The 243,793-nt window shown below is 38.0% G+C and overlaps 5 protein-coding genes across 6 annotated transcripts; 2 read left to right on the top strand and 3 right to left on the bottom strand.

The window, feature by feature from the left end:
* Positions 1 to 505: 505 nt before the first annotated feature.
* LOC146004503 (uncharacterized) lies at positions 506 to 21,208 on the bottom strand. The gene is made up of 3 exons (XM_083143367.1): positions 20,901 to 21,208; positions 17,794 to 18,000; positions 506 to 2,948 (listed from the first exon to the last, which is right to left on the bottom strand). Exons 1-3 carry the CDS (start codon positions 21,007 to 21,009, stop codon positions 2,773 to 2,775), a joined length of 492 nt encoding a protein of 163 aa, XP_082999493.1. The 5' UTR covers positions 21,010 to 21,208; the 3' UTR covers positions 506 to 2,772.
* Positions 21,209 to 33,903: 12,695 nt separating this feature from the next.
* LOC146003998 (uncharacterized) lies at positions 33,904 to 93,854 on the top strand. Its single transcript, XM_083142545.1, has 5 exons — positions 33,904 to 34,215; positions 41,562 to 41,735; positions 86,793 to 86,897; positions 90,406 to 90,618; positions 93,403 to 93,854. Exons 1-5 carry the CDS (start codon positions 34,137 to 34,139, stop codon positions 93,522 to 93,524), a joined length of 693 nt encoding a protein of 230 aa, XP_082998671.1. The 5' UTR covers positions 33,904 to 34,136; the 3' UTR covers positions 93,525 to 93,854.
* Positions 93,855 to 102,210: 8,356 nt separating this feature from the next.
* On the top strand, positions 102,211 to 124,577 carry LOC146004321 (uncharacterized). The gene is made up of 5 exons (XM_083143076.1): positions 102,211 to 102,347; positions 106,511 to 106,620; positions 114,582 to 114,920; positions 119,132 to 119,277; positions 124,425 to 124,577. Exons 2-5 carry the CDS (start codon positions 106,542 to 106,544, stop codon positions 124,431 to 124,433), a joined length of 573 nt encoding a protein of 190 aa, XP_082999202.1. The 5' UTR covers positions 102,211 to 102,347; positions 106,511 to 106,541; the 3' UTR covers positions 124,434 to 124,577.
* Positions 124,578 to 125,344: 767 nt separating this feature from the next.
* Positions 125,345 to 136,181, bottom strand: DCTN6-p27 (dynactin subunit 6). Its single transcript, XM_083143422.1, has 5 exons — positions 136,120 to 136,181; positions 130,243 to 130,413; positions 129,368 to 129,492; positions 128,426 to 128,568; positions 125,345 to 125,681 (listed from the first exon to the last, which is right to left on the bottom strand). Exons 1-5 carry the CDS (start codon positions 136,146 to 136,148, stop codon positions 125,601 to 125,603), a joined length of 549 nt encoding a protein of 182 aa, XP_082999548.1. The 5' UTR covers positions 136,149 to 136,181; the 3' UTR covers positions 125,345 to 125,600.
* Positions 136,182 to 158,982: 22,801 nt separating this feature from the next.
* On the bottom strand, positions 158,983 to 218,247 carry LOC146004034 (uncharacterized). 2 transcript variants are annotated; one of them, XM_083142612.1, is made up of 13 exons: positions 218,151 to 218,247; positions 215,738 to 216,140; positions 207,682 to 207,853; positions 205,875 to 206,129; positions 204,256 to 204,467; positions 198,225 to 198,396; positions 179,998 to 180,158; positions 177,799 to 177,972; positions 172,741 to 172,879; positions 169,779 to 169,888; positions 166,877 to 167,059; positions 164,787 to 164,889; positions 158,983 to 161,506 (listed from the first exon to the last, which is right to left on the bottom strand). In XM_083142612.1, exons 2-13 carry the CDS (start codon positions 216,122 to 216,124, stop codon positions 161,391 to 161,393), a joined length of 2,184 nt encoding a protein of 727 aa, XP_082998738.1. In that variant the 5' UTR covers positions 216,125 to 216,140; positions 218,151 to 218,247; the 3' UTR covers positions 158,983 to 161,390. The 2 variants fall into 2 exon arrangements, with proteins under 2 accessions (XP_082998738.1, XP_082998737.1); XM_083142611.1 differs by having other exon boundaries at positions 218,147 to 218,239.
* Between the last annotated feature and the right edge of the window lie 25,546 nt (positions 218,248 to 243,793).

Here is a 243,793-nt window from a genome sequence, read left to right as displayed (position 1 = left end):
ACACTGCAATGTTGCACTTTTATTTTTGCTAACTTGCCAGTTCCAAGCTGTCGGGAGAGTTACACAAAAGATATAAACATAATTACATAATAAAAACCTATATCAAATAATGATTAGATATAATTTTATGGTGAATTACTACTTTAGTTGTCCAGAAAAAGCTCTCTTAAATTATTTAAACACACACACACACTTTTGCAGATACAGCAACAACTTGAGAAATACAACAATCAAAGAACAAGAGTACATAAAAAGTACTACCATAATATCAATAATGCACACACACATATGGAAAGATTTTTGACAAGAAATTATGCAGTATGATTGGAAATGAAGTATACTGGAAGTTGGCAACTTGTGCAATAGTTATCACAAGGAAGACAATGTAATAAAGCTGTAGGTATTGTGACCTTGGTGCTAGTTCATATTCCACAGTGACATAAGCATTATCTCTGATTTCTGGGGGAGGACATTCTGAAACATTAATTTTTACATATTTTTTAAAAAAAATATTGGGTAGGGCACATTTCCTGTGCTAATATCATCCTTGCTATGCTGAGTGATACACAAGGGTGCCAAGTATTTGCAAGAAGGTGTTTATTAAGTAACATTTTCAGTCATATGAGATTAGCCATTTGGCAAGACCTAGTGTGCAATATGTCCAGGTCCATAAAAACTCTACCTACAAAGCAAAATGTTACTAGTAACAAATTGGATCAAGTAAGATGGTTAAACAGCACACACTGCTAGGAAAAAAAATATTACGGAAGAGGGTGCATACCCTGTGAATTTTACAGAACTCACAGCACTGGATCTTGCTTTTCAGGCATTTTGAAGGAATGCGACAACTTCAATCTAGTGCCTCGTGATACTGTCCATCTGAAAATCAGCATCACATCTGTACTGCACTTAATTTCAATGGGGGCCATTGCAGTAGTGTTTGTAAACTGGTGTGTCAATATGGAGAAATGTCTGGAGTTGAATGGTATTCCCCTAAAGCATAAATTTTTACTTTTCTACATGTGAAGTCTTTGTAACTAGGTTAAATAAAATGGAGAACTTTGGAAATGAACCACATTCTTCTTTATGAACTCAATTGATGACATACATTTTGGTCTTCTTTCTTTCCAGCCATACTCTACTCTTATTTCCAAATAAGGAACCCCCCCCCCACCTCCCAAAGTTAATTTGTTGTTATTATGAAATTTTACTCCTAATGTAACATTGATAAAAAAACATACATTACATTCAAAATACTTACCTGTGTAATTAACTGCACAAATATTTTACACAACTAACTAGTTTATATTCATGTTATGGGAATTTAGATGCAATAGATATTAATACACACACAAAACATCCTTACGTATCAGCATACTTGTTCATTTAATTCGATTAATTTCTGTGCCCACTGTCACCATCCACACGTAAATCAAATTAAATAAACAGGTAAAATACATGAGCACGTTTTGTGTGTATATTAATAGTAGTTTAAAACTGTGACACTGTTCAGGTTAGTACTATAAATGAAACTTATTTTGTACTATCTTGTATAGTGCTAGTCTTCTAAGCATCACCAGTTCGGTATCTTTGACACAACCCTAGAAGCTGACCGGACACGTATCTGGCTTCGAGCTAGCACCTGTTTTTCGGAGAAGCGATGTTGTCACTTTTGCCTGCAGTGTTTAGACATCCCTACATTCACTGCGATGTTTTACTCCCATTATCTTTATATTGTATAAAAAAATAGCACAACACATTAATACAAGCTAGCAAAGATAATGCACAACTTCGTGTTCAGTAATCTCTAAAGAAACTGAATTAGCAACATCTCATTTACTCCACGTGGAGTTGACAGGATACGGTCAGTTCTTGGACAGACACTATTACTGGAAAAGGTTTCAGAGGAGGATTTACTGGACTCCATGTAGACTTGATATATGGTTGTAAGAGGGAAAACTGATCTTTTGGAACTGTCTTTGAAGTAAAGTGAGGTTGCTTCGAAGACGAGAACTATACTTATGTTAGAACCTATAATCTTGACACCAAATCTAAATTTGTAAACCCCATTTCAAGCACATTCTGGTTCATGAAAAATTGTATACTCTTCATTACATCAGTAAAATAAAATCTACATATACCCTAAAAATTCTAATTCCAACAATATGAGTAAAGTGTGTTGATGACACATTAAAAAAATACATTATCTTACAAAAAAGCAATTATAAAGCAAAATGAAAATACTGAAATAATTACAAGGGAATTTTACATAGTTAATATTACATTGCACATGATAACGGCAGTCCTAGTGACCGATTATATCTCAGTAGAAAAAAGGCCACAACATCAAATTGCGGTTTCGAAATGCTGAAATTGATGGGAGTATCATATGACAAAGCTTTACAAAGAGGGTAACAAAATTAATAAGTAGTCTATCACTCCATCACCAATTGTAGGATTATTCTGCTTATATACAAATTTTCACATATTTGTTTCATTATCACAGGCTATGAGAAAAGATTTTTTTTTACCTTCGTTACAATATGTGCTGACAGAACAGTGCTATATTTTGACTAGTTTATACTTTAATTATACATGCTCAACAAGGATAAAGTGATCTTCCAGTGGTGTACTGACATCTCAAAACATCACAACTGTCCTCAAAATGTTGATACAGGTGAAGTCACATGTGGTATAAAGATTTGCAAAGTTCTTACAGACTGGAAATTTCCCGGTTGGCCATTTCAAATGTGTCGGCGATTTCTGATGAATTCATGCAATGGGATCATCATCATCATCTTCCTGGCCTATCAGAACCTCTTCGTATCTTCTAACTCGAAGCTGACGTAAACGTTGGATCCACTTATATCGGTATGCTGAGTACACTAACCCAACACCTAGCACTATAAACAACAATGGAACTATTGTGCCCACAGCAATACTTGAAGCTGGAAAAGAATTAGAGAAAATAGACATTATAAAAGTTGTACTTGCATTTTATATGTTAGCATATTATGAGGAGGAGACTGAAAATAAGTTTTGCTCTCTTTATATTGTCAGAGGTGATATCAGCTGGCGAAAAACAATACAAGCTTCAGTTACAGATTCCTAAAGTCACTTAGGAGAGGTAATTTTTGAGTCTTGTACAGTTTATAATCCTGTACATCTCTTGTTTCCCCTTTATTAATAAAGAAGTGAGATGAGGATTGTCTTATCGGCGCAGTGGAACTTATTGATCATGTACTAGGTACTTAAATTATTCAATTTAAAATTAATATTCCTTCACACATAATCTTTATTAACAAATAATAATATTAATAATACTTTCCAAAGTTAGTTAAATCAACAGAAATTACTATAGAGTATCTCCCACTTAAAATATTACAGTTTGTCCCATTTGATTGTCACAAATCAGTTAGTAACTGCTACACAAGTCCGAGCCAACCGCAGTCCCGCCCAAAACCCCCACAGCCAACATGACCCGGAGCAATCTACCAAAAAAAATAATACAAAAAAAAAATCCTTCTCTTGCCCTTTTAAGAAGTAAAATTATCTATATGAACTTTAGGTAAATTACACCCGGCCATGCAGGCCCAAAAAGGGTGATAAACGGTAATGCAGTATACTCAGCCTGTCCAGCCTGGGTCCAGTTCGTCCAAAGTCTCCCCCAGTCAGCAAGGATCTGCCACGCTAAACTTCTCGCTCGCCCAGCGCAGAAGCCCAGCCAATGGCATAACCTTCCTGAGTCACCTGTCTATTTAGTCTCAATACGTCATTCATGAGTTATAGTACACTATGGGCTTACAAGTTGCATGCTGAAAAAAAGACCAATGTGTTTTCAATAGTGCTGAGCCGATACCACTTTCAACCGATATTCTCAATGATTTCCACTGATACCAATACTTGAAAATTGTAATTACTAAAAGTTCTTCAAAATATAGATTAATATTAATGATTAATTTTTACACTTTAATCATATGCATCAATTTACCAGAGTTTTTGCTTTAAATATTTTAGAATCACATCAAAATATTAAATTACATGTTACGTTAATATGGAATTAAGATTTTTAACACAAAGCTGGTGCAAAATAAAAATAAACTTTGAATTTTGCATAATTTCCAGGATAATTAGATTCCTCAAAAGTGTCTCATGGCATTTCTGTGGAGTTCCTGAAAGACCAAAATGCTGGAAAAGTATCGATAACTAAATTCCAAACTGATACTTTCCGATACTGATACCACTCGTACCGGCCGATACCCATACAACGGCACCAGTATCGGCTCATCCCTAGTTTTTAAGGAATGGAATTCTTGAACACTGATGCAAATGGCGGAAGTGTGCTAAGGACGTGCTGATCGGCTCCGGAGAAGATTGTAAAATTCTGCTGGACATCGGGCTGCTGGCTGATTCTTATCTTCACACAAGGAAGAGGTAGTGTCAAGGTTCAGGACTGACGTGTGCAAGTGCAACTTCAACGTTAATTAACAGAAAATACTGGAATTATTATCTGACGCTCGTCGCAAGCCATAACCATTGTGCTTCACGCGTACCAACCCAAGATGTCTCGTGCTGTGGCCAAGGAACTCTGCGACCAGCTGGAAAGCTTCGAAAAGCAGGAAAGTTGGAGGGAAGTTTCAGAGTGCAAAAGGAAGACTTCCATTATTTACTGGATAGGATAGAATCCCAAGAAGATAGGCTGGACGATTTGGAACAGTATTCAAGGCGTGAGTGTCTCCTTATTCACGGAGTGCAGGAGAACGTTCAGGAGAACGTGGAGGAGGAGGTCCTGGACTTATTGACTTATTCCGAAATAAGATGCATGTCGACATCAAGAGTGACCAGATCGCGAGGTGCCATCGTTTGGGAAAACCAAACCGTAGCATGGCCGAGGCCGTGCAGGAAGGAAAATGCTGCATTATTGTTAAATTCGCAACCTACAAAACCAGGCACTCCGTGTGGTCGGCGAAGAAACAGCTAAAAGAAGCCGGGTCGCGAATCTACATCACCGAGTCGCTGACTCCAGTGCGACAGGAGATGCTGCGGGTGGCGAAAGAGAAGTTCGGGCACCGCGCGTGCTACACGGAAGATGGCAGAATCGTGGTGCGCACCGCTACCGGCAGGAAACTCACTATTACAAGAATGAAGGAACTATCCCGATTGGCCCCTGAGCCTTACCCCTCAAAAGACTAGACCCATAAACAAGACTGCTCGGACTCCTTAGCCACTTTAACATTAGTAACCGGTTAACATTGAAATACTTTTAATATGTTCTATATTTTTTTATTATTATTATTATTACTAGTTTCTTTTCTCCCACAAACTTAAGTGTGTAATCAAAGTGTATATCCGTGATGAACATCCTCATTTTATTTCTTAGTTATATGTATTATGAACGTGTGTTTGAAATCGTTTCCCTATTATGTCCATTGTTTGTGTCTTGTGTGTCAACCATATCCCTTTATGTGAATGTTTATGTTTCTCTGCGTGTGCTCAAGTGTTCCGAAAGTGTTTCGGTGTGCGCTACTGGGAATTATTTCATACAGTTTTCTTTGAGTGATGTTTTAGTGTCAAATATACCTGTGATTCATGAACATCCAAGACTTCACAAGAAGGCAACATGTAAGTACCCGAATTTCCTTATGTCTTTCTTCTCCCAATTTGCACCTACATTCATATTTGAAATAATGATAAAATACGCTATGACGTTGTGGAAGGGAAGGTTCGATTTCCCTCAAGCTCGCAACAAATGGTACCCCTGTCTTTATTTTCTCCCTGATGTCGACTCCACCGCCTGAAATTCCTGCAACTAACGGTTTCCTCCCTCCCGGTCATCGCCCCCCAAGGCCACCCTTCCTGACCCTCGCTCAAGCGAACGTCAGGTCCTTGTCATCACCAAAATTAGAGGAGTTGGCGACCACGGTGCTCGAGTCGGCTTTCGATATATTCCTGGTCACCAAGAGCTGGTCTTTCCGCGAAGACCTCACCTCGATCTTCTCCATACCGGGTTACGCAGCAATAAAGAAGGATAGAACAACAAAGGGTGGGGGTGGCCTAATCTTGTATTACTGTAAAGACCTAAATGTCAAGATCATTCCCTCTTGCAACGAAAATGACGACGAAGTCGAAATGATTAGCGTAACTGTGAAGCTCCAGCATCTAACTCTGGGAATAATTGGTGTGTACAAAGCCCCTAATATATCGTATACAAAATTATCGTGCCTAGAAACGACGATCTCGGAAGTTTTTCCACTCGTTCACAAATTACTTATTTTAGGTGACGTAAACTCAGATTTCTTTTCTCCCCATAAATCAGAAACAGTATATTTACAATCAATAATCGACTCTTTCGGCATGGTCCAGATCATTAACCAACCAACCAGAATAACGGCAACCACCCAATCACTCCTCGATGTGGTAATAACGGTTGACCCGGATCTCGTACGCTCATTTAACGTAACCACTCCCGTCGGAATGTCCGACCACTGTCTAGTAAACGCGACACTTGCCATCGAAAAACCAAAATTAATTAAACAGTTTATCAAATCTCGAAACTTCTCTACCCTCGACATAGAGATATTCGATAGGGATGCTGCAACAATTGAATGGATGCAAATTGATAGCTTTGACAACATTGATGATAAAGTACACTTCGTTACTCAAAATGTAATAAATCTCTTCGACAAGCATGCGCCCCTTGAAACTAAATTAATAAAATCAAAAAACTCTCCGTGGATATCCGAAAATACAAAACTGCTCATGAAACTCCGTGACAATGCCCTAATAAAATATAAGTGCACAAAATCCCAGGCAAACTGGGACTATTACAAAGAACAGAGAAACTTCACCACCTCGGTCCAACGACAAGAAAAGAAAGCATATTTTAATCATCACCTCCGCTGCAACAATAACAGCAAAGAGTTGTGGAAAAAAATAAAAATGTGGGGTGTATATAGTAAAAATATGAACAGCGAGATACCTTCCGACCTGAGAAACGTAGATTCAATTAACCGGCATTTTTGTAGCGTATGCAGCAAAGCGAATGTCTCAGAAGATGCCGTTAACAAAACTCGAGAGTTCTTTGATGGTAACACTTTTAACGAAAGCGCTCAAACTTTCCACCTGCAAGAAATAACTAAGCCGAAACAATGAAAGCTATAAACGAAATATCATTCAATGCATCTGGTAATGATGGAATATCTATAAAAATGATTAAACTGTTATTACCGCACATCTTACGTCCTCTGACGCACATCGTAAATTTCTCATTCTGGACTGGACAATACCCGACCAGCTGGAAGACAGCACGTGTTGTTCAGATACCAAAGAAAAAAGTAATAACGTCCCTGAATGACCTTCGACCAATAAGTCTCTTACCTATATTTTCCAAAATCACTGAAAAAATTGTTAACAAGCAAACTCGCAAACACGTTAATGACCTAGATCTGCTTCCGAAATGTCAATCCGGTTTCCGTCCCTCACACAGCATGGCAACGGCTTTACTTAAAGTAACTGACGATTTATTACGATCAATCGGCAAGAGAATGGCAGTAGCGTTAGTATTACTGGATCTCACTAAAGCCTTTGACAGTGTCCATCATGACCTGCTCTTGAGCAAATTAAAATACTACAATTTTTCACCTCCCGCTCTCCGATGGTTTAGATCGTATCTGAATAACAGACAACAGAGAGTATTCATAAACGCAGCCACGCCCCCTGCCATTGGAAACTGGTGTCCCACAGGGATCCATTCTAGCCCCTCTCAACTATACCATTTTTACAGCCGACTTACCTACCGTAATCAATCACAGTAAAGTTCATTTTTACGCAGATGACACTCAACTACAAATTCCTTTTCCACCGAAATCGCCATATGCAGCCTTAGCTTTGCTCAATGATGATTTATCTAACATAAATACCTGGTGTAAAAGTAACGGTCTAAAAATAAACCCACAAAAATCAACTTTCTCTCTTATTGGTTCCCGAAATAGTCTCTCTCTGATAAATCCTAACGAGATATGCATCAAACTAGACACATCTAAAATACCTTATTAAACAAATGTGAAAAATCTAGGCGTCATTTTTGATGAACACCTTAACTGGGATATTCATGTACAAGAACAAATTAAAAAAGCTTACGCCGTGCTAAGATCGCTGTACAGCTTTAAGGAATGTCTAAAAACAGAGATTAAAATGAGACTAATCCAATCACTTATCTTTCCTCTACTGGACTACTGCGACGTAATTTTCGGACCAAATCTATCCGTTCGAAACAAAACCAAAATCCAGAAAGTCCAAAATTCATGTTTCCGTTTCGTGTACCATATAAGAAAATACGATCATATCCTCCCAACCCTAAACGCAAACAAAATGTTGAACATGACCAGACGCCGAAAATTACATCTGTGTTGTTTTATTCATAATCTTTTACAAACCAAAACACCTAGAAACCTATCCCAGAAATTAAAATTCGGAAGGGAAATACATGATTACAAAACAAGGGGAAAATCGAAACTTGAACTTCCAAAGCACACACTAGTGCTTTTCGAATCATCATTTACGTATTCAGCTGCAAGAGCGTGGAATGAACTTCCTCCTTCCATGACGTCCCTCACCAATCGCAACAACTTCAAAGACAAACTAAAAACTCTATTGTTAAATGAACAATATCTGTGTTCCAGCACTCACGAATAATAGCTCTAATTTCTGAACCAAATTTCTAATAATGAGTATTTTCATCTTCATTTTGCTTGTTTACTTTTCCCCTTACATGTTGCAAACCCTTAAGAATATTTTGTCCTTTCTCGCATATTAAGAACATTTATATGTTTCTTACACATAACATTAATATTAATTTGTATTATTCTTAACCATATCACACCAAGCGCAATTGTGTCAATTAATTTGTGTATCCTTGTGTATTTGTTTTCAATCTTTTTATTATTATTATTATTTTTAGTGTGTAGACAAGCCTTTGTTCTCAATTTTGTATTTGTTCTTTTTGTGTCTTCTTTATGTTTCTCTCTTTCTTCTTTGTTTGTTATTGTACAAATATTTAGTAGGTAGAATGTATTTAGTATGTATATGTATCCATCGGGGTTAGGTGGTAGAACAGCCGCAGGCTGAACCTCGCCCTTTAATAAAGGAAAATTGAAATTGAAAGTGTCCATGTTACCACACTCATTTTAAGAATAAAATATGTTCTTGTGGTAATCATCACCCATGATTGTTCTCTTTCCACCTGAACCTCACCAGCAAGAATTACTTCAGACAGTCAATGAATTTCGGAATAGACATTGAGAATGTGATGGAAATCTGGAGCAGAGTACCATGGCAGAGAATCCTGCTAACAGTGGTTCACAAAGTAGCACGAAACAATGCACTGCTATGATGCTAAAGCATGGTCATTGGCGAGGTACACACACATCAGTAGTGCAATACACGCAGCATGTATATAGTTCCCAGCGATCCACTAAAAGGTTAATGTACAACACTGGTACAGTCACGGACACTTCTGGGTTGTAAGGACTTTCAATAGGATTGTTGCAACCCAGAAGTATCTGCGACTGTACAAGTGCCTCAGAGGGGACCATGTTGAAAAATAGGCAGTTGTTATCTTCTCATCCATAAGGACATTTGTCACTAGAATAGACTTTCATTCCTTAAGAAAACTGCAAAACTTACATCAGACTACCCTTTATAATTTATTGGCAATTGGAATGTACCGTGCGTCCATTTCGATCTTCAGCCGAGAGATCGGGAGAAGCATGGCAGGCGGCGCTGACGGAGATGCCGACATTTGCGGCCTGTAATGTCAGCTTATTTTTATGGACATATGCAGACATTTATATAAATATTGCAAAACGAGCACTAACCTGTGTTATAAGAGTTGTTCAAACTGATATCCACCAAGTGCCAAGTGTGTAGACCTTCGGGGAGAATACGTTAAATAGCCTGAAATTTTCGTGCCTGTATCTAAAGTCCTTCTGGGTCGGGCCGAGAACTTATCAGCCAACCCCCCCCCCCCTTCCCTTAACGTGAACCTTGCGGCTGGCATTCCAATCCTCTTACTGACACAACACACATACACACTGCAATAACACAAACAAGTAACGGCCAGTAACCAATAATAACACTCTTGCGCACAGTACGAAATTAACACGCTCTTGGTTTACATCTGCTCGCCACTTTATTCACAGCTCTTGTCTTCAACTAGTCGCGAAGGAACAAAAAACTCGAGCTCAGAGATTTCGGATTGCAAGGAAGCTCACGAACACCATTGACTTTTAACGGTTTCGTCTACAGCGTAATCTTGATCCAGTGTTGCACATTCGAAACCTCTAAATGATCCCCATCGGCACAAAACTCTTTCAAGGATATAAACTTAAGCAGGACCTTACTGGTCAAAACTATGATTAAAATGTTTTATTATCTGTGGCTCTTAACATCGTTTCTAAAGCGTATTTTTTTGTGTATATAAGGGCAGAACTTGGATGAATTACAGATGATAAATTATAACACAGGTTACTGCTCGTTTTGCAATATTTATATAAATGTCTGCATATGTCCAGAAAAATAAGCGAGCATTACAGGCCGCAAATGTCGGCATCTCCGCCAGCGCCGCCCGCCATGCTTCTCCCGATCTCTCGGCTGAAGATCGAAATGGACGCACTGTATTAACATGACTTTTTCCTCCTCCAATACCACTATTAAATTTACTGATAACTTGATAGTGTACTGATCTGATACAAATTAGAAACATTTAATGAAGTACCTGAATAATGCATTCACCTTCTTCATTAATATACCTATATGTAACCATGCCCTTTTGCATTAAAAAAGGAACTGTGTGCTTGGAAACTACTGGAAATATAAATGAAAACAAAACATTGAGGAATCAATTTTTTTTCACAGCAGGCTTCAAGATCTTTGTCGGAGTTTTCTACAAGGCAATTTCAGTCTCAGAAAATGCCCTAATTCATTCACTTTATTGCGAGGGATAAAAGCTGAATTTTGGAATGTGCTATGTACAGATGCTGCTTGGCTTGTTGTACAAGTATGTATATTTCCACTCTTCAATTATGCATTTTGTCTAATGGTAGCAACATGTATGAATTCAGATTTTTAAATTATTGGCAAATTTCCCATTTTGAAAAGAAAAAAAATGTTGTAAAACAAAGGATGTGCAACTGACTCTGTCTGTAAATCATGCTGACTGGAGTTTTTTTTTTTCACATGGAATAGTTGTACATGCAAACAGGACTGTATGAAAAACTAACGCAACCAAACCCACCCATCCGAACCTACTCGGAACATATAAATTTACGAGCATTACACAATTGGAACATGGGCCGGGCCAATTTTCCTTCATAGCAGAATAATGTCTGTGCATGAGGGTAATAAGTAGATGCACTTTGGACCACCAAGATGTTCTTAAGTTGGGGGAGGGGATGTGGAAGGCAACCCTAGGTTTGTCCCAAAAGATATCCCTGGTATCAGAATCACTATGAAGGATGGAAAGGAGGGAGTGGAGGGTATGTTTGATTTTCACAAGATGAGGGTTGTATTGGGTGATCAGAGCAGGAGGGTTGGTTTTTGATTGTTTGGTGCAGGTCTGGGAGGTGGCTCTGGTGATTTGTTTGTTGATGAGGGTGGAGGGTAGCCATGGTTGATTAGGGCTTGGTGCTGGCGTAGGTTGTAGTTCTGGCTGCATGAGATGGATGAGTTGAGGTGTTGTTGGTCTCTGAGAGCTAGGGAGAATGGGATGCCTTTTTTGGTGTGATAGGGGTGAGAGTTGGAGTAGTGGAGATATTGTAGGTGGTTGGTCGGTTTGATGTGTATGGATGTTTCCAAGTGGTCTCACACAATGTGAAGGAAATGTGGAGGAAAATGTCATCTATGAATCTAAGCCAGAGGAGTGGTATCAGAGGTTGGGAGTCTAGGAACTCTTGTTCGAGCCTGCCCATAAACAGGTTGGCATAGGAGGGGGGCATTTTGGTACAAATGGTATGTATTTGCAGGTAGTGTTGATCTCTGAAGTGGAAGTTGTTGCAGGTGAGTACAAGGTTGGCTAGTTGAATCAAGACTCGTTTGTTATGTCACTCTATGCTGTTTCATTTCAAGATGGCGAATATTCAAGTCAGGTAGTGTTCTGTGATTGCAGAGGTTCCCTAAAGCCTGAACAAAAAGAGGAGCTACACTAAACCTACTAAACTGGATCTACAGTGTAAGGTGCGATCCAGACCACTGCAATGTGCATCCACAATTATTTTCGTCATAATATTTTCTTCACAAATTTTAAAATAACAATACGTTTACAACATTCGGGTTGACATGGCAACAAATAAAAAAAGTACGTGGAGTTTTTAAATTTCCTGCAGTAAAGGACAGTTTTCTTTATCCTACTTTTACGTCGCTTTTCCATCACTTTGTCTAACCGCAATGATGATAACGCATGGTTAATTTAGTATGTATCTTCTCTAACCTGTCCCATTTCTTGCCACTTTTGGCTATTCGTGATTCATTCATTCGTGGTAATTCTGAATTGGCATATGGTTTGCATATATAATCAGGAAAATATCCATTTTTCGAGGGCTCGTAGTGTTAAAACGATGAGACAAACAAAAAAACATAATTAAAAACTTTTTCTCTTAATAATCTCTATGCACTGTGAAAGTTTGTATGGTAAACCTCTGCATACGTTGTTTATTGTATATTTTTCTGAGATTTGAGACGAGAACGAGAACTGCCCTTCGAAACCAAGGTGAGGAGGAGGCGGATGTTTGTAAATCGAGACGAGACCGTCAATGAGACATTTACAACTCTCAACGAGAACCAGACCAAAACTATCATGTCTCATCTCATCTCGATAGGATCCCTAGTGGTGAGGTTGTGAACCAACCAATTAATGCATTCGGGGTAAAGCGATGAGGCTGCTGTTTCGAAGTACAAAATTAAATATATATCGTACCATTTTAAAATGTGATATACGTATGTTAAATATTTTTTCTTGTAATAATTGTACATAAACTATAAAGCATTGAAATGTACTGTGCAACTGATGAAATTTTCCACAATTCTTCTTATCTGCACAAAAATATTTGATCTTAATTTGTGCAACAGAAATGAAACACAAATTGAAATTACTTTTGGAAAATAAAGTAAAATATGCTCTATCAGTAAAGTGAAGAATATGAAAATTGAATAACGTACTCTTATGTCACTTTGATTTTGCACTATGGTAAATTTCGATAAATATAAGTTTAACATATATTTTTGAAAATCTGATCAGTAACCAATTTACAAGCAACATTTTTCATATGACTTGACGAGGACAAGTATGCAGCAGAATCCTTTCATTTATCTTGCACATGGACAGCAGGGATATTTAATATAAGAATGATCATTGCAAAGTATAGCTTTCCCTTCCACTCTTGCGCCTTCTTCCATTATTTAAATCTGCACAGATTTGTAAAAATGCTGCACACGTTGGCTCTCTGTGTGCTACCCTCAGTAAACTGGACTCTTGAAGCAGACTACAAACGAGCTCTCTCTAAGCAGTGATGAATTAACGTGGCGGGACATGTTTTTGAGAGCAATGCTAGCCTCGCAACTTTGGAAGTCTCATTTTTTGCCTTAAACTGAACTCAGAGAAACGCAAGAACTTGCAGGGGTCATTTTTACAGGATGTAGTTTTTAAAATTGCTTTTAAAAAAATTGAGTGGAAATGTCCATTATGAAGTAGCCTACTTCGTGGTGCCTGTTATGGATGAAAAAAAAAAGTAGAGTATGATGACATAGCCTGAATGCATGAAAAACATTAATGAAAATGTCTCACGTGTGTAACGCTTTAAAAATGTAGCAAAGTTTGACTTCATTTGTCTGCACACATGATAGTAACTTTTGGAAAAACAATAATAATGTTCAGATTGACTCATTTTGTAATTTACATGGAGTAGGACCACTTTTCGTAGAATGCACCAGAAGCCTCTTCTACTAGACACAAAAACATGGTTCACAACACTTGACACATTGCATAACTCATGAACAGCCAATCAGTGGACCTCAAATCAATACATAAACCTTAGACCAAACCACATATGGTGCAAATTTACAGCAGCAGTAAAGTTCACACTTCAGACAACAATCAGACATCTGACCAAGCCATTTCACAAGTGGTGCATGATTTGCACCACTCTGTACTATCCGGCAACCTAAAGATTAGGTCGTACCAGTGGTAGAACAGGCACCCCAGTAATGCAGGGGGTGAGGGTTGAGGTGGAGGTCCCTACAATATTCTCCCTGTTCTGAAATTTTGTGTAATCCCAGAAATTCAACAGTAACGTTGCTAATAGGAATTGTAGCTTTCCTGGTGACATGATTCGAGCATGTGTTCTTGGGTTATCAGCCAACCCGAGTTCACAACTCAGTGTTCATTAGGCTTACGTTTTAATAAGTGGGAGGTGATCGAGTGGGTTCCCAGTAACATGTCAGACGATGTCTGCGATAATAATCAAGAACCTCCTGGTTCAGACAGATGAGCCTGGAAAACTTCACATGGTGAATCCCATCTGAAATGCTGAATTAACTTACTTGCTCACAGGTGGCCATTGATAAGAAGAAAAACACATGTCATATCTTGATACGCCATTTGTCATAAATTTGTAGTGAAATTGTGTACAGTTATGAATCCAGCAAGAAGATTCAGTTGCTCACCCAATCTGCCTCTTGCTGTCACACAACAAATAATCAAACTTGGTATTTCCTGAAATATTACCAATAATTAGGTACGTGAAGTTTCTGTTTTAATGATAACAATAAAGTGTTTAAAATGTATATGGGTAGGTTAAGGAGGCAAGTTTTCGATGTTTCGGAATTAAGCAATGTAAACTGGTATTACACGTCTTTTGTTCAAAAGGAACTACCTGAAGCGCTATGAGATCTGTCATTCCTAGTCTAGCTGATGAAAGTTCGATTTAAAAGAGATTGTCATGTTTAATTTATTGCAGTTTGGCGCAGACACGACTGACAATGCTTTGACCTTGTCGTGAAACACAATCTTCCCAGAAGGGAGAATTTTCAGGGAGAAACACCTGTTGTGTTGCGGGAGAAGAGGGTTAGGTGTGTCAGTATATGTGTGTACACAAAATGGTATTTGAGTTCGAAGAGAGATTTTTTGGCATTGTTAGGGAAATTTCAGTTGGTCAGAATCACTGAGGCTGCATGGTTTGTGTACAGTCTTGCATTTCCCTTTCCTTCTGTGGTGTACTTCGCAGCATGCCAAAGAAACAGTAAATGCATTAGTTCGCTTCTGAAATACTTTATGTTTCAGGTAGAATTACCTAAAAGGAGGAAAGAAGACAATGAGTACATCGCACTTCGAACTGTGGAAACCTTTGTTAAAGAGATCATTCCACTGGAGTGCTTTTTGTACAGGAAATGTTGTGTGTGAATACTGTGAATATTTACTACAATATGTGGAAAACCATCAATGTTATTGTAAACTGAAAAGAGAATTTAAGAAAACAAAGCCTGAAAATGGATATCTAGGAGAAATTCAAGTGCTCCATGGACATCACCGCTGGCAAGCCTAAACAAGATTGGAGTGGCACCTCAAATGATGGAAACACAGCATGCGGATTCTTTCAGTATCCTACAAAAGTCAGCCGAAACCACAGGCATCAATGAGGGGTTAATCAGACGATGCAGGTCATTTTGGAAACCCTACAATCAAGTAACAATAACAACATTCACAATTTTGGTGAATATGCATTGAACATTGTAAAACTTTTTATAGGAGAATATCCCTGGTATTATATACCTGCTAGTTACACAGTTCTTGGTGCATGGTCCAGACGCCATAACAGCAGCTGTTCTTCAGTTGGCAGCTCTCTGAGAAGGCACAAGAAGCAAGAAATAAGTACATCAAAAAGCGACATTCCTGCAAGAGCTCATGAATTTCTACCAACAAAGCTCTTATGCATCATGGGCTTATCTCTCTGATCCACTATTATCAAGCTTTCTGCCTTGCCTGCTAACAAATCCTGTATGCTGTCAGAAGACGTCACTAGCTGTTCAAGGTCATAGTGTGTCAGATGAAACACAACAAACTGCCTAACTATCGAATGGATATCCATGAAAATATCTCCACTCATAACAGACAATTAAGATTAAGATTTGTCTTGGTCAGTATGAGAGCACAGTGCACTTTAAGGTGTATTTTGTGGTGTGATCATTTCAACAAGCACAGGATTTAACTGATTTTAAGTATGTGACATTTCAAACTGGTTTGGTTTGATTTGAGTTGCTGTTTTAAGTCCACTTTATGCACAGTAAGGCTAATCGGGACTGGACCTACAGTTTAAAGTGGAATCCGAACCACTTGTGCCTCCACCGGGTATCGAACCCGGGACCCCTTGATTACAAGGCAATGACGCTACCACTGCGCCATGGGGAGGCCCCGACATTTCAAACTGAAGTTTGTTTCAAGACATGAGCGCAGCGAATTCCTTGTACAAATCACGTTACTTTATTACTTTGACGGTAACGGTTCCGATTGTTTTATGATTTCTCCTAGCACAAAGACTAATTATCGTAGAATTTTGGAAATCATTGTCACACGAAATTTGAACCTTCCTTAAAGTAATGAGCACTGTTTGGACTTGAAAAAAAGTTATTTATGTTGAAATAAAACAACTTAAAAATTATCTTACGCACTTCTCATGGACAAGATATTCTCTGTCGACAAGCGACAGTAAATATCGTAGAAGCATGGGAATGAATGTAGAAGTAAATCGGAACCTTAGTAGAATGCATTTAATGCTAAGGAAACAAAACCTAACCTGCCTAACCTAACCACGAAAGAATATATTGAACAAAACCTTAAGTAATCACTACAACTCCGCAGTATGTGTTAACAGACGTACATCGAAATCGAACCATGTAAAAATCGCAATAAAACAAAAGGAACTTGGGCCGAAAATATAATATTTCCAATTTATTCTTCCAGTTATTTATCAGAGACTATTTCCAATTTATTCTTCCAGTTAGTTATTTATCAGAGACTTGTATCATCCTGATTTAGTTTCCAGAAGCTACTTCTATGATATATAAGTCAATAAAAAATGGGGGTAAAAGATAATTTCTTGAACAACTGCAGGTGGATGGGGGGAAGCTAATAATTGTATGTGCATCCACCCTCTCTGGCATTATCAATGACATACTATTACAATAACCTTTTTCACTGAAGGGCCCCCCAAAATTTACTTTGGGGTGGCAGAAAATTGCACTATGCCACTTGATGGTACATTCACAGACAGTTCTGAGTTGTAACGATTTCATTGACTTTCAATTGGATAATTACAACCCAGAAGTGTCCGTGACTGTACAAATTTATGGACCACTATGCCAGAAGAGTTCAAGTGGGATCAAACCCGCTGTGTAAAATGTCTCCACCAAGGACTGAACCTAGTACCAGTTGTGCTACAAGATGCACTAAAAAGCATTTGGGGGAGGGGAGGTATCAGATGATAGATACCATTCAATTAAGTGGATCCTCCGCTACTATGAAGCATAAGGCACAAGAGCAAAAAAAAAATGGTTAATGAAGGAAGGGTTAAGTGTTGTTGTAGTGAAAAGGAAAACCATGTGAACAACATATCAAGTGTAACTCTACGCACCCACACATTATTTTATTCTTGTTTCTTCCTCTGTCTGCCAGTGGCCCTCAAAATTATTAACTAACGTGTTAAAGCATAAATAAAAATAAATGCAACAATGTTTACATATAGGTACCTGATATATGGGAATGTGAAGGCTGAAGTGGAGTAGGTGCTGTGGGCCCTGCTGCTGGATCAGGTGGTGTGGGGACAGGTAAAGATTTGCATTCATCCTGTAGCCTCAATGGACAAACACAGACTCCTGTCTTTGAACCCTGCTCCTTCTGCTCACAAACTTCATGCTCCTTACACTCTGTTGGATTGCTCAACGAGCAACTAGTATCTGAAAGCAGATGAATACACAAAATTAGATACCATTAAAATATTTGCAACGGTACATTCTTAACCCATTTTTTGTTTTAAACTCCCTGATACAGGTCCTGGTAACATCGAAATTTTGGAACAAGAACCACACATAATGCAGTGGCGTATGCTGGTTCTAACGAGTGGGTAATCTCCGACCCTTGATCATCAAACTAATAAATGTTTCCGTGCATTTTATATCAGGATCCATATGGGATTTAGGAATATTTTGTGGGAATTTTTGTCTTATTGTGGCGACCACAATCAATTAATTCTCATTATTGCAGTTTAATATACGTGTAGAATTTCAAATAATAAAACAAGACAGTATTATAAAGCAAAATAAAAAAAAAACCCTGTGAAATATAAAATGAAAGACATGCACTAGTGAAATAGAAACCCTCATTATTAATTTAAGTGCAAAATTCAACTTACTCCAGGACTCAGAATGAAATTCCCTATGAATGATAAAAAAAAAATCCCTTTCCGAGCTCCAAATTCCCTGCAATGACAGGTTTTAAAAGTTCGAATCAGTGCAGGCCTGAGCCAGAAATTTATTTTGGGGTGGGGTGGAGAAGAGGGTACTCATCCCTTATTACCAGCCGCATCATAAAGTTGAAAAAGTGGGGGTAGAAGTTCTGAAGATAAATCTCAGATAATTACAACGTATTATGCAAGGTGTTTAATCTGCAAATGAAGTAAAATTAATTACCACTATACACTTTTTAAATTAGATATATGAATGATTTCGGGGAGGGGATTTCAGCTCCCCGAGTCCTCCACCTGGCTACGTGCCTGATGTGTTTGTTCCTTATATGTTTTAGTCGTTCATCTTCATCACTATTAATCTAAAAAGGTGGAATAGGAACTTAAATAAACTAAAATATATGTAATTTATTTATATATTTTCCTTTAAAAAATATTCGTGTGGCCGCGGTGGCTCAATCGGTGACGCGTCTGACTACCATGCTAAAGGTCCCGGGTTCGATCCCCGGCGGTTCAAATCCGGGAACTTTTCTAACGATGGAAGCGGCCCCGGCGCCCACCCAGCGTCGAATAACATGGGTACCTGGGGGAAACTCTGGGGGGTAAAGGCGGTCAGGGGCGTGATGCTGATCACATCATCTCCACTCACGACCGGATCAAGAAAGTGTGGGGCGTTACCCCCACACCCCCTATACGCCTTCATGGCGTGGTGCTATGCGCAGGGGAGCACTTTACCTTTTTTACCTTTAAAAAATATTCAGTTCCGTGAAGGAAGTACTCTCCCTGCTTTTGAAGATTAGAGAGAAGAAACAATCACTATTTTTGCAAATACAAGAATGGGGGGAGTCAGCTTATAGGTGCATTAATTGCTTAAGTTTTGAATTTTAATTTAGTTTGCTTCATCTTCAATATTTAAGCTTTTTCCTTTTGTAACAGACATCAGCAAGACAGAAGTAAATGTATAGTGAAAATTAGCGTAGAATTGGTTTGCCTATGTTATTCATATTTTCCTGTTCTTCGCACTTTACCGGGTATGTTTTCCCTATTTCCCTTACAGAAGGCAATTTGTGAACCCAAAATTCCCGTTCCTGAGAAATGTCCCTGCCATAAAAAACACAGTTTCTGTGTTTAGCGACGACATAGCCTTCGGGAGAGAATTGTGGAGGAGGGTTGTAGGAGGTCAATGGTCGCCAGCGGAAGGAAAGGCAAACTCTAGGGGTTGTGAGACCGGTGGACTCTCACCAGAAGGAGCTTACCCTGGCCACGGAATCGGCACGCCTGAGAAGCAGAGTTTCCTCCCCCCTCTTTTCTTTCTCTTCTCGCCAAGGGTTGTAAAAGAAGCGGGTGGAATGACGTCAGGGTGAGATTCCCTAACGTCATTCCACCGGCTGGAGAAAGGTTCCCGGACATTCAGCGGCAAACGGTTGGAAGCATTCGCGGCGCGCTTGAAGCAAAGAAATGTATGCATCGAAATTGGTTTGGAAGAATATTGCGAAGAAATGTATATACATATTTTTTTAAAAAAAAGAAAGAAATACAGCCGGGTCATCTGCGATTACCTAGATGACCCAGAGTATACGCCGCTGACATAATGCATAGATTATTTTCATTTTCCCTACATGCAAAAGTCATGAATTCCTTCTTAAGGTACTATGCACACTGAAACCGAGAAAGGATATATATTATACTACATCTGAGGCTCGAGACCAACATCTCGTTGTCACCTCTCTCTCTACACAAATATCCTCCTCCTTGTTTTTTTTTCTAAACAAGAAAATTAAGAACTTATAAAAAGGTTGTTATAGCTGTAACCTTGCTGGCTCAGTGGTCAAGCACATTAAGTAGTTTTGAATTTCATCAATTATCACTCATAATCATCATTAAGCACCTATATATAGCAAAAACAAAAATGCAACTCTACTCTTAATCACCTTAAATTTATAAATAGATGTTTTATAATGGGTGTTTGCATTCTAGAATGTTACGGTAGAAATTTTGTTACTTTGCATATATGACAATCATAAGTAAGAAAAAAAGCTCTACAATGCAAACAATGCATGCATAGATACAAAAAGTATAATTTCCTTCAATTTTAATCATGTTCTCAAAAGTTCTGATGAAGTAGTCACATCACTTGAGTGTTTGTTGCGAGTAGTGCAGGTTTCATGGTAACGAAAGGACGGGAATTCAGAATCAATCACACTTAACTAGCCTTACATACTCGAAACTGTATAATGCTAACGCTGATGTAACAGGCCCAACCTACTCACAAATTCATCCAGCAATTGGAAGTTGAGCCCGTTGTTGTTTGAACAACATTTAATGTTTACCAAATATCTTGTAAAAGAGTTACTGCCCTAAGTGATAAACCACAAAAAAAGTGAAAAAAGGTACCTGCTGTTACAAGAAGAGACAGTTGGAAAACATAAACACACAACAAAATCCACACATTTCTTGGATGACGTCTCATCTTCACTATTGCACTGCTACCAGTTCGTTTCATTTAAGTGATCCTTAATATACTCTCTCACAACAGTCATGGATTTCTGCCGGTGGACAATATTATTCAATTTAACATTATATTGCACTAGCTACAATACGATCAATTCCGTAAAATACGAAATAATTACTTCTATTCCACGGTAAAATTTCACTTAGCAAGAACAGCTGATTTCGCTGTTTTCGGTAGATGGCAGCACAAAACATTACTTCATTGAAAAAGAACTAAGCGCCTCCAGATAAATACAACTATCTGAGCAATGTTCTGTCCGTGTAGCTCAAACTTATCACCTGCTCGAACATGTTGACCACAGGAAAACGAGAGCTTCATGCTATAAAATACTGGCGACAGTTACTTCTCTACTTCTTCATATCATTCAAATCCAGTATAATTATTAATGTTAAATGTTAATCCATCTGTGGAAGCAGCCAAAGTTTAAAACTCGGTTAAACAAGACGTAGGTAGAATAGCAAGAAGTCAGGGGTGGCACCAACATGGGAGTCGAACAGGATTTGTCGACACCGCCTTAGCTTGGTTCAAAAAAGCAGATCACTTATTATTTTTAAAGGCATAAACATGGACGTCCGCACAATATTTTCCAGGGAGGGGGCAAGTAAAATATTTTTTTCCAGAGGGGGCTAACTAAAGCATAGAATATTCTATGACTAAAGTGCGCGTCAAATCTCCTGCATATGGCGATAGCCAATAGTAGTGCACTGCAGCGGTGCCATGTCGAAATCTCACACGGAAAAGAGACAGCGTGGTTGAGCGAAACGCCTTGTCATTGAACAAGGCAACGCCGCACATCTGTGATACACTGGTGCTGTTCAGACGTTCAAGGCCATATGCAGGAGATTTGACGCGCACTCTAGGCATATTCCTTACATAATATAATAGCATGATAATAGTCATCGCCTTGTAATCAAGGGATCGCCAGGCTCGTAGCTAGATGGGGGCAGGAGGGCAACTGTCCCCTGAGAGCCTGCTTTGCCCCCCACCTCTGTGAAAAATACAGAACACATTCCTACCTGGAATTCTCACTAATCTTTACAATTATATCATGTGTTACTCTAGCAACATAACAAAGACACTTATTGATTTTGTGATTTGTTAGGGTGTATGGTATTCCGTACAGTGGGATCCATGAGTATTACCGTGCAAATTGTCCATTACCAGGTTCGTCCACTTTATTTTACCCAGTAAGAGCTTCAAGAATTAAAAGATAACTCAAAACAAGGTGTTGACAACTTCTGCGCCAGCATACATAAAAATTCATCGCTTAAAAGCACATAGGATGTAAGAGGAAAATTAATAAAAATAGTCATGGAAAATTTGCACGGTAATACTCATGGATCCTACTGTACAATGCCGTATCAGGATTGGGGGGAAAAAATTCCCTTCCAGATTCAGACTTCGGGAAATGGTTTTGCAATTTTCAGTATCTAGACATTTTGAATAGTCTTGTATTAAAGGTGCCTAATGTGTTCGGATGTTTTTCTTGGATGTGTTGGTATGAACTTGGAACTGCTTAAATTTTTGTTTCCCAAGCCTACCTTTTGGTAATAGTGATTCATGTGGTAGAGAGAGGGAGTGTATATTTGATTTTTGTTACTTAGTGTTGCTTTTCTGCATGGCCGTAGGCAGGAAAAAGTTTCGGGGGGGGTTCATTCATAATTGTTCCCAGGCCGTCGCCAGAAATTTGAATAATAGAAATAATAATAATAATAATAATTGTATAATAATAATTAAAATTTCATAATAATAAAACAATTTTATTCCATAATAATAATACTAATAATAATTATTATATTATTGTTATATTTTTGAGGGGCTTACTCAATCCAGCAGATGAGTGAATATCCAGCATAAGTTCCTTTTTGTTTTTTTTACGTTTCATACAGTGTGTACTGAAATGCACAATTATTTTACTTCGTCATTAAACTTTAGATACCTTCAAGAAAAAACTTTAAAAGTTAGATGGAAATTTTAGTCATAAAGTTTTTGTTGTTTGACTTTAAAATTAAATTTTTGGAATTTTGAAAAGTATAGAACCAGTTATTCTCTTTAAAAGCTTATCCTGGTGCATGGATTGTAACCTCAATCGCGAACGTAATGCGCTACGAAACTGGAGGTACTAGGTTTGAACTCCTATCAAGGGGGATTTATTTGCGACTTTATCGGGCGGGGAATTTATAAGCTGGAAAGGGAATTTTGGGACAATCATAAGGGAATATTCAGTCTATATTCCTTGTGACGGAGGAACAACACTGGAAAGATGACAGCAGAAGTGATAATGGAGGGGTCGCGGGTGGGCTACGATTTTGAGAATAAATCCTGTTTCACTCAAGTTTCAGAATTCCAAATGTATGAAAATTCTAGCTCGATCGTTTCAAAATTGTCTCCTTGTATTCTTGTGATGCTTCGAAAAAAAATTGAAAATTTGCTACAGATTTTGGTTTCTGAACATCCATTAATCCAACATGTCAGAAGTTTCGGGGGGGGTTTGAACCCTAGAAACCCCCCCTCTAAATACGGCCATGCTTTTCTGCCACTTCTAGCTAATCGCAACAATGAGTGATGACGAATTTGATGAAGAGACACTTATAAACAGTGCCGCAACCAAAGGGGCAGGGGCCATTGCCCCCCCCCCCGACCTTGGACGGAAGTCCATTCTAGGGGAAGCAAGCATTGAAGTAAAAAAAAAACAAGAGTAGGAGAATCTAAGAATAGCAGGACAATTGGATGCTCATGATGGAATTAGTTTTTACGTGTTCATTGCATTTTTCTTCCAGACGGCCAAGGGCACCTGCAAGGGGTACAGAGGGGCAATTGCCGCCCGCATCGATTTCAAATTTTATACAAATAAAAATACATTTCGTAAAATTTTCTTGCTCACTTCGCTCGCATTCTCTCTTTTTTTTTTTATAGTCCAAGTTCATAACCATAGATAGCTATGGCAGTGGCGGGAGTCGACCCTGGGAGCCAAACGATCTACGATCGTATATGAAGATAAATGTTAAAGAGAATGCCATGGCGCCCCGTAAAATTATTTGCGCCGTATTAAAACAATTTATTTCTATGAAACTTAATATGAAATATTAATGATGACACTGTAATCCAAGAAGTCATTGATCAATCAAGGGATTCCTGTTTGTTTGTCAGGTGTCAAAACATGTATTTCACAATTCACACAATATTTTGCAAGATGGTTAACGTAAGCATTAGGCAAACATTGTCTGTAGTGATGCAAGAGTCTCCCCTTTGAAGGAAATAGAGTCCGTGGTGGACTAAGGGACCCATGTTTTAATGTTTTAGCAAGTACAAAAAATGTAGATTACAATTTTTTATACAATTCATCAAAGTGTAGATAATACGTATGTAACCATTATTATTTAATTAATTCGATTTTTCATGCATAACACAACACAATGGTGTTGTTGGATTCTCGTTAAATTCCTTTGAGCGTAAAAATCTTGCATACTGGAAACTGGAGTGCGCGTCAAATCTCCTGCATATGGCGATAGCCAATAGCAGCGTACTGCAGCGGTGCCATGTCGAAATCTCACACGGAAAAGAGATAGCGTGGTTGAGCGAAACGCCTTGTCACGGAGAGCACGGCAACGCCGCACGTCTGTGATTCGCTGGTGCTGTTCAGCCGTTCAAGGCCATATGCAGGAGATTTGACGCGCACTATAGAGGGAATCATTATGAAGCATGATTTATAAAGGGCTCCCTTAATCAGTTCTGCAGAGAGGCCCAAAGCTGTTGGTACATATATTAATCGTCTATCAACATTATCGACCTGTAAATATCAAGTAGATACAGTCCCTGTTAGCCTATTTATGTTAAAAATTATATTCTTTGGCAATCTGGAAAGGTCATTATCGAAATATTGCTATTTGATGTTGCTCGAAGTTTTTTTTGTTCCTTGCAGTTTGAAGATATCATCCCTTTTCTGTTACTTATCTCTTTTGGGGGAGGGGGCAAGTGCCTCTGTGTACGTACCCTGCTATATCTGCCAATGTGACACAATATATTAAAGATTTGCCCCCTCGAGGATTTACTTCGCCCCCCACAAAGAATTCCTGGCTACGGGCCTGGATCCCTGGTTCGAGGCACATCCAATCCCAATTATAGCCTTACTGTGGATAAAGTGGACTTACAACGCAACCTCAATCAATCAATCCTTCCAAAATAGCATTCCACCCTAAAAAAAAAAAAAAAACCACTTAGTTTGAAGTTATCATGATCCTGCAAAACCTTTATATTTGTGTGAAACCACAGAGAAATTGGTGAAACATATACTACTAGTCTATGGGCCAAGTGGCCAAAATCAAGAATTCGGTATATTTCCGGGGTACTAATTTTCCTTTATACCACAGTTACATGGTTATGAATGGATGCCAAAAAAACATGATTGCCATCTCAAAGTGGTAGCTAATAGAAATGGTGGCCAATCCAAGATGGCGGATGTTGATATTTGAAAAAATGACTATATCTCTGAAACCAAAAGCCCGATCTCAACGAACGTTTTTTTCAAATGCAAGCTTAATATATGTTCTATATTTAATGATATCTTTAGTTTTTCGATAGGAGCAACCGTTAAGTAGTTAATCACGGATTAGTAAAAAAATCGTATTTTTTACTATTAATTTTATATTTATCATTAATTTATTAATAATATAGGCATCTGAGAAGAAAATGTTATAAACAAACATTGTAGCGTAAAGGCACTGGAGTAGGGATGGCCAGATCCGGATCCTGGCGGATACGAAATCCGGATCCGGATCCAGAACTTTTATTATATATATATGCATATTAGCAGGTAACAATATGTTATAAACACATTCTTACTTTCCAAAGAAGCCCATGTGGGATGGCAAAACGGATCCGGATCCGAAAATTCCGTTTCAAGCGTGTCTCGGTATGCTTTGATGAGCAAGGACGACTTTCAGAAATCAAATGGGAGGATGAAGCATCTGCTTCTAGTCTTCTTAAGGACTTGATATTGGTAAAATTGGCTCGACACATGCGATGAAATTTTTCAGCCGATAAATCATGCATCTTTATTCTCAATCAAAATTTCGCTCACGGCAGCACTATACAAAACTGTCTATGTATTTTGGTGAATGCATTTCCCCCACATATAGTATAACTTCTCTGGTCCGTCTTTTGTTTTTACAGATTTTTACATTCTTGAAAGCAGACAATTCGGCTGTAATAACTAATAACGAGTATACACGTATGTTATGGTGTTCTTCTGAACACTCCCAAATGTTAACCTCATTTCCACGTACTTCACCTCAGCAACTGCAGACTTGGGAGACCAACGAGGCTCTGGCGTCTGAACCTACGGCCAGCACAATCCTTTGTAGTGTTGCTTGATTTGATATTTTCTTCTTAAGTACACTTTATGCACAGATAGGAAAATCCGGAGTGGACCTACAGTTTAAAGTGGGATCCGAACCACTTTGTGCCTCCACAGGGTATCGAACCTGGGTCCCCTTGATCACAAGGCAACGACGTTACACTAAGCCATCGGGGAGGCTACCTTTGTATGGTTGTATGTATGGTCTCCTGTGTATTGCTCATAGGAATATGTGTGCTGAGTGCTCCAGTACCGCCTCGGTTTTTACCCTGAGTAAGGAGATTTTAAAGACACGCATGGTGATTTTTTTATACATTGTAAGGGGCTTGGCCTCATAAATATGACTGGTGAAAATAGCCTCCTCATATAATATGACTGGTGAAAATAGCCTAAGTGCTGACGCATACAACATTGTAATTTCAATCAATCAATAACATTCTTCCATGAACATCGGTAACAATTAAACAAAATTAATGGCTAGTTAGTACTACAACAACAACAATAACTATTATTATTATTATTATTAATAATAATAATAATAACAATACTAATATCAATTATTATGCTTATTATTAAATGTGATTGTATGTATTTATATATAACAATAATATACTATTCAATAGTCAATACCAGTTACAATACGTGTAATTAAATAGGACTAAGGACACATGCTGCTAGAAGAATTCGATGCACACACTACAAAGTTCATTTGTTTTATATGAATTCTAAGGTGAAAACCAACAAGTGTAATATGTCAAATTAAAGATAAGCGTTTACGCTACAATGTTTGTTTGGAACATTTTCTTCTCAGATGTCTATATTATTAATACATTAATGATAAATATAAAATTAATAGTAAAAATGAGTTTTTTTTACTAATCCGTGATTAACTAGTTAACGGTTGCTCCTATCGAAAAACTAACCATAACATTAAATATAGAACATATTGCATTTAAAAAAAACGTTGGTTGAGATCGGGCTGTTGGTTTCAGAGATATAGTCATTTTTTCAAATGTCAACATCCGCTACTTTGGATTGCCCACCATTTCTATTAGCTACCACTTTGAGATGGCAATCATGGTTTTTTGGCATCCATTCATAACCATGTAACTGTGGTATAAAGGAAAATGAGTACCCCCAAATTATACCAACATCTTGGTTGGCCCATACTTTTAATATTAAGTCCGAAATCTTTAGCGGACGAAGGGGATTTCCTCCCACCAACAATCTTGGCCTCAAAAATCCCCCCCTCCCCCGACAGGCCTCCCCGATGGCGTAGTGGTAGCGTTATCGCCTTGTAATCTCCCGGGAGGGCTCAACCAATGTACACGTGGAATGGGATTGCGTGGAGGAAAAAAGCTAGTGCAGCAGCGTGTACTGCTTCGCTCCGGCCACTCGCATTCTCCCCTTCTCTATCGTTATGCGCGACCTTGCTTTAGAGATTCCTGGGACAGAGTATAGGGGGAAGTGAATTGTGAGGTGATCTTTAGAAGATTCATCATCAACGGTTTTTCAGACCATATCGTCAGTCTACCACAGTGCAAAGGCCATTTTCCATGCCCATCTTCTCCATTTAATCGCAATCACTACACCTTATTATCTAATATGTAGTGAAATACATGCTCCAAAGTAAGAAGATGAGTCCTGTATGAATCCTACATGCTAAAGATGTCAATTTTGTTTCTCATGAGAGCGCTGCAAATGTTGACGCAAAAATATTACATTTTAGTATTGTTTGTAGTTAGATGACGTTACAAACGAGATTTATTATAATAACGTTGAATTAAAATCCTGAAGGAAAATGAGAATCTATTCTACAGGTGTTTCAAAGTCGTGTAACCCTATATTTCATGGCCAATAACAAAAACGGGTATTCTCTCCTATATTTTGCTCTATGAAGCCCTGTTTATTTGCAATTCATTACCTTCCTTTCATTGGCCTCACTCACACAAAGAGTGCGAAATCTTGGGGGAGACGAAGGGGATTTCCCCACCAAAAATCTTGACCTAAAATATCCCCCCTCCCCCCCCACAGGCCTCCCCGATGGCGTAGTGGTAGCTTCGTCGCCTTGTAATCAAGGGGTCCCGGGTTCGATACCCGGTAGAGGCACAAGTTGTTCGGATCCCACTTTAAACTGTAGGTCCAGTCCCGATTAGCCTTTCTGTGCAAAAAGGCGACTTAAAACAACAAATCATATAAAAAATCTCTCCACAAAAAAATTACGGGGAAAAGTGTTTTTGTTACAACAACAAAAGATAAAAAAGATATGCAATTAGTTTTGACCTCAAATATACTTTACTGAGGATAATATTGAAAACACACACTATATCTTTCAAGAGATCATTAACATACATGCCAACGTATGCACAATAAAAGTGAAACAAGAATGCAAGACAAATATAACTATGAAATCTAATTGATTTATATTAATAGAAACCAAAACTAATTGATTTATATTAATATAAACCAAAAACTAAACAAAACTATTTCATTTCAACTATTACATAATAAAACTATTTCAGCTATTTTGTAATTTATTGACATATTTAATCAGTTGGTAAAGGAATTAGTTTGCTACTTTATAAATATTTGATATATGTATTGAATAAAAATGTATTTTTAAATAGTTAGTAATTTATTTTATATTTAATAACATTATGTATATGTATGTCATATAATAATAATTATGTGTATACAGACACACACACACACACACACAAACATATATATACATATATATACGGGGTGAGCCAAAAGTAGCCTTACACTTAGTAGAAGGGTGTGCGGGACAGAATGTTTTGGGTCGGGACGGGAAATTTTTTAAATCCCGACATTCGGGACGGGAAAAATTCGCAATTTGCCGACGCAGTCGAGAAATTTTCGGGACGGGAAATGTTCAAAATTTCCCGAACCTCTGGAAATCTCGAATTCTACACGTCATTTTCACTTTAAGTGATTGTTTTTGCATTTCTGATACAAAAACGAATAATTTTCGATAAGTTCCAGACATTTACAATGCAGAAAACGTCGAGAATTAACAACTTTTTAAAATGTCCATTCGGTATTTCCCTACTGCTCGGGATCCCGAAAAGTAGGGAATTCATTTCCCGAAGTCGGGATCGGGACGGGAATTTCTTTTTCCCGATCCCGGTCCCGAATTTTCGGGATCCCGCACACCCCTACTTAGTAGGTATGCACTGTACAGTACATTTATGTGTTCAATACTGTTTATGCACATTTATTTAACACTTCACTTACCTTTCTTAACACAGTTTCATCTCGTAAGTACACTACCACGTCACGAAGCATTTCTAGGTAATTCACCCCATCCACAGTTCCATAAAAGAAAACTGGTCCGACAACACCTTCGCTGGACAATGCACACCACACTGTGACGCCAGACTAGTTCAGTTGAGAAATGATGATAACATGAGGATTGTCATCAGCCCAGTACACGCAGTTATGCCTGTTCACGTGACCTGTCAATTTGAAGCAAGCCCCATCTGACCAGATGATCTTCTCCAGAAGGTCTGGCTCCAAACCGATTTGGTTACGCATCAGTTCGCAGAACTGCAATCGGCGATCGGGGTCGTCCTCCAAAAGATCATGCACCAGTCGTGGGCGATATGGTTTTAATTTAAGCTTACTCATTGTTCTTGGTATGGATAGTTCGATAGAAGCACGTCGTGTAGACTTCTTTGCACTGTTCACAAATGTTACAGCAACTTTCATCTGATTATCTTCGGTCATAGAAGTCTTAGGACGACCAGATTTCGGTAAATTAACCACCGAACCTGTGCATTCAAATGTATTTCTTATGTGATAAATTGCTTGGCGTGAAGGTGGGGGTGTTAAAAGGTGCTGTGCGCACCTGCTCCGTATTTTCACACTTCGAATACTGCTTTAGTATCCACTTTCTTTGCTCTAGATTTAAATTGTTTTTCATTACTGATAATTACCTAACAAGTAAAAAGACAATAAAAATCAAAACCGACATTTGAGGAAATAGCTTAATAACATTTCTATAGCGTAGATAAAGGATATAGAATACTGGTTTGGAATTATTATTTTGAAAAATTAGATAAAAAACGTGAAACCAATAATGAAACAACTGTAAGGCTACTTTTGGCCCACTATATTTAATATAAGATTCCAAATACAGCATTTGCCATTTTACATTGGAACGAATTAACAGAACATACGACAAAGATAATAACATAGAATAAAATTACATGTGGTTAAGAGACTTACATACTTTTAGTTAACTTTCTTCTAAAACGGTCCAGATTTTCAAAAATTATATATATATATATATATATATATATATATTAAGATTAAGATCTTTCTTCCCCCAACAGTCTTCAATGATTTCGCACCCTGTTCAAACATATAAAATATTTCTGACGACAGAGAAATCTACAATGGATTCCGTGCTATGAATGTACATAGCAGTTAAAAACAAGTGAGTTATAGTTTCAGTTGATCATTTTCAAAAAAAGCAACTGTAGCAAGAAGAAAGTAAAGGATAACTTCCTGATGGAAATTTTCTTGCAAAAAAATTACACACAATCAACGATAGTTCATTTGAATTTTATTACTCATACAGCTTAAACAATATTCATTGGTTGGAGGGTTCAGTACAGTTTCACTTTCTTAATTCCAAACAATAAAAAAATAATGTAACACAATACATATGTGAAGACTTAATGTGTTATATATATGTTTCTGGTACATAATAGGCTATGTCTTCATACACAGTCCGACAGAGACTGAATTTATTTTGCCCAACGTGTGCATTCTATCTTGAAGTAATTTGTTCATGGTGTAGTGGGGACGTGTGGTCCATAATCTACAGGCAACACCTCATGAACTTGCGATGGGCATGTTGGGAATTATGCCGCCATGTCGTGAGGGAGGTGTAAGGGTGTCGTTACGTAATCGCCAAGGAGCAGCGAGTGAACAAGTTTCATGAAATATATTCTGAAGGAATAAACATTTCCTGAATTCCATTGATGTGGAGGACGAAACAGAGCATTTTCGCTACGAAACGACAAATCGCAGAATGAAAGTCGCTAAATTTACCAAGAGGCAAGAAAATGCAGCTCAAAAAATCAAAGGTGAAGACAATATTGTATATTATACAACAGCAAAGGCATTATTCATCATGTATTTCCTCCAGACGATGAAACTAATTGGCTCTGTTACTACTCTCAATGATTATGAAAGAGAACTGATCGTTTCTGATCTCAGTATCCTGAAGCGAGCAGTTGGTTAATGCTCCACGATAATGCACGGATTACGCACTTTTGATGAACACAGGAATAGCCAACAGGTTGTAACATCCAATCTTCAAGTCATACCACATGAAGACTTGCAAATATGGTTTCGATCTTTGGCCAACGGTGCCAATTGCTATATTGATGCAGGAGGAACATACTTTGAGTAAACAACAGGCAATATTAAAATATTTTATTTTATTTTAATTTGATAACGATTGTCTCATAACTTAATTGTCAGACTGTGTAAATTTATATTATTATAAAAAAATAAAAATGATGGAACAAGGAGTCAGCTTTGCTTGAATGAACATTAACTTTATTTTACTTTCTCTATGTATGCATTATAACTTAAACGCATCCTCTTTTCTCTTATTAAACAATCATTTCTGTCTAGCTTCACTACTACACTCCAAATAAATGTAGCATAGCAATCAAGCCAAAACACTGAAGTCTTTTCATGCAATCAGAAGTGACAAATTGAAATAAAGCGCACATGTGCGAAATTCATCATACAAGGAAGCCTAGCTCCTTACCTTAGGCAAATCCATTATTGATTGATTTGGTTTATTTTACTTCGCTTTTCTTCCACTTTTGGCTAATCGCGAAGATGAGGATGAGTGATGATATGATGAAAATGATGAAGGGCCTGCAAACAACTCCACCACGGAAGTCGGTACCGAATCCATGAAAATCATTTTACCTACGTAGTTGGAAACAGAGAACGTTACTGTTCCTTATATTGAAAATAGTAACGCTGAAAGTTATGCAAAATTTGAATTTCCATTGATTTCGTGCCACTACTATGTGGAAAAAATGTATTTTTTATTACATAGCAGCAATTTTTATATTCTGATATGGTATCGGCTCCTCCCTAATTATAACAAATAGGTGTACGGACTACCTCATTTGTCTACGCCTGCCACTGATTACGGTTAAGTTAGGTTAGGTTATATTGTAAACTTTCAAATACAGTGTTCCATGGCCGTATTTAGAGGGGGAGTTTCTAGGGTTCAACCCCCCCGAAACATCTGACATGTTGGATTAATGGAAGTTCAGAAACCAAAATCTGTAACTCATTTTCAATTTTTTTTTTCGAAGCATCACAAAAATACGATCGAGATAGAATTTTCATACATTTGGAATTCTGAAACTTAGTGAAACAGGATTTATTCTCGGAATCGCAGCCCACCCGTGGCCCCTCCATTTTCACTTCTGCCGTCCTCTTTCCAGTGTTGTTCCTGCATCACAAGGAATATAGACTGAAAATTCCCTTGATTGTCCCAAAATTCCCTTTAAAACTTTTACATTCCCTGTCCGATAAATTCGAAAATCCCCCTTGATAGGAGTTCAAACCTAGGATCTCCAGTTTCATAGCGCATTACGTTCGTGATAGAGGTTACAATCCATGCACCAGGCTAAGTTCTTAAGAAGAATAACTGGTTCCACACTTTTAAAAAATCCAAATATTAAGTTTTGTTGAACAACCAAAACTTTATGACTAAAATTTCCATCTAACTTTTAAAGCTTTTTCTTGAAGGTATCTAAAATTTAATAACAAAGTATTATAATTGTGCAATTCAGTACACTGTATGAAACGTAAAAAAAAAAGCCTTGTGCTGGATATTCACTCATCTGCTGGATTGAGTAAGCCCCCTCAAGGATATAACAATAATAATAATTATTATTATATTATTGGAATGAAATTGTTTTATTGTTATGAAATTTTAATAATTATTGTATAATTATTGTTATTTTGTTATTATTACTATTATTCAAATTTCTGGTGACGCCTATGGGAACAATTATGATTGAAACCCTCTCGAAAAATTTTCCTGCCTACGTCCATGCAATGTTCCTATTATGTCCATAAGTATTTCTTTTGCTTTCCCAGAAAACAGACGGTCTGAAATGAGGTAGTCCGTGTAATACTAAAGTACCACAAAAACAATAATAACAGTGATACTGACGAAAATGAAAGTAAATCTGTTTTGTAATTAACACATGCTAATTGTTCAATACTGACCTTTTTCTGCCTCTCTAGGTTAATCGTGAAAACGGAACTGTTGAAATGGAAAACAACGAACAGAAAAATCCGTACCTTTTAAAAATAAAAGGGAAACCGTCTCATCAAGCAATTAGATGAGTCCACTCATGCCTTCCCTTGATCAAGACAACCCGCTGCGACATTTTACGCTCGCTGATTGGCTCACGTGACGTAACGGTGCACCTGTGCGAGTGTCTGCAGCTAGAGGACAAGAGGAGAGATAACTCTCGCCGTGTGTCGCTTCCAGGCAGCAGTTAGTAAGCTACAGGTATCGCTCTCAAGAAACACGAATGTAAACAAATTTCCAGGAAGCACAGTCCCGCCTTGTTATCTCCACAAACAAGTGAAGAACGCCACGCAGCTCCAGGGCAGGAAGCGGCGCACAGTTTGTGCGAGAAGTTAGTGTCAAGAAACTGAAAACTACCACAGTGACAGAAGCATGTCCACTAGATCTGTTGACGCTTCTGTAAATCGACATCGGAAACGCATCTTCAGTGAGCATGTCCTTGGAATTGCAGGTATGCTGAATAACGTTAATTGTTGGTGTTGGTCCCGGTGGATGCGGTAGATTCGTTTAATGAATGCAAGTTACGCATCCGTGCTTGTTTTTCCATTACTTTCTGTACACAGCGTTTTGTAATGATTACACGGTTGGACGGCTTTAGTAGAGGATGCGTTGTAGCTTTGTACGTGCTCAAAAACCTGTTCTATATCAGCTAGATGTCCCTTGTCGTCGTCTTATGAGCAGCGGACAGGGTGTTGCATAAATAGTTGGTCGATGTTAAGACTGAGGAAAAGAAGTGTACATCAGATGTGTTCCATGGCTATAAATTTATAAAAAAAGGGGAGGCGTGCATTTTCGGAAGAGTTGGTTCATTTTCCAAACGACAAAAATTAATGACAAATTATTTGATTGGTTTGATTTATTTTACTTTGCTTTTCTGACACTTTTGGCGACTCGCGAAGATAAGGATGGGGGATGATATGATGAAATTGATGAAGGAACATTCACAAAGAAGTCCCAGTGCAGGACTCGAACTCGAGACCACTGGCGCCGTAGCCCGCTGTGCTAACAACTCCATCACAGAGGTCGGCTTTTAAATAATTGCAATGATAATACTATTCTAGTAGAGAATTTTAGTGAGTGAGTGTGTTCATGGCCGTAGGCAGGAAATATTTTCGGGGGGGTTTCAATCATAATTGAATTAATAGTAATAAAAAAGGTAAAAGGTAAAGTGTTCCCCTGTGCATAGCACCACGCCATGAAGGCGTATAGGGGGTGTGGGGGTAACGCAATTAATAGTAATAATAACAATAATTATACAATGATAATTAAAGTTTCATAATAATAAAACAATTTTATTCCATAATAATAATAATAATAATAATTATTATTATATCCTTGAAGGATATACTCCGTCCAGCAGATGAATGAATATCCAGCACAAGGCTTTTTTTTTCTTTTTCGTTTCATACAGTGTGCACAATTATTGTACTTTGTTATTAAATTTTAGATACCTTCAAGAAAAAGCTTTACAAGTTAGATGGAAATTTTAGTCATAACGTTTTTGTTGATTGACCTTAAAACTTATATTTTGGAATTTTGAAAAGTGTGGAACCAGTTATTCTTGTTAAGAACTTAGCCTGGTCCATGGATTGTAACCTCAATCACGAACATTGTAATGCGCTACGAAACTGGAGATCCTAGGTTTGAAATCCTATCAAAGGGGATTTTCAACTTTATTGGACAGGGAATTTAAAAGTTGGAAAGACAATTTTGGAACAATCATAAGCGAATTTTTAGTCTGTATTCCTTGTGACTCAGGAACAACACTGGAAAGAGGACATCAGAAGTGAAAATGAAGGGGTCGCTGGTGGGCTGCGATTCCGAGAATAAATCCTGTTTCACTCAAGATACAGAATTCCAAATGTATGAAAATACTAGCTCTATCATTTCAATATTGTCTCCTTGTATTTTTGTGATACTTCGAAAAAGAATTTTGAAAATGACTTAACAGATTTTGGTTTCTGAACTTCCATTAATCCAACATGTCAGAAGTTTCGGGGGGGGTTGAACCCTAGAAACCCCCCCTCTAAATACGGCCATGAGTGTGTTGACCGCTCGATACACGATGCGTTCGTTCTTTAATCATCACTCACCCGGTACGAGAACGAGAAATGTGACCTTGACAACAAAATAAAAGTAAACAAAAGTGCCGGCGGAGTTACATTGCACAGTAGTTCGAACCCCACTTTAAACTGTTGGTCCAGTCCTGATTAGCCTCTCTTTGAATAAAGTGGACTTCAAGTAAAAACTATGAAAAAAATATCAAGAAGACATTTATTGAGTCGTTGTAAGTGGTCCTCGCTTACTGAATGTTCCGATTTTGAGTTTTGGACTGGTCATCGTAGACGGAGTTGAGGGGGGGGCCTGGCCCCCTCAATTTAAAAAAGACTAAAAAAATAACACATGATTGAGCTCAGTTACTACATTTTTGTTATGAAGCCATACCGCAAATCTTGACGTTTGGCATGATGGTATGTGTGGTAATTGCGCCGCAATAGCTGGTCTTAGACGATTTAATTGATGTGTACAGTTTGAAGAAAGAAAAACGTAAAATGACTTTGTGTTGAGTCAACAGTTACTGCTGAGGCATCAAAAGAACTTTTCAATTTAATTTTTCTAAAATTTCTGAAGCTTACTATTGTACCGTAACGTTTTTAAAGTAATACGAGTATTGTATCAATAAAAAATTAATGAAATGCAAAATGCAATAATCGTACTGTTTTGCTTCTTTTAAAACTGACAACCAACATACTAATTAATATTTGTTTACTTAAGCTAGGATATTTAACATTTTCAAATCTAAAAGGCCTAAAACTCAGTGTTTTTAAGTTGTTTTTTTTTTTTTTTTAATTTCCGGGGGAAGGCCTTCGTACCCTTTATAAACTAGGGGATATTCAATAACCCTCAGGTACATCATATGCTTCTCCCAGAGTCTGGCCCCCGCAAAGCAAAATCTGAAACTCCGCCCATGCTGGATGATCCTTTGCGAGTATCTCTGTATCATCATTCATTTTCATTGTCGCGATTAGCGTAAAGAGTAAATTTCCCTTTCTTTACACTTCCCTCAAGTCCATACTCAACATAAACAACTCTTTTCCATACAGTAACAAAGTTATACGAAACTTTTTTCTTTAAAATAAAAATCATGTTAGATGTCGGCTTGGTTTGCAGAATGTTAAGTTAGACCTTTCCCTCTAGACGTGAGAATATTGTAAAATGTTTCACACCAGCAACAAGAAGTTTCGTGATAATAAACTATCATAACCAGGAAACCGTGTAATGAATGTTCCACAGAACGTCTCACAGGAAATAATAATGATAACAATATTATTGCGAGCTGTGAGTCTACGATTACAAGTGAAAACAAGAAAACCGGAAGGTGAATTTAACTCACATGTTCTTGATCATTTTTGGGAATATGAAAATGAATTGTTTCTCGCAATAACAAAAACTTACGCTGGAATTCCTGAACAAAATAACTGAAGTTTCGATGCAGTATTTTACGTCGCCTTTCTACCACCTTTTTCGACACGATGATTAGATGAAATTAATGAAGGGGCACGGTCACAAGAAACACCTATGCACCCGCCGAAACTCAAAAGAAGTGCCTTTGGTTGTGAGATTGTGAGTTCAACGAACTTGGTCACCGAGGTGGCGGAAATGCTTAAACAGAAGTGATAATTGCGGAGGAAAATTACATACTTCGTAAAATTAAATACATATAGCAAAGAGGAATAGTGTATGTATATAGGTGGATCCGTCGACCAGCATGATTATGTAAAATCACATAAATTTTAGAATCACACAAATAAATCCTTGCTGCAAAGTTTGTTATGATTGATGTCAATTGGATTTGAACCACTATGCAGCCTATCTCAATTGGGAATGGAACCCAGGACTCGTAGGCTACAAGGTGGAAGCATTATCAATACACTTTGAATACGAGGCACTTAATTTTATGGAAAATAATATATTTCAAAAATTTTATAGTGAAATGGAAATGCATTCAATATACATGAGAGGAAATCGTCGAGTTTTAGAACTTTGAGGACAAGTGCATGTTCCTCCATTACTGTCAATTCACACTCTTACGAGACCGACTTGATTTTCTCTAGAAACACAGATTTTTTTTCACAATACAACATCACTTTTAACTTGAAAATTTGTGAATATTTTCTTTAGGTGGATTCGTTACCGTTGAGCATATAAGCAAGAGTTCAGTGTTTGTGAAAATGGCTTGTGTGAAACGGTAAATTTAACGTTTCAGAGGTGAAAGAGCCACATATGCGACAACATAACGGCGACACGTATTTAAGACTTTCATTAACAGAGGAAACGCTGTTATAAGAATGTTAGTAATCCCACATGACATACGGCTACTACCTTTAGTAGTACCTGGTAGTACTTTTGGAATCACTATCAAGGTGTAAATATATTTCTGGATTTTGAACAAGTTAGATATTACACTGAAAGTTATTAGTGATGTTATGAATGATAAAACTAAAGTTAAATAAACAATATGTTATGATGTTTAGTTCTTTTCAGTTCGTGGTATTAATTGATTGATTTGGTTTATTTTGCTTCGCTTCTCAGCTACTTTTGACTAATCGCGAAGATGAGAATAAGTAATGATATGATTAAATTGATGAAGGGACACTCATAAAGAACACCCAGTTCATCGTATTGCATTTGTAATGCAAAATTACAAATGCATTACAAACAACTTTATTTACTCATCTAAAAAAAATCAATAACAAACATTTCAATTGAATAAGTATATAAATTCAAAAGGCTGATACGATCAGTAACAGAATATGTGCCCCGCGATGGCGTAGTGGTAACGTCCTCGTTCTAATCAATGGGTCCCGGGTAGATTCCTGGTGGAGGCACACAGTGGTTCGGAAAAGTAACACAATGTATAATGTCTTGATTTAAAATATAATATCGTCAATTACTCGTGTATGGCATTAACATGAACATTTTCGAGAAAAATCGCTTAGTCAGTTCTTCCGAATATAAGTTTTATAGTTCTGTTTTATACACAAAACAATATTTTTCTTTTTTGTTCACCACAGAGGCCAGAAAGAATAGTCAAATGCTCTTCTTGCCTCAGTGGATTTGCAGACGCACATACGACTCTTCTAGCCCAATTTTCTGTACTTTGATATCTCGCATACGTGTATTATGCTTCAAACATGGAATTTAAGCCGTATATTGAGCACAAGAAAGCACAATATGGTTCTTCTATTCTCGTTAAAGTTACGAGATCTTCCTTATGTAAGAGCCGAAAAACTATGCAGAACATATGCGACCTTGACAAAGAGAAGATAGAATCGAAATCCTGACCACGTGACTCACGACTGTTCGATTCAGTCTAAAAAAAACTACCTACCATTAAATACATAATACTTTTTGGCATTGTCTCGAAATTACAGATGCTGTATCTCAATTTACAAACGTTGAGGCTATATTCCAGCTGCTCGAATAGGGACTGCTAAGAATGGACGAAGTTAACTTGAGAGCAACATTTTGAACGTCATGAAACTGTAAAGTGTTGGTCGATTCGAATTATTGATCTGCTTAAATTCTACTCGTTACATGCTAAAAAGTACTGCTTCTACATAATACTAGCACATAGGGTGTCATTGTGACATCCTTCATAACTGAGCGCCACGAGAAGAAAAGTGTGAAAAGAGGGAATATAGGAGGGAGGGAATAGCCCTTTGTGTGTGTGTGTGTGTGTATGTGTGTATACTAATTCCTTATTTTTGGCAAAACATCCGCCATCCAGATATTTCATATTTTTCTTGGAATTCTTCGTGGATAACAAATCCAAAAAAATTAAGTTTTATTTAACATTAACTCTTTTTAAAAATAATATTATTATTTTTGGTCCTTTGATTGTTCAGAGGTCTTTATAATTTCTGCATCTCTGATATGCTCAATACGAAACCCAGCTCTGGCTAAATCTAATTGTGAGTCTACAAAATAGAAATTACAAGTTCTCAGTTGATAACAATTTTAGCTCATGTTGAGTCGTTGTACCCTTGTAATAACAATTAAATCGCAGATTAAGGTTCAAAAGTAAAGATTAAAGGCAAAGAAACCTTCAACTAGTTTCAGATGACTGACCTTGACCGAATGATTACTTTCTCTTTCGACAAAGGCAGCAGTAGAATAGAAGAGAATTTTACTCCAGGTAACGGTTTGCTAGTTATTACATGGACAATTTTTTCATGACTTAGCATGTCATTGACTTGTGGATACAGTGGATTTTCTTTTACTTTGCACACTACAAATGTAGTAAATAAATTATATTGCCACTGTAAAACTACCTCTTGAAGTCGCATTCACATTTTTGTTTTACAGGTAAACTTAATAGATTTCATTCCTACTCTTCAAGAAAAGAAGACAGTAGATACGTATGTTCAAAATTGAACATTGATCTCTGTAATCAAAAGAGGAACTAATTTTCCGCATCAACGTGTGATTATGATCTGTTCTGTTCTGACCTGAACAACCATATAACGGTTCCGAACAGTTGTTGAAGATGATCCTGTCGTGAATGTCCGCGGGGAATAATTTGAAAGGCAAAACAAGTGAAAGTGTTGTTTTGGGAGTCACTATGAGTGCCACTTAACGTTCTTCACTCTTCTTGTCATCCTTTGTCCGTGACCGTAATGTCGATGTGCATAACAGAGTAGAAAGGACAAAAAAGGAAGCTTAGTGCACCATGCATATTTACCGATAGATAAACTTCTGCGATAAGTACGTGCACACTACAGAGGAAATGTTTGAATTGTCGGAACTTGTCTGCTTTGAATGGTAAATAAGTCCTGAAAGGAAACTAGGTATGGTGCCAGATCTAGAAATCTAAAGATAGTCTGGGATTTCGCTCTTTAAGAGTTGATTGTTATCACTGAATTATAGGCTGTACTTTGTGATGCAATGACACGATGCATACATTAGCCTTTGCACATGGGCTTAAGTTTAACAATTCAACTTCGTGAGTCTTTATAAAAAATATTCATAGAAACGTTAAATTTAATGATAAAAGCTATTCATAATTGTCTCAGTGATACTTGTTTAAGGTTATATGAATGCTCAATTCATATGAGTTCGGAACTAGTTGATATTGTCAACTTCTCCTAATTTATGAAGCTTCTAAAATTGGTCCTTGATAAAAAGGTTACCTCAAAAGTCACAGGTACTTAAAAAATTCCAAAGTTTGGAACGGTCAATTGAAAAGCGGCAAAACTTACGTCCTAATTATACGTAGATATAGTAAAATCTTGGAAATAGGAACAAGGAAGTTAAAGAAGAGAGACGTTAATGAGATATCAATCTTTTGATGTTAATTAGTTTGGGCCAGTGGCGACGTGGGGGGAAGTTACCTCCCATTTTTTGCGACTTTTGCCTTGTCTACCAAGAGAAAGTAAACTGTTCTTGCCCCCTCCCTCCCAGTTTTGGCACCCAATCGCCGCTGCTGCTTTGAACATTAGAAATATGAAAATCATAGATACATTTTTCAGTATCAGTGTACTACTTCGAATATATTAGTCTTATATTCTTTCAAGAATAAAAAATAGAGAGTAATTCTTTCTGGTTTTTGTGCCAGCCTATCTTTTTCTAAGCAATAGCTTCTTCGTTAAAAATAAGACCTTTCTGACATCCTTGTGAATGATAAAATACAGGATTGGATTGATGTAATAGGCTCAAGTAATAAATTAGAATGTAAATTTGTTATTAATGCATTGCCGTTATAAATATAATAACAGTGGTGCCTTATCTTTACAGTGTTGGTTCTCTCCACGATATTGCTACAAGTTGCCAGTGCTGTATCGATATGTCAACCAAATCCATGTTCAAAAATCCGTTGCAAGGAGTTGAAACCTGAGGACTGTCCTGGAGGGTATATAAAACCAAACACAACTGTCTGTGCTTGCTGTCCTGCATGTATAAAACTGCTAGGTAAGTATGTTTGGTTGTCACTTTTATACGGTTTCTTAATCCTTATTTAACGTATATTAGGTTGTCTATCTCATCTCATCTGAACCTTGGCGTTTTCCTTTACATATTGAAGTTTCGGCAAGATTTGTGCCATGTCTTCTTATTTGTTATTTTGGCCTTTTATAATGTCTTCTTCTTTTCTTCATTTTTTGACACAGTTATTCATTTTGCACAACTGTCGTGCAAAGCGAGCACATACGACACATGGAGTAGATTTACTTATATGTTAAACTTGGCTAGGTAGCTACTAGACCTGATCTACTTCTTTCCTTCTATTTTTTTTAGAGACGGAGAGATAGCCACCATTACAATGCTCGATTTTTGTTGCGTAATTTGATTTTTATTCATTCTTTTATTTTGGACCTAACAGCTTTTACGCCGCCTTTCGTCCATTAATTTCAATAAGGAATATAAGCAGTGGCAATTGTTTAGCGCCTGTTTTAATGATTCCACGACAACACAAATTTTCCCAGATTCTACAGGGTCAGTGCTGTCGCCTCGAACAGTAATACTTGTAATGTGTGGGTAAATTTTGGAAGCATATATAAATTGTTTCCGACGATTGAAGTGCGTGTGTGTCGTCAAATGCTATTTTAATGCTTATATTAATTGGTTTGTCAGATTTAATAAAAACTCCAACTTGTATACAATATCCTCTTAAATTAATCTGAAACTGCGGACAGGCTTCCGCAGCTGATCTATTGTTCAGTTTAAACAAACATTAATGAATTCAAAATGTCTTAGTTGAAACAAGGCTTCTCCGTACTGAAGCATGGAACCCGGAAAATGATTCTTTCCAGTTTGTAAGAACGAAGAAATGCATCGACAGCAGATGAAAAGTCAAGTTCTGTCTACGTACACAGAGGAATTTCCTTTTACAGACAGGAAAAGGAAGCAAGCTTTCCTTTCGTAGTCATCACATTTCCTATTCTTCCAGTTCATCTAATTTTGTCCCTTGCGGTTTTGAATTTGCCAGACAATGTTTGATTGTACATTAAGTCTATCTATGTAAACAGTAAATCAGCGCTAATAGTTATTGTTAGGGCTCGGAAGTTGAGGAAAAATCTTTTTCTTTCCCCTAGTGTCCGAAGACGAGGCCTAACACAATATATGTTCATTTTGGGTCATTTTACCTAGGTAGGCCAGAAAAAGGTGGGTTTTATTTGTCCTTTTTTGCCTTTTTCGGCGTTTTTTGACTTATTGGTCCTTTTTTAGCCTTTTTTAAGGTCTTAACGGCTTTTTTTGCAACTTCACCTTCTTTCGACTACGTTTTTACTGCCCATTCTCAATTCGAATCATCATCAGTTCATCACCTCTTAAACATCCTTTCTGTAGTAAAGAAATAAAAAGAAAGAAAGAAACAAATATATTTGAACCATCCCTGAAACGAAAGAAAAACATTTTTGGACGACTGAAGCAGGTACGGTACAAGGTCCGTTAACCGTAACTTGTCTGGAAGGTCGCGCTATAAGTGGCAGCTTTATCTTGTTTTGAACCTTTCAGTTTTTTCGCACTGTGTATTCCATACCACCAGAATTTTGTATTTTTTATTCATTAAAAATTTAATTATAATGAAGTTATTAATTAATTTGGATCACATTTATACGTCCTTTTTTCCGTTTTTAGGTTCTTTTTTTTATATTTTTAGGTCTTTTTATAGGTCTTTTTTGGCAATTTATAGGTCTTCAACTTCCGAGCCCTAGTAATTAATCATCTGAACGTGGATTGTGAGTGACAGAAACACATAGACTGTAGTACAGATACTTACGTAATTGTATTGCATGTTCTGTAATTTCCTCATCTCTGATAACTAAGGGAAGGATTTATCTGCACTAAAAAGAGCAAAATATGCATCACGTACATTATCTACAATCCGTACCCAGGATTTTTTCAGGGGGGGGGGGCAGACCCAAGGGCGGATTTTATAAATTTTCTCTAAGGAGGCACAGCTTGTGTATTAATGTTGTAACCATATAGTAGAGACATTTGTTCATTTAGATGCTGGGAATCCTTGAAGAACGACATTTTCTAACCTACGATTTTTAAAAATTAAATAATAAAAATAGCCTACGAGTAGCATCATATGTTTGTACGCTGATAGATGAGTGTTCACCCATTTTGAAAAATCATAGTTCCTGACTTTTCCAGGCATTTTACGTAACTTTTCAGACTACTGTATAATGATTTAACATGCTAATGAATTAGAGTTGCACTTCAACTCTGCAAGTTAATCAAATGAATCAAGTGTGTTGAACATTTTTTAAAATAAATGAAAAATAAAAAGAAGGAATTTTAACAAAAAAGGAAGATTGTTGGGAAGATAAAACGAAAAGTGTTTTCGGTTACAAATTCTGGCAGGCAAACAAAAATCATGTAATTCACTTGACTTTTCCAGGATTTGAACGCTTTAAAAAAAATCCTTTCTTTCCAATTACCTTCTCACTCCTATCCCGGTTTTCCTGACTCCTCCAGTTGTCCAGGACTTTCAGGTCAGTGCGAACCATGTAAATTAATTATCTGAAGGGAACGGCTAAGATAAGTGACTTCACCTTGGCAGCGTCTCTGCTGGCAAAATATTGTTTCGCTTTTTTTGCGTTTTTGGAATCTTATTTGACAGTAAAAATAAGTTACCAGTGGCAACCAAGAAGCTATTAAATGGAGTTGCATCAAGTGGAATAGAAAATGCAATTTGCAGGGTCTTGCAACATCGAATTTTTTCGTCTTGATGTCCTCCACACACTGTGAAAGTTGTCAGTCTTGTATGGTCACACCCCATGTATTTATGTTCAAGACAAGTACAAGTGGAATAGAATAAAATTTGTAGTAAAATAAATTCAGATTGACTGAATCTCGTAAATAATATTGTACTTATTTTCTTGAGCATTTTGGGATAATAACAATATCTGTTGAAAGTACTTCAGGCAATCTTTTGCCCCCCAAAATCAAGCAACGATTCTATTGCGAAGTGGATTCTCCTATTTACATATAATCGTAAGCCATTCTATGATTGGCAGAATCGATATCAGTTGCAGAAAAAACCCTGATGCTGGGGAAAGATAAAGGTTGTATGCTTCTGCTCTGTGGCGGCGAAAAGGGACCAGACCTTGCGGTACTGGTGGAGAGCTAAAACCTTATATGGTTGGTTTGGTATTGCAGTCATTGAGGAACCTTTGTTTCCTAATGTAAAACGCATACAAAATTCCCCTTTATGCAAATTAATGTGAAAAATTAGTGAAACTGTAATAGAAGAAACCACAAGGGGTTCATATTTCTCGAGTGTCAAACAACTGTTTTTGACTATAAAAAAATTCAGACAATTTTTAAAATGTATACAGTATTCTATAGAAAGTCCTACATAACCAGTACAATGTCTGCAATGGCACAAGAGTCTTCCTTTATAGCACGTAGTGTCCGAGCCGAGACGAAAAAAGTCGGGACATGGATTGAAAGGAATGGACTTTCCCAACTAAATCGGGATGTGTGATAACCGTGGATCAAGGGTTATAAAACTAAAAATTGCCAAATATTGCAGACTGCAGAATTCTGGAGCCCATTCATTTGTGCAAGAAAAGAAATCGAAATTCTTGCAAAATTTGAAATATCATCAACGTTATTTTCATAGGTTTCTATACGTTCAAATTAAAAATTTTCATGGCTCGAGGGGGGCATGGCCCCGTGCTACCCCTTGGGTACGGGCCTGCCAACACTGTAGTATTTTAAATATTTCCAAGTCGGGAGGGGAGGTTCCAGTACATTCTTTGGAAGTTTAAGCATACATAGCTATGTAGTATCCACCCACGAGATGAACAATTGCAACCAGATGGGAAATGCACCCTTGATCCTCTCCTCAAACATGCACCACTCAGTCACAGTCGCTCTCACAGATTTACGAAGATAACGTATCAAGAGCTACCCAACAAATAATACCATCCTGCAGCAGGGCCGGCGCTAGTAATTTTGCCGCCCTGGGCGGTGGTGGCAGATGGCGCTGTCCCTTTTGAACCCCCCCAGTCATAATGCAGCAACGGGAAATTGAAAATCAATATATTCCTCAGTAAAACATCAAACTATAAAATAAATAATGATAATTTGTTACGTTATTTCAATACTATTAAGCACAAAAGGATATCTCGCTCGACCACAGTTAAACTTTTAAAAATGCGACACTAATTTGATATTATTATTATATTTTATGAAAACTCTCTCTCTCTCTCTCTCTCTCTTAAACGTATCTTAAATGTAACAAGTATTAGGAAATAAATGAAGGCTTGACTTCATATGTTTACCGTTGTAGGTCTGTGATATATGAATGGATTTTTAAAAGAATTACATGTAATATTCCAGGATATTCCGCGTGGGTGATCTAAAGTACGTATGAATTCTTTCCTGCGTTGTCCCCGCATAAACCGGCTCTGGGGTTTACCCAACCTCAAATTAATGGGTACCTGGGGGCAACACTGGGAAGTAAAGGGGGCCGGAGAGTGGTTATGATCACATCACCTCCAAAATGGCCGAGATTGAGAATGTGTGTGGTCCTACCCCCACATCCCCTAAATGTGCCTTCAAGACATGGTGCTATATGCACAGGGAACTTTACCTTTACCTTTGCATGTAATTTTTTCGTATAATGCTACCTTGCATACAATGGGAACAAGCGTGTTTCAGACATGATTAGCCGAAGATAGTATTTTTATTAGCCTTAATTTCCAAAAAAAAAGAAAAGAAACTTTGTTCGCTACTTGCCACGGTTACCGACAAAGTTAATAAATTCGAATTTCTACACTCACATTAGGTGCAAAATCATGACCCTTTATCAATTTAAGGTCTCCTTTGGTGTAATTGTTTTATTATAGCCGAAAGCACTTTTAGTTCATCTTTTAATTCAGTAGCCTTCCGGCAAGTTTTCTACACTTTTCAGACAAAAGATCAGATGGCATTTCTTTATGCTTACTAATATCATAAAGGAAATTGAAAATTCACTATGATGTTTAAGCTGCTCAAATATTTCGCCTTAGAGTTAAAATAATCGTCTAGGACCTGGTAATAAAAATAAACTTTGTACCGTTTCATCATACTGAAACTGCTTCTTCTTTCGATTTCGGCCCTGTATAGTCTTGCCTATCTTTGGATCATCTATATCTAAATTCGATGCCAATTCTTTCTCATCAACCAGGACTCACAGGTCGCCGGGGGGCCTTGCCAGGCTGCCAAGTGGCGTCCAAGAAACTTTGAAATTTTTCATCACTCCTGCTTTTTTCAAAGCGCTGATATGTTTGCAAAAATTCATCTAACACATCGTAGATAAATGTTTTGAAGACATTTGCTCATTACATTACGTGGAGTAAAAAGTCATACCAGATAACTAGTGAGCAAAGCAATGTAAAGCCACGCAACTGGTTTGCAATACACTGAGCCTCATGTGCGACCATTTGGATAGTTTTATTGTTGGCAATTTTTTGAAGGAGCGCATCATAGACCTCTCCCACTTGATATCTCAACGGAGTTAAGGCATCGAATCCGCTTTCCCACCTTGTGGCACTCAGTGCTTTTAAATTGAGACTACTTGTATGTTCCTTCAAAACGGTGGGTTGGCATATATTAACTTTCGCGTAATATAATAACTTTCAAGTTTTCAATAGACTTATTTTTTTCTTCTCTTCAAATTTTGCCGCTCTGGGCGGTGGCACGGTTCGCCCCCTCCCTTTCGCCGGCCCTGCCCTGCAGTCACTATCGCCTAGAACTATCACCCCAGTAAGAGGGTGATTTTCTTTATCTTTGCAACGATTGTAGTTTCCTGTTACTCGACCCAACTAGGGCGACTTAGGCCACTCTTGACACAAAGGACAATAAGATGGAAGCGAAGATACATACTTGAAATAAATTATTGCACTACATTGCTTCCAATAAATGGGAAAAATATGCACTTTAAGCTCAAATATGCACTAACGCCTCAAATGGGCAATTCTCTGAAAAGTGAAACCAGAATATCAAATAACAAAGTTTCAATATTAATTTCATATTCATGATATTCAGGTAGAGTAGAATCCAAACCATTATGAAAAACAAAATTAGAAAATATTAAAAAATAAACATCTGTAAAGTTGAAGGTCAATTTACAAGTGAAAAACTCTAAAACGTTACCTCAGGTACGGATATATTTGTATAGATATATATCATTAACATATTTGAATTATTTTTATTTATCAAATATAGGGTTACTTAGCTGCATATTGAATATGGAAATAAACGAATTACTAGTATTTTAATACACTGCAAAACTGGCATTTTAAAAGTACTCCGCGGCCATGTCCCGTGCATCACGCAAAATATTAATTTTTTCTTGTGGAGAAAGAATTTTTTGTAGAAAACATTTCGAAACTAAAATATACTTTCAATACACAGCATGAAGTACTGGAAATGGAATTATTACAATTTCATTCAAGCCACTGAGACACCAGTGCAAATGGTTTTCGTGTCCCATGCATCACACTTCAAAGCATAACATCTTGAAACTTGAACTGTCCTCAGGAATTAACTTTGAGAGGAGGCCTTTTTTTTGCCTGTTTGGGTACAGTAACTTATTAGTCTTCAAAGGCCACTTCCAGTAGTTGGTTTGATTTAATTGATTTGGTTTGGTTTATTTTATTTCGTTTTTCTGCCACTTTTGGCTAATTGCGGAGATCGGGATCAGTGATGATATCATGAAATTTATGAATGGACACTTACAAACACCCATACCCAAGACGGGATTGGAACCCGGAACCCTAGGCGTCGTAGCACGATGTGCTAACCACTTCGCCACAGGGGCCGGCCAAGTGGTTGGTATCACCAGCCTTCACCATTACGGATATCTCATAATCATCAGCAATCTTTCTCGCAACTGCACCGCGATAGCGTTCGTCGTCAGTACGTCCCAGTCACCAGTACTCTACCCTGCACTCGCATTCACATGAATTTCTAATTCATGAGGAGGAGCGTTCTCAGGGGTATATAAATATCTAGCTTGAGAAGCTTTGATGGTATGTATACATTTGGTGCCTACAATTGCCCGAGCATCATCCTAACTTCTCTCTCGTGAAATGCTTCTTCGTTTATCAAAATAACTTTAGTTTTGGGCATGAGATTTCTAATTACTTCTGAAAAATCTGAAGTAACCTGTTCAATTGGTGCAGATTTACTTTTGCTCATGACATGAGTACGAATAAGTGATTTTGCTTGTCCGCTGATTCCATCTACTACTCCCTTCCCATGTGAAGTTGCAAAATACTTCCGCATTAATGTTTTTCTGTATTTGCAACCACGTTCTTGCAAAAACAAGGCCTTTTATTTTTGAAATCTGAAGATGTTCGTTCATTCGATCATATAACTTCATCAATATTGGCGATGGTCTATGATTTAGGATCAATTGCTTCATACAGAGTACCAACAAAGCAAGTAACAGTATTTTTACCTTAAAGCATGTATCTTAGCACACAAGATATATATCTGACATTCACCATGGAATGTTGAAGCAGCTGTAAACAATGTACAGGATACAGGATTGATTGATTGAGTTGGTGCTTTAAGTCCACTTTATGCACAGTAAGACTAATCGGGACTGGACCTACAGTTTAAAGTGGCATCCGAACCATGTACCTCCACCGGGTATCGAACCCGGAGCCCCTTGATTACAAGGCGACGACGCTACCACTGCACCATCGGGAAAGTCCTTAGGATACAGGAGTTTAGTCCTACGCTGTTATCTGTAAATCGGCAATACCAATATGCAGAATTAAATAACATATAGTTGAATATATTTATGAGGTAATTTTTCTTAAAGGCTTAAAATACCAAATCCTTTGTCATTGAGATACTTTAAAAATAGTGTTGCCACCTTTTGAGAGAGTTTATGGAGACAGACATCACCTGCAGTGGAGTGACAACATAAAGGAGAGAAATATCCCGTGCATCACATATTAAATGTCCTGTGCGTCACACAAGGAAAGAAAATATTAAAAATTTGTTTTTTTAAATATAAAAATGTTGTTCATCGCATATTGTAGTACAAAGTCTTTAGCAAACTGTGTCTAAATATGGTACCCTGAAACTTCTTCAAATCACAGAAATAATAAATTAAAAACAACACATGTTTATCTGAGTCCCGTGCATCACACAGCTTTTTTATTTAATTTTGTATTGTTAATTTGAGAAAGGATTTTATTTCTTGGCATATGGTAAGCAACCACCCAGTATTAAAAACAATGAATATGAAAGATCAATGCAATATCAATTAACCACCATACCAGACTCATTTAACCATGTGCGAATGTCCCGTGCATCACGTAGAGAATCGCCCAAATATGCATTTATAGGTATGCACTATAAAGCTTTGCCAGATTGTTCCCAATCAAGCGAAATGAATAAATCTGCTGAAAGCATGTGAATTTTCCCCGAGGGAAAAAACATGTAAATATGCAAAAATCCGCCCTCTACTGATAACAGTTGTCATCTCAGAGTACACTTGTTAAATTTCGTGTTCACCGCAAGGGAGTGACGGGTAATTTTACCATGACTAAAGCTTGAAGAAACGTCATACTATAACTAGGTTACATCTTTTCGCCAGTTTCTTTGTAGAAGAAATAAACTCAAGTGTATGAACAACCTAGACAGTATTTCCGTATTGCTCGTGAACTGTCTTCAATTCTTCAAAGTACAAAAGAAATATTGCGTACTGTTTGTCACGGATCTTCCTGGTTTTCGTGATGACCTTCACACCTTAAACATCGATAACCACACCAAAAGTTTTTCGTCCACGTTTATTATATGCATTCTTCAACTCCTTATGGCTTCGCATTCGAGTATTGTGTGTGTGTGACTTACGTGAGAATGTTGTGCGTACCTCAAGGTCACATGTCATGTCGAACTTGAGGACAATGTTTACCGCAATGATTGCAACGCGTGTTCACGGAAGTTGTCAGCTATGGGAGTAGTCTGTGAATATTCTTTTCTCTCAGCACGCAACATGCGAATGCTCACAGGTGATGTTGCAGTACACCATTAAAAACTTGCGCGAGGAATGTAAAGATACTTCGCTACAACCAACCTTTATTCCAGAAGTTCCCGGACTGGTGTTTTTCCGGGAATGAGAAGCAGCCTTCGTTGCACAGAGGTTCCAATGAGGCTCAAGGTCTTGAAGGGACATTTCACGAACAGTTTAGGCGAAGAACTAAGAAAACACCGAACATATGAAACATCGTACTATCAATGCGATCCGCACATCAAACGGCCAAGGAGAGGTCGTTGATCACAGTCCTTGAAAACACGAGCGGCTAGCAACACCCTTATACCTGCCGCAAAATTAGTTTGGTATTGAGAGCTGAAGGAACACGCGTCACGGTGTTGCCATATCATGCGGTACAGTACGCCCTGCAGCCGTCTGACGCTGTGTTGAGGAAAACGTCTTATGAAAAGGAACAACAATGATGAAATGTGTTATTGTTTTTCGAGGAAAATGGAATAACAACGATGACAACAATGATGAATGTGTTATTGTTTTTTCTATTCATTTCCATCTCCCTTACAACATGAACGAATTAATGAAACGAGCATGGTTTACAGGTTACCTATTCAATCCATTCTGTATACACACATTCAATAATCATTTCTTTCCGAAGTCGCCGTTAAAGTCTGCCCGTCTTTCAATTATACCGCAACTGAAGTGCACAAAGTCCAGTTGGTGGGGCGTCTGACTTTCACGGGGGAGACCCGCGGTGGTTTGTGGAACTTTTTCAAATATCCCGAGCGGCTCCGGGGTCGACTCAGCCCAAGTGAGTACCTGGGGCAAACCTGGGGTAAAGGCGGTTGGTGAACCACATCACCTCCATAATATGGCCTAGGTCGAGGTCGAGAATGTGTGGAGCTCTACCTCCACATCTCCATATGCCTCCATACTTTACTTTGGGTCCATTATTTTTTTTTGTATGAGAATCCCAGATATTTTATGACTGTCCTTAAAGATGTTTCCCCACCTTGAAAAAATGTCGAATCTTTCAACGAAACGCGCAGTTTCCCAACAGTGGGATGATCTTTCCTCCTATAATAAGAGTAAATATGGCGAGAATAGCATCTTGCTGAAAAGTATCTAAATTTGTCACGCGTTTACTGATATTCCTCTTCTTTCCTGGGGTTTCCAATTTTGAAGCCTCGCATTTATTTATTTATTTGTTTCTACCACATTATATTTTTCTTTCCCTATGGTAACAATAGTGTTCTTAGACACGCCGAAAGCAGCAGCAGTCCTGTCCAGAACTTTGTTTACAGAAATGATTGGACCCCCATTGTTTTTCTCTTGCTCAAATTATTTGCGCTCAGAACAAACCATCTCCCGCGTTTGTCCTTTGAGAAGAATTCCTTTTCTTTTAGTGCATGGCCTCTTTGGTACATTGTCATCTCGAGTATTGCCTCCTGTGCTTGACATTCTTCACACAAGCTCACGACTCACTCAAGAACACAGAAAATTACGTACAAAAAATAACACACTAAAACAACACGCTATATACAACAAAGAATACTCTAAATTCAATAAACACTAAACAAACGGACTGGTTAAAATATCACAGTAAAGCAACGCAACAAACAAACAACACGTCCTCTCCCAACAACATGAAATCTGATCGCAGGAAGAATCGCCCGATAGGCGGCAACACCGAGAAAAACTTTTTCTGTTGCTAGGTAACCAGGGCCTGGGTGAAGCACTGGGAAGATTTTGATTGGCTCGCATGCCAGCAACCCACCCTCCCGCACTGACGTAGACCCGATTTCAACACGTGGTTCTCAAGTGTCAATACCAAACTAATTTTGCGGCAGGTATAGCAACTTGTGAAATATATGCTAACAGCACCAAAACTGACCTGCCTAACCTATCCACGTCTGCATATAATAGCTTAAATAAACAAAACGTAACCTGTTAACCTATTTACATGCTTATTTCTGATATTATATGCCTACGTTGATAGGTTAAGCAGATCAGATTTCGTGCCGTTAGCAATATCTCCCAAGTTGCTAAGGCTGTCCCTAGCCGCTCGTCTTGAAAATAACCTCAAGATAGCCACTGAAGACAAAGACCATGCAGATTGCATTTTTTGATGCACAGGGTATCGTGTGATAGACGGCGACTGTTGAATGTTAATCATCGACCTGAACTTGACCGGTCCGCTCAATGCCATTCTCCTTCCCGATAATGCAAGGCCTCATGCCGCTGGTAAACAGATAACACAGTCTTCTCTCTCCCCACGTTTGAAACAGTCAATGAAAGACAAATATTTCGTCGATGTAGACGTCATGAAACCGGTTATCGAACAGCAACTTACGTCCAGTCAAAAAAAGAAATTCCAGAACTCCTTCGAGGAACTTCATCACTGGAACAGCTGCATCACTGCGTAAGGAAGACAGAACCTACTAAATTTCATTTCTGTTTCCCATTACTGAGAAAAATAACGAATCATAGAATTCTGGGAAGGAATGATATAGATAAATATAAAAACTGCAAAGCAATTGGCATTAGAAATTCGCATTTGGAATAAAAATCCAAGAATTAGTAGTAAAATCACGAATAGGGGCAACATTTATATATAAACAAAAAATTTCGATCATTCGTGAATAGCTTTTTTTTCACTTTAGCACATAGGTTTAGACATATACTAACCAAATAAACAGAAAAATGTACAATTTTAACTTTTCTACCTCTTTAGGTTAATCGCTATGATGAAGATGAATAATGGTTAAATGAAATTGATGAAGAGATAAACATAAAGGTAGCAACGTTGTGAATCGAACGCGCTAGACCACCGCAGCGGAAAGACTTCAAGCATGGTCCTCATGAATTATTTTTGTAGTAATTATGATGATAAATATTTCTTTCTAACTTTATTCCTGTTATTGTAATGTTAATGCTAGGTTGAAGAGCATCGTCATTTTAGTTTCGTGTAGGAAAAATGCGAACTTAAAAAGCCCGTAACACAAGTACCGGTAATTTTCTTCGTTGTGACGTAAGCAACTTCATTAAACTGTACAGTAATTAACGACGAGGTTTCTTAAATGCTTATGTTCACCGTGTTGTTTTTATTCACGCTGTTTCCGCATATTGTTGACTTATGAATGGTAAGAAAATTGCCTACTTTATGTAATCTTCTGTGAGTATGTTTTATATTGAGTTTAAGTTCACTTTATGCACAGAGAGGCTAATCGGGACTGGACCTAAAGTTCTATGTGTGATTCGAACCACTATGTGCCTTCACCTGGTATCGAAACCGGAACCCCTTCATTACAAGGTGAGGAACTTATCACTACGGCATCGTGGAGGCCCCTATGAGTATGTAAAGATGAACTCGGATATAAATGGTGTAGAAACGTGTGCAACCAATAGAAATCAGTTACAGCGAGAGAAGTAAATTAGTTAGGAGGCAGAGGAGAATCTCTAATATTTCCTAATGGCCCAGTCACAGTTTACATGTCCCTAATTGCTTTCTTGTGGGCTTAAATAATTTTCTTGTTTGCTGTGGGACTCGTAATAGGGCCGAGTCTTCTACCGGGAAAAGGGCATCTACCCTCTGCTCCTCCTTTGGAATAGTCGCTGATAGCTACATATTACGTATAATTTGCATATGATTTTCATGAAAATGTAAAAATCTCCATTTTTGTTAATGTTTAAATCTTGTAATGAATAACTCTACTATATTGACATATTGAAGTTTCACAACAATAAACAAAAATGCCGCAAATAGTTGCAAAACAATTTATTAATAGTAAAAGAAAAGCATGTCATACAGTATTAAAACTATTTCTAGCGACGCAAAGTGCTGGTGGAGTTACAAAATTTATTGTCAGTCAAAATGTTTATTCTTAAAAACTGATTGGCCAAGGATGGGATTTGCTTTTCTTCTGGAGGAGTCTGTGTGAGTCCTACCCTGACCCTTCCTGTAGCGTCTCCACTGTTTTACACTGAAAATGCAACAGGCATAACTGATACAAAGGGAAAATTGCATATGAAAATACATATTGTTTATTCGGAATTATCCAAAATGTGTTCAAGCAAGAAATCGTCAACCTTACACGTTACGAGATAGGTTGTTGTAATGGCGAACCTATACGAAATAAAGAGCTGTACAACGGATAGTTTTGTTGTGGATCTAAGAGTTTAGGATCGAATTACAATTTGCCGTTTCAATATTATTGATTAATATATCTTAGGTCTCATCGTTATTTGGCGATTTCGAACATTTTCCAAAAAAATTCTCGACTGAATTTAGATCTGGAGGATGAGCTGCGATTTTTTCCTTTTTGCATAGAGAATATACTAGGATTAACCGACAATGTTTAAGGAGATAACAGCTATGAAACGACAACAGGACAAACGAATTAGAGCAAACATTTTTCTTAATAGTGATCCGAACCGGGACCTCCGAGATGCCTTTACTTCGTGTATACTCCGTATACGGGCAAGACCATCTTGAGGTTCAGGCCGGAGCGCTCAGTCAAGACGTCATCATCTGGAGGCGATCGTCTTAACGGTCGTGTAAACCCATTGTCGTGTTTTTATCGTAGAGAATAGATATAATTATTTCATTTATGTTGTGAAATTTTGACATTTACCCTACCGACGAATGTAGTTAGAAGAAAATAGTAGAATATTGAATATTTACACTAAAATTTTCATTCAGGAAGTCACTATGATCATCACAAAAATTCCTACCATAGCACAAAGAAAGAGTTGAAAACCGTTAGAAACTTCCTGGCGGAAAAATTTAAACATTGCATTTCTTTGAAAAATATTATCCGGAATATTTGTCAGCTACAGAAAACTCGTTACAGCTTTTGTATGTACTTTTGTATGTAAAAATCAATGGATTAAATCAAAACCCCGCATGTTAGGTTGACAGTAAACTTGCCAAGATACCTAATCAATTAAATTTTCTTTAACTTTACCCAAACTTAATCAACCAGATAATGCAGATATTCTGTGTAGCTAAGCTATACAATTTCAATACAAAAACTTAATTTCTATAACCTCTCGGCAAATGCGAAAGAAATTGGTACAAGGGCAATGTTACATTTATGTGAATATAGAATAAGGACTAAACCTAAATCACTTATCACATTGTAATTTCGACCCTTTGGACTTTATTGAACGAAAGATAAACAAATTGAATCTTTTCATTGTCGTTAGTAAGATCTGTGACAGAGTTTCAACATTTTCATTGAAAAAAAATATTAATATTTCGATCTTAGCGTTCATTTGGAAAATAAACATTTGGAATATTTCCTTAGTTAGTGAATTATGAAACATCATCTCTGATTTAATAATCAAAATTACTAACATCGAGGCTTCACAAATACAAAAAATAAAATAACAGTTCACATGAAACAATTTTATAAACTTTATTACACTTGTAGTTCATATTAACATAGCTAGGCAATAAAATGCTTTCTGTGTAAAACATTTGTGTTTGAAACATAAGTAATATATTCTTGGATAATTTTACACACGAATATTTCATCGAAGTTCTTGTTACACATCGTACCCTTGTATTTGAATTCATAACATATCTTCCATTAGCCTTCGATTAGCCTAAAGAAGCATAAAAGCGGAGCAAAATAAGATTGTAAATGTACACATGTATCAATTTGGCCCAGTTGTATAGCTTTCTTTCATTAAGCATATTTTGAAACTGAAAATTTGTGTAAATTATATGAATATGTTCTCGAATGCTTGCATAACATTTACACTCACAAACTGCTTTGGTAGACATGACCGTAATAAAGCATTTTAAACGTTGACTAAATCTTAAAACAAATTATTTTGCAATCATAAGCAGCAACGCATCTTAACATTAATCTTAACGTTGTAATTCAGGGTAAATTATTTGATATTTCTAAAAAAAATGTTGACAAAAGATAAAACTTGACCAAATACAAGAGTATATTAGATGCCTATTCCGGACACATGAAATCTTTACATCATGAACTATTTCTGTTATTTATGAGTATAAAACCTTTGTTACTCAACTTGTATTTTTTCGTAGGGACCGAATCACATGGAATTGCCCTACACATTTCTCATTTTCAGCAACATCTTGAAGACATGTGAATGTTACTCTTACCTCTTCCATCATAATTGCCTCTGCAATTGAGCACACACATACAACACTTATACACCATACCTTTTGTACATTCAAGCATATTTACGTGTCATGTAAACTCGAATACAGTTCATCAATTTTCATTGCAATTCCATATTCACTAAAAGGGTCCAACATTGATTCCCAAGAAGCAAATCAAACATGGCTGCTATCTCGCCTACAGTTGCTGACGCTTAGTCACGTGACCAAAGCAAGCCATCAGGCTTTCAGATAGAGAAGGTAATGAATGATACGGGCCGCAACCTGTGATGTTAAAAGGACTGATGACGTCAAAAATTTAGTCGTGTGTTTTTGGGAAATACATGCATTTGAATGAGCGAGTTGTTCGAAAAAGAGTTCCTGTAAATGTATTTTTTTCAGAGTAAGAATAATAATTATTATCTCAAATTAAGCATAGTTGCAAGTAAATTTATGCCTTTCTATGTAATACAACATTTAAAAACATGTTAGTAAAAAAAAAAAAATGTGTTCAGCCAGTGCGAAGAACGACATTTAAGAATTTGTGTATGGTAATATTAATTACACGGATGCCGAACTTGTAACTACTAATTATATTCCTTTATTTAACACGAAAAATGTTGATAGTTATTTATATGTTGGTATTATTGCTTATACGTTGTCTTAAATTGTGTAGTTCAATGTTCAAAAGTCAGGTCTTAAACATCTTATTTACTTTCTAACCACAGTAGAGGATATTAACTTCTTCAAGCTATGTTCCGGTTTATAAGAATTATGATCTTGATTATATACATCACGTGAAAGAAATATAATGCACATCAATAGAATTTTGCGACTTCGTTCACAAATACTTTGTGGATAATTGTACTCAGTACAGTAGAATAGGTAAGACAAGAAACTCCTCGCGGCCTCACGCCCAAGCCATACGTAGAAGAAGGACGCACAGAAGCAGGGTTGGCAGTGCATACGGGTCAAATGTCTACGCAGAACGAGAACACAAGAAAACTATAGCTCGACCACAAGGAAAAAAACCTTCCCTCAAAAGCGTTCGCGCATTTTCCCTGCCGTTATCGGTCCTCGGGGCAGTGTTGCCAGGTCAGACTTGAAAAAATCGGGAGATTGTTCCTTGGGAAACCAGAAGATCTGCTACAAAATCCGATGATCTAATTGTAGCGGATGAACGACCTTCTCGGGGGCGGCATAGGCTTGCGCACTGGGGGGCAAGAGGATGTCTGCAGATTTTTTTCCAGCGAGGGGGAAACAATGTATTTTTATCAGGCGGGTAAACGAGGCATATTACCCCGTATAGCCTAATGTTGCCCTCTCAGAAAACACCACTTGAGTTTGAAATTATCACGTTCCTACATCCCTATTATAATAATGGATGTAAATTACTGTAACTGAAATCAACTCATACGTCTGAAATAATAAGTACTTTTATGTGCGGGTGGCGACTATCCTTGCACTTCCTTCTGGACGTCCATGCCGCTTTATAATTTTGTAGAAAATTAAGTATTTAAGTATAGAATAGTATATTAAGGATAGAAAATTAAGTATTTTCAAGCCGATGAAAGTTCCAAGCAACTACGGGGGAGGGGGTGCATTATTTCCTTAGTAATTGAACTATGCCGCTTCGTTCTCTAGCAAATTTCTTGTTATTAACTTAACACATGCTTTATTCGTCAGTTATGCTGCCTCTATGTTTCTGCATTTAATATATAATACACACACACACACACACACACATACATATATAAAATAATTTGCCCACGCTACGAAGTCAGTATTTCTACTTAGTAAGGCAAGGACGTTTCACTGTGTTTGTGTCACTTCATTCATTTCATCAGTTTTTCATTCATCCATATTGTCGTACTTACCTGTAGAGGCACAAAAGCGACGTAAAATAACTAAAATAGAAATAGATTTTCGGGTGGGATAAAATACAACCATCTAAAAATAGTAATGTACATGGACGTCCGCAGGATTTTTTCCAGGCAGGGGCAAGGAAGGCACATTTTCTCCAATAATAGTGTTGTTCCCTCAAAAAACATTGCTTAAATTTCAATGTATCATATTCATGCAATAATTAACACACATTATTGCAGCTGAAATGAAATTATATGTGAAAAATATATAATTTTTGGTTGACTTTCATTTTCCAGGGGGGGCACCCCCCCCTTCCGGACGCCCATGGTAATGTAGTAATAGTAATGAAATAATAATAATGTCCTAGCACATCGTTTGGCATAATTTCACAGTTCAAACAGCACTTTTCATGGCTGAGTGGAGTTCCACTCTCCCCTCCATGTTCAAGTAAGGTGATCAGGAAACTTGTTTTTGAGCAGGCCGTCGGAGGTGCCATAGCAATATGTGGAATCCTACCGAGAAATCAATAGGTCTGGCAACACTGACGTTGGCCGCTCTGAAGGCTCCTTCCTGCTGTCTTTTTCCCCCACCCGCCAGCGCGATGGGGTCTGCGCAGGTTTCTTTCCTTGTGGTTCCACTATAAGCAAGAAGATCTGGGTGGTGTGGCGGTAAACATATAACGGAATGACCGTGTTCTGCTAAGATGGAATCAATTTTGAACATTTGATATTTGATATTTATTGATATTGATACGAGCCCTTCGGCTGTGCGTATCTTACAATATTGTTACATAAACACCCCGACCTTAAACATGCACCCCATTTATCATACATTCAGAAACATTTATAAACAGAAACATTTGGAAAATAATTACATACTATGTACATATATAAATAACAATGTGGTCCTCTTCTTGCATTTGAGATTGTTCATTTTCACAACACTACATTACACTCTTCACCTATGCTTGAGCCCCTGCTGTTCCGTACCCTTCACTTTCACTGACTCCTTGCAGCAGTTTCCTGCGCTCCCTCCAAACTGCATGAAAATAGGAGCCCAGGGCTTTGATATTTACATTCGTTATACCACTCCTCTCCTCCCTACATATAGCCTGGATGGTCTGCTCAATGCTGTCCCTTGCACTGTCCCCCCATTTGCGTTGTCTGAGGGGTGCCGACCAAACACACTCGTGTAGGATGTGAGCCCTCGTCTCCTCTCCGCCGCATAACGTGCAGATGGCACGACCGTCCGGCCCCTTGAGTTTGTGTTGCCTCCACCCCCCTAGCAGGAACCAGGCGAATCCACGTCTTTGCTGGTACGTACACGTATCAATATATCGTTTTCTCCCCCATTCCACCCACACCCCTGGTGGTTGTGCGGCGACGAGCGTTACCTTCTCCCTACATTCTGCCATGATGTCTTGCCTGCTACCGTCCACCAACCTCTCCCTTATGATTTGCAACATCCCAGTTTCGCACCTCCCGCCCCTCACCTCTTCCCACAGTTCCCCCAGACCCATTCTGTACAAGTCGTCCTTAATTCCACTTGCCCAGTGGCGTGCGAACCCTTCCTCAATCTGAACTCGCAGACACTGTTCTTTCAGTGAGTCTCCGGCCCCTTGTTCCAGCTTCATCCAGTACTTGAAACATCTCATCCTCGCTTCGACATCCTCCCTATGTTTTCCCATATCCCTCAGGACGCCACACGTGCTTGCACTCGTGCTGGTTCCCAGTATTTGTTTTAAAAACCGCGCTTGTATCTGATTTGCTACTCGCCCCCCTACCCTCCCCCATAGTTCCGCGCCGTTAAATAGGGTTGCTTTCACCGTTGCTTCATAAATTTGGTCCAGCAATCTCACACTGACTGTAGGGACTTTCCGTTGCAGTCGCTCTACCTTGCCCAGCCCATAACAAGCTCTTCCCTTTCTGCCTTCGATGTGCTTTGTCCACTCCCCTGCCATACTCAGCGTGATGCCTAGATAGGTGAAACGTTTGACCCTTTTAAGCTCGGAATCCCCATAGGTCCACCGCTCCTTTGCTGCGAAAACATAACCTTTCTTGAACGCCATTATTTTAGTTTTTCGTGTATTTACCTTCAACTTCCATGTTGTGCAATATTGTTTAAGTCTGTTCAATCCCCGCTGTAACCCCTGTACTTCGTTTGATATTAAAACGAGATCATCCGCATAGAGAAGGATTGGTATCGGTGTCCCGACTATCTCCGGTGTTTCAGCTCCTTCTTCTCCCACGAAGCTAGCAACGTCATTAATAAAAATAATGAAAAGTAAAGGTGAAAGTATGCATCCCTGCTTGACGCCTACCGTGCTCTCGTGATGCCCAGACACCACCCCCTGCCCACATTTGACACAAAATTTGACCCCTCTGTACATATTCATTAGCGTATTAATCATTCTAGCCGAAACCCCCATGTCCCATAACTTCCCCCACAGCATTTGCCTATTGATAGAGTCAAACGCCTTTTCAAAATCAACAAAACAACAATATAATTTTCCCCTTTTCTCGTTTAACTTGCTTTGGATCAATGTGTTCAGGACAAAAACATTATCTATAGTGCTATAATTGGACCTGAAACCAGCCTGCAGGGGGGTCAGTTTATCAAAAATATCGGCCCATTTTCTCAATCTGTTGTACAGAATACTACAATATACTTTCCCTAACACGGGCAGGAGAGAAATACCTCTGTAATTATTAGTGTCATTTACATCCCCTTTCCCCTTGTAAAGAGGACAAATAACGCTCGTTTTCCATATTTTTGGGAAGGTTCCACTATTGAATATGTTGTTGAGCAGAGACCTTCCCGTTTCTGCCAATCGCTCGTTACAATTCAGCACCTTCACGAGATCTGGTCCGATTCCATCGATACCCGCCGCCTTGCCGGTCTTCAGCGAGCTGTGACAGTCAGATTTACCGACATCATTATTATTATTATTATTATTATTATTGTCCATAGCTGTAAAAAAAATGTGTTGATTCAAAGCGTTGAGAGTTTTAAGTTGTAAGAATACATATTTGATTTTTGCCAAGCCGACGGGAGGAACGAGACGTTCACGTGTCTTAAGGGTGAGCACCTGAAGGGTCACGTTATGCGTCTAAAGCTTAGGAAATTCGACCGTAATGACAAACATTTAAATATCTCGGTTTCCAGCGGTCAGATTCACGTGAAACTTATACCAGCGCAGCGGCATGTGTGCAAGGACGGATGTGTGGAGTTTCGTCGCGATCAAGCAACAATTACGGACGCCAGATCAAATCGGTTGTAATTGATCAGTTTGTGGACACCGGTTGCAATTGAGCTATGGGCGACAGCGAGGCTGAGGGTTAATCCGCACAAACTCAACTTCGAGCACGGCTCGTCCCACTTGGGAGACAATAGAGCAAAGTGGACTGACCTCTTCGGAAGCGTCGCTTCAACGAACGCCTAGCGTCGTTTTTCAAAATCTAAATAAAACGAAGGACATGGTTTTTCGACACACAGTCTTACCGCGATCCTTGTAGCGAGAGCAGCTCCGTGCTACCTCTCCATATACAGTTTTGCCGCGATTCTTGGAACGAGAGCACCTTCGTGCTACCTTTTGTGTACAGTGGACTTTGTTGTGTTGTGCGAACACCAGTGTGTGTGATAGGCAGTAAGTCTACACGAGTGCGCCTACCTCAACCGCTGGGGGAAGTTGAAGCGAAACCGTGTTTCCGTGATAACCTTACGCCATTTATAATTTTTGAGAAACGAGGAACACCGGAAACTATGGCGGGCTAGAGGAAGAAGAGAGATGGGGGCGTTACGTCGATTCGCCCGATGTCAGAAGAAGCTACGCCGATGATGCCTATCCGCCGCCATGGAGAGAGAGAGAACGTCGAACGCCGCCCTATTGATACGCCGACGATGCCTACCATCCGCCACGTTGACGCCCCGACGACGCCTACCAGCCGCGACAGAGAGACGTAGAGAGAGATGTTGACGCCCCGACGACCCCGACGACGCCTACCGTCCGCCACGTTGACGCCCCGACGACCCCGACGACGCCTACCGTCCGCCACGTTGACGCCCCGACGACTCCGACGACGCCTACCAGCCGCGACAGAGAGACGTAGAGAGAGATGTTGACGCCCCGACGACGCCTACAACGACCGCTCAGATGCGACGTCCGAACCGCGCCATACCACGGAGATCCACCGATCCCGAGAGGAAGAGGAACCGGGGAACTAGGTGTTTGAACCCTTTTTGCATCTTCATCGTCACGACCCAGGAAACCTTTCGTGTGGATATTATGTGTTTTCAATCGCCCATAAAGACGCCAGGATGCACCCCGGAAGCTGAGAGATGGTAAAGTATTCATCTGTGTGAACCTTAACACGTGACGGCCCGATTGATTTAGAGAACGCCCTTGAAATTCGTCGACCTTTTGAAAACGCCCACACAACTCGAACTTCATACCAAACTCCCGTCGCGCTTGTCATTTGTAATCTATTCGTCTCAGGTCAATTTTTCTTATTCCTTGTGATATTTTTTTTTCATGATCTTAAATTCATTGTTGTTTGTGCTCCTTTGTATTTGTTTAAAGTGCGTACTATTAGAGTAAAGCGCCGCCCGCTTAATTGCATATTCTACTTGAGGTTTGTTCATTTTTATGTGTCAGCGCTGTGTCGCTGCTAGCTATGACCGGTCGCATATGTGATTATTTGTTAAAGTATTTGCCTGGTAATGTGAATTGCTCGTCGCGGCGAAGTGTTTAAGTCCCGCCTGCTAGAGAGTATATGTTTGCGCCACTCAACGGAGGTTATTTGTTATGTTTGGAACCACGTGAGGTCTTGTAAAAGGAAAACGTCCGCCCACGTGAATGTAATTGCCGTTGAGACGCCTTTGTTTATACTGGTCAAGTAATGTATGGTCACCGCGCCGACTAGTTTCTTTTTTAAAAACAAAAGGTGAACTTAAGTAAGGGCTGGCTAGGATTTAAGTAGCACTGGAGCAAAATCACAAATGACCTGATTAGACAAAAAGTAAGATAAAATTAATTGAGAATGCAATAATTAGGGCTTGTCGTCATAAAACCTGTACATGTCATGTATAATTTCTTGTGTCGATGACCCCATGAGGATTTAATCTGAGAGAGAATGTGAGAGTGCAAGTGTGGGGACCTGTAATAATTCCATTTTTGTTGGTTATGAATAGAATATACTTTTTATTTTCATGTTAATTTTGGGCTATATCATTTTCGTATACATGTCGCTACCCGTGATTTTCAGGTATACAGCTAGCCGCTTCCCGGCTACAGGTAAAGAGGTGGTAATTTGAAAGTACATATGTCTTTGTTTTTATTCGATATGGCTTATTACTATGCACTGTTGGTCACCGGTTCCTACACACGAACTTAACCTGGACCGTAACGCTATTTCGCTTGTCCGAGGGAGATTTTGCCGCCTCTATCTAGGTAGTGGTAGCATTTGTTTTCCCGGGCAAGGGAGGGCGTAACATACATTTTTGGCGCCGCGAACACAGGGACCGGTATATTTTAAATCGAAAGCACCCTCAGTGCAGGTGCATATGTCGTTTTTGTAAGGGCTACGTCAGGCGTATTTTGGTGTCATGTAACTGTGTTTCATTGTGAGATTTTATTGTTTTATTTTGACGTGAGGTGGTAATTGAGACATTAGGCGTTTATTTTTGTCAAGGTAGTAGGGCAGCTACTTAAGGCGTTAGGCATTTTAAAATTTTTGTTTGGCATATGGCATTAGGCGTTAAGTTGAGTTCTGGCAAAGGGGGAATCGACTGCTACTGCGGATGGGAGCCTCGCTCGAAGCCAAGATGGAGACTACGCGAAGCGGAATCGAAGCCTCGCTAGAATCAAAGATGGAAGCTACGCGAAGCGGAATTGAAGCCTCGCTCGAAGCCAAGATGGAGGCTACGCGAAGCGGAATCGAAGCCAAGATGGAAGCGACCCAAAGCAAGATAGAGGCCATCAGCACCCAGATGCGAGTGACGGAAGACCGCCTCCAGGAGACCATCCGTACTTCCGGTGAGGTGATAACGCAAGAACTCGTCACTCGGGTACAGGAATGCGAATCCCGTGTCGAAGCCAAAATCGCCGAAACCAACGTGCGGATCGAACGGCAAGAGAACCAGATGGCAACACTGTCTCAGAGCGTGCGCGACCAGGGGGAAGGTATGCAGCAGATGGCCCGACAATGCGTGCAGCTGGAAGCGACATGTGACCGTGGCATAGACACCCTGGGGCGACAGGTGAGAGAAATTTCAGTTCGAGCCGAAGGGAATTCCGAACGGATTGAGGACCTCGAGATGAAAGTGCGTCAACTGAGCATGATAGCAGCGGCACTTCACAATCGTCGCGGGAGCCCAGATTGACGTCACCACCGGCAGCCGACGTCGCCACTTGTTCGAACGGGGAAAGCGACAAGCGAGCGCCAGGAACGCCCCGCTCCCTTCGAAGAGAAGACACTGCGTCACCACGGTTGAGTCCGCGCCGCGAGCAGAGGGACGAGGATTTACAGTTAGGACAACCGTCCGCCAGGAGAGCTCTGTTTCCGCCCGAATACCGGAAGCACTTCAAAAAATTTTCGGGTGCTGACAGAATTCTTCCTTCCACGTACCTCGAGGAATTTAATTCTACCGCCCGTGAGTTAGGTCTGACAGACGAGGATAGGCTTCTGATTCTGAAAGGTTTAATGCAGGACCGGGCCAAGAACTGGATGGACAGGAACGAGGGGAACTTCAATTCATATGAGGAGTTCAAGGAAGCGTTTCTCACTTATTTTCAACGTCCCCTGCAGGTCGAGAGGATGCTAATGCAGGTGCGAAACGAACGATACGACAGGGGCGGAGGACTCACGTATGCCCAGTACTTTTGGAAACGGTACAATGAGTTCAAGTCTCTGCAACCCCAAATGACTACGGCGGAGATAATAGCCGCTCTGGTGTACCATTTTCCACACGAAATTCGTCGTCACCTCAATGGAGCATGCGTGTTTGACGCCGACGCGATGTCCCTCACACTGGAAAACCTGTTTCAGTGCGAGGAGGAGAGGCAGAAAACCAGGGGTGAGAAGTTTAGCAAGCGGCGCCGACCGGAAGATGATTCGTCGCACCGGAATAAACACCCGCGCGTTCATCTAGTCCAGCAGGGATGGAGAGGACAGCACCACGCTCCAGGGGCTGAAAGGTACCGCCAGCTGCAAGATCCACCTTCACCGCAACGAAGACGCCCGTTCAGAGGCAGGAGACGGCGTGGAGGTCCGACTGGTGCGTCGCCAAGGAGAAACGACGGCTTCTTTCAGAACGGCCAAGTCCGAGATGGCTTTTATCAGCGCAACGCACATAGCAGGTCGGTCAGCCCGGAGTCAGATCGGGGAGATGCAGGACGCTGTGGAGCAAGAATAACATGGAGCCCAGCGAGAGACCTGAACAGGCCAAATTCGAGACACGGTTCGCCCAGATACGAGAGAAAGAGCGACGTAGGAATGCAAGCTGACACGTAAATGCTCACATCTTGTTCTTGTTTTGTATATATACTCTCCATATTATGTTGATATTCAGGATATTATTATATGTGTTATGTAACTGGAATGTCACAGTGTCCGTGCAGTTCAGAGAGTAAAATTTTTATATACAGGGTGTTCATGTATTTGCTTGTCAATTTTTATATACAGGGTGTTCATGTATTTGCTTGTCAATTTATATACAGTCTGTTCAAGGATTTGTAACAAACAAAAAAATTCTGTCCCTGTGTAGAGCGAATTTTTCACGCTTACGAAATCCTTGGAAGAAGAAGGGGGGCGAGGTTGTGACAGTCAGATTTACCGACATCATTATTATTATTATTATTATTATTATTGTCCATAGCGGTAAAAAAAATGTGTTGATTCAAAGCGTTGAGAGTTTTAAGTTGTAAGAATACATATTTGATTTTTGCCAAGCCGACGGGAGGAACGAGACGTTCACGTGTCTTAAGGGTGAGCACCTGAAGGGTCACGTTATGCGTCTAAAGCTTAGGAAATTCGACCGTAATGACAAACATTTAAATATCTCGGTTTCCAGCGGTCAGATTCACGTGAAACTTATACCAGCGCAGCGGCATGTGTGCAAGGACGGATGTGTGGAGTTTCGTTGCGATCAAGCAACAATTACGGACGCCAGATCAAATCGGTTGTAATTGATCAGTTTGTGGACACCGGTTGCAATCGAGCTATGGGCGACAGCGAGGCTGAGGGTTAATCCGCACAAACTCAACTTCGAGCACGGCTCGTCCCACTTGGGAGACAATAGAGCAAAGTGGACTGACCTCTTCGGAAGCGTCGCTTCAACGAACGCCTAGCGTCGTTTTTCAAAATCTAAATAAAACGAAGGACATGGTTTTTCGACACACAGTCTTACCGCGATCCTTGTAGCGAGAGCAGCTCCGTGCTACCTCTCCATATACAGTTTTGCCGCGATTCTTGGAACGAGAGCACCTTCGTGCTACCTTTCGTGTACAGTGGACTTTGTTGTGTTGTGCGAACACCAGTGTGTGTGATAGGCAGTAAGTCTACACGAGTGCGCCTACCTCAACCGCTGGGGGAAGTTGAAGCGAAACCGTGTTTCCGTGATAACCTTACGCCATTTATAATTTTTGAGAAACGAGGAACACCGGAAACTATGGCGGGCTAGAGGAAGAAGAGAGATGGGGGCGTTACGTCGATTCGCCCGATGTCAGAAGAAGCTACGCCGATGATGCCTATCCGCCGCCATGGAGAGAGAGAGAACGTCGAACGCCGCCCTATTGATACGCCGACGATGCCTACCATCCGCCACGTTGACGCCCCGACGACGCCTACCAGCCGCGACAGAGAGACGTAGAGAGAGATGTTGACGCCCCGACGACCCCGACGACGCCTACCGTCCGCCACGTTGACGCCCCGACGACCCCGACGACGCCTACCAGCCGCGACAGAGAGACGTAGAGAGAGATGTTGACGCCCCGACGACGCCTACAACGACCGCTCAGATGCGACGTCCGAACCGCGCCATACCACGGAGATCCACCGATCCCGAGAGGAAGAGGAACCGGGGAACTAGGTGTTTGAACCCTTTTTGCATCTTCATCGTCACGACCCAGGAAACCTTTCGCGTGGATATTATGTGTTTTCAATCGCCCATAAAGACGCCAGGATGCACCCCGGAAGCTGAGAGATGGTAAAGTATTCATCTGTGTGAACCTTAACACGTGACGGCCCGATTGATTTAGAGAACGCCCTTGAAATTCGTCGACCTTTTGAAAACGCCCACTCAACTCGAACTTCATACCAAACTCCCGTCGCGCTTGTCATTTGTAATCTATTCGTCTCAGGTCAATTTTTCTTATTCCTTGTGATATTTTTTTTTATGATCTTAAATTCATTGTTGTTTGTGCTCCTTTGTATTTGTTTAAAGTGCGTACTATTAGAGTAAAGCGCCGCCCGCTTAATTGCATATTCTACTTGAGGTTTGTTCATTTTTATGTGTCAGCGCTGTGTCGCTGCTAGCTATGTCCGGTCGCATATGTGATTATTTGTTAAAGTATTTGCCTGGTAATGTGAATTGCTCGTCGCGGCGAAGTGTTTAAGTCCCGCCTGCTAGAGAGTATATGTTTGCGCCACTCAACGGAGGTTATTTGTTATGTTTGGAACCACGTGAGGTCTTGTAAAAGGAAAACGTCCGCCCACGTGAATGTAATTGCCGTTGAGACGCCTTTGTTTATACTGGTCAAGTAATGTATGGTCACCGCGCCGACTAGTTTCTTTTTTAAAAACAAAAGGTGAACTTAAGTAAGGGCTGGCTAGGATTTAAGTAGCACTGGAGCAAAATCACAAATGACCTGATTAGACAAAAAGTAAGATAAAAATAATTGAGAATGCAATGATTAGGGCTTGTCGTCATAAAACCTGTACATGTCATGTATAATTTCTTGTGTTGATGACCCCATGAGGATAAAACAAATGCTACCACTACCTAGATAGAGGCGGCAAAATCTCCCTCGGACAAGCGAAATAGCGTTACGGTCCAGGTTAAGTTCGTGTGTAGGAACCGGTGATCAACAGTGCATAGTAATAAGCCATATCGAATAAAAACAAAGACATATGTACTTTCAAATTACCACCTCTTTACCTGTAGCCGGGAAGCGGCTAGCTGTATACCTGAAAATCACGGGTAGCGACATGTATACGAAAATGATATAGCCCAAAATTAACATGAAAATAAAAAGTATATTCTATTCATAACCAACAAAAATGGAATTATTACAGGTCCCCACACTTGCACTCTCACATTCTCTCTCAGATTCAATCCTCATGGGGTCATCGACACAAGAAATTATACATGACATGTACAGGTTTTATGACGTACCTCTGTAATTATTAGTGTCATTTACATCCCCTTTCCCCTTGTAAAGAGGACAAATAACGCTCGTTTTCCATATTTTTGGGAAGGTTCCACTATTGAATATGTTGTTGAGCAGAGACCTTCCCGTTTCTGCCAATCGCTCGTTACAATTCAGCACCTTCACGAGATCTGGTCCGATTCCATCGATACCCGCCGCCTTGCCGGTCTTCAGCGAGCGAACAGCCGCATCATATTCCAGCCTCGACACACTTTCGTCAAGGATTGGAACAAAAGTACCCAGGAACCTGCCCTCGTTTGGAATAGCCCCTGACCCCCCCTCCCCTTCCAGCAGCTTGAGAAAATGATCCTCCCAGCTCCGTGCAGAGATACTGCCTATTGTATACCGACTCCCTTGCAGGTTGCAAATAATCCGCCACAAGTTCCTCGTATCCCGGCCCTGGATGGCCTCCTGAAGAGCCCTCACTTCCCTCTCCCCCGACTGCTCCCTCTCCCTTTCCAAAACTTGCGCGTAACGCCGGCGTTCTTCTAAGTAATTTAATCTAGAATGCTCAGTTTTGCGAGCACGGAATTGCCTTAGAGATCGATCCAATATTCGTTTGTGCATCTTGCATACGTCATTATACCACGTGTCAGCCTTGCTGGGAACTTGTTGACGTGTGTCCCGCAACATGTGCCTCGCTGCTCGCATTATGATGTGGTAGTATAAAGAGACCCCTCTTTCCACCTCGCCTTCGCCCAACGCTCTTTCCATTTCCCTCGTAAGCATAACCGCTATATCATCTTGCAACCCTTGTTGGAACCACTCTAGCCCCTCCTCTGAAATCTTATATTGCCTCAGAATCGAGGTTTCCTGTTCTTTCTGCCAAGGAATCGCCACTGCATTAAAATTAACCGTGATCGGACACTCCACTTCCAGCACCAACGGGAAGTGCCGACTCTCTGTCCGCTCGTCAACATAGAACTCCGCCACCCTATTGGCCAATCCGCAAGTTGAAAAAATATAGTCAATCACAGACATCCCGGCCTCGCACACAAATGTGAAATCTCCCTCGAAATCCCTCCCGTATTTCCCGTTCATGACCTCTAGTTCAAAACTCTCCGCCAGGTTGAGCAACTTTCTCCCTTCCGCATTTATTTGTTGATCTAGGCTTCGTCTAACCCTCCCTCCCCCCTCTTCCCCGTTCGTCGTGCAATCCTCCCCTCCAATTCTCGCATTAAAATCCCCCAGCAACAGCACGTCCGTCTGCGGATATTTATCTTCGACAAGGTGCAGAAAATCAGCTACTCGCTCGAAGAATCTGTCATTGTGGTACTTGGACGAGACTGGTTGGTTATAAAGTGCAATCAAGCATAATTTAATATTGTCAATACACAGGTGCACGCCTAGAATCCCATTACAGTCAATCTCTATTTTAGTCAGTTGTGCCCGTAGGCTTTCTTTCACGAGCACCATCAGCCCCCCTGGATACCGCCCCCTCCCAGCCCGTCTCTTCATGATCTGTGCATACCCCACCATTCCCAGACCCTGCGGCGTCTCCGCCGTGCTAAACCACGTTTCCACAAATACCACAATGTCAAATTCGGTGACGTATCTACAGAATTCAGACTGAGAAAGTTTGCCCTGCAAGCCCCCCACATTCCAGCTAAGGTTTGTTAATTTTCACCAATGAATACAATTCTGGTTTGAACACATGTGCGTCAAAGGGGGTGTTATTTTGAACGAGCCACTGAATCATAATGTCTTTTCGGGAGGAGGAAGAAGGCGCAGGATTTATTTGTACGTTATGGTATGTGGCGTTGTCAACAACAACCACACTGTTTCGTGTCAAATGTGGGATCAACTTCTCTCCGGACCCTGTGGCTGAGTGGTTAGCACATCGCGCTGCGACGCCAAGGGTCCCGGTTTCGAATCCCGCTCGGTCATGGTTGTTTGTAAATGTCCATTCATCAATTTCATAATTTCATCACTCATCCCCATCTTCGCAAATTATCCAAGAGGCACAAAACGCGAAGTAAAATAAAATAAATATATATAAAAAAAATTTGGGCATTCGTATTATGGTGGTAACCGCCAAAAGATTTTCTAGATTTGAACATTAACCGCCAACATGTACAACAATTACACGTTGCCCTTTAGACACCGGTGCTTTGACGGCAGCCGCGGTTCCATCCACCCAAGCTTCTTTCTTTGTTGTCGAGCTGTGAAAATAAGTCCGTCAACGTAAACAATGGGTCGTCCTTGTCGACGAAAGATTTTTATGGCTTTGAGGTACGATGAACGTAAACTTCTTATTTCGTCCTTTTCTATAAGCAATTGTCTATATTTTCAGCTTTTTCCCACTTACACTCTAGGTCACGTATTATCTTGCGCACACACCAGACACTGCCTTGGAACTCTATTCTTTGTTTCAAAACCCTTAGGATACCTTCCCCCTCCGTAAGGTGAAATTCGTGCCACGCCTAACAACACACTTATCGAACTCGTCTATATGACTTTTTATATTTCGGCGAGGTCGTGTTTTATGGGGCGTATGAAAGTGTTTCTTCAACGTAGTGCATGCTTTACTTTCTATAAGTACAATTCTTCTCACACTGCTGAATGAAACACCACATGCGCGAGCCACCCTCCTTTGCAACTGGTTTTCGGACATACGAACTCCCACCTCGTCTTTCATAAATGCACTGACATTATATACAATTTCTCGCCCTTGGCTGTGGATTACTTTCCGTCCTACGAGTTTACTTGCTTTCTCAGAACTGCAAACTTCCATGCTAGCAAGTACACTGCACACAAAACAAGCACACACTTTAAATGAAGCCAGGCAAGTTGATCGCGTTGTTTCTCGGTGTTCATACAACATTTATGATGTTCGGCAACCCTGTCTGTATGCACGATAAGGGAAGTTCGCGCATGCGCTTGGCCCGTTTCCGACCCAGCACATTGGTGGGAGAGTTTCTTGTCAAACCTTTTGTACTTGTAATGGATGTTATATTTTCCCTTTGTCGATTATTTCTGTCAAAAACAGGAAGATCTTCATGATTATTGCAATGTAGTTAGCGAACTATATAAAAATGTTTGAGTTGAGTTGCTGTTTTAAGTCCACTTTATGCACAGTAAAGTAAGGCTAATCGGGACTGGACCTACAGTTTAAAGTGGGATCCGAACCTCTGGTGCCTCTACCGGGTATCGAACCCGGGTATATAAAAATGTGTACTTGTGTCACCAGCATTTAAGGTAATTGGAAATGAAGAAATCTGTACACAAGTTGCTAAAGTAACAATTTACTAGTACATAAAGAATAACGATTCGTTTCGTATACTTGCACAGTCAGTCATTGTGATTTCATGTAACCTATTGCTTTGTTTAAATTTATGCTCTGTGTAAAAGTAGGAGAACGAGATTTTATCTCAATTTTCTAAATATCACAAGTACAAGGAAAAAATATAATTATCAACTTATATGTCAGCGAATTTTACATGGTACGATTTCAATACATGTCCAGCAGTTACAAGTAATTTGTTGTTGTTAAGGATGAATGAAAGACATGCCGATATTCCTAAAACTTACACCGTATCCTGAAAGACAACTTGTCTCTTGATTTTTACTATATCTAGCTTGTCTACCGAAAAGGGATATAATTAAAAGGTACTTAGGATAAGAAACCTCATAGAACATAAGGTTTTTCATTATGTTCTCCTTCTTTTTGCTTTGGACTTCTTAATTAAAGTAAGTTGCTTGCATTAATATTCTCATTTTCCGTGTGATTGTAAATCCCTTTTCATGGGCTTGAATTACTATTAGATCATTTACGGTTAGTGTTCTTAACATCCACGTATTTCGAATAGGTTAGGCTAGTATGTTTGTTGCATTAGTATGCTTTCTCTCTTTGCTTGATGTAAATTTTTTAATACGAAAAGTGAAAACTGATTTTAAAAAATTGAAACCTACAACCAAACCAGTTAAGCTTGTGCAGCCAAATATTTACCGGATTTCTAGAACATTAAAAAATTATTCAAATTAGAAATTACACACGGGAATTGAGTTTCCAAAGTTGGAAAGTTTATTTAATACGAAATTCCAATTTTATAAGTTCTTTCCTCAACCTTCTGTACGTTAAATTTTACAAAGTTATCTTGAATGCATAACTTGAATCGTAAGTGTTTATTCGACAGCAATTCAATAGCAATTATATATTAACGATGATAATAATTATTACGAACTTAGAGTAACTTTCAATTGTAGTATAAAATTTTATCTCTATCGCCTTGTAATTTGGAAAACAAATGTACATTATGCAAAATGGTAAAGATTGGATTTTACTTTTATTAATATTATTTACATATTTTCTATAGCCACATAACATTTGAAATGTTCTTGATGTGATAGCAACGTTCTGAGCGAATAAGAAAGGACAATTCAGTCAGAAAAATAAATATTATACTCTCATAATACACTTTGTTAAATGTTGTAAATCGACTATACTTGACTAATCCTGTGACGTCACGGAAGCTGGTGTGAGGCCCGTATATAAATATCTCGGAGGCCCTGTTCGAACTCAGTATTTCTGTTTTCGCAACTCCCTGCGCTAACCACCAGCCCAATTCAATTCTTTATGTTAAACCTGACTTACAGAAATAAAGTTCGAATTCTGTGTAACAGGTTTTTTTCTTCTGCTGTGGATCCATCCAGAACATCATAACTTGCTGGATATTTGACTTCTTTTTCTTTTTATCTTAGCTTGTTCTTGTAACGTTCAAGGCCAAATTTTATTACCACAAGAGCACTTCCAGCAGAACGATCGAAACAACTTCTTTCTTTTCGCTTTAATGTGTGAGAAGAAAGGAAGGGATATTAACTGTAGTAAACTCACCTGCAACATTCTCGAGTGAACTGCATGATTGCAGGTTGCAATTTTAATACAACAAAACACAAACGCGGGCCTTGCACAACAATATTTGCATAGAAATATCACAAGCGATAAATGGCAGATATAATACAAGAAAGGGAACACTATTAATCAATGTTTGGAACTCTAAGCCTCAAATTATTAGTTTTTGCGTTAAAACATATTATACCGTATTATATATTATATATATATATTATATTCCAAGTGTTTGATTCTCCTTCTTGGCATACTACAATATCAGTACAATGACCATGTATAACCAAACCATTCACTACAAATAACCCTGTTGTTACGTACACATGAAACATTTTATTTTAAAGAGATTTAGTCATTGGGAATTTTTCTTCGTTGGATTAATTTTTGTCCAAGTGCTCAGATATTTTTTTCATAATTATAATATTAATAGTATTACATTAATATTGCTGTACATTCATGTTACAGTGTATGTGCGTGTGTCAGTGGTGTAGCACAGTTCCCCCGGCAAGTTATATATTGGAGGCCCCTTAGTGAAAAATATTGTCGACGGATGGATGTGCCGTAATTAGCTTAGTCTCTTCCACATAGTCTCTCTATTGAATTTCTGTGAGTACAAAATATTTTAGGAGCACAGAGAGAACATTGCGAGGCCCCTACATCTCGGGGCATTGCGGGGGAGGTTGCTACACCACTAGTGTGTGTGTATAAATATGAACGGTTTGAGGTACTGTGCTAATGACCCTTTTTTTCCATTTTAATGACATAATTACTGAAGAGATGTTATTTATAGAAGAGAAAATAAAATAAAAAGTTCATTACGGTTGAGGGAAAATTAGAAGCAGCTAATTTGGATGTTCCATGTAAGAAGTGCAGGTAGGCGAAATGCAATCCATAAATTAAGACACTATCATTTTCAAGAAGCTTTCGAAAATATCCTCATTAAGCATTATAGCTTAGAAGTTCTCTTTCACAAGACGATGAACATGTGGGAAGGCGGAGATAATGATTGTGTGAATATGAAACTGAAGAGAACATTCGCACACCTGAAGCGCCGGGATATGTGTGTCCTCTAGACAAGGAAAGTGGTATTTCTATGTGGAGCATTGAGGAGATGCGAAAGGTACTTTCGGTATTCTTATGGAAAGTGGAAACTTATCTTAAGATTTCCAGAATCTCAAGGATGTTGAGCACATTTTGTTTTAACACAAAGCTTATTAAAAGTGTTAAGATATACCTAGATTCTTATGTATATAACTTGTGAAACATGTAGCAAAACACAGCGGACTGTGGAATTATACATTATTTTGTAGGAATTGGATTATTTCAGGCTAATGAGGTTCTGTCGCTTGAAACTCCGGCGTCGCCAGAAATTTTTGAAAGGGTAGGGATCAGGCCGTTAATAAAGCTTGAAGAGTAGAAATAATAACATTAATAATAATCTAATAAAAAATAACACATTTATTCTAAATTTATTATTATTATTATTCCATCCTTGGATAGACTTTTAAACTACATTCATCAGATGAACGCATATCCCGCACAACTGGTTTTTCATTATCTTTTTATATTTCACACAGTCAGTATACTGAAATGCATAGTTATTTTTTCCCATTAGCTTTTACATACCCCGTTCAAGAAAATGCTTGTAAGTTATGGGGAAATTTAGTCTATTATGTTGCTTAACGTTTCACATACAACTCTAATTACTGAAGTTGCTTGGATGAAATGGTAGTATGTGGAAAAAAAAACAATCTGGCTCCTGTATTTTACACTCATTCTTCTCATCTAAGCCAGTTTTTACTTAGGTTATTCCATTCGAATATAAACTAAATAAACTGTATTTATGTTACCTCTTTTAAATATCAAGATGCCGCACCAGATGGGGTTAAATCTCTTGTTATATTTTTTGCCTCATAATATGGTTTTGGATCTAACCTTCAGCTAATAAATTCAAACTTTGAAATAAACCATGTCATTTCCAGGGGAGGGGAGTCGGGGGTCGACGGCCCGGTTCGACTCCCTCTCCTGTCATCCATGATACTTTGTAGTGTATAATGTAGTCGCCTTGTAATCAAGGGGTTTCCGGGTTCGATACCCGGTGGAGGCACATTGGACAGTGGTTCGGATCCCACTGTAGCCTATTTGTGCATACAGTGGTCTTAAAAACCAACAATGTTTTGTAGTGTTTCCATTCATTTGAGTATGCTGAGGTCCTCTTTACAGCGTCACATTTCAAGCATGTTCAATTTCATTCATGCATGCGATGTAAGTATTGCGTGTATTCCTATGCTTGAAAACAAGGTAATATCCGTGTAACCCAATCATATTTTCATCTTTTCCTGCTTTTGACGTTCTTTTTTTAGGAATAGTGGCCCAAAGAGGAGGGGTTACGATCGCCACCAACCCTCTTATCGTTGTCTCACTGTCCGTTCTTCTCTATCTTTCTCTTTCTCTGTGAGATGAATGTTAGCTTATCTGTATCTAAAAAATCTTCAGAGTTATACAGATAGAAGTTGGTGTGCAAGTTTATTACACAATGAATAATAATCCCAAACTATCTCATCATAGCGCCACCCCCCACAACACACACATACAACACAATGATTTGAAACTTTTGACCTACTGACGAGATCATTTCCACAGAATTACTTGCTGAGTCTGTCTTTCAATCATTGTTTTTCCTGCCACATCATCTTTGCGAAGGGCGTATACAGCAAGATGACGAAGTTGTGTAAAACCACAAAAACCGCAGCGTCCTTGTATTTTGTAACCCATTCCTTACTATTATTTCAACATCTTCATGAATTATCTTCAATTTCCGATTCTCTTCATTGTTGTTGATTTAAGTCCATTTTATGCACAGTAAAGCTAATCGGGACAGTTTAAAGTGGGATCCGAACTACTATGTGCCACCACCGGGTATCGAAACCGGGGACCCCTTGATTACAAGGCGGCGACGCTACCACTGCGCCATCGGGGAGGCCCTTCTCTTCATTGTATTCCATTTTGTATGAACTGCGAACATGAATATTATCACTTTGTATTTGTATTAATCTTAAAGGCGATGATGTTACCACTACGCCATCGGGGAGGCCCCTGATTAAATTTAATTGATGTAGAGATGGAAAGTAACACCATGACCACACCAGGACTCGAACATATGACCATCGGTGACTCAGCACTATATACGCTCGGATACCGAGACAGCATTTATTTTGCAAATAGAACCAATCACAAAAGATAAATTGACTATCAAGAACAAAGGACGTGTTTAGGGGGGGGGGCAGCGGGTCCGTACCCTTCCCGAAAGACTTACCAAGTACTAGAATTATATAATCAAAATAGAATTGTTTAGCATATGTTATGTAATCGATGGTTATTTATTTTCGCTGAACTTATTAGAAGGCAAGGTGTTTAATCGCACGGCTTTGAAGGACAGTTCCAAAGATTTATGCACACTACTACTTGTGGTAATATTCATAAAATATTAATCAGAAACTTTACTTTTCGTCAATTATAATAGGCATTTAAAAGTGATCACCGTAGAATTATTTTTGCCTATTACAATTAGATCTAACTCATTTTTTTGTTACTCATTTCAATAAATTTTCAATTACTTATCTATCTGACATTAATTTCCTTGCCAGGGCAATTGTTTATATACACATTTTAGCGGTGTTAATTACATGATGTAATGTATATATTAATGAATACATGTTGTTATCTCGTATATCTATTATCTTACCATATTTGTACCTATTCATTTAATAATAACAATACAATATCAATTAATTTACATATTTAATGAATATTTTATTATTATTATTGAGACATTTGGTTGGACCTCCGAAATGTATTTCTAGATACGTGCCTGTCAAGAACAACAATGTAAAGGGTGCATTTCGATTTACACACGGAAGTAGGATTCAGTACCCTCTCCCATTTTTTTTAAACTGGTAACTTCGTGAACGTTTCCGACTCGGAGGAAAAAGCAAGCCAAGGTCGGTTGCTCTTCTTCAAAATCAAGATTGCCATCACGTCTTAGACGATGGTTACGTGGAAAAACCTTCGTTAGCTGCAGTGGAAAGTCAATTTCAATAGGCAGATGGCAGCAGTGACGCAATTGACGTGGTTACGCCATAGTTCTGCTTGCTCTCCATACAATGAATTCGAAGGTGCAGGTTTGTCTTGCGAAGGTTAAATTAGCTTCCAGGCCTTCAAGAGCAGGAACGAAGGAAATATTTGGGCACTTTAAATTCTGATAATCTTATCCTTTTCTGAATATGTTTTCTTCTGTCTCAACGCAACAAAAGGGATTCAAGATTGGAACCTTTCAGGCAGAATGGTTCACAAATTTCGTATACTGTTTCCTTGTTAGCACAGGCTAACCAACAGTCACAGTACACAGAGAATAAATTTCCTTTCCACTCTTAAACATCCAACGCTTTATTCACCCAACACGTTAATCTGTGACACGGCTCTACAAGCAAGTTTGAAAGCACTTCCAACTTTTGTAGTAACCTCGCGTATCTGGTGGTAAATATCCCTTCAGGTAAAAGGGTTCAGATATAGCGACCTTAAAGGCAATTTATTGCAACTGAGGTAAATTTGGAAAGCTCGGTAAATTTCGGATATCGGACAAACGGCTGAAATTTGCTAGTTCATTTAATTTGAATATTCGTACTTGCGTATTCTGCATTGAGAAACATTGTTGAAGGTTGCATTTCGCTTATTTCACGGAAATAAGCTCTATTTGCGACATATCGAGTAAGTTTTCTTCGTTTCTTTTTGCCTTCGGTAACACGCAAAATGGCGGTCACAGTTTCACTACCGTACTCGGCATACAGTGTTTCCACCCCACTGCACCCAAAAAAACCATTGACGCATAGCCCCACGAACCATTCATACATAGCCCCACGAACCATTTCCGGTAAGGTTAGGTTAGGTTGGGTCACGTATAGGTTACAATAGTTAAAAATTGGTTTCGAAAATAAAATGCGTAGCCCCACACACCATTCTCGCATAGCCCCACGAACCATTGACACATAGCCCCACAAACCATTTGCGGAAACGTACCTTCTTCAGTTACAAAAACACGTGTTTGGAAACACTGGCCGGAATTGACCGTGATTACGTCATCACACACAGGCTACATCCACCTGGAAGTAAATGGATCCAAGAGCTTTCGTGCATCGGTCACACATTTATATGGAAAAATTGATGATTTACCGGCAAAATTCAATGAACGATGCGAGAAAACACTTACCCGAACTTCCACAAGTATAAATAAACTGCATTCGGTAAGTAATTTCTTCTGTAAATTTGAAGAAATCCGTTTGTCCGATATCCGAAATTTACCAAATTTCAAATATTCTAATCGACTGCTTTTATAGGCTTCGCTAGAAATATAAAAATTGAATAGTAGCAGTAATAATAATAACTAAGAAAAAAATAGTTACAAACAAAAATAAATTATTATATTATTGATTGTTATTATTATCTTTGGAAGAGTCTTTTACTCCCTATACCAGATGAGTAAATATTCAGCGTTGCCAATATTTTACCGTCAATACACTGAAATGCACAGTTATTATGCTACAAATTTTATACACTTCGTCCAAGAATAATCTTTCGAATTTAGGAAGAAATTCAAGTCATGAAGCTTACGTTCTGTGACCTCTCACATTTTTGGAATCTTGAAAACTCGTGAAACCATTTTTTCTTTGCATTAATTGGCAGGATATCAAAACAAGAAGTTCTAATCTTTTACCTGCAATTTATGCTCAGCTTTTCGAGTGAACTCGTTTTCTTCGTTTATTTATTCTCCTTATTTTCTACTTTTTAAAAAATGAACACTGCAAATTTGCAGGGTGGCAGGGGGTGGGACCTGAAATCGATCGTCTTTTGTTGAGACGAATTGAATGAGAAAACTCTGCCTGGGTAGACCAGTTTCAGCCCTTTCTGCAGTCACGATATACGAGGTTAGTTAGGCAAGACTTTACACTTGATATGCTTCGGCGAAGAGGTCACTTCAGCTACTCTGGCATCTTGCATCTCATTGCGTGCATCTGAGAAATAGCTTGTGAGTGATATGTTATTATCTTTCCAAGATTCCGTCGCGTGTACTGTCTGTCGCTGAAATTGCAAACTACGTGAACGAGAACGATCCTGTTTCTAATGATTTCTGTGCTGGTGTTAACCTTTGTAAACATTTCTTGGAAACAATGGTAGGGTGGGACGCGTAAAAGAATTACTAAGCAAATTGTCCATCACCAAGCTTATTGTCTTTGTTTTACGCAATGGGAACTTCAAGATTTGAAGCAACAAACAAGCTGCTAGCAACCTCAGCACACGTAAAAGTCAGTTCCTTAAAAACACGTAGGACGCAAGGTTCAAATTAATGAAAATAGTCATGGACAATTTGCTGAGCAATACGTGTGCACCCCGCAGCCTTGAATAGGCATTATAGCCATTTTGAGTGGCACGAATTCTCATTATGTCCCCATGACTCTCCCTAACCTTTTCAGAGCACAGGCTTCTTACTTGCATTCAAAGGCCCTTGAATACATATTGATAGTTAAGATATCTCTCTCTTTCTTAGCCCACATCAATTTTTTGAAGACATCTGTATTAATTTTGAATTTAAGACCTAACATGTTCCACTGATTGAGCGCCCTTAACAGCTATTAAAAAGTTTATGTTCCATTTCGAAAAAAATTATAGCCATATTAATTTTCTAAGGACTATTTTTTCGGGTCTCCCTCTGAAATGACATATTAGTGTGACATGCTTTTTTTTATTGATTTGATTAATTTACTTTACGTTTCTGTCACTTTTGGCTAATCGCGAAGATGAGAATGAGTGATGATATGATGAAACTGATGAAGGGACACTCACAAAGTACAACCATGTCCAGGCCGGGATTCGAATCCGGACCCTGTTGTGACATGCAAGTGTAAAAAGCGGTAGTGTACATTTTCTTCGTAAAGTCCGTATGTTGCCCCATCTTTTGCGATGATAATATTAGCTACTAATAATAGCAATAGCAATAATAATAATAATAATAATATTTTTTATTATTGTTATTATTATAAAATTGGTTGTTCCTACATCAGAATATCCAGAACTACTCACTGAAAAACAAAACTTTTTTTTTTGCCATATTGTGATTTAGACTTACTAAATGCAATTAACTTTCTCTTGTAAACCCACATTGTCACCAAGAATAAACATATGAGGGAAGAAATAACTTACAATGCTGCGGGGTGTCAATATATAATTGATTTTGGACTGTGATGGAACCTAATGTCCCACTTATGACCCGTAGATGCTCACATAATGGCCAGAATAAACTAAGCATAAGCAGAGAAAGTAGCACGAAGGTTGTTTGGTAATGGTCACGTGCCACAAACTTCTTCAGCAAACAACAGACATAAATCTTCAAAGAGCTGCTTCAAGCGAAGTGTTTGCAATGGTACTCGTCGTTGTTGCCACCTGTCTAGTATTTGTTAGGGGTCAATAGAAAGTATCGTGCAACCTCACTGTATAAACAATTAGTAAGGAGATAAACGCATAATTTCCTCTTGCACTTAGGGAATCTACTAATTCTGTGTGATATATTTCCATAACTCGGGCCTCCCCGTTGGAGCAGTAGTAGCGTCGTTGCCTTATAAACAAGGGGTCCCGGGTTCGATACCCAGTGGAGGCACATAGTGGTTCGGATCCCACTTTAAACTGTAGGTTCAGTCCCGATTAGCCTTACTGTGCATAAAGTGGACGTAAAACATAAAATTAATCAATTAATGTTTCCATAACTCAAATGGTCGATATCCAGAGGAAATATCTTCGTCAATTATCGATATCTCATTACTAAGTATACAATAGATTCTCAGTTATGGACGACCAGGCCTCTCCGATGGAGTAGTGGAAACGTCGTCGCCTTGTAATCGAGGGGTCCCGGGTTCGATCCTGGTGGAAGTACAATTGGTTCGGATCCCACTTTAAGTGTAGGTCGAGTACTGATTAGCTTCCTGTGCGTAAAGTGGACTTAAATATAAAAAAATATATATATCTGTTCTTGAGCACTGAAGTAAACGTGTTCGTGCCTTTGTTGTTTTCCAGATGTACAGTCACCGTCAATAAAAATGGGTCACTTAGATCCTGAAATACTAGCTTCTGGGCAAATGTGTTATGTGTGTTGCCTAACTCAACGGCGATAAGTGGATGTCAATAGCAAAATTTAAATGACAACTTCTATCAGCGCTGTAGTTAGGCAACACACATAATGCCTTGCAGGGAAGCGAGTATTTCAGGATCTAGACGTCCAGTTTTATTGCCGGTGACTGTACAGTGGGGTGCACACCGCTTGTTTGGGAAATTGTCCATGACTGTTTTCATCAATTTTACTCTTGCATCCTATGAGTTTTGAAGGAATAGATTTCTATATGATGGTGCATAGATTGTCAGTACTAGAGGGCTGCATAGTCTGCCTTTTACCTACCCACTGCCCGCTTGCCCGCGAGGACAGGTATACCTGCTCGCCTGCCCACGGCAACGAGTCGACTTGCGTCTTTACCCGGGTTCTTGTTCTTCAAGGCGCTCTGCGCTTACAAGGTAACTGGGCATTGAACAAGACCCGGGCGCCTGCAAAACCTGCTGGAAGGAAACAGCCCTCCGGCAGCGTGTCGCTCCAGGTGTTTCATCAGCACGTGGACAGCTACAGCCAGTGTTGCCTACTTACGTAGCTCCTAAATCCTACGAAGTCCTAGAAGGAGCTCTCTCCTCCAAGGAGAATTTATATACTAAGCAATTTCAGTTCAGCGTAAGCAGTTTTTATCTTATTGCCAGGAAATGCACGCAGTATTACAGCTTCATTTATATAAATGAATGATCGAGCAAACAAAAATCTCCTCACTGAAAACTAATTGTTTTTCATTGCATGGTGTCTTAACCAGGCACGCAGTGGCGCAACCAGAGGGGGCAGGGTGTATTGCTCACAACCTTGGACGGAAATTAAGTCTAGCGGAGGGGTCAAACATTAAAGTACAAGAAAAAACAGGCTAGCAGAATTTAAGAGTAGCAGGGGTAAAGGGTACTCAAGATGGAATTAATTTTCATATTTTTCTTGCATTTTTATTCCAGACGGCCAACGGCACCTGCGGGGTGGGGGGGGGGGTGGAGGGGTAATTGCAACCCCTTGATTTCAAATTTTACGAAAGTAGAAATATGTTATAAAATATTATACACTCTCATCAAGTTCAATGCCGTAGCAAAGGGGTAGCGGGGGTCGGCCCTGAGCACCGAACGATCTAAGTGAGAAAAGTTTTAAAACAGAGAATGCTATGGCGGCCCGTGATATTATTTGCTATTAATGTTGGTTTGTTACGAGTTGGATGAATTGATTATGTAATACGTCGCTCCATGTGAAAAGAAAATATTGTAGATGGACTTCTACTTTATTGCTATTATTGTGATTGTTGTTGTTGGCACGTTTATCCAAGCACTTGAAACCCCCCTCCCCAAACGAGGGTAACGGCAATGCCCCTGGCTGGCTACGGCCCTGGTGTTCGCAGTAGAACAGTGTGTTGTTCGACTCGCGACCTCGGCGTCGAACGTGATATGTTTCAGTCCTGCCCTATATCACTATATATACGTATATTGGTTGTTTACGACATATACTTATGGATCCTGTGCCACGGAAAACCTATTTCAATGTGTGTGTGTGTGTGGGGGGGTGGGTAGCAACATTCGTAAATCTCATTTCATTGGTGATGTGGCTTACGAAGCTTTGAGTTCCCTTTTTTAAGTAGTGAAAATCTATTGCAGTTGGCAACACCGCAGAACGGTGTGGGCCCGGTGCAGTTTCTACTCGAAGCAACTACGTCATGCAGAGGGAGGGGCCTGCAGTTGATGGAAAGAACAAACTGAGACCTACTAGGTATCGTAAGACTGCGGGTACCCGGCGGGTCTACAATGCCTGCCAGGAACGATCTGGGCAGGTGGTCAGACAAGCTGCTCAAGCGAGGGTGTTGCGCAGGTTGCATGGCATTTCAGCAGCGATGTCTCGCGAACGGGTCTGCTCTAGGGATGGCCAAACGGATCCGGATCCGAAAATTCCGGGTCTGAAAGTTTCGGATCTGGATCCGGATCCGAAAGTCCCTGATCTGGATCCGGATCCGAGATTACCGGATCTGGATCCGGATCCGGGTCTGAAAGTTTCGGATCTGGATCCGGATCCGAGAGTTCCGGATCCGGGTCCCAAAGATTCGGATCTGGATCCGGATCCGAGAGTTTCGTATCTCAATCCCATTATAATATTACCACACCTTAAAAGGTATTATGATCTTCGATTACAAAGAAATTTTTCGTTAGTCCTACAAGAATTTTTTTCAAGTGTTGTTCCTAAAATACTTTGCTACGCATCGGCTAACACACTCGTGCACAAAAATAATCTTACTTGTTTAACATAAAATGTTAGAAGAGGTGATTTTGTAAATGCCATTGAAACGAATATGTATTCATTATCATTCGAATGTATTGGAAATGAAAACACATAAATGTGAGACATTCCATTCCAGGATGAAACCTTTAACACATATAACAAGAGAGAATTGTTATGCAAAAATTATACAATTGTTCTACAGTTACAGTTCTACAAATTAAAATAAAACATTATAATATATGCAGTGTTAAATAATTACAAAGTGTAAGACTAACAAGAGAGGTTATCTAAGTATCCCCCTCCGATTTCCATGAAACGTGGCAGTATAGTGGGGCCAAAGGAAGAATTACGTGTTTTTTTGTTTCAGATAAAAAACAGTTTTAGGGGGCAAAACCCCCTCAAATGTCAAGATGAAGACAAATTGAAGTGAGGATCTGACCCCTGTGTCCCACTCCGATTTCCATGATACTTGTCAGGTGTATAGTGGGGCCCAATGGAAGAAATACGTTTTTTTTTGTTTCAGCTAAAAAACAGTTTTAGGGGGCAAAACCCCCTCAAATGTCAAGATGAGGACAAATTGAAGTGAGGATCTGACCCCTGTGTTCCCCTCCGATTTCCATGATACTTGGCAGGTGTGTGTATAAACGGGCCCAAATGAAGAAATACGTGTTTTTTATGTTTCAACTAAAAAACTGTTTTAGGGGGCAAAACTCCCTCAAATGTCAAGATGAGGACAAATTGAAGTGAGGATCGGACCCCTGTGTCCCCCTCCGATTTCCATTAAACTTGGTAGGTGTATAGTGGGGCCCAAAGGAAGCCATACGTGTTTTTTTTTTGTTTCAGCTAAAAACGGTTTTACCGGGCGAAACCCACTCAATTGTCAAGATGAGGACAAATTGAAGTGGGGATCTGACCCCTGTGTTCCCCTCCGATTTCTATGAAACGTGGCAGGTGTATAGAGGGGCCCAAAGGAAGAATTACGTGTTTTTTTGTTTCAGCTAAAAACTGTTTTAGGGGGCAAAATCCCCTCAAATGTCAAGATGAGGACAAATTGAAGTGAGGATCTGACCCCTGTGTCCCCCTCCGATTTTCATGAAACTTGGCAGGTGTATAGAGGGGCCCAAAGCAAGAAATACGTGTTTTTTTTGTTTCGGCTAAAAAACTGTTTTAGGGGGCAAAACCCGCTTCAAATGTCACGATGAGGACAAATTGACGTGAGGATCATCTGACCCCTGTGTCCCCCTCCGATTCTCATGAAATTTGATAGGTGTATAGAGAGGCCGTATGTCCCCTGTTTCTTTCTATGCCATATTTACGTGGTTTCGGGGTCAGATTCCAACTTCAATTTCTCCTCACCTTGACATTTGAGGGGGGGGGGGTGGAATGAAAACACACATAAATGTGAGACATTCCATTCCAGGATGAAACCTTTAACATATATAACAAGATAGAAATGTTATACAAAAAATATACAATTGTTCTACAGTTACAATTCTACAAATTAAAAGAAAAGAGTTCTGGATCTGGATTTCGGATCCGCCAGGATCCGGATCTGGCCATCCCTACTATACACCTGCCACGTTTCATGGAAATCGGAGGGGAACACAGCGGTCAGATCTCCACTTCAATTTGTCCTCATTTTGACATTTGAGAGGTAGTTGCCCCCTAGAACAATTTTTTTGTCGAAACAAGAAAACACGTATTTCTTCATTTGGGCCCTGCAAGTTTCATGGAAATCGGAGGGGGATACTTAGACCTCCCTTGTAAGTGTATTAATTAATTACAAATCGCGCACACGCGTGTGTATGTATATTATATATATATGTATATTAGCAGGTAACAATATGTTATAAGCACATTCTTACTTTCCAAAGAAGCGCATGTGGGATGGCAAAACGGATCCGGATCCGAAAAGTCTGGATCCGGATCCGAAAGTACCGGATCCGGATCCGGATCCGGATCTGAAAATTCCGGATCCGGAACCAACCGGATCCGGATTTCGGATCCGCTAGGATCCGCATCTGGCCATCCCTAGTCTGCTCCAGGTCTTGTGCAGGCCTCTGGTCAGTACCTATAGATTATTGGAAGTTTTGTTTCAATTCTCGAAGTTCTCATTGGGTGTAAAGCAAATACATTAACCGTGGTGATGGACAATTGGCTTCGTAATACTTATGAACTCCACTCTACTGTACAAGTCACCAATGCCAGCACACAAAAAATTACGACTGAAATATAATGATAATATAAACTTTCCACACGAATGACTGATTCTCATGTCTTTCTTCTATTTCATTATACTTTTCAGACATAGGAGAATCGTGCATGAGAAAGGTTGTTATTCCTGCAGTAGCCGAATGCAAGTCAGGACTTATGTGCAGCAAGAAGTCGGGTACCTGTGTACCACCGTTGGGTAAGCTTAGTGTAAATACAGATTCATTTATTTTGTGACAAACCAATATTAGAAATATTCTTTTAATGAAAAAATATAAATATGCTGACCAAGGCAGTAATTTATTTTATTAAAAACATAAACTAAACGTAACTTAACTTTACTAAACGTAAAGTTTACTTTTGTACTTGATACAGAGTCTGAAGAAGACCTTGCTAGAAGGTTGAAACGTTACGTTTAGTTTATGTTTTTATTAAAATAAATTACTGCCTTGGTCAGCATATTTATATTTTTTCATAATCATGGAAACAAGGCTTAATGGTGTTATTCTTTTAATGCAACATGAATTAGAAACCATATTATTTTGTAATTCAATTCTGACTGTTAAAACCGGATGGGAAACTAAAGACTATTAGCCGTACAAAAATCTATCATTGGGAACTTTTACTAGTTGGCAGGTCAAGTTATCACACGTGAATAATAATAATAATAATAATAATAATAATAATAATAATAATAATAATAATAATAATAATAATAATACGTTGTATTATAAAGCGGGCGGGGTTCATCCTGGGGCCGTTCAGCCACCTAATCTGTATAAGCTGCACACAGAGCTACATTTAAAATAATACATACATATCTACTTGTGGGAATCTTATAACTGCATGATACTAACATTGTAGAGCTATTGATTACTAATTGTTTGAATATTTTTTGCAACAGTCCACGTGAGAAATAAATAACTATATCATATCGTATGCGCGTATGTATTTTTGTTATTTAGTATCGCTTTCCTGCCACTTCTGGATAATAGCGACGATGAGGATGAGTGATGATTACTTGAAATTGATGAAGGGACACTCACAAAGAACGACCATACCCCGGGCCGTGACTTGAACCCAGGAACTTCGGTCGTGAGATTCAAAGTCCGTCATTTCAGGTTCACGAATTTCATTGATACTAATATTCAGTAATGACCACATAAAGTTGTTAAGGTCAGTTATACAGGGTGTCGCAAAACTCTTTCAACAACGCTTGGGTGCTGGTAGATATCACAAAAACAAGTAACTTTTCCCTATAAAGTTTACCTCGAAAGCGCTTAGTTTCTGCGCTATAAGCGCTTAAAGTCTATCCTGTACGTATGCAACCCATGATATGATGAAATAACAAATGACACCAATGTCTAGACCAGGAACACGTGAGATAGAGGAAATCCACGAACGAACAAATGTAAGCATGATGTGTGTGAGGCCTCGTTTCGAACAAGCAGACTGTAATGTTATTACAATTTATTTATTAGAAAATTGTGAACTAGCGCTATTGCAAATCGAGTTCGTTATAAAAAGCAGGCTGAAAAGAAAGAAAAATCTCCGGCAGATGAATGTTCTTGAGCCACTTCGGTGACTGAGTACGTTTAGTGATCAACACATGATCTCTCTCTACCGAATGTTCCGGACACGAGTTCCGACCTGGACAAAAAAGTCACCGGAAAGTTTTGTCCTCGTATTTACTATTTGCCCGAAAGTGCAGGAAAATTACGTACAATGAGAATAATATAAATTCACAAGAATTATTCCGGAAATTCATCTAGATGTCAGAATCTCGCTCGTTTGCTACAAAACGTTGTTTCCAGGGTGAACTAAAAGTTGACATTTTGGTGCCTTCCGAAAATATTACTCTTACATTTCAATGTTGATATCAAGTTACTACAATGAATAATAAATATGTACAATTTATGACGTGTACTCAATGGTTTCCTTTTGATTATTTTTTTCCACGTTCAATGATAAGAATGCAAAGCAAAGACACAAAATGAGAAAACTAATTCGCACACATGAAAAGAGTGTAAATCACGAGGATTTCTCTTGATGTACCAATATCAAACGATATCGTGAAGTGCAGAACAAACTAGTACAGGCAGTAAGTATGCACAGAACTCAATGTAATTCCTTTCAATGAAATATTAATTTCTTCCTACAACTTCTTTAATAGAGCTTTCAAGATTAACCAGTTTGAGTGGAGAGAAAGAGAGAGAGAGAGAGAGAGAGAGGGGGGGGGGGTTTATTCGCATGTTCCTAGTATTGCAAATAATCGTTGGAATTTTCTTGATACCAATTTTTAAAACACATAATTTTTCTTACATGCATATCAGTTGTCAGTACAATTTATAGGTTGCCACTGTTTTCTAAAATAAGCTAGGGATCTTGGGTTCGAATCCCGGCGTGGGCATGTATGTTTGTGAGTGTCCATTCATCAATTTATTCATATCATCATCACTCATCACCATCTTCGTAAATTAGCCAAAAGTGGCACAAACAGCTAAGTAAAATAAAGCAAATCAATCAAGCAATGAATCAATCAATCATTAAATTAAAAGAGCCTCGCAATTATTTCCTTATAAGACAACACGATTAGTAATAACGCTAGAACAGATAGGAATAATTTTCAAATAAATTGTAATAACATTACAGTCTGCTTGTTCGAAACGAGGCCTCAAACACATCATGCTTACATTGTTCGTTCGTGGATTTCCTCTATCTCACGTGTTCCTTGCAATTGTTGATCTTGCATGATACACGAAACACTCCGTGGTGATGTGGTTAGCACAGCTCGCTACGGCGCCAGGTGTCTCGGGTTTAAATCCTGGTCTAGACATTGGTGTCATTTGTTATTTCATCATATCATCCTCATCTTCGCGATTAGCCAAAGGTGGCAGAAAAGCGAATTAAAATAAACCAAATCAATCAATCAATTATGGAGATATTTTAGAATGAGTAATCTTGAATTTCAGTCTACTCATTATTTGTCTTGGTCAGTTTATAAATACTGTCAATGCTTCTTACAACATCGCAAGTACCATTAATGTTTTGGATTTTGCTCAGGGAAGACTACCAAGATGTTGTTTTCAAGTCGTCTCTCTTAACGAGGAACGCTAGTGGCAACCCTGCCACGCGCCCCTGCTAGTTATGCGAGAGCAAGCGTTTGCTGTGTTGGGTTGCATACGTACAGGATAGACTTTAAGCGCTTATAGCGCAGAAACTAAGCGCTTTCGAGTTAAACTGTATAGGAAAAAGTTACTTGTTTTTGTGATATCTACCAGCTCCCAAGCGTTGTTGAAAGAGTTTTGCGACACCCTGTATATCCAATTAGAAATTTACTGTACATGTTTTTGCACTACGTATCACTGCTGAAGAGAAAATATTGGAAATATTAGTTTATCGTGATTGACGCTTTGTATGAAATATATTAGGCACGGAGTTGTAGATCCTAAATCAACTTGGGTAGTTCACAATCTACATATCACAGTGATAGCAATCGCTTTGCGAATCACCTTAAACCAGTAACTATTCTTTAACAAGTTCTGATACGAAGAATTGACATTGGAAACAAAATAAGTATTTCGCATACTGTCGAAAACAGTGCTTCAACATCACCGGTTCTGAACTTTCTAGGAATAATATAGAATGAAAATTGCTCTACAGGAACTTGTGCTCGTATTTCTATGAAGCTGTTTTTATTATTACAGAACTTCCAAGTCAACTTGGTTCCGGCACTGAGGAAGTTAGAACGTGCACGGAAGAAGTAGCTGCAGAGACTGGAAAAGACTCTCCTGTTTGCTCACCAGATGGCAGCTATGCTCCCAAGCAATGCACAGATTCAAAGTGTATGTGCGTCGCGGCTGATGGCTCACCATTGAGTTACGTCATAGAGAGACAGTATGCCGGCAGAATGCAATGCTGTAAGTGAAAATGTTTATTCATTTAAAGTAGTGACGAAAACTTTTCGAGGCTGATAAAATACAGATTTTTCTGGAAGATGCAAAACTGGGAAATTGTAAGGTCGGAATATTGAACAGCAGTATTGTATTGGGAAATTCATTTGAGTTAACTGACAGTAACACTTAGAGAAATTTCAGTAAACTCGCAAAGATTAGCACTATTATTCAAAAACGATATGTCACAGTCTATTGAGCCAAACACATCAGCTCTGAAGTAATGCAAAAAATCATGAAGATCACTAGCACAATAGTCACAAAGGCAGGTTTTACACATTCTTATTTCCTGACCCGCACCATGATGCAATCTTAAAATTTCAATTTTCTTCTAGTATTTCACACACCTCGCACAAAACTTTGCTAGGAACTATATGTTTCACAACGTAGAAATCGTTCCACCAAAAATACTTCCTATATTCATCATCGTTCTTGTCCAGAAACTTCAAATATTCCGCTAAATTCTTCGGTGAAAATTTACGTATGTCAATATACGATAGAGGCGGAAGAATATTGTCTAGTTTACGGTAAGAATACACAACAGGGATAACCTCCAATTCAAACAAATTCAACAGCTTTTCCTCAACGTGGTCCTTGATGAACGGGTCTTCTACAAAGAAATAGAACTTGTACGTATTTTCCAGCACAGAGTGGCAGGATGCAAAGTTCTTTTTACACTTTAAACACTGTTCGTAAATGTCCAGCGGGATGAGTTCGGTTAGTGACTTGAAGTATAAACTTTTTTTGCTTACTTTTCCGTAACCAGGAGAGAAGAAAGCCGCAAGCTTCGTTTTCTTGTATATCAACGGTTTTAAGTGTGTGAAGTTAGGTTTGATTTCCTCATCCTGATTATTACCTATATACTGTATCTTGAACTCCTTGACGAAGTGTCCCGAGTGGCTCATATTAATGTACTTGGGTTTGATAACGTAGTTAGTAACATTCCTGGGAAGTTTCAGTCTGTTGGCCAAGAAATCGTCGACTTCACTCAGGTACGGATGCCATTGGTAACTGGCGTCCCAGCTACAATGAGACCTCCTGTACTTATAAACTTCCTCACTACCAGTTTCCAAAGGAAACAAACGTGTTTTGGCCGATCTTCTTTGTCTGCTGCTTCTCAACCCTTCGCACGATCTGTCAAAAACCACAGCATGGATCTCTTTGTCTGCAACGACGCTTCTATTGGTCGTGACATAGCAGTTTGTTGTTACGCAATTCTGGTCGGTGAGTTCTTGTAGTTCGTCATCACCAAGTTCTACTGCTTCGTTGTCTGAACCGCACTCTAAGATAAGAATGTTCCTCCTTTCCTTTTCTGTCGACACAGTCTGAACAGACTCCTCATTCGACACAGTCTCAACGGATTCCTTAGGGTCGTTCAACTGCAACAGGACCACAACACAGCAAACAGCGAATAGAGCAGCTGCTATGAGCTGCACCAGATGTACGAATTTGCAACGGAAGTGCTTGCAGATTAGTTCCATCCTTCCAGACGGTTTCCGGCAGTCTTCAACTTGCAGGGAGCGCCAACCCTAAGCCTTCCTTCTACTTCCAAACCTTTTATGATCAAACTTATCAAGATTTACAATGTGCAACATATTGCAGTCTCTTATCTATTCCTTTATGGCAGCGACCGCCAAGTGGTGGACTAGTAAATTAAAAATCCTTTATTAAGGTATGAGGCCTTTCATGTTACATCAAAGTACTACATTCAAGTTCGAAATTGACTGCTACTTCCGTGGAGACATATGTTTCTCTTCCCAAGAGTACCTGTCTATACAAACAGTTGACAACTGTTGTGGAAAGGGTCATAATACGATGATCAATTGTGTGCAATATCTGAAATACCTATAACAACCTAAGTTACAACAACGAAACATAACCTTTTGAAGTAAACTTAAGAAAAATAATAAAACCCATATCAAATAATTCGGCTTTCAAACCTGCACGTAAGCATTTCGAACTTCCTTTGAGCTACCCAAATAACGTCGGTGAAAGACGTTCAACATTAAGTCCAAGGAAAGTTGCAGTGAGATTTTTCAGTTACATCATGAAGTGAGTTGCATGATAATAAGGTTTATTTACATTCTTTGATATGTGGGGGGGGGGGAAGCCGCATTCCAATTATGAATACAGTACTAAATGTCTGTGGGCTAAGAAAAGAATTATTTTCCTATCCTATAATGATTATCTCTTTAATGTGTTTGTCCCATCATGCAGTTTATCATTCATCCTCATCGTCGTGACTAACCGAAGAGGCAGAAAGCGACAGCATTTTTTTCCAATCGTCAACAATTCTTATTCATGGATATTACTGAAAAAATGACACTGTTATATGTAATACAAATACATGCTGGTGTTTGAGAATGAAGATGGCCCTTTCACAATCGAGACCACACCGAAAACGAAACAGACCTCTGTAAAATCGAGAGGAGACCGAGAATTGCTGTCAAAATGTAATGCCGATTTTTGACGGTTCGTATCGTCGAAACGAGACATGACACAATAAAATCTATTAAGAAGAGTTATGCATCAATCGCCTCTAGGTGCTGCGAAAGTTTGTGAGCTGAAATACTGTACATATGTGTTGTCTATACTGACAGTTAGAAACAAGACCGAGAGCAAGACAGGCGCTAGTGTCAACAACAATAGGGTTTTGCTTATAATTATCAGGTACTTCATGTGGTTTGTTAATCCTTCCGTTTCCCATACATTTGCACATTCTTTTACAATATTTGTTTTCTGTTTCCACAGTATGTGCCCGCGTGGAACACGCACAAGGAGTACAATCAGGACGGATGTGTGACAAATACGGGAACTACCGCAGCAGACGAGGTTTCTACGGAAGATCCAGGAAAAGATTTTTAGCCATATAGTCTAACCACAAGATTTAACTACAATTGATAACATGCCCAGAAGTCATTTGTCCAAGAGATTCATTCATCCGTCGGTTAAGGACATTTATAAATATGCACGAATATATTACACGGTGTATTTTTTTCCCAATTACAAACTATCAAGATGATTTGTGAGATTGTTTGATAATTGTGTATGTGTATGTGCTTGCTCTCTCTAGTGTCATTTTACGTTAGTTGTAAGATAACTGCGCTCTTTTAAAATAATGGTTTGTATGAAAAAATAGCAAAACGAATTGTGATTCCATCACAAATTCGATTTTTGTACAATTGTGAATAAATAAATTTCGAAGTACCTAATTTAAAGTTATAGCTTCAAACCTGTATCAAAAATAGGGCACGTTCAAGTTAGGAAATTTAGTTGTACGGCCAATTCCAAGGGTCATTTCCAGTTAGTGATCTATTTGAGGGGTCGTTTTTAGGTTTGCAGCAAGACATCTCATCACCTTATTAAATTGTCCTCTTTGTTGCTGTTTTTCTGCCTCTATTGGCTAATCGCGACGATGAGGTGATTATATATTAGGCTATATTTGTTTTATGAAGGAACGTTAACAAAGAGAGAGAGAGATAAGGCCTGGCCGGTGATCGAACCCAGCACCCAGAACTTTCGGTCTCTGAACGCAATTCGTAAAGCTGGAATTTTGCTTAATTACCTTGGACTTTTTAAATACATTTCAGTTGAACGCATGGTAACATTTAGAAATATCCTGGGAGTTGTTATTACGTTAGGCAAAACAAAATGCCCCATGGTTTGTTCGTTAGACATCAGGGCTTCATCATAAACCGAAATTTGTCTACAAATGTTATGTTTAGAAGAAGTAGTAGTTTGAGTTATATATCTATACCTATCTATCTCTCTCTCTATATATATATATATATTTATTATATATATATATATATTTAAAATCTATTTTTCCTGTTTCAAGCAGACTGTTGTTTCTTTGCTTGACACACACACAGACTGGGACCACCTAAAATTTACATTATTCCATTATAATAAACTCATTTATAAAACTGATAAGGGGAAATACGTAGTTAGAAAGGTGCAAAATGGACATACGTGGCGAAGCACCCAAAACATTTCATCAATCATTCATAAAACTATAAAACGAAGAAAGATCAAAGTAAACCTTTAATTCATCCATAGCTTTCTGCCTCAGTGGGCAGGTTTATCATTGCAATCTTCACGCTTTTCGATCTTGCACCTTACGCTTCATATCAGCGTAGGATGCACTTAATTTAATATCATCTATCATCTGATCAGGATCCTTTTCCCGTTCACCATTCCTTCCAGTGCGTCCTTTTCAGGATCTTCTTAGCCAGTGTCCCAGCCAATTTATTTTTTTCTTCTCTTGATAACTTTCAGCATCTACAGTCTTATTTTTCACTTTCGCCATTCTTCATCTTAGCTACATTTCTAAAGCTGCCAGCCTCTTTTCCTCACTTCTTTGTGGCGCCCAGGTTTCTGCTCCATACAACGCTACACTCGACACACATCTTCTTCTATTACAACACTTTCTTTGCCGTTGAGATTTTGCCGTTGAGATTCTCACTTTGACTTCCTGACTGCAGCTTATCGCACTCTTATGGCTGTGATACATCCAAGGTATCTGTATCTGTCAACCAGTTTAAGAGTTTGGCTTCGAATTCGCACGTTAATTCGTAACATACCCCATCGGTACGAGTAGAATCTTGTCCAAACTTGATTCTAGATTTTCTTGAGAAAGATGTTTTTACACAGGAAGCGGCCGTGGCTCACCTTGGGGGAGGTGAATGGAAGGTTGGGTCAACATGAACAAAACCAGGGAATCTAGGAAGCAAGTGGTATTTTGATTGTCATCGCTGAGAGGAGTAACACTGCTAGGAGAGAGTCTATTCGCACCGAACGAAGCAAGTTCTGACAAGTTTGGACAAGATTCTACTCGTACCGACGGGGTATGTTACGAATTTTCCTTGGGTTCTTGCCAGTGATCATTGTTTTGTTCACATGAATTTTTATCACTGCTCTCAGTGAGCTCATAAGTATTCTAGCATTCTGTTCATCGTCCTTTCGCCTCCTGCTAACAAGACCATGTCGTCCACAAATCTTATAATTTCATATTTTCTTCCTCGTATTATTACCCTCTACCTTATTCTGAAATCAGTTTCTTACTATTCTATATAGATGTTCAATAACGTAGGTGATTGGCAGCATCGTCATCGTACTCTTCTCCTGATTTCACTTCACTGTGTCATTTCTTCTAACTTGTTGTTTCATATATAACTCTTTCCAATCTATGACAATTCTTTTCAGCATCTCTTTAAGTTCCATCCCATTTACTCTTATCACATGCTTTCTCCAAATCCACAAACATAATGCATTCTTCTTTTCCTTTCTTCGTGTATGTATCTCTCGCCATTTGTCTGCGCTGAAAGACTTGAAATTCATAATTCATGTTCTTCTAATGATACAAATTCATAATTATTGAGGTGTGTATATGTAATCATAATGTCACATCACTTCAAAATCCACAAAAGTCGACCTCTGTGGACTGGTTAGCACAACGCGCTACGGCGCAAAGGGTCCCAGGTTCGAGTTCAGGCATAGGCACGGATGTCCTTCGTGAGTGTCGCTCTATTAATTTCATCATGTCATCACTCACCCTCATCTTCGCGGTTATCTAAAAGTGGCAGAAAAGCGAACAAAAACAAACCTAATCAATCAACCAAATCCCAAAAAAATTAACAAAAAAAGCAAACTTATTTATAAAGATACAAAGCATTCATTCTTGTTAAAAATTTATAGGCTACTATTCACTAATAACAAAATATATATGTTCAAGTAGCGCGGATCCACGGGGATGGCGATAGGGGCGATCACTCCTCCCAACTGCCATGTTTTGGATACATTATTATCAGCGGCGTGCCCAAGGGGGAGTTGATGGGCGTTATAACCCCCTTTTCGCCCAGTATTCCTAAAAAAAGAACGTCAAAGGTAGGAAAATATGACAAAATGAGGGCTGACTACCAAGAAAAAGTATACATAACCCCTCCCTTTCGAAAATCCTGGGCACGCCACTGATTATTATGCCTAATAATATTCAACATTCATTCGTTCTTTATTTTTATCACCACGTTTAACAGGCTCGAGAAGTCCACTGTATGCTCACGATAGGCTAATCGGAACTGGACCTACAGTTTAAATTTGGATCCGAACGAGTCTAAAAGGTGTCTCAAAAGGGAATCGGACCTGAGACCACTGCAGAGAATGCGTTTTCATATCTTCGTTCAGTTTTTTTACTTCTCATATCTGACCTTCAGTTTACCGTGACAATGGGAGGAATTATGATAACAACAGAGGCATAGCAAAGTCGGGCGAAGTGGGCGAGCGACCGGAGCCTCGCGTCCCGTGGGCTTATTATTATTTTTTCTAATGTAATAAATAGAAGTGAGTAAAATAGATGGAAGGCGCTAATTTTTGTGGGCTTAAAACTACAACATTATGTTTTCAACCAGTTATAAATTCTAGTGAAACATTACAATTTGAATGAATACGTCAACTCTTTAGTATTTTAAATAAACCGGGTGGTAGTCGTCTGATTTTAGAATATTCAGGAACCCAAACAACAACAATGAAACATTCTCTTACAAAGGTTGATAAGCATAAACACAATTTTCACTTCTCGTAACTTAGCGGTTCGAGAACATCAAGAAACATTATACACAGCAGAAACAACAGAAAATTAAGGAAACTTCACAGATTTGGTGAAATTTCTTTCGAAATATGACCAATTACGACAAGAACTTTTCAGACGTACACATAAAATGACATTCACAATAATTATCCACGTTCTGCAATGCAAAATGAACTGATACAGGAAATAAGCAACGAAGTCAAAATGGCTATATTAAATAAAGTAAAATTAGCTAAGTTCAGATATTTACTAACTTCAGGTTCAGTTTCAATATCTACTTTCTTTAAGTTCGAAACTACTACTTTTACATTCTAGATTATTTTGTAAGTGAACGTGACCTAACACTCAACAGCACAACAATGTTTAACATGCAACAGTTATTGTTCATTGTTGAAGCTCGTTACAGTAGCCATGAAACTACATCCAAAAACTGACGGCCCGACACGCACAAGAATTCTATTCTACTTTTACTGAACGTAACAATTATGTATCGGATTTCCATTGAAAAGTGGAGAGATGCTGGCAGCTGCAGTATAGTATGTAAGTTTTAGAATTTTATTATTTTTCAGTCGCTTTTCTGTAATTTCTGGCTAATAGCGACGATGCGGATTTAGTGATGAAATTAAAGAACACCCATGCCCCGATCGAGATTAGTCGGTCACACTCGGGCACAGAACCGGCGTGTTTATAGTATTATTAATGCTGCAGGTTTATTGATTTGGCTTATTTTACTTCGCTTTTCTGCCACTTTTGGCAAAAATGAAGATGATGGAACATTCACAAAGAACACCCATTCCCAGGCCGGCATTCGAACCCGGGCCGGGACCCTTATTAATGCTATATTCGTTCAAATATGTGTATCTGTAAAATAGATAAACCCTGTGGCCAATAGGTCTTAGAGTGACAAAGCCTGCCAACCAGATTTCAATTAGATGGCGCCTGAACTCGTACAATCCCATCACTGCATCACCGCTGCTGTATACAGCTTGATAGATAAGATTGCAGAATGAACGCTAGTTATTCTCTTTATCTGCTATTTTATCTACTACAGTCCCGCAGAATTGACTTGAGACAAATAGCTGCCGGCACCGCTGCAGGAGTACCTACAACGAAAGCTTGACTCTCACGCGAATCACGGGCAATCAGCTGACAACGGGAGATGGGAGATTTGAAAAATACGATAGGTCACACTAAATGTTTTTAGGCACGCGCAAGTAAAACACTGGAGACCAAAAGTATGAATGCTATAATTTTTCAAAGTATTCTCCATGACAGTTGATACACTTGTTCATCCGTTCAAACCAAGTGTGAAAGCACTGGGACCACACATCTGCAGGCACCTCTTGAATGCACTGAACGAAGGCGGTGACTGCCTCCTCGGGAGTAGGAAATGAAGAACCTCGTAATGTATCCTTGATTTTAGGGAACAGGAAGAAATCACAAGGGGCGAGGTCGGGACTGTAAGGAGGATGAGTCATTTCTTCGATGTTGGAGGCTTTGAAGAATTCAATTGTTCGTACTGCTGTATGGCTGCGCGCATTGTCTTGATGCACAATAATGCGACTTCGTGGGCGTTTTTCATGAACTTTCCGTACGATCTCCGGTAAACAAACCGTAGTGTACCATTCAGCATTAACGGTCCGACGTCCCTGTAGCGGCACTGTTGCAATATGGCCCGTCCGACTGAAGAAAGTGGCAACCATTTGTTTGCCAACACTTCGTCCCTTCCTGACTTTTGTTGGTGGGTCTTCATCCGGGAAGATCCACTGCGTCGACTGTCGTTTGCTCTCGGGTTCATAACAGTACACCCAAGTTTCGTCACCTGTTACGATGTCATACACTGCATTTGATTGTTCTTGGTTAAATTTGTCCAGCATTTTCATGCACCATGTGACACGTGCCTGCTTTTGCTCCTGAGTAAGATGGTGTGGGATCCATCTGGCACAGAGCTTCCTGACACCAAGGTGGTCATGCAGGATCGTTTGAACCTGACTCATACCAATACCCAGTGTTGCACTAATAACTGCATATGTCACCCGGTTATCCTCCTCTATCATGCGACGCACTCTGTCGACGTTTTCTTGAGAAGTTGCTGTCACAGGACGACCATCACGTAATTCATCACTGAGTTTCTGACGTCCACGTCGAAATTCTAAAAACCAATTAAACACAGTCGCACGGCATGGGGCTTCCTCCTGAAATGCATTTCGGAGCCTCTCATAACATTGCTGCTGCGTTAAACCTGCTCGAAAATCATAAAGGATCATTGCTCTGAAGTGCTCCCGTGTTAAATCCATTTTACTGAACACACACGACAATAATTGACTAATTTCTGGCACACAACAATTAACAACTATAAATTCTGCAGCATTATCACACTTCACAGACTACTAACTTCAACATATCCTAGAGACAATGTATTGCTGCAATCAGTGTTGCCGCATCTAAAAACTTTTAGTGTCACCCACGTAATTACATTGTGTAACGGAAATATCACTGTATTAAGAGGACGCTCTAAGAAAAATAAAAGCATTATAAGTATTCTATTTTACACAATAAATGGATAAACAGTTTATTCTTTACCTTTAATCCGTAATTTGAAAACACCCGAGCTCATCATCCGTGGAGTCTCCATCTATGCACTGCCACTTCGCTTGCTTCACCAGTCACTGCACGTGAGTCCTTTCAATAGTTGATAACATTTCGCGTGCCCGAACATTAGAGTTTCCGTTGGCTCGTTACAACGGGAAGTCCCCCGCTCTAGCCAATTCGAGCGCTGTTGCATCACTCACAGAGCGGGCATTTCTCTCAAGTTAATTCTGCGGGACTGTAGTTATATCATGTGTGTTATATTTTGTGCTAACAAAATATAACACACAGAATTTTCCTGAAGTAACTTGGATTCTTGAACACGGTTATGCCTTGTTTCCATATTATAGTTGCTGACCAAAGCATTTTTTAAAAAAATTAAATACACTTTACACGTTACGTTTCCACCCTATATCTCATGGATTCTTGTTATTCGGATGGCAAGAAAAACTGTAGGATCTCCCCTGATAAGGTTTTTCCCTACCGTTTGGTAGGAGACGTCGTGGAAGTTCCACCTAGGACAATGGACCTGCCTGTGCGTTGGTGGCCCCATACTAGGTGTGATAGTACATGACGTTTTCCGAGCTGTACGAGTTTGTCGGCTCTGGAAAAATTGCTGGGTCGGGAAGGTCCTACTCTTGCTCAGCTCAGCGTCCACTGTTGTTATGCTGGGGTGAACTTGGCCAGCTTACCACGGTACAATTACAGTAATAACAGTAATCTCTGAGATTTTCCCATGTCACTTCAGGCAATGTAGGTGTGTAATGGAGTAAGTTTTGATAGTCAGTGTGTAGGTATGCAGATAGTAGGTATGTAATGTAAGACCACTAACGGTTCTTCCTTTTGGGTCTGCGAAGTAATTCCTTAAGCTTGTAGGTTAGGTTGAGTGATAGGTATTTCAAGTGCTTTGTGCAACTTTTATTGCCTTAGATTTAAACAAGTCAGTATTGCAGACTCAAAAGGAAGAATGGTGTATTAAAAGAGATCTCTGTGTACATGAAAGTGAGATCTTGTTATACACAGATGCAATCGACATTTATATCGAGTGTATTTGCAAGTGATATATCAAGTCGATTGCAGTTGGTTCTCCGGCGTAAGGCTGTAAGGTACAAATGGCCTTGCATCCCTCTTCCAACTGAAAAAAAGAGGCCCTCACAGATGGTAGAGACGTTGACGGCGTTGTGAGGCTTTGAACTGACATCTACCTGTACCAACGTTATTTGGCCGCTTCTTTTCAGGACCTTGAGAGACATAGATTGCCCACGAACCATATCAGATGTCTAACTTCACGGCCTCAAAATCAACAATGCAAGGAGGTTCACAGAGGTCCCGAATTGTGGAATATAAACTGGAGCCACCTCTTAAAAAATTAGGAAATATTTCGAAGATCAAAAGCGCAAATATACTATGCAGATGACATAATAATTCTAATAGAAGGTAATTCAAGAACAAAGACCAGAGAAAAAGATATGCCTGGAATTCGAAGAAATACGGTATTTAAATTTGATAAATACCTTTGCTGACGTATGCCTGAAGATTTTGTATCTATTCACTTTGAGATGTAAATTTTAAAGAACGGACTGGGCCTTTGAATTCGCCCTGGGCCCCTTAAAAGTGCTAATCCGTAGAGCAAAGTTTCTCCTGCTAAAAGAACCTTATATTGGTCACATAAAACAGTGCAATTGTAGGTTCGGTGAGGTACCAGACTGTGAAATTCACCCCTCCCAACAGTAATTTCTGGATCCGCCACTGTGTTCAAGACATATTTTTGGCCTCCTCGACGTCGTTGGCTTGTAATTAAGGGCTCTTGGGTTCGATACACGGTGGCACATAATGATTTGAATCACACTTTAAACTGCAGGTCCAGTTCGGATTAGGCTTTCTGTGCATAAAACAGACTTAAAACAAACTCAAGATTGGTCATTTAAAAGAATTTCCATACATTTGACAAATTCCCTGTTTCATCTTCCCTTCTTCGTGCTTTACTTTGAGTGTTCAACGCCTTGTGATGATATCACAGCAAACACGTCTGAAGGAGAAAAATATATTAGAGGTAGAGGAAGTATATCGGCGTGATTTTCAAATAAACTAAATTCGAGATAACATTGTCTAAAAATTCCATTGCAAATTTTCGACTCTATATTTACACCTAAGAAGGTACCGTTATAACGTTCCAGCTGAAAGAAAGTACTGATTGTAACCCAATTACAAATAATTTCATTGAGTTACAAGTTAATCCTTGCTTCCAAAAATTTCTGCAAGTCAGAAACCTTCCTGTGACGTCACTTAACCGTATTTTTCGGTGACTACGACGTTATTCCGGTTATTCATTCTTGGCAGACCCATCTGGATATATTCATCTTGAACCAGACCAGCATCTCTTTGTGATGGTTTAACTTTTATTGATCCTGCGGCCAGTAAAGGTCCTGAAAGAAAGCTTTTCTTTTTCTTTAATATTATTATATAAAGCGATGAGGAGCTGAACGAGAGAAAAAACAGAACTACTACTTCAAAATTTACGGTAATGTAATTTTGATCTAATTAATAGATAATCAGTAGTATCAACCTTATGCTTTGCAAACTGAGAATAACAATTGTTCCAAAAGATACAATTACAGATTTATGTACCGATTTCTAGCATTATAACACGGTGACGGTAGATATCCATTTCTTTGAACCATGTACTGCTCGAAGATGACACACACATTTCGTATTAGTAACAAAACAAGTTCTAAATTCAATCATTAACGAACACCAGTGCTCGGAAAGTTACTTTTTAAAAGTTTATGATTTATAGCCACTTATTTTAGATAGAAAGTAACTCAGTTACTTCTACGTGAAAAGTAATTCAGTTACAATTACTGCTACCTGAAAAGGAACTACAGAAGTAAAGTTACTCCTACAGTCATTGGCGTACGCAGAGGAAGCTGATGGGGCTAGAGCCCCTCCCAAAACTTTGAGAAAATCAACATTTTCAAATTAAAGCAGAAAGAAGTAGGGAAACAACAAAGTGGTAAACAGGGGTGCCCACAGGGGGATTCATGACGCGCCTACGTCATGGGAATTTTTTTGGGGGGGACAAAATTTTATAGTTTACTACCAGGGGACGTGCTGTTCGCATTAATACAAGGTTAGTCAAGTAGATAAATTATTATGAATAAAGTTCAGTACACTAACAATGGTAGTGAGCCTGAGCAGTATTGTACATTTTATGTTAGGAAACACGAAAGTGAGCCGTTTCATTCTTTAGTCATTTAACTTAGTCTTTCGATTGTTGGCATCTCTGTATAATATTGTTCGGTACATTTTGTCTGACCAAAATAATTTCAGTAAATGATTCAACATAAAGGGTGGGGGAATGTTCTACCTTTTGGGGGGGTGCGCATGGGCGTCCGGAAGGGGGGCAAGGGGGGCATGGGTCCCCTGGAAATGAAAGTCAACCAAAAATTATGTATTTCACACACATAATTTCATTTTAGCCACAATAATATATGTTAATTATTGCATGAACATCATAAATTCAAATTTAAGCAATGTTTTTTTTAGGAAACAACACTATTTTTTTGGAGAAAATGTGCCTTGTTTGCCCCCTGGAAAAAATACCTTCCTTGCCCCTCCCTAGAAAAAATCTTGCGGACGTCCATGGGTTGCGTCATAGGCCTTGGGGGGGATGGGTACCCCTGGTGGTAAATGCAAACACCCTTCAAAGTAATCACCGATTTCCATTTCAGTCTTTCAGCAACTTTCATTTAAATGTTACAAATGATAATTATGAAATATTTAATTGTGTATCCCCCTTTTCCCGCCTACAACAGTAATTTACAATTCAAGCTCCCTCCGAAAAAAATCCCGAGCGAGTGCGCTAGTGTCTGGATTTACTTTCTACTCGAAATATTATTGCAAACAAGTTACACACATTCAATGATCCTTATTGTAATAAATATATGAAGACTAACATGTGTTTTACTTATGTTTCTGGTATATACTTCCCTAGAGCTGCAAATCGAGCAGATATATATTTGATTTTCAAACCTTAGTCTAACCCCTCCCCTCGTCCGCAAGTTTTAAAACTAAACACACGGCCTTAAAATTAGGCAGGTGGCAGAAGTTCGCGCTGTTGCCATGTCGGAGCACAACCCCGTGTGCTCAGAGGTTTAAGAGAATGAAAGATCTCATTGTAGAATTGGTCTTTGTAATCCATGTGATATACAAATTGAGAGTATTTGCTCGAAAGCTCAGGGATGACAACTGTATGCCCTGGAGAGAGGTCGGTCTGATGCTCGAACTAGACAACGCAGCTCGGTTGACGTTACCACACAGGGCGCAGGAACCAGCGTATTTTGTCCCGCTCTTGCTTTGCTTTTCCCATATGTGGCACCAGCACAATTCTGCCCAGCTGCCCATTTTCATGGCCGTGCGTCTTAGGTAGTGGATTTATAGGCACCCAGAATGATTAATGTACGTATATGAAAAAGAGGTGCCAAAACAGGCAATGAACACACGCTTCTTACTTCAATTCTCTTTGTCAGCTACACACCATGGCCGTATTTAGATGGTTTTCTTTTAGGGTTCAATCCCCCCCAGAAATTTCTGGCATCTTGAATTAATGGAAGTTCAGAAACCAAAATTTATAATTCATTTTTAAAAAAAATATGCGAAGCTTCACAAAAATTCAACAGGGAGACAATTATAGGACGATCGACCTAGAATTTTCTTGGAATTCCAGAAACTTGAGCGAAAACCAGTCCATTGATCCCCCCCCCCTTTCTCCCTGGAACTGGCATCGTTTATTGCAAGTTACAATAGAGCAGAACGTTTATTTTTTATTGTTAATAACAGAAATAAAGTGCATCTAGTTAGTATTAAAACAGAATAATCAAATAAAAACTGCATCAAGATTGAAAAATTGAGGTTACAGTACAAGCACCAGGTTATGTTTTTTTTTCCTTATTTAATATTCTACCATTTAATCCAAAGAATAACTGGTTCCACAGTTTACAATATTAAAAAAAAAAAGTTTTATGTGACAGTCAAACAACATAATCATTATGACTAAAATTTCCGCTAACTTTTAATGCTTTTTCTTGAAGGTATCTAAAACTTAACAATGAAATACATAATATAACAACGCATTTAATAATACATTTTGGAATAAATTGTTTTATCATCATGAAATTTTAATTATTATAACATAATAATAATAATTATTATTTCTAATTATTCAAATTTCTGGCGACGCCCATGGGAACAATTATATGTGAACCCCCCCCCCACCTGGCTATGGAATTAGCTACTACACACTCATGCACATGCATTTTCTTGTATTGATCTGTAGTTTTCCTATTAAACGTTAATTTTCTGCTACTTTTGACGAATTGTGATGAGGGGAATGAATGATGATTAGATGAAAATTGATAAAAGGGCACTCACCAAATAACATCGATCCCCAGTTCAAGACTCAAACTCAGCAACATCAGTGGTGAGATTAATGTCGGCCACCAAACTGAAGAGCCCCAGCTATTACCCTAAATGCATACTTTGTTTCGGTGTCTTTCAGTCCAACCAGAGGTATATTTGTGGGTGTTACAGCATTAACTCTGTTTCAATTATTAGTCTAAACTATTTTTTAACAGGACAAAATAATGTCCCAACTGTGAAAAGTGTGTTTTGTGCCTCTTCGTTTAGGATTCCTCACAGGTGTATTCAGGGAGCATGAAAAATAGTGTCCCCCCCTTTTTTTTGAAGACTAGAACATACAATAAATTTTCAACAAACATGGAACTTTCGACTAAGTGGCAGAATAAGAAAAAATGAAGTCCTGACTTGTTTCTTGAATTTTACACTCAATTTTTCGATTTAAAGTATTTTTTTATTTTGGTTATTCTATTAGAAAAGTAATTAACTGAAATTAGTTGTTGTAGGGAATATAAACATAAGGTTTTTGCTTTTTCTAATTTGAAATAAGCAATACCAATTTTCAATACAAATGACACCCAGATTGTAACCCAATGCTTTTGCTTTGTAACTCAATATTACAAGCTAAGAGGATTTTTTACTGCAATCTGAATGAAATTTAATACAAAATTTAGTACTGATGGGACAGGTTAATCGCTACTGTATTGGTATTGGCTGATATTAGCGCATTGATAAAATTGCTGATAAGTTTAGTTTTTTAAAAATAGCCTGATTTGTGCAAAAATCTGCCATTTTGTTGTTGTTGTTTTGTTATCATACTTTTGGTTTTTAAAGCAGATAGCTAAGGCAAAACCTACTACATTAAGGAGGCGAATAGCTCATTCAGTTCTTTATAGATCATCTGCAATTTCAAATAACATCAGATTGGTAATATATCACTTATCGGAATATTTACTTGTATTGGAAAAAAAAATCATATCGGTCGATTCCTAATATTTGCACCAGGAAGAAATTATTTCTGAGGTAAGACCTCTTAAGGAGCTGGGGGAGATCACAATGAACCTGTGGAGAAACATCTCCAGTTCTACTGGAACATGACAAACAGCTGGAGAATATTGTCATTTGAAGGCAAAAAATAGTAAGGTATGTTAAATGAAATTGTCTATCACCAGCAGACTTGCTATCCTTCAGAGCATATCATTGAATGACTCTCCATTTCTTTTATGAAGCATTATGGACATTACTTAATGTATAAATTGTGCATTTCAGGGCGTGTTCAAATTTACCATTCTGGAACAAAATGCCAGTTCACAAGACAACATGGATTATACTTCTCTTTCTAATATCCAGTGAGCCTTTTATTAAGAATAGGTTTAGTGGTAAGTTATTCATTGTTAATGTTCCTACAGACAGATAAGGATTTCACAAATTCACTACATGAGCGAGCCATTTGATTTGTTTGTTTGTTTTGTTTTAAGTGCACTTTATGCACAAATAAGCTAACTGGCACTGGACCTACAGTTTAAAGTGGGATTTGAAATGTATCTCAAGTGCATATGAAACTTGGGACCACTTGATTATAAGGCAACCGGTTTACCACTACATCATCGGGGAGACCACCATGAGCCATTCGAGAGTGTACACATACTTTTGAGTAGCTTGCCATGCAATATAAACTTCGGTGCATGAATTACTGTAGTTCCCCTGTTGTGTCAAAGTGTCATAAAATGCTCCAATGTTGTTTAATTTGTATGTAGTATATTTATCTTAGTTTTGGTCCAAAATGAAAACTTGACTTTGTTCAAGAATGATCACTTACATCTTTTTTTAAAGCATGACTCCTGGAAGGTATCAGATACCTGATGCCCCATTGGGTGAGAATGAGTCTTGAGATTGGTCATTACTTAAACCTTTCCTCTGCACCACCCCTGAAAATAGGCAAACTACTACACTGGCATCACCTCATAGAGTCCATCTCCTCATAAGAGTACACAATGGGATGGACCTTAGGGAGTTTTACATTCGTTCTTTATCCCTCGGGTAAGATGGATTTTGATTAGACGAGAAATAAATGGATATGCACCATGTATTGGGAATAAATCGTGATTTTCTATGTGGTCGCTTCGAATACATATTATCTTGCAAAGGTATATCCATTTGTGGTGTTTTCTGAAATTTGGGGAGTTAAAACCAACTGACCATTGGAAACATCTGGTGTGTACAGGATGACCCTTTCTAAAGACATCCAAATGACAATCTATCTTGCACATAGTACACCATGGACTGCATTTTGCAGACTAACAAGGTTCCAGCATCTCGACTTGCAGTTAGAATAATCCTCTGTAGGCATTGTAGGCCGTCCATGTGTGTGTGATTGTCCCTTCATCCATCTCACATCATACCACCATTCATCCCATCATTGCAATTACCTAAAGGTAGCAGAAGAGCGACGTAAAATAACCTAATTCGACCAATCAAAGCAAATGTCTATCTCAAAGTGTTTGGCACAGAGATGGAGGCACAGAATGCCAAGGCAAAAATTTGGGAATGGATTGCACCAGATGTTCGTTGCGTGTGATTTCTCTTTCTGAAGTGTCTTTGCTGTGTACTACAGCAAAAGTTTAATGAGCAGTGCAGCCTCTTTTACACAAGTGGTCAATGTGCCTGGGTGGGTTTTTTCGTTTTTTTGCTTAAAAATATATATTTGGTCTTTGATCCGCCATCTTCAGCCTATTTTTCTAAAATATAATGTGGGACCAATCTTCTAAGCTATATTGCAACTCGAAAGCTTTAAACCATGTTTGTGATTTTTTCACCACTCCCCTCCTAAACTAAGAAATATAATTTTCAAAAGTTTTACTGCAAGAATTGTGAACCAATAAATTCTGTAAAATGAATGAGTTTACTTTCTTACACTCCAAAAATATACAGGGTGTACACAAAGTGTCTGACACATTTTAATTATTAATAAATCAGAAACTAATGAAGATACAAATAAACTGGTGGCAATGACAGATAGATAAACTCAAAAAGTTTTGTCTTGTATCAGTACACTTCTACGTGTGTTCATTTTGTGGCACAGAGAATGTCAAGACGATAATCAATTTTTTCACACATTCGGGTCAGCATGTCAACATCCACAGTAGATATTGCGTAGTTTATTCTGGCTATATTTTCATCACTTTTGTAAGGTTCATCAACATTGTGTTGTGTTTTGTACGAACGCTTGCAGGGAAGATGAATTTGACGTGGTGGTCCGATTCCTTGGCCAACGAGATCACCCAACAAAACCCCATTGAACTTTTTCTTTATTTTAGGGAAATGTGGCAGAATTTTTTATAGGGAAAAGTGATGAACATATGAACTGAAAGCCAGAATAAACAACGCAATACCGTCTGTGGACCCGAACGTGTGCAAAAATCGATTATCGTGTTGACATTCTCTGTGCGACAAAAGCACACATAGAATAGAATAGAAAAGTATTTTTATTTACTACAGAGCGAGGTTCAGTCTTAGGCTGCTCTGCCACCTAACTGTGGTAATTAAAAGTTACAATACATATATATAATACTACAATCAAATATATAATATGAATGAATTTGACATAAAATAAAATAATAATAATAATACAATTTGAAGAGAATACAATGACCAGTGACATAGCAAACCCCCACATGTGGGGGAGGGTGCGAGCTGTAGGGGCCTCACTATGTTCTCTCTCTGTGATTCTGAAATTTTATATAATCCCAGAAATTCAGCAGTTACTGTCGCTTATTTAAAAAATGGATTTACGAAACATAAAGTTGGTTCCCAGTAACATATCATATGACGACATCTGTGATAATAAGCAGTGGTGTGTTGTCTCAGCCAGAGGGGCATTATGGGTCTCTTCTGAAATTCAGAATTAAGTTACTTGCTCATAGATAGCAGAAACTTATCTCATACCTTTATAGCTATGTGGTAGCGTAGTACAGTCTTGAATCGAGTAGAAAGATTCAGTTGCTCAACCGGTCGATGCCTTATTGCTACACAATACCTAAACAAACAAAGTTGATAATGTATGACCTTTTTTATTACCAGTAATATTACATGATATTTAAAATGTAACTTCCCACCAAATATTTTCAAGCCTCAGTATGAGATTGAAATAAGATCTGAGATAAATTTCCACACTGTCCACACATATTACGTTTTACTTCAAAGGGGCCCAAAAACTCAGGATGTTGCGCCCAGGGGCAATTTTCCCTTTGCCCTTAGGTCCAGTAGCCCTAATTCCACCACGCAGGGTATACAACGTATACAGTGCTGAAAGTGCTCCAATCGGCATTTTATTGAGTGACAAATTTTCAGTGAATTAAGTCCAGTCGCTGTTTAATTTTCTATCTCTCAAGACTTAAGTCTGCCTTTATTTCTTAGCAGCAGATTGCAGACCTTGATATTAGGTCACCATCGACAATGTAGAGGTCCAGTTCAACCCCCGTAACTAAAATGATAAGTTTGCTTGAGTATATAACTCACTATTAGTATTAGGAGCTTAATGTGAGCAGCTCTTACGTTGAATCTTGGCCTGACATAAGCAGAGGATGGCTTCTTGGCATAAAGGTGCATCCACCTCTGTCCAAAAAATGAGTTTTTACTATCCTTTAAACAATTTCCCCAAACAGTTATTTTTTAAAAAAATATATGTGTGTATTATATGTAACCTACATTAAAAAAAAGTTTTGAACAAAAAATACAAAGGATCATGAACAAAATAGTTGGCTGTGCGAAGCCTTTGCCCTCCTTAAGAAAGAATCCTGGCTGTGCCACCACGTTGAAGTAAGAGAAAATATTTCTAATTTCTTCATACAGTTATTTATCACATTCAGATGACCCTGATTTAGTTTCGACAACTACTAAACTGATATATAGCCTAAATCGATGACAAAAAAATGGGAAGGAAGGGTTAAAGTTAATTTATTTTACAACTTTGGGGGGGGGGAAGGGTTGCTAACTATTGTGCGTCATCTCAATGTTTCTTTTTTCCACTGAGGAGGCCCCAGAGAACTGCACTACGCTACTGACAATGACAGAGACATTTATACACAAACACACATACACACACACTTGTACATACGCAATTTCCAAGTTGAGATTAAAATAACATGCATGCAATTTGAAATATTTGATGTGTCAGATAAGTGTTCACAAAATACAGGGTTTTATTTTGTTCTTGTTGTCACTTAATTGTATGAGCTAATGCTCAGTTGTTGCTTTTGCAATAAAAAAAATAGAACTCGTTCTTTGAAGCTTTTGGGTGATGTAGCCAGTGGTCGAAAGTAGCGCGCTACTTGTAGCGGCGCTACTGTAGCTAGCTACAAAATTTGTAGCTGTAGCTGTAGCGGCGCTACATTTTGAAAATTGTAGTTGTAGCGGTAGCGAAGCTACAAAATTCCTGTAGTTGTAGCGAAAATTTCGCTACAGCTACATTTCTTCTCAGCATTTTGAGGTAAATTCTGAATGTGGCAACAGCATTAAAAAAATCGACAATAATGCTTACTTTTGCAGGAGGATTATAAAGACAAAGTCTATTACATGGAAATATGGATAATGTAGATAATAAATATCTTGATATCACAGTAAAGGTATCCGCGTAATTTATTTCATTAGTATCTTAATAATTCTAATATCCAGATAATTAACTGACATATATGAATATATTCCAGCTAACAGCTACTTGTTTTGAGATTTTGAGGAAATGCTTCATTTGTGGCACCCCTGAAAAAAAAATACCTCGTTTGCGCCACCCGGAACATATATTGTGGATATTCCTAGTATAAGAGGCAGCAAAATGTAATTAATTACTGTGTAAAACACAACTTGCAGTGCAAAAAGGAGCGATCCATTTTCCACTAGAATGGCAGCAACAGTGCCAGCAATCAATGGCTCAGTATGTTAACAGAACTCTCGGATTTACACATCAGTTTTCTCAATATATTTCCCTTTAGCTTTTCTGTTACTTTTGCTAATCATGACAATGAAGATCAATCCTTTATTTAGTAATTATCTTATCTACAGTCAAGGGGTCCCAGGTTCGATAACCGGTGGAGGCACATAGTGGTTCGAATCCCACTTTAAACTGTAGGTCCAGTCCCGATTAGCCTTAGTGTGCATAAAGTGGACTTAAAACAAAAAGTCAATCAATCTTATCTAGAGTAGCTTTCTGCCACTTTTGGCTAATTGTGAGAATGATGAAGAATGATGAAAGACGATGAGCAGCGTGGGGAATGGAGGAGCAGGAGAATCCCATCCTCCAGGCGTCTTTCCTAGTTTTCATTTGGAGTCCACTTTAAGCACAGATAAGCAAATCAAGACTGGTTTCGAACCACTATGTGACTTAACTCAATGTTTATTCTCAAGGAAAATATGTTGATATATATATGTAAATAATTCTACCAAATTTTATTTGTGTATAGTTGTAATCATTAATTTTGTGTCATCCTAATTGAATTGATCTGCCGCTTACATAGGTACGTTATTCTGAAACACTATATTGAAAATAAGCAACTGAAGTAACACTGCTATCAAAATTACAGAATGACGGGAATCATGATAATAAATAACAGAATCTATTTTCCAGCAAGTACAACTATCATACTAGGGTGTTCTTGGAATATCCATGTGGTTGTTAATTTCTTTTATGCAAAAGTAGCGGAAAAGTAGCGAAGTAGCGAGTAGCAAACAGGAGTAGCGTAGCGAGCTACTTCTTGGAAAATGTAGCTGTAGCTGTAGCGAAGCTACATTTTGGAAGAGTAGCTGTAGCTGTAGCGAAGCTACTTTTAAAATGTAGCGTTCTGATCACTGGATGTAGCAGATGAAACGTAACTGGGAAGAGCATTCTAAACCTTTGCAGACCAAGAGGAAGAAGAAGCCTTCGAAACTGACAGCAGAATGGCAAGGAATGTTGATTTTTTTGCCGACCTCTTGCATTGTATGAATATACTGAATTTCTAAATGTGTTTCTTGTGAAGATAGCTAAGTGTTTGCAAGTTTAATACCTTATATACTAATGAACATTGATGCAGAAGACGTTGCCTAGACATGTTAAGAATTTTGTGTGTATTGAGCAAGAGTAAGATATGCTAATTTCTCCTGATCAAGAGAACGTAACGAATGCAGGAATTCTGTATTTTTTGTATTCTGTTCGATATTTTACGTTGTAAATCCATGCCATACACCACATCACAATAATAAAAAATAGGATATATTAGTGTTTCAATTAGATATAATTTTGTTTCTTTAGTAAAAAAGTCTCTTCTCCCATAGAGTGATCTCATTATTGTTAATGCTTTTGTGCTCTGTGCTGTGATATGTGCTAACCAGGAAAGATTTGGATCAAAAGTAAGGCCTAGATTTTTAACCGTTGATGCATAAATTATGTTTTGGTTTTTAATTTTGATGTTAATTTTGTCATAATTTACTTGTTCAGGATAATAGTTAGAGCCTAGAATTGTGTATACGCATTTATTCAGGTAAATTGTGAGCCCGTTTGCAGCGAGCCACTTGTTAAGGGCATGTAAATCATTGTTTAGGTCCTCTATAATAATCCGATGGTGGTGATGATTTCATCAATTGCGTGTCATTCATGTAACAATGTATATTACAATAACCAATGGTCTTTGATATATCAGTGACATAAAAGGAGTATAAAAGGGGGGGAAGAGGCAGAATGGAGCCTTGTGGAACTCCTCCATTTAATGTTATTGGTGATGATGAGGTGTCGGCAGGGTAAAAAACTCTGTCTTCTTTCGTGTACCTAGGTAGATATGATTGAAACCAGTTTATCACAGGCTTCGAGAAAGTGTAGTATTTCATTTTTTCTAGGAGAAGGTTATGATGGACAAGATCGAAAGCTTTGGAAAGGTCTAGTACTGGACATAAAAGTGTACTGATACAGGACACAAAACTTCTGAGTTTATCTATCAATCATTGCCACAAGTTAATTTGTATTCTCATTAGTTTCTGAGATATTAATAATTAAAATGTGTCAGACACTTTGTGTACAGACAGTTTGGAAAAAAAAATGTACAGCACAGCATAGAGGATGCAATATGAAGGAAATCTGTTTTTCATCTGACATCTTGAAACCGGTCATCTGATTTCACTCGCATGGAATACCGCAGTCTATAGAGTTTTCTAGATGCAAAAATATTTTAACTGAATTATTCAAAATGTACACAATGTTATCATGGTCACTATGTAGATGACTTCTCTCTCTCTCTCTCTCTCTCTCTTTGTCCCCCACCCACCCCCACTTTGATGTGCCACTATAGTTCCCTACTTGATTGATTGAGTTTATTTTACTTTGCTTTTCTGCTACTCTTGGCTAATCGCAAAGATGAGAATGAGTGATGATATGATGAATGGACACTCACGAAGAAGCCAATGCCGAGGCTGGGATTCAAACCCTGGGTTCCCTACATGAAGAAGTGGCTAATAACCAAAGTGCTACCTCACAAAGTAATCCAAAAAGATAAGTTCTGTTAAGCATATTCTACAAATGTGTACTTATTTTTTCTGTCACAAAACTGTATTGGCATGATTTGAGAAAAATTATCTGAAAAAAAAAAACAAAAAAAAAACTGTGACTTGTATTAGAGTATTACAGGCTCTATAAGTTTACAAGTGTATCTCACATGCTAATGATTGATGGACTGATTGAAGTAAAATTGTTGGGTGTGTCAGCACATTAGGACATTTTGCACCCTTCAATGTATATGGGGAAATATCCCCTTATATAAAATTCTTAGTTAAAACTTTATAACAAGGGGTATAAAAAGCCCCTTAAAAGTGCAAGGTTGTAAATGGATCTGCACAAGACAAACTCAACACATTGAAAATTAAGAATAAACTAAAAGCTCTCTCACAGACAGTGCAAAAGCCCGGCTCTCCATGAAAAGCAAAAAACATTGGATAAAACTTGGTCGTCATTTTCCAACAGGGATGAAAAACATTTTGGAAGATTAAAAGTCTGCCCGAGGAAAGCAAATTCGACACATTCGACAAGAATGTTTGTGTCCAATATGCATTCGAGTGAGAACAACTTCTTCTCGATGGGACGAGGAATGCCATGCACCTATGCTGGGCTTAATAGTGTGAAGCTTGTTCTCCGTTACCACATCCCACTCATCTTCCCAATCTTCATTTACTTAGTTTTTCACATATATTTCAGGAACATATCACCTTTACAAAAAAGAAAAAAAATATATGCAAAACCTATTCTTATTGATGACACATGGAATAAAATATCAACTTTTTTAGTCTATGTATTATCACATAAAATTTGTTTCAATCTCATCAGAGAGCAGCACTAGTTCAGAGGAACGATCTGGAGATATTCACAATGCCCTTGATGGATTGGATTTCGATGAAGAGACGGATACAGGGATAATTGGCAGCAAGGCTTTAAGCTCAGCTAAAAGTAGTTCAGCATCTGAAGACGACATCCTGTGCTCCTGGAATGATGTGAGCGAAGATTCTGAGTACCCGAAATATTTCAATCTTGGCAGCTGTTCACAGTCTGGGAAGAAGCCTTATGTTCACAGAAATATACATGGAGGCAGTTGTGGAAGGCAAATGTGGAAGAAAAGTGTAAATGATGAAGACATGACATGTGGGAATGGGAAAAGCAAGGAAACAGGTGGGTAGTATTTATTGTGTTTGCTTATACAGAAGGTTGTTCGCTTTATATCCGACCATTTTTGACGGGTACTCACCTTAAGAGATACCGTGCTGCCACCACCGATCATGTTCTATTGGACCCCCAGCATTGTGGACTATCGCCCGGCATCGCAGTTTCCATTGCAGCAAGCTCCGGCGCAGGACAGACATGGGAATTCTGTCCCACTCCTCCCTGCAAGCTTTCCATAGACCATCCAGGGTGCGCGGGGGGCGATGTTGAAGATGTCGTTTCAACAGTCCAAATGCGCAAAAATCCATTGGACTGGCATCTGGGCTTTTCACAGGAATGTCTTCAAACGGAATTACATGAATTCCTAATTCCTCTGCCATTTCCTGATAAAAACGTAGTGATGTTCTGGCAGTATGACTCGAAGCCTTGTCCATATGGATCATCACCTGGTTCACGTCCATTCCATATAATTGTGGGATGTCTCTCCGATAGATAGGTGTCAAAATGGAGTCTTGGAAGTATCTGGCATTCACCTTCACGTTTTTGTCCACCTTGTGTATCATCAACTTACCCTCATATCCGAATCCCGTCACAACCATAAAGCCACGAGGGAAACTTTCCCTGCACTGTCGAACAAAGTTGCTCACCCATTGCCGTCAATGTCATGGTATGTGATCGCCCGAATGTGACCACCAACAGTGAGATGGACATATGATTCATCCATTGTGACAACTTTCTTCCATTTGGAACCAGCCAGGTACTTCTCATAGTTTCCTGCAGTTCGTCTTATGTTCAGCAATGTGACACAGTACACGGGCCTTCCGCACACACTTCAACCTGAGGTGCTTGCGAATTGTTTTGTTCACAGTTGACGGTGCGAGGTGAAATCTGTGGGCCATATCACATTGAGTCGGGGGATTTTCTTGGCACGCCAATTGACGGATCCCCCTTAGCACTACAGGTGACACTTTGCTTGCAGCCCTTCTCCTGGTGGTTTTCGTGGGTGAATGTTTCGCAAGGAGAGCCTGTTGTGTGTAACGGGCCACAATAGCTTTCGCAGTAATCACCCATTCTACCGACACTGTTTCACAATGCGTATGTATGAAAACTTAGCATGGAAAAGGGCCATTACGTAACCCTCCCAATACTGGTTGATTTTCGGCGCCATTTGATAACATTCACTACCAACACTCACGCACCTACAAGGTCGGACACAAAACTGCTCCCGCCAGCAGACCCATAGTTCCAGCATGATACGCCAGGTGGCAGCACCAAATCAAAAATGGTCGGATATAAAGTGAACAACCTCTGTGTATGTATGTATATATATATATTATTGAAGATACAGATCAATTATATACTCTGGCTATAACGACGTCTGGAGTGTGGACAACCGTTCTTCTAGAATGAAGCATCCACACTCTGTTTCCTCGGGTCAAAGGATCCGGCATCTAGCGCAGTAGGAGTTATTTTTCTCACCTATAGTACTTGCCAGTAGTAGAGTTCAGGAAACACACGAACACTAGTATAAAATCTAAGCATGAACTGAAACAACCATCATTAAGCTAAGTAAAGCAGAACTACAAAAACATGGATAAAGATTTAGAACAGTTATATTCATTGTAATCAGAATAAACAAGAGCACACAAAATTATTCTTTGCTAACATTAACAAGCTATTCAGTACTCTGATACAAGATACTCAAGGATCCTTGCAAAATAAATAGGTCTTGGCCTCGACTTTACCTTCTTCATTACAAAATAGGTAACAAGTTTGAATAATCATCATTTAAAACAAAGAATGATGAATTATTACGTGACTTACACAAGAAATTAACAATTGCTCATTTTTATAAATTTACATAAATATTTGAAATTCAGATATTGTTAATTCTGAGAACCAATCATAAACTGTGTAGCTAGGATTTATCCCATCGCACGCCATAATCTTGTTAATATAAAATTCCTAATGCGATAAAGATTTAGGTTCAGCTTCTTTGACATCAAGCAGCTCGAAGGAACTAGACAAGGTCAAGATTTTTACCATGAAAGTGCCCAATGAGGAGGCTCAATGATGCACAGTACTTACGATCGTAGCCACTCTGCTGGACAGGTCAGGTCTACTCCATACATACCAAGGAGAAAACTTCAGTTATGTGGAGAATGTTCCATCATGGTAGCATTCACCACTTGGAGTTCGTTTGGAACTTCCTTTCTCAGGACACAGAAAGGAATGTAAATCGCTGTGCGAATGCAATTCAGTCACGGACGAAATGGCTACATACTTTGGCCACCATCGTGCAATATGACTCGAAACTTGTCACTTTTTTGCACACCGTACACTCGCAAATCACAGGAAAATATTCTTAATATTATCTTTATGATGCACACTGTTCACTTCCTCTGCGAATTCCTGCTCGCACGCGAATTACTTCAGAAATATAATATTCCTATTTTCTGCAAAAAACTTTCGCATGTCATGCCAACTGCACCTCTCGTATCGAACTAACTTATTTTCCTTTCTATATTACAGCCAAAGAAAGAAAAAATCCACACAATATAACACAGTACATAATACCAAACACAACAATAGAGGTTTGCATTCAGATTTCAGTACCAAGATTTGCTGCTTATAAGAATACAAAAGCAACACTCTTTTTGAGCACAAGCCACCAATTGTTAACAATGCAGCTGTTTACTCATAAACATTCAAGACTGAGAGTGATTGTTGGTTTCTTAACAGCAAAAACGACACTGCAAGATTAAACAAGGCTCTTTATAAAACAAAAGAACTTGCCCACAAATTTTGTTAAGGATGCATCATAAAGCAAAATCATAAAAGAAAAATGCGGATCTCTTTGCATTATGAACATATCACAGTATATTGTATACTGTGATATGGAATACACAGAATTTTTTATGGAGGGTGCTAGAATTGTAAAGGTGAATATTACATAGCTACATTCTAATGGGTGGTCATTATACACTATAAAATATTTTGTAATTACCATTTTTAACCTTCGTTTAAAAGTTGACAAGACAAAAATGGTAACCAGGGTAATTTCAAGATGGGTTTGCATTTACCACCAGTTTTTCCTGAGTTCCTTACTGCTTTCATATGAAAATTTTCTCAATTTTTTTTTGGAGGGGGGATGTAGCACCATTAGACCCTCCCTTCTGCTCTCACACACACACACACACATTCTACAGGGACACACTCGCTCATAGATTATAAAACTTACACACATATTGTGGTGTATATAGTATGGCCTGCCAAGGGTTTCACGAGTTTGTTCCTGCCTAGGAGCAACTCAGCATTTAGAAAAGGTGTCTGTGCCCCGACTACTGCCGACAGGATATTGTATAGCGAGGTCAGGGAAAGGAGTACAGATGCAGATAAGTGATACCCTTGAGTGAACACATGTGTATGTGTATGTGTGTGTGTGGGGGGGGAGAAAGCATGCGTAGGTGTGCGTGTAAGAGTCCTAGGCATGATACAACAAGCATATACATCATAATGGTATGTGTTTACATAGTTTTAGATTCCAATAAGTCAGATTATCCGGTCAAAAGGATTTCTGCCTAGTGGTCTTTGAGCAGTGTCCGTCATATAGGCATCATACAATATATACGAGGGCCATTTTTTTTTCAACCTCCGAGGACCATAAAAATAAGACAAGTGTAAGTAACAAAATGAATTTATTACCAAAAGTTATGTACAAACCTGGTTACTTTGCGACATAATTGCTGTGAAGATACAGGCATTTGTCATGTCGTGGGATGAGCTTTCTGAACCCCTCTGCAAAGAACGTTGCCGCCAGTTATGTGAGATGGGCCTGATCGTTGTTTTGAAGCTCCTCATTCTTGGTAGGGAGCTCACCTCTGATGAATGTATGTATGTATGTATGTATGTTTGAAAAGGTATTTTAAAAAAAAAATGTTGGTGGATTTGAGAACTTGAAATACTTGAACACTCCGAAATAAGTTCAGATGCCCCTGGCTCCTAAAAAGTAGAACTGGAAACAAGTTTAAACGAATTGTAGGAAGTTCCTCACTTCCTACATGGAAGAATCGCCCCTAGTTTGACAGTAACGAGATATACCTTCTCCTTGAAAAGGGTAAGCCAACTGAATTTTTTTTCCCATAAAGTGTGTCTTTTGTCTCCGACTTGAACCTTGCTCTGACTACTCTCTCTTTTGTCACACTTTCTCATTCACGCAGAACCTAGAGTGAAAATCGGACCTATCAAGATTTGCCAAGTTGATGACATTCATGGTTTCAGATGTTGTTGGTGTACTGTGAAAGATGAGGGTGAAAACGAGTACCATGTTAGTTGCACTCTGTGGAAGGATGAATGTGAAGATCAGGTAAGAGGGGATCAACTTGATTGAAACATGCACAAAAACTTATCAGTGGATCTTTTATACGATAACATACAGTACCTAAAATACTATCTTGTGCTATGAGGTAATGTCTTGACATTTAGTTATTAAAGGGAGATTTCACACTGAAGTCACACGTGCCACATGACATGTGACCTGGTATCCAATTGACATGATGCTTGATTGATTTGGTTATTTTAAAAGCTGAATCGATATCGGTTGGAATTCATCTACCGATACCAGCTGATACTTTTCAGGCATATTAGTTTTTCATGGGGTCAGCAAAAATTCCATTTGACACTTTTGCGAAGTCTAATTATCCTGGAAGTTATGCAAAATTCAAACAATATTTCAATACGCTATATAGAAAACTGGGAGAAAAATGAACCACACACTAAACAAGTAACTACAGAAAAGAAGAAAATCTGGAAAAGCAGGGAAATTGGAAAGAAGAGAGAAACAGGGAAAACAGATAAATAGGGAAAAGCAGACAAGTTTTGTAACAGAGAGAAATGTAGTGAAACAGGAAAAGATAAAAATGTGGGAAAGCAGAAGAGTTAAGAAAATGAGAAAAAGCTGGCGATAGAGAAAACTTGGGAAAAGTATAGGAATTCTGGAAGATTAAAAAATCCACTGTTGCTTACCTATACTATATTTGATGTGTACCTTTTTTCTTTGTTTTGAACATGCTATTTCTATTATTAGTACATGAAACATCTACGAAATACTCAACCAGCTTCAAGTGTATTTGGGGACTACAATGTGTAGCTTATATTTTTTTTCAGTCGTATGCAACTGCATTCTGTACAGTTACATTAAACAGTATGGCAACTAATAAACAATAAACTGGTCTGATGTTACTTATACAACAAAATTAAAAAGGGAAGTTTTACACAAGCGAGACATGATAGCAATTTTGAATAATAATATGCAATCACTATTTTCTTAGTCTTTTTATGTAAAATGCCTCAACAAATTAAAAACTTTTTGCATTTAAAAATTTTTAATTGTCGTGATATTGTAGTGAGCTATTACTTAGGGCTCCAAGTTTGAATTATGGGGTAATGCACGTCACTTAATCCTAGTTGTCAATGAATATACATATACATGGACGTCCGCAGGATTTTTTCCAGGGAGGGGCAAGGAAGGTATATTTTTCCAGGGGAAGGGGGCAACATGGCATATTTTCCCCAATAATAGTGTTCATCCCTCAAAAAACATTGCTTAAATTTGAATTTATCATGTTCGTGCAATAATTAACACACATTATTGTGGCTGAAATTAAATTATGTGTGTGAAATATGTAATTTTTGGTTGACTTTCGTTTTCCAGGGGGGGGGCACGGCCCCCCCTTCCGGACGCCCATGTACATATATAGAAAAAACGAACTGCAATGACCAAAAAGGCAAAAGCAAACACCGTCATACATATGAACTAGTTTTGATTGATACTACATTTGATGTAAACAAGTTGCAACAATTGAAAAAATAAGAGTGAAAACGTTAAGTTGGTAAGCATTGGTGATACCATTCCTACTGCATTCCAACTGCTCTACAATGCACACCATTTTTGCAAGAACTGTGACCTTTACATATACAGGGTGACCTGTAATTAGATGTATTGCCTGAAAGGGGTTAAAGTAGAGGCAATTTGCAATAAATTTGACCATACGATACCCTGTCCGAAAATTAGTAGTTTTCGAGATAATCGAATTTCTATTGTTTTTTTTAAATGACAATTTTTCACACAAAAATACAAATTGAGAAAAAACAGCTCATTGTATGGCACATATTTAAGTGTTTTCTGATAGCTAACAAATAAGTGGTTCATTGAAAAAAAGTTTGTCCCAAATAACAATCACATGTAAGTAACGGGTGGATCTAAACTTACAAGTGGTGATAAAAAAATCCAATCTTAGTTTACTTGGCAACATATTAATAACAAAAATGATATGACACGAAGCGTACAAATTACTTAAATTACTTCCTTGTGTCATCAGCTATCCAACAAGGTACAAACGTTGCTAACATTCACATTTGTGTACAAGAAATAATACTCCATTCATCTTCATGTGAATGGAATCAATGAACAATGCAATTAAAGTACGTTATACGTCTTTCTCAAAGTGGGCATCGTTACGAATGCAGGCACGCAGGTTTTTACGGACATTTGTTATCTTAACTCGTGATGTGATACGGGGATACGGTACGATCTTGCACTCTGCTGAATTCGTGGACTGCGGGGATGTGATAGTACTGTATTGGGTCATTAGACATTAGGATGGTGGGGAGGTAGTGGTTTGGGAGGGCGGGCATAAATACAAAGAACAAAACCTTAATGAATTTATATTTATATTTACTTATAGATGTAAGTTATTTCTATAAGCAAAGTTCAGGGCGAGAACTATAATTGTACCTTGTAACGATATAGAAACAGAGCCAGCCTTTGGAACTAGGAAGCATTGGAGATCTTTCTTATTTTTCAGCAACCAGAGCCGGCCTAGGGGTCAAATCTGGCAAACACCCAAGGCCCCTTTGCTAGATAAAAGCAATTTTTTGCCTACGGTTTATTATGAGTTATAGGATTCTGGTGCTTCCCCTTGAGCAATTAATCTGATTTTTTCTGGCATCATGGATTCTAGCAATACACTTAAAATATATGAATTCACTGAAATTACATTCTAAACAGAGTACTACATATAAACATTGATCAAATATTTCAATCCAAAACAGTTAAAATGCACGGTTTGTTTCAAAATTATGATAAGACAAACAATGAGGGTTTCTAAATGGTTATGACTCAGTATGAAAAGTGACTATAGAGAAGTAGCTTATGACATAAATATTCTACAATAATGAACAAATATGTGCATTAATAAAAGTTAACAAAATATTTGGTTTCGTTTTATTACCCATGAGAATTGTGCTAATACACTATGCATTGTTAGTGGGGCTAAGAGAATATTCTGATATTTTACAGGGTGCAAAAAATGCAATGCAACACCATAGGGGTGCACATGGGGGGGGGGGGGGGCTATATGCAACACTTTCACAGACTATAATTATCCTGTAAATTACACAAAATTCGATATTTTAATTTACTTTTCACTGGTATTACAAGAAATTTTATAATTAAATGACAACTATTTTAATATTCCGATGTAATTATTGAATATTTTGAAGCAAAACCCTCATAAATTGATGAACATAGTTGCAGTGGAATACTTACATACTATAAGGTGTGCCCAAATGAAAAGGAGACCTTTGATGTAGCGGCGTTGTATCTAATCGAAGAAGGTAAATATGATTGCCGAAGATGGCACCGTGTTTGTCCCAGTTTGCAGGTGTAGCGAACGGCTTCGCCTGCTGTTTCCTCAGTTGGCAAGAGTTGTTTTGCGTGGACGGGTGCATTATGGATTCCTCCAGATCAGCGCAGAGAGCTGTAATCCAATTTCTTCGCGCAGAAGGCGAGCATGCTTCACAGATTTATGGCAGGATGAAGGACGTTTACAGAGAGCAGTGTCTCGCACGTTGCACCATATTCTGTTGGTGTCAGCGTTATAAGATGCGATGCAAAACCACCAAGGACTTGCCACAACCTGGGCAAGTGCACGTTGTCATCAACCCTGCCACGATTGTTGCTGTGGATAATCTCGTTCGTCAGAATCGTCAGATCACCACACGTGAAATTGCTGCTGAACTGTCGATAAGCAAAGGAACTGTGCAATACATAATCCACAAGAAGCTGAGTTATGGCAAAGTTTGTGCACAATGGGTGCCCAAGCATCTGTCAGCAACGCAGAAGGTGGAGAGAATGGATGTGTGCTTGACCCATCTTTTGCGGTACGCGGAGCAAGGTACGGATTTCATTGCCAAGGTTGTGGCACGTGATGAGACTTGGTGTCACCATTTCGACCCTGCTTCCAAACGGATGAGCATGGAGTGGCGCCATCCCGACTCCCCATGTCCAAAAAAAGCTCACTCTGTCATGAGGGCCGGAAAAGTGATGCTCAGTTTATTTTTCGACGATGAAGGACCTGTACTCATCGACTGGCTGGAACGGGGTGAAGCAGTGAATTCTGAACGGTACTGCAACACATTGTTGAGGCTTAAACAGGCCATCAGAAACAAGCACAGAGGTAAGCTCTCGAAGGGGATAGTGCTGCTCAAGGACAACTCTAAGCCACATGTGTCCAAGAAGACCTTCAACCTGCTGAGAACATTTCAATGGGAAGTCCTCGCACATCCCCCATACAGCCCCGATATTTCCCCATGTGACTCCGGTATCTTCGGCCCCTTAAAACAATCACTTAAAGGTCAACGGTTCACCTGTGACAAGGAAGTGCAGAACACTGTGGAAAACTGGAGCTGTATGCAACCCAGGAGTTTCTACAGTGAAACCATCCACTCCCTTCCTATGTGCTGGGATCAGTGCATCAATATCAATAGCAATTATGTGTAGGTATCATATTACACATTAACTGTACTTCACATATTATGTAATGCAAATATTCTGTAATGTAATATTCTTTGGATATAACCGTAGTCTCCTTTTCATTTGGGCATACCATATAGTAATTAGAACCACATATTTATGATGAATAAAAGATCAAGCTTTCAGTACAAAAGCTGGACATATTTTGGGATCAAAAGCAGTATATGAAATGTAATTTCAGTGTTAAAATGGTGAATAACCTTATAATTAATTTTAAATCTCCTTTGTAAAGAAGTTCATTTTTGCTTCTCGAAAATTGACAGCAGAATTATTCAGTTCTGGATAATTCAGACTTCAGAAAGTGTAACATCGATAAATAAACTCTAATTTTCATGTTTGAGTTTATTTCGCATTTTGCAGCTCCTCTTGCATTATCTCATGAAAAAGCATGGTAGGAAATTGCACCTTACACATTTAAAAAAAACATGAAAAATGAACATTACAGTGTATTATTTCACATTTTGTGTTTGTCGCAAATGAAATATGCACACCTCTACTAATAATTAATATTTTGGACAACTTTTAAATGTTATAATTTTCAAGCATCAGTTTTGGTGTGAGCTCAGCCATATAATTATTAGAATGTGTAATTGCATCAGATTTACTTCTAAAGACTAATTTTCTCTGCTTTATTTCAGAGTGAATAGCTTGTCAGAAACTTGAGCATCATATACTGTATTTCAAGCATGTGCCTTACATTGTAATAAATTACTGAGTTATGTTGTTGTTTGCTTTCAAAATTCACTTTACTGTTTTATTGAAGGTATGAATACACTGACATGTTAAAAAAAATACAACACGATTTATTTAATTTTTAATATGGATGGGACAGATTAACCGGTAGTCTATAGGTTTCGGCAGATATAGGTATATTGGTGTATCGGTAAAATTACCGATCTGATATATATATAAATATATTATAATTTAGTGCAAAATTCTGCCATTTTGTTGCAATTCTTATCGATAATCTCCATGCCCTACTTTTTAAAAAAGTAAATGTCTGAATATGTAACTTTTTTTTTGCACTGCAGTCACCTGGAAACAAATATTTATTAAGGAAGTCAAAGATCGATTCAGTTTCTTCAAGGACCATTTGGAGTTTTATATCGAATCGGTATCGACCAATCCCTAAAATTTATAATGGTTTCAAAGCTCACTGCAAAGCTTCACAAGGAGAATATATGGATGGCATATCACACTTATCTGTGGCACTTGCTTGCTAATAACAGCAATTTTTCTTAATGCAAAAACGTTGTCAAGAAGAATGTGCTCAAGAACTTAACTATACTCTACCATTCTTGAGCACTTTATTACCTCTTCCACCCATCTTCACTTGTATCCAGTGATAGAGCATGATAACATATGTGGCATTGTTTGCTGTATATGAGAATATCTTTTCCTAGAAACCTACACAAAATATATTCAACAATGCTAACTGCTTGGACTTAACCACAGCAATTTACCAAAAATTTAATGTTTAAGCTTCCTCTGTTGTAAAAAGAGCAGACCTTTTTATTTTTCACTTCAAGGATAACATTATAAATTACACCCACAATAGAACTCTTCATACAAAGTTTATTCCATAATGTACAAGAAAAATGATGTGCATCACAGTATATTGACTTACACACATTCTGACCGTAACAGAAGATTTCTGAGAATGTGCTACAATATTCCAGATAACCTCGTTTCACCAGAACACCTCGAAAGATAGTCTATGTAGGACATGCAGACCTTTTGAAAGCACTTTGGAACTTGACACCACAACCATTATTCGCAAATGTTTATATTTTGTGTCCGTCCCTTAACTTCTGCTATACCTTTTTCATCGGTTTCTTCAGATGGTGATAATTAGGAAGAATCTTTGTCAGGAAATCTAACTGCAGAGTCTGTGCCTGTTCCAGAAATAAAATGAAAAATTGATAAGACCTCAGAGTTATATGCAAACAGGGGTAGAAAAAACTAATTCAGGCACCAGCCCCTTTTCCTCAGAAGCCAGGCTTTTCCTTGGCAAATAATGTCTAAGAAAGCCACGAATCCAACTTAGATAAACATACACATTTTGAAATATGATCTTAAAACCTCTGACCTTTCGAACAAATACTGTCAGTTTGTGTCACATAGATTACAAAGACCAACTCTACAACAAGATCTTTCATTCTCTTAAGTCTCCGAACACACGGGGCTGTGCTCCGACATGGCAACAGTGTGACCTTCTAATACCCACATAATCTGTGCGTTTAGATATGTTGACCATGCGTCTTTTAATTAAAAGCTTTTTAGCAGGACTTGGATTTCATCTCTACTAAGATTACTGAGTAATAAAGAATGCGTAACTTCAGGTAGAAACTTATTCATTGTTCTGAAGTTCAGCCAACCTGCCATGAGTGAGTGCTTGAAAGTGAATCTGGGGGTAACACTGCTGGTGTCAATCACATAAATTCCACTGTAAACTACTTGCACAATTCACAGGGGCCACATTATTTATACTTTATCAGGCAGCATACCCTAGACAGCTATCAGGAGAGAGCAAATCATTGTATAATAAATACAAGTAAATGAATTACTAACTTTATCTGTAAGACTTATTTGTAATTGGTCTATTACAAGTAAGTCTCGTGCATAAATTTACTCATTCACTTTGTGTGTGTATTATATTACAGCATCCTTTATCCCCCAAATATTCAGTCATGTTGGAGTCCTGATATAGTTGACAATACAAAGGAGATTCCAAAAGTAAGTTTTGCGAGTCTTGTATTCACAGAATGCTTTATTCAGGAACTCATGTGCACTCACAGGTACCCCAAGGGTTTAACGATCCCATTGAAAGTCAATGGGATTGTTACAACTCAGAAGTGTCCGTGAATGAACATATCATTTTTGCACATAGTTCCTGTTAACATTGATTATTGCCCAGGCTTTCATTTTTGTTATTTAGCATTGCTTCTCTGTCAGCCAAGGTTGGGATTTGAATCCGAGAGCTATGGCACTGAAGCGCATTGTGCTACCCACTCCACCACAGAGATCAACAACAGCATGCTATTGGAAACTTGCACTCCTCTACTATGAATGTTAGTATTTGCTTTCATGCTGGTGAATACGTCATGTTGAAGAAGAGTCATATTCCCTTCTGTGTAATTTGCTAAGGTCATAAACTGATAAGTCTTGAGTGTTTATAAATGTTATTACTGTTGTTATAATGCAGCAACATTAGCACACTTTAGAACAAATAATTTTTATGTGTGATTCTTACATTGATTTATTGATTTTGTTTATTTTAATTCACATTTCTGTCACTTTTGGTCGCGGTGGCTCAGTCGGTAACACGTCTGACTACCATGCTAAAGGTCCCGGGTTCGATCCCCGGCCGCTTCAAATCCGGGAACTTTTCTAACGATGGAAGCGGCCCCGGCGCCCACCCAGCGTCGAATAACATGGGTACCTGGGGGAAACCCTGGGGGGTAAAGGCAGTCAGGGGCGTGATGCTGATCACATCACCCCCACTCACGACCGGATCAAGAAAGTGTGGGGCGTTACCCCCACACCCCCTATATGCCTTCATGGCATGGTGCTATGCACAGGGGAACACTTTACCTTTTTTTTTTTTTTTGCCACTTTTGGCTAATCATGAAAATGAGGATAAGTGATGAAATGATGAAGGAACACTCACAAAGAATACTCGGGATTTGAACCCGGGACCCTTAACATTGCAGCATGCTGGGCTAACCACTCTGCCAATGTGGTTATGATACTTTTTGTGAAAACAAACTTATGCAGAAGTGTATGGAGGTGATTTTTAAGGAAGCTTTCTCAAAAGATGTGGCAATACAAGGAACAACATCTCCAACTTCTTCTGCGACTAAAGGACATGACGACTTTACTTGTAATTGTGGAATATTTTAACTGAAATGGACTTGAGTTTAGGGGTTACACACATCTGATTTCATCAGCAAGCAGCATGGTTCCAGCTGGTCTGCAGGATGTATTTGAGTGACACAATAATCAAATGAATGATATGGATCTGTGTTACATCTAGGCATGGACAAAGTTGAGAATTAGATATTGTGAAATGCTATCAGTATAATTGTTTAGGTTTCTAGTCATAAAACAGGAAACATGCATTCCCTATTCTTAAATATTACACTTTAAATCACAAGTCCAGGAAAAAAATACAATACGATTAAAATTTCATGATTTTGAAACCTATCTCCATTGAAATTTCATGAATTTGAAACCTATCTCGATTAAAATTTCATGCATTTGAAACCTATCTTGATTAAAATTTCATGAATTTGACACCTATCTCTATTAAAATTTCATGAATTTGACACCTATCTCTATTAAAATTTCATCAATTTGAAACCTATTTTGATTAGAATTTCATGAATTTGAAACCTATCTCTATTAAAATTTCATGAATTTGACACCTATCTTGATTAAAATTTCATGAATTTGACACCTATCTCTATTAAAATTTCATGAATTTGAAACCTATCTCTATTAAAATTTCATGAATTTGAAACCTATCTCGATTAAAATTTTATGAATTTGAAACCTATCTCGATTAAAATTTCATGAATTTGACACCTATCTCGATTAAAATTTCATGAATTTGAAACCAATCTCCATGGACACTTACCGCAGGTCTCTCTGTCTGTAGTCTCCTATCACACGTCCTGCCATAAATAACTGTGTTTTCAGGAACAACCTCTTTGCATGTTAGCTCACACATTGCTCCAACAACACAACCATTTGTCAACTCCACTTCTCGACTAACATAACCTACATAGTAAAAGAAGTCAAGTGAAAACAAACAATTTGCTGACACTATACATGTACATCAACTTTTAAATGGCTGATCGTTCAAATATAATGCATTTGCAGCATTCCACAAAAAGTGGTCCTACTCCATGTAAATAACAAAATGAATTAATAATTGTTTTTAATTGCATTAAGGTTTAAATGTTTGTAAATGCATATAATTTGCATATTTCACCAACAAAAATTATTAGCATATGTAGCCTTTCATAGACAATTGAAGCCAAACTTTGCTACAGTTTTAAAGTGTCACCATCACACATGAAACTTACTTTCGTTAATGCTTTTTATGCATTCAGGCTATGTCATCATACCCAGATTTTTTTCATTTCTTAGCAGACACCACAAAGTACTTCATTATCCTATGAAATTAGTTCCGTATGAATATGTAATAAACTCCCATGTTTAGCACCTTACATTTTATGTGTGAATGTCACACACGAAATGCTGGAATGCCCCATATGCTGTATAATCTTATGCAGGAATCATTATTAGGTAAAAATCACAGGAGATGAATGCAACACTTTAATATTTGAAATTGATACTGAATACTAATTTTTATTAGATGGTTTTATTGTGCTGCAAAATAAAAATTTAAATGTAAAAAATAGTCTATCCCAGACAAGCCTGCAAAAACTGGTCTTCATGGTGCCTCTCACAAGAATAATCTTACAATATGGAAAATGCATAAACATTAAAAGTAGTAAATATTACAACTAATTTCTATTCTAATACAGCTTACGACTATTAGCATATTACTAACATTTTGATTCCAGAATGTTATTATCTCCAATCTTCAAGGCTTCGCAATGACTGTCCACCTCAAACACATTGTTTGCACCAATAATCATCACTGGAGTAATTGGTTGATCAGAACCTTCACGTAATCTGAAATAAATATTATTTCACATTAACAATCTAATTGTAATTTTAAAATGTGTACAAATCCATCAAACTATGATGACTAATTCAAACTAATTTCGAACTGCATAATAGTCACAGAAAATGTCTGCCTTTACTATTAATTTTATTGTTAATAACCTACTAATTAATACTGATATTGTGGGCAAGATGAAAGTTACAAGTAAAACTTTCTTTTTCTGGTGTAATAGTAAAAATACTTCCCAACAATTTAAAACTTCAGATAAATACAAATTGTGTTGAGCGGTTCTTGAAGTTGAAGTACATAGTTTTCAAAGTAACAATACATTTAGTAAGTGTAGCTTTTAAATATTTTGATCTTAATACCTAAACAATCATCCCTTAACATATCAATGGATGATATTCAGCAAACAACTTCCCCCACAATTCATTGCACCATATTTAGGGGGAATGAAAGCATACCGGGAAAGCATTGTGCACATGGTCTTTGCCAAAGTGATTCAAGGTATGATTATTATGATCATGTGAGGAATGTGTACGTTTTACCTTTTCCGAAGCCATACAGAAACCGTGAAAAGTGGTGAAATGCAAATTTTCTCGCTGTAAGGGTTTTCATACACTTTCTTTAACACACGTGCATTTATTTGTCTGACTTAATCCTAGAGTACACTGTATGATGACATCCAGTTGAATATCATCCATTATGTATTGCCAAACTAACCTGAAAACAAATTAAAGTTTGCTCAATTAAGGTACCTGTTAATAATACTTGATTGCTCCTCAATTAAATTATTTTCTCCAATGATTATTGGTCCAGCATCTGCTATTATGCAAGCTTTCGGATGAACAACTGTTCTGCTACCAATTGTGATGTCACCTCGCAAGTCACATTCATTGCACACAACAGCACCAGGAGAAATTTTGACACTGAAAAGTGAAACAAAGCAGATTGTAGATTACTAAAAATATATTTATCACCTTGTTACAATATAAATGTACACCGTAATTGAAAAAGAGAGCAAGAAATATACACATATTAGTAAAAAAAAACAACTGCTGAACAAATAAAAATGATTCAAATGTAAGTTTGGATAGATGCAAAGCCATGATGTGAACTATGCGGACTTGGCGCAAGATACAACACAGACTTTGAAGGTTTGTTGTGCAACAAATGGAGTATATCGAAACCTACTGAGGTTAAGATGAAAATTTCAGATATATTGTACCATTTTAACACTATTTTTCAATTTTCATGCATTAGTGTCTTTAAACCTTCCAATCAATATTTGTGCTTCAAAACACGCACATATATTAACCCTTTCCAGACGACAATTCCTGTCCGGGTCATTCCACATCAAATCAACGCAAAAAACTGAGATTTTGTCACCCACCATGTCCAATTTCGATGAAATTTGGTACACACCCTTCGTTTATGGTTGAAAGAAACCCCCTAAATTTATTTCACTGTAAAATGGAAACCGTTTAAGAAATCTGAGTTGGTGGGTAACATGACCTCATTGAAATGGCATGGAATGACCCATCCATTAAGATGGGCAGTAGGTATAGCCTGTCATTCATTCTCTATAAAAAATTATTGTGAATTAAAATATGGGCCATAATCACACAGTGTCTCATGTGCAAATGTGTTGTAACAACTTCTTTCAAATTCCAACAGCTAGATGTACCGTTTTGTTTGTTGCTCAATTTTACTTGTAATTCTGTCAAATTGCGTTGTGCTTTTGTTTGTACTCTTGAGAATAGCACTGAATAATTTATATGTACATTGTGGATGTTTTTCTTTATGAGGATTCCACTTCAGATTTCATATTTAGTGACAATTTTAATCCCAAGAAGTTTATCGCTTAATTACTTTTAATACAATGTTTTATTTTTCTTTATTTTCAAAAAAATTGTTAGAGAAAAAAATAATATAACTATGAATTATGAGAAAATTATATAAAATGTAACATATTATATATCTGTAGAAAGAGAACATGCTGTACATTTCTGGAAAAAAAAATGTAGCCTAAAATATTAACAGGCTTATCAACATATTTTCAACGATGAAAAAAGAAGTATTCTCGGGCAACCTCGATATATTCAGGCCAGTCCGGAAAGGATTAGAAGTTCAATTTGAGGAGAAATAACTTAAATATATTCCGCTTCTACCCATGACATGCTGAGAACACTCACCAACCTGCATATATAATTCTTGCCGCTAAAATATTTGAAGATTTTGTTCAATACAATTTTTCGTGGTTGGATTCGGTGGGCCAGATTTAGCATTATAATAATATCTCTGAATGCTTTCGTAGTTACAGCCGGGAAGGAATAACCTGGCAGTGACGTCACTCACTGCTAAGTCAGTGTTGCCAACTACCATGGTGCAAACTACCAATATTCAATTTAATGTTAGCACTGTTAGATGTTTATGTTAGTTTATTTTAATTATTTCATATAATTCGGCTTTCAGCAAACCTTCTGCATGCGGAATATTGTGAGATGACAGCCACAACTTCATTTCATCCTTCCTGCTGTTTGATGTTGGGATTTCGTCCACTAACTTGTTGTGGTACGGAGCATTATCACACACAATAACAGAGTTTGGGGGCAGATTGGGAAGAAGCTGTTCTTCGAACCACAACATAAAATTCTTAGTGTTCATCTCCCCATGATAGTCCCCAGAAGTTGTTTTTGAAAGGAACACTAACTTCACCTCCTCCACAAATGCACTTTCACCACCGGCATGCACAATAATAAACCTGGGACCCTTTCCTGTTGGCACTTTTAAACCCTCCTGAATTCTTGGAATCCAGCCAAACTTTGGGGACAGTGTGGGGTGCGCAGGGTTGTGACCGGCAGGGTTGCTCTCTGCGCAGTTCTTTAACTTCTTGCAAAAATGATCGCTGCAACGCAACGATGCTATTTCGTGAAAGGAGTAGCTTCCTGCTGCTTACGCTATGCTTTTTAAATCTGAAACCTAATTTACTTATGATCATATGCAACGACCAACGCAAACCCTTAAAATTAATATTTTCTTGCAGTTCCTTCATCAGTTTATGTACGGTGACAAAAATGCCTTTCGTGTATAAATCATGGATTGTTCGGCACACAAAATATTTATACACATTGAAAACTACTTTTCTTGCATTGCTGTGAAAGGGCTTACCTTTCTTTACACCAATGCTCATTGTGAACCATGACAAAACCAGCAAAAAAACTCACTAACAAAGAAACAAAATAGCCTGCAATCCCTCGCTTGTAGCTGCGGTTTGTTAGACTATGTGGGGGTTTGCACGCCTGCATCACCCCTCTCGGAAAGATTCCGATTGGTTTGCACTTCACCTTATCGTCTGCTCTAGCGAATGTGCCTTCGCTTCTGGAAGGAAAGGTGAAGGTGGGAGATGACGTCACTGCCAAGTTATTCCTTTTGCGCTGTAGGTTAGGTAGAAGTCTGTATAATGCGTCAAGGGTGCGAAATGGGGAGTTTTGCACAATGTACCTCTAACATCTTATTTTACCCATAAATTGGACTTTTTTAAATGAAAACTGTGCTGATTAGTTTCAGGAAGGTTCCAAATTACTTCAACATTCATTCCCACTATTCTACAATACTTGCTGTTGCATCTATCAACGGATAATTGTCCATGAGGAGTGCTTGAATAAGGTAATATTAAAGTTTTCATTTTGCAACATAAATATTTATTCTGAAAATCCAAACAGTGCTCATTACTTTAAGGAAGGTTCAAATTTCATGAGACAATGATTGCAAAAATTCTAGTAGAATTTGAAAAATCATAAAACAATCAGAACATTACCAAACTATGCAAAAAATGCATGCGCACTATCATAAATTCGGAATTAAACAATCAGAACTTGGGTTGCAAATTGCAAAGATAGAAGACATTTTGCAAACAAAAGCATACTAAAAGAGGGTACATTGGAATGGTCACAAATGCATATAGGTTATACTTAAAATGGGGTTAAACAAAATTTTTAAAATAAAACATTTTAGTTCTTAATATGAGTAGTATTAAATTCGTAATCGGAGAAACAACATTTAGCACACACACACACACACAGGAAACAAACTGTGGTTCTGGAAGGACATATTCCTTACGTTAAATTTCAAACACGGACTTATTTCTACGGAAAATAAAGTCTTCGGAGGCCCTGTTTATGCATTTACGTACATTTTTTTAAAGCGTCCATCCAAGAGTTAAGCACCAATTGAAACAATGTTTTATGCACAACCCTTAACATTTCGCCAACGGTTTAACTAAGATGTTACGCGCGTAAAAGAGAGGGTAACAGTTCATTATATCGGAGACACATTAAAATCGGATATTTTGTGTTTTGTGGCCGCGGTGGCTCAGTCAGTAACGCATCTGACTACCATGCTAAAGGTCCCAGGTTTGATCCCCGGCCGGTTCAAATCCGGGAACTTTTCTAACGATGGAAGCGGCCCCGGCACTCACCCAGCGTCGAATAACATGGGTTCCTGGGGGGGGGGGGGGTAAAGGTGGTCACATCACCCCACTCATGACCGGATCAAAAAAGTGTGGGGCGTTAGCCCCACACCCCCCTTATGCGCCTTCATGGCATGGTGCTATGCACAGGGGAGCACTTTACCTTTACCTTTTTGTGTTTTGCATGGTTCGTACTTACCAATTGTTGGTATGAATGAAGAATATAAAGAATGTCTCTAATTACGTTAATATTTGGTATACTAACTAAATTTGGCCTTCTAATCACGAATCTGTTGTTAAAATGGCATGGATGCGTGAAAAAAATTCACGGGTAGCCCCACAAACCATTGATATATAGCCCCAAAAACCATTCACGGATAGCCCACGAACCATTTCCGGCAATCTAGGTTAGGTCAAGTTAGGCAAGCATAGTTAAAATTTTGTTCGTAAAACAAGGTGAAAAAGCTTCAGCCTTTTTCACGATTTCCAGACATGTCTGCGGCATTTTAACAACAGATTCGTGATTAGAAGGCCAAATTTAGTTAGTATACCAAATATTAACGAAATTAGAGACATTATCTATATTCTACATTTGCTCCCAATTGTGTATTGCTGAACATATTTCAAGGTGCCATTATGCTTTCTACACGAAAACAAACACAATTTTTCACATAGAGAGTAGTTTTTGTTATTCCTTTTTTCGCTTCCGTAACACACAATATGGTGGGCAGAGGTTGACTAGCGTTGTAGGTATGCAGTGTTTCTGGTAACATTATAGTATAGGGGTGACGGATTTCTTCAAATTTACAGGAGAAAGTACTAACGGAAATAGTTTTCTGTAGCGTTGTGGAAGTTCGTGAATGTAGTTTTGATCCATTTTAATGCAAATACATGTTGTTTTCTGCGAAAATCTGTCAGACACGCTGTTTCTGATGCTGCCATTTGCTTTCTGCATGAGAGCACAATGTTCCGTGTGTTAGATGACGTAATCCCGTAGTCAGTGTTTCAAACTCGCCGAGTTTTCACTAGAACATGACGTGTCGAGTATTTTTTCTCTTTAACTATGCTTGCCTAACCTAACTTAACCTAACCTTACGGAAAATGGTTTTTGGGGCTAATGTGAATGGTTTTTGGGGCTAACGTCAATGGTTTGTGGGGCTAACGTCAATGGTTTGTGAGGCTAACGTCAATGGTTTGTGAGGCTAACGTCAATGGTTTGTGAGGTATTAGCATAATTTCAAATCCGGGCACGAAAGTAGGTATCTTCCGGTGAACGAGGTTTCAACACTGCATAAATCGACAAAACACTCGCACAATGCATGATTAACCAGTACACTGTTGCCATAATGTTTACAGAATCGAAATAACAAGTAACAGTAAGTACTAGTAAATGTAAGAAATAAGAAATTATCTTATTTAGAAATGCATTATTTCACCTTAGGAAATATTCTGCATTCCAAAATAGTATGTTAGCAATGTAGAAAAGTGTGAAATATATGATTTATAGATGTCACCCCCATACTATAATAGTACCGTGTTTCCAAACTTCTTCACCGAAAAACACCTACTATCGTGTTCGTCACGTGTGCAAATTGTACATTATGCACGGGTAGCTGACGGATAGTTTCACGAATCATTCACGGATAGCTCCACGAACCATTTCCGATAAGGTTAGGTTAGGTTAGGCAAGCATAGTTAAAAAAAAGGGGGGTTGGAAACACTTACAGGGGGTTACGTCATCAAACGTATGCAGCATCCGCAATGGCACTTGTGCGTCGGTGAGATATTTCTCTTGAAAAATACATGATTTCCCGGTGAAATAGATTCCACGATGAAAGAAAATACCTCGACGAATGTTGGAAACCTTAGAGAAACTCATTTCCGTAAGTAGTTTCTTCTGTAAAAATGAAGAAATGTGTGTCCGATATAACGAACTGCTACCCAAAAGAGATATAGATATTACAAATTAGTTACATTTGTCTGCATGACCACATATAAAATGCATTTTGTAATTTTAAATCAAGCAGTCATCACTCGTATAGTAAAAATGGTATTTCAACGTTTTGTAAACTTCAGCACCATTTTCTTTATTATTCAATTACCTAAACATTAAAAGAGCTGTATGCTATAAAATATTTGTAATTTAAGAATTTAATAAAATTACCTGGTTTTTGACACTCCTGTGGTTGCCATCTTTAAAATCCTTGCAAATGAACGTAACTTCCGGGAAGGTTGCCGTGGCAACGAGGGAGCGTCACTTCCGCAAGCGTTGTCTAGCAACGATAGAACTGCGTAAAAAAAGTAGCATATAAACTGGCGTGCCCAAAGAAGTGGTGGGGGGTTGGTGGAGTTCATAGTCCCCCTTTGGCCCACTATTCATATAAAAAAGTCGAAAGCAGGAAAATGTGGCAAAATGAAGGCAGACTACTAAAAAAAATATACGTTCCCCCTTTCAAAAATCCTGGGCACGACACTGCATGTAACAAGCTGTTATTAGCAATAGATTCGAGATACCTTACGTTATTAGAATTGTATAAGGTTAGTATACCTTGGTTTGAGACATGGTTATTCTTGGTTGAGCAAAATGATACAATCTTTTGATGTAAAGTGGGATATTGTGAACCCTAACCCCTGAAAACTAAGATGGAAGTGTTGCATTATCCACACATTTTAACTGCAAGACATAATATTACCAGGAAAATTTATTTTCCCAATTAAGAGAAATTCTAATGGACGTATGAGCAGTATAAAAACCCATTTCCTAATAACTTTTCAAGAGCCATCTTCATCTTCTTGATGTGGGTACAAGTTCACAGGACTTCTGGAAAAGATCTATGTGCTTTCTTGATAGAAGAAAACAAAGACTTTCAAGACATGGCTCTGGCATGTTACGTGGTTTTGAGATGGAGAAGTATATTAAAAACATATGCAAGAACAAGAACATTTAAATATTTAAATGCTGCAGCTACAGCTAAAGCTCAAAGAATATCACCAAAAAGGGGCCTTCCCGATGTCACAGTGGTAGCGTCATAGCCTTGTAATCAAGGGATCGATAACCGTTGGATGTACATAGTGGTTCGGATCCCACTTTAAACTGTAGGTCCAGTACCACAAAGTGGACTTAAAACACCAAATCAATCAATCAATATCAGCAAAATAAATTATTTAAGTGGAAATAATCTTATGTATCTAAGAATATCTTAAATATATTGCATCACATTCTTCCCAAAGGCAGAGCCATGCAAATTTTTACAGAAAAAAGGAGACTGTCTAAATGTGTAAATGTGTGTTGTGTTATTGTGTATTATCATCAGTGGCGGCTTGTGGTGAACCAAAGTGGAGGGGCGATAGCTCACAAATTTGCTCTATTGATTTGCTTTATTTTACTTCGCCTTTTGTGCCACATTTAGCTAATTTGCGAAGATGGGGATGAGTGATATGATGAAATTGATCCATGAAAGTTTCCTGTCCAACATTACTAATTGATATGTGAAATATGGCACCAAAATAAACATCTCACTGGAAAGGTGATATCTGCGTTACCAGAAGCTCTAAAGTAATAACTTCAAACTTACCATAAATCTTCAGACATGCTTGTAACTGAAATTCATCCTTCTGTCCTTCAACGCGAAATTTGCGAGTGAACTCACGACCTCCCTTCATTGACACTTGTTCTAGATTCAAATCCGGCCTAGGTTTTTTATGTTTCTTTTTTCATCCAGACTTCTGGTAGAAAAACTTCGCAACAACAATTTCTCCACACTGTTAATTGCGACGGCGATAAATGCACAACTACAGCACACAAGTACCGAAAAAGCTTCACTTTTCCACGGAAAACGAAGAAACAATAAGTGTCAATACTATCGTTTTCCCACCCAGTCGTTTTATTGCTTCGGACAATTTTGCCAAATTTTTAAAAAAAATGTAGTTCACAGGTTCCTGTAGCGGCTCTTGTTGAGTTTAGATGATGAGTTTCTAATTTATATAACATCCGCCTTGAAAAGAAATTGACAACTTTGTCACATTATCAGGATTTCTTTCAAACGTGCTAATCAAAACATGTAATTAAATCTACATGATGTACTCCACATCATTGTAATCCAAATGTACTTTTCACTAAACTCAGAAAAAATACAATATGATAATTTTGCGTGTAACAAGAATCTATAGCCGACTTCCGTGGCTAGCATACCGCATTACAAAGCCAGGGCTTCTGGGTTTGAATCCCGGCATGGATATGTGTTTTCTTTGTGAGTGCCCCTCCATCAATTTCATTATATCACCACTCATCCTCATCGTCGTGATTACCGAAAGTAGCAGAAAGCGACGGTAAATAATAAAAATCAAGCAAGAGAGTGTACTTTTTCAGTTAGTCTACCGATATTTTCTTTCCTCATTGGAAATTGCGTTATTTATTGCTCTACTCTTATGTCATAAGTGAATAAGATTATGGAATACAGAATGATTTTTTTCAACGGTTGGTAATTTTCTTTCTTCTGTTAACTTCATTGCTTCTGGCAACTCTTCATTGTTTACTGTTCTCTGGAGAGAGGGACAGTTTCGCCTAGAGGGTGGGTTTTGGACAACAAACCCTCCGTCCTCCCAGCCAGAGGGTTTGTTGTCCAAAACCCACCCTCTAGGCGAAACAGATCCCTCGCATGTTACCCTTCGCTGTTGCGCCTGAGAATGCTGTACGTCTCGTAAAGTGGGAGGACGGCGCCCCGCCAGATTTCTCTCGAAGTTCCGTATTCCCCCGCACGGTGGCGTGCAAACTTCACAATTGTCGTGTAAGAATGAATACAGAACCGACTAACCAACTATCTATAAGCAATGGAATATTTGCAATTCAGACAATGAAAAAGCTAATATATAAATGTTAATGTAATGTTTGTTCACTTGTGGTTACAGACGGCAGTGCGGCGTCCGTATCGTCCTTATGAGCGGCCGCCCCCTAATTATCATCATTCATAAACAGTGGCGGCGATTAGGGGTACAGTTGCCCCTGCACTATGGCCTGTTAATGCTAAGCCTTGTCCACCAAAATAAAGTAAACTGACCTTGACCCCCTCCCCTAGTTTTAGCACCCAATCACTGCTACTGTTCATAAATATTCATTTATGTAGAACCTTACATGCCTCTCCTATGTGAGAGTTCATCATTCGAAGAATATTTGTTGGAAACATAACATTCGTGTTTTCAAAGTTGCAAAGGGTTTAATCAGTGTGTGATATTTTTCAAGCTCTGCTTATGTCTGATATTATAGTCTTCAGACATTTAGAGGATATGGAGAAAAATATTAATACCTTGACAACAGAAGTGGCAGGCTCTGATAAAAGCACATGTAGGTTTGCCTTAACATTTAAAAAAATATGATTACTTCTGTTGCTATGCCATTTTTCAGTGACCAGGTTTAGTTGTATGCGAGACCATGAATGGGTTCTAGCATCCTCAGAAAACAACTTTTTAAAAAATCTTTTAAAAAAGGTATACAATGTTAAGAACACATTATCACCTATCCACAAGAGCAAATTGATGGAGGAATGAAACAAAATCTTGATGGGACTCACCCTTCTCTAGGTAGCCCCTACCAACAATCAATCACTTCTGCCACAGTTCCTTGATCTTCAGCAAGTAAACTCTGTAGAAGTCTACACCTTTTTTTAAATCAGTGCTCTATGTCATCAATGATCTCATTAAAGGCTTTTTACCTGTAACATATCCCAGTCATTGCCCAACTCCTGAGAGCACTATAAAACAGGTAAATAACCTGCATCAGGAGGAGAATACAAGGAGACCACATGTAGGTTAAAAGAGAGTCCATGATGAGTTTGACCGAGTACGATTGGAGCAGAGAGAAACGATTCTGCTGCAGGGCCACCAGAAGCTGTCCAGAGGAATGAGTCCCAGCATTGGGACAGACACCTAGCTGCTCAATCCAGCACCAAGGATTGACCGTGAACCAATAGCTTGCTCCCGTTAGTGTACTCTCACCTTTCCTCTCATTGCATCATAAGTTGGTATTTTTGTAGTAATACACATATTCATATGGAAATTACTTACTTACTTACTTCCTCTAGTCCCCTTCTGCCATCATAGCGTAGGGTTGGTTGCCTCGATCCATCTCCTCCATTCCTGTCTGTTTCTCATCATTCTCTTCATCATATTTATTGTCTTATTCCTTTCTCTTCCAATCTTTTCCATTCTGTCTTCAAACATTATCCTTGGTCTTCCTTTACCTCTCCTACCTTGCACCTTTACTTCTAGAATTTGCTTTACCTTTTTGTCTTCATTCATTCTGAATGCATGTCCCCACCACTTTAGCTGTCTCTTTTCAATTATTTTCTCTAGCGACTCCTGTTCCACTTCTCTTCTTATTCTTTCATTCCTCACTTTATCTCTCCTAGTCTTATTAACAGCTCTTCTCAGGTATTTCATTTCACTAGCCTGAATTTTACTCAGATGTTTATCTTGAAGTGGTAAACTTTCCATTCCATATGTTAATGTAGGGACCAATACTGATTTGTATAGCTGCATTTTTGTCTTTACTGCCACTTCTTTCTTTCCCATTACTGAACTGATAATATACTGTATTTTCTTTTCCGATTTAGGATTTCTTCATCACACCTACCATCACTTGTTATGATGGTTCCTAAATATTCATATTCATCTACTTCTTCCAAGTCCTCGTTTCCATATCTAATTGCTATTTCATGATCTTTTTCTCCTTTTGCCACCTGCATAACTTTACTTTTCTTAATATTAATCTTCATCCCTTCTCTCGCAAGTTCTTCTCCCCATTCTATTACGCTCCTCTGTAAATTCTCTTCACTGATAGCAATTAAGACTATATCATCAGCATATAGCAGTACTTGCAGTTGTACTACTCTCATATTCCAATATCCTATTTGTACTCTTGGGGTTCTTCTTTTGCAAATTTTAGTTATTTCATCCATTACATTAATGAAAAGTAAAGGACTGAGACTATCTCCCTGTTTAATTCCGTTTTCTATTTGAAATTCCTTAGACTCGTTTCCTTCTATTCTTACTATTCCTTTTACATCCTTATATACTCTTCTTATTGCTTTAATAAGTTCCTTAGGTACTTCCTTACTTTCTAATGCCTCCCATAGATATTTTCTAGGTACCGAGTCAAATGCCGCTTTCAAGTCTTGAAATGCTAAGTATATTCTTTTATTTTTGTCCAGCATTTTCCCCATCATTGTTCTTAATATAAAAATGTGATCTTGAGTCTGTCTCCCAGGTCTAAATCCAGCTTGTTCCTCTTCAAGTTTTCCCTCTATGATTTTTCTCAGCCTCCTTTCCAATATATTCGTATACATCTTATATACCACTGATGATAGACATATTGCTCTATAATTATCACATTCCTTATTACTCCCTTTCTTGTGTACTGGCACAATTATGTTCCTTTTCCACTCTTCTGGTATAGTCTTAGTTCTCCATACTTCCCTTAATATATTCAGTAGTATTTCAACCATTCTTGGTCCTCCATATTTTATAAGTTCTGGTGCTATTCCATCCCATCCTGCTGCTTTCCCAACTCGTATCCGTTTAATTACTTCTCTCACTTCATTCTCTGTTATCATCATATCTTCTTCTACATGCTCCTCCTCTTCTCTGTTTCTTATTCTCTCATCCTCCTTCTGTTCCTGTTCCTGCTCCTCATCCTGTTCTGGCTCATTTGTCCTATCCTTGAACTTTTCTTCATAGTATTTTCTCCATTCCTCCATCACATTCTCCCTTCCTATGACTAATACATTTTCCTTATTTCTTATAGCTCTTGCTGCTTTTCCCCATTTTCCTTTCAGACTTTTGACCATATTCCAGAACTGCTTTCTATGTTCTACAAAAATTTGTTCAATATCATTTCCAAACTTCTCCCATGATTTTCGCTTTGCCTCCTCTACAGCCAATTTACTCTCATTTCTTTTTTGCACATATATTAACCTATGTTCCTCTGATCTTAATTCTAGGTAATTCTTCCATGCTTTCTTATTCTCTTTCACTTTCCTCTTTACTTCATCCGTCCACCAATTAGTTCTTTTCCTTTTTGTATTCACCCTAACTTTGCCACATACTTCAATTGCTGCATACAGTATCACTGCCTTAAATAAGTTGGTATTTTTGTAGTAATACACATATTCAATTGGAAATAGTGTCACTAATTTTGCTCTACCTCCAGCTCGATGTCCATTGATCAACGGAACCTACTCTAGGACAGATGGTGAAATCCAATACGGCTAAGGCAAGCGTCCCCAGTGAGGTCTTCAGGGAACCACCCTGGGATGCACAACTTTAGACTAACATTATTAACAAAAGAAGCAAAATGCCAACTTTGTAATGACTTCATCATCTTGGGGAAACAAGAAGTCTCTGAGCACTAAATTGGGTGCATAGGGAAAATAAAGATAATGCCAAATCTGAATTGCTTCCTTTCACAGCTGTGGCATGACCAGAATGTGCTGTCTCTTTTTTGTCAACATCAACTATCCTCAGTTTCATTTCTCCCTTAGCTTATTCAGAAGTTGCAGTGGCAGCTGTTGATAGTGGTCTGACTATGTAGAAGAAAATATGTTAAGAGGAACCTGCTCCCATGGAAAATATTAGCCTTGAATCACATATTCACACATGTATAATTTGATGTCATTCAACATAAAAAAAGGACCGATTATTTTATATGGATTTTTGCAGGAACATCAAACTGGAGCAGTATTTTTTTTGGGGGGGGGCACTGTCTTGCATACTCCCCACAAAGAAATCCTTGCTCAAGATACTGATGTGAGGGAACTCAAGTTAGGTTTCAGGTTTCATACCCACCCATCATTTCAGAAGTTAAAACTGGAATTTTGAAGCATTCATAAACTTGGCAGAATACCCAAGAATTTTCACACATAAAATTCCAACATACAGCTAAATGTAACATCTTTCCCAAGGGGAAATTCTAAATAATCCACTGAACTTCCCTCTACCAAAAAATACTTTAGTCGGACCCAATCCTCACCCAAAAGTTCAATACCAATCCCATGTGCCCTGTCCAACGAGTTCCTAGTCTCTTGATGCTCCTACTTTTGGTACAAGAATAATTACGAGTAAATATCCTACAACACAGCATTGTTACTAATTTTTGATTCTTGAAAAACTAGAAATGTCTGTGTTACATCTTACACCGAAAATAGTTTCAACTTAGAATTGATTGTAACTCCCTTCTCATCCCATTCTTCCCAAAGTTACAAACAAGAGAATTCTCCTGCTTTTAACTGGACTCCCAACCTCTCACCATCCAATTCATTCTGATCTCATTCTCAAGCAAATTTCCCATATCTTTTGATTCATGAGACCTATAGTAAACGTTCATGTGCAAAATTCAAGCCATTTTGAAATTTTCTTCACAAAGAATTTCAACTTTATCCTCTTGTAGAGAGCCACACATAGGTACCAATTCTCTTCCTCGAAATCTAGTATGGAAATTACTGTAGCAGCTTGGAGAGTTGTGTGCTTATTGAGATATTTATCATCAGGTGTATACTCAGCGGTGGCTCGTGACTTTTCAAAGATGCGTGCTACAACTGATGCTGTTTTTCATATACTTATAATGATCCCTACCCCACCTCCCACCCACACATTGGCTCTGTGGCCGAGAACATTAAGTGGTCGACTTTCGATCTCGCCATCGAAGTAGTCTCGGCCCGGGTATGGGTATTCTTTGTGAATGCCCCTTCATTAATTTCATCAAATCATCTCTCATCCTAATCATCACGATTAGTGCAGAATTGACAGTGAAAAATGTTTTGTTTTACTCAGAAAATAAAATAAGAAAGCTTCCATTCATTTAATCACCTATCACCTGAAGGTTAATTCCATTCTGTTCTTCCTTGAGCAAAATTTATCTTGAATATAGAAAAGGAAAGTTAAAAATTGTACTTACGTAAGTGAGTATAGTGCTCTTATTGTAGAACGACGTTTCAGAGATTGACTATCTCTTTCCTCAGGTTCGTATAAAAACTAAGTACTTGGCATAGTACTGCGTCAAAAATGTAATATGAGGATTGTGGTTAAGGGTTGGTTAGGGTACATTTAAAATATTAAGTTTTTGCCATTAGAAGTACGTAAAAAACCAAGCCGTTCCCTAATAAAACTTGTACAGTAGACCTATCCACAGTTAAAAAAGTTAAAAAAGTTAAAATTCTAAAAAACCTGCATAAATCACAATGCAACCTGCAGGTTTGGCCTTTCCTACCCAACTGTGCTTATCTATCCACATGAAGGTCAATTCTCAACGAATATTTCCCCTCCCCTTAATTTTCTCGTTTCCCCTTATTACGTCACAAATCCAACGTGAATTCACGCTCCTCTCTTGCAGCTTGCATAACTTCCGGAGTGACGTGGAAACCGATATTGGGTTCAATCTTCCAGGCTTTATCCCATTTTTTGAGGAAATTGATCCACCCTTCTTCCAAATTTCCTTCGTCCCTATTAAGATTACTCTTCCCCCCTCTACAAATACTCGCTGTTTCATACACGTTTCTTCCTAGTTTCCTCCCCTCTTTTCTAATTACCTCTTTTTTTGCGATTCTATGCCCACTTTCCAAAATATGTTCTGAGAGACCCGTTTTGGGAACTTTTTCCCTTATGTCCTTTTCATGCTCGCTCCATCTTTTACCCATATTTCGGCCCGTCTGTCCTATGTACTCCTTCCCGCATTGGCATTCTATTCGATAAACCCCCTTCTGTTTTTCCGGTATTTCCCTAGTTGTCTTTCCTTTCTTATAATCGGTGAAGTATTTTTCTACATTCTTTGGTGCTTTCATCCCGCAAACGATTCCAAAATCTCTCGTTATTTTTCCGATTTTTTCCGATACGGATTGATGGTAAGGGATGCCAACGTACTTTACCCTCCTATTTTCGATTTTTTCCCCCTCTTTTTGATCCCCTTCTTTCCTAATAATTTTCCGTGCTCTCTCCGCTATCTTATCCATTTCTCTATTTGTGTATCCATTTTTTAATCCTGTTTTTCTTATCCACCGAATTTCGTTGTATTTTTCTTTTTCATTATTGCATAGTCTACTGGCCCTAATAAAAAGGTTAAGGAATACGTTTTTCTTTGTTATTTCGGGGTGCGCCGATTCCTTGTTAATATATAAGTTCCCCGATAGGGGTTTATGATGTACTCCTGTTCTAATCCTATTCCCTTCTTTCAAGATACTAAGATCCAGGAAATTGATTTTTCCATCGCTTAAGTTTTCCCTAGTGAAGTTTATTCTTTCGTCTTGTTTTTCTAATTCTTCAAAAACCTTGTTCAGTGCTACCCCCTTTCCTATAATCAAGATATCATCAACGTATCTCCCATAATATTTAATACCCATTCCTGTTTTTTCCAAAGCTGCCTTCTCAATGAAGTGCATAAAAATGCTCGCTACTATACCCGAAATGGGGTTTCCCATCGCCAAGCCTTCTTTTTGTCTATAAATACTGTCATTGACATAGAAAAAGTTATATTCCGTTACAAGGTTATACCATCGTACATATTCCCAAGCAGTTAGGATGTCTATTCCTTTTTCTAACAGCCACCTTAGTAAACAATCTCCCGCCCGCCCCCTCGGTACACTTGGGTATAAGTTAACAACATCAAAACTACTTATTGTGTCCTCGTCATCAATTTCCAGATTTTCTATACATTCTTTAACTTCTACGGCATTCCTAACGCTATATTGGGTGTTCTCATTTACCTTCCTTATTCTTTTTACCAGCATTTTTGCTAGCCCATATCCCGGATGTTCGTATGTTGGTATAATAGGCCTAAGTGGTATGCCTTGTTTGTGTGTCTTAGGTATTCCAAAAGCAATTGGTATGTTGCCAACTTTAATTTCCTTAATAAGGATTTTCTTTTCGCTTGTGCCCAATGTAATGCTTGTCTCTACCCCTTTTTTGATCTCTCTTCTAATCTTATTAATAGGGTCTTTCTCTATTTTCTCAAAATCGTTACCTTTAAAGCTATCTTCTAATTTTTGGTGATATTCCTCTCTGTCCATGATAACCATCTTGTTTTCTTTATCAGACCTAATTAGAAATACGTTATTCGCCTTCACCCATTTTCTTACATTTTTTAAATCGCGTCTTAGGTTTTCGTTTACTTTCTCTTTCCGTGTTCTATCTCCCCCTTTCATGTTCGTTTCCTTTTTAATTTCTTTTTGCAAGTGTTGTTCTACAATATTACGTATCCTTTGTCTAACCTCAGTTTTATCCTCCCTTTCGTCAATAGTTGTTACGATCGTTTCTGCTGCTATTATGAATTCCTCTTTTTCAAGTTTCTCTACCCCTATTGCAAATTTCTGCCCCTTGTTCATAATCCTAATCAACTCTTTAGGTAGTTCGTGGGTGGTTAAATTTAAAATGTTCTCATTATTTCCCCACTCCTCTGTTTTTTGTTTCTTATTCTCTAGATTATCCTTCCTATTCAATTTTAATTTCATCAATTTCCTCTCTATAGTATTACTATCCCTAAATTTGGCTTTATCCACAGCTCTAAAGTGTCTCTCTTCAATGCGGTTCCACGTCACTTCGTCTAGTTCCCCACTAACTTCCAAATGTAATCTATAGCATTCCTTATTAAGACGTTCGACTTGTCCATGTGCCTCCCTAATACATTTCCCTAGTATTTTAAACTGTATTTCTTGTTTTTGTTCAATCATGCCTACACTCAACGGTTTATACCCCCATTTTAAAAAGTTTGGTAAAACCCCCATTTTCCTGCATTGTTTTAAAAATCTAATCCTGATTAAACCCTTATTCAACTTAATCCTCTTATTTTCTAGTGCACGCACTTTTCTCCCCGTATCGGAGATCAATAGCATTTTATAGGTTTGTCGCGTGTTACTCACAAATCCAGAATATAGAAAAGGAAAGTTAAAAATTGTACTTACGTAAGTGAGTATAGTGCTCTTATTGTAGAACGACGTTTCAGAGATTGACTATCTCTTTCCTCAGGTTCGTATAAAAACTAAGTACTTGGCATAGTACTGCGTCAAAAATGTAATATGAGGATTGTGGTTAAGGGTTGGTTAGGGTACATTTAAAATATTAAGTTTTTGCCATTAGAAGTACGTAAAAAACCAAGCCGTTCCCTAATAAAACTTGTACAGTAGACCTATCCACAGTTAAAAAAGTTAAAAAAGTTAAAATTCTAAAAAACCTGCATAAATCACAATGCAACCTGCAGGTTTGGCCTTTCCTACCCAACTGTGCTTATCTATCCACATGAAGGTCAATTCTCAACGAATATTTCCCCTCCCCTTAATTTTCTCGTTTCCCCTTATTACGTCACAAATCCAACGTGAATTCACGCTCCTCTCTTGCAGCTTGCATAACTTCCGGAGTGACGTGGAAACCGATATTGGGTTCAATCTTCCAGGCTTTATCCCATTTTTTGAGGAAATTGATCCACCCTTCTTCCAAATTTCCTTCGTCCCTATTAAGATTACTCTTCCCCCCTCTACAAATACTCGCTGTTTCATACACGTTTCTTCCTAGTTTCCTCCCCTCTTTTCTAATTACCTCTTTTTTTGCGATTCTATGCCCACTTTCCAAAATATGTTCTGAGAGACCCGTTTTGGGAACTTTTTCCCTTATGTCCTTTTCATGCTCGCTCCATCTTTTACCCATATTTCGGCCCGTCTGTCCTATGTACTCCTTCCCGCATTGGCATTCTATTCGATAAACCCCCTTCTGTTTTTCCGGTATTTCCCTAGTTGTCTTTCCTTTCTTATAATCGGTGAAGTATTTTTCTACATTCTTTCCGCAAACGATTCCAAAATCTCTCGTTATTTTTCCGATACGGATTGATGGTAAGGGATGCCAACGTACTTTACCCTCCTATTTTCGATTTTTTCCCCCTCTTTTTGATCCCCTTCTTTCCTAATAATTTTCCGTGCTCTCTCCGCTATCTTATCCATTTCTCTATTTGTGTATCCATTTTTTAATCCTGTTTTTCTTATCCACCGAATTTCGTTGTATTTTTCTTTTTCATTATTGCATAGTCTACTGGCCCTAATAAAAAGGTTAAGGAATACGTTTTTCTTTGTTATTTCGGGGTGCGCCGATTCCTTGTTAATATATAAGTTCCCCGATAGGGGTTTATGATGTACTCCTGTTCTAATCCTATTCCCTTCTTTCAAGATACTAAGATCCAGGAAATTGATTTTTCCATCGCTTAAGTTTTCCCTAGTGAAGTTTATTCTTTCGTCTTGTTTTTCTAATTCTTCAAAAACCTTGTTCAGTGCTACCCCCTTTCCTATAATCAAGATATCATCAACGTATCTCCCATAATATTTAATACCCATTCCTGTTTTTTCCAAAGCTGCCTTCTCAATGAAGTGCATAAAAATGCTCGCTACTATACCCGAAATGGGGTTTCCCATCGCCAAGCCTTCTTTTTGTCTATAAATACCTAAAGAGTTGATTAGGATTATGAACAAGGGGCAGAAATTTGCAATAGGGGTAGAGAAACTTGAAAAAGAGGAATTCATAATAGCAGCAGAAACGATCGTAACAACTATTGACGAAAGGGAGGATAAAACTGAGGTTAGACAAAGGATACGTAATATTGTAGAACAACACTTGCAAAAAGAAATTAAAAAGGAAACGAACATGAAAGGGGGAGATAGAACACGGAAAGAGAAAGTAAACGAAAACCTAAGACGCGATTTAAAAAATGTAAGAAAATGGGTGAAGGCGAATAACGTATTTCTAATTAGGTCTGATAAAGAAAACAAGATGGTTATCATGGACAGAGAGGAATATCACCAAAAATTAGAAGATAGCTTTAAAGGTAACGATTTTGAGAAAATAGAGAAAGACCCTATTAATAAGATTAGAAGAGAGATCAAAAAAGGGGTAGAGACAAGCATTACATTGGGCACAAGCGAAAAGAAAATCCTTATTAAGGAAATTAAAGTTGGCAACATACCAATTGCTTTTGGAATACCTAAGACACACAAACAAGGCATACCACTTAGGCCTATTATACCAACATACGAACATCCGGGATATGGGCTAGCAAAAATGCTGGTAAAAAGAATAAGGAAGGTAAATGAGAACACCCAATATAGCGTTAGGAATGCCGTAGAAGTTAAAGAATGTATAGAAAATCTGGAAATTGATGACGAGGACACAATAAGTAGTTTTGATGTTGTTAACTTATACCCAAGTGTACCGAGGGGGCGGGCGGGAGATTGTTTACTAAGGTGGCTGTTAGAAAAAGGAATAGACATCCTAACTGCTTGGGAATATGTACGATGGTATAACCTTGTAACGGAATATAACTTTTTCTATGTCAATGACAGTATTTATAGACAAAAAGAAGGCTTGGCGATGGGAAACCCCATTTCGGGTATAGTAGCGAGCATTTTTATGCACTTCATTGAGAAGGCAGCTTTGGAAAAAACAGGAATGGGTATTAAATATTATGGGAGATACGTTGATGATATCTTGATTATAGGAAAGGGGGTAGCACTGAACAAGGTTTTTGAAGAATTAGAAAAACAAGACGAAAGAATAAACTTCACTAGGGAAAACTTAAGCGATGGAAAAATCAATTTCCTGGATCTTAGTATCTTGAAAGAAGGGAATAGGATTAGAACAGGAGTACATCATAAACCCCTATCGGGGAACTTATATATTAACAAGGAATCGGCGCACCCCGAAATAACAAAGAAAAACGTATTCCTTAACCTTTTTATTAGGGCCAGTAGACTATGCAATAATGAAAAAGAAAAATACAACGAAATTCGGTGGATAAGAAAAACAGGATTAAAAAATGGATACACAAATAGAGAAATGGATAAGATAGCGGAGAGAGCACGGAAAATTATTAGGAAAGAAGGGGATCAAAAAGAGGGGGAAAAAATCGAAAATAGGAGGGTAAAGTACGTTGGCATCCCTTACCATCAATCCGTATCGGAAAAAAATCGGAAAAATAACGAGAGATTTTGGAATCGTTTGCGGGATGAAAGCACCAAAGAATGTAGAAAAATACTTCACCGATTATAAGAAAGGAAAGACAACTAGGGAAATACCGGAAAAACAGAAGGGGGTTTATCGAATAGAATGCCAATGCGGGAAGGAGTACATAGGACAGACGGGCCGAAATATGGGTAAAAGATGGAGCGAGCATGAAAAGGACATAAGGGAAAAAGTTCCCAAAACGGGTCTCTCAGAACATATTTTGGAAAGTGGGCATAGAATCGCAAAAAAAGAGGTAATTAGAAAAGAGGGGAGGAAACTAGGAAGAAACGTGTATGAAACAGCGAGTATTTGTAGAGGGGGGAAGAGTAATCTTAATAGGGACGAAGGAAATTTGGAAGAAGGGTGGATCAATTTCCTCAAAAAATGGGATAAAGCCTGGAAGATTGAACCCAATATCGGTTTCCACGTCACTCCGGAAGTTATGCAAGCTGCAAGAGAGGAGCGTGAATTCACGTTGGATTTGTGACGTAATAAGGGGAAACGAGAAAATTAAGGGGAGGGGAAATATTCGTTGAGAATTGACCTTCATGTGGATAGATAAGCACAGTTGGGTAGGAAAGGCCAAACCTGCAGGTTGCATTGTGATTTATGCAGGTTTTTTAGAATTTTAACTTTTTTAACTTTTTTAACTGTGGATAGGTCTACTGTACAAGTTTTATTAGGGAACGGCTTGGTTTTTTACGTACTTCTAATGGCAAAAACTTAATATTTTAAATGTACCCTAACCAACCCTTAACCACAATCCTCATATTACATTTTTGACGCAGTACTATGCCAAGTACTTAGTTTTTATACGAACCTGAGGAAAGAGATAGTCAATCTCTGAAACGTCGTTCTACAATAAGAGCACTATACTCACTTACGTAAGTACAATTTTTAACTTTCCTTTTCTATATTCTGGATTTGTGAGTAACACGCGACAAACCTATAAAATAAAATTTATCTTATCACCTCCACATTGAAGTCACTCATATTTGTCACCAGCCTCTTCTCAATTGATAGCATAGCAAGGGCAGTTAAGCGGTCCTGGGCCATTGCATTTCTTAGAAAAGTCTTGATTCTTTTCAGGGAAGAGAAGCATCCTTCAAGTTTGGCGGTTGTCATCGGCATTGTGGCTACGATTCTTAGTAAAATGGTAATTTGGGAAAATGTATTTTCCAAATTATTCTTTAGGATTACGTTCAAAAGAGGGATGGCTCCTTCTACAGAACGAAAGTCATCTCGTTCGTACAACACAGAGAGTTCAGTATGCAACTTCCTCTTGTTAAGAACTGGATAACTTCGGACTGCTATGTCCAATTCACGTTCTGGAAAGTCATTCGTGTATTCCGGGAATCTTGAAGAGTTAAGCAATTGCGCAGAATCCAAATGATTTGAGAATACAAATCTGTATGAAGCTTCGGTGGTGATGCGATCGCACACTTCTTTTGCATCTGATGTCAGATCTGATTCACGACGCCGTCGCTTATTTGCTTGGGTGGTTTCTGATTCTCTAGGTAGGGAGTCTACATTATCTCGTACCTTTTGGATGGCGCTCTTGAAAGCAGCAGTGGCATTTTTTCCTTTTCCTGTCTCGGTCTGTCTTGCTTGCAATTGATTGTACAGTATATCGACATGCGGCATAATTAGGTGAAAGAACGAAAGCCAGAAAACAAATTCACATTCCTCCAGACTGTGACACAGGCCTTGCGCTTCTTGAATGGTTGTGCATGACGCTGAATTTTCCAAGTCATGCAAACAGTTTGCAAGGTCTTCTTGACATTCGCACACAACATTTACCGTATGCGATTTAAAATTCCACTGTGTTCCTGAGCCAGAAGGAATACGACGTGCAACCTTGGTTTCCAATGACAAGAGTCGCTGAGGTGAGCGTGAAACGAACGTTGGAAATACCTACAAGCTGCAAGAAAACACCATAGCTGTTTGATTTTGCGAAGCAGCTCCTTCCATTATTAAGTTCAATTGGTGCGCATAACAGTGAATGTAATGAGCAAGTGGAAAGTGTTCTTTGATGCGAGATTGAACTCCATTTTTCTCTCATCACCAAAGCTCCATCAAATGTTTGTGCAATTATTTTATCCGGTTGCTCACCAAATAAACTGTTCATTTCTTTCATGATCCAATTGAAAATTGCTTCTGCGTCCTGTCCGTCCAGATTAAGTAAGCTCCAGAATCTTTCCCGTACAACCCCCTTAAGTTCGTACCTGTATACGAGAACCAACTGCAACTGATCGGATATGTCTGTGGTTGCATCACACATCAATGCCACAAATTTTGCTTCTGACATTTCTTTTACAATCTTCTCCTGGCACACCTCAAGCACACAGTCTAATAATTCATTTTGGATGGTTTTCGAGGTGCCTTTAACCTTCTAGCGGGCGCGTTCATAATCGTGTCACCAGCGGGCGCGTGATGCATTTTTTACGTCATTTAGTATCAGTCATTCATTATGAGCGAGGATTTTTATAATATAAACGTAATTTTTTTGGGTATACATTTATTGATATCATATCTGAGGTTTATATAAATGAAACATATTTAAATACAAGTTAGAATGCTGAAACAAATTAAAAAATACAGTACGTAACTTATTACATATTTATAGCGCACCACGCTTTTCATCAGCAGGCGCATGTCGTACTTTTTACGACAGATATTCCTGCTGAAAACCTAAATGTTACAAGTATTTTTTTTTCAGCATTCTAACTTGTATTTCAACATGTTTCATTTATATTAACCTCAGATATGATATAAATAAATGTAGACCCAAAAAAATATGTTTATATTATAAAATTCCTTGCTCATAATGAATGATACTAAATGATTCACTGTCATATTGATTGACTTCTATATATTCGTCACTTAAGTCCCTATCACTGTCCAATTCATGTGATCCGTCTTCATCAGGAGAAACTTGAAGGATACGCTGAATTTCGCTCATGTCTACGTTTTGTCGACTCATTTTCAACAATGACCGGACGAAAAAATTACAGAACAGGAGCAGGCGCGAAGTGCAAACTTTACGACTCGGTGTTCTGATCTGAAATAAACAACAATTGACAGAGTATAACATATGGATTAGTAATAATGACTGCTAATATGCAACACAAAATACCTCTTTGAGGAATACATTGGTCGACGAATTCAAAGGAAACACAAGAAAATTAAAGAAAATTACTTTTGGCGTAAATTTTGCGCAGGCGCGCCCGCTCGAAGGTTAAATACAGTGCTGTCGTCGAGATGTTTTTTAACACCGTTGTCTAAACTGCTGACAAAGTCAACGAGCCTTAAAAATACCCCAGGGTTTGCGGAGGAATCCGTTTCATCATGGCCACGCAGGGCCAACTCAAAAGCTCCACAGAACTTGATGCAGTCTATGATTTTTGACAAGATGTAGCGATTTTTTTCAACTTGTTCATTATGCTTTTGAAGCGATTCTAGATAAGCGTAGCTTAACTGCGTTGCTATGTTGACAGTTCCGAGAGAGACAAAATTTAACTCATTATTCATGTGCTTTTTGCTTTCACTATGCTATGCTTTCTCATATATTCACTTAAATGTCCTAGATCTTTTACCCCTTTTGTTAGACCACGAATCATTACTTCCAAAAAGTATGCAAGAAAAACAGAATAATGAATTTCGAATTTGACACCCACAAAGCCATGGTTCACTATCCTACAGTTGCCTATTAAATTGCCTTTTATACATAGCGTTCTTACCTCCCTTTGCATTTTGCGATAGATCCAAATCTGGCAACGGCCATCCTAGCGCTTTTATTTCCAACTTTTCTTCAAGAGAAAGGTTGTTGCAACAAGGAATCCACCGAATTCATGGTACACTAACACACACTCACTTTCAATTCTAACAACAACAAAAAGCTAATCCTTCACAACAATGACCACCACTTCACACACCATGCGATTTTAACACAATGAACCGCGCAGAAAATTTTCAGGTCTGGAAGCCGGGGGAAAAAACGGTACTCTGTAAGTTTGTATCTTGACGATTGAAGTGCTACATAAACATAAGGAAATATATTTCTAGCATTTAAAAACAGGTAATTTAGATAAAATTAAAATTTCCTAAACATAAATTACATAGCAGAATCCACTTTCGGAAGCAAGAAAGGCATGAACTATAGTTTCAGATTTGCAATCTTTACAACTTAACACCGAAGGGGTAGTGTCAATTCGCGTTCCAACTTTTTGCAGCTGCTGCTAATGTATACGACATGTTACAAACATTACATAAGTCTACACTGATAACATACAGAACGTTTGAAAATTACATTAATAAACATTGTTCTGACAGAGGCAATAGGTTGTCATAGACTTTCTTCTTATACTGAGATGGCACACTTACCGTGCTGAGTTTTCCTGTAGCACACTAGAAGACGATTTTACTCGAGCCGAGACCCTATCCCCTGTACGAATCAAGGAGTGGGGTGTACAGTATTCATGCGCGGAGTGATGAAAAAGGGGCGAAAACGTGCTGTTGAGATTCTAGCACGGTACGGTATTCCTTATAGCCCCAACAGCGCGAGGGAAATACGTGGCGGCGCTGGTAAATGTTGAGGCTCTTAACAGGAAAAGTTTCATTTCACTTTAGGGCTTCATTAAACTTCTTGCATCTGTGAGATTTGCTTTTTTCTTCTTTTCATTTTAACAAATTTAGCAATGTGCTATTGCACGTATTAAGCAGCCCCCACTGTGTATACTTAGTTAGTTTCATAATTACATTATAAAGAACTGATATGATTACGAAGTTCCATGTCACCTCTGATCAATGTTCAGATGTCAAAACAGAAAATACACAACAGGTGATTGTTCTACTACTACTTAATAATAATGACAACAGTTACAAATTTTAACTAACCAAAAATCTGCACACCTTCACTTACTAATCCTTTGGGATTGATTTACATTTGGAATTTATGGACATGTATGTAAATTACTGCTTAACTTTACAGTCTCATAAAAATTCCTAAAGGATGAGTGATTTAATTAATTGAATATTTTTTTCACAATGTAATTAAAAAACAAACCTGTTAGGCCAGCTGCACACCGAACCTGACACGATGAGTCATTCTTGTTGCAAACTGACTCTGGGAACATTTAACATGGGGCTCTTATGAGCCTCTGCACACTGGACGAGACATTTGACTCGAGTCACGTTGTGACAGTTTGCGACAAAACAGTGCAGGTCGCGGGAATTTGGTCTCGGATGAGCATGTGAAAGTGAACTGGAATGCACCGGAACTCCATTCTGGCAAAAATCGGTTCCTGCTGCAACATTGGACATCCATTTTATTTATTTAATGCACCATACAAAAGTCAATTTTTGGTTACATTAATTCTTGTATAGATTGATTGATTGAGTTGGTGTTTTTAAGTCCGCTTTATGCACAGTAAGGCTAATCGGGACTGGACCTACAGTTTAAAGTAGAATCCGAACCACTATGTGCCTCCACTGGGTATCGAACCCAGGAACCCTTGATTGCAAGGCAAAGATGCTACCACTGTGCCATCGGGAGGCCCAGTTCTTGCAAAGAATAGATGAAAGAAATAAAAGAAAGTTCTTTTACTAAATTTGTCTCCTGTCGGTGAAATGTAGAAAAAAAATATTGCGGTGAGTGCTATTTGTTTAAGATGCAAATGAGAATCTAATTTCTTGAAATGACAGATGTGATAGATCTTGTACTTTGGATACAACAATAATAATAATCAGTGCTTTTTTTCAGGCGGTACGCAACAGCATGCCATACCAGTAACCTTTATATGTGAGAATGAAACTAAAACGATTTTATTTTAACGAAAGAAAAGTAAAAAAAGAAGAGAGAGAGAGAGTGAGTGTGTGTGTACATGTATGCATGATCATTTATTACCACAATATTTAGAGCAGTTCTCATGATGAACACAATAACAAATAATAACAACAAACCAACTTGTACCAAAAACTTTCATTCGACAAAAAAGCACTGATAGCACTTCTCATGGCACAATCACGGCATTATTATGTCATGGACAATATTTTACGTTCGATTAACGATAAAAACTAACCATACTAGTATTATTAGACCTTTCTAAAGCTATTGATCTTATCCATCATAATCTTCTCCTAGCAAAAATGAAATAGTTTTTCAAAGCCTGTAATAAACTGGTTTCAATCATATCTACAAGAAAGAAGACAGAGTTTTTTTACCCTGTCAACACCGCATCAACACCAATACCATTAAATGGAGGAGTCTCGCAAAGCTCCATTCTGGCCCACTTTTATACACAGTATATGTCGCTGATATATCAAAAACCATCTGCCATTGTAATACACATTGTTACGTGGATGACACACAGTTGATATCGTCACCACCATTGGATTTATTAAATAAGATAGAGAACCTAAACAATGCCTTACATGCCCTTAACAAGTGGCTCACTGCAAATTGGCTCGCAATTAACCTTAACAAATGCGTATACACAATCAATTCTAGGCTCTAACTATTATCTTGAACAAGTAAATTATGACACAATTAACATCAAAATTAAAAGCCAACTCATAATTTATGCATCAACGGTTAAAAATCTAGGCCTTACTTTCGATTCAAATCTTTCCCGGTCAGCGCAGTGCACAAAAGCATTTACAATAATGAGATCACTCTACAGGAGAAGAGACTTTTTCACTAGAGAAATAAAATTATACCTCATCGAAACTTTAATATATCCTATTTTTGATTATTGTGATGTGGTGTACGGAATATACAACGAAAAATAACAAACAGAATACAAAAAATACAGAATTCCAGCATTCGTTACGTTCTCTCAATCAGGAGAAATGAGCATATTTTATCCTTGTTCAATGCACACAATTCTTAACATGTCTAGGTGACATCTTCTGCATCAATGTTGATTAGTATATAAGATATTAAAATTACAAACACCTAGCCATCTCCACGACAAACTGACTTTTAGACATTCAATACATTCATACAATACGAGAGATCGGCAAAAAAATCAACATTCAACGACATTCTGCTGTCAGTTTCGAAATCTCCTTCTCCCTCTGGTCTGCAAAGATTTGGAATGCTCTTCCCAATTACGTTTCATTTGCTACATTACCCAAAAGTTTCAAAGAACGAGTTCTATTATATTTATTGCAAAAATAACAACTGAGCATTAGCTCGTACAAGCAAGCAACAACAAGAACAAAATAAGACCCTTTATTTTGTGAAAACTTACCTGACCGTACGAATATTTCAAATTGTGTGCATGTTATTTTAGTCTCAATCTGAAAATTGTGTATGTACATGTGTCTGCGTGTGTATTAATGTATCTGTAATTGTATTCTCTTAAAATTTTATTATTTTTCATTTATATCAAATTCATTCATGTTATACAGGGTAAGTCAAAATGATGGACCCGATTTCAGACATTTATTCTGTGAAATATAATAAACAAATGTTATTGTGAAACATGTGCTAAGAAAGGTAAACTGTCAAAGTTTTTTTCAAACAAATCACAAGTGTTCTATGTGAGCACCTTGCGTAACACGGCACACATCAAGCCGATAGTCTATCTTCTGCCAAACCTTGTGTAGCATGTTGCGGTCAATATCAGCAATGGCTGCTGTGATGCAGGCACGCAGGTCATCCAATGTTGTTGGAAGTGGTGGTACGTAAACATTATCCTTGACAAAACCCCACATGAAGAAATCACATGGGGTCAAGTCGGGGGAACGAGGTGGCCAATGAAGGAGAGGTCCATCCTCCGGAGATGCACGGCCTATCCAACGTTGTTCCAATGCCCCATTGAGATGGTCCCGAACGCTGCCATGGTAATGCGCAGGGGCACCATCCAATTGGAGCATGAAATCTGCGCTATCCTCTGCAAGCTGTGGAAGGAGCCATAGTTGCAGCATATCAAGGAAAACAAGTCCTGTCACAGTACGTTCATGGAAGAAAAAGGGCCCATAAATCTTTTCATGGGAAATGGCACAAAAGTCATTCACTTTGAGAGAATCGCGTTTCACAAATTCATGGGAGATAGCAGTTCCCCAAATCCTTACGTTGTGTCTAACTCACTTTCCCTGAAAGGTGAAAAGTTGCTTCATTACTGTAAATTAACCTCTCAGAGAACCCATCCGTTTCCATAAATGTGAGGAAATCAGCACAGAAGGACGTGCGCAAAGCATAATCAGTGCATTTTAAGGCTTGAACTAGTTGCAAGTGGTAGGGTTTCATTTGTAAACGTTTCCACAGAACCCGCCAGACAGTTTTCTGTGGAAGTTGAAGTTCTCTCGCTGCCCAGTAGGTGGACTTCTGTGGACTCCGCACGAAACATGTGCGAACTCGTTCCACAGTCTCTTCCCCAGTCGACGGACGGCCAATTGATTTTAGTTTACAGATGCAGCCCGAATCTCTGAAATGTTCATACCACTTACGAATGGCCTTCCACGTAGGTGGTTCTCTCTGATATTTGGTACGGAAATGCCGTACCTAATCACAGACTTGTTCACATGATAATCAAGCACACAGAAAGATCTCTGTTCTCCAGTTAACGCCATTTTCCTGCTCGCTGCTGACTCCTAGCGGTAGAAAGTGGAAACACTGCGTGGAAACTAAACTTTGAAAGTTAACCTTTCGAAGTGCATGTCTCACAATAACATATGTTTATTAGATTTCACAGAATAAATTTCTGTAATCGGGTTCATCATTTTGACTTACCCTATATATTTGATTTTAGTATTATAAATATACGTACGTAGGTACTGCAACATTCAATTACCAGTTATGTAATACAGCAGCTCAAAGCTGAACCTCACTCTGTAGTACATACAAATACTTTTCTATTCTATTCTATCATGTATGCATGAAGGAAATAAACTTCATATTAAAACACTGAATGCACACAAGCATTTTGATTATATAATCTTTCAGGAGTGAATGGGGATTGGTGTTCTCTCTTGAAAACAAGGAACTCAAAACTGATTTGTTCTAATCTTCTTTATTTAAGAAAGCCTTTCCAAAGTGGCACACACATATTAGACAGTCAAGAAATCTCTAATGGCAATCACAATGCTTTGTACAGGAAATATTTTTAACAAGATAATATCAGGAAAAAAGCTGATGGACATCAACACAAAAAAACCACCATATTTATAATGGAAATACAGATATCAACTTGTCATTTCTTTTTCAAACATTCAATATATGAACGATATCCAAGACAAGCAAGATGTCTTCAACTATCAACTGGGTCTTCAAGATAACTGAAGGGATTCTACACTGTAACTTTCATATGCAGAAAGATGTCTTATCAACGGGTACATTATCCATATCACAGAAGGCATTACATTACATGGCTTGGAGTATCTAGGATTTTTATTCTAAGGATACAATGGAAAAAGCACATTAGAAGGAATTTTTGAACTTTAACTTTTCTTATCTGAAAATGAAATATTTTGAAAAGTAGAATGTGTTTGTGGAAGTACCATAATGTATTTTATAGGCTAGCTTACATTATATTAATAGATGTGGAGAACAGTGGTGAGTGTAAGACTGAGGAAATATTAAAAAGTGGCAGTAGTATTTTTCAGGTAAAGTTATTAACAATAACATACGCTTTAATAACAATGCATGTACGGACAGATTGTCAGGAAGGATGAGGTGAAAACATCACACATTTTCAATCTGACTTCATCAATGAAGTTTGCTAACAACCCCCGAAAAGTTTCCCCCTTTCCAAGTGTCATATGAATTTTATTTTGCCTGGTAAATGTTTGTAAGTCTTACCTTATAAATAAATAAATATAAATAAATAACCCCTGGCACAACAGCCTGCGAGGGCCAGGGTCTACCTACCGACTGCCGGCTTCATTCCCACATGCCTCAGCAGAGCTGGGTGATAATCCAACCAGTTACGGGGTGACGTGTGGTCACGATGAACCCCTAGTCATTTTTGTAGGATTGCACGATCGGGTTACACTGCTCACTCCTAGCTCCGTAGTTTCTTCACGATGATGGCCACCGTCCCATACGCTTACTGAAATCTCAGAAGAAATGTATTTACGGTTCCCCCCAGGAAACTCAAACCAATGCACGTCCAGCAGCCTGAGCCCACTGCTTAAGCCCACATGGCCATAGTGTGGCACGTTACCTGCTATAACATGAGTTAAATTACAACTAGAAACAGTGGCATATTTAATGAGGACATACAAGTATGAATTTCCCAATTTTAGTGCACTTCATGTTTATGATAAATGAAAAACAAATTTGAGTTAATATGTTTCTCGTTTAGTTCATTGACACCTCAAACTGTTACATATTTGCCCAACTTATATTGATACACTTCCAGTATATTTCATTCTAAGGATACAAAGTTCTTCCCAATTCCGATCTGCACAGCTGGATAAAAATTAATTGGTTCATAAAATAACATCACAATTTTGTATTTCTTGTGAGGTTTATGCTGCTTACATGAAGTACAGTATGCTCTGTACAAAAACATAGAACACAGATTAACACGACAGTTTTAAAATTCAAATAATGTAGTGAAATAACTTGTGTTGCAATGGCTGTAGTCGTCATCACATTAGTAAGACATTATACATGAAAAGCAGCCTTGCACTAAAACTTTTAGCACACACACATTTATTTAAGAGTTAATAAACACAGAACAATCAGAATTGAGGAAAAGATTCAAGTTGATAAAGAAAGGTGGGGTAAAATGAAGAATCTTTCAGAATTTTTTTCTTCTTGCATTTCTACTGTAGACAAGTACACTCTAAAAGTTTTTCTATGTTAAATTTCTTCACAAAATTGTCTACAATGCTTAAATAATAATAATGCTCCAATCAGCAACATCTTCTAAGGGGCACGCAACACTTAACATCCAATAACTATGAGAATTTTCTTACATACATATATATATGTAAACGACACTGCCAAAGTGGAGAATATCCAGAACTTCTTCTAGGAACAAGACATTTGTACAGGAAAGCAATTAAATATTTTCGATGTTTACCATGTTTCTGCAATGAGACACTCTGCGTAGAACCCCTTCATTCTATACAAACCCTCTGTGTTCTCTATTAGCGAACACCGTACATAGCACACATTCTCAAAATATGTAAAAAAATTTACTTTTGTTTTTTTCAGTTTCCTAGCACAATGAAACAGTTATTCAAGTTTTAAAAAACATGTGAGCAATGCATGCCAGATTGCATGTTTATTATTAACGTGAGCTACCTCCAGTTCAGAAAAGAGTCTGTAATTTACATGGCATCTGGTTATGGACAATAGTATCTAAAGTTACTTTACTTTGCTATTGTGGCGATCTTTCAGATGGGAACCTGTACGCCCTGGTGCCAGGCGACAAGACCAAGTTCGCCAGTCCACAAATTTCACTCTGTCAGTTGATAAGGTATTCCCATTTTTCGCTTCCATAACAGGAATCCAACAAACACACCCAGACAGATGCCAAGGACAGCCATTGAGAAACCCAATCCAGCCACGGATCCTGCAACAAAGAGAATAATATTAGAAATTTCAGGGTGGTTACTCTCACAGAAAGTTTTCATTCAAAAGGTTTGTTTTAAGCTCAGATCGGTTAATTACAAGCGAACCAACAGTTTAACATGGGACATGAAACACGGTGCATGTGTCTCCACAGGGAATTGAATCTGGGGGCAAATGGCAGCATCATTTAACTCTACCATGCAATGTTAATTGAATTTTATCCATTGTTAGTGCTTTTTTTAATGCATGTAAAATTTGGTCCCTTACATTAAAAGAGGAACATGAATTAAGATTGATTGATTGATTTAGTTTATTTTACTTCGTGTTTTGTGCCTCTTGGATAATTTGCGAAGATGGGGATGAGGGATGAAATTGATGAATGGACATTTACAAACAACCAAGCCCGAGCAGGATTTGAACCCGGGATCCCTAGCGTCGCAGCGCGATGTGCTAACCACTCGGCCACAGGGTCAGGCCAAACATGAATTAAGAGTATTTGAAAATAAAAATATTTGGACCTAAAAGGGATGAGGTCACAGATGATTAGAGAAGGTTACATAATTTAGAACTGCATAATTTGTATTCATGTCCACATATTATTAGAATAATTAAAGCAAAAAGACTTAGGTGGGCAGGCCATGTGGCATGAATGGGAGAGAAAAGAAGAGTTTACAGGATTCTTGTTGGGAAACCTGATGGTAAGAGACCTGTATGAAGGCCAAAACGAAAACTTTGAGACCTAAAGGAAATCGATAAGGATGGAAAAGATTGAATTGATCTTGCCCAGGATAGGGACAGATGGAAGGTTTGTGTTGCTGCAGCCATAAACCTTCGGGTTTAAAAAGGCTAGAGTGTTAGCTAGTGTTTTTTCTTTTAACTAAACTCATGCTAACACTAGGTTTTGAGAGAGTACCATCTTCAGCTGGACAAATGTTTTTCTGCATGTTTTTTGGACACTGTTATGAAGGCTGATTCCTTGATTTTCCCATTAAACCCTACCCAGTTTGTCTTGTGGGAAGTAATGTGCTTAAGTTCGTAGTTTTATTTTTCCCCCTTTTTAGCATTTCTTCCACTCTTGGCTAACTGTGGAGATGAGGAAGAATGATGATTAGAAGAAAACTGATGAAAGGTTACTCACAAAGGAATGAATGCTTGAAGCTGGAAACTTCAGTGGCAAGATTGTGAGTCAACCTCTTAACTTGGTTACAATGGTGCTATTTTATTGCTGAATTACTAATTAATCTACTACCGGAGTCACATACAATAATGATAATTAATGTACATGTTGATGCCAATCACTAGTTTTAAAGCTTTAAAAGGCAATCATCTTCCCCCTTTCTTGAAATCCACAATTAACTGTTAACCCCCTGAAACATACAATTTCCTAGGTAAAATCAAATCTTTAATTAAGGGAAGAGTAAATAACAGTCACCCCTCCCTCTTTTTGTGGTCTAAAATACAGTGAACACCCAGACTACATCTCTCAAAGTAATAATGTAAACCTTCCATGAAGCTAGTTGGTGACAGCTTTAACAAAATGTACTTTGAATTTAATATGGTCCTTTTTCATGTCTGAAGAAATATCTTGCAAAATTCCCACCATTCATAATCAACAGACAACCTGAGTTAGAAACAGGCAACCCAAGTAAACATCACCGTTGGGCCAACACCAGTTTCTACGTGAGAAAGGTTGGCTTTACGTTAGTTAGCAAATTGACGTTGGTCTTATGTTGGGCCAACGGTGGTTGCCAACGTTTGCCTAACCATGGAAACGTGAGTCAAAATCAGTTTTATAAACAACTTTTTAATGCTAAGACAACTTTTAGGAGAATGCTGAAAATTCTAAGAGTGTAAAATAAATGACATGTAACAGTGTTTCTTTTCGAATATTTCAGTCACAGCACATACTGGAAATATAATACAGTAAAAATGGCATGTCCTGGAACCTCTGTAAGAAGGAAACCTGTAAATACGGAGAAAAAAGACCCAAGAATGGACTGATTTTATACCTGAAAATGACCTGCTTAAGGCGGAAACGGAACACCATTTAAAGACCATCGAGATGTTTTTATTCTCAGTAAGATGGAAATTTCTTCCTTTATTTTTTCGCTCGCAAGAAAGCAATGCAATACTGTAAGTGGAACACCCCTCTGTTACCACTCGCTTATCGGTAACATTGTCGATACGAAACAATGTGCTACAATACTCATAGCTGTTAGGATTCAGTTTCTTTCTTTCATCTCTTACCATCTTTTTCCACTTTTCTTTGTCTATTTCTCCTCTGTTCTTTCGTCATCTTTCTATTTTTCTTGTTATCTCTCTTTGTTTCTTTTCTTCTTCAGTTTTATCTCAATCTTTCTTCACCTCTCTAATTCCATCTTTCAATTTTTCTCTTCCCTCTATGCACATTGCGCTACGATGCCAGGGGTCCCAGGTTCGAACCCTGGCATGGGCATGGATGTTTGTGAATATCCATTTTACTTTGCTTTTTGTGCCACTTTTGGCTAATGTACAAAGATGGGGATGAGTGATGAAATTGATGAATGTATCACATTTTTATTCATGTACGTACATGCATTAGTACTCTTCATTATAAGTAATGCGAAATGTAAATCTGTCTTTCCATTATTTCCTGCACCGCTCTATACTGTATTTAAAGTCAACACTGTAAAAGAAGGAAAACTGCTAAGACGGAAAATTTTGCTCGGAACCATCATGTTCCGGGATAGACAGGTTTTACTGTATATTTGTAATGAAAGCAGAGGCTATTTTTAACTTGCAGTCATTCACTAGTCCTTAGTCAACTGCCATGGATGAAAGATGTGTTGGGAATTGCTTATTGTTTGCCTCTTTTGCTGTTGTAGAACAAAAATATTTTATCAGGTATTATTGTGAAGGTGGTTAAACAATGTTATCTGCAGACTAAATTCCATGACCGATGGAAAAGTAAGTAAACTCTAGAAGGTTCTTGTGCTACCACTTGAAGGTATGCCTTCAAAACAATGACACCATGTGACTGAGATAGTGCTGTGTATTTTTTTTTTATTTTCATAAATAACTTGAACTATTGTTTACATTTGGCCTCAGAATAAATTATGTATATATCAGAAAACAAACTTATCCACTCTTTAGTTTTCAGTACTAGTAGTAAAACCATACGTTGGGCCAATGTAGTAAAACCATATGTTGGCCCAACGTTGGGCCAACCACTTTTGGATACTTGGGAAGTAAGACACAGTTGCAATGATGAGGCAATAATAAGTTTGTTAACTCTCTCTTACCTGCAGTGTAATTTGCATGAAGGTACATAACAGATCTTCTTCTTGACAAAGGATGAAGTGACTCGGTTGACTTCTCAAGTGAACCTGGTTCAATTTGGACCAACTACAACAACAACAACAAAATCAGTAACATGGGCATTTTTCACCAGGATATGCGAGATGTGATAAAATATAAAATTACATGGTAATATTATTTTTCACTTCATGCAGAAAAAAGCAACTGCACTAAAATAAATTTACTTAAAAAATTGCATTGCCTAATGCAGAAATGACTCAAACATTTCCATGCACAAAGTAAGGATTCAACAAAAGTAATCCATTTACATTTGAAGCTATTATATATAATATAAATTGAGTTCGCAACTGTTGTTTAATAATACATGGTTACTACATTTTTTATTATGAAATTCCCTGACAATTCCAGATATTCCTGTTCAAAATGAAAATTTTCCAGACATGTTTATCATCATGATTTTTGCTTTTGAACCTTGTGTTTTTCAATTAAATATAAAATCTGTTAATTATTATGAATATTCACTTTCTAAACTTTTTTCATTTTTTGGCAAATTTCATTCTACACACACAAGATCATGTGAAAATTTGAAGAGTAAAATGCAAAATTACAATTGGCATCAAATGTATAGGGTACTGCAATCATGTGCATCTAGCCTTCAGGCTAAGGTAACAGAGGTACATTATTTCCCCATAACAGATCTCCACAATATAAAAACAACAGAAAAAGTTCATAAACCATACACAATTTTTTATTTTCTGGCAGATTTATAATGTCGTAGAAAATGATGCTTTATGGCTTACATTTATAAGTACACAGCATCTGGAGAAATTTTTGTTGCATATAGGAATTCTATAGGAAATGCCAACAAGACTAAGGTCTATAAAATAATAGACGATAACCTCATCTTCACCAACCTTTCCGATAATTATGATCATATTGTCAATGTACTTTAGTTATCAATCAGATATCTGGACTGCACGTTTTACTTTGATATTCTTTCCAATATCTAGTATTATAAAAGTGAAAATTTATTACAGAAATTCGAAGGAACCATAATTTTGCATAAGACAGAGAATCATAAGAAAGAAAGAAACAAGTTTGTAAACAGAATTTTTTTGGGAGTGGAATCACAAGAACCGAATCCAGAAGTGGAAGTGAACTGCTTGTTCGTTTTGCAACTTTTTCTCTTGAAGACTCCAAAATGCACGTACATTCCAGACAATCTGCAAAATTCCCTGATTTCCAGATGCGTAGCAATCCTGTAATACCATATTAAGTGTCGGTTGTATATAAATATTGCTAACTGGAGATCCGATTTGATCTATAATCTGGGAATGTACTAAGATTACACTTATGTTGTAATTAGCTAACTGTTGATTTTTATCGATCTTAGATCAAATACCAATCCTAGGTCACAAAATACACATGCTTCTTTCCAATGCATCTTATTTATAGCAAATATTTGCTTGTGCAACAGCTAAACTACATTCAAGGCTGCTAATTGGAGAAAATTATTTGCAGAAAGTTAGAAAACATATTTATGTTAAATATTGTTTATAAAATTCACATAAAAAGTTACACATGCACAGTGGACCTTCGATTTTATGTTCCTGGATTTTACATTTTTCTGCATTATACATTCAATATTCATGGTCTCAACATGGCAAAATGCTACAAAATTATCCACGAACTTACATTTCTCCACATTTTAAGTTTTTCAGCTTGGTCCCTTGAAAAATGTAAAATTGAGGTTCCACTGTATGTATGTTTATCAACCAATTGACCTACAAATTTTCACCACTGACCATTACGCCAACTCTGCTAGGCACTTTTTACAGTACTTCATATAATACTTATTAGCATCAAATTTTACACATCAAGAAAAATGAACATTCTTTTAGAATGTTTCTCCCCCCTTCCCCCCTCCCCTCTCTCTCTTTGCCTCCACCTTCCCATTTATTAAAAACTAGGCAAAGCCCGGAGCCTACATGTTGTGCAGATCAAAATATCTTGTTAAGTATCAGACTACTTCCGAACCTCAATAAATTTACAAGAAATGTGAGAATAAACTTACCATCTGTCTCCCTGCACCAAGATTAAGGCGAACGGGGACCTCATGAAGCTGTGTAATGCCTTTTAACAGCTGGTAGGCATCAACCATACTAAACTGTGGACGGGGATTATCAACAGGGCCTACCACATCAGGCTGCTCTAAAAGAACGAACCATACATCCACACCATTCACAGTGTGTGTCAACTAAAAAAAGAGAAAATATTTTATTTATTACTAGAAAGTGCATATCTACAAAAAAATGGCATTTCAAACTTACTGCAAACAATACACATTAATTTTCTCCTTTCCTTTTGTTACTGTGTAAAAGAAAAAGAAAATATCAGTAAGTGAAAGAAATTTGCCAAATTTAATCAACATATTAACTACTGACTCCTTCAACATCATCACTGAAAAATAAAAACTTAGAGCTGAGAACTTATACCACTGAGGGTATTATTGCCAATTCAGTGATACCAATAGTGATACTTGAAAATTGTAACAATTCAAAGAAGTTCATAATATTTATAAATTTTAATATGTAAAATTTTCATTGGAATGATATCATAACAATCTACCACAGTTTTGCTTCATAATTGCACATGAGATAATGATTTAATCATAAAATCCATTTCATTCCAAAATGTTGTAAAAAATAATGAAAATTATGCATCTCGGGTGATTTTCTTGCAGACTTAGTAAGACTTCCAGGCTTTGGAAAAGTGTTGGCCTGCATAAGTGATTAAATTGATACTGTACCTACCAATACTGATACATCAATATTGTCTCAGCCCAAATAAAAACCAGTGTCCATATAAGGTAGCACAAACACAGGACATGTAGCCAGGGGCGTATCCAGAAAGAAAATTTATTTCATAGTGTTGACCAGTTTGCCCAGTGATATTTGAAAGAATGGATGTTGGATAATAAAATTATCACTCCTAAGTTGTAGAGAACTACAACTGATTTGTACAACTCAACGATCAAGATTCCATTGAAAGCAAGATATGCACTAACTCAAGAGATTTCTGCTTGGAAGCACTGACCATGTGAATTTTCAATTCCTATAAGAAACAGCTGTCTGCCAATTCACTACATCCTGTGTATACAGTGAGATCCGTGAGTATTACCGTGCAAATTGTCCATGACTATTTTCATAAATTTTTCTCTTACATCCTGTGTGTTTTTAAGGATGGATTTTTATGTATGCTGCTTAGGAAGTTGTCGACAGCTTATTTTGAGTTATAGTTTTTCTTGTATGTACGTATTGCTTGCATTCCAGAATTATTTCTTGTTTAGTCGACGGTTATTAAAAGCATAAAAAAACAGTTTTTCGTTGTGATGTTTCAGGAGAACGCATCCCCTTCCTTCATCAGACATTTATTTTTAGTTTGACTAAAGAAACAGTTATAACAATGGTTAACACATTGCATCCCATGCGCACGTGCATAGTATGGGCAATATCACTTGAATGTTTGGAGTTACGAAGAGCCCCCCTGAGAATCTTGAAGAGAAAGCCTGAGAAAACTCCTATGGGCGCCCATGCACTTGACCAATATGTTTACTTGAAATATCGAAAGAAATGGAACATTTATTTATTTACTTGTAAAGAGTTACTTACTTGCACACTGCCTGTGTTTCATACTAAGGGTTAGTGGCAGTGAGGGGGCCCCCCTACTTTTTGCCACTTTCTCCATGTTCTATGCTATACCTTATGTACCAAACAAAAGTAAATTGCTCTTGCTCCCCCTAGTTTTTGCACCTTTCCCCCCTAGTTTTGGAACCCAATCGCCACCACTGTAGTACGGACTTTTTCATTATATGTAAAACAAGGACTATGTTAAACATCTCTAGCACACGCAAGGATACACATATTCTAATTTTTTCTATTTTATCGTGAAGGCAAATAAATTGCCTTTATTTTGATGCATAACACATGTATAGCAACATCAAAAAATAAATTGTTTCAAATTGTTGAAAATCACATAAAATGCCCGGGTTTCTGAGTTATTGCCAATTTAAATACCCTGAGATTCAATGTGTTAAGAATTTTTTAAATAAAAAAGATAATCCGTTATACGATGGATGTTGTCAATGTTACATTGTTGTAATATAGCAACATAACTGAAAAAAAAAGCAGTCTGTTTTATTAAAAAAAAAATATGAATCCCAAATATCATCAGGCAATTCAAAATCATCATTGCTTTCACAGAGTTTCTTGATGTTTTCTGTTACATTAAATTTTAAAGATGGTGGCTTACTCCACTCCACAGTGGGTCTATATTACCATTTTCATTATTTAATTTATTCCAGTGTTCTTCTGCAATGAACGAAGCTTCCCAGACATTCATATCTATGTTTCCCGTTACTCTTTACATAACCCTTCTCTTTTTACTTACGTGAAATTTAAAAGATTTCGTAATTCCGCGTTGCACAAAATTGTGCAACGCGGAATTACGAAATCTTTTAAATTTCACGTAAGTAATTTTAAACCGCGTTTACCGCAACCACCATGCCTTCTCTTTTTAATCAAATATTTCTCTTTGATGATGTGAGCTGACAAACCCTGATGAAGGGAGCGTGTGTTCTCCTGTAACGTCACAACGAAAAACTGTTTTTATGCTTGTAATAACCGCAGACTACAAGAGAAATAATTATTTTAAGTTTTCCTTTAATTCTTGAAGCTCTTCTTGCGTCAAATAAAATGCACGAACATGATGATGGACAATTTGCATGGTAATACTAATGGATCCCACTGTACATGACTTGAATTGTGTAGTTAGGCTGAAAGAGAGAAATTTAAATGTTATATGTACAAAAATTCAGTTTTAATGTTGACTAGCCATTTTTTCCACTGCAGACACCATTAAAAAGACACACTGTAATGCACTGTACAGTACCTCCAAAAGATACAGTTGACACTTACTGTTAACTGTGTGATTCGAAGAGGGGACACTCCTGCAATCCCAGCTATGGCTCTGCGAAGAGAATCTTGAGCAGCCTCTAGACTGAACTGTACCAACTCGTTGTATGTCACTGTCAATGAAAATATAGATAATGTGTATTTTTTAGGACTACATGCAATTTTAAGATGCAAGTAATTAGTTTCTAAGAGTAAAATCATTTCAAATCAATTTATTTATTTCCTTAGACTAGAAGCATCCAGAAAAACAAATTTAGTACGAAATCGAAATCTTTGTTAGAAAAATTATCCATTGTTTGTCTTTTTAATTTTTTTTCCTGAGCTCATCAACAAAGCATGTATGGAGCAAATGCTTCTTCTCTTATTTCAGATTATTTTTCTTCTATTTTGTCCTATGGAGATTCAAGCTGGGAACTTTGGACTTGGAATTCGCCTCGTTTTACACTGTTTTTCTACCGGACTCTAATATGAAACCTTTGGTGGCAAGATCATGAGTTGATCACTTAATGTGCTTGACAAGTGAGGATGGCAGGTGTAATCGCTATCTTAATTTGAAAACTCCCTCAAAATTTAGGGAATGGAAGTGCTAGAAAAAAAGAGAGACAATGGATATTGTCCAATTGAAATCACTAACATTTAGATGCCCGCAAAGAATTTTCTATTCATTACACAACAGTACAAAAATAAAAATAATAATCAAGCATATAGATAACTGTTTATTATAGCACTGCTGGACAAACATGATGCTCATCTGTCTAAACTAATTGTTTAGTTCTTGGGGTGTAAAATAATGTAACTGAATAAGCAGCTACGTTACATCTATGGTCAAACACAATAATGCCAGCCACACACTGGATCCGATACAATGCGACAAGTCATTTTTGTTGTAAACCCTTGTAAGGAAGGCTTAACATTAGTCTCATATGGGCAGCTGCACACTGGATGAAATATTTGACTAGAGTCAGGTTGCGAAGGTTTGCAACAAAACAACCTGCGCAAGCTCGAATCCGTTCACATCAGCCACAGAACTATAAATACAGACCGGAATGTCCCTAACCCTTCCCCCCAAAAAATCTCTTTTGAATAGACCCTGTGGCCTCTGTAATAAACTGCTGCAGTGCAGTAGCAGTGTTATATAGATTCAATTCAAAACACATAAATTGATACATTAATTCTACATACACACTGATTCTGATGCATAGTTTTTGCTTCCCAAATTATAAACGATAGACATAGACCTATTGTGTACATGGACGAAACCTGCAATCAGATTTAAGATAACAAACAAAATGACTCATCCTGTTATGTCCTTTGTGACTCGCCATGTTGCATTACATCGTGCCGTGTCAGATCCAGTGTGCAGCTGGCCTAACAAGGCGAACCACTTTTACAATAACATTAAAGTTACTTCCGAATACCACTTTCTCAATGACGAGATGTTAAGAGTTCATAATGGTAATTTAGCGATTTGCTATAAGCAGATTTTGTAAAATGTCATCTGAATGTTACCTACTATCTTCCAATATAATCAATGCTTAATAAGAGTGTCATACATGAAAAGTAAGCAGAAATTATCACAAAGCACCTGCCAGTTACTTTTCACAAGACAGATTTGCATGGATGTGTATACTTTATTAGCTCTTTTTTTTCCTATTATGTTTTTTAAAAACTTCTAATGATCGAACATTAAACTATACGTATTCAGCACATGCACAAGATTTTTTTCTCCAAAGGACATATTCAAAGCTTATTTTCTGGAAGGGGGAAAAAAAACCTATCTTTGGTGTGGTATTGATTCTTAAACCATAACTGCCTAAACAGTTAGATAAAGTAAATAGATACAGTAAATAGATAAAGTAACATGCTCATAAATTATTCCAAAATGCAAAAGGTGATTCAAAATTATCAGCTATAATTTTAAAACTGGAAACAACAAAATAAACCTACCCACAAAATATGAAAAGGTTAACTCGAAGTTTTATTAACAACACTGTATTTGCCACACTGATGTTTGGGAGGCTACATCATTGTTGAAACTGGGCAAGTTCAGAAGAAAGAAATGCATACACTTTATTTCTTTGAATCAAGATTTCATATCATAACACAAAACTCAAAATGGCTATGAAAAAAATACAGCGTATCCAAAAAAGATTTGTAGGGTGTCAAACACAAGTATATTATTTCTGTTGCAGCATACAATGGTGTTTGGAGCATATCATGAAGCGACAACAAGCAGGTTTTACTTTGCACATTCCTCACCAGACAGCAGCAACATTGCATAGATGTAGAGGCTAAGCTGGAAAATAGCCCGAACAGGTCCCATTCCTTGGCCATCAAGTCCCAAGTTGATACCAATGGATTTCTTCTTTTGGGGTTACGTAATAGATATTGTGTATCAAGAACAAATCCAGTCACTTGACCACCTGCGCCAAAGAATAAACACGTCCATAGATGAAATTCCTAGAGATATGCTTGCCAGTGTGTGTACTGAAGTGGAGTATCAGATTGATGTCTGAATGGCTGTAAATGGTGCACACATTGGATGACACTAAAAAATAAAATAACTTGAATTCAATACTCCAGAGTTCTTTTTCGAACACCCTGTAGTTGCAATGGAAATACTGGAGAACACTTGGACTCTTATGGGCTACAAAAGCACTAAACGTTGAAGTGAGTTCGTTTATTATTTTTAAAGTGTGAAATCAGTATGCAATAAAACTTTTCTGGAAGCATCACCACCCTGCTGCCTCCAGTTAAAATAGATCACGAAACCCAGACAAAAATTCTGAATCACCCTGTACATAGGTTATTTTGCCATGCATTAGTTTATAAAGCAAATTCTAGGTTTTCAAAATACAATGGGTAATACTACACATAATACAACAAAGCACATTTACAACAAAAGCCTCAGTTAACATGCAAAACAGAAAACACACACGCACAAGAGAATGGTTAGTAAAACTACCTTGAAGAGTTAATTTTAGGAAGAGACGGTTAATGCGGTTGAGGCATGGTGTTATTTCGAACTTAGACCAGGCTGGGTGGCCTGTTCTGTAGGCAAAGTAATGCGTAGTGGCCACGTTTTGGAAGGCACTTGTGTTATCCTGAAGCACAGAACGAGTACAAAAAGAACAGTTACCACTTGACTGTACATTGCATTCAAAATTATGTAAGACTATTTTTTTTAATTTACCCTGTGATCCTTATTGTAGAAAGTTAGGAAAAGAAAAAAACAATTAAATTAGTACACTATCAAAACTTGAGTTATTCAACCCTAAAACAAACAAACAAATTGTTAAATTCTGCTTGAGCTGAAACAGCATAAAATAACATAATAATAGTATCATTTTAAGCAGTGACATGGTGTAAGCTTTTCGACACTGTTACTGCCATCAATATGACAATCAGGGCTGTTAGATATTATCATTTCCACCCCCACCCCCATGTATTTGACCCAGACTTTTGTTCATTTCTTTTTACAATTCCCTCAGTGATTTATCCACACATACACACACACTTAGAAAAAAATTCCTAATAATAAGGTGGATAGCATGAAGTGGTGAAGCCCTGTAATAATTTCTTCATATCCCTTTCTTGCAATTGAGGTGGAAACGGGAAGAAGCAACCCACACCTGTTGGACAACTTTGCCGTTTGTGTGGTGATATGCCACTGTTGGTTAATATATCTATTAACACTGTTATTTAATTTAAACATCTTAAATTCTTCATATTTTGATGTTACCGCATTACATGTACTCTGATTTTATGAGTAATAAAAATAAACTGGATAAACAGACATTTAGCATTTATCTTTGCAATATGTATTTTATACATAGTTCAAAAACACTACAATTTGAACACAGGTGATGAATATTTTTATAAATAATGTTCAAGCTATTCTTTTCCACACATATTGCAACTAACCATTTACTTTCTCAATATAAACATTCACTTTTTGCTCAAAAACTTGGAATCATTAGTTATCACTTCTGTAACATAGTGATTTCACAGATCTTAAAAATATACTTTCCTTAATATGTGGCATTTAACAAAAAATCATGTTAAGTAATTACATATAGCTAAATTAAGACAGGAGTTCAAAATATAGTCATTATTTATTTGTCTCAATAAATCATTTATCATTATCAATCACACATAATGTCTAAAACTCAGCTTTATAAAGAAAGGAAGCTACAAAATGTGCTGATACAATTACGTACAACAAATGCACACACACATATTCTCTGCTACGATTTCAAACTATTTCTACAGGCACTAAGAAATTAGAAGTGGTTATATGTATATAAATACTGTGTAAGCATTGCTTTCAAGTTCAGCAGAATCCCAGAAATACATTTCTTTCAGAGAATGTCATTTATGGTAAATCAAAAATCAAGGTTTTGGTACAAAAATTGAGCATTCAAAGGTGGTATATATAAAATATATAAAGCCATTTTGGTGTTAAAATGGTGAATAAACTTTCAAATGGACACTAATTACTCAAAATACACATCTCTATTCTAATACCAGGTATCCAAAAAAGTTCGTGCCGCTGGAACGAAAAGTGAAAGTCAAACGGCATGTGTCGGCAATCCTGTCTTGATGACATCAGAAGTTTACATTCCCGGTAACCGTCAGTCAGTGCAGAGTTGGGAGGCGTGTCGGTCGCATAGACAGCAGGTCTGTAGAAACTACAATCCTGAAGGGAACATGTCAGTGTTAAAGGACATTTTATGGCCGTGTTTACTGTATGAGTTCAAATTTGGCAGCAATGCTGCAGCCGCTGCTCGAAAGATATGCTCCGCGTTTGGAGAGACATCAGTGAGTGAGCGCACAGCGCTAAAGTGGTTCAGTCGATTTGCATCGGGCGATGAGAGCCTCCAGGACAAGCCTCGAGCTGGACGCCCCGCCACTATCGACGAAGCCCTGCTGAAGGAGCCCATTGAGCGTGATCCACAGCAAACGTGCAAAGAACATGCACGAGGGTTTGGAGTGTCGGAGGAAACCATTCGATTGCATCTCCACAACCTCGGGAAGACTTGGAAGCTCAGTAAGTGGGTTCCTCACGGTTTGTCCGAGGAAAACAAACGGCAGAGGCTCACCATTTGCGCATCATTGCTGTCACACCACAAGAAAGCCCCATTCCTGGACCAGATATTGACATGTGACGAGAAATGGGTGTTATACAGTAACCGCAAAAGAAAACATCATTGGTCGTCCCCTGGTTGTGTTGCATTGACCCCCAAAGAAAACATTCATGAACAGAAGGTACTGCTCTGTGTTTGGTGGACCAGCGCTGGTGTTGTGCACTTTGAATTGCTAGAGCATGGCAAAACCATCACATCGGAGGTGTACTCGTCCCAGTTGCAAAGGGTTGCAGCTGCACTGCGTCCGAAGCAGCCAGCACTAGTCAACAGGAAAGGAGTAATCCTTCTTCAAGACAACGCTAGACCTCATACGGAGAAAGCGACCAAGGAGGTAATCAACACACTTGGTTGGGAAATTTTACCTCTTCCTCCTTATTCCCCGGACATTGCCCCATCAGACTTTCACTTGTTTTTGGCCATGGATAACCATTTGCGTGAGCAACAGTTCCTAAACAGAGATGATGTCACGCAGGTCATAGGACAATTGTTTTGCTCCTAGGGACCAGAACTTTTACAAATGCGGGATTTATAAGCTTGTATCTCGTTGGGATAATGTAATTGAAGCTGAAGGAGCTTATTTTTCTGAATAAAATACATTTGCCAGAAATTACAGTGTCTTTATTTCTCACTGCAAAATACGGCACGAACTTTTTTGGATACCTGGTACCACATTCACAACATTTACCTATGTGGAATGTAAAGAAGAGAAACCTTAATATTCTCTGGTTTTGTGGTGTATGACAATATAGAACTGTACGCAGGAAATATATGCTTATAATAAATGTTGGAAAGAAGGTTCCAAAAAACTAAAGCTAAGCTAAATAATTCATTGCTTAATTTGATTTATTTTACTTCATTTTCGCAACTGTCATGATGAAAGGTGACAGATGCAACTGATTAATACACAATCACAAACTTATGGAATGGACAAACAAGGATTGATTGGCATATGGGTGTATTCCATGAAGGTCACCCATATAAGTGAAACTTTACAACACCAATATGGAAATGTTTTGAACTAAGATATCTTTAAATTTTTTTTATACATATATTAGAGTTTCACTCAGTTAATTTGTGTCTAAAGAAGTTTATTTGTTTTAATCCCACGTTTAGCTACAGAATAGACAATTGTCCAGGATTTTGCATAATTCATAGAATAATCAATATGTTGGAATGTGCAGTGACAAAATATGATAGAAAAAGGTACCTCACAATATTCAAAAACTCCAAAGAGAACATTAAAACCCTTAAAGGTATTACCCTTAAGGATGGCTTGTGACACCAGTGTCACAAGCAGCTTTTTCTTGTACTATGTTACTTTTTTAACATACTGTAACTTGGATAATGATCGGAGATCTGCATGAGTCTAGAGGTATGCAATTAAAAATTAGTAAAGTTTAATTTCCTTGTTACTATTTAGGGGGGGGGCGATGTCCGAAAAATACATAATTTTTGAGATTTATTTTCAATGATTTTGAAAACATCACTTCATTCTCAATTTTGGTGTTCCAAAACATACTTTTGGAATAGAAGTACGACCTTCCCACATTTCTGGCACCAAAAGCACAGGTGGGAGCGGTGGGATGGGGAGGGGGAAGGGAGAGCAGCAGGGAAAGAAAGTCAAAAGCCTCCAGCCACCAACAAAGGGTTGGAAAACAGCCGACTGCTCTTTGCTGTTTCACAAAACTGTTAGTTAAAATAGTTACTTTCCCTTTTTTTTCTTCTTCTTCTAACGGATTACGGAATTCTTTTCTTCCATCTGGATTACAGCCCAAAGTATACTGAACAAAACGAGTTATCATTTGTACCTCTAACGTTCTTAGTTCCAGAAATATAAAATTTCATTTAGAAGCAGTCAGAATTTCAAATTTCCCGCTGAAAACATGCTCGGCGTTAGTGCAAATACCTGGAAAATCAGCCTCGGCATCTAAGGGTTACAGTGTCCAATCCAACATTTAATGTTTTATGAAATATTCTGATTAACCAGGCTGATTTAGTGGTAAGGTTTCAACACCCAAGCTGTTTTCAATGGAAATTTGAGTTTATGCACTACTCTCAATAATTTTACTAAAATCTTACATCTCAGAAACTAAGAACGCTAGTGTCATGAATGATACCTCATTATGTTCTGTACAGATCAGGCTATAATGCCATGCTAATAAAATAAGCACACATCACTAAGTGGACCAAGAAGGGAAATTTTAAAAAAATCAGTAAAATTGAAATTTGCCCCTGTCCTCTCTTTGGGGTTGGAAATGGTATCCAGGTATTATTTGGTATATGATTCACTCTAGAAATGATGTGCCATGTTCAAACCCATGAAGTGTATGGACATTCCCATTCTGGCAACAAAACGAAGAGACGATAGTCACGAGCTTTTAAAATCCATTTAAGAAACTGCACAACAGATGTCGTGCCTCCTATTACATCACATAGTTATGCCAATGTTAAAATTAGTCACAACACAGCTAAAGGTTCACGAATCAAAATGTCAGGAACATGAATTGAGCCTCAAAATGGTTCCAATGTTGCATATGAATAATTTTGCATAATTTTACCACATTTACTATGTGACGGTTGGTGAAAATTTGCCACAATTTCCATTTGGGGCGTTTAAGAATTAATTTTCTGTACCAGTGTCTGAAGATTTCTATAATGCATGGAAAATTCTTCTGCTCCTGTTTTTTTTAATCTACTTCAGGACTTCACGCTTAACTTGACAATATAAATGTGCAACACTAAACAACCAACTGACGGACAAATATTTAAATGTAATATTACTACTGTTAAGGTTTGGAACTACAAATTACAATAATGAAAAGGGGGGGAAAGCAAATGAAGATAATATTTGCTAAAACTACACAAAATATACTTACCGCAGGCGTTGAATATGTAGCAACACCAACTGGAACTCGTTGCACGTGATTCATGACCTCCATTTCCACAGTCCAATTCTTGTGCGAGAGGAAAACTTCCACAGTGGAAAAGTAGCCTCGTTGGACACCTAAGCTTGCTACCCACACATCACACAGGATACCCCTTACTTCTCTCTGTAATGCAATGTAATTATGTCCTATCACTGTTTTAAAATAAAACAAAAAAATACTGTAAAATGTACTGAAAATGTCTGCAAGTAGTTGTTTAAAAACTCAAATAGTTGGCAAAAATTTGATTGATTCATTCATTTACCTTTTCTGCCACTTTTGGCTAATCATGAAGATGAGGTCGCCTTGTAACCAAGGGGTCCCAGGTTTGATACCCAGTGGAGGCACATAGTGATTCGGATTTCATTTCAAACTGTTAAGTGCACTCTTGATAAGCCTTCCTCTGTATTATAAAGTGGACTTGAACCCAAAAACTCAACAACGAAGATGAGGATGAGCAAAATGTGATGAAACTGATAAATGGACACTCAAAAAGAATATCCATGCCCAGGCTGGGATTCAAACCCAGGACCCTTGTAGTCATAGCATGCTATGCTTACAAATCTGCCAAGGAGATCAGTGGTGAAAATTTAAGGTCTGACCAGGGATTGAACCTACGTCTTCGGTATTCTATGCCAATGTTCTTTGATCTCTATGCATGCTGCTGATCTCTGTGTCACAGTGGTTAGCACATCATGCTACGATGTCAGTAGTCCTGGGTTCGAACCCCAGCCTGGGCATGTGTGTTCTTTGCGAGTGTCCCTTCATCATTTTAATCATATCATCACTCATCCTCATCTTCGTGATTAGCCGAAAGTGTCAGAAGTGTGAAAGAAAATAAACCAAATCAGTCAATCAATTAATCCATTCTGCAACATCAAGTTCCTTGTGGTTACCTTTGGATATACAAGGTATCATCCAGAATTTTTGGGACTGGTGCTGCCATCTGGACAGTAGATGTAGTAGCATGATGCAATGGAAGAAGGCAGCACTAACATATCTATGGAGCTAGTGCACAAAATTTCACACAGGTTGGTGAAAAAACTGACTGTTTATGCCCTTTTATTGGAAGTCATGTATGTAGTGCGTGATTTTGCATTGGATCCGAGAAAGGAACAGCGAGTTTCTATCATATTTTGTGCAAATCTTGGTAAAAGTGTGGGTTTACTGTCACAAAGAATTTGTCCCAGAATGCCAAACAGTCAATTCGACCTATTGCTGCGATGCTTTGCGGCTGCTGCATGTAAATGTGCGAAGACGTCCCCCCCCCCCCCGAAAGAACCCATGTTGCTTTTGTATCACAACACACCCTCTCACACTTTCTTGTTCACCAGGGACTTCTTTTGACCAAAAACAAAGTGACTGTTATCTCCCATCTACCCTACTTGTCTGACATGGCCCTCTGTAACTTTTTATGATCTCCCAACTGAAGATTAAGTTGAAAGGCTGCTGGTTTGACACGACTGGGATGATCCAAGCAGGCTGTGCTGAACATCCTCATAGAACACAACTTTCAGAATGCACTTAAAAAATAGCAAATTGCTGGGTGCAGTGTAAATGTATGGAAGGGTGAGTTTTTGACCCGGCAGTAACATCAGTTCCGAAAATCTTGGATGTCACCTCAAAGTTCATTCAATTTAAAATAGTTCCCTCAACTGCAAGAATTTGGCACTAGTTGAAAGCTGTTTCTTCTGCAAAATTCACACCTTGCCTTCAATGAACGTGTACTCACATTTTCTACTACATCTTTGAGTGAAAAAATATACATGGTACTCTAGTAAATTCAGCATTTATTGTACATTTTGAACTAAATGTTTCAGATCAGTGTGCTATTTTGATTGTCAGGGAAACTATTGATATGAAGCTCCTACTTAGCTGAAATGTTAGCAGTCTCGCTTTCACTGTGAGTGGTCACAGGTTCGATCTTTGGTGGGAGCTAAGCAATTTTCAGCATCACAAGGACAACTGGGGAGACTGTATATGAAGTTCTGTTACCATTTCAGTAAATCATACATGGCAACTGCATGAGACACACACAGTTCATTCTGAAAACTTCTTTTTTCTTTGTAAGTGGAATTTGCAGTAGGGTAAGTCAAGTTAGAAATCCATTTCATATACAATAAGGAAAAAGTCATTATTGGCTATACTTACCAGACCCCAATAGACAAAATCATTGCGATCAACTTGCAACAATTCTTGAGCATGCCTCAATCTGATATGGTGACTGTCAGTTGTCACTGCATCTGGAGCCGACAATGGAATACCCTCGATAGTACAGTTGGTTGTTACTTCATTGATGCGGTACTGAACACCTTAAAATAAGTTAGTAAAATGATTAAAACACTAATACTGTACTACCCAGTTTGTGTACAATCACAACAAAATGAAATTTCAAGTGTGTAACCTACAATGTTGCTTTTCCTTCCATCGTCCCTTTTTTTTTATTTATTTTTTAATGATAATATTTCATTTGTGCCAAAAAGCTGATTTTTATTTAGTAAACAATTAAACAACATCCAGAGAAAATGTTATTTGAAGTAAATTAACTGTAATATACTGAAATATTTGGTACTATCATTAATTTTAAGACATTTTATTCTCCTTCTCTCCCCCCCCCATCCTGTTGACAAAATTGTTCAGCATTGGCTGACCACCCATCCCGTAGACAGGGTTAGTGCATGTGTTGCCACTGTTTGTTGCTGGAGAAAAAATGAAATTAATATCTGAACGATCTTGATTACCCAATGTGAAAGTGATGTGTGTGTATTTTATTACCAGGTGAATGGCAATAAATGCAGTTCAAAGTTGTGCCCAGGAATTTTGTGAGGGGAGGAGGGGAGTTTATGACTCAGCTCTATTTTATTACCTTTCTAAATAGCTGATGATCCTTTAACAGGAAACTGAAAGTAACTATCCCTCCCTGGGCATGCCAGTGATGCAATCATCAAAACATGTCTTTGTATATGTGGAATAATTTACATTTTTAGGGATGGAGGTGTTAAATCTCCATATGCTCTTGCCTCTCACCAAGAAGAAACTTTTCACATTCAGAAATATTTTAGGTTTCCGAATATAGGTAAGGCAACCCAGAAAATTATATTGGTTATGTGTATGATATTAATATGTTAACATTACACCCTCACCCAAAAGATTCATAGAAATACCGGTATGACATACATGCTAATTTGTATTTAAATTTAAAAGCAATTACAAATAGTAATATAATGCCAAAATCTTACTTTTATTATTCATTAAAATCTCACACATTCCTTCCTCTTTTTAATGCTGCAGAAAATTCATTGGACAAAACCAAAATACACTGACACATGCTTATCTATAAACATTATCCAATACTAAAATCTTCTGTAAATGTTTGTACTTACCCCCCCCCCACCCCACACACACACACAAAATGTCATTTTAAAATCATCTAAGGGTAGGTTTATGAATGGTTTCCAGTTCTGAATTTCTTCATGGATTCATTCATTCACTTTTTATTGATCCTAGTATTACGAATTCTTTATTTATTTGCTTTTGCTCCATTTTGTTATCATGCATATTTTTCTTTTTATTCATTTATAATTCCAATTTGTCTTGTAAATCTGAATAATCCACATTATTTTTATCTTGGGATTCAATAATAAAATTATTAAATATGTAGGAAATAAGATATTTATTTCTAAAAAAGTTGGGAAAATTCTTCCTGTTACTTGTGAAATTAGAGCATAGAGCATGTAAAGAATAAACGAGCCTCTAAACTGGAAATTAGTTCAATTCATTATATTTATGTTTGTACAATGTAAACTACTCCATATATATTAAATTTGTTACTGTACCATATTAATACGAGTACTATAACTAGCCTGGGTAAATAATATTTAAAATTGGGTGGCTTACTTTCTCCTATTTGAGCACACCAACAATATTCATGTCCTGTTTTTATTGTTAATATATGTGTACACCAAATATTCCCTTAAAAATTGACTGTTTGGTTTCAACAATAAAGTTGGACATTATTTATTGCTAGGATACCTAAGTAAAAATTTGTATCCCAATATGTTAGTTACATCAGAAATAAGGCAATTAGAAATATACAGGTTTCTTTAAAAAATCTTAATCTTACTGCACAATTATATTATGTTATAACTTTTTTAATAATGCTTATGTTTGAATGCTATATCTGGTATTCCTAAAATATTTATCTTACATGAGTTTTTTTATTTAAAATTTTTAAAATCACCTACACTCTTATGTACTGGATAAAACATGTTCTTGATGAGAGAGATCGATGCTGATGCATGCACAGCCTAAATGAGACTGGACCTACAGTAGGGCTGAGCCGATACTGATGCTGATGTATCGGTATCGGAAAGTATCTGGTAGAATTCATCTACCGATACCAGCAGATACTTTTCCAGCATTTTGGTCTTTCACGGTGTCAGCAAAAATGTCGTGCGACATTTTCGCAGTCTAATTATCCTTGAAATTATGAAAATCTGTATTTTTTTATTACATAACATCTATTTTAATATTCTGATGTAATTCTTGAATATTCTAAAGCAGATTTCTTGGTAAATTGATTCATATAATTGGATAAGAATATTTACACAAAAATATTGATCAATAATTTGAAAAATTCTAATTTTCAAGTATTGGTATCTGTAAGTATCAGCATCGGTATTGTTTCAAAGTGGTATCGGCTCAGCATTAATATAAAGTAATGAAATGTGACCACACTGGGATCTGAACCCAGAATCCCATAATTAAAATGTCCTAGCATTAACTGAAATGCTACGAGGGTACCCATAAAATATTCGAACTAGAAATAATATTTAGTGAAAATAATTCTGCCTATTCAACGTACTACTATGGGTAAGTCAGAAATTTAAGACCATTAAACCACATTATGCAAATTCATGTTTTGTGCTGATAGCTTTGTAACTTTTGTAACTAACTGTTAGCACTGTTAAGTGTTTACAAAAAATATATCTCTATGACAGATGTCTATAAAGGTTTCATCAAAAAGAAAAGTGGTTTGTAGATACTTAAGATTGAGTACATTTTTGGAGATTCATGAGGGACTTAAAAAGAGAACAGAATTCAGGAATACTAAATGGTTGGGAAAACTTGTTCTAGAGAAACTACACAAATTAGGGTAATGGCGTTTGCACAGCCTTACAATAAGTAGTTTCCACGCACTACGAACACATATTATCCTGTATCCACAGATCATATTTTAATTTTTCCAATGCCCTGTTCACTGTATTTGGATAACCCGTGGCGTAACAGCCGTGAGGGCCAGTGCCTACCTACTGACCACCGGTCTCGGGAGGTCATCCAACTAGTTACCGGGTTATGCTACTCATTGGTATCTCCCCAATTCCTCATGATGATTGGTGCCCGGTCTCATGAAAACTTGAAGTGTGAAGTAACACATTGTAATGTTAATTTTTCATGTTTCTGAAAGGTGTGAGGTGCATTTTCCTATCATGTTTTGTCACGGAATGATGCGAAATGAACTGCAAAGTGCGAAATAGACTCTTAAACGTGAAATTTAGAGTTTATTTACCACCACTTTCTGAAGTTTGAATTATCCTGCGAGTTATGCAATTCAAGGAAAATTGTTTAATTCAGATGCCAATATTTGAGAAGGAGAAATAGACCCCTTTATACAGGAATAAACTTAATATTCTGGTAACTACATAAATGTTCTATTAGAAGAGATATGTTTATTTTGTGTAATAAGTGTAGATATTAAATCTAATTTAGGATTATATTCACAACTTTAAAACCAAAATGTCATTTTATATACTGTTTTTGAACCTGAAATTGACTGTTCTTGTACCAAAATTTTGCTTTTTTATTTACAAAAAATATGTGCGTCTGCTGATGCCATATACCCCACAGCCACGGTGCGGGACATGTTTGGAGATAATAGTGCTTTATTCAACATTTGAATTTCTTTTCTCTTTTAAACTGTATATGAGGTATGGATTTTAGATAACATTTCAAGCTGGTCCATCTCTAAGAAGTAACACACAAAATGGATAATTTCTTGCTGAAATGTTGCTAGAAAGATGTATTATGCAAATTACATCTATTGCTTGGCAAAATACCTTGAACAATGGCAATTTTGTAGATATGAAAATGATAACTTTAGACCTTTCTCATGTAGAACAGATATTAGTGATAGCATATAAGCTCATCTTAGTATTAAATTACAGATGATCAAATCCAGATGAAAATTTTATCTAGACTTTCGATATTTTGAGAGGGGATACTCGTTTATCCATCTTATGTACAATATATCTACAGAGCATTCCCTGACATTCACTACGAGACTCGGCAACAAGAGACCCGGTGTCAGCGATTGTCTTTCCCGGTGAACAGGGTCCACAACAGTCACACGCTACAGTCTGTTTTTTCGCTCGCTTTCCCATTCTGTTGACGTTGCAGACTGACGGCAGTATAATCCTCCCTCGGAAGTTGTGTTGTGTCGTGTCCATGTGTTGAAGATTGTGGCTTAATATGGCACCACAAAAGTTTACATTACAACAAAGGATTTATCTTGTCGAGTGTTACTTCGGAAAGAGGAATTGTGGAGAAGTGCGATGACGTTTTGCAACGAAATTTCTTGGTGTTCCCGTTCCACATAGGACCACTATTATTAAACCTCGTAAAGAAGTTTAGAGTAACAGGGTCAGTTCTGAATAAAAGTGGAAAGAAAAACCCACGTGTACTTACTGAGGAAAAACTCTATGAGATAGGACAAACGTTAGAAAAGTCTCCTCGGAAATCTATCCGCCGCCTCTCACAAGAAAAAAGTCTTTCAAAAACCACATCATTTAGAGCCGCTAAAATTCTTAAATCTAAAAAATAAAGTATACAAAGACAATCCGAGAGAGTATTGTGCGAGAAATCGGGAGAATTACAGTAGATGAACTTGCACCTGTAAATGCCAATTTCCTTCGGAGATGCCAGGAATGTGTTGCAGCACAGGGACATCATTTTCAACACCTTCTGTAGTCAAGGTTAGTACACAATATGAAAACACTAATGTTAATAGCTGAATCTAGCGACTGTCGTGGACCCCATTCACCGGGAAAGACAAGCTCTGACGCCGGGCTGCTTGCCGCCGAGTCTTGTAGCGAATGTCAGGGAATGCTCTGTAGATTATGCATCTTCCAAATGTCTGGATATTTTAAACAGATACCTGTCATTCAGACTTTTGACCATCTGTAGTAAAAATGAAATTATTTTAACCAAGAATGGGATCTGTGCAGATATACATTTTGATTTCTTTTTCTGATTCATTATAACACGGTATAACACTTATAACATAAGGGTAATATCACAGAAATTTATAAGAATATCATGCTACAATTTTGAACTTCTCTCTCAATTTCAGGTGAAGAACATCCAGTATACAAGCAATGAGTTGTCTGTTTACAGCCCTTGCGGAGTATTCCCAGTTCGCAAGTCTGACTGATATTTTGTTTATTAATATTCATGCCACAAAAAATAATGTGTTCCACTAGTAAACTTAGTGTTTAAGATGCTGTAAATTGGCTTTTTCATGTTTTGATAAAAATAATTTTATCCTAAAGATTCATGGAAACTTAAATATTTATCCTTACACCTTATAATCCTTCTTCTTATAGTAAGAAAAGCATTATTTCATTTGTATACCATAGGTAAAAGGGTACAGCTATTCTTCACATATTGTTTATTTATTTGAGGTTTTTAAGCCCACTTTATGCACAGGAAGGATAATCGGGACAGGACCTATGTTTAAAGCAGGATCCAAACCACTATGTGGCTCCACTGGGTATCTAACCTGGCAACAATGTTACCACTACACCATCAGGGAGGCCCTCAACACATTGGAACATGTCATGGAGGTACGGCATCACACATTCACAGCACTGACCAATTGTGGAGGTGATGTAATCAGCATCATGCTCCAGTCACCTTGAAATCTACAATTTCAAACCAAAGGTCAATGCTGTTCTTCAGGACATTAGCACAACTTAATGTTGTATTGTTTAAGGAAAAAAATTCTGATGCTGAAGCAAGATCAATGCTTGAAGGACCATAGCAGATATGTAGAAAAAAAGTGTCACATGTTTATGCAAACTTTTTAGGAAAGAATAAGTAAAAAGGTGGGTGAACAGAGCTGCTTTACACACACAGGAACACATGATTCCTCTGCAGACTTTCATGACCCATTTGAAATGAATGAATAATGCTGCTTGAAGTGTTGTATGCTTTTGTTCAATTGTAGCATACTGTTTACTAACATTTCATTTAAAAATTTGTCAGCAGATATTATCAACATGCGAATTTGAGTGATGCCAATTGTTTAAGCAAAGACTTTCCAATGTACCTCCCAAACCATTTGCCTTCTTATTTGTTCTTTATTGTAATGCAGGCTAATGTAGCACACAATATACGATGGGCTTTCATCATCTTAATGAATAATTCATTTGACTAGTTCTTGACATAGGAAATCACGACAAATTACAATCAAACTGATATGTATTGGCTCTAACAAATTCTAAGTTCTAATTTGATTTTCACTATTTTGTATCTCTTTCTTTTTTAACCTATTTAAATTATGAAGATAAATGATTGACTGATGAAATGGATGATGGTGCAATCGTGGACATTTCTGGGTTGTGACAATACCATTGACTTTCAATAGAATCTATACAACCCAGAAGTGTCCACAACTGTACAAATAGCTTATCCAAGATTTGAACCTAGAACCCTTTGTACTTAGCTTGACATGCTAACCACTACATCAAAACAGCAGAAAAATTCAAAGTTAATAATACTATACTATGTACCAACTTGAGGATAACGTCACAAGAATATAAGATGTAGGTGAAATACTAAATATCTGTGAATGTGACAGCTTCAAGATTGGCTTAGGAAGATACCCAGCTGTTATAATACTTCATCAGTTTGGTTCTCTTCTGTGATTCCTACAAACGTATTAAATATGAAATGTTATCTTCTTGAGTGTAATTAGATACTCAGAGAAGCACGTCACTTCATTCCAGGTTCTAACAAGGGGAAAGTTAAAGATGATTAGCATGCAGATGTCTGAAACAAGGAGGATCCAACTGTGCTGTTCTATTACCAAGATAGGATTCGTACATAAGATAAGTAATGATGTTTTTTCCTTAGTATTTTATATTTAGTTTCTTATAAGGTTTTTTCTCTCCCCAATACAGGTAAATATCTACAACAGTGTGCATCACCATGTTCATTGGGGAAAATCTGATAAGTATTTTTAATATTTCACCCTTTTTTTACCTTTCTGTGTTTGTCTGAAAAGAATACAGGGTGTTCAACTGCGAGTTGTTAACATATGGGAGCATCCAGCGCTCACCTTGAGAGCGGGTTCTGCTTTAGGGATTGGTGGGAAGGGATAGAGTAGCCGATCTCTAGATGAACACTGGAAGGTCATCTCGGGGTTGGCAGTTTGCAGGATTAAACATTTTGTCTTTATTTCAGGCAGACATATTAGTATCTTTTAGTTTATTCTTGTTTACTACAAGTTTCTTCTATTTTTCAGGTTAGATTCCAACACAGGATGCACCAGGGGGAGAATTTTGGTGAGTATTTTTTTAATATTCAATTCTCTTTTTCTTTATTTTAGCGTGTCTGTCTGAAAAGAATACAGGGTGTTCAACTGCAAGCTGCTAACATATGGGAGCATCCAGCGCTCACCTTGAGAGCGGGTCCTGCTTTAGGGACTGGTGGGAAGGGATAGAGTAGGCGATCTCTAGATGAACACTGGAAGGTCATCTCGGAGTTGGCAGTTTGCAGGATTATACATTTTGTCTTTATTTCAGGCAGACATATTAGTATCTTTTAGTTTATTCTTCTTTACTACAAGTTTTTTCTATTTTTCAGGTTAGATTCCGACACAGGATGCACCAGGGGGAGAATTTTGGTGAGTATTTTCTTTAATATCCAATTCTCTTTTTCTTTATTTTAGCGCGTCTGTCTGAAAAGAATACAGGGTGTTCAACTGCGAATTGTTAACATCTGGGAGCATCCAGCGCTCACCTTGAGAGCGGGTCCTGCTTTAGGGACTGGTGGGAAGGGATAGAGTAGCCGATCTCTAGATGAACACTGGATGGTCATCTCGGGGTTGGCAGTTTGCAGGATTAAACATTTTGTCTTTATTTCAGGCAGACATATTAGTATCTTTTAGTTTATTCGTGTTTACTACAAGTTTTTTCTATTTTTTAGGTTAGATTCCAACACAGGATGCACCAGGGGGAGAATTTTGGTGAGTATTTTTTTTAATATTCAATTCTCTTTTTCTTTATTTTAGCGCGTCTGTCTGAAAAGAATACAGGGTGTTCAACTGCGAATTGTTAACATCTGGGAGCATCCAGCGCTCACCTTGAGAGCGGGTCCTACTTTAGGGACTGGTGGGAAGGGATAGAGTAGGCGATCTCTAGATGAACACTGGAAGGTCATCTCGGGGTTGGCAGTTTGCAGGATTAAACATTTTGTCTTTATTTCAGGCAGACATATTAGTATCTTTTAGTTTATTCGTGTTTACTACAAGTTTTTTCTATTTTTCAGGTTAGATTCCAACACAGGATGCACCAGGGGGAGAATTTTGGTGAGTATTTTTTTTAATATTCAATTCTCTTTTTCTTTATTTTAGCGCGTCTGTCTGAAAAGAATACAGGGTGTTCAACTGCGAATTGTTAACATCTGGGAGCATCCAGCGCTCACCTTGAGAGCGGGTCCTGCTTTAGGGACTGGTGGGAAGGGATAGAGTAGGCGATCTCTAGATGAACACTGGAAGGTCATCTCGGGGTTGGCAGTTTGCAGGATTAAACATTTTGTCTTTATTTCAGGCAGACATATTAGTATCTTTTAGTTTATTCTTCTTTACTACAAGTTTTTTCTATTTTTCAGGTTAGATTCCGACACAGGATGCACCAGGGGGAGAATTTTGGTGAGTATTTTTTATAATATTCAATTCTCTTTTTCTTTATTTTAGCGCGTCTGTCTGAAAAGAATACAGGGTGTTCAACTGCGAATTGTTAACATCTGGGAGCATCCAGCGCTCACCTTGAGAGCGGGTCCTGCTTTAGGGACTGGTGGGAAGGGATAGAGTAGCCGATCTCTAGATGAACACTGGAAGGTCATCTCGGGGTTGGCAGTTTGCAGGATTAAACATTTTGTCTTTATTTCAGGCAGACATATTAGTATCTTTTAGTTTATTCGTGTTTACTAAAAGTTTTTTCTATTTTTCAGGTTAGATTCCGACACAGGATGCACCAGGGGGAGAATTTTGGTGAGTATTATTTTTAAATATTCAATTCTCTCTTCTTTATTTTAGTGTGTCTGTCTGAAAAGAATACAGGGTGTTCAACTGTGAGCTGTTAACATCCGGGAGCATCCAGCGCTCACCTTGAGAGCGGGTCTTGCTTTAGGGACTGGTGGGAAGGGATAGAGTAGCTGATCTCTAGATGAACACTGGAAGGTCATCTCGGGGTTGGCAGTTTGCAGGATTATACATTTTGTCTTTACTTCAGGCAGACACATTATCTTTGGGTTTATTCTGTTTATCACAAGTGTCCTTTCTTTTGCAGGTCCATCATATCCACAGGTTTTGAGTGCACCGAAGAAAATATGCAGGTTAGTATAAAATTAGAGGGTGAGAAATAAACATTGTTCCTAGCAGGTTAAGTGTATATTTTAAGGTATCTTAAGCAATATCTGTAAACAGACAACTCAATGCAATTTTCTACTAACCTATTGTGAAAAATGGAATTCAGATAAATAAGTAAGTTCTAGTTTTTTATTTAGTGTCAGTTCTATAATTAAATATTCATGTAAGCTAGTTGTAAGTTTACAAATCTTATAATTTATTTGTACATACTGTTTGTGTTATTTTAAAATTTTATGGTTGCATTCTAATATCTTGTTTCAAATACAGGTTCTTTGTATTTTTGGACAAATATAACATTTTGCAATTGCAGAAGCATACTATCATATTTTCATGGCTAATTGTAAGATTTTTTAAAGTATATATTTAATTTTTTTTTTCATTTTTAGATTCAGTGTTTAATTTCTAATGATCTGTAAATTTATTTTACAATTATGCTTTGTTTTTCACAAAGATTATGAATTACATGTTTGATTTTTGAGATGCTTGATTTTTAAAAAATGAAATCATAATTTTTAACCACACCAGATGCTACTTGCAAGAAATATAACAAATGATATATATTATACATGGACCGATATCAAATTTTGGACAATACCAATAACTGCCAATGTAAACTTTACAGATACTGATAACTGATATTCTACCAATCTGATATAACATTGAAAACGGTCCTTTAAGAACCTCAATGGTTCATTGATGCCCATAATAAATGTATGTTACCATGTCATTGTAATGGAAAAGAAGCTGCGTGGGTTTGCATTTCTATTTTAATTCCAATCCAAATGAAATGACAAATTTAAATTAAAAAACGTGTGGTAAACCTATGCACGCATGCATTGCACAGCCACTAGGATACATACCTCTTCCACTTTTGAGGTTGTTCAGAAGTTATCAATACTTGCAAGTACCATCAGACAGTCCTAAGTCTGTTGAAGTGGGAAGGGAGATTATGATTTCAATTTTTTTTTATCTCTACTAAGACAGACTTCCATTTACACTCTGATATAAATATATTAATAACTTACATTTTGTGAGTATCTAGGTAACTCCTGCGACGTTTCGGGATGCAACTGCTCCCTTCCTCAGGCTGCTCACGTTTAGGTTATGTATAAATCATAACCACGTCGACCTCTCCATAGGTACAGGATATAGGATTGGTAAAAGGTGTGGGGTTAAAAAACAATAAAAATCTAAAAAGGATTTAACGTAACCCCGGAAGTAGCATGCCAAACTCAAATGGAAGAGGAATTCTCGCTGGACTTGACGTGAACTGGAATGGATGAGGAGTGGGGGGAAAACAGGGGAAATAGAGGAGAAAGAGAGGGGAGGCACCCGACCTCACACTCTACGAGGAAACTTTGGAGTATTGCAATTGTAGCACACGTGGGCCGTGGCTATTCACAGGTTTAAAGTTTTAACATTTCAAGGAGCAGTTTCTAATCGGGGAAACAGCATGGTAGTATGACATGCACCTGTAATGGGTTTTAGATTTTTATTGTTTTTTAACCACACACCTTTTACCAATCCTATATCCTGTACCTATGGAGAGGTCGACGTGGTTATGATTTATACATAACCTAAACGTGATCAGCCTGAGGAAGGGAGCAGTTGCATCCCGAAACGTAGCAGGAGTTACCTAGATACTCACAAAACGTAAGTTATTAATATATTTATTAAATTTGTGAGTAATTTGCACAATTTTCATTATGAATTTACACTCTGAATTGTTCATTGCAAAAGTAGAACATGAGGAAGCTATTCCTGTACCCATGTGATGTAGTTCTGAGGGTACAAGGGAATAATAAAGCAAGGTGCTGATGTGGCTGGGGGTCACCCCCCCAAAATGTTTCAGTGAAAAAGTCCAATTCTGGAGGGGAAAAAAAGCTTGGAAGAACTTCCTTATCTTAAAGTTAAAAAAGGGGTGTAAAGAGTGCCTGGAGAAAGGTTTAAAGTGAAAGGTTGTAATGGGACCTGCACAGGATGGACACTGCACATTAGAAAGGTAAGGATAGATTAAAAACTTCCTCAGAAATAGTGTAAGAGGCTCGCTTTTCACAAAAACCTAAAACATTTGGTTAAAACTCTGTTGTTAACTCCCAACATGGATGATAAACAATTGGGAAGGTAAAAACTCGTGTCAGAGGAAAATGAAATCGGCACATTCAAGAGGAATACATCGAACATTTAAAATAACATTACATACATGACATAGTGCAGCAAGTAACCAGTGCTGGATCTACAAGCCACAAAACCCCGCGGGGGTCCCCGGAGACAAGTAAGTCTTTAGGGGGCCCTCAGCCATTGACATAGTAGAGGGTTCGTATATGCGTATGTAAAGAATAAAAGTAAGTACTCAGGGGTACAAAAAGGTAACGGTAAAGTCAGTGCCCGATCTCCAAGCCGCAAAACCCCACAGTGCGGAGACAATTAAGCCTTTATGGGGCCTTCAGCCATTGACATAGCAGATGGTTCGTATGTGCATATGTAAAAAAAAATGGGGTACAGAAACCAATATACAATATATGCAGGTAAAGGTACAATTCCCTATGCATGTAGCACCGTGTCACGAAGGCACATTTAGAGCATGTGGCCCCCTCCCACCCACACCCACACACACACACACATATATATATATGTCGACTGGCAAGCTGCGAGAGGTAGCCCTCGGTGCTCTGTCATATACAAATTTTTTTATGCAAGGTCACAAAACATTTTATTACATACCTCTCTGTATTTTCAACTGTTGTATGAGGAAAAGAGCTTTGTTGGAACAGTTAATTTATTTCTTGAAGTTGCGACATTTATTTGAAAGCAAGAGCAACTGATAGCAATGTATCAGAAATCTGGAAACTATTGTGTGAAGACTTCTATCCAAATATTCGCAAAGTGGCGTTTTATTTGATTGCATTTTTCAGAACTACATATCTATGTGAGTCAGCGTTCTCTACAATGAATGCGATAAAATAAAGGAGAGGAATCGATTAACTGATGATCACTTGGCTTCCTGCTTGAGAGTAGCAGTAACGCCATATGACTCATTGGCGGAATGCAGTTTCAAGTGTCTGGAAACAAGTGAACTGACTGCTGAAAAGTATAAAATAGTTGTGTAATTTTTTTTACTGATGCCCAGCAACAAATGAAATACTTTTGTTAAAATGAGTGTTTATGAAAGAATAAAATTGTAGTAATTATGTTTATGTAAAAAAAATTTACCTTCTCATTAAAAGGATGAAAAGATGCTAAAACAGGTGCCAGGCCTACAGTACTGAAGACACAACTTATTTAATAAATAAATAAGTAAATAAATAAAATAAAATAATCAATGTCAATTTTATGGCATTGGCCCTTTGCTTCCTTTTTTAGACTCTCGTTGTAAGGTCTAATAAGATATGTAGACCGCCAGTGATTCTTGAAATGTAAATTAACCCTCAAACTAAAAACGTTTATGAGGAACACTACACATAAGTGGTGGGCTCTAGAGCATTAAGCTTGTTCCCCTTTACCACAACCCACTTTTTCTACCAATGTCAAAAAAGGAAGGAACGAAACTCATTCTGTAGCTCCCTAGTGGGCAAAAGGTGGATGAGAATATTGCCCTCTGCATAAGCAGACTTGGAGGCAACATCAGCTGCTTTGTTACCCTTTATGCACACATGGATGGGGACCCAACAGAAGTGGACTTCAGCTTTGGCAAATAAGGACATGAGCTATTGGAGGATGAGCTGTAGTACAGGGTGCCTGGAAGACAGCGATTCCAGACTCTGGAGAAAACTAATGAAATCTGTGCAAACAAGAACTCAGAATTTAGGATTTCATGGAATTTTGCAGTGTAGATGGAACAGGCAGGATGCAAAGTAAAACTGTAACTTTGGGAGTCCACAACAAAGGCACAACCAACTGAGTCGACTGATTTGGACCCATCTGGCCATTAAATTAAAATTGGGGTAGTGAGAAAGAAGCTCTAAAAACAGTTGCTGGTGTGAGTCAAAGAAAGGTGCAGGATCTTCTCAAGTCGGAAGAGCCAGAATGAGTGAAGAAATGCCAGACAGATCACTATCAACATCAAGAGCTGATAGGATCTCATCTGCATGAACACTAAATGGTCTTTTGGTATGTAGCCTTCTCTCATCTGAAAAGGTGTGGCATGATGGATGCGAAGGCAGATGGAGGTAGAAGTTAAGTATAAGTTGCTACCTTCGCAGAGACAGTGAAAAAATATCAAAAACAAAAATGTATTAGTGGCTACGAACCTATTCACTTCATTTTTCAACGTTGCCAGCATTATTTTTCAAGTACTTTTGATACCATGAAACAAGCTTGTTTGCTACCCCTGCATAAAATTCGACTGCCTAAGAGTTCAGCCAGTCCACCATTGCCATTTTTAACATCTCACTGTCTTTGAATTGTTGAGGCAAGCCACTTCTTCAGGTACATAACACATGACAGCCCTAGGTGGAAACCTTTCCCATCAGAACTTCTGAATCATCTGGATATGCAGTTAGCAAGTGTGTGAGAGCACACTGTCATAAAGGAGATCAATTTCTGACCTCAGCATTCAATGTTGCCGATTATGAATGACATGTCTCAGTTATGAAAGTGTTTCATAGTAAACTTGCGTTGCGATTCCAGTTCCATAAAATCCACCAACAGCACATGCTTTTTGACTCCGGACCACAATTGTAGGATTGAGCTGATACTTATCATGATGTATTGGTATCAGAAAGTATCAGTTGAAAATTATTTACCAATAACAGCCAATACTTTTCCATAATTTTGGTCCTTCACAGGTTCCATAAAAATGGCATGCAACACTTCTAGGAGGTTAATTATCTTGTAAATTATGCAAATTTGAAGTTTTTTAAAACAAAATTTAAATTTTTGTACCAGTTTTGTGTGAAAAACTGGATTTTGTGATTGCATAACACATATTTTATTATAATGAATATTTTAAAGCAAAACGCTTGGTAAATTGATTCATATACGTACTTCGAGTGGAAACTTACACTCTAATATTAATCAATATTTGGAACAACTTTCAATTACAGTTTAACCGAAATAACAGAAAAGAACAGTAGAAAGTCCATTAAAACTCAGTTTATAGCAACAAAACACGTTTTTTATGGTGTATTTAATACACTATACAGTACAGTAACATGTAAGGCAATACTGTACATACAATGCAATACGTACATACACAATACCCATATTATGATGATGTGCCCAACCGACCTGGCTCTGCATCACTCAAAACTCTTGCTGTGGGAGTTGGTTTGAAGTAACATGTCTATATCCTGTTGGGACTGTTTTTTTTGTTTTTTTTGCCTGTCCGGATTAAGCTAAGTCCGGCTTACTGGGGTCCGGATTAACGAGGCTTTACTCTATTACCATTTTCAAGCATTGGTATCAGTATAGGTGGGAACCGGTAAGAGTATCGGCATCGGTATGGCTATCGGTTCAAAGTGGTATCGACTCAGCCCCACACATTTGCCATGATTTTTTTGTGTGGATTGAGTTTGCTTGACCCTTTTCAAATTTTTAAATTAGATACATGTGTGTGATAAAATAAATAAAATGTGATATTTATAGTTCATTTAATTGAAGAACACAATATAATTTCTGTACAAGAAAAAGAACTAGAAACCAGATTAATTTGCAAGAACTGAACAAGAAGAATGAATAGATGTGACAATATTGGGGAAAAATGGATTTACTGAGTAGAAAATACATGTCGTCAATCCTCCGACAAAATGTCCAGCATTCCCTGCCAGTCTTAACCTTGAGAGCGAATTCAGTTTACTCGACGACATAAGAAGAGCAGGGAAGGGAAGGGTGTCTGTCAACAGGAAGAAATGCATACATATATGCAGAGCAAGGCCAGTGCTGCAGACAGTGGCCAGTGACATGCATTGTTAAAGCAAGACAGGTGACAACTATCAGGCAGTTTTTAATCAAGTGACTTGATCCTTTTATTCATTTTTGCTTTGTTTTTAACCTTTTTTACTTTTTAATATGATTTTATTGGAGAGCACTAAAGAAGGATCCGGTGATGGGCCCGAAACGTCAGTTTTAACAAGAACCTTGTAAGCCACACATAAGAAAAATCTGTAATTTATCTTTAATATAATTAGCAATGTGGTTATTCGAAAAATTAAGAAATTTCCTTTTCATACTTGGTGAATGTGAATGATGCCACTGAATGTTAATTGTTGTTTCTTGACACTGATGTAAAAAATACAAGTTTCATCACCAGTCACAATGTGAGGTTAAAAATTGTATCCCTCTCTGGTACAAGTAAAAAAATGCACATGCATCTGCTATTCTTTGAATTTTGTGAGCCATTTTTCAAGATCAATCATGCACACAGTTTCTGATAACAATTCGTAAAACTAATGTCTTTGATATTTCTGAAAATTCCATGGCAAACATTCCTTTCTTCATCGTGAACATATGCATGGGCTTCCCTAAACTCAAAACTACATTGCAATATTTTTCCCTTTCCTCATTACCGTCAGCCCATCAAATTTGCACAGTTCATGATGAATTTTGGCAGCATACCACTTTCTGCATTAAAAAATCAAATGACTGACCATACTTCACACTGACAGGATTGAGGATTCTCGCAAAGGCAAATAACAGTAGACTGGTGAATGTATGGTTGCTGCACGTCCAATTGACTTCTTGCAGCTACTGCAGAAGCACGATTCGGCCAGTGTTGCCAGCCCTTACTTTTCCAATGTGCCTTGTAATATCTAGCAAATGCAATGAAAAAGTAATGTTTACTAATTATCCTATATAAACCCACATGTCCTGTACCAAACAAATCTGTAGGTTTATTCTGTGCTTTCATTTAGTCCAACGCTATCATTGTTCTCTCCTACTTTCTCTGACTAAAGTCGAAAAACTTAAAAAGCAGAAAAATGTAAAATCCATTTTGCTTCATTGGGACCACGAAGAATGTATGCACACATATACAGAATTGCCAAACAGGATGCACATAAAGAGCTAAGTTAACAAGTTAAATGGAGCTAAAAATTATTTTCTAGGAGCCAGATTTTCAAAGGTACGATAAATTGCCTCCTAGAGTAATTTTAGGTATCAAGGGGTTGATGATGACAATTTATTCTGTTTTCAACGTTTGGAACCTTTGGTAGTTGTATGAAATCGAAAATTACGGATTCTTGGGGATCAGTATTATGTCATCTTCACATCAGCGATGGTGCTAGAAAAAGTGGCTGGGAGACAGGAGGGGAGGGGCATGTGTAAAATGCATATTCAGGGAAAAGGTTCATTGAATTATCAATTCCTTCTTGGTCTATGGAGCGCAGAGCCAGTGATGGCACTGTAGAGGGTGTAAAAGAGCTAGATTTGGAGCTAAATTTGCCCTCGCGGAGCTAAAAAGCTCCTCGGAGCATTTCAAAGTTTTAGGAGCTAAATGAAGGTACACAAGTGCCACATTTGGCTCCAAAAGAGTTTAATTGGCAACAGTACACTTATAATGCAGGAAGATGTAAAATCAAGGTTCCATTCTTTTCGGAGATCTTGGAAAAAATGTTCCTATTCCCTGTAAATCCTGAAAAAATATTCTTCTGTGCGAGGAAGATGATGTCGCACTTTGAAGAACGAGCACTGTACTCCACCTTCTGCCCTCACATACCGGAAGCCCCATTGTATGTTATCTTGGAACTATACTCGCGGTAGCTCAGTCATTTGGGTGTCTGACAATCATGCGAGAGACCCGGGTTTGATCCCCGGTGGTGGAGAACCTTATTCACCTGTTCAAGCAGCTCCGGCGCCCACCCAGCATTGTATAACGTGGGTAGCTGGAGGGATCTCTAGGGGGTAAAGGCAGCCAGGGGCATGGTGCTAATCACATCACCCCCATCTTCCACTGTGATCAAGTAAGTGTGGCGCCCTACTCCACACCCCCTATATGCCTTCATGGCATGGTGCAAAGCACAAGGAAGCACTTTACTTTACTACTTTATGGTAACACTTCAGTGAAGAACTTATTAAATCACACCAATTTACAAAAACTTTTCAAAGCACATCGAGCCTTGACAACAGACTTCCTACCTCCTTTTTCCAAAGTTCCCTACCACACCTTGTGTTTAGTAAGGTATGGTATGTGGACCCAGCCACCATCTAGTGGGAAGTCGAAAAACAGGGCCCCAAGTGTTGGGTCTCAGCAATATTGCGACCATTCAGCCCTGAATGTAGGGATGATGTTAAAGCAGCAAGGCAGAAAGTCAGCAGCCAGAATGCGACCATTGCTATGTTGCCAAGTTTCGTCCGACCAACTATAACAGTCTTCGCTCCGATGAAGACTGCTTGCAGCACAGCAAATACAAGTGTTGCAAGCAAGTATAATTTGTTATAATTGTAGTTCTTTTTATATACATAATGGATGGAGAGGCACATGACTGTGTGAACTAAGGGTTGAACCGTGCCTGATTCCATTAGCAAAAACCTATAATGAACACTACTCCATTATACAATATTCAACTAACAATAATTTCAAGGGAGAGGATTGAAAAGGAATTAAAAGAAGAAAAATCTAAGAAAAAGCCACTCTCACAGTTCCAAGGACAATAAAAAAATTCCAAGAATTATTCAAACATAACTGAACACACAGACATATCTAAGAATAATGGCGAACAGAATAACCTACCTGTCTTAAAATCATGAACTATTCGTGAACTCTCAGCTGGCACAGTCTGAGCAAATGGGAAATTTGAGAACAGGACAGACGGTGGTGCATGCAGATGAGGGCGAACTTCATAGCTGACCAGCTTCTCGCTCAGATCATAATGGTGTTCTTCATATGAGATCAGACGTGATGCCTGTGAAGTCAGGGAAAGAAGTAAGATTACTCATGTCTTAATAGACAAGCCACAAGAAGTTGTGCTAATGTTTCTTTATTATTATTATTATCAGGGGTAGAAAAATACAGGGTGTCAGTTTCTACGGCACCTGAATTTTCAAATCCAGTTCTAAAATTATTTCTTTAATAATTGCTGGGCTTTATCCTAGTTGGATTTTAGCTTTCTTAGTCTGCATGTACAAAAGAAAGAAAATGGGGGGCTGCCACCTGAATTATTTTTAATTTTGTCTACCCCGATTATTATGATTGTTTGAGACTGGATTTGAAAGGGAAGTCCTTGTTTTATTTTTTAACATGGATCATGGAATAAATAACAACAGTGTTGATAATTATATTCAACCAACAAAATTACATGGTTTTGACTTCCCCTTTTTCAGCCCATATTCCCTTCTTTTCCCCTTTTCAGCTCACATTCCCATTCTTCCCCTCTTCATGCAATATTTTTTTCTGGTCCCTTTACTGGCAAGTTTTTTAGCACACATTTCCTTGGTCCCTCTATTGACAAGACATAAAAAACTTTGCATGACTCTATTTTCCGGAAACAAAACATTCAACAATTGTCTATTTCGTACAGCTTAGAGAATAGAAAGAACAAGCGCCTTCTATCTTACCATCCCTCCATGAGTGTTCGGAGTATGTTGCAGCGATTGTTGCAACAATGTGATCTGGGCTTAAGCAGTAACAAATGAATTGTAGGTGGCATGCCTATTGAGTTGAAACTTGAATGTGTATTTCTCTGATACAATTAGTCTTTTATTGTGAAGTTTTTTAGAATAGAGTTATCTTTACTGTAAAAAAAAAAAAAGGTAAAGTGTTCCCCTGTGCTTAGCACCACGCCATGAAGGTGTATAGGGGGTGTGGGGGTAACACCCCACACTTTCTTGATCCGGTCGTGAGTGGGGGTGATGTGATCAGCATCACGCCCCTGACCGCCTTTACCCCTCAGGGTTTCCCCCAGGTACCCATGTTATTCGACGCTGGGTAGGCGCCGGGGCCGCTTCCACCGTTAGAAAAGTTCCCGGATTTAAACCGGCAGGGGATCGAACCCGGGACCTTTAGCATGGTAGTCAGACGCGTTACCAACTGAGCCAGACAGTTAATGCAGTAAGCTGTGTAAAGGAAGATTTGCACTCCACTAAAAATATTATTTTAAATGTAAAAACAATATATATATATATTAATTCGTGCCTGGACAAGAGATGGCGTAACGAGCGTATCGTCCCACAGTTCCGTGTAGCCACACATGCATTGAAAACTCCTGTCAGCGCGCATCGTTCGTAGTATAGGGCAGTTGATTGACGTGTCAACAACAGCATTTTGTAGTCAACTGAACATGGTGCAGTTCGTGCCAGATAAAGTGTTTTTGCGGGGTGTTCTCCTTCATTACTTTAACATGCAGAAAAGTGCTACCGAAAGTCATCGTATTTTGGTGGAAGTGTATGGTGACCATGCGCTAGCTGAGCGAACGTGTCAGAAGTGGTTTGCACGGTTTAGAAGTGGTGATTTCGGCCTGGAAGACCAAGAGCGACCTGGACAGCCAAAAAAATTCGAAGACGAAGAATTGAGAGCATTGCTCGATCAGGATTCGTGTCAAACGCAGGAAGAACTTGCAGAAACATTAGGCGTTGATCAAACAACAGTTTCCAAACGCCTCAAAGCCATGGGAATGATTCAAAAGATGTCACATTGGGTTCCACATGAATTGAAAGACAGAGACGTTGAAAGACGAAAAACCATTTGCGAATTGCTGCTTCAAAGACAGAAAAGAAAGGGTTTTTTGCATCGCATTGTTACTGGCGATGAGAAGTGGATCCATTACGAGAACCCGAAATGAAAAAAGTCCTGGGTGAAGCCAGGTGAACCAGGTCCATCACAACCGAAACGAGATATTCACTGTGCAAAGGTTATGCTGTGCATATGGTGGGATATGAAAGGTGTGGTGTACTATGAGCTGCTGCAACCGGGTGAAACTATTAATGGAGAACGTTATCGACGACAATTAATGCGTTTGAAGCAAGCTCTGGCCAGGAAACTACCAGAATGGGAGAACAGACATGATAAACTTATTTTTCAACATGATAACACTCGCCCACATGTCGCAAAACCGGTCAAAACCTATTTAGAAAATGTCGGATAGGAAGTTTTACCCCACCTGCCGTATTCACCAGACGTTGCTCCTTCGGACTACTACTTGTTCGATTGCATGAATAAAGATTTGATTGGACAGTGGTTCACTTCTTCAGAAGATATCGAAAAATGGGTCTCTGACTGGATCGCTTCAAAGGATGAGGACTTCTTTCGCCACGGAATCCGTAACTTGCCTGACAGATGGGCGAAAGTGGTGGCTCGCGATGGACAATATTTTTCTTAAGGTATTTATGTATTTTGTGTTTGAACTACAGCTTCAATGTGTGCGTAACAACCGCACGAATTAATTCCTAGACATACATATATATACATACATATATATATATATATATATATATATATATATATATATATATATATATATATATATATATATATATAAAAGAAGTAAAGTAAAAAATGCAATAAATGTAATGTATCCCCTTTTACATATGAATGGTATACCGGGTGGGGCACCTAAAAATACCACCGGAAATATTTCGTTAACAACAATAAATATTGAAAAACTGCTTTCGCAGATATATGGGTGTAAGAGGGGCTCATGAAATTAGTGGACACAATATGTTCAACTACGAAAGGAAGTACAATTTTCAACACAAACTTAAGTTTTTCTTTTAATGGTGACCCTATTATATTTTCAGCTAATTTTAAAGTGCCGAAAAAATTATTAAGAATGGCATTTGTTACATTGTAGTACGTCAAGTAGTTCTCAAGTAATTGTAATGTGATTGATTGATTTAGTTTATTTTACTTCGCGTTTTGTGCCTCTTGGCTAATTTGCGAAGATGGGGATGAGTGATGAAATGATGATTGGACATTCACAAACAACCAAGCCCAAGCGGGATTCGAACCCGGGACCCTTGGCATCGCAGCACGATGTGCTAACCACTTTGCCACAGGGTTCGGCAATTGTAACGTGACGATGCATTTCCACTATACTATGCCTGTCAGCAGAGCCAAGCGCAAATGCCGTCGTGCATACAGCCTGCACGCATGTGCTGCATTTTCCCTATACTCGCCATAGATAATTATCATCCCGGCCTTTTCAGAGTCTGAAAATACTATTTTCTCAGCAAAAGTTATGACGTACGTACACTATCGCAAACGTCTTGTTAATTAGTGCACTTTGTTATGCCCTTGCTTTATTTGATAAAGTTGATAAATCAATTTGAAGGAAAAAAGTATAAGCTGCAAAGTTTAAAAGTTGAAAACTTAAAGATTTGTCATGACCAAACGAGAAGTGTTGATTGTTCCATACTAAAAATTATGACGTAAATAAATGAACGCCAATTAAAAATTAGAAAGATGTTAATGTATAACACTTTTGCATGCAACTGATGGTGGAATGTTTAAAATTTATACTATTTAATTAACAATTATTTGTTAACTCAGAAAGATGTATCAGAACCTTTTAGATAATTTGTCAAAGCTTACTTATGTACAAACTACACATTTTATTGTAACCCACAGTTGTTGGAACGTAACAACTTTCCTAAGCCCAATGCATAGTATGCAGAAGAGTAACATGTTTGTTACGATACACGAATGGCATCAAAAGGAGGATATGTATGTTACGACACACGAATCAACTTGTGAGAATGTTTGTTTCAAGCGTCAACTTCAGGTTACAATTACTTGAGAACTACTTGATGTAGTACAATGTAACAAATGCCATTCTTAATGATTTTTCCCCGTACTTTCAAATGAGCTGAAAATAAACTGGAGTTTCCATAAAAAACAACAACTAAGTTTGCGTTTAAAATCGTACTTCCTTACGTAGTTGAACATATTGTGTCCACTAATTTCAATAGCCCCTTCCATACCTATATATCTGCGAAAGCAGTTTTTTTAATATTTATTGTTGTTTACGAAATATTTCCGGTGGTACTTTTAGGTGCCTCACCTGGTATATTGTGCTTTCATTTAAAATGATAAACCATTGTCCCTTCTCATGTCTTTTTTTTGGTAAAAATTTTCCCTGTTTTGAGTTAAATTTTTCCTTTTAAAATCTGGTTTCTAATTATTATCAAGCCTTGAAAATACATAAAAAAAGCAGTCCACCCACCTTGCCCCTTTGAGTTATGGAACATAAATGGCTGTAAACAGTAAAACTTTGGTGTGTGTGTGTGTGGGGGGGGGGGATGTTCATCCATAACTGATCCTATACTTAACTATACAGGTACTATGGACTATACAAGCATGTGTTTTAGGGGACCATTAAGGGTTTGTGTGTAATGCCCTATAAAGCCAGAGGTCCCAAATTCAAACCCTTGTCAAGATGGGGGGATTAAAATGCTTTGTCCAACAACACAGTGAATTTAAGGTTGGATAAGGAATCGCAAAGAAATTTCCGGTTTGAACCAGGAACAAATCTGTCAAGGGGATGGCCAGAAGTGAAAGTGGAGGAGGTCACAGGTGGGCCATGATTCCAAAAAGAAAACTGTTTTGCACAAGTTTAAGGAAATCAAAACACTTGAAACCTTTAGGTCGATTTAGTTCTCCCAACATTGCCTCCTCATAGTATTTTTGTACAGCTTCGAATAAATATTTGAAACTGAGTTGCTAATTTTAGTTTCTGAATGTGTACTGATCCAACATGCCACAAGCTTCAGAGGGGAGGTGAACCTTAATGCCCCTTTAAATACAGCCATGACCTAAGGTCAGTGAAGACTGATCAAGGAGGATAAACACTGTCTGGCTGTCATCACAGTCATCCGTGGCACAAACAAAATCTACATGACTGAAAGTGACCCTGGAGTCATGTTGGAAAGTGTATTAGGAGAGCCACATACTGTATGTAGTCTCTCATGAAATATGGAGACACGATTCCATGCACTATCCTCCATAAATTTAAACTGTGGTGCCTACGTGGTGACCAGTGGAATTCAAATTTCGTAAAAGAAAATTAAGAAAATAAGATTAGAAAAAAAAATCTTCTTCTTCTATTTGCTAAATGAAAATAAGTTTTTTCAACATAGGCTTGTAGCCCAGACTGTACTGAAGAAAACATGCTATAATTATTAAAAACCTTGAGAAATCTTAAATATCCCGCCAAAAAAAACAAAAAAACACAACTTTTACACTAGAATTTTCTTTCTAGTATAAGCAGCAAGTGTGCAATTCTTGCCATGATAATGGAACATGTATTGAGCAATATAATATGGTTTTGAACCCTCACATCCTCGTGTTGCTTACGTGGGGACTCTTCGAAATTCAAATTTTGTAAAAATATAAAATAAAAATAAAAGATTCTTTTACTCTCTTCTTCTAGTTGGTAAAGGAAAATTGAGAGTTTTTGGACTATCGGGTTATAGCCTAATCTTTACTGAACAAAATGAGGTATCATTTGCAACTCTAGCCTACATAGTTTTTAAGAAAAACATATTTTTCAAATCTTGGCGAATTTCAAATTTCTCGCTTGTGCATGCGCTCCAAACTTTAGCAAGCTGTAACTACTGAATAAATTGCTTTGAGAGGCTGGCATTTCTCCAGTTGGCTGTCGTAAAGCTGCTCGAATGGTGTCCTCCCTGCTCAAATATTTATTGAGTTATCCATCTGAAAATGCTCCCGACGTTAAGGCAAAACTGGGGAAATCGTCCCTGGCATATAAGGGTTAAACATGTTACTAATCTACCAATGTACATGCAGTCTGAAGAAAATAAATTCTTACGTGTACAATTGTCTCCATTGTGACAGAGAACTGCTCAGCCAGTGATGGTATCCTCCTCTTGAAAGACTCCAATGGTGGACAAAATACTCCATATGGTGGAAGAAAGGGTGAAGCCACTCGGTTCCAACTTCCACCATTACCTTCCGATCCTTTGAAGTTCACTACATTGTACACGAGATGAATTTTGCCACCAGGTAATCCAAAGATTTTGCCTGTAAAAAGTGATGATAATAATAGTTTATTTTACAGCAGGGCTAAGCTGATGCCAATATTCTTACAGATTCCCACCGATACGGATGCTTCAAAATTGTAATAATTTAAAAATTGTTTAATATATTAATACATTTTAGTGGGCAGGTACTCCACTACAGTTATATGCATAAATTTAGCAACAGCTTTACTTAAAAATATTAAAGAATTTCATCAGAATATTAAAATGCATGTTACATAATCACAAAATCCAGTTATTTACACAAAACTGGTGCAAAATAAAGAGGAAATTTTGCGTAATTTCTAGAAAAAAAAAGGTCCCATGGATTTTTTGTGGGCCTTGTGAAAGACCAAAATGCTGGAAAAGTACTGACTAGTATTGTTAAATAAATTCCAACAGATAATTACTTTACATCGGCATCGGTATTTACTCAGCTCTATTTTATAGTGCTATGTACAGTGTACAGAAGGGACAAACTATAGCACTTTGTCGTTGCAAGATCCTAACATATTTGCTGGTAAAATTACATAGTTACACAATGTATCTAGCTACAAATGCTAAGAAAATCACTCCCGGTAGTCTAGTCAGCAGGGTAACACTCGAACTCTCAAACCCTATTAATCCACGTATTTCCATCATTTGTCTATGGTAATGGGTCCTCAAATATGGATCGTGAAGTAAAAGACGAAGTGAGATTGAACGATAAGTGAACATAGTCATCATCTCCATGTTAAAATGCAGTTTTGTATATTTTACTGAGATATGTGAAAATGAAATAGATGATTATGGGCTGAAACTACAAGGGTGACATTTTATGTTTCTACGATTATTGTCACATTAAAATGATGTTCGACTGAATGTTATTACTGCATTTTATTATTTCGCAGAATATGATTATCCTTTTCGGTAAGTGAACAATGATGTACACGTATTTGTTGCACTGTGATACGATATTTGTAAATGCTTAGGCAGGTTTGTCAGCATGTATATCCATTTTATGTTTTGGTCTGTAGATATTGCATATTTGAGCCTTACATAATAATATACGAAATTATTATTTAGAATCGTAATTGCATACAGTGGTTTCCTTCCATGTATAGGTTTTAGGTTGACAGTGCTGCATATTAGGCTCTGAAATATGGGACGTTGTCAATCATTCCACTACGAGTGCGGCAGAAACGAGCGTATCACGCTTGAGCGTGGGAGATCCAATCAAGTATTTTCGAGCGAAAGTGGTCCAGTGCAGTACTCTAGTTTGTAGTATGTTAAATTTCCACTGTTTTTCCGTAATTTCTAGAAACAACTAATTTTGCATATCCATGGATAAAATTCCTGCATCAATTAATCTCCCCTAGTTCCTGGGGATAGTATAACTTAAGTCAATTCACAATTCAAGACAAATACTCACCACTTCCTTCAACACTAACTGTTGTCGGCATGTATGAATGGCCTTCCGTCTTCACGTATGTCAATTCCACCTTCATATCATCATTGTGCATTCTCCAGCTGACCATCTCCACATGCCCCATACCAACTTCTTGCATTGTGGAATTGCTGGCTTTCACATATGCTAGTAGTGCACCAAATCGAACGTAAGGTACGCATCTATTTTCGCTGCAGAAACAACTATTTGGCAGAGAGTTTGATTGATGGCATTTGACACCTGGAATAATAATAAAGAAGGCATTTGCATTGCATATTATAATGTTTACACAAAATTTCAGTAGACAAGACACTAATGGCTCATAATACATTTTGAGACTATCACTTTTATGTGTACAGTCAACAATTGAATTGGTCACATGAACAACATTGTAACCAACAATTTTGCCAACAGACAAAGTTGGGAGAAAAAATTGCATTTCGGGTTGAGAATGTAGTAGTGACATCTTTCATGAACTGATGAAAAGGTTTTTGCACTGTGGAACTTCTTATTTGAACCTGAGACCTTCAGTGGCGAGATCAAAAGTTGACTACTTAATGTGCACTGCCACCATGCAGGGTTTGTGAGACTTTTAAAATAGCACAAATAGGTAGATTTCCAGTTAAGTAAGTAGTTATTATACAAAGGATGTCACAGAGAAGGTGAGACTAATTCCTGTATAGGAAAACAGCGACCTCCATTGACTAGCAAATGTACTAGGGTGAAAATTTGGTTCATTAGCTGCCGATTGAGACCAAAATGAGTGCAATAGGTCAAAAAGTCGTGACTGCGTAGCAGTTAAAAGAAAAACACGTACATGGACCCCTCCAAGAATCATGAAAATGAAACAAAAAAATTACAAACCACAAAATTTTTATTCAGAATCAGTCATATCGAGTAGATGTACATCTTTTTCAAAATAGGCACCATTGACAGCTAAGCAAGTGTCCATACGCAACTGCCACTTTGTGAATGTCTTTGAAAATTCGTCGTCAGGTAGCGAACTGAAGAAAACTTGCACTGCAGTGATCATTTCTTTGTTTGTCATGAGATGACGACCACGTAAAGCGGCCTTTAAAAGTGGAAATAGCCAAAAGTCGCAGGGTGCAAGGTCCGGGCTGTATGCTGGAAAATTTATATTTTTCTCTTCTTCGTGTAATCCTGAAAAGTGTGCCCGGTATGTGGGCATGCGTTATCGTGGTGCAATATGAAGGAGTTCTTCAAATGCAGCCTCTTTTTTGCTACGTGCTGGCACAGAGTCTCAATGACTCCTTGGTAATACTGTGGCTCTACTCAGTCTGTCTTGATCAGCATATGCCTGTTGAAACATTGCATATGTTTCCGCTTAAGTGGCACTTTTCCCAAAACGCCAACAAAATTTTATGGCATGTTGCTGTCCATCTTGAATACTCATCGTGAAAAGCAATGTTATACACAAAAACCTGGAATGGTAAACGAAACACGTTCCACGTAAATCAACACAGATGCTCACTAACGTGGTTTCGCAACATGTGACAACTTGCTACGGAAACAGAATGAGTCATCCTACAAGACGCGACTAGTGCCAAAACCATAGGCAGTGTTGCCAAGCCAGGAAAAAATCTGTCTTAACTTCTCTGCAACAGCGTTTGTATAACTTGTCATTTGACTCAAATCTGTTATTTATTTCTATTTTTTTAAAAAAAATCTTGCAAACCTGATTGTAAGTACAGAAATGTAAATGTTAAAAGCCAGCTTTCTTCTGAACAGACCACACATACAAGTTTTAGTGGAAAATTAATGAAATCAGTACCTTTAACAACATGTCCAACTCCAGAAGCCAGATTCACAATGCACATCTGCACCATCTGTCTGTGTGGAATGTTGAAAAGTGTCATGGCCAATCTACTTCCCTCTTGATGTTCCAGAACGGAGAATCTTGCGTTCCTGTTTCCATCCCATACGTCCAAAGTCAAATGATAATTCTGGGGAATAAGAAGTATTAGTACTATTTCATAAACATTACCTGCACATCAGGCACGTATCTAGAAATATGTTTCGGAGGGGGTTCAAACCAAGTGTCTCAGGAATAATAGTTATAATAATAATAATGTTTAAATTAAAATAATTATATTAAATAAAATTAATACTAATTACAATACATAAATTAATATTATATTGTTATTACACGATTAGGTAAAAAAGACTGTAGCTATAAAAATAGAGATATAACAGTGCATATTCATTACGTAGCTTACCTTTAGTTAAGATCGGAATAATTTACATAAAAACAAGTGCTCTGGCAATGAAATTAATGTCAAATAGATTAATAATTGAATATTTATCAAATAACAAAAATGATGTCACATGTACAGTGCGTCCATTTCGATCTGCAGCCGAGAGATCGGAAGAAACGTGGCGGGCGGCGCTCGCTGACGGAGATGCCGACATTTGAGGCCTGTAATGCCCGCTTATTTTTGTGGACATCTTGCAAAACAAGCACTAACCTGTGTTATAACCAGTGGTCAGAAGTAGCGAGCTACTTGTAGCGTCGCTACTGTAGCTAGCTACAAAATTTGTAGCTGTAGCTGTAGCGACGCTACATTTTGAAAATTGTAGTTGTAGCGAAAATTTCGCTACAGCTACATTTTTTCTCAGCATTTTGAGGTGAATTTTGAATGTGGCAACAGCGTCAGAAAAAAATCGACAATAACCCTTAATTTTGCAGGAGGTTCATAAAGACAGTCTATTACATGGAGATACAGATTATCTAGATTGTAGATTATAGATATCTGTGTAATTTAATTAATTAGTAGCTGAATAATTCAGATATCCAGATAACTAACTGACATATATGAATATATTCCTGTTAACAGCTACGTCTTTTTAGCTGCATCGCTATTTTGGGGAGAAACATGCCTCGTTTGCTGCACCACTGGAAAAAAGTGCCTCGTTTGTGTCACCCCCGGAACAAATCCTGTTGATATCCATGGTGTAAGAGACACCAAAATGTCATTAATTGCTGTGTAAAACACAACTTGCAGTGCAAAAATGAGTGATGGATTTTCCACTGCACTGACAAGGAAATAGTGCCAGCAATAAATGGCTCAGTACGTTAACAGCATTGATCATCGTCAGTATATAGGATCTCACCAGCAGGAAATTATTGTTACAAGAATCATAGAATTTCTGAAATTACAATTATTTTCGCGATAGTATTTGTTCTCAAATTTTAAAATTACAAAACGTTTAGAACAGTCAGGTTAACACGACAGTTTCCTCAATAATTTTATCATATTGCAAAAAGTATGTACGAGTTATTGACTTTCCTACAGAAACGACAATTTTCTTTAGTTAATACGTATACATAGTTTTCAAATTTATGTATTTCTCCTACTTTTGCGTCACTTTTCTGTAACTTTTGCTAATCATGACATCATCATCATCATCCCTTGCCGTTTCCTGCCTCTGGCTGGGTCAACATATAAGTCAAGCCTCTCCATTTTTTCAGGTCTTCCACCACTCCTCTCTTTGCACGGTGTTGCAATCTTGTCCTCTTCTCCTAACACTCCACTATCTGCTCTTTCCATCGACATCTTGGTCTCCCCCTTGGCCTTATTCCCACTTCTTGTCATTGTAAGCTCTTACTTGTAGTCTTTCTGCATCCATCCTCTTCATGTGTCCGAACCATCTCATCTGTGCCTGATTTATCCTGTCCTGACGCTTCACCACATTCACTGTCTGTCGGATCTCCTCATTCCTTATTCTATCCCTTCTAGTCTTCCTCAAAATACTCCTTAAAAATTTAATCTCCACTGCCTGCATCTTTTTTTTTTGTCTCTCTCTGTCATTGTCCAAGTCTCTGCTCCATACGCAATTATTGGCACATAGTATGTGTTATAGATTACCTTCTTGCATTTCATAGGTACATCCCTGTTCCATATTAATCTTTGAACGCTTTGATATAGTCCACCACCCATTTGTCCTCTTCTGTTTACCTCCTCATCTATTCTTCCACTTCTGTCAATCATGACAATGAGGATGAATGGTTTATTTAATTATTATCTTATCTATAGTCACTTTCTACCTCTTTCGGCTAATTGTGAGAACGAGGAAGAATGATGAGCAGTGAGGGAAATGGAGGAGCAGGAGGATCCCATCCTCCCAACTTGGCGTCTTTCCTAGTTTTTGTTTTGAGTCCATTTTATGCATAGATAAGCTGATCGAGACTGGATCCTAACCACCATGTGCTTCTCCTGGGAATCGAACCTGAGGCCCTTTTGTAGTCAAAGGGCTTCAGGTACTTTTCATTCAAAATGCTGTCTTCATATCAGTCTATAAAAAATTAAATTTTTATTCTCAAGAAAAATATGTTGATGTGAACATACGTAAATACGTAATCCTACCAAATTTGATTTGTGTATAGTTGTAATCATTAATTTGGGTAACACTCTAATTGCAATATTCATATATCAAATATGAATTGATATGCCACTTGCATAGGTATGGTATTCTCAAAACTATAGTAAAAATAAGTAACTGAAGTAACACTGCTATCAAAATTATTGAATGACTGGAATCATGATAAAAAAATAACAGAATCTATTTACCAGTAGTAGGAGATTTTTAATACCCATATGGTTGTTTTTATTTTTTTATGCAGAAATAGCGCAAAAAGTAGCGAAGTAGCGAGTAGCGATCAGGAGTAGCGTAGCGAGCTACTTTTTGGTAAATGTAGCTGTAGCTGTAGCGAAGCTACATTTTGGAAGAGTAAGCTGTAGCTGTAGCGAAGCTACTTTTAAAATGTAGCGTTCTGATCACTGGTTATAACACGCAAAAGTTCTTCTGTAATTCTTCCAAGTTCCACCCTTATATACACAAATAAATACGCTTTAGAAATTATATTAAGAGCCACAGATAATACTCTGTAAAACATTTTAATCATAGTTTTGACCAGTAACGTCCTGCTTAAGTTTATATCCTTGAAAGAGTTTTGTGTCGATGGGGATCGTTTGGAGGTTTCGAATGTGCAACACTGTATCAAGATTACGCTGCAGACGAACCGTTAAAAGCTAATGGTGTTTGTGAGCTTCCTTGCAATCCGAAATCTCCTAGCTCAAGTTTTTTGTTCCTTCGCGACTACAGAGCTGTGAATATAGTGGCAGGCAGATGTAAACCATGAGCGTGTTAATTTCGTACTGTGCGTAAGAGTGTTATTCTTGGTTACTTGCCGTTACTTGTTTGTGTTATGCAGTGTGTATGTGTGTTGTGTCAGTCAGACGATTTGAATGCCAGCCGCAAGGTTCACGTTAGAACAAAGAATTTTTATGTGTGACACTTAGGTGAAAACAGACTCGTGTCGAGACGTGTGTAGGCAATTTGTACAGAAATTTCCAGGCGTTTCACCTCCACATAGAGATACGGTTAGACGTCTTGTCCTTAAATTACGAGAAACTGGATCGTTAAATTTTAAAACACCTAAGCAAAAACGACGGATTCTAACTGAAGCAAAACTCGATGAAATTGGTGCAGCGTTAGAACGTTCTCCAAACAAACCTCTACGCCGTGTTTCACAGGAGATGGGCGTGTCAAAATCATCAGCACATACAGCCACTAAGCTACTAAAATTAAAACCGTACAGAGTTTCTATAGTGCAAGAATTACGGCCCCCTGACAACGTAAGTAGAGTAAATTTCTGTAATTGGGTTTTGCAGAATATTGTAGATGGTATTGTTGATCCACAGTTAATAATTTTTTCGGATGAGGCATGGTTTCACTTGCGTGGTCATGTTTGTTCACAGAACAATAGATACTGGAGCACTGAAAATCCCCGAATAATACACGAAGTTCCGTTACACGATGCAAAAATTGGTGTGTGGTGTGCTGTAAGTGCCAAAAGAATAATAGGGCCTATATTTTTTGAAGACACAATAAATTCAGAGAGGTACCGCACACAAATACTCGCGCCGTTTTTTCAGTTGTTATAAGATAATGAGAGACAATATGGGTATTTTCAACAAGATTCGGCCACAGCCCATACCGCCGCTGATTCTTTGGATGCTATAAGGGAGGTGTTTGATGACAGAATAATTTCAAGAGGTTTATGGCCTTCACGTTCGCCAGATCTTACCGTATGTGACTATTATTTGTGGGGAACCTTGAAAAATAGAGTCTACCGAAATAACCCTCATAGCATCGACGAACTAAAAGACAATATAAGGGCAGAACTAGGAAGAATTACGGAAGAAGAACTTTTGCGTGTGAATCAAAATTTCATCAAACGATGCCAGGAATGTGTGAATGTAGGTGGACATCACTTTGAACAACTCTTATAACACAGGTTAGTGCTAGTTTTGCAATATTTATATAAATGTCTGCATATGTCCATAAAAATATGCGGGCATTACAGGCTGCAAATGTCGGCACCTCCGTCAGCGCCACCCGCCACGTTTCTCCCGATCTCTCGGCTGCAGATCGAAATGGACGCACGGTAGTTGCAGAAAAGTAAGTTTCTGATTAAAAAAGGTTCAGAGGAAATTAATAACCATCGATTATGCAACAAATGCTAATATTTTCATTACTTAATTTTAGTACATGGGAAGTCTTTCGGGGGGTCCGGACCCCTGGACCCTACCTAAATACGTCCTTCCTGTCCCTCAAAGCCGTATGATCGCAATATAATCCTTGTCTTCCAATAAGTTAAGGACGAAATTATACAACAAATGCTAAACGAGTATATTTTCATTATTAAATTTTCGTACTTAATAGGTCTTTCAGATGTGTGTGTGTGTGTGTGTGTGGGAGGAAGGGGGGGTTCAAGACCCCCTATATACCTCCTTCCTGTCCTTCAAAACCGTATGATACCAATATAATGCTTGTATTCCAATAAGTTCAGAGGAAATTATACAAATGTTAAACGAGTATTTTTTCATTACTTAATTTTAGACTTAAAAAAGTCTTCCGAGTGTGTGTGTGTGTGTGTGTGTGAAGGGGGGGGGTGAGGGGATCCGGACTCCCTAAATATGTCCTTCCTGTCCTTCAAAGCAACCACGGTTACAAATATTATTATACAATAATAAATATTATGAACTAACAAAAATAAAATGTATTTGAAATAATAATAATACCAATATTATTATTATATAAATGGGGAGAGACTATCCACCAAACGAGTGAATAACAGAACAACTATTTTCCATTGTTTATTTTGCAATTTATGCAGTTAGTATCTGAAATGCATTTTGATATTAACTTTTGCACGTCTCGTTCAATAAAAGGCTTTAAATGTTAGGGGGAATTGTTTTTCATAAAGTTTGTGTGACCTCTCACCAACAACTGTAATTATTAGAATTTTGAAAAATGTGGAACCATTTGTTCTTTGGATGAAATGGTAGAATATAACCTTGTTGTTTCATTTTTCACTCAATGTTTTTGATCCAATGCATTTTTACTTTGATTATTCTGTTCGAATACTAACTAAATGAACTTTGTTTCTGTTTTTTACAATAAAAGTAACAAACTTTCGGCTATCTTGTATCTTTAAATGAACTATGTCAATTTCCAGGGGATCCACTGACCCGTTCAACCCCCACCCCTCTCCCGATGCCCATGCTGCTGGAATATGTGTGTGTGGCAACCTAAATCTTATATATTGATTCTACTTGGTTAACAGGCAAGTTATACAAAAATTTATGCTTTTTGTGCCTGTGGGACAGTCTGCAAAGATTAAACACTGGAAAAGAAAGACATGCCAGGGTGACATTTCAGGTTACCACAGTACCCTTGACCCTCTGTACCCTTGCGAGAAAGTGAAACATTTAGCATGGTTTATGAAGATTGTGCTGTTTATAAACGTTTTCAATTGTTTTTAGCTCGCAGAGATGTATAATTGTGAAGTAAAGTATGTATTTTACCTTACCGTGAAGCAGAACAGCCCAAAGGCTTTGCACAAGTGAATATATCACCCAACATGACATTCCACAACAGCAACTATAATTTGACGTCATTAGGTCAGGAGCTGACAGAAATTTCAGATGTGAATTTTTGCTATTTCAATGTGCACACAAACTGTTTTTACTAACAAAAAGCAGTGAAAGTGCTCAGAGATGGCAGGTTTTTATTTAAGCGGGTCACACTTTGGGATCAAATACATACATTATATGCATTTTCCGCATTCTGCAACCAATTTTCTATTACGTAAAACATCGAAATCTGTTCATTAAAACAAAATTCAATGTAATTTTTGAGGTGGTACAATGGGTCAATGGCCCCCCGCTACCACCACAAATATCTTGATGCTAACATAGATTTACTTCCTCCATTACATATTAAATTAAGGCTGATGAAACATTATGTGAAATCTCTCATAAAGATGGGCTGTTGAATATAAAAGTGAAAGTTCTCACATAAGGCTTCTAAGGAAAGAACAATGACCATGACCAGCATGGAGAAGGATGCTTGGTGTGCATTTCCTGATGTGGTTACCAACTTTCTGGGCAGAACACTACGAAGTTCTCATTGAAACTATGTAGACAGCTTTTTAAAGTTAGACATAAACATGATTGTCAAGGTGCATTTCCTGCACAATCGCATCAACTTCTTTCCCTCAAATCTTTGGCTCTTTAAGTGAGGAGCAAAGCAAGTGCTTTACTAAGGCATTGAGATCATGGAACACAAAATGCCACCCAACTAGTGTTGGTGCTTGTAGTGTGACACTTGATTCCAGCTACTCCAGAAAATCAAAGCAATGCAAGTTCTTGCCAAATTAGGAATGCACCAAGTTTTTGTGACTCTTCTGTGTGGAAAATGACTTGTTCACTATCACTACGCAGTGATCAGTTTCTTTTATGTGTGTGTGCATTTGCTAACTATTGACATCTAGCTGAAGCTTGTGTACAAGCGTAAGTGGCATGAAAGTTCCGCAACAATTCTCATTTATTGTATACAGTGGAACCCCGATCTTACATTTCAATATTCTACATTTTTCTGCATTATACATTCAATCCTGATGGTCTCAACATAGTAAAATATTACAAAATTTTCCTCGAATTCTTCCCACATTTTAAGATTTTTCAGCTTTGTTCCACTGTATATTTATTACACAGCTCTTCTAGATTAATTAGATATAATATAAATAAAACACCACTGGAGACATGCAAGAAAAAGAAAAATTTTCTGGCAATTTCTATAAATATAAAAAAGTTGATACACCGGTGGTAATGCAGATAACATGGGAGAATACACCACTGGTGAATTTTGCACACATATGTACTTCAAAATGTGATTGTAAAAACGTAACTTTGAATAATTTTGTTGTACAAATACTACTGCAAGTGAACAGGGAAGTGATGTTTACCAAACATACAATGAGGTATTGCCTCAGCTCATACACACAAATGTTATCGTTGTAAGTATTCCGTGGTAAACAGAAGATTAACATTAATGTTACTATGTAATAAATATAGTAATGTTCAGTATGTTAGTGTAAAGGGATATGACAGACAGATGCATGTGAAACATGAGGGGCAAAGGAATCTTTGCCATGAAATTAGTACAAAGGTGAATAACAAATTTACCTGTAGTAAACATATTATATTGGCTTCTGAGCATACCATTTATGTGGGAAACTAATCAAGTGGGCTAGGATGCATAATCAATGCACCTGGCCTACAACTTTTCAAATTACGCAAAGTAACTAAAAGTTAGTAACTAACATTTGATCAATAGACACAAGTGGTAATTTAATTTCGTCTCTAGAAATCAAATTAGAATCTAAACCATATTATAACTTAATGCATCAAATGTATCCACAAGAATACTTCTAGAATGTGCAAACTATGAAAAAGGTACAATGCAAGGTTGATACTTACAGTAGGCAAAGGTGGTGGCCTTGAATTACTGTCATCAGATGTTGACATGGGTGGAATGGTAATTGACCGCAATTCATATTTGGCTGTGCTGGCAGTACTTGCGGTTGGCTGCACTGTCATTCTTCTGGCAGTAGTTGTAGTCGCAGTAGTAGCAGGTGTAGTGCTGGTGCTAATGCTTTGAGTCTGTTCTATTTCTGTCATACTTATTGGTATTGTGGTTGTTTCAATCAAATCGGAATGGTAACTATCTGATGCATTCACTTGATCGGATGCTTCGGTTTGTGAACTGGAGAAAATGCTTGACTGGTGTTCTTCATCTGGTAAAGAAAGTGTTAATCCAATAGCAGCCGACAGCAGCAGCACCAGACGGGCTGCTGGAGGCACCATCTTGAAGTTACACTCTCTGAAATCGAAAAAGAGAATACAGCACTTGTTGGAAACTATCATATGGACACATACATTAAGGGAAAGATAAAACTTCAGTCGAATTAGCAGCAGAGAACATAGAGATTGACGTTCAAGGAACCACATTTAAGGTGGCACAATTCTTTACATTACATTGTTGGGCCAAAATTCGGTAAATGTCTGTTATATCGGAGACACATTTCTTCATTTTTACAGAACAAAATACTTACGGAAATGAGTTTCTGTAGCATTTTGAAAGTTCGTGGAGGTATTTTCTCACCGTAGAATGCTGCACAACAAGAAATAAGCACTTTTGATATAATAAACTTGCATTTTGTGCAAAGCAACAACATTATGCCGTTGTTTCCATTATGTTTCTGCAGATGCCGCGAGCGTCGAAAGTCACGCAGTCTCGCCAGTGTTTCCAAACGTGCCTTTTTTTTACAAGAATGTCTTTTTTTGTAATTATGCTTACCTAACCCAACCAAACCTAATCTAACCTTGCTGGAAATGGTCCGTGGGGCTATCGTGAATGGTTTTTGGGGCTATCCGTCAATGGTTTGTGATGACATAATGAACACGAAAGTATTTTTCGGTTAAGAAGGTTGGAAACACTGTATACCCACTCCAAATCGACAAAACACAAGCACGACGTGCGATGATCCACAGCTGTGCACGCCATATTGTATGTTCCGCAACGGAAGGAAGGAATCAAAAGAATTACTCGTAATGTGAAAAATCATAATGGCACCTTCAACTATGTTCTGCAATACACAATTGGTAAGTACGAACCATCCGAAAAACAAAATATCCGATTTCAATGTGTTTCCGATATAACAGACATTTACCCAATATTCTTATCAAAGAGTATAAACATATATCCATTTTATTCAGTGATTTAGTCGGTGTTATGTTTTATTTTGTGGATATTTCCACAACAAATAAGATATGGAATGAATGAATCACAGCACAGATTATTGTTGGAAGCACAATGAATTAAGTAACAAGAGTTCACAAATTACATTAAGTTGGTAGATACTCCATGCCTAGTAGTCTAGGTGGTAAAGATTTTGGTGCTGGATGCTGCAAAACCTAGGTCACATTCCACCTCGATTCCTGTACTTAACCATGTAGTATTACTACGAAATGTAATAATGATTTAAACCCCAGATAAACACTAAAAATTATTTTAAATAGTACTAACTGTTTGATTAAATATTTCCAAGGTTGTTTTTGTGATTTTTTTTAAAGTTTGCTTTATGCACAGATAGGATAATCGGGACTGACCTACAGTTTAAAAATGTAAAAATGGGATCCGAACCACTGTGCTTCCACTGGGTTTGGAACCTAGGGCCCCTTGATTAAAAGTTGGCAGCGTTATCACTACATCATCAGTCATAAAGTCAAAGTAATAATCATGAACATCAATAATATTTAAGCACAAGGATATTAAAGTTACCCTTAGCTCGATTTATAATTTTTCCAATGAGACGTGATATTGAAATATATTAGTGCAACAATCGCACTCCTGCATCAAACATTTAATTTTGACACATGTTCATTGGCAATTTCTTGCTTTTGATAACTCAGTACTCATTAAAAAATCATAGCATATATCATTAGTACATATAATTTTGCTCCATAAGTCTACAAAACATGCTTAAAATTTGAAATAAAAATGAATCGAAATATTTTTGTTAACCTATGGCCTAAAATGGGTGGGGCACTGTGAGCAAAGACAAACAAGTTTTGAACGCTAAAAGTAAACATACTGAGATAGTGAAATACATACATCATATATCTATCTTTTCCTTTTTAAACTAAGATCTATTCAATAGGGAAATACAGACATTGCGATGGAATAATTTAGTTTCTTCTACGTGCGCTCGCTCACCGAAAACCCTGAGCTCTGAAATGAATTCAATTTCATCGAATAATTTATGTTAAACATATTCATTAAATGCAATCTTCATTCATACAATAAAAAGATGATTGTATACATACCTACTCGAGGAGTATACTATATAAAACTAGCTATTTCTTCGAAAGAAAATCCGTATCACTTTTTCGTAGCATTCACTCTGGCGCCGTCTCCTCTCTGTCGTATTGATTTGCAGACAGCAAACTTTGCAGGTCTACCAACATAAGAAATTTGCTGGATATCGCGACCGTGTCCTCTTGCGATAAATTAAGATCTCTTGCAAATCTCATTTTTAATTATAGCGTATTTTATCTATTTAACAAATTATCATGCATATTGCTCGTTATTATAAGTTTGCTTCAGGTAATGAATATGCAAAACACTTTTTTTCATTGTTCTACATCAAGTATTGTTATTCAATTTTGCAATAGGTGCGCACACTCTCAAGTTATAAGTTTGCGTGTGTACGTGTACATAGTAACCTACTGACACACTTTGTCATGTCGTTAAATATTGTACTTGTTTATACAAGATTTTGAATTCATGGTCACACAAAAGTTTACTCTGATCTCCTAATTAATGCGCTGAATCTGACCAGTAAAGATATCATCGTAATTATTAATATTCGAAGACTGAGGCCAGTGCCGGATCTACAAGCCGCAAAACCCCACAGTGCGGCGAGAGAGGGGAGACAAATAATCCTTTAGGGGACCCTCAGCCATTGACATAGCACTCAGGGTTACAGAAACGAATACAATATATAAAGGTAAAGTTCCCTGTGCATATAGCACCGTGCCATTCAGGGTATTTGGGAATAAGGCCCCACATATTTTCGATGTCGGACAACTTGTAGGTGATGTGATCAGCACCACCGCCCTTACCACCCACCGGGTACCATTTGATTTAGGTCTGGTGGGCCGCCGCTTTATGCGGGAACAAAGTCGGAAAAAATCCGAACTTAAATCATCCACCCCGGGTCTCCGCGTGCCAGTAAGACTAGAATCAAATAAGACTAGAATTTCACGAGAAATACAGTGGTGAAGGATTGTCCAATCAATATTTAATCAGGAAAAAGTTATGACTACATGATTGTAACAAATGTATAATTTTTCAGGTGTGAGAAAACTGTCACATATATATATATATATATATATATATATATATATATATATATATATATATATATATATATATATATACACACACACACACACACAGGGTGTCATTTTAATGGCGCCCACGGACCACGGAAACGTATAGAGGACATCAAAACAAACAACTTTTCTCCGTAACATTTTTCTCCTTGGTGCATCGTTTCGGCGCTACAGTCGTTCAAAAAAGCCCGTTTTGCCACCTGAATGCTGGCAACCACACACAACATTTGATTGCATTTGTGACATCATATCCCGTCGTGAAGCGATGCGTTCCAGGGTTGCCAGGAACACTCATATTCTGTGAAAAATGACAGCTAGAATCAGCCACATTATGTACCGTCAAACAAAACGAGAAAACACGTTCTGTAACCTAACAGGAAGTAAACAAACGATACGAAAAATGGTAGAAAGAAAATAGAATTCAAGTGGAAGTGGTCATATCGAATTTTGTATCAGCTTGCATGTCAAATATTTGCAAATCTAATTACCAAGTTGGCATCTACAATTTAGTCTATTCACTTCGTCATTCTGATACTAGTTGTCTGTGACACACTGAACAGATGACAAAATAGAAATGAAAGAACTCAAAATTCCAAAGGTAAGCAACACATAATATAATGTATATTCAGGGCATTATGAGGCAAGTGGCAAAAATGGTGGAAAATACAGGGATATAAGTAGTAGTAATACAAGCTCTCCGACGACTGTGTTTATCTATGCACAGGTACACATGTAATAGTTTGCAACTGTGAACAGGACAGTATATTCGTTACTGATTCATCATTATATTGTTACTGTGGTTGTACGTGTTTTAGCCGAAATGTAACAACGTGAACCTCGGATACTTCCTTTATCAGTACAAGAGTACCACAAGGCATCTGGACACAAACCTGTAGATATCAACCTTGCAACGAGATTTGCAAATATTTGACATGTAGCTGAGCGTAAACAGCCACATCTAAACAGCCATATGTAAGCTGTAACTCCAATGAAATTTATTGTTGTTGATATTTGATATGTAGGCTGAGACAAAATCCGATTTTGACACTTCATTTTGAATACGTTTTTTTTACCATTCTCATATCGTTGGTTCACTTCTCCCTCCCCGGAGATGACTGCTGATCTTCTGGCTGGTAGGCTATGATGTTCGGTCTTCTGGACGCGTTTCTAGCTTCGTTTTACAGCTAATAATGTCGTTGGAAGTTTGTTTGTAATTTTTCACAAAATTTGTGTGTTCCTTGCAACCCTGCCGTGTGCTGTTTCGCCGCAGGAAATGACGTCACAAATACGATCAAATGATGTGTGTGGTTGCCAGCATTCAGGCGGCAAAACAGGCTTTTTTGAAGGACTGTAGGGTCGAAACGATGCACCAAGGAGAAAAATGTTACTGAGAAAAGTTGTTTGTTTTGATGTCCTCTATACGTTTCCGTGGTCCGTGGTCGCCATTAAAATGACACCCTGTATATATATATATATATATATATATCAGTGGTGTAGCGTTATAGTACGCCCATACGCTCGGCGTTCCCTGATTTAAAATTTCAAAAATACGTAAATGCTGTAAATATAAAGTAAATCTTGACTAATTTCATATATGTTTGACCTTCATGGCATTATAATTGCTATTTTTCGCGATCCGCTTGCAACGCGCCACTAACAACACTCGCTCCAGCATTGTTTTCAATGCCTTTCCTGCCTGGACGCCGGGTAGGTTCGGCGTAAAGAACTCTACATTCCTTGCTGTCTTTCTGGAGGGAAAGCTTGGACAGGCTTGGATCTCTACAGCACGCGCGCAAATGCTCTCTCGTACGCCAGCGTATGGAGCAGAGGGCTACGTGATTGGTTCATGTGACCCTTCCTGCCTTCAGAAGCAGACGACACCGGTATAATTCCTACCCGGTTTTTCGCGCTCGTGTTATGTGATGCTACAATACGCAATATTGGCTGACGTAACTTTACCAAACTCAAATATACCATTTCTTAAGGGGGTTCTAAAGCCATGCTAAAGCATAGACCCAAATTTCTAAGGGTAACCGTACAATTAATATAGATTCGGTAAGGAAGAAATTTCCCGATATAAAAGATTGTTTTATTCACTAGAACATGTGAACCTTATAATTTTGTTACGATTGAAGGGATTTAAGTAAATAACAGAAAATATAAGGTCTCCGTCATGTTCAAACTGCTGCGTACAGATGGCGCTGAAGTGGTAGTTTTTTTAATACGGTGCATTTTCTGTCTTTTATGACTAGTATGGAAGATTTCGTGGTGAAACAAAGATCACATGTTCTTCCCGCAAGCATCTGAAATACTATGTGAAAAAATGAAAACATTTCGTACCTTCAGAGTGTAGTGCTTATCATTAAAACTTTTGAAGTGGTGTTTCGTCGCAATATTCTCCGTGGTGCAGATTTTAGCCAACACTGTTGCCGAGATTTCACTCCGTGCTTTCTAACGATATGATCAATGCAAGTCCTTGAAAGAGTAAAAATCAAACCAAGCTACCAGAGGATATCGAATCCCGTACAGATACGAGAACAAGGGAACAAATATTCCACGGAGGAGGTTAAAAAGCTTAACAAGCTCGAAGGTAAGCCTTAATATTTAATTGCTTGTTGCTTAACATTATCCATCAAAGGCAAAATGTTTGAAATATAGGCAAAATGTATAATTTATTTACATGTTGAAGAAATATCTTCTGATGTAATATCGGTGAGAATATCGCTTGACACTGCATGACTTTTTTAACTTCCAAACGAAGTTGATAATTTTTTGTAAATGTAAAATCAGAATAGAATGTTATATTTTACGTTAGGCATAATCCTAATAACTACCGTTTTGAGATCATTACTATAGCATAAAATATACGTAGCTTAATATAGATTATATCTGATAGCATTAAATCAATATTCCATAAAATGCTCTATTTTCATTACTGTAAGTTAATTTCCAAACCTACGAAACTCGTGCTATTTACATGTACAACATCGGAATGTTTATTACAAATCAGTAGTTTGTTTAAATGTTTTTAACTTGCCCTTGTACATGGTTGAAACGAGTACTTGCTGACCTATTTTCTACAAGAGTTTTTCTCTTTTTATTTTTGAAGCAGCTCGCAAATATTCATATGTATTAAGTAGGTCAGGCTAAGTTAGGTTTGATTCGAATAGGTGTAATGTGAGATCCCTGAATGTTTGCAAGTTTCGGACACAGTTTTGTTATCTTCCTTTACAGAAACACGTCAGAAAACCGGTTTTGTAAACTGTATGAAGCTCTTCTGTTTTCTTGTCCTTTTATAATTTAGGAAGGCTCATAATGAGAGTGCATTTCCTCTATAACTTGATGCTGTATATATTTAAAGTGTAAAAGTACACCCTAACAGTTATGAGACTAAAATCTTACCGTCTATCGAACACAAGTCTGTATGTTTACTGAGAATTTCCAAATGAGTACCGGTATAGATAAATGTTCCCATACTTGCAAGTACAAGGGCAATAATTTAATTGTGGATGACACAGAGCTTCATAGAAATCATAATTTGTCCTGATTATGCTGCGTATATTTGTTTCAATATCAGATTAGATTTCAGTAGCCGTTTGTACTAAATAGTTTACTTCGAATACCAGTGAGTTTGAAGCTTGACTAGTTTTTCTCTCAGACATATGACTGACTGATTTTGCATGGATGCCTATTATTAACATTTCATGCAGATATTTTTTTTTAAGCTTTTTTGCTTCTTGGCTGGTCTACTATATAATTCAACTAAAATATAGTAGGAACTGAATTTCCATTTCATAATGTATTTCTGTTATTTTACCTCCAACTTCTGCTCCTTGGAACAATGATGTTGAATAATGATTTGATAAAATGGATGATTGGAACAAAGATAATGATTAAATACATACATGAAACCAGGATTCGAACCTGGAGGAACCTCACTCCATATAGCGTTGCAATCATCATTCTACTATGAAAATATTTTTAACAATTATTTTGCCAATTTCTGTTTTAGGCTCATCATATTTAACATTCATTATAAAGTTAGATCATTGAAGTGAGCTCATATCGTGAACCAAACTGCCCTTTAATAACAGGACGATATCGTTAAGCATTATAGTGCCAATTGGATCCATTATTTTCAAATCCATTTACTCAACATCTGTAAGTTCCATTATTAACTCAACTTGTCTAAGGTTGTAACAATGTAATATCAATATTTTTAAAACATGTTTTGTAAGTTGATAGTCTCATATACGATGTTAAAACTATTTTTATTTGTTCCTTTTGCAGATGAGCATTTGAGAAACTAATCGAAGTGACTTCTACCAATAGTAAAGAGCACTATTGAAATTTTACAAAAGGACAATAGGTTTGACCGACAATGGCAGTTGCGTACCATGGCAGTTGGTGTATAAGCTTCTACGGAATATACTATAAATCAACAAAGTGGACTGTTTTACATGGAAGAGGACATACATTTTTGCTTGCTAGCGTAGACACTTGATTGAATGGTGATGATTTACTAGAAATCAAGAGTCCAAAATATGCTCAAGAAATTATGTTTCAAGCCTTAATAATATCTGATAGCAAGTGGTCATCAATTGTAAATTGTATATTAGGGGAAACAGGAGGAAAAAAAAAACAGTGCCAGGGGTGTGACTTACTTGACTTGTCTGTCAAGCATTGGTACGCATTCATTGATATTCTTGCAAGTTTAAATTTTTAGAGGTATTTTCAATAATCTTAAGAAAATAAATTTCTTCCTGAATACGATGATGACTTGCAAAAAGCATATCTCTCAGACAATGGCGGCAATTAGGGGGAGGGGCAGATGGCCCCCACTTTTACCCCAATCCTATACAAAACCTCATCTACCAATGGAAATTAAAGTGTCCTTGCTCTCTCCCAGTTTTGGAACCCAATCGCCAACACTGCTCTCAGAAAACGCAATAATGTTTTGCAGGGTACTATAAAGAAAAATAATAAATATGCATTGAAACAACAACGTAAATATGATTTTATATATCCCGAAAATTTAGTTTTAGTACTCCCTGTAAACAATTATTTTGTAAGCTATTGAACTTCTATTCTAATGGTATTTACTACAGTATTGTATCTTACCTCGAAAAACGTTTTTTAAATCTACTTTATACACAGAAAGGCTAATTGGGACTGGACATACAGTTTAAAGTGCGATCCAAACCACTATATACAGTCACCGGCAATAAAAATGGGACACCTATATTCTGAAATAACTGCATCCCCGCAATGCGTTATGTGTGTTGCCTAACTCAACGGCAGTGACAGAACTTGCCATTGAAAATTTGCCATTACAATTCACTCATCGCCGTAGATTTAGACAACACACAATACGCATTGCAGAAAAGGGAGACTTTCAGGATCTAGTTGTCCCATTTTTATTTGACGAATACTGTACACTCACCGTCTATCGAACCTGGGACTCCTGTATTACAAGGCGATTACGTTACCACTTTGCCAAGGGGGAGGCTCAACTTCCCTCGCAATTCATACCAATATGTTGCTGAACTCGATGATGCATCAGCAGTGTTTGAATAGTTACTCTTTAAAAGTAACTCCGAGTTAATCACTTGAGAAAATAATTCGCATATAATTACTGTTATTACTGTTATTACTGTTCTTTATAGTTATTATTACAGTTACTTTATTCTAGATTTTTTTCATCTCCTAAGACGTTGTTCGGATCATGAGTTGCAAGCGCGATGTCCTTTTCACCACCGATGACCACTAAATGCTAAGCATTAAGTTTCATGAAATTATAACTTATTTCTTACATTTCATGTACAAACATTGAGGCAATAAAATTCACAGTAAACTTCTGTTACAAAGCAATGACGATTAACATTTCATTTTATTTTGTTGAGCAAACCAAATATTTTTTAGAATTTTTGTGGAACTATAAAATTACTGTGTGTCCATGAGAATTGTTGGAGATTATGTATGTAATCTTATATGGTAAGTGTTCTAATACAAATAAACTTGGGATACATCCTGGCCCTTGACGAAAAAAATACAAAATTGTCCTCATGGTCTCAAGATTTTAATAATCATCAATTGATTGAATGATTGATTTGCTTTATTTTACTTCGCTTTTTGTGCCACTTTTGGCTAGTTTACGATGATGGAGATGAGTGGATATGATGAAATTGATGAATGGACACTCACGAACATCCAAGCCCAGGCCAGGATTCGAACCCGGAACCCCTGGCGTCGTAGCGCGATGTACTAACCACTCCGCCACGGGGGCCGGCTTTAATAATCGTCAATTTACCCATTCTTTGAGAACCTTTACAACTTACTAGTTAGGTGGAAAAATAACTGAGTTACAATTACTAATTTCATAACGTAAGTAGTTTACAGTTACTGTTACTTGAGAATGTTACTGATACTTCCAAATATTCTACATCAGCTGCAGAACTGAAAACCAGAATAGACCAAATCCGTAAAGAACTATGAAACAGTACATTGTGTGGTGACATGACATGCAAATAAATTAGATGCGCTACAAAACTGTATTTAATATTGAACTATTATAAAAATAACAAATATGTCTTCTATTGTGTATCCAGGATTCTTCTGACATTTTCCCTTCAAAATCGCGATATTAAAACTCAGTAAAAATAAGGGTGCAGAATTACATGTTTATTCACTTGAAGGATAAAAGATTGAGGATCGTTAGAGACCGCTAATATTTATAAATATTTACAACATGTTCACTGAAATTCTGCAAATTTATGAAGAAAATCTGCTAACGTCACCGATAAAAGATATAAATGTGTTCAAGTACTGTCATATAAAGTGAATTCTACAGTCAATGCAGCATTCGCTTCAAACGTAATTGCAAAATGTTTTCAATTATTTCAGTTACTCTTCTTACTTTATGTATTTCGTGTTTGAATTAACTACAGCTAGCTTTGTATGTTCTCTTCTGCTTTCGAAATATTAAAAGAAATACATAATACAATACAAGGGATTTTATATTACTATTACGACTATTACTATTTTGCATTGGTGATAAATTGTTGTATTTTTTTCAATACAACTAAAATCTCATGATAAACAATTACGTTGCTCCACATCTCCTTAGATTTTTCAAGAAAATCTGCTAACCAACGTGACGTCATATCCCATCAAGGAGTACCCTACTCGACCAACCTGTATGTATCTACCTTGATTACGAGGAGATCTGGCAACATGGCCCTCGGTTGCCATGGCAAACGGTGCTGCCATCTGTTATCGAAAAATTACCACAAAATTGCCTTTAGTACGGCCTTAATGACCATTGCATTGTATAATTTATCGCACGAACAGCGATGTGTATTAAAAACTATAAGAGCAACACAGATTTTGTCAAATAAGTTGGTGAAGTCCTCGTGGTAGAAGTTCAGCCTGTGCCTGCTCTACCACTTAACCCGCAAAACTATTCCTTTTTTACTAGCTATTATTATTTTTTCATTAGTATATAACTGCTTAATATTGTGTCAATGGAAATGTTTAGCATTCATTTGAAAACTCTTAACATCGAATGGTCTGTGGACAAAATTATTTTAAAATGTTTATCAGCATTTTAAGATGCAATAAACAGTGGTCTGAATTACTAATCGGCACTGTTACGTCAGTAGAGTGTACGGTAGTTGGATCATCCACCCACCTCCGTGTCCGAGTGTTTTGCACAGCGCGGCAAGACGACAGAGGTCCCTGGTTCGAATCCCGGCGTTAGCACGGGTGTTCTTTATGAGTGTCCCTTCATCAACTTCATAAATATTATCACTCATATTCGTATTCGCGATTAACCAAAAGTGGTAGAAAAGCGAAGTAAAATAAACCAAATCAATCAGTAGTTGGATCGCCCACAACAATGACGTACACTGTTGTTCAGAGGTGTTCGTGATTCAGGTAGGTTTTCTAATGACTTGCGTCATACCGAAAAGTATAAAACACCAGAGTTCAAAACATTTGTGGCGTAGGGAGGCATCTCATTTTCTAGCTAAAACATGCATAGATGATGTTTTATTGAAAACCCAGCTGACTTCAGGCAAATAAACAATACAAATAATACAAAAAAGGGCCGACCCTTCGAACTTGGCGTTCCCGCCCGAAATGCCCATGCCACGCCACTGATATATATATATATATATATATATTGGCGCCGACTCCATGGGGCTTGGGGGCTCGAGCCCCCCAATGTTAACGATGTGGGGGCAGAGCCCCCCAAATAATTTTGATTAAGAGGTTCTAATGTATTATTTTGCTTCTCTTGTAAAGTTTACTCTGAATTGTGCAACATGAACTTAACTTTAAATACACATTTGAAATGTTCTAGACCATCAACTTTGGGGGCTGAGACCGCTAAACCATCAACTTTGGAGGGCTATGACCGGTGACAGCAAAACACATGACTTATTACTATATACTAGGTATATAATTATTATTTACTATTATACATATATTAATCAGAGACATAATGCATTTAGCCAACGACTTGTTAAAGACTGTTTGGGAATCCCCTAAAAGAATGCAAATATTTATGAATGTTATTGATGTGAATGAGAAGGCTGGCCATACTGGACTGCGACCACTTTGCCCTCGTCGGTGGACGTTGAGAGCCTCCAGTATGCAACAGATCTTAAGGAACTATGAAAACCTTCTCAATTTTTTTGAGAAATTTTCTGAAGAAGATTCCACTGACGCACCATCAAAATGTGCTGGATAACTGGAGATAATACTTCACTTCAAGACATTTTTCTTTCTCTCCCTCTACTGCCATGTGATGGGTTCCAATAGAAGAAGTAAACTGTAAGATTCAGTTTCCACTCATTGGTGCTACAGAAGTGGAATCAAAACCAAAATACTTGACTGACATCTTTCAAGAAAAGCGAATGTGTTTTGAACAGTTCTGTCAGAAATGCACAGAGGGTAAACCCAGCCTCGTTGATGGGCCAGAATTGCCCCGGCAACGTCACGTCCCTAAGATACTTGAAAATCCTGATGCTGCCAAAACTCACAAGTTCTACACTCCAAAATAGCATTATAAATCAATATACACTGACGTGTGTGACACAGTAAAATCATGTGTTAAACAAGGACATGAATCTACAGGACTACAAAAAGTAACAGCCGTAGAGAAAGAATGCATCTCAGCTGTGAACAGTTGCACAACAAACTTTGGGCAAACGCGAGAATTCTTTCGCCAAGATTTGAATGACGATAGGCTCTCCTTACACATGTCCATGCTTGGTGATATCGCCAAACAGAATAATGTGGTTCTAACTACCATGTGTGACATAATGAACTTTCTTTTGCAAGACAGCATACTCCAGGAACTTCTGCCTGAAGTTGCCAAATTCATGATGGTCTTCCGCACTGTGCCAGTGACGAAAGCCACTGCCGAAAGGTCATTCAGTGCTATTCGCCGACTAAAGACATATTTGAGATCTACAATGGGGCAGACTAAGCAGCTTAGCGGTACTCCACATACATCAAACTGTGCTTGATACCACAATGTAACAAAAAAATATATTTTTTCTGTTCCTGGGTAATAATTGTTATTTCCTAATTCCTTGTGTTCCAAAAGTATAGAAAATGGCTATTATTCCTTAAAAACTTTGTTTTTGTAGCCAGGACAACGATGATTTGAGATTTACCCTTTTCCACTACACGTTTTTTCTCATTACGAATAAAGAAGATACATAACAGTGATTTATCCACACCCCCCTAACACCCCCAACACCCTCCCAAATTTTGGTGAACACCCCCCCCCCAAGCAGAAAAGTGCAACACCCCCCTATAGGGGGGGGTGTAAATATGGATGTTTATATCAACAATACAATGACAATACTTCAACATTAACAGAAAGAAATCATTTGTAGCTGGAGAAGCGTAGTCCAATGGACCTTTCGATCAACTAAAACCGAAGTGTCAAGGAAGGAGAGTGGAATGTGCAGCATGGCCATTTCTTGGAAACAGCAGCTCCCTTGACAAGGCTTCGGTCAGCTCTAGGGAAGGAACACTGCCATCTGGAAAATGTCAAACTGACCTGTCGCCCTCCTTCCAGGGAGCACATTCCGCGCACAGTGTTGACAGTTCAGCGTTTGAATACCTTTATATTTCTTAAATACGTTACAGATTCGTAAATTCAATTATTCAACCCCTGAGTCAATGAGATTTACATCTTGTTGCATTTTCCTTTCGATTCTTTCATGTGAAAAATGTACGATAAAAATAAGGGAAGAAATTCAAAGATACAGGTTTGACTCCTTGTAGTGAATTCTGTTACTATGGTTAGCAACACTATTTTCTGTAACTTGGCGAGAAGAATGATTTTGGAGTGGTAGAGGAAAGAACAGTCAAATGCCTTAGGTCAGTCTCAGTGTAGCATCTCCGTTCGTGTGTTGTCGTTCTGTTTAGTGTATAACAATGTCTGAAACTTTACTGCAAAACTGTGAAGAAGATAGAGAAACGTTAACGTCGTGGTGCCCTGTGAAATTACTGGCACCCTATTAAATTAAAGTTATTGTCAGTTTGCAAAGACATAGATTTAGTAAAAATTGTCTTTCTCTTTGTATCTAGTCGGTCCCTGACAGAATGACATGTTTAAGTTTATTCAACTTTTCAGAGGAAGCAAAGGAAGTGTAAGCAGGCCCGTAGCTAGAGGGGGCAGGGGACAACTGCCCGCCTGAGAGCCTGCTTTGCCCCCGCTGTGAAAAATACAGAACGCCTAGAATTCTCACTAATCTTTACAATTACTCTAGCAACATAACAAAGACACTTATTGATTTTGTGATTATTGAACGTGTGGGGGATTCAGTATAATGTCGTATCAGGATTGGGAGGGAAAAATTTCCTTTTTGGTAATAGTGATTCATGTGGTAGAGAGAGGGAGTGGATATTTAATTTTTGTTGCTTTTCTGCCACTTCTAGCTAATCGCAACAATGAATGATGACGTGAAATTGATGAAGAGACACTCATAAACAGTGCCGCAACCACAGGGTGGCAGGGGGCATTCCCCCCCACCCTCCTGACCTTCGAAGGAAGTCCATTCTAGGGGAAGCAAACATTGAAGTGAAAGAAAAACAAGACTAGGAGAATCTAAGAATAGCAGGACAATTGGATGCTCATGATGGAATTAGTTTTTACGAGATCCTTGCATTTTTCTTCGAGACGGCCAAGGGCACTTGCAAGGGGCAATTACCCCCTATAGATTTCAAATTTTATACAAATAAAAATACATTTTGTAAAATTTTCTTGCTCGCTTCGCTCGCAATGCCTTCTATTCTTATAGTCCAAGTTCACAGCCATAGCTATACGGGGCGGTGGGAGTCGGCCCTGGGAGCCAAACGATCTATATGAAAAAAATGTCAAAGAGAATGCCATGGTGCCCCGTAAAATTATTAGCGCCCTATTAAAACAATTTCTTTCTATGAAACGTAATATGAAATATTAATGATGACACTGTAATCCAAGAAGTCATTGATCAATCAAGGGATTCCCCTTTGTTTGTCAGGTGTCAAAACATGTATTTCAACTATAATATAATACAATTCACACAATACTGTGCAAAATGGTTAACGTAACCAGTAGGCAAACATTGTCTGTAGTGATGCAAGAGTCTCTCCTTTGAAGGAAATAGAGTCCGTGGTGGACACCCATATTTTAGCAAGTACAAAAAAAAATGTGTTACAAATTTTTACATAGTTCATCAAAGTGTAGATAATATGTACCATTATTATTTAATTAATTCGATTTATCTTGCATAACAGAACACAATGGTGTTGTTGGATTCTCGTTAGATTCCTTTGTGCGGAAAAATCTTGCATACTGGAAACTAGAGGGAATCATTATAAAGCATGATTTATAAAGGGCTCCCTTAATCAGTTCTTCAGAGAGGCCCATTAATCGTCTATTCCTATTAACATTATCAACTTGTAAATATCAAGTAGTTACAGTCCCTATTAGCCTATTTATGTTAAACTTTATATTCTTTGCAAATCTGGAAAGGTCATTATCGAAAAAAAGCCATTTGATGTTGCTCGAAGTTTTTATTTGTCCGTTGCAGTTTCAAGATATCATCCCTTTTCTGTTACTTATCTCTTTTGGGGGAGGTGTCAAGTGTCTCTGTGTACCCTGCTATAACTATCTGCCAATGCGACACAACATATTAAAAATTTGCCCTATTAACAATTTGCCCCCTCTAGGATTGACTTTGCCCCCCCCCTACAAAGAATTCCTGGCTACGGGCCTGAGTGTAAGGAATTAAACATAAAAGAAATTTAATTTACATTAAGTCCCAAATTTATATCTGACCATAGGCGCACCAGTGAGGGCACGACGACACTTGCCACTGCCTGCCTGTTGGGTTAATCTCTAGAAACATCCTTGAAGAAATTGAATGAGGGCGAATATTTTTAAAACGGTCCAAAATATGCACTTAATTTCCCCAAACTTACACCCCCCCCAAAAGTTTCCAGCACCCCCCAAGGGAAAAATCCTGGATAAACCCCTGATACATAACGTGTCATATTATGTGCTGTAGCAATATACTGGTCTCCCCTATAACTGAAATGGACAGGTCTTGGCATTCTTTCAGCAACAATAGTGCAAATCGTGCAGTTTGAAGCAGTTCATTGTCGTCCTAGCTGCCTAATTAGATACACGTTTACAATGGCATCAAGAGGCTGCAAGTATATGGCAGACGAATTTTGTTATGTCTGTGGCCATTTTATCAAGAAAAGAGGAAATAAGTTCTCTGTGAAAGCAACTGCTAAAATGTATGAAGCATACAGATCATATTTCGGCATGTGTGTAGGGGAACAAGACAAAAAATGTGCACCTCATTTCACCTGCGAGAACTGCAAAAAAACTCTGGAAGGTAAGACGGAAAATTAAAATGTAAAATTTTAATAATTTTAATTATATATTAAAATTTAGGGTTTTCTTGAGGCCTAGAAATTTTTGTATATTTCAAATGTATTTTGAAAAATTACTTTTACTAATAGCTTACATGTTTAACATTTAATGAACTCCTATATTCTTTATTTTTACCTACATTAAAGTTGAATTGTAAGTTGCTTGTGCACCTAACCAAAAGTAGTGCACCTAAGTCACAAGTTTGGGTGCAGTTGTGCACCTGATTGACAAAGTTAATAGAAGTATATAATTTTGTGCATATTAAATATATATCTACATATCTCATAGGTGAAATATGTTGTGAAAATACACATTAGTTTATTTTGTCTTTTGCAGGATGGTACAGAAGAGAAAAGAGAGCCATGAAGTTCGCAATCCCAAGAATTTGGCGAGAACCCACTGACCACTCAAGTAATTGCTACTTTTGCATGGTGGATCCTTCCAAAGGTCGGGCTATAAAGAATGCGCAAGCTATCATACAGGGTGGCGCACGAAATGATCCACCATTTTGTTGTTGAATAAAAACTATATTATAAAGAATCTCTCAATGAAACATAAATGACACAAAGGTTACACTTTGGAAAAACGTACTACTGAAATACATGCTCAATATGGCCACCGTTTTGACTTTTAACCTCAGTCAAGCGAACACTAATATTTCCAATTACCCTACGGCACATGGGTTCCATAATTTCACTGCAAGCCTGAACATTAAGTCTTCGCAGTTCCATTAAATCTTGAGTTTTTTTTTCCCGAAAATCTTGTCCTTCAAAAAACCCCAAAGAAAATAATCACAGGGGTTGAGATCTGGGCTATATGCAGGCCAGGATTGTCCACCAGCGAAACGATCAGGAAATCTGTTTGAAATTACACGAAGATTGAAAATGTCGTGCAAAAAATCCAGCACAATATTTGCTGTGTGTGGCTTTGCACCGTCTTGCATAAACCTCTGCGTATTGAACAGTAAAGCTTTGGCAAGAAGCTGTGGAATAAAACTATTGCGGAGCATGGTCAAGTAACGTTCACTGTTTACTGTCTCCTCAAAGAAAAAGGGTCCGATCAGACCATGACTGGAGATAGCGGCCCAGACCGTAACCTTCGGTGCATGGCTAACTTTTTCATGAAGCACTCGTGGATTCTCAGCTGCCCAAAAGCGCACATTTTGTTTGTTAACCACACCATCCAAATGGAAGTGCGCCTCGTCAGAAAACCACACGTTGTACAGTGTTGCATTGATACCCTCGGCCCAATTAGCGAAGGTCAATCTCTTGTGTTTCTGTTCATTTGTGAGTTTTTGCACCACTGTAATCTTGTACGGATACATGTGGAGATCACTTTTAAAAATCCTTTGAATAGAACGTCTTGATATCCCAAATTGTGTTGCTGCTTTTCTGGTCGATTTGCCAGGACTTCTCTGCACAGCGACGCGGACGGCTTCAATATTCTCAGGCGAACGCACAGGTTTACGACGATCACGCTTTGATTCCAGTACTGTTCCTTTCACTAGAAACTTTTCATGCAGTTTGTGTATTGTTTTACTCGAGGGGACCCACCGAGTTCGGAAATGTGCACGAAAGCGCCTCTGAGTCCCCACAATGCTCCTTGTTTCGGCAAAAAATAGCACAGTTGCTGATCTCTGTTCCGTCGTAAGTCTTCCTTTGTCCGCCATGTTGTATACTCTAGCCCCCTGGGGACATGGGGACAGGTGGATGCACTACGCTTCAGTTTTCATCACACGATATTTCCAATGACTACTGTAACTGCTGTTGGCACACATGACGTCATTCCTCATCTCAGATCTGAAAAAAACAAAAAACAAATGGTGGATCATATCGTGCGCCACCCTGTATATCCGGATATACCTTCGTCCATCGCCCCTGTACCACATTGCCCTGAGTTTCCCGTGCCCACTCCTCCGGAGAAAAAGCTGCCCTCTTTAGACGAGAGAAGTAAGTCAGAGAGCGAGGAAGACATTGATCTTGATACTTACAATTTTCGAGCCGAGGAGAGAAACCCATACTACCCTAGTCAAAAAGATCTTAATAACTTAATAAGAGATCTTGGTCTCACCAAGTCCAATGCAGAACTCTTGACTTCCAGGCTTAAGCAATGGAATTTATTAGCTCTTTCATAAGTCAAGATGGACTCTGCTGCTGCCATAATGTCACCGGTCTGTTTCAAGCAATTGGAATAGACTTTAGTCCAAATTTGTCGCGCCTCTTTATTGACAGTTCGTCCAGAAGTCTTAAAGCCGTGCTTCTTCATAATGGAAATACATACCCGTCACTTCCACTAGCTCACTCAGTCCACCTCAAAGAGGATTACAACAGCATAAAGAAATTGCTAGATACCTTGAAATATGATGAGTATGGATGGGAGGTCATCGGAGACTCCAAAATCATAGGATTTCTAATGTCTCTCCAAGGCGGTTTTACCAAGTTTCCTTGTTATCTTTGCCTATGGGACAGCAGAGGCACCAAAGCGCACTACAACATGAGGTACTGGCCACAGAGGACCGAGTTCTCTGTGGGAAAAAACAACGTCAAGTGGGAGGCACTGGTAGACCCCCACAAGGTGTTAATGCCTCCACTCCATATTAAATTGGGCCTGATCAAACAATTTGTCAATGCTTTAGATAAGGAGTCAGCACCCTTCAAGTACCTTCAAGACTTCTTTCCTGACCTGTCTGATGCAAAGATAAAAGCCGGTGTCTTCATCGGCCCACAGATAAAGAAGCTTTTGGCTTGCGAAGAATTTCCCAAGAAGCTTAGTGAGAATGAAAGAGCTGCTTGGAACAACTTTGTCTTAGTGGTTAAGGGCTTTGTGGGCAATCATAAGTCCGAGAGCTATGTGGAAGTGGTTGACACTCTGGTGAAGAACTACGACAAAATGGGCTGCAGGATGTCCCTGAAAATTCATGTCCTCGATGCTCACCTTCGTACATTTAAGGATAAATGGGAGCGTACTCGGAGGAGCATGGCGAGCATTTCCATCAAGATATATTGGACTTCGAACGTCGCTACCAAGGCCAGTATAACGAGAACATGATGGGAGACTATATTTGGGGGCTGATTCGTAAAAGCAATGTACAGTATAATCGTAAATCCCGAAAAACTACTCATTTTCAAATCTTTTGCAATAATTTTGTTCACAACTAGAGTGCAAATATATGTCACTTTTGATGTATATGTGTTTGTCTTTTTCTTTATGTAAATGAAAAACACGAATTCGTATATTTTCTCATTGAAAACAGGTAAAATTAAAAAATAACACTGTCCTGGTCACAAAAACAAAGTTTGAGGGGAATAATAGGCATTTTCTATGGTTTCCAGTCAGAAGCCTTTAGAAAATAAAACTCACTACACAGGAACAAAAATCGTGTTGCAGGGTGTAATCTGGACCTGAGACCGCTCGTTAATGAGTTCATAAAGAATAACCCAGTGCGTAGAGCAACTTTTGCTTTATTTTTAAATCATGTTCATATGTTTTTGTTGTGTATGTCACTTTATATCTTAGTGTACATGCTATTTTATCTACTATTGCAAAATTCAATTTAAAAAGTAAAATATTGTAGCAAGAACAAAAAAGTAAATCTATTTTCCTGCGATTTGTGTTAGCATTTATGTAAATAATTAAATAAAACTGTTAAATATTGTAAATAATCGTTATTTGATGGGTACGTCAACACTAAGGTTATTTTCAACCCGTCATCCGTCACCTGTCTCGTACCCGAGACGTCTGGATCAAAACGAGTTGAGTCGACCACCCAACACGCTCGGCTACCGAGGCCGACATAAAACTGTTAGGTTGGCCTCTTAATGTAAATACATACTTTTCAATAAAAATGTTAATTATGTAAAAAACAAATGAGCAGACACAAAAGACAAAGAGACTTTGAAACATTTTCTAAACGTTTTTCATGTTACATTTCATTTGCATGAGGAATATAATAGCTGCTTAAAAACTCCTATACGAAGACGTAATATTTACTTTAAAAAAAGGGAGGGAGTGTGTCATTCATTCATTTATTTCAGTGATCAGAGCCCCCCCCCAATAATTTTGACAAGTCGGCGCCCCTAATATATATATATATATATATATATACACACACACACACACACACACACACACACACACACACACACACACACACACACACACACACACATATATATATATATATATATATATATATATATATATATATATATATATATATATATATATATATATAACATCACCGAAACCGGGGGTGGCAGGTGGGCCCGTCAAGTATCTGAGCGTCGCTCGCTGAGCAAGATTTTCGCTCGTTGAGCAGACCGATCATTTATGCTCATTGATCAAAATATCAGTGCATTTGAACAGCTGTGATCAATCTGGCTGCGTCGATGTTTGAAAAGTTGTTAAGTATGGAAATAGAATAGTTGATGTGAACAAAACTATCGAAATTTTCATTTTCATACCCTTGTACAACTTTCCAAAGCTACGGTGTGTATTTAATATTTGGAATAAACAACACTTTCATTTTAATACAATTACAAAAACTGGAACATTAGAGGAGGGTGGGGACAATTGTAACAGCGGGTTAGTTGTAACAGTGCCTCACCCACGTTTATGTTGTCAGCAGCAGGAACAAGTTTCTCACAGCGCATGCGCCGTTGCAGGCGTGTGTTTGTGCGACAGTTAGAACAGCCAGGAAAGGTGTGGAAATAAAAAAAAAAAATCTGCATGGTGAGCAATATTTTGAAACCTTCGTTCTTTTATTCTTAGATCGAAATGCGTAAGGGGAACGAGAAACAAAATATATTTAACAAAGCGTAGGTGTGGGTGTATCAGGTATAAATGTGGCACTCGGGAAGTGCAGCGTTGTTCCTGAAACTTTGATATTAGTCAATATGGATGGCGTGGGGATAGTTGTAACATAATGGGTGGGGTTAAATGTAACAGTGTTACAACTTACCCATTTATTGATACACGTTCTTGCATGATAGAAAATTAATTTTCCTGTTAAAATATTCAGACGTAAAATTAAATAACTTATACACTGTTAAATAACCAATACTGACATTTTACGGTGCATGCATTGTGTACTATCTCCTTATTTCGCAGATGGCACGAAACTACAAAAGGAAAACTGAGCGGGTAAAAATATCCCAAGAAGTATTTGTGCAAGCTGAACAGGAAGTAAGAAGAGGAGGCAAAATAAGAGCTGTTGCCAGGCACTACAATATTTGCTGTGTCTCTTTACCGATTTTGCAAAAACTGGACAGAAAGATACTTGCCTTCATATCAAACTCTGTAGCGTATTTACGTTTGTATATGTTTAATTTTTGTGTATCTTGTTATAAGTAAACAATGGATCATATTCTATGTCTTTGTTACATTTTACCCCATTGTCTGTTACAACATACCCCACCCATGGGGCAAAATGCAACGTTTGCATTGTCCTTTCCAAACTCATATCGTACAAAAAACTAACCTAATTACCTATCGTCCTGTACGATAAATTTCATGTGGCATCAGGATTCGCACAGCCACCATGTTCGCAACCAATTTTATTTGACGTGTGCAAGGATATATCATGAAATAACGTGAGCTTCTGTTTGAGCAACCGAATACTACACAATGTACAGTGTAAATATTTAGTAAGGCCTCACTGAGGCCTCACCTTTTACAATAAACAGAAACAAATACCGATATTGAATTAGAAACACTGCAGCGTCAATGCCGAAACTCTATCCAAGATAAGGAAGAGATGCACAGCTGTGAGTCGTGAACACCACACACAAGAGCAATGTTAACCATGAGTCATCAAGGAATTAGCACAGCGTATCTGTCTGTGGTCATTCGGCCTCGGAAGAAATATTTGTTGTCCATTTTGAGCTCTCAAGAAATCAGGTTCTGAGCTGGCAATTATTTCCTTCATGAATGAAAATAGGTTGTTCATTTTTTCGTTTCTTTTCTCTCTTTTGTCATTAGCTCTAAAACAAAAAGAAAACGAGCAAAGAAGGTCGTTTCTTTCGGCACATGACAGGCATATGTGGTAACTTTGCTATTTTGACTACCATATTATATCCCTCTTGTATACTTTCAACGATAAGGACGAATGTTGGAGTGCCAGAAAAAATGAACGAATACAATAAGCTCTTAAATATTACCCAAGCTTCGAAAATAGATGCCGGCCCCAGTGGCAGAGTAGTTACCACATCACGCTACGACGCCAGGCGTCCCGCATTCGAATCCTGGCCTGCGCATGGACTTGTGAGTATCCCTTCATCAATTTCATCATATCGTCACTCATCCCCATATTTGATTGAGTTTGTGTTTGAAATCCACTTTATGCACAGTAAGGCTAATCGGGACTGGGCCTACAGTTTAAAGTGGGATCCGAACCACTATGTGCCTCCACCGGGTATCGAACCCGGGAACCCTTGATCACAAGGCGACGATGCTACCACTGCGCCATCGGGGAGGCCTCCCCCATATTTGCAACTTAGCCAAAAGTGGCACAAGAAGCGAAGTAAAATAAAGCAAATCAATCAATCAATCAATCAATCGAACATAGGGTCTCCAGTTTCATAGAGAAGTATGCAAAGCACTCGGTCATGAAGAACCTCAAAATTGAAATAATAAGTGGAACAAGAAACCTGATATTAGAGTTTTTTAAGAACAATTCACGTCAATCTACAAGAATTTCACCTGTATTGTGTGATATATGGTTCTGCCCTAATATAATTGAACGTGCTCTTGCGATAATAGTTACACATTTTCGTCTTGCAACACACAACCTTGACTCGACACGATATGTGCATTTCCTTGCCCCTTTTCTGTATTTTTTTCTATTTAGGATATATTACGTTGCTTTTTGCCTCTTGGTTAATCCGTGTCGATGAGAATGATGGGGCAAACATGCCTTAATCATGGTTCGAACTTAAGACCTCTGTCTTCAAAGCACGTTACAATCTGCCACGTGTGTCTTTTCATCTCCAGTCACCATTAATTTCAAGAGGTAGAAAACGACGTTACTCTAATAAATTGTATAAATAATTTGCATGACCATAAACATTTGTTGCACTTGTTGAGAGAAATCCATACCCTCGTAATGTTATAAGTAAACGTCGACCTAGTTGATGTCCCAGGAACTCTTCCTTGCACGAAAATCACACTGTGTCCACAGGATTTACGACTGAACGCTTACTCAAGTAATATAAATGTGCATCCCCATTTCCATTAATCGTTCACTCTTCGTATATTTTGAGGTCAGCTAATTCGAACATACGACCCTAAGATAGCTACACACTGCCAGAAAAACTGCAGTGTCAACAAAGTAATTACTGTATATATATTTTATTTTTGGTAATGGAATATTTTTCCCTTCAGCTTCTTATTTATGTTTGATTTGATTTATTTTACTTCGCTTTTCTGCCACTTTTGGCTAAACGCGACGATGAGGATGAGCGATGAAATGATGAAATTGATGAAGGGACACTCACAATGAACACCGAATGAACACAATGTCAAAGCGGTGTTTAAGCAAGCTGTGTTAACCACTCTACCACGGAGGCCGGAATCCTTTTTAGTTAGGATAAATCGTTCCTTGGCAGCGAACTATGAACAGTTAATATGCGTCACGTCAGTGTTATAGTATTTTAAATTTCTAACAATCAATTGGGATTTACTCTTAACCATTTTTTGGCCTACATAAAAGCTTCCACACAGTTAAGATCGTTTACACTAAGGACAACAGCGTTGAAGTCTATGCTTTAAGGAATGATTAAGCACACTGTGATGACAGAAAATAATAGTTCACATGACTATAGTGATGAATTACATCGGTTAAACATTAATTTTCGATCAGGAAGAGATATTGAAAAACGCAGGGACACAATGACCAATTGATTGGTTTATTTTACTTCGCTTTTCTTCCACTTTTGAGTAATCACTTAGATAAGGATGGAAGGTGGCAATCACAAACGTAGGACATAGCCCAAACTCTACAGACTATTATACTGGCCTTGTGTCTAAACGCCAGATCCTCGTTAGTCTACAAAATACACTCCATGGTCCCAATAACGTAAGCATTCGTAGAATAAATTTGTATATCATTCTCCCCCCTCCCCCCAAGAAACGTGAATTAAACTATTGCGCATTCTGTGTTATGTTCATTACTTCCCAGGAACCACTCGCGGCCTTCAACTAGTTTATCCTGAAAAAAACTGCTGGTTAGGATGTTAACAGATATTTCAGGGACAATATCCAAAGAATAATGTCACATACGCAGAATGCAAAACATTTCTATATTCTCATTTCTACTACAACCGTGGCGAAAAAAAGGCGGCTGGAGCGTGGTGCTGATCGTATCCCCTCTAAAATGGACGCGCTCGAGAATATGCGATGCCCTAATACCACATCCCCTAAATGTGCCTTCATGGCACGTTGCTATACGCACGAGGAACTTTACCTATCCTTTACTACTACTAACTACTCATGCCAGGAATTTTGATATTTTTTATACTTTTTTATTTGCCCATTGCTAACCTGGTTCATTCCCAGCCATAACAGCAATTAGTCGATCCAAATACGCCAAACCTAAAAAGAAACGGGTGTCGGCGTGCGCGCGCGCAAACACACACACACACGCAGGGGGGGGATAGCAACACAAAATTCTTCCACAAACTGCCCAGATCATGCCTGACAAGACTCCAACAGAAAGCTTTCCGGAAACAAGTTTACGTGCGCATAAGGTAGTGATGGCCTTGTCTGCAACTGCCTTCCCCCACTTTCTTATCCAATACAGGAGAGGAGTAATGAAGTGTTTCCAACTAACTTTCAATCTAACTAAGAGGAGGGAGATCTTTTTTAAAAGTTCGTCAGTGTACCACAATGTTCAAATCTCCCGCCCGCCCGCTTGAATTCCGTATGTTTACAAGAATTGGCATTCATGGTTGATTGAAACCACAATGCAACAGTTTGTGACGTATGTGAAACACACCGATTCTAATGAAAACTTTAGGTCCGGTCGGTTATTACTAAAACTATGCTAAAACTCAGAAATTAGTGACCTAAAAATAACTTTAAATTATTAAAATAATAACTATTTAAATAAAATACCTATAAAGTTACTTCTGCTATTAAAATAGAGCTTTTCATAAATGTTGTAATAACACTAAGGATACTTGAAAAATTCGATACAACCTTATGTTTGTTGATTTCAATTGCTGAAGCTATGGGGAGGAAAATAATCAGGTGTTATTGCATTTCTTATTTTGATTTGAAGGTTACAATACATCTTAAGCCTACTTTCAGTCTAGTGATTCTCGTACTTGAGCCGAAGAAAAGGTGGGTTTCTGTTGTAGAATTTTGAGAGAAGCAAATTCCAATTGAGATACCATAAAAATTATTTGCAACAAGAGCAGCAACAAAAAATACTGGAAAATGACCAATAAGCCATTAAAGGCACAAAATCCACAAAAATGTAAAATAAAAAAAACACAATATTTTCTAGTTCTGACCGAATAGAAACGGACAATTTTAAATATCTCGAAAAAAGATTAGTTTTCGTCAATTTTCCAGACAAGTTTATTACTTTGCACTTAGATTATACATTTGCAGCAATCTTTTGGAAACTTTTACTTGCTTATTTATGTGTTACGGACGGCTATGACTTAGTATTAACTAACACGTCACTCCTAGTCTGCCAGTCAGGTACTCTTCTTGTCGCATGCAAATTTTGCGTTCCTTAGAGACAGCTAAAGGCGAATCTGGTAGCAGATTTACTGGTACCTCCTGGTCGTCCTAGCTCTGCGGTTAACAATTTCCATCTGTTGGGGTGTCGAGTAACGAGGGTTGAATGCGAGAGCCATCAGAGGTATGGAGATGAGGGTGTATGTCCATTCCAGCTCCTATATCCCAAGTGACTATAGTGGAGGGTGCATACCAATGAGACAGAAATGAGGGATGAGCTTGTCGCCGGGTCTGGCTTTCAAGATTTGAAAATGACGAATTGCATATGTGGGGAGGGGAGGATGGTCTAAAATAAACGTAAAAGATCGATTTTGCATTCATGAAGAAAAGAAATAGCGTTGTTCAACGCCCGGATGGCTGAGGATGGGATAGATATTGACGGATGCAATTTCGGTTCCCTCCATGTTCTTTTTTGCTGTGTAATATTCTCAGCAAACCAGCGTGGACGATGAACAAGATATTTCAATATCTGCGCAGCACACATTGGAAACCCAGTGAATCGTTACTACAATACTTTCTTGAACAATGAAGTAACGTTCGTACTACTTTTATTAATTTAATTGGTGATTCTTGTATTAGTTTTCTGGTACGTTTTTGACTTCTCAGGAGTAACTCTTGATTTTGTATTTTTTTAAAAAATCTTTAGATTGCATGAGGATATGTTATTGTAATTATGTTACTGAACAGCCATGAGCTCTATTTATAATAAGAACTCAAAGGCTTATGTGTCAATATCATAGTAAGTTAACATGGGTTACGTGGATTGTTTGTATCACTCTTTTCTAAACTTAAGAGAAGATGCGAGAGATAGACAACAATGAACAAGGATATGAAAAAGATTGTTGTACGTGGCCTTTCATTAAATGTGCTGTACCAGCACCTTCGGTGGGAACAGAAGTAATCTATGTCAAGTGAAAATTGTAGGACCAGTCCCGTTGAACCTCTGCTCAGGAAGTGAACTTTAAATTTACTTTCATATACTGTGTGTGTGGCTCTGTACGTGTCAGCAGAATGGCGGAGGACTGGGATTTGAGTATGGACAAGGTTACTGAAACATAATGTATAACAAGTGTAGATATTTAGTGACAAAAAAATGCAAAACATATCAACTTAGAATATCTTCATAAGCTTATCCATAGCGACGACAATTTACTGAAGGAGAATTTGGGAGGGCTAGGGGATAACGACCATGACATGACATGGAAGAAGTGAGTTTCCTAGAGATAAATAGAACTGAACAGTTCAGGCTGAAATGAAAGGCGTTCCAATTCCATAATGTGTCCCCAAATGCAGAATGTACATTAAAACAACGCGAGTAGAAATTTTCATTTAGGTGTAATTGTTCGTTAGAAAAGCGAGATAAAGGTGTACACGATTGTAATGATGCGATCATTACTGGATCCTTTTTTATGTTATAAATTGTGTATGTCTATGTCTATGTCCTGTACGTTTGGGTTCTTGGCCGTTGGGGGGAGCGGTAAGTTTCCAGTAACGGTTTAGGTCATTAGCGGGGCCTATAAATAGGAAGGGCAGAGGAGCAGTCGGCCTCAGATGTTTGGCGGAGTACAGCAATGTAAGAGGTATCTTTTTCTCTGAGGGGAGCGGCTGGGCGAGCTTTCTTTCCTCATTATGTGAACCGACGGCGGGGATGTTAACTTTCTTTCTTTTAATACACACACTTGCTCTTTTCACATTATTCCAATAGTTTATTTCATGTGGGAAACCGGGTACACAACACACATACCTTCAGCCACCTTTTTTGGTACTGAGGGTTATATTTTTTTTTACTCGTGGAGCCAGTGGCTACGCGAGTCTACACACTCTCTTCGGGAAGGGGGGACAGGGCACACCGGAATGTAATTTTGTGAATAACGGCCAAGAATTAA

This window comes from Lepisma saccharinum, chromosome 21, assembly GCF_977018435.1.
Source record: "Lepisma saccharinum chromosome 21, izLepSacc3.1, whole genome shotgun sequence".
Lineage (NCBI taxonomy): Eukaryota > Metazoa > Arthropoda > Insecta > Zygentoma > Lepismatidae > Lepisma > Lepisma saccharinum.
Note: the sequence above shows the minus strand (reverse complement) of the source record. Positions and strands in the feature narration are given on the sequence as shown.

Coding starts and splice junctions, on each gene's coding strand:
- LOC146004503 (XM_083143367.1), bottom strand. CDS start 21,009: ATGAAACGAACTGGTAGCAGTGCAATAGTGAAGATGAGACGTCATCCA. Junction 18,001..20,900: donor GTCTCTTCTTGTAACAGCAG/GTACCTTTTTTC, acceptor ATCTGCTTTCAG/ATACTAGTTGCTCGTTGAGC. Junction 2,949..17,793: donor TTCACATTCCCATATATCAG/GTACCTATATGT, acceptor ATTCTTTTCCAG/CTTCAAGTATTGCTGTGGGC.
- LOC146004321 (XM_083143076.1), top strand. CDS start 106,542: ATGCCAGTTCACAAGACAACATGGATTATACTTCTCTTTCTAATATCC. Junction 106,621..114,581: donor TATTAAGAATAGGTTTAGTG/GTAAGTTATTCA, acceptor CAATCTCATCAG/AGAGCAGCACTAGTTCAGAG. Junction 114,921..119,131: donor TGGGAAAAGCAAGGAAACAG/GTGGGTAGTATT, acceptor TCATTCACGCAG/AACCTAGAGTGAAAATCGGA.
- DCTN6-p27 (XM_083143422.1), bottom strand. CDS start 136,148: ATGGCAACCACAGGAGTGTCAAAAACCAG. Junction 129,493..130,242: donor CAATCAAGTATTATTAACAG/GTACCTTAATTG, acceptor TATTTATTTCAG/ATTACGTGAAGGTTCTGATC. Junction 125,682..128,425: donor TACAGACAGAGAGACCTGCG/GTAAGTGTCCAT, acceptor TTTCTGGAACAG/GCACAGACTCTGCAGTTAGA.
- LOC146003998 (XM_083142545.1), top strand. CDS start 34,137: ATGTCCACTAGATCTGTTGACGCTTCTGTAAATCGACATCGGAAACGC. Junction 34,216..41,561: donor GCATGTCCTTGGAATTGCAG/GTATGCTGAATA, acceptor TTATCTTTACAG/TGTTGGTTCTCTCCACGATA. Junction 86,898..90,405: donor TACCTGTGTACCACCGTTGG/GTAAGCTTAGTG, acceptor TTATTATTACAG/AACTTCCAAGTCAACTTGGT.
- LOC146004034 (XM_083142612.1), bottom strand. CDS start 216,124: ATGGTGCCTCCAGCAGCCCGTCTGGTGCTGCTGCTGTCGGCTGCTATT. Junction 204,468..205,874: donor AGTTAGTGTTGAAGGAAGTG/GTGAGTATTTGT, acceptor CACTTTTTACAG/GCAAAATCTTTGGATTACCT. Junction 198,397..204,255: donor CAATGGAGACAATTGTACAC/GTAAGAATTTAT, acceptor CTGACTTCACAG/GCATCACGTCTGATCTCATA.